Below are 238,491 nucleotides of genomic sequence, written 5' to 3'. Positions count from 1 at the left end.
CCTCCTATTACACAGATAACAGACCTGTCCTCTCCTCCTATTACACAGATAACAGACCTGTCTCCTGCTCCTATTACACACATAACAGATCTGTCCCCTGCTCCTCATGCATTACAGACCTGTCCCCTCCTCCTATTACACAGATAACAGACCTGTCCCCTCCTCCTATTACACAGATAACAGACCTGTCCCCTCCTCCTATTACACAGATACTAGACCTGTCCCCTCCTCCTCATGCACTACAGACATGTCCCCTCCTCCTATTACACAGATAACAGACCTGTCCCCTCCTCCTATTACACAGGTACCAAACCTGTCCCCTGCTCCTATTACACAGATACCAGACCTGTCCCCTCCTCTTATTACACAGACACCAGACCTGTCCGCTCCTTCTATTACACAGATAACAGACCAGTCCCCTCCTCCTCATGTACTACAGACCTGTCCTCTCCTCCTATTACACAGACACCAGACATGTCCCCTCCTCCTATTACACAGATAACAGACCTGTCCCCTCCTCCTCATGCACTAACGAACTGTCCCCTCCTCCTATTACACAGACACCAGACCTATTCCCTCCACCTCATGCACAACAGCCCTGTCCCCTCCTCCTATTACACAAATAACAGATCTGTCCCCTCCTCCTATTAAACAGTCACCAGACCTGTCCCCTCTTCCTCATGCACAACAGACCTGTCCCTTCCTCCTATTACACAGATAACAGAACTGTCCCCTCCTCCTCATGCACTGCAGACCTGTCCCCTCCTCCTATTACACAGATAACAGGCCTGTTCCCTCCTCCTATTAGACAGACACCAGACCTGTCCCCTCCTCCTCATGCACTACAGACCTGTCCCCTCCTCCTATTACACAGACACCAGTCCTGTCCCCTCCTCCTATTACACAGGTACCAAACCTGTCCCCTGCTCCTATTACACAGATTCCAGACCTGTCCCCTCCTCTTATTACACAGACACCAGACCTGTCCCCTCCTCCTATTACACAGATAACAGACCAGTCCCCTCCTCCTCATGCCCTACAGACCTGTCCCCTCCTCCTATTACACAGACACCAGACCTGTCCCCTCCTCCTATTACACAGATAACAGACCTGTCCCCTCCTCCTCATGCACTAAAGACCTGTCCCCTCCTCCTATTACACAGACACCTGACCTGTTCCCTCCTCCTCATGCACAACAGACCTGTCCCCTCCTCCTATTACACAGATAATAGACCTGTCCCCTCCTCCTATTACACAGATAACAGATCTGTCCCCTCCTCCTCATGCACAACAGACCTGTCCCCTCCTCCTATTACACAGATAACAGACCTGTCCCCTCCTCCTATTACACAGATAACAGACCTGTCCTCTCCTCCTATTACACAGATAACAGACCTGTCTCCTGCTCCTATTACACACATAACAGATCTGTCCTCTCCTCCTCATGCACTACAGACCTGTCCCCCCCTCCTATTACACAAACACCAGACCTGTCCCCTCCTCCTATTACACAGATAACAGACCTGTCCCTTCCTCCTACTACACAGACACCAGACCTGTCCCCTCCTCCTATTACACAGGTACCAAACCTGTCCCCTGCTCCTATTACACAGATACCAGACCTGTCCCCTCCTCTTATTACACAGACACCAGACCTGTCCGCTCCTTCTATTACACAGATAACAGACCAGTCCCCTCCTCCTCATGCACTACAGACCTGTCCTCTCCTCCTATTACACAGACACCAGACATGTCCCCTCCTCCTATTACACAGATAACAGACCTGTCCCCTCCTCCTCATGCACTAACGACCTGTCCCCTCCTCCTATTACACAGACACCAGACCTATTCCCTCCACCTCATGCACAACAGACCTGTCCCCTCCTCCTATTACACAAATAACAGATCTGTCCCCTCCTCCTATTACACAGTCACCAGACCTGTCCCCTCTTCCTCATGCACAACAGACCTGTCCCTTCCTCCTATTACACAGATAACAGAACTGTCCCCTCCTCCTCATGCACTGCAGACCTGTCCCCTCCTCCTATTACACAGATAACAGGCCTGTTCCCTCCTCCTATTAGACAGACACCAGACCTGTCCCCTCCTCCTCATGCACTACAGACCTGTCCCCTCCTCTATTACACAGATAACAGACCTGTCCCCTCCTCCTATTACACAGATAACAGACCTGTCCCCTCCTCCTATTACACAGATAACAGATCTGTCCCCTCCTCCTATAACACAGATAACAGATCTGTCCCCTGCTCCTATTGCACAGATAACAGGTCTGTCCCCTCCTCCTCATGTACTACAGACCTGTCCCCTCCTCCTATTACACAGACACCAGACCTGTCCCCTCCTCCTATTACACAGATACCTGACCTGTCCCCTCCTCCTCATGCACTACAGTCCTGTCCCCTCCTCCTATTACACAGATAACAGACCTGTCCCCTCCTCCTATTACACAGATAATAGATCTGTCCCCTCCTCCTCATGCACTACAGACCTGTCCCCTCCTCCTATTACACAGATAACAGACCTGTCCCCTCCTCCTATTACACAGATAACATATCTGTCCCCTCCTCCTCATGCACTACAGACCTGTCCCCTCCTCTTATTACACAGACACCTGACCTGTCCCCTCCTCCTATTACACAGATAACAGACCTGTCCCCTGCTCCTATTACACAGATAACAGACCTGTCCCCTTCTCCTATTACACAGAAAACAGACCTGTCCCCTTCTCTTATTATACAGATAACAGACCTGTCCCCTCCTCCTATTACACAGATAACAGACCTGTCCCCTCCTCCTATTACACAGACATCTGACCTGTCCCCTCCTCCTATTACACAGATAACAGACCTGTCTCCTGCTCCTATTACACACATAACAGATCTGTCCCCTGCTCCTCATGCACTACAGACCTGACCCCTCCTCCTACTACACAGATAACAGACCTGTCCCCTCCTCCTATTACACAGATAACAGACCTGTCCCCTCCTCCTATTACACAGATAAGCGATCTTTCCCCTCCTCCTATTACACAGATAACAGACCTGTCTCCTGCTCCTATTACACACATAACAGATCTGTCCCCTGCTCCTCATGCACTACAGACCTGTCCCCTCCTCCTATTACACAGACACCAGACCTGTCCCCTCCTCCTATTACACAGATACCAGACCTGTCCCCTCCTCATGCACTACAGACCTGTCCCCTCCTCCTATTACACAGATAACAGACCTGTCCCCTCCTCCTATTACACAGATAACAGATCTGTCCCCTCCTCCTCATGCACTACAGACCTGTCCCCTCCTCCTATTACACAGACACCTGACCTGTCCCCTCCTCCTATTACACAGATAATTGACCTGTCCCCTCCTCCTATTACACAGACACCAGACCTGTCCCCTCCTCCTCATGCACTACAGACCTGTCCCCTCCTCCTATTACACAAATAACAGATCTGTCCCCTCCTCCTATTACACAGACACCAGACCTGTCCCCTCCTCCTCAAGCACAACAGACCTATCCCCTCCTCCTATTACACAGATAACAGAACTGTCCCCTCCTCCTCATGCACTGCAGACCTGTCCCCTCCTCCTATTACACAGATAACAGGCCTGTCCCCTCCTCCTATTACACAGACACCAGACCTGTCCCCTCCTCCTCATGCACTACAGACCTGTCCCCTCCTCCTATTACACAGATAACAGACCTGTCCCCTCCTCCTATAACACAGATAAAAGACCTGTCCCCTCCTCCTATTACACAGAAAACAGATCTGTCCCCTCCTCCTCATGTACTACAGACCTGTCCCCTCCTCCTATTACACAGACACCAGACCTGTCCCCTCCTCCTATTACACAGATACCTGACCTGTCCCCTCCTCCTCATGCACTACAGTCCTGTCCCCTCCTCCTATTACACAGATAACAGACCTGTCCCCTCCTCCTATTACACAGATAACAGACCTGTCCCCTCCTCCTACTACACAGACACCAGACCTGTCCCCTTCTCCTATTACACAGACACCAGACCCGTCCCCTCCTCCTATTACACAGACACCAGACCCTTCCCCTCCTCTATTACAAAGATAACAGACCTGTCCCCTCCTCCTATTACACAGATAACAGATCTGTCCCCTCCTCCTCATGCACTACAGACCTGTCCCCTCCTCCTATTACACAGACCTGTCCCCTCCTCCTATTACACAGATAACAGACCTGTCCCTTCCTCCTACTACACATACTCCAGATTTGTCCCCTCCTCCTATTACACAGATACCAGACCTGTCCCCTCCTCCTATTATACAGGTACCAAACCTGTCCCCTGCTCCTATTACACAGATACCAGACCTGTCCCCTCCTCCTATTACACAGACACCAGACCTGTCCCCTCCTCCAATTACACAGATAACAGACCTGTCCCCTCCTCCTATTACACAGATAACAGACCTGTCCTCTCCTCCTATTACACAGACACCAGACATGTCCCCTCCTCCTATTACACAGATAACAGACCTGTCCCCTCCTCCTCATGCACTAACGACCTGTCCCCTCCTCCTATTACACAGACACAAGACCTATTCCCTCCACCTCATGCACAACAGACCTGTCCCCTCCTCCTATTACACAAATAACAAATCTGTCCCCTCCTCCTATTACACAGTCACTAGACCTGTCCCCTCTTCCTCATGCACGACAGACCTGTCCCCTCCTCCTATTACACAGATAACAGAACTGTCCCCTCCTCCTCATGCACTGCAGACCTGTCCCCTCCTCCTATTACACAGATAACAGGCCTGTTCCCTCCTCCTATTAGACAGACAACTGACCTGTCCCCTCCTCCTCATGCACTACAGACCTGTCCCCTCCTCCAATTACACAGATAACAGACCTGTCCCCTCCTCCTATTACACAGATAACAGACCTGTCCCCTCCTCCTATTACACAGATAACAGACCTGTCCCCTCCTCCTATTACACAGATAACAGATCTGTCCCCTCCTCCTCATGCACTACAGACCTGTCCCCTCCTACTATTACACAGAAACCTGACCTGTCCCCTCCTCCTATTACACAGATAATTGACCTGTCCCCTCCTCCTATTACACAGATAACAGATCTGTCCCCTCCTCCTATTACACAGATAACATACCTGTCCCCTCCTCCTATTACACAGATAACAGATCTGTCCCCTCCTCCTATTACACAGATAACAAACCTGTCCCCTCCTACTATTACACAGATAACAGATCTGTCCCCTCCTCCTATTACACAGATAACAGACCTGTCCCCTCCTCCTATTACACAGATAACAGATCTGTCCCCTCCTCCTATTACACAGATAACAAACCTGTCCCCTCCTACTATTACACAGATAACAGACCTGTCCCCTCCTCCAATTACACAGATAACAGATCGGTCCCCTCCTCCTCATGCACTACAGACCTGTCCCCTCCTCCTCATTAACTACAGACCTGTCCCCTCCTCCTATTACACAGATAACAAACCTGTCCCCTCCTACTATTACACAGATAACAGACCTGTCCCCTCCTCCTATTACACAGATAACAGATCTGTCCCCTCCTCCTCATGCACTACAGACCTGTCCCCTCCTCCTCATGAACTACAGACCTGTCCCGTTCTCCTACTACACAGACACCAGACCTGTCCCCTCCTCCTATTACACAGATACCAGACCTGTCCCCTCCTCCTATTACACAGGTACCAAACCTGTCCCCTGCTCCTATTACACAGATTCCAGACCTGTCCCCTCCTCTTATTACACAGACACCAGACCTGTCCCGTCCTCCTATTACACAGATAACAGACCAGTCCCCTCCTCCTCATGCCCTACAGACCTGTCCCCTCCTCCTATTACACAGACACCATACCGGTCCCCTCCTCCTATTACACAGATAACAGACCTGTCCCCTCCTCCTTATGCACTAACGACCTGTCCCCTCCTCCTATTACACAGATAACAGGCCTGTCCCCTACTCCTATTAAACAGACACCAGACCTGTCCCCTCCTCCTCATGCACAACAGACCTGTCCCCTCCTCCTATTACACAAATAACAGATCTGTCCCCTCCTCCTATTACACAGACACCAGACCTGTCCCCTCCTCCTCATACACAACAGACCTGTCCCCTCCTCCTATTACACAGATAACAGAACTGTCCCCTCCTCCTCATGCACTGCAGACCTGTCCCCTCCTCCTATTACACAGATAACAGGCCTGTCCCCTACTCCTATTACACAGACACCAGACCTGTCCCCTCCTCCTCATGCACACAGACCTGTCCCCTCCTCCTATTACACAGATAACAGACCTGTCCCCTCCTCCTATAACACAGATAACAGACCTGTCCCCTCCTCCTATTACACAGATAACAGACCTGTCCCCTCCTCCTATTACACAGACACCTGACCTGTCCCCTCCTCCTATTACACAGAAAACAGATCTGTCCCCTCTTCCTCATGCACTACAGACCTGTCCCCTCCTCCTATTACACAGATAACAGATCTGTCCCCTCCTCCTCATGTACTACAGACCTGTCCCCTCCTCCTATAACACAGACACCAGACCTGTCCCCTCCTCCTATTACACAGATACCTGACCTGTCCCCTCCTCCTCAAGCACTACAGTCCTGTCCCCTCCTCCTATTACACAGATAACAGACCTGTCCCCTCCTCCTATTACACAGATAACAGATCTGTCCCCTCCTCCTCATGCACTACAGACCTGTCCCCTCCTCCTATTACGCAGACACCTGACCTGTCCCCTCCTCTTCATGCACTACAGACCTGTCCTCTCATCCTATTACACAGATAAGCGATCAGTCCCCTCCTACTATTACACAGATAACAGATCTGTCCCCTCCTGCTCATGCACTACAGGCCAGTCCCCTCCTCCTATTACACAGATAACATATCTGTCCCCTCCTCCTCATGCACTACAGACCTGTCCCCTCCTCCTATTACACAGACACCAGACCTGTCCCCTCCTCCTATTACACAGATACTAGACCTGTCCCCTCCTCCTCATGCACTACAGACCTGTCCCCTCCTCCTATTACACAGATAACAGATCTGTCCCCTCATCCTATTACACAGATAACAGATCTGTCCCCTCCTCCTCATGCACTACAGACCTGTCCCCTCCTCCTATTACACAGACACCTGACCTGTCCCCTCCTCCTCATGCACTACAGACCTGTCCCCTCCTCCTATTACACAGATAACAGACCTGTCCCCTCCTCCTATTACACAGATAACAGATCTGTCCTCTCCTCCTCATGCACTACAGACCTGTCCCCTCCTCCTATTACACAGATAACAGACCTGTCCCCTCCTCCTATTACACAGATAACAGACCTTTCCCCTCCTCCTATTACACAGATAACAGATCTGTCCCCTCCTCCTCATGCACTACAGACCTGTCCCCTCCTCCTATTACACAGATAACAGACCTGTCCCCTCCTCCTATTACACAGATAACAGACCTGTCCCTTCCTCCTACTACACAGACACCAGACCTGTCCCCTCCTCCTATTACACAGATAACAGACCTGTCCCTTCCTCCTACTACACAGACACCATACCTGTCCCCTCCTCCTATTACACAGATACCAGACCTGTCCCCTCCTCCTATTACACAGGTACCAAACCTGTCCCCTCCTCCTATTACACAGATACCAGACCTGTCCCCTCCTCTTATTACACAGACACCAGACCTGTCCCCTCCTTATTTTACACAGATAACAGACCAGTCCCCTCCTCCTCATGCACTACAGACCTGTCCTCTCCTCCTATTACACAGACACCAGACATGTCCCCTCCTCCTATTACACAGATAACAGACCTGTCCCCTCCTCCTCATGCACTAACGACCTGTCCCCTCCTCCTATTACACAAATAACAGATCTGTCCCCTCCTCCTATTACACAGTCACCAGACCTGTCCCCTCTTCCTCATGCACAACAGACCTGTCCCCTCCTCCTATTACACAGATAACAGGCCTGTTCCCTCCTCCTATTAGACAGACACCAGACCTGTCCCCTCCTCCTCATGCACTACAGACCTGTCCCCTCCTCCAATTACACAGATAACAGACCTGTCCCCTCCTCCTATTACACAGATAACAGACCTGTCCCCTCCTCCTATTACACAGATAACAGACCTGTCCCCTCCTCCTATTACACAGACACCTCAACTGTCCCCTCCTCCTATTACACAGATAACAGTCCTGTCTCCTGCTCCTATAACACAGATAATAGATCTGTCCCCTGCTCCTCATGCACTACAGACATGTCCCCTCCTCCTATTACACAGATAACAGACCTGTCCCCTCCTTTTATTACACAGATAACAGATCTGTCCCCTCCTCCTCATGCACTACAGACCTGTCCCCTCCTCCTATTACACAGACACCTGACCTGTCCCCTCCTCCTATTACACAGATAACAGACCTGTCTCCTTCTCCTATTACACAGATAACAGACCTGTCCCCTTCTCCTAGTACACAGATAACAGACCTGTCCCCTCCTCCTATTATACAGATAACAGACCTGTCCCCTCCTCCTATTACACAGATAACAGACCTGTCCCCTCCTCCTATTACACAGACATCTGACCTGTCCCCTCCTCCTATTACACAGATAACAGACCTGTCTCCTGCTCCTATTACACACATAACAGATCTGTCCCCTGCTCCTCATGCACTACAGACCTGTCCCCTCCTCCTATTACACAGATAACAGACCTGTCCCCTCCTCCTATTACACAGATAACAGACCTGTCCCCTCCTCCTACTACACAGATAAGCGATCTGTCCCCTCCTCCTATTACACAGATAACAGACCTGTCCCCTCCTCCTATTACACACATAACAGATCTGTCCCCTCCTCCTATTACACAGATACCAGACTGGTACCCTCCTCCTCATGCACTACAGACCTGTCCCCTCCTCCTATTACACAGATAACAGACCTGTCCCCTCCTCCTATTACACAGATACTAGACCTGTCCCCTCCTCCTCATGCACTACAGACATGTCCCCTCCTCCTATTACACAGATAACAGACCTGTCCCCTCCTCCTATTACACAGGTACCAAACCTGTCCCCTGCTCCTATTACACAGATACCAGACCTGTCCCCTCCTCTTATTACACAGACACCAGACCTGTCCGCTCCTTCTATTACACAGATAACAGACCAGTCCCCTCCTCCTCATGTACTACAGACCTGTCCTCTCCTCCTATTACACAGACACCAGACATGTCCCCTCCTCCTATTACACAGATAACAGACCTGTCCCCTCCTCCTCATGCACTAACGAACTGTCCCCTCCTCCTATTACACAGACACCAGACCTATTCCCTCCACCTCATGCACAACAGCCCTGTCCCCTCCTCCTATTACACAAATAACAGATCTGTCCCCTCCTCCTATTAAACAGTCACCAGACCTGTCCCCTCTTCCTCATGCACAACAGACCTGTCCCTTCCTCCTATTACACAGATAACAGAACTGTCCCCTCCTCCTCATGCACTGCAGACCTGTCCCCTCCTCCTATTACACAGATAACAGGCCTGTTCCCTCCTCCTATTAGACAGACACCAGACCTGTCCCCTCCTCCTCATGCACTACAGACCTGTCCCCTCCTCCTATTACACAGACACCAGTCCTGTCCCCTCCTCCTATTACACAGGTACCAAACCTGTCCCCTGCTCCTATTACACAGATTCCAGACCTGTCCCTTCCTCTTATTACACAGACACCAGACCTGTCCCCTCCTCCTATTACACAGATAACAGACCAGTCCCCTCCTCCTCATGCCCTACAGACCTGTCCCCTCCTCCTATTACACAGACACCAGACCTGTCCCCTCCTCCTATTACACAGATAACAGACCTGTCCCCTCCTCCTCATGCACTAAAGACCTGTCCCCTCCTCCTATTACACAGACACCTGACCTGTTCCCTCCTCCTCATGCACAACAGACCTGTCCCCTCCTCCTATTACACAGATAATAGACCTGTCCCCTCCTCCTATTACACAGATAACAGATCTGTCCCCTCCTCCTCATGCACAACAGACCTGTCCCCTCCTCCTATTACACAGATAACAGACCTGTCCCCTCCTCCTATTACACAGATAACAGACCTGTCCTCTCCTCCTATTACACAGATAACAGACCTGTCTCCTGCTCCTATTACACACATAACAGATCTGTCCCCTGCTCCTCATGCACTACAGACCTGTCCCCTCCTCCTATTACACAGATAACAGACCTGTCCCCTCCTCCTATTACACAGATAACAGACCTGTCCCCTCCTCCTATTACACAGATAACAGATCGGTCCCCTCCTCCTATTACACAGACACCTCACCTGTCCCCTCCTCTTATTACACAGATAACAGACCTGTCCCCTCCTCCTATTACACAGATAAGCGATCTGTCCCCTCCTCCTATTACACAGATAACAGACCTGTCGACTCCTCCTATTACACAGATAACAGACCTGTCCCCTCCTCCTATTACACAGATACTAGACCTGTCCCCTCCTCCTCATGCACTACAGACATGTCCCCTCCTCCTATTACACAGATAACAGACCTGTCCCCTCCTCCTATTACACAGATAACAGATCTGTCCTCTCCTCCTCATGCACTACAGACCTGTCCCCCCCTCCTATTACACAAACACCAGACCTGTCCCCTCCTCCTATTACACAGATAACAGACCTGTCCCTTCCTCCTACTACACAGACACCAGACCTGTCCCCTCCTCCTATTACACAGGTACCAAACCTGTCCCCTGCTCCTATTACACAGATACCAGACCTGTCCCCTCCTCTTATTACACAGACACCAGACCTGTCCGCTCCTTCTATTACACAGATAACAGACCAGTCCCCTCCTCCTCATGCACTACAGACCTGTCCTCTCCTCCTATTACACAGACACCAGACATGTCCCCTCCTCCTATTACACAGATAACAGACCTGTCCCCTCCTCCTCATGCACTAACGACCTGTCCCCTCCTCCTATTACACAGACACCAGACCTATTCCCTCCACCTCATGCACAACAGACCTGTCCCCTCCTCCTATTACACAAATAACAGATCTGTCCCCTCCTCCTATTACACAGTCACCAGACCTGTCCCCTCTTCCTCATGCACAACAGACCTGTCCCTTCCTCCTATTACACAGATAACAGAACTGTCCCCTCCTCCTCATGCACTGCAGACCTGTCCCCTCCTCCTATTACACAGATAACAGGCCTGTTCCCTCCTCATATTAGACAGACACCAGACCTGTCCCCTCCTCCTCATGCACTACAGACCTGTCCCCTCCTCTATTACACAGATAACAGACCTGTCCCCTCCTCCTATTACACAGATAACAGACCTGTCCCCTCCTCCTATTACACAGATAACAGATCTGTCCCCTCCTCCTATAACACAGATAACAGATCTGTCCCCTGCTCCTATTGCACAGATAACAGGTCTGTCCCCTCCTCCTCATGTACTACAGACCTGTCCCCTCCTCCTATTACACAGACACCAGACCTGTCCCCTCCTCCTATTACACAGATACCTGACCTGTCCCCTCCTCCTCATGCACTACAGTCCTGTCCCCTCCTCCTATTACACAGATAACAGACCTGTCCCCTCCTCCTATTACACAGATAACAGATCTGTCCCCTCCTCCTCATGCACTACAGACCTGTCCCCTCCTCCTATTACACAGATAACAGACCTGTCCCCTCCTCCTATTACACAGATAACATATCTGTCCCCTCCTCCTCATGCACTACAGACCTGTCCCCTCCTCTTATTACACAGACACCTGACCTGTCCCCTCCTCCTATTACACAGATAACAGACCTGTCCCCTGCTCCTATTACACAGATAACAGACCTGTCCCCTTCTCCTATTACACAGATAACAGACCTGTCCCCTTCTCTTATTATACAGATAACAGACCTGTCCCCTCCTCCTATTACACAGATAACAGACCTGTCCCCTCCTCCTATTACACAGACATCTGACCTGTCCCCTCCTCCTATTACACAGATAACAGACCTGTCTCCTGCTCCTATTACACACATAACAGATCTGTCCCCTGCTCCTCATGCACTACAGACCTGTCCCCTCCTCCTACTACACAGATAACAGACCTGTCCCCTCCTCCTATTACACAGATAACAGACCTGTCCCCTCCTCCTATTACACAGATAAGCGATCTTTCCCCTCCTCCTATTACACAGATAACAGACCTGTCTCCTGCTCCTATTACACACATAACAGATCTGTCCCCTGCTCCTCATGCACTACAGACCTGTCCCCTCCTCCTATTACACAGACACCAGACCTGTCCCCTCCTCCTATTACACAGATACCAGACCTGTCCCCTCCTCATGCACTACAGACCTGTCCCCTCCTCCTATTACACAGATAACAGACCTGTCCCCTCCTCCTATTACACAGATAACAGATCTGTCCCCTCCTCCTCATGCAGTACAGACCTGTCCCCTCCTCCTATTACACAGACACCTGACCTGTCCCCTCCTCCTATTACACAGATAATTGACCTGTCCCCTCCTCCTATTACACAGACACCAGACCTGTCCCCTCCTCCTCATGCACTACAGACCTGTCCCCTCCTCCTATTACACAAATAACAGATCTGTCCCCTCCTCCTATTACACAGACACCAGACCTGTCCCCTCCTCCTCAAGCACAACAGACCTATCCCCTCCTCCTATTACACAGATAACAGAACTGTCCCCTCCTCCTCATGCACTGCAGACCTGTCCCCTCCTCCTATTACACAGATAACAGGCCTGTCCCCTCCTCCTATTACACAGACACCAGACCTGTCCCCTCCTCCTCATGCACTACAGACCTGTCCCCTCCTCCTATTACACAGATAACAGACCTGTCCCCTCCTCCTATAACACAGATAAAAGACCTGTCCCCTCCTCCTATTACACAGAAAACAGATCTGTCCCCTCCTCCTCATGTACTACAGACCTGTCCCCTCCTCCTATTACACAGACACCAGACCTGTCCCCTCCTCCTATTACACAGATACCTGACCTGTCCCCTCCTCCTCATGCACTACAGTCCTGTCCCCTCCTCCTATTACACAGATAACAGACCTGTCCCCTCCTCCTATTACACAGATAACAGACCTGTCCCCTCCTCCTACTACACAGACACCAGACCTGTCCCCTTCTCCTATTACACAGACACCAGACCCGTCCCCTCCTCCTATTACACAGACACCAGACCCTTCCCCTCCTCTATTACAAAGATAACAGACCTGTCCCCTCCTCCTATTACACAGATAACAGATCTGTCCCCTCCTCCTCATGCACTACAGACCTGTCCCCTCCTCCTATTACACAGACCTGTCCCCTCCTCCTATTACACAGATAACAGACCTGTCCCTTCCTCCTACTACACATACTCCAGATTTGTCCCCTCCTCCTATTACACAGATACCAGACCTGTCCCCTCCTCCTATTACACAGGTACCAAACCTGTCCCCTGCTCCTATTACACAGATACCAGACCTGTCCCCTCCTCCTATTACACAGACACCAGACCTGTCCCCTCCTCCAATTACACAGATAACAGACCTGTCCCCTCCTCCTATTACACAGATAACAGACCTGTCCCCTCCTCCTATTACACAGATAACAGACCTGTCCCTTCCTCCTATTACACAGATAACAGATCTGTCCCCTCCTCCTCATGCACTGCAGACCTGTCCTCTCCTCCTATTACACAGACACCAGACATGTCCCCTCCTCCTATTACACAGATAACAGACCTGTCCCCTCCTCCTCATGCACTAACGACCTGTCCCCTCCTCCTATTACACAGACACCAGACCTATTCCCTCCACCTCATGCACAACAGACCTGTCCCCTCCTCCTATTACACAAATAACAAATCTGTCCCCTCCTCCTATTACACAGTCACTAGACCTGTCCCCTCTTCCTCATGCACGACAGACCTGTCCCCTCCTCCTATTACACAGATAACAGAACTGTCCCCTCCTCCTCATGCACTGCAGACCTGTCCCCTCCTCCTATTACACAGATAACAGGCCTGTTCCCTCCTCCTATTAGACAGACAACTGACCTGTCCCCTCCTCCTCATGCACTACAGACCTGTCCCCTCCTCCAATTACACAGATAACAGACCTGTCCCCTCCTCCTATTACACAGATAACAGACCTGTCCCCTCCTCCTATTACACAGATAACAGACCTGTCCCCTCCTCCTATTACACAGATAACAGATCTGTCCCCTCCTCCTCATGCACTACAGACCTGTCCCCTCCTACTATTACACAGAAACCTGACCTGTCCCCTCCTCCTATTACACAGATAATTGACCTGTCCCCTCCTCCTATTACACAGATAACAGATCTGTCCCCTCCTCCTATTACACAGATAACAGACCTGTCCCCTCCTCCTATTACACAGATAACAGATCTGTCCCCTCCTCCTATTACACAGATAACAAACCTGTCCCCTCCTACTATTACACAGATAACAGACCTGTCCCCTCCTCCAATTACACAGATAACAGATCGGTCCCCTCCTCCTCATGCTCTACAGACCTGTCCCCTCCTCCTCATTAACTACAGACCTGTCCCCTCCTCCTATTACACAGATAACAAACCTGTCCCCTCCTACTATTACACAGATAACAGACCTGTCCCCTCCTCCTATTACACAGATAACAGATCTGTCCCCTCCTCCTCATGCACTACAGACCTGTCCCCTCCTCCTCATGAACTACAGACCTGTCCCGTTCTCCTACTACACAGACACCAGACCTGTCCCCTCCTCCTATTACACAGATACCAGACCTGTCCCCTCCTCCTATTACACAGGTACCAAACCTGTCCCCTGCTCCTATTACACAGATTCCAGACCTGTCCCCTCCTCTTATTACACAGACACCAGACCTGTCCCGTCCTCCTATTACACAGATAACAGACCAGTCCCCTCCTCCTCATGCCCTACAGACCTGTCCCCTCCTCCTATTACACAGACACCATACCGGTCCCCTCCTCCTATTACACAGATAACAGACCTGTCCCCTCCTCCTTATGCACTAACGACCTGTCCCCTCCTCCTATTACACAGATAACAGGCCTGTCCCCTACTCCTATTACACAGACACCAGACCTGTCCCCTCCTCCTCATGCACAACAGACCTGTCCCCTCCTCCTATTACACAAATAACAGATCTGTCCCCTCCTCCTATTACACAGACACCAGACCTGTCCCCTCCTCCTCATACACAACAGACCTGTCCCCTCCTCCTATTACACAGATAACAGAACTGTCCCCTCCTCCTCATGCACTGCAGACCTGTCCCCTCCTCCTATTACACAGATAACAGGCCTGTCCCCTACTCCTATTACACAGACACCAGACCTGTCCCCTCCTCCTCATGCACACAGACCTGTCCCCTCCTCCTATTACACAGATAACAGACCTGTCCCCTCCTCCTATAACACAGATAACAGACCTGTCCCCTCCTCCTATTACACAGATAACAGACCTGTCCCCTCCTCCTATTACACAGACACCTGACCTGTCCCCTCCTCCTATTACACAGAAAACAGATCTGTCCCCTCTTCCTCATGCACTACAGACCTGTCCCCTCCTCCTATTACACAGATAACAGATCTGTCCCCTCCTCCTCATGTACTACAGACCTGTCCCCTCCTCCTATAACACAGACACCAGACCTGTCCCCTCCTCCTATTACACAGATACCTGACCTGTCCCCTCCTCCTCAAGCACTACAGTCCTGTCCCCTCCTCCTATTACACAGATAACAGACCTGTCCCCTCCTCCTATTACACAGATAACAGATCTGTCCCCTCCTCCTCATGCACTACAGACCTGTCCCCTCCTCCTATTACGCAGACACCTGACCTGTCCCCTCCTCTTCATGCACTACAGACCTGTCCTCTCATCCTATTACACAGATAAGCGATCAGTCCCCTCCTACTATTACACAGATAACAGATCTGTCCCCTCCTGCTCATGCACTACAGGCCAGTCCCCTCCTCCTATTACACAGATAACATATCTGTCCCCTCCTCCTCATGCACTACAGACCTGTCCCCTCCTCCTATTACACAGACACCAGACCTGTCCCCTCCTCCTATTACACAGATACTAGACCTGTCCCCTCCTCCTCATGCACTACAGACCTGTCCCCTCCTCCTATTACACAGATAACAGATCTGTCCCCTCATCCTATTACACAGATAACAGATCTGTCCCCTCCTCCTCATGCACTACAGACCTGTCCCCTCCTCCTATTACACAGACACCTGACCTGTCCCCTCCTCCTCATGCACTACAGACCTGTCCCCTCCTCCTATTACACAGATAACAGACCTGTCCCCTCCTCCTATTACACAGATAACAGATCTGTCCTCTCCTCCTCATGCACTACAGACCTGTCCCCTCCTCCTATTACACAGATAACAGACCTGTCCCCTCCTCCTATTACACAGATAACAGACCTTTCCCCTCCTCCTATTACACAGATAACAGATCTGTCCCCTCCTCCTCATGCACTACAGACCTGTCCCCTCCTCCTATTACACAGATAACAGACCTGTCCCCTCCTCCTATTACACAGATAACAGACCTGTCCCTTCCTCCTACTACACAGACACCAGACCTGTCCCCTCCTCCTATTACACAGATAACAGACCTGTCCCTTCCTCCTACTACACAGACACCATACCTGTCCCCTCCTCCTATTACACAGATACCAGACCTGTCCCCTCCTCCTATTACACAGGTACCAAACCTGTCCCCTCCTCCTATTACACAGATACCAGACCTGTCCCCTCCTCTTATTACACAGACACCAGACCTGTCCCCTCCTTATTTTACACAGATAACAGACCAGTCCCCTCCTCCTCATGCACTACAGACCTGTCCTCTCCTCCTATTACACAGACACCAGACATGTCCCCTCCTCCTATTACACAGATAACAGACCTGTCCCCTCCTCCTCATGCACTAACGACCTGTCCACTCCTCCTATTACACAAATAACAGATCTGTCCCCACCTCCTATTACACAGTCACCAGACCTGTCCCCTCTTCCTCATGCACAACAGACCTGTCCCCTCCTCCTATTACACAGATAACAGGCCTGTTCCCTCCTCCTATTAGACAGACACCAGACCTGTCCCCTCCTCCTCATGCACTACAGACCTGTCCCCTCCTCCAATTACACAGATAACAGACCTGTCCCCTCCTCCTATTACACAGATAACAGACCTGTCCCCTCCTCCTATTACACAGATAACAGACCTGTCCCCTCCTCCTATTACACAGACACCTCAACTGTCCCCTCCTCCTATTACACAGATAACAGTCCTGTCTCCTGCTCCTATAACACAGATAATAGATCTGTCCCCTGCTCCTCATGCACTACAGACATGTCCCCTCCTCCTATTACACAGATAACAGACCTGTCCCCTCCTTTTATTACACAGATAACAGATCTGTCCCCTCCTCCTCATGCACTACAGACCTGTCCCCTCCTCCTATTACACAGACACCTGACCTGTCCCCTCCTCCTATTACACAGATAACAGACCTGTCTCCTTCTCCTATTACACAGATAACAGACCTGTCCCCTTCTCCTATTACACAGATAACAGACCTGTCCCCTCCTCCTATTATACAGATAACAGACCTGTCCCCTCCTCCTATTACACAGATAACAGACCTGTCCCCTCCTCCTATTACACAGACATCTGACCTGTCCCCTCCTCCTATTACACAGATAACAGACCTGTCTCCTGCTCCTATTACACACATAACAGATCTGTCCCCTGCTCCTCATGCACTACAGACCTGTCCCCTCCTCCTATTACACAGATAACAGACCTGTCCCCTCCTCCTATTACACAGATAACAGACCTGTCCCCTCCTCCTACTACACAGATAAGCGATCTGTCCCCTCCTCCTATTACACAGATAACAGACCTGTCCCCTCCTCCTATTACACACATAACAGATCTGTCCCCTCCTCCTATTACACAGATACCAGACTGGTACCCTCCTCCTCATGCACTACAGACCTGTCCCCTCCTCCTATTACACAGATAACAGACCTGTCCCCTCCTCCTATTACACAGATAACAGATCTGTCCCCTCCTCCTCATGCACTACAGACCTGTCCCCTCCTCCTATTACACAGACACCTGACCTGTCCCCTCCTCCTATTACACAGATAATTGACCTGTCCCCTCCTCCTATTACACAGACACCAGACCTGTCCCCTCCTCCTCATGCACTACAGACCTGTCCCCTCCTCCGATTACACAGATAACAGACCTGTCCCCTCCTCCTATTACACAGATAATAGACCTGTCCCCTCCTCCTATTACACAGATAACAGATCTGTCCCCTCCTCCTCATGCACTACAGACCTGTCCCCTCCTCCTATTACACAGATAACAAACCTGTCCCCTCCTACTATTACACAGATAACAGACCTGTCCCCTCCTCCTATTACACAGATAATAGACCTGTCCCCTCCTCCTATTACACAGATAACAGATCTGTCCCCTCCTCCTCATGCACTACAGACTTGTCCCCTCCTCCTCATGAACTACAGACCTGTCCCCTCCTCCTATTTCAAAGATAACAGACCTGTCCCCTCCTCCTATTGCAAAGATAACAGACCTGTCCCCTCCTCCTATTACACAGATAACAGATCTGTCCCCTCCTCCTCCTCATACACTACAGACCTGTCCCCTCCTCCTATTACACAGATAACAGACCTGTCCCCTCCTCCTATTACACAGATAACAGATCTGTCCCCCCCTCCTATTACACAGATAACAGATCTGTCCCCTCATCCTCATACACTACAGACCTGTCCCCTCCTCCTATTACACAGATAACAGACCTGTCCCCTCCTCCTATTACACAGATAACAGATCTGTCCCCCCCTCCTATTACACAGATAATAGATCTGTCCCCTCCTCCTCATGCACTACAGTCCTGTCCCCTCCTCCTATTACACAGATAACAGACCTGTCCCCTCCTCCTTTTACACAGATAACAGACCTGTCCCCTCCTCCTATTACACAGATAACAGATCTGTCCCCTCCTCCTCATGCACTACAGACCTGTCCCCTCCTCCTATTACAAAGATAACATACCTGTCCCCTCCTCCTATTACACAGATAACAGATCTGTCCCCTCCTCCTCCTCATACACTACAGACCTGTCCCCTCCTCCTATTACACAGATAACAGACCTGTCCCCTCCTCCTATTACACAGATAACAGATCTGTCCCCCCCTCCTATTACACAGATAACAGATCTGTCCCCTCATCCTCATACACTACAGACCTGTCCCCTCCTCCTATTACACAGATAACAGATCTGTCCCCCCCTCCTATTACACAGATAACAGATCTGTCCCCTCCTCCTCATGCACTACAGACCTGTATGGCTTAGATGCTGGCAGAGGAAGGGGCATACATCACTAATTGCTGCATGTTGGGGTTTCCTCCATTTGCACCCTGTAGTATGAAGCACTGATGTCTGTCTCTATTTCTCCGCATATAGCGGTTATCGCCCTGTTCTGCCGCCAGTATGACATCATCAAGGACAATGATTCCAACAACAACAAGGAAAAGGCCAAGCCATCGTCCGAGCAGAGCACTCCGGAGCGTCAGACGGGAGGCTTACTGCGGAAGGTAGGTGCTCAGTCAGCTGAGGGCAGGACCATCCGGTCACCTTACCCTGTCCTGACCCCTCTGATCACAGTATCACTGCCCTGCCTCCCCCCCAGATCAAAGTATCACTGCCCTTCACCCCCAGATCACAGTAACACTTCTCAGCCTCCCCCCCAGATCACAGTATCACTGCCCTTCAACCCCAGATCACAGTGTCACTGCCCTGCCTCCCCCCAGATCACAGTATCACTGCCCTGCCCACCCCAGATTACAGTATCACTGCCCTGCCCACCCCAGATTACAGTATCACTGCCCTGCCCACCCCAGATCACAGTATCACTGCCCTGCCTCCCCCCCAGATCACAGTATCACTGCCCTGCCCACCCCAGATCACAGTATCACTCCCCTGCCCCCTAGATCACAGTATCACTGCCCTGCACCCAAGATCACAGTATCACTGCCCTGCCCCCTAGATCACAGTATCACTCCCCTGCCCCCTAGATCACAGTATCACTCCCCTGCCCCCTAGATCACATTATCACTGCTCTGCACCCTAGATCACAGTATCACTGCCCTGCCCCCTAGATCACAGTATCACTCCCCTGCCCCATAGATCACAGTATCACTGCCCTGCACCCTAGATCACAGTATCACTGCCCTGCACCCTAGATCACAGTATCACTCCCCTACCCCCTAGATCACCGTATCACTGCCCTGCCCCCTAGATCACAGTATCACTCCCCTGCCCCCTAGATCACAGTATCACTGCCCTGCACCCTAGATCACAGTATCACTGCCCTGCACCCTAGATCACAGTATCACTGCCCTGCACCCTAGATCACAGTATCACTCCCCTGCCCCCTAGATTAGAGTGTAACCCCCCTTTTACCTCTATAAAGGGGATCACCAGGTTACTAACCTCCTTACTGTGTAATATTTTCCTACCTCTAACCTCCTGGTATTGGGGTATCAGTGCCTCTCCCCAGGTATCTGTGGCCGGTATGGGCCTACTTGGGAAAACCCAAATGCTAATAGCGATTAAGTAATGTGGTGTAAATAACACAATATATACCATATACCCATATTCCTCATCACATACTAGCCTTCATTCAGAGGCTGCCGTAGGTCTATGACTGCACGGCCACCTCGATGTTTGTCAAGTGCGCATGCGCACGAGGGAGCCGGCTCCTTCGTGCGCATGCATGAGACCCTCTACGACCGACAGCGCCCGTCGTAGCGGGTCTCTTTCCAAAGGCGAGGAGCTGTCGATGTTGATTGACAGCTCGCCCCGTTTGAAAGGCGGGCGAGGGGGGGGTTAGCCCAAACGGAGGCGTTCCCATGGGAACGCATGCCGTTTGCAGGAGGCCCCACTGACATCACTAGTGATGTCAGTGGAAAGCTTCCGGCTCTGGTCATAAGCCCCGATGGTCGCAATGGTCTCTGACCATCGCGACCATCACCCTAGCGGTCGTTAGAGCTGTGGGTGTAAACCGACAGCCTAACGACCAAAACAGAGGCGGGCGGTCAGGATGCAAGCGGCCGCCCAGTTTCTGAGCGACCGCTTGCATCCTCCGACCGCCTCTGAATGAGGCCCACTGTCCTTTGTGTGTTCTCCAATAACTCTGACCTGTAAGTTGACGCCATTCTGTATTTTAGTTTTGGTGCAATTTCTACAGACAAGATATTCATACATATAAAAACATGAACTTATCTTTCTTGCATTACATAACTTATAACATACAGTTTGATACCTAGTAATACATAGAATGTAACTGAACAATACTATAATACTACATCAGAGTAATATATATGCATATATGGATCCATATAATAATTTGATGTAGAGTCTATAGCGTATCCTTTAATATGAGGGTGCTCCTTCGTAATTATGAGTCCAGATCCCTTTTAACTCCTAGTTATTTGCACTCTGAGCCATTAGCAGCAGGTTCCTGTTATAATTAGGGTATTATGCCGGTATCCTCCTTGATATAAGAAAAGTTGGAGTCTGTGTCTGCAGAGCCGTTAGTGTATGACTCCAGCTGTTATTAGATACTTATAGTCTATATCTCCACTGAAAAAGGATGTTAAACAATTTTGGATACATATGTTCCTCTTACTGTCTATAGAGTAGAATCCGTCTCCTGAGCGGTAGATTATATGTTACTTTACCAGTTGCATAAAACATTGACGGCTTATTGTCTGGAAGACAGTAATGTGATTGGCAGGTTGAGGATGAATACAGCCCCCAGATCATACAGTCTCTGACTATAAATACGTAGTGCCCACTTATTCTCTGTAATGTAATACTCCCCAGCTCTCTCCTTAGTACAGTAACTATAACAGCATATTTGTAACTGAAGTAAAAAAAAAAAGGGTTTATATTATAATCCTGTGTATTTGGATGAATTCGCTCGGTAGGGAGTGCTGGTAATCTGTCTGTTCCCCGCAGTGGTATGTACCTGAGATGCAGCTCCACTACTGATAGCTGCTGCTGTGCTTGTCCCCTGAGCAGCGCTGACCACCTCCATCACTCTGCTGTGTCTCTGTGACCTGTCCCTACTGCCTGGCCACTACTGATAGCTGCTGCTGTGCTTGTCCCCTAAGCAGCGCTGACTCTGCTGTGTCTCTGTGACCTGTCCCTGCTGCTGTGCTTGTCCTCTGAGCAGCACTGACCACCTCCATCACTCTGCTATCTCTGTGACCTGTCCCTGCTGCCTGGCCACTACTGATAGCTGCTGCTGTGCTTCTCCCCTGAGCAGCACTGACCACTTCCATCACTCTGCTGTGTCTCTGTGACCTGTCCATGCTGCCTGGCCACTACTGATAGCTGCTGCTGTGCTTGTCCCCTAAGCAGCGCTGACTCTGCTGTGTCTCTGTGACCTGTCCCTGCTGCTGTGCTTGTCCTCTGAGCAGCACTGACCACTTCCATCACTCTGCTGTCTCTGTGACCTGTCCCTGCTGCCTGGCCACTACTGATAGCTGCTGCTGTCCTTGTCCCCTGAGCAGCACTGACCACTTCCATCACTCTGCTGTGTCTGTGTGACCTGTCCCTGCTGTCTGGCCACTACTGATAGCTGCTGCTGTGCTTGTCCGCTAAGCAGCGCTGACCACCTCCATCACTCTGCTGTGTCTCTGTGACCTGTCCCTGCTGTCTGGCCACTACTGATAGCTGCTGCTGTGCTTGTCCTCTGAGCAGCACTTACCACCTCCATCACTCTGCTGTGTCTCTGTGACCTGTCCCTGCTGCCTGGCCATTACTGATAGCTGCTGCTGTGCTTGTCCCCTAAGCAGCGCTGACTCTGCTGTGTCTCTGTGACCTGTCCCTGCTGCTGTGCTTGTCCTCTGAGCAGCACTGACCACCTCCATCACTCTGCTGTCTCTGTGACCTGTCCCTGCTGCCTGGCCACTACTGATAGCTGCTGCTGTGCTTCTCCCCTGAGCAGCACTGACCACTTCCATCACTCTGCTGTGTCTCTGTGACCTGTCCCTGCTGCCTGGCCACTACTGATAGCTGCTGCTGTGCTTGTCCCCTAAGCAGCGCTGACTCTGCCGTGTCTCTGTGACCTGTCCCTGCTGCTGTGCTTGTCCTCTGAGCAGCACTGACCACCTCCATCACTCTGCTGTCTCTGTGACCTGTCCCTGCTGCCTGGCCACTACTGATAGCTGCTGCTGTCCTTGTCCCCTGAGCAGCACTGACCACTTCCATCACTCTGCTGTGTCTGTGTGACCTGTCCCTGCTGCCTGGCCACTACCGATAGCTGCTGCTGTGCTTGTCCGCTAAGCAGCGCTGACCACCTCCATCACTCTGCTGTGTCTCTGTGACCTGTCCCTGCTGTCTGGCCACTACTGATAGCTGCTGCTGTGCTTGTCCCCTAAGCAGCGCTGACTCTGCTGTGTCTCTGTGACCTGTCCCTGCTGCTGTGCTTGTCCTCTGAGCAGCACTGACCACCTCCATCACTCTGCTGTCTCTGTGACCTGTCCCTGCTGCCTGGCCACTACTGATAGCTGCTGCTGTCCTTGTCCCCTGAGCAGCACTGACCACTTCCATCACTCTGCTGTGACTGTGTGACCTGTCCCTGCTGCCTGGCCACTACCGATAGCTGCTGCTGTGCTTGTCCGCTAAGCAGCGCTGACCACCTCCATCACTCTGCTGTGTCTCTGTGACCTGTCCCTGCTGTCTGGCCACTACTGATAGCTGCTGCTGTGCTTGTCCTCTGAGCAGCACTTACCACCTCCATCACTCTGCTGTGTCTCTGTGACCTGTCCCTGCTGCCTGGCCATTACTGATAGCTGCTGCTGTGCTTGTCCCCTGAGCAGCACTGACTCTGCTGTGTCTCTGTGACCTGTCCCTGCTGCCTGGCCACTACAGATAGCTCCTGCTGTGCTTGTCCCCTGAGTAGCACCGACCACCTCCATCACTCTGCTGTGTCTCTGTGACCTGTCCCTGCTGCCTGGCCACTACTGATAGCTGCTGCTGTGCTTGTCCCCTGAGCAGCACTTACCACCTCCATCACTCTGCTGTGTCTCTGTGACCTGTCCCTGCTGCCTGGCCACTACTGATAGCTGCTGCTGTCCTTGTCCCCTGAGCAGCACTGACTCTGCTGTGTCTCTGTGACCTGTCCCTGCTGCCTGGCCACTACAGATAGCTCCTGCTGTGCTTGTCCCCTGAGTAGCACCGACCACCTCCATCACTCTGCTGTGTCTCTGTGACCTGTCCCTGCTGCCTGGCCACTACTGATAGCTGCTGCTGTGCTTGTCCCCTGAGCAGCACTTACCACCTCCATCACTCTGCTGTGTCTCTGTGACCTGTCCCTGCTGCCTGGCCACTACTGATAGCTGCTGCTGTCCTTGTCCCCTGAGCAGCACTGACCACTTCCATCACTCTGCTGTGTCTGTGTGACCTGTCCCTGCTGCCTGGCCACTACTGATAGCTGCTGCTGTCCTTGTCCCCTGAGCAGCACTGACCACTTCCATCACTCTGCTGTGTCTCTGTGACCTGTCCCTGCTGCCTGGCCACTACTGATAGCTGCTGCTGTCCTTGTCCCCTGAGCAGCACTTACCACCTCCATCACTCTGCTGTGTCTCTGTGACCTGTCCCTGCTGCCTGCCCATTACTGATAGCTGCTGCTGTGCTTGTCCTCTAAGCAGCGCTGACTCTGCTGTGTCTCTGTGACCTGTCCCTGCTGCTGTGCTTGTCCTCTGAGCAGCACTGACCACCTCCATCACTCTGCTATCTCTGTGATCTGTCCCTGCTGCCTGGCCACTACTGATAGCTGCTGCTGTGCTTGTCCCCTGAGCAGCACTGAAAACCTCCATCACTATGCTGTGTCTCTGTGACCTGTCCCTGCTGCCTGGCCATTACTGATAGCTGCTGCTGTGCTTGTCCGCTAAGCAGCGCTGACCACCTCCATCACTCTGCTGTGTCTCTGTGACCTGTCCCTGCTGCCTGGCCACTACTGATAGCTGCTGCTGTGCTTGTCCCCTGAGCAGCACTGAAAACCTCCATCACTATGCTGTGTCTCTGTGACCTGTCCACCTCTGCACCAGGCCCTTTGCAGTACTGTCCACCTCTGCACCAGGCCCTTTGCAGTACTGTCCACCTCTGCACCAGGCCCTTTGCAGTACTGTCCACGTCTGCTCCAGGCACTTTACGCGAACAAAGATGCAATATTGAGGAAAGAGTTGGCAGCAGAGGGATGGCACCAGGTGTCTTGCGCCATAAGGATTTGGTGTATGAGACTCATCTGTATAATTGAGATCAGGACAAATCACAGTGACGTCTGCGGTCTCCCCCTATGGGCCTGATGCACAGCTGGACGCAGCGCAGCTGTTTGCACAGTGGAGCGTTTATATGCTACTGTGCAATGTGCAAAGAGTCCTGCAAACACCAACAGCGCATGCGCTCCCCTGAGTGCGCGCAGAGACGCGCTGGTGCGTACGGGATCGCTGGCATTAGCATTAGTGGCGGGGAACCATGGGCATTCCTGGGAGGTGGGCGTTTTAGGGGAGCCGGTGACCGCGGCTGCGTTCCCAAATGTACGGCCACAGGAGCCATATCTACAGCAATATTAGAAGGAGACGGTGCGCCAGTCATAGGCTAGTATAAGTACCGATGGTGGATGCGATGGTGTGCCGATGGCACCACTGATGGACACACTGTCCACGGGCACTGAGAGGGGGGGGGGTCTCACACAGTCCGGCTCACACTGAGAGTGGGGGTCTCACACAGTCCGGCACACACTGAGAGTGGGGGTCTCAAACAGTCCGGCTCACACTGAGAGTGGGGGTCTCACACAGTCCGGCACACACTGAGAGTGGGGGTCTCACACAGTCCGGCTCACACTGAGAGTGGGGGTCTCACACAGTCCGGCTCACACTGAGAGTGGGGGTCTCAAACAGTCCGGCTCACACTGAGAGTGGGGGTCTCACACAGTCCGGCTCACACTGAGAGTGGGGGTCTCACACAGTCCGGCACACACTGAGACGAGCATCTGCACATTACCACCACTCTGATTTAGAACAAGCTTTTACCTATGTCCGCCCTGCTGCAGAACCTCATCTGTATTATACGTCTTCCTTTTAGAAGAAGGCCCCATCAGTCAACATCATTGAAGTATAGTGCGATGGGCAGCACCGGTCCTGCACTCTGTGACCTGGGCTTGATGGATGAAAGCAGAGAAAGGACTGAAGACTTCTTATAGCAATACCACTAGGACTCTGCAACCAGCAGAGACTACTCAAGGGCTCATCTCATTCACTCTACCAAAAGGTGACATCTCACCAGCCGTGGGAAGGAATAAAGACCTGGAGATGTCCTCATGCACCAGGTGCAGCATCATGGTCCAGCAGACACGTGTACTGGTCATACAAACATACTATGTAATAACCGCACATAGAATCCTGCAACACGCATGGAGTTTGTTATCTAACCAGAAGAAGATCAGGAGGACAGTTGCCATGTTATCATGATGCATCCAATGAATGGGAATGTAGAGGCTTCTGATTCCACGTTTGGCTGTGATAGGGCTGCTCGTCCAATAGATGTGGCACTACAAGTCCTCTACACCCACACTGTCTGCTACCCACTAATAAACTTGCTAGCTATTTATATTTTAATATTAATTTGTAAAAATATCTAATTTCTTAATTGTTATATTTTAATAACTGTAATATTTGCGATTTGAAGTCAATTGTGAAATGTTACAATAATAATTCAAACCTCAACAATAGAACATAAAATTAAATTCCAGATTTAATCTGGGTTTTGGCCAATGAGGTTAGGAACCACTCTGCTAAAGAATGACTACGTATACCATTATTATATTACCCCTGGCTACCGAATAATGAGGACGGTGTCATCGCCTCCAGGTTATAGTGTGACGGGGACGGGTGTCATCTCCTCCAGGTTATAGTGTGACGGGGACGGGTGTCATCTCCTCCAGGTTATAGTATGACGGGGACGGGTGTCATCTCCTCCAGGTTATAGTGTGACGGGGACGAGTGTCATCTCCAGGTTATAGTGTGATGGGGGCGGGTTTCATCTCCTCCAGGTTATAGTGTGACGGGGACGGGTGGCATCTCCTCCAGGTTATAGTATGACGGGGACGAGTGTCGTCTCCTCCAGGTTATAGTGTATGGGGACGAGTGTCGTCTCCTCCAGGTTATAGTGTGATGGGGACGAGTGTCATCTCCTCCAGGTTATAGTGTGATGGGGACGAGTGTCATCTCCTCCAGGTTATAGTGTGATGGGGACGAGTGTCATCTCCTCCAGGTTATAGTGTGATGGGGACGAGTGTCATCTCCTCCAGGTTATAGTGTGATGGGGACGATTGTCGTCTCCTCCAGGTTATAGTGTGATGGGGACGAGTGTCATCTCCTCCAGGTTATAGTGTGATGGGGACGATTGTCGTCTCCTCCAGGTTATAGTGTGATGGGGACGAGTGTCATCTCCTCCAGGTTATAGTGTGATGGGGACGAGTGTCATCTCCAGGTTATAGTGTGGTGGGGACGAGTGTCATCTCCTCCAGGTTATAGTGTGATGGGGACGGGTGTCATTGCTCCTCAGGATACAGTACTGTATGAAGGGAACAGGTGTCATTGCTCTTCGGGATACAGTACTATGTGACGGAGACAGGTGTCATTGCTCTTCGGGATACAGTACTGTATGACGGGGATGGGTGTCATTGCTCTTCGGGATACAGTACTGTATGATGGGGACGGGTGTCATTGCTCTTCAGGATTCAGTACTGTGTGACGGAGACGGGCGTCATTGCTCTTCAGGATTCAGTACTGTGTGACGGAGACGGGTGTCATTGCTCTTCGGGATACAGTACTGTATGAAGGGGACGGGTGTCATTGCTCTTCAGGATTCAGTACTGTATGAAGGAGACGGGTGTCATTGCTCTTTGGGATACAGTACTGTATGAAGGGGATGGGTGTCATTGCTCTTCGGGATACAGTACTGTATGAAGGGGACGGGTGTCATTGCTCTTCAGGATTCAGTACTGTATGAAGGAGATGGGTGTCATTGCTCCTCGGGATACAGTACTGTATGAAGGGGACGGGTGTCATTGCTCTTCGGGATACAGTACTGTATGATGGGGACGGGTGTCATTGCTCTTCAGGATTCAGTACTGTGTGACGGAGACGGGTGTCATTGCTCTTCAGGATTCAGTACTGTGTGACGGAGACGGGTGTCATTGCTCTTCGGGATACAGTACTGTATGAAGGGGACGGGTGTCATTGCTCTTCAGGATTCAGTACTGTATGAAGGGGACGGGTGTCATTGTTCTTCAGGATTCAGTACTGTGTGACGGAGACGGGTGTCATTGCTCTTCGGGATACAGTACTGTATGAAGGGGACAGGTGTCATTGCTCTTCAGGATACAGTACTGTATGAAGGGGACAGGTGTCAATGTCTTTCTGGAAACTGTATGATGAAGACAGGTGTAATTTTGCATCGGATTACAAGATGATGAGGAATGGTTCTATTTTCCTTTTCTTAAATAATACAATGAGAACGGCTGCCATTTTACTCTGGGATAACTTGTACAAATATTACTGATAATGCTCCGTTTCTGTGCCGTGAGGTGCATCATTCCTGTTCGTCATCATAGAACCATATGGAGGTCACCATAGAAGCCAAGAATGCTAAGCAATGTGTGACTAGCTAATTGCTGCTTTAGTGTTAATATTTTATCAGTGCCTTTATTTTACGTTGTTATATTGTTTCAGTGAAAGTGGTAACTAGTGAATGCTTATAATAGATGGAATATGAGTCTTTAAATGTACAGTGTCAACTTCTCACACTACCTGACCAGGGTCCTTCTACCTGAGCACTGTCTATCGGCAATTTGTGCTTGTGTAAATTTTGAGGGTATGGCTCTCTCATTTCCATCATTGGATCAGTGGTGTAGTGGAGACTGATTGGGTGACATCTACCAGGCATTGAGGTCTGTGGATCTGGGAGGCTTCCTGGTAACTGAGCTGTGGGGTATGGCCCTCTAATGTCCATCATTGGATGAGTGGTTTAGTGGAGACTGATTGGGTGACATCTACCAGGCATTGAGGTCTGTGGATCTGGAAGGCTTCCTGGTAATTGAGCTGTGGGGTATGGCCCTCTAATGTCCATCATTGGATGAGTGGTGTAGTGAGAATGATTGGGTGACATCTACCAGGCATTGAAGTCTGAGGATCTGGAAGGCTTCCTGGTAACTGAGCTGTGGGGTATGGCCCTCTAATGTCCATCATTGGATGAGTGGTGTAGTGAGAATGATTGGGTGACATCTACCAGGCATTGAAGTCTGAGGATCTGGAAGGCTTCCTGGTAACTGAGCTGTGGGGTATGGCCCTCTAATGTCCATCATTGGATGAGTGGTGTAGTGGAGACTGATTGGGTGACATCTACCAGGCATTGAGGTCTGTGGATCTGGAAGGCTTCCTGGTAACTGAGCTGTGGGGTATGGCCCTCTAATGTCCATCATTGGATGAGTGGTGTAGTGAGAATGATTGGGTGACATCTACCAGGCATTGAAGTCTGAGGATCTGGAAGGCTTCCTGGTAACTGAGCTGTGGGGTATGGCCCTCTAATGTCCATCATTGGATGAGTGGTGTAGTGAGAATGATTGGGTGACATCTACCAGGGAATGAATGCGAGTGTGGTACAGCTGGTTTCTTGGTAAGAATGTAGTAGAGGTGGATTTGCTGACATGCTGGGGAGTAGGATTGGAAATCTCTGAATGCTGCAAGGGAGCCCTGATTAACTTTCAGATTGTATTGTTTGTTTTAATGTAAATTTTTGGTTAAAACCAAAATACAGGATGTACTGGAAGTGCCACCTAGTACATTGATTTATAACAGACCTTGCAGTCTATTAGTAATGCACTGTTGTTTTATGAAGTACATTGAGCCTAATGTAACAGATTTTCCACAGAACGTGCCACATGATATAAAATTGTGATGTTTTATAATGCGAAACCAACTTATCTTCTAAATCTCTTACGTTTAAAAAACAGATTTAAATCCTGTGGAAAAATGGTAGAAAAATCTTCTGTTTATTAAATCCGGACCATTACATTTGCCCATAGTCTGGGTTACAATCTCGTTGAGTACATTTTAGCGAAGGCATTAGTAACCGTGTACGTGTTCTGCAGAGCTTACACTTTTCCTGTAGTGCTATATGTCTGTGTGTTACAGGTTCTCTGTCCCCTTTTGGAGTCTAATTGTGTAGCCCTCATGGGGCACATAGAGACCAGGCCTTTATTATCTGTGGAATCTCCCACATAAATCACAATGTACTATGGACACATTTCTCTTACATCTGTTTCAGGACTAAAGTCTATTTTTCTATTGTGTTTGTTGTTGCCGGAATAACTAGTGTGACAGATGACTTCTTTATCAGCCGGGGAGGCACGAGGTGCAGGTGCACAGAGGGGTGTAAGGAGGGGGTGCACACGCGCGGGGGCATTCAGAGCATATTATATACAAATTACATCCCACCCTCTGATTGGAATATCCAGAGATAGACTTAAGCTGTGCAAGCATCTAAGGCGCACTGCGCATGTGCCATTACAGTAGTCTGCACGCCTGGTGGTGTCATTACGGTGCCATTACAGTAGTCGGCGCCTGGCGGTGTCATTACGGTGCCATTACAGTAGTCTGCACGCCTGGCGGTGTCATTACGGTGCCATTACAGTAGTCTGTGCGCCTGGTGGTGTTATTACGGTGCCATTACAGTAGTCTGCGCACCTGGCGGTGTCATTACGGTGCCATTACAGTAGACGGCGCACCTGGCGGTGTCATTAGGTGCCATTACAGTAGTCGGTGCATGGCGGTGCCATTACAGTAGTCGGTGCATGGCGGTGTCATAACAGTGCCATTACAGTAGTCGGCGCGCCTGGCGGTGTCATTACAGTGCCATTACAGTAGTCAGCGCCTGGCGGTGTCATTACAGTGCCATTACAGTAGTCGGCGCATGGCGGTGTCATGGTGCCATTACTGTAGTTGGCATGCCTGGCACAACGTCTGCACCCTCTGGGCCGAATGTAGAGTTGAACGAATGAAAATCACCTGTAATTGCTCCCACTTTGCGTGCTCGGAGTCGGGCGCATCGGAGTGACTAGACCTCCCCCAGTCATCATAATTAGGGTGCACTTGCAAAAGCCTATACTGGTGCGAAGGATGCGCCTGGAAACATGGATGTCTGCACTACTGCCCATCTCTGCATTGTCGCAAGCGCATTAATACTAAACGAGAAAACGCTGCGTTATGACATCATTGCTCCTACTCAGTCGCAGTGTGAGAATATGTAAATAGGCGGAACGTTCAGCTTCTAAGCACAGATATGTCCTCTTGCATCTTTGCTGGTTGTGCGGCAAATCGCACAATGCATGGCGCGAGTCACGCACCCGTGAACAGGTGCTCGGGTTTCATGATGAGAGCGCAGTGTGCGCAATGGTGTACCTTGGCACATGCGGCCGTGGCTAATCGCATGGTGTTATGCGTGCGTATGTTTGCAGTGTGAGCGGCACAGATGGACGAGGACACATCTGTATATACATAGAACACGATGTGAGGCCATTGAGCCTTGGCGCATACACTGACACAGCAGGAGATCAGAGTAATGGGGCGTACATACATTACCATATCTATGAACGATATTGATTATCATTCAACGGTAAATTGTTCATATCATTCATTTTTATGCAGTGAACGACCAACAATGCCCGTTCCCACATGGTCGATAACGTTATCTATGGTTGTCCATACATGCAGGCCAACTTGGACGATTTCATCACAATTTGCATGTTCAGAGATGTGGTAGGATGACCTCACTGAGAGATAGATATCATAGATACAGTATCAGTGTGTACACCCAATGTCTATCATAGATACAGTATCAGTGTGTACACCCAAAATCTATCATAGATACAGTATCAGTGTGTACACCCAATGTCTATCATATATATCTATCAGTGTGTACACCCAATGTCTATCATAGATACAGTATCAGTGTGTACACCCAATGTCTATCATAGATATCTATCAGTGTGTACACCCAATGTCTATCATAGATACAGTATCAGTGTGTACACCCAATGTCTATCATAGATACAGTATCAGTGTGTACACCCAATGTCTATCATAGATACAGTATCAGTGTGTACACCCAATGTCTATCATATATATCTATCAGTGTGTACACCCAATGTCTATCATAGATACAGTATCAGTGTGTACACCCAATGTCTATCATAGATACAGTATCAGTGTGTACACCCAATGTCTATCATAGATACAGTATCAGTGTGTACACACAATATCTATCATATACATCTATCAGTGTGTACACCCAATGTCTGTCATATATATCTATCAGTGTGTACACCCAATGTCTATCATATACATCTATCAGTGTGTACACCCAATGTCTATCATATACAAATATCAGTGTGTACACCCAATGTCTATCATATATCTCTATCAGTGTGTACACCCAATGTCTATCATAGATATCTATCAGTGTGTACACCAAATGTCTATCATAGATACAGTATCAGTGTGTACACCCAATGTCTATCATAGATACAGTGTGTACACCCAATGTCTATCATAGATACAGTATCAGTGTGTACACCCAATGTCTATCATAGATACAGTGTGTACACCCAATGTCTATCATAGATACAGTATCAGTGTGTACACCCAATGTCTATCATAGATACAGTATCAGTGTGTACACACAATATCTATCATAGATACAGTATCAGTGTGTACACCCAATATCTATCATAGATACAGTGTGTACACCCAATGTCTATCATAGATACAGTATGTACACCCAATGTCTATCATAGATACAGTATCAGTGTGTACACCCAATGTCTATCATAGATATCTATCAGTGTGTACACCCAATGTCTATCATAGATATCTATCAGTGTGTACACCAAATGTCTATCATAGATACAGTATCAGTGTGTACACCCAATGTCTATCATAGATACAGTGTGTACACCCAATGTCTATCATAGATACAGTATCAGTGTGTACACCCAATGTCTATCATAGATACAGTATCAATGTGTACACCCAATGTCTATCATAGATACAGTATCAGTGTGTACACCCAATGTCTATCATAGATATCTATCAGTGTGTACACCAAATGTCTATCATAGATACAGTATCAGTGTGTACACACAATATCTATCATAGCTACAGTATCAGTGTGTACACCCAATCTCTATCATAGATACAGTATCAGTGTGTACACACAATGTCTCTCATAGATACAGTATCAGTGTGTACACACAATATCTATCATAGCTACAGTATCAGTGTGTACACCCAATCTCTATCATAGATACAGTGTGTACACCCAATGTCTATCATAGATACAGTATCAGTGTGTACACCCAATGTCTATCATAGATACAGTGTGTACACCCAATGTCTATCATAGATACAGTATCAGTGTGTACACCCAATGTCTATCATAGATACAGTATCAGTGTGTACACACAATATCTATCATAGATACAGTATCAGTGTGTACACCCAATATCTATCATAGATACAGTGTGTACACCCAATGTCTATCATAGATACAGTATGTACACCCAATGTCTATCATAGATACAGTATCAGTGTGTACACCCAATGTCTATCATAGATACAGTATCAGTGTGTACACCCAATGTCTATCATAGATATCTATCAGTGTGTACACCCAATGTCTATCATAGATATCTATCAGTGTGTACACCCAATGTCTATCATAGATACAGTATCAGTGTGTACACCCAATGTCTATCATATATTATTGTGTACACCCAATGTCTATCATATATATGTATCAGTGTGTACACCCAATGTCTATCATAGATACAGTATCAGTGTGTACACCCAATGTCTATCATAGACATTGGGTGTACACACTGATACTGTATCTATGATAGACATTGGGTGTACACACTGATACTGTATCTATGATAGACATTGGGTGTACACACTGATACATATATATGATAGACATTGGGTGTACACAATAATATATGATAGACATTGGGTGTACACACTGATACTGTATCTATGATAGACATTGGGTGTACACACTGATAGATATCTATGATAGACATTGGGTGTACACACTGATAGATATCTATGATAGACATTGGGTGTACACACTGATACTGTATCTATGATAGACATTGGGTGTACACACTGATACTGTATCTATGATAGACATTGGGTGTACATACTGTATCTATGATAGACATTGGGTGTACACACTGTATCTATGATAGATATTGGGTGTACACACTGATACTGTATCTATGATAGATATTGTGTGTACACACTGATACTGTATCTATGATAGACATTGGGTGTACACACTGATACTGTATCTATGATAGACATTGGGTGTACACACTGTATCTATGATAGACATTGGGTGTACACACTGATACTGTATCTATGATAGACATTGGGTGTACACACTGTATCTATGATAGAGATTGGGTGTACACACTGATACTGTAGCTATGATAGATATTGTGTGTACACACTGATACTGTATCTATGAGAGACATTGTGTGTACACACTGATACTGTATCTATGATAGAGATTGGGTGTACACACTGATACTGTAGCTATGATAGATATTGTGTGTACACACTGATACTGTATCTATGATAGACATTTGGTGTACACACTGATAGATATCTATGATAGACATTGGGTGTACACACTGATACTGTATCTATGATAGACATTGGGTGTACACATTGATACTGTATCTATGATAGACATTGGGTGTACACACTGATACTGTATCTATGATAGACATTGGGTGTACACACTGTATCTATGATAGACATTGGGTGTACACACTGATACTGTATCTATGATAGACATTTGGTGTACACACTGATAGATATCTATGATAGACATTGGGTGTACACACTGATAGATATCTATGATAGACATTGGGTGTACACACTGATACTGTATCTATGATAGACATTGGGTGTACATACTGTATCTATGATAGACATTGGGTGTACACACTGTATCTATGATAGATATTGGGTGTACACACTGATACTGTATCTATGATAGATATTGTGTGTACACACTGATACTGTATCTATGATAGACATTGGGTGTACACACTGATACTGTATCTATGATAGACATTGGGTGTACACACTGTATCTATGATAGACATTGGGTGTACACACTGATACTGTATCTATGATAGACATTGGGTGTACACACTGTATCTATGATAGACATTGGGTGTACACACTGATACTGTATCTATGATAGACATTTGGTGTACACACTGATAGATATCTATGATAGACATTGGGTGTACACACTGATAGAGATATATGATAGACATTGGGTGTACACACTGATATTTGTATATGATAGACATTGGGTGTACACACTGATAGATGTATATGATAGACATTGGGTGTACACACTGATAGATATATATGACAGACATTGGGTGTACACACTGATAGATGTATATGATAGATATTGTGTGTACACACTGATACTGTATCTATGATAGACATTGGGTGTACACACTGATACTGTATCTATGATAGACATTGGGTGTACACACTGATACTGTATCTATGATAGACATTGGGTGTACACACTGATAGATATATATGATAGACATTGGGTGTACACACTGATACTGTATCTATGATAGACATTGGGTGTACACACTGATACTGTATCTATGATAGACATTGGGTGTACACACTGATACTGTATCTATCATAGATACAGTATCAGTGTGTACACCCAATGTCTATCATATATATGTATCAGTGTGTACACCCAATGTCTATCATAGATACAGTATCAGTGTGTACACCCAATGTCTATCATAAATACAGTATCAGTGTGTACACACAATGTCTATCATAGATACAGTATCAGTGTGTACACACAATGTCTATCATAGATACAGTATCAGTGTGTATACCCAATGTCTATCATAGATACAGTATCAGTGTGTACACACAATGTCTATCATAGATACAGTATCAGTGTGTATACCCAATGTCTATCATAGATACAGTATCAGTGTGTACACCCAATATCGTTTGCCCTGCACTACAATAAGTTGAAGGGAAATCTATCAACGATACCGTTTGTTGTGCAGATCGTACCGTGTATATGCAGCTTACGGAACACGCATTCCCCATATTCCACGTGTACAGTCACTACTAACACAGCAGGCTGCGCGGAATAGCACCTGCGTGGGCGATAACCAGAGTTTGTTCTACAGACATTGGGCCTGATGGTTTGCGTACAACTTTGATGGCTTTTGATCTGCGCAAATGCAGGATCTGTACTGTGCATGTGCCGATCGGTGGCTGTGACGGACGCAGCGCCACCTAAGCTGTAGCATGATTGACATGCTGCGGCCGTTTGGGGCTGGGGAAGGGGCGGCGGCAGTCAACATCCCAGAGAACAAGGGCGTGTCTGCCCCATTTTCTGGGCACACCGAGGGCAGTGTCTGCCTCTTCCGGCACAGCTTCCCTGCCCCCGGCAGTGTGAAGTACATGGCCAACCTGAGTAACCTATAGGGGTGACCGATGTTCATGCAAGTGAGCTGCGTCCTCGAGTGCATCAGCAGCCGGCCTGAGGCGCTAATTACACAAGTCGCCTCCTGAGGCATTAGCGTATTATGACACAGCTGCTGCGGCCATGTGACCGCGTGTATCTCTGAGTCAGACCCATTGAGCCATTAGTGATGTATGCGGTGTAGTGGGATGCTGTGCTGTCTTCTGCGTCATGCCCCCTGCACCGGCCTGTGTGCTGTAAATCTGGTGCTGTTCCATGGGCCCCATGTTGTTCTGTGTCAGGTGGTTGCGAATAAACACTTCTGTCATCCAACCTGCAGGCGGTGTCTCTTCCTTTTCCCTGTTGTGTCGCCATGTCTGTGATGTCTGCTCTGGGAGAGCCTGTGCCTGATTACTGCATGCGGCCTGTCTGTCCTTGTAAATAAGAGTAGCATGTCTTCTCAGTGCCATGACCTGTATAATACTGTATAGCTGTGCATTATACTGTACATACAGCTATTTAATCCTATATTCTTGCACCATAACAATCGCAAGTCTTCCAGTAACTGAACCAACAGAGTATTTGTACTGATTGTTTTTCATGACTCATGCTTTAGGCATGACTGTAAAATGTCATATGTTTATGTGACATATGTAGACATCCCAATGTGCTCTCAATCTTCATCTATTTGTTTTTGCTGTTGAGTTAATGTACTTTTCCCCATCTCGTTTCTTTGTTCCTCATTCTGCAATATCATGTCCATCTGTCCCTTCTGTGTCCTCATCATCCTGGGACTCCATAATCTCCTGTACATCCTGCAATATCATGTCCATCTGTCCCTTCTGTGTCCTCATCATCCTGGGACTCCATAACCTCCTGTACATCCTGCAATATCACGTCCATCTGTCCCTTCTGTGTCCTCATCATCCTGGGACTCCATAATCTCCTGTACATCCTGCAATATCATGTCCATCTGTCCCTTCTGTGTCCTCATCATCCTGGGACTCCATAACCTCCTGTACCTCTTGCAATTCTCCACATATTAAATTTCTGTAACTCCCTTCCATGTCCTCCTAATGCCTTATGCCTAGACTACTAACTGCTTGTTATGTGCGTTCATACCCCTCACAGAGTCCCCGATCATGTTCATATAATTGGCTATTCCATACCTCACTTCCACCATGTTATCACCTGAGTGTCCTTATTACGCCATCACGTTCATATCATTGGCTATTCCATACCTCACTTCCACCACCTTATCACCTAAGTGTCCAGACCATGCTTCAAGGCCATATAATTGGCTATGCCATACCTCATTGTCCCTTCCCCCTTATCAGGACATTTATTTTCAGTTTATTTGTCATTTATGATACTTGTATCCCACAACCTAATGTCTAATGTGTAAAACGTGGCAAAATGTGTTGTTTTATCTTTGTTATGCTGTATTATACAATTATGACAGATTGTTGTCTGATAAAACCAATAACATTTTGTTTTTATAATTTGTCGTCTTGCATTATATTGTTTAAATGTTTTCTAAAATGTGACATCATGTGTATTTGCTGATGGTTGTGTGTTACAGTATATTCTAACAATGTCATATATTGTGAGTGATACATACACACAATGATGATACATACACACAATGATGATCACCAGACACATCGGTATAACTATCCTCCGATCAGTGATACATACACACAATGATAATCACCAGACACACCAGTATAACCATCCTCCGATCAGTGATATATACACACAATGATGATACATACACACAATGATGATCACCAGACACATCAGAATAACCAGCCTCCGATCAGTGATACATACACACAATGATGATACATACACACAATGATGATCACCAGACACATCGGTATAACTATCCTCCGATCAGTGATACATACACACAATGATGGTTATACTAATGCGTCTGGTGATCATCATTGTGTCACTGAATGGAGGACGGTTATACTGATGTGTCTGGTAATCATCCTGCAATCAGTGATACATACACACAATGATGATACATACACACAATGATGATCACCAGACACATCAGTATAACCATCCTCCGATCAGTGATACATACACACAATGATGATACATACACACAATGATGATCTCCAGACACATCAGTATAACCATCCTCCGATCAGTGATACATACACACAATGATGATACATACACACAATGATGATCACCAGACACATCAGTATAACCATCCTCCAATCAGTGATACATACACACAATGATGATCATCAGACACATCAGTATAACCAGCCTCCAATCAGTGATACATACACCCAATGATGATACATACACACAATGATAATCACCAGACACATCAGTATAACCATTCTCCGATCAGTGATACTGATACATACACCCAATGATAATGACCAGACACATCAGTATCACTGATCCTCCAATCAGTGATACATACACACAATGAGGATCTCCAGACACATCAGTATAACCATCCTCCAATCAGTGATACATACACCCAATGATGATACATACACACAATGATAATCACCAGACACATCAGTATAACCATCCTCCGATCAGTGATACATACACACAATGATGATACATACACACAATGATAATCACCCGACACATCAGTATAACCAACCTCCGATCAGTGATACATACACACAATGATGATACATACAAACAATGATGATCACCAGACACATCAGTATAACCATCCTCCGATCAGTGATACATACACACAATGATGATCACCAGACACATCAATATAACCGTACTCCGATCAGTGATACATACACCCAATGATGATACATACACACAATGATAATCACCAGACACATCAGTATAACCATTCTCCGATCAGTGATACTGATACATACACCCAATGATAATCACCAGACACATCAGTATCACTGATCCTCCAATCAGTGATACATACACACAATGAGGATCTCCAGACACATCAGTATAACCATCCTCCAATCAGTGATACATACACCCAATGATGATACATACACACAATGATAATCACCAGACACATCAGTATAACCATCCTCTGATCAGTGATACATACACACAATGATGATACATACACACAATGATAATCACCAGACACATCAGTATAACCATCCTCTGATCAGTGATACATACACACAATGATGATCACCAGATACATCAGTATAACCATCCACCGATCAGTGATACATACACACAATGATAATCACCAGACACATCAGTATAACCATCCTCCGATCAGTGATACATACACACAATGATGATACATACACACAATGATGATCACCAGACACATCAGTATAACCAGCCTCTGATCAGTGATACATACACACAATGATGATACATACACACAATGATAATCACCAGACACATCAGTATAACCATCCTCCGATCAGTGATACATACACACAATGATGATACATGCACACAATGATGATACATACACACAATGATAATCACCAGACACATCAGTATAACCATCCTCCGATCAGTGATACATACACACAATGATGATACATACACACAATGATAATCACCCGACACATCAGTATAACCAACCTCCGATCAGTGATACATACACACAATGATGATACATACACACAATGATGATCACCAGACACATCAGTATAACCAGCCTCTGATCAGTGATACATACACACAATGATGATACATACACACAATGATAATCACCAGACACATCAGTATAACCATCCTCCGATCAGTGATACATACACACAATGATGATACATGCACACAATGATGATACATACACACAATGATAATCACCAGACACATCAGTATAACCATCCTCCGATCAGTGATACATACACACAATGATGATACATACACACAATGATAATCACCCGACACATCAGTATAACCAACCTCCGATCAGTGATACATACACACAATGATGATACATACACACAATGATGATCACCAGACACATCAGTATAACCATCCTCCGATCAGTGATACATACACACAATGATGATCACCAGACACATCAATATAACCGTACTCCGATCAGTGATACATACACCCAATGATGATACATACACACAATGATAATCACCAGACACATCAGTATAACCATTCTCCGATCAGTGATACTGATACATACACCCAATGATAATCACCAGACACATCAGTATCACTGATCCTCCAATCAGTGATACATACACACAATGAGGATCTCCAGACACATCAGTATAACCATCCTCCAATCAGTGATACATACACCCAATGATGATACATACACACAATGATAATCACCAGACACATCAGTATAACCATCCTCTGATCAGTGATACATACACACAGTGATGATACATACACACAATGATAATCACCAGACACATCAGTATAACCATCCTCTGATCAGTGATACATACACACAATGATGATCACCAGATACATCAGTATAACCATCCTCCGATCAGTGATACATACACACAATGATGATCACCAGACACATCAATATAACCGTACTCCGATCAGTGATACATACACACAGTGATGATCACCAGACACATCAGTATAACCATTCTTCGATCAGTGATACATACACCCAATGATGATACATACACACAATGATAATCACCAGACACATCAGTATAACCATCCTCTGATCAGTGATACATACACACAATGATGATCACCAGATACATCAGTATAACCATCCACCGATCAGTGATACATACACACAATGATAATCACCAGACACATCAGTATAACCAGACTCCGATCAGTGATACATACACACAATGATGATACATACACACAATGATAATCACCAGACACATCAGTATAACCATCCTCTGATCAGTGATACATACACACAATGATGATACATACACACAATGATAATCACCAGACACATCAGTTTAACCATCCTCCGATCAGTGATACATACACACAATTATGATCACCAGACACATCAGTATAACCATCCTCCGATCAGTGATACATACACACAATGATGATCACCAGACACATCAGTATAACCATCCACCGATCAGTGATACATACACACAATGATGATCACCAGACACATCAGTATAACCATCCTCCGATCAGTGATACATACACACAGTGATGATCACCAGACACATCAGTATAACCATTCTCCGATCAGTGATACTGATACATACACCCAATGATAATCACCAGACACATCAGTATCACTGATCCTCCAATCAGTGATACTTACACACAATGAGGATCTCCAGACACATCAGTATAACCATCCTCCGATCAGTGATACATACACACAATGATAATCACCAGACACATCAATATAACCGTACTCCGATCAGTGATACATACACACAATGATGATCACCAGACACATCAGTATAACCATCCTCTGATCAGTGATACATACACACAATGATGATCACCAGACACATCAGTATAACCATCCTCCGATCAGTGATACATACACACAATGATGATCACCAGACACATCAGTATAACCATCCTCTGATCAGTGATACATACACACAATGATGATACATACACACAATGATGATACATACACACAATGATGATACATACACACAATGATAATCACCAGACACATCAGTATAACCATCCTCCAATCAGTGATACATACACACAATGATGATACATACACACAATGATAATCACCCGACACATCAGTAAAACCATCCTCCGATCAGTGATACATACAAACAATGATAATCACCAGACACATCAGTATAACCATCCTCCGATCAGTGATACATACACACAATGATGATACATACACACAATGATGATCACCAGACACATCAATATAACCGTACTCCGATCAGTGATACATACACACAATGATGATACATACACACAATGATAATCACCAGACACATCAGTATAACCGTACTCCGATCAGTGATACAGACACACAATGATAATCACCAGACACATCAGTATAACCATCCTCCGATCAGTGATACATACACACAATGATGATCACCAGACACATCAATATAACCGTACTCCGATCAGTGATACATACACACAATGATGATACATACACACAATGATAATCACCAGACACATCAATATAACCGTACTCCGATCAGTGATACATACACACAATGATGATACATACACACAATGATGATCACCAGACACATCAATATAACCGTACTCCGATCAGTGATACATACACACAATGATGATACATACACACAATGATAATCACCAGACACATCAGTATAACCATCCTCCGATCAGTGATACATACACACAATGATGATACATGCACACAATGATGATACATACACACAATGATAATCACCAGACACATCAGTATAACCATCCTCCGATCAGTGATACATACACACAATGATGATACATACACACAATGATAATCACCCGACACATCAGTATAACCAACCTCCGATCAGTGATACATACACACAATGATGATACATACACACAATGATGATCACCAGACACATCAGTATAACCATCCTCCGATCAGTGATACATACACACAATGATGATCACCAGACACATCAATATAACCGTACTCCGATCAGTGATACATACACCCAATGATGATACATACACACAATGATAATCACCAGACACATCAGTATAACCATTCTCCGATCAGTGATACTGATACATACACCCAATGATAATCACCAGACACATCAGTATCACTGATCCTCCAATCAGTGATACATACACACAATGAGGATCTCCAGACACATCAGTATAACCATCCTCCAATCAGTGATACATACACCCAATGATGATACATACACACAATGATAATCACCAGACACATCAGTATAACCATCCTCTGATCAGTGATACATACACACAATGATGATACATACACACAATGATAATCACCAGACACATCAGTATAACCATCCTCTGATCAGTGATACATACACACAATGATGATCACCAGATACATCAGTATAACCATCCTCCGATCAGTGATACATACACACAATGATGATCACCAGACACATCAATATAACCGTACTCCGATCAGTGATACATACACACAGTGATGATCACCAGACACATCAGTATAACCATTCTCCGATCAGTGATACTGATACATACACCCAATGATAATCACCAGACACATCAGTATCACTGATCCTCCAATCAGTGATACTTACACACAATGATGATACATACACACAATGATAATCACCAGACACATCAGTATAACCATCCTCTGATCAGTGATACATACACACAATGATGATACATACACACAATGATAATCACCAGACACATCAGTTTAACCATCCTCCGATCAGTGATACATACACACAATTATGATCACCAGACACATCAGTATAACCATCCTCCGATCAGTGATACATACACACAATGATGATCACCAGACACATCAGTATAACCATCCACCGATCAGTGATACATACACACAATGATGATCACCAGACACATCAGTATAACCATCCTCCGATCAGTGATACATACACACAGTGATGATCACCAGACACATCAGTATAACCATTCTCCGATCAGTGATACTGATACATACACCCAATGATAATCACCAGACACATCAGTATCACTGATCCTCCAATCAGTGATACTTACACACAATGAGGATCTCCAGACACATCAGTATAACCATCCTCCGATCAGTGATACATACACACAATGATAATCACCAGACACATCAATATAACCGTACTCCGATCAGTGATACATACACACAATGATGATCACCAGACACATCAGTATAACCATCCTCTGATCAGTGATACATACACACAATGATGATCACCAGACACATCAGTATAACCATCCTCCGATCAGTGATACATACACACAATGATGATCACCAGACACATCAGTATAACCATCCTCTGATCAGTGATACATACACACAATGATGATACATACACACAATGATGATACATACACACAATGATGATACATACACACAATGATAATCACCAGACACATCAGTATAACCATCCTCCAATCAGTGATACATACACACAATGATGATACATACACACAATGATAATCACCCGACACATCAGTAAAACCATCCTCCGATCAGTGATACATACAAACAATGATAATCACCAGACACATCAGTATAACCATCCTCCGATCAGTGATACATACACACAATGATGATACATACACACAATGATGATCACCAGACACATCAATATAACCGTACTCCGATCAGTGATACATACACACAATGATGATACATACACACAATGATAATCACCAGACACATCAGTATAACCGTACTCCGATCAGTGATACAGACACACAATGATAATCACCAGACACATCAGTATAACCATCCTCCGATCAGTGATACATACACACAATGATGATCACCAGACACATCAATATAACCGTACTCCGATCAGTGATACATACACACAATGATGATACATACACACAATGATAATCACCAGACACATCAATATAACCGTACTCCGATCAGTGATACATACACACAATGATGATACATACACACAATGATGATCACCAGACACATCAATATAACCGTACTCCGATCAGTGATACATACACACAATGATGATACATACACACAATGATAATCACCAGACACATCAGTATAACCATCCTCCGATCAGTGATACATACACACAATGATGATACATGCACACAATGATGATACATACACACAATGATAATCACCAGACACATCAGTATAACCATCCTCCGATCAGTGATACATACACACAATGATGATACATACACACAATGATAATCACCCGACACATCAGTATAACCAACCTCCGATCAGTGATACATACACACAATGATGATACATACACACAATGATGATCACCAGACACATCAGTATAACCATCCTCCGATCAGTGATACATACACACAATGATGATCACCAGACACATCAATATAACCGTACTCCGATCAGTGATACATACACCCAATGATGATACATACACACAATGATAATCACCAGACACATCAGTATAACCATTCTCCGATCAGTGATACTGATACATACACCCAATGATAATCACCAGACACATCAGTATCACTGATCCTCCAATCAGTGATACATACACACAATGAGGATCTCCAGACACATCAGTATAACCATCCTCCAATCAGTGATACATACACCCAATGATGATACATACACACAATGATAATCACCAGACACATCAGTATAACCATCCTCTGATCAGTGATACATACACACAATGATGATACATACACACAATGATAATCACCAGACACATCAGTATAACCATCCTCTGATCAGTGATACATACACACAATGATGATCACCAGATACATCAGTATAACCATCCTCCGATCAGTGATACATACACACAATGATGATCACCAGACACATCAATATAACCGTACTCCGATCAGTGATACATACACACAGTGATGATCACCAGACACATCAGTATAACCATTCTCCGATCAGTGATACTGATACATACACCCAATGATAATCACCAGACACATCAGTATCACTGATCCTCCAATCAGTGATACTTACACACAATGATGATACATACACACAATGATAATCACCAGACACATCAGTATAACCATCCTCTGATCAGTGATACATACACACAATGATGATACATACACACAATGATAATCACCAGACACATCAGTTTAACCATCCTCCGATCAGTGATACATACACACAATTATGATCACCAGACACATCAGTATAACCATCCTCCGATCAGTGATACATACACACAATGATGATCACCAGACACATCAGTATAACCATCCACCGATCAGTGATACATACACACAATGATGATCACCAGACACATCAGTATAACCATCCTCCGATCAGTGATACATACACACAGTGATGATCACCAGACACATCAGTATAACCATTCTCCGATCAGTGATACTGATACATACACCCAATGATAATCACCAGACACATCAGTATCACTGATCCTCCAATCAGTGATACTTACACACAATGAGGATCTCCAGACACATCAGTATAACCATCCTCCGATCAGTGATACATACACACAATGATAATCACCAGACACATCAATATAACCGTACTCCGATCAGTGATACATACACACAATGATGATCACCAGACACATCAGTATAACCATCCTCTGATCAGTGATACATACACACAATGATGATCACCAGACACATCAGTATAACCATCCTCCGATCAGTGATACATACACACAATGATGATCACCAGACACATCAGTATAACCATCCTCTGATCAGTGATACATACACACAATGATGATACATACACACAATGATGATACATACACACAATGATGATACATACACACAATGATAATCACCAGACACATCAGTATAACCATCCTCCAATCAGTGATACATACACACAATGATGATACATACACACAATGATAATCACCCGACACATCAGTAAAACCATCCTCCGATCAGTGATACATACAAACAATGATAATCACCAGACACATCAGTATAACCATCCTCCGATCAGTGATACATACACACAATGATGATACATACACACAATGATGATCACCAGACACATCAATATAACCGTACTCCGATCAGTGATACATACACACAATGATGATACATACACACAATGATAATCACCAGACACATCAGTATAACCGTACTCCGATCAGTGATACAGACACACAATGATAATCACCAGACACATCAGTATAACCATCCTCCGATCAGTGATACATACACACAATGATGATCACCAGACACATCAATATAACCGTACTCCGATCAGTGATACATACACACAATGATGATACATACACACAATGATAATCACCAGACACATCAATATAACCGTACTCCGATCAGTGATACATACGCACAATGATGATCACCAGACACATCAATATAACCGTACTCCGATCAGTGATACATACACACAATGATAATCACCAGACACATCAGTATAACCATCCTCCGATCAGTGATACATACACACAATGATAATCACCAGACACATCAATATAACCGTACTCCGATCAGTGATACATACACACAATGATGATCACCAGACACATCAGTATAACATCCTCTGATCAGTGATACATACACACAATGATGATCACCAGACACATCAGTATAACCATCCTCCGATCAGTGATACATACACACAATGATGATCACCAGACACATCAGTATAACCATCCTCTGATCAGTGATACATACACACAATGATGATACATACACACAATGATGATACATACACACAATGATGATCACCAGACACATCAGTATAACCATCCTCCGATCAGTGATACATACACACTATGATAATCACCAGACACATCAGTATAACCATCCTCTGATCAGTGATACATACACACAATGATGTTCACCAGACACATCAGTATAACCAGCCTCTGATCAGTGATACATACACACAATGATAATCACCAGACACATCAGTATAACCAGCCTCTGATCAGTGATACATACACACAATGATGATACATACACACAATGATGATCACCAGACACATCAGTATAACCATCCTCCGATCAGTGATACATACACACCATGATAATCACCAGACACATCAGTATAACCATCCTCCGATCAGTGATACATACACACAATGATAATCACCAGACACATCAGTATAACCATCCTCCGATCAGTGATACATACACACAATGATGATCTCCAGACACATCAGTATAACCATCCTCCGATCAGTGATACATACACACAATGATGATCACCAGACACATCAGTATAACCATCCTCCGATCAGTGATACATACACACAATGATAATCACCAGACACATCAGTATAACCATCCTCTGATCAGTGATACATACACACAATGATGATCACCAGACACATCAGTATAACCATCCTCCGATCAGTGATACATACACACAATGATGATCACCAGACACATCAGTATAACCATCCTCCGATCAGTGATACATACACCCAATGATGATACATACACACAATGATAATCACCAGACACATCAGTATAACCATCCTCCAATCAGTGATACTTACACACAATGATAATCACCAGACACATCAGTATAACCATCCTCCAATCAGTGATACTTACACACAATGATGATACATACACACAATGATAATCACCAGACACATCAGTATAACCATCCTCCAATCAGTGATACTTACACACAATGATGATACATACACACAATGATAATCACCAGACACACCAGTATAACCATCCTCAGATCAGTGATACTGTTGAAGCTGGATTAGTGGCTGAGACGGAATAAGCGTAAAAAATTAGCATGCGCGACGCCATTTTGCGAATGGCAGCTAGACTCCATTTTAGAAACAAGAATCTGCAAGACACCATTTTGTGACCAGCACCATTTTAAGTTACAACTCATGAGCTAAGTACAGATGGCAATGTTTTTGATAATCTTTTAAGAAGCCATGACAGGCTCATTCTGGTGGACAACCTTACATAGAGAAATACCAAAACAACTAGAAAAACAGCCTCCTGAGAAAAGTAAATAGAACAGACAATACACCAGAATACTGTGAGTGTTTTACATACATATTGGGAATCCCTGTATATAGACAAGTATAGTTGTGGCAATTGTAATATAATCCAGACATTGATCTACACAATTGAATTTGTCTGAAGCCTAAACAGGTTTTAGTCTCACTCCCAGACAGAATGGCACCAGCTTCACAGCTGGGGGTCTCCACCTTGTTTGAGAAGTGAAGCTCACTGCCCATAACACATTTGCTTTGCAGTTTGAAACTGTTAGTAAGGAATGAGATATGTGTGTGTGTGTATATATGTGTGTGTATATATATATATATATATATATAATGTTAAACCCATCATAAAGATAATCTCATGCAGAAACACCGCACATTACTCACAGTTGCGCTGCTAACATGATGCACAGTAGCGAATGCACAATATCCTGTATGCGAACGCTGTTTATTAGCTGCATGCGTGCACATCTGCCCCAAATCAGATAAACCTAACTAGCGTCTTTTCTCATATCCCTAATACTTACATAATGCACACTCACATAAAAGGTTCCATAGCTATAAAGTATAAGATCCAAGTTTTATTTCATTATTACAAATGCTGTGAAATAAAGGCTATTTGGTATCTAAGGTTTAATACATGATAAGTAAGCCGTGTTTGGTATTATACTGATCCGCACTTTCTCCACAGCTTTCTGGTATCATCGGTGTGAAGATCGGAACATGCGTTTGCAACTTATGGACCGTAAAGACATAAAGAACCAAAATGTACTTTGTAAAACCAACAGTCTAGATTTGCATGAGGTGGGAAAACGAAGGCAACCAGCTGTTGGAGGCTGGACTGTGGCCATTTGAATCAACCTGTTAAGTGCCTTGTAACAAACGCACCGTGATGGAGAACCAATGGAATTGCAACAAGACCTCTCTTTTGTTCAGCTTATTTCTGGGGGGGTATAAATATGTGTGCTCTGACACTGGGTTTCTAGTCTATTCTGCTGATTGCTGATTGACGGAGGTCTCTTGCTGATGCCGGAATCTGGTCCCAGAGCGCTTGCGTATGTATGACTGTATCTTGGGTCTGTATAATTTCTTTGCGCTAAATTGTACTTAGGTCACAGCGTGTATTATCTGTACTTTGGTTGAATAATACTTTGTGCTTTGGAAACACATGTTCAAGGTCTATGGTCTTTATTTTACTGTATGACTGCGTACGCAAATAGCGTAAATCTTAGAGGTTATAGGCAGGTTTCAGAAGATATAGGTATAGGTAAGAAGGTATATAGCCAGTATCCTTAGTTGGGGGCTCATAGTGAAGTCACGTAAAAAGTGTGCATCAGTGAGTATTTGTTTAGGCTGTAACACGGGACCTAAATGTTAAGGCTATCATAGGACCCTTAAGTGCTAGGCGCAGGAGTTGGCCTAGTGACTCGGTAGCAGCTTACCGTTTACTTTACATAAAGCAGATGTATGGGTTGTTATTTGTGTTAGGGTTCGGGCCCCAGCGTGATTATAGCGTTCAGTAATCAATGTGTGTGATCTGTTAGGCTTATTTGAACACTATAATTGAACCGCATAATTTTGGTTAAATTGTGATTGTGAGCTGGTGGGAGGGTGGACGAAATCAACTGGAAAACAAAGGGTATTTATTGCCCCCTAGCAGTTGAAAGGTAGTCAAAAAGGGATTGCTGAGCGGAAGCGGCCTTTACCTCCGTAGGTGAGTGGAAGCATCTAGAAGTCCTCCATAGGGTTCGTGGATACACCCTTTTTCAAAGGCGTCCGCAGGTAAGTGAAAGTATCTTATTTGTCTTTCACCAGTTTAAATTTTTATTGAAAAATGTAGGAGTTGTCCCAAGATGGGAGCCACGCAAACAATAGAGATGTTAGACAATGATGTGCTGCTAATGGAAGCGCCGTTTGGATTGGCCCGTCGTATTATGCATACTAAGTATGGTGCTTATGTAATAAGGTATTGTGACGTATGGTATAAGATAACGATATAGAGTGTTAGGCCGTTTCCCAGAATTGGTAGTTTTGATAAAGATGTATTAGATAATGTCCGGGATCACATCAGTCTGATGCGTTCTCGAGAGAAAAAGGTAAAATATTATGAATGTCTAAAACTGTGGCAGCATGAAGGGGATGCGTGGCTTAAAAATGTGCAAGCGACACAAACTAGCGTTGCAAGCGCATTGCCAGCAAATACACATGCTGCGCTGGATTGCAATGCATGCGAGCCACAAAATGACATGCATGTGTGGAAAGGTAGCATTGCTGAAGTTATTGCCAGTAGTTCACACGCACCACCCCCACCTTATGTGGATGGAGGTGCAGATACAGTCATGAAAAAAACTCATAAAAATGTAACAAGCAACTTGTACCCTCTCTTAAGTAACCATAAAGAAAATGTTTATGATGTGGATTATGAGCCTATTGTTATGTCTGCCATCTCCCATGCTGTGCAAATGTTAGATGCGACACCACGACAAGCTCAAGTGGTGCCACCATCTGCATCTGTAACAGCACGGGAAGTGTTAAACTCCTTTGCGCTGTGGAGGAAGTTGTTAATGCTATACGTTGCAGCAACAGATTAAACCCCCAGCCAGGTAATAAGGTCAAAGGTAGCACTGCGGCTGGTCTGCATCCCATTCGGACAATCACTGTTCCGAATGGGAATGCGTACGCGAACTGAGTTGTACCTACAAGGGATGTAGTAATGCATTGTCCTTGGACAAGAGCAGAGCTAAGTTCCATAATAAATGATTTCCCCGATCCCAAAAAGGAATTAGCCAAATGTCAAAGATTTTTGAGAAATTTGGGTAGTTCTCACGAGCCAACCAACAAAGGCCCTCATTCAGAGCCGTTCGCTATTTGCGGTCGTTCGTTTAAAAACAAGGGGTGGCTATTCAAATGATCCGTACGCACATTGCTGTCTGTTCACACCTCTAAGTCTGAACGAGCGTGCAAAACATACGCTCGTTTATTTCTTAAAAACGCCCCCTGGCCGCTCGCATCCTACGTCATGTCCGCTATTTATTAGATTAATCGAGTACATCGACCAGCGTATGAACTGCTCGCTATTCTTGTGGTTGGTGTTTGCTACCACAAATTTGCGTGCAGTTCTGGCTATAAAATAACCCAGTGACGTGGTCAATGACGCTGCTGTTTTAAATATACACACCCATAAAACGCCCGTTTTGACCTTTAAGCACGCCTGCGTTCGGATCTCCACTCCCCGTTTTCAAGCACCTTCCCCTGTTACCACCCACATACGCCTCATTCTGTCACTCAAAATAGCAGGCACTCGCTATATAGCGTACAAAGGATTTTCGGCCGCACTGACTGGTTCGCGCATGCGTACTAAAAAGCGTACGCATGCGCAGATGTGCAAACATCGCTCGGAACGAGCGTACTGCCGCTAACGAGCGGCTCTGAATGAGGGCCAAAGATTGGTGAGTGGTGTTAAGGGCCTGTCTGCCACGCAATACCGACGTGACAAAATGTATCACGGATTGTGTATTGGATGGAGACGTTCCCTTAACCGACGAAATTAATCAAGGAAATATTTCCCGCATTGTAACTCAATTAGCGGTATATTTCCCAGTAGTAGTTAACTGGAACAAAATTTTCACCATAAAGCAAAAGGAGAGTGAATCTGCAGAAGATTATTGTGACCGGGCTCTGCAGGCTATCACCTAGTACACTGGGTTAGAGGATTTTAAAGATAGCATTCACCACAGGGGAATGATTGTCACCATACTCATGGATGGCGTTAAAGAGAACCTAAAAACCCGGGTTCAAACCTCACAGCCTGGCTGGAGGGGAGTCACAATAGATACCCTTATAGAATCCACCATAGAACATGACAAAAACATCTCAAAGAAGAGAGAAGCCCAGAGTGAGAAACTAATGGCTCTCAGTATCCAAGCTCTGGAAGGAATGACGGTAACATCACAGCCAGCAGACACACCTGCACCCACACACACACTTACACCTGAACAGTTATACGCCCTCACTATTCCCACACCACAGCAAACACAGCCCTATCCCACTTACCCTGCACAACCACAAGTCCCAAACTATCCACAAACTGCATATCCCCAATCATATCCTTTCCCTCAATATCCTTACCCATACCCACCACCTCTTCCTCCTGCACAACTCGCACAACAACCCTTTTCTTCATCCAATCCACGAACATGTTTTAATTGTAACCAGCCAGGACATGTAAGTAGAAACTGTACGGCAAAAAGGGTAGGACCCCCAAACCAGGGAAAACCTGGATATCCCAATAAGGGATATGCACAGAGACCAGCAACTGTACAAGAGGCACCAGCACCAATTTACAGGTAACCAACAAGACAGTACCAGCAATGGGCGTAACGGGTAAAGTGCAACATTATCCTTTAACAAAACCCACAGAGGTTACTATCGGGCCGTTGCATACCTGACATTCTTTCCTTCTGGCTGCTGCAGCTCCTACTAACCTACTGGGAAGAGATTTGTTATGTAAGATGGGATGTGTCATATATTGCACCCCTGATGGTGTATTTCTAGATATCCCAGAGAGAGTTGCGCACGAGGTGAGGGATATGTTGGACACTCCACAAAGGATAATGTATCACTCTACCAGTGTAAATGGAAATCCATCTCAGGTAGATCAAATGTTATCCCAAATTCCAAATGCAGATCCCACCAAATGCAACCCATTTCACTGTCATTGACCTCTGTTCTGTTTCTTCTCTGTACCTCTTCATCCTGACTGTCAGTACCTTTTCGCTTTCACATATAGGGGTATACAATACACATGGACACGATTGCCCCAGGGTTTCATAGACAGCCCCAGTATCTTCTCCCAGGCCTTGCACGACTGTTTACAATCTTTTCAACCTGCCAATGTTCTAATCCAATATGTGGACAATTTATTGCTATGTTCTGATTCATTTATGTAATGTTTAAATGATACTAAACTTTTGTTGCTTCACCTCTCGCACACAGGACATAAGGTTGCTAAGGACAAACTACAGCCGTGCCAATCCAGAGTAAAGTATTTGGGACACTGCCTAACTCAGGGGTTACGACATCTCACAAATGACAGAATCCAGGCTATACAGAACATGATACTGCCGCAGAACCAACAGCAAATTTGTACCTGCTTGGGAATGTGTGGATACTGTAGAATGTGGATCCCAGGTTTTTCTATTCTGGCCTTGCCTTTACAGGACTTAGGGTCTCATTCAGAGGCGGTCGGAGGATGCAAGCGGTCGCTCAGAAACTGGGCGGCCGCTTGCGTCCTGACCGCCCGCCTCTGTTGCGGTCGTTAGGCTGTGGGTTAACACCCACAGCTCTAACAACTGCTCCAGTGATGGTCGCGATGGTCTGACCATCGCGACCATCGGGGCTTACGATGAGACCCTAGGGTAGGGTCTCCCTTGTCGTAAGCCCTGGAGAGCTTCTGGCTCTGTCTGAGCCGGAAGCTCTCCACTGACATCACTAGTGATGTCAGTGGGGCCTCCCCCAAATGGCAGGCATTCCCATAGGAGCGCCTCCGTTTGGGCTGCCACCCCCCCAGCCCGCCTTCCAAATGGGGCGAGCTGTCAATCAACATCGACAGCTCGCCATCTTTGGAAAGAGACCCGCTACGACCAGCGCTGTCGGTCATAGCGGGTCTCACACATGCGCACGAGGGAGCCGGCTCCTTCGTGCGCATGCGCACTGACAAAACATCGCCGACCGCATGGCCACCTCTGAATAAGCTCCTTAGGCCCTCATTCAGAGCCGCTCGTTAGCGGCAGTACGCTCGTTCCGAGCGATGTTTGCACATCTGCGCATGCGTACGGTTTTTAGTACGCATGCGCGAACCAGTCAGTGCGGCCGAAAATCGTTGGTACGCAATATAGCGAGGGCCTGCTATTTTGAGTGACAGAATGAGGCGTATGTGGGTGGTAACAGGGGAAGGTGCTTGAAAATGGGGAGTGGAGATCCGAACGCAGGCGTGCTTAAAGGTCAAAACGGGCGTTTTATGGGTGTGTATATTTAAAACAGCAGCGTCATTGTCCACGTCACTGGGTTATTTTATAGCCAGAACTGCTCACAAATTTGTGGTAGCAAACACCAACCACAAGAATAGCGAGCAGTTCATACGCTGGTCGATGTACTCGATTAATCTAATAAATAGCGGACATGACGTATGGTGCGAGCGGCCAGGGGGCGTTTTTAACAAATAAACGAGCGTATGTTTTGCTCGTTCGTTCAGACTTAGAGGTGTGAACAGACTGCAATGTGCGTACGGATCATTTGAATAGCCACCCCTTGTTTTTAAACGAACGACCGCAAATAGCGAACGGCTCTGAATGAGGGCCTTAGTCTCTTCCTCAAAGCCCAACCATGTCATACACACAGAGGAATCAGAGCAGGCTTTCCTTAATCTTAAGGATAGTCTGACAAAAGCACCTGCATTGGGAATACCTGATTATGAAAAACCCTTTGATTTGTATTGTATGGAAGCCGATGGTTGTGCTGCAGGTGTCCTCACACAAAAACATGGTGATGCCAGTAGGCCCGTAGCATACTACAGTGCCCAATTGGACACTGTAGCAAGATCACTCCCAACGTGTTTAAGTGTAGCAGCGACAGCTCTATTGGTGAGTAAAAGTGAGGACGTAGTATTGGGCCATGATATGATTGTCTACACTCCCCATGCTGTATCTGCTCTGCTGAACTCTGCCCAAACCAGACATGTTTCTTCAGCTAGGTTTACCAAATGGGAACTAGCTGTAATTGCACCTGCAAACATCACTGTTAAACGATGTAGTACGCTGAATCCAGCAACGTATTTACCATATGTACAACATGATGTACAAAGGGTGGAAGGAGACGAGTTGCTGGTGGGAAGTGAGTTCAGTGGACATAATGATGCACACGATTGTATGGAATATCTGAATCAGACCTTTACTGCTAGACTTGACATACGTGACACACCTTTAGAGAATGTGGATGTGACATTTTACACGGATGATAGTTGTCATAGACAAACAGACACAGGTGAATTATGTACAGGTTATGCTGTTTTAAATGACACAGACATCATAGACGCTGAACCCCTTGGTCCTCCTCACTCAGCCCAGGCCTCTTTCAGACCCACTCGCGAGCGGCTGTCCGCTCGCAAGTGGGTCGATGGTGTGCACTGCGCATGCGCACGACGGAGGGAGCTCCGTCGTGCGCATGCGCGAGACGCGACGAGCGAAGGACTTTCCTTCGCTCGTTGTGTCTGATCAAAGGGGGCGTGCTGTCGATGTTGATTGACAGCACGCCCCCTTTGGTGGGCGTGCCAGCCAGATGGAGGCGTTCCCAAGGGAACGCCTACCATCAGAAGCCGGCCCCACTGACATCACTAGTGATGTCAGTGGGAGTGATTTTGGCTGTGATAGAGCCAAAATCACTCCTGGCCTTGCGGTTGAGAAACTCAACCGCAGGCTTCTGGTCGCACTGGCGATGGTCGCGATGGTCAAGACCATCGCGACCATCATCCTGCACGCTCGTATAGGCTGTGGGTGGTGACCCACAGCTATACGAGCGTCCAGGAGGACGCTCCATATTTATGGAGGTGGGCCCTGATTCAGAGTGAGCGCTCTGGTCAGAGTGTTCAGCTCTGAATCAGGGCCAGAGTTAGTAGCACTAAAAAGAGCGTGTGAATTGTCAGCAAGCAAATCTGCTAACATTTACACTGACTCTAGGTATGCGTTCGGAGTCGAGCATGATTTCAGAGCTCTATGGTGTCTGAGAAATTTTATGACAGCAGCAGGCACACCAGTTGCACATTCCAGGCACATAAAACAATTACTAAAAGCAATCCAACTGCCCAAAACGGTGGCAGTAATTAAGTGCAAAGCCCATAGATGTGACGATGATCCGGTGTCACTGGGCAACAACAGAGCAGATGGAGCTGCAAAATGGGCAGCAGGGTTAAAAATGTTTTTACCAACAGAACAAATTATATCTTTCCAAACAATTGATATGCTGAAACTGATTGAGATGCAAAATTTGTGTTCAATCCAGGAAAAGCCCATCTGGAAGTCCAAGGGATGTGGGCAAGAGTCCTCCGGGCTCTGGAGGGATGGACAAGGTAAGCCAGTAGCCCCCAAAGCATATTACCCCAGCCTGGCTGAGGCAGCACACGGTCTGACTCATCTGGGAAAGCAAGATATGTGCAAATTGGTGAGAGCATACTGGTGCGCACCGGGTTTTTCTTCACAAACAGAACAGAGAGCAATTTCATGTCTGACCTGCTTGAGGAAGAACATAGGGAAAGTGATCCCTACCGAAACCATCCCACATTCCACCAACTGACGGACCTTTCCAGGTGATACAAATTGATTTCATCCAATTACCACCCTGCAGGAATCTCAAGTATGTATTAGTGTGCACTGACGTGTTTTCCAATTGGGTTGAGGCCTACCCAGCGGCCACTAATACTGCTGCATTTACTGCCAAGAAAATAGTACAGGAGTTTGTATGCAGATACGGTATCCCTAAAATTATCGAGAGTGACAGGGGTACACATTTCACAGGTGATGTTTTTCAAAATATGTGTAAACTGATGGGTATTAATAGTAAACTTCACACGCCCTACTGACCGCAGGCCAGAGCCAAGGTAGAGAGGATGAACGGGACTATTAAACATAAGTTAAGTAAAATCATGGCAGAGACTGGACTAGGATGGCCAGAAGCATTACCGTTGGTCCTGCATAGCATAAGGACCACTCCTAGACCCCCTCTAAATCTGTCCCCCTTTGAAACACTGTTAGGTAGACAACCTCATTTGATTACAAGTCCACAGGAAGACTTGAAGGGTAACAACGAGGTAACTGTAAAGTATCTTATATCAATGAGTAAACAGTTAAAACAACAGCAGCAGAAACTGAAATTGTTGTCCAATGATATGCCTGAAACTAACTGTCATGATGTTGAACCAGGAGAATATATTCTGATCAGAAATTTCTTGCGTTCAGGTTGTTTGACTGATCAGTGGGAAGGTCCGTACCAGGTGCTGCTGACAAGTACTACATCTTTGAAGGTGGCTGAGAGAGATACCTGGGTCCATTCCACTCACTGCAAAAAGGTCAACCAACCGGTGGAAAAACAAGGTGGAGACAAGGCTGATAACGTGGACCTATCGATCGCGAGCTTGTTCCGGGAGGATTGAAAAGGTCGTAGTGAGATACCTGAACTAAAAGAAATTTACAGGTCTTTGTCGTGGCAATGGACTGGCCTGCTGTGTTCATTTTCATATTCTCTTCTAGAGCGTTCACCATCCTGGTTGGTTCGGGAATGTCCGGTTTCTGTGTCGGGGGACCGATAGAGGAGATGGGAGCTGATGGCAGCGCTGATGGAGTGGAGTCAGGAGGAGTGCTATGCCAATCAGGGGAGTGTTTGACCAATCTTAGTACTGTAATTGTTAAGAGAGCTGTTATTTCAGATACTCGGGAACGGTGTGGAGGTTTATCGTCTGAAGATTCCTGCATTTGTGAGTTTTGTGGGTCCCTAGTTGATGAGAACTGTATCCAATGGTGTCAACCTAAATATAACCCGTAGTGGGGTGGGTATCCTTTAGAGAATTATCATAGCATGGTAAGCAAAGTTTTAAATCATGATTGTTGGGTGTGCTCACATGTTCCACAGGGTCAACATAATGTAGGGTTGGTGCCATTTCCGCTGAATATCACGGAAATTTTAGAATTGCAAAAAAGGAAAATCTTGGATGGAAAATTCCTCTCATCCAAACCACCTCATTTCAAACTCTATCAATTCCAAGTAGATAGATCACTTTTGTGTTTAAACATAACCAACCCCAATAAACCAGGGAACTGGGAAGTGACGGGGAATAATCAGATGATGACCTTCTCACTGAGAGCTGATAATTAGTCCATGAATAATGATCTGTTACGCTCAATTAAATCCAATGGGAGAAACTTTAGGTATCGTTATACATTAAGTTCCACCAAAGAAATTATTGGTAAGGTACCAGATGGATATTGTGCTAAGATAATACAACCAGAAACTTGCATGAGCCAGATGGAAGAACCTGAAATAGGATTATTTGCAAAAGAAATGTGTTTATTGATAATGATGCATACTATTCCTTATGTTCTCCCTGATAATGTATATTTTATATGTGGAAGGAAAGCGTATAAGTGGCTCTCCCCAAGTTCCGAAGGTTTGTGTTACCTGGGAAGAGTAGTCCCAGAGGTTATGACCCTCACACATGTTGAAATGCTCGGTATTTATAAAAACACACCATCACCATATCTTCACACACAGTATGAACACAGAGGCAAAAGAAATATGATACCTGGTGACTTGCATAAAGCCACTCAGTTAATTAGTGAGACAACTGGCTTTCAAGTTTTAGTAGCATTGGATCCCACAAGAATCGCTCGGGGTACACTAAATTTTAGATATATTCAGGATCTTGCTAAATTGATAGATAATATCACCGAGATGTATGATGACACCTTCAGGTATACAGGTAGGGAATTGCAAGCGTACAAGAAAGAACTGGTGCAACACAGGCTAGTGTTAAATTATTTAATCGCTGTCACTGGAGGATATTGCGTAACTTTGGCCACCCAATTTGGAGTGAAGTGTTGCACCTATGTCTCCAATGATACCAGCGATCCCAAGATCCGAAAGATGGATGAAATTCTGCAGCTGAAATGGGAATTTCGAAAGAACCATAATGCTTCAGTGGCTGAAGTAGAGGAGAAGGTAGAGGAATGGGTGTCATGGTTGAACCCCGTGAAATGGTTCTCCGGCCTAGGGAAATGGGCCCAGGAAATGATCGCAAGCGTAGGCAACTTCCTGATACTTATACTGGTCATCATCATAGTAATTGGCATATGTGTCTGGTGTGCTCCTACTGTGTTGAAGTGTGGAAAATGTAAGAATAAGGTAAAACGAAGGAACGAAATTATGATGGTGGTCAGTAATGACAATATGAATACTGAGGTAAATATAGAACTGCATTACAACCCTGAACTTGGGAACACCATCAAATAATGTATTATATTTAGATGTGCATAAAAAGTATTATTAAAATGTTATTTTTCTCATTCAAACATCTTAGATGATGTAAGTCTCTATTCCCCATCAAAACTTCCTTTATAGGACTGGTGCATCCCCACATCTTTCACATGATCTACCAAGGTCCGCGGTGTGCGTGTAATGGTAGTTTTATGTACCCACCTAGAGACACATTGTTTATGGATTAAGAACCACCTTGTGCCATAATAACATTAAGTAATATATAAATGTACGCCTAAATTAATTTTTAAATCAGAGTGTGATAGCATGTTGTTCGCTATCAAAGGGTGGATTGTAGAAGCTGGATAATTGGCTGAGATAAGATCAGCTTAAAATAAGATTGAAACGACACCATCTTGCAAATGGCCGCAAGACACCATTTTGGAAATGAGATTGGCAAGACGCCATTTTACGAATGGCCGCTTTGCGCCATTTTAGCTAAACTCACACTTAAGTACATATGGCGATGCTATCATTAGCATTAGGTGATCGCATCTTTTACCATACCTCATACACACATTAATACACACAGTTGTGCTGTTAACATGTCGCATATTAGCGAATGCATAAAGCCCAGTCTGAAAACGCTATTCATTAGCTTAGTGCGCACGCACCTGCCCGAAGTTAACTAGCATCTTTTCCCATATCCCTAATACTGATCTGCACTTCCTCAACAGCTTTCCAGTATCATCGGTGTGAAGATCGCAACATGCATTCGCAACTTATGGGCGGTAGCGACTTAAAGCACCAAAATGTACATTGTAAAACCAACAGCCAAGATTTGCATGAGGCGGGAAAACGGAGGCAACCAGCTGTTACAGGCTGTTCTGTGTCCATTTGAATCAACCTGTTAAATGCCCTGTAACAAATAAATTGTGATAGGGAACCAATGGGAACAGCAACAAACCTCTCTATTGTGTTGTCTGTTTCTGTAAGGGTATAAATGTGTGTGTTGTGACCCCAGTCTGGAGTCTTCTTGCTGGTTGACGGAGGTTTCTTGCTGATGCCGGCATCTGGGCCAGAGCGCGTGCGTATGTATAACTGCATCTTGGGTCTGTATAATTCTTTACGCTAAATTGTACTTAGAACACAGCGTGTAACTGACTGTAATTTACTTGAATAATACTTTGTGCTTTGGAAACACATGTTCAAGGTCTAAAGTCTTTATTTTACTGTATGACTGCGTAAGCAAAGAGCGTAAATTTTAGAGGTTTATAGGCAGGTTTTAGAAGGTATAGGTAGGAGCGTATAGAGGTTCAAAGCCAGTATCCTTACTATAGCTATGAGGGGAGGTTCCAGCTTCTGCCCTGTTACTGCCCTCTGTGTGTGACTGTAGCTATGAGGGAAGGATCCAGCTTCTGCCCTGTTACTGCCCTCTGTGTGTGACTATAGCTATGGGGGAATGATCCAGCTTCTGCCCTGTTACTGCCCTCTGTGTGTGACTATAGCTATGAGGGGAGGTTCCAGCTTCTGCCCTGTTACTGCCCTCTGTGTGTGACTGTAGCTATGAGGGAAGGATCCAGCTTCTGCCCTGTTACTGCCCTCTGTGTGTGACTATAGCTATGGGGGAATGATCCAGCTTCTGCCCTGTTACTGCCCTCTGTGTGTGACTATAGCTATGAGGGAAGGATCCAGCTTCTGCCCTGTTACTGCCCTCTGTGTGTGACTATAGCTATGAGGGAAGGATCCAGCTTCTGCCATGTTACTGCCCTCTGTGTGTGACTATAGCTATGAGGGAAGGAGCCAGCTTCTGCCATGTTACTGCCCTCTGTGTGTGACTATAGCTATGAGAAGGATCCAGCTTCTGCCCTGTTACTGCCCTCTGTGTGTGACTGTAGCTATGAGGGAAGGATCCAGCTTCTGCCCTGTTACTGCCCTCTGTGTGTGACTATAGCTATGAGGGAAGGTTCCAGCTTCTGCCCTGTTACTGCCCTCTGTGTGTGACTATAGCTATGAGGGAAGGATCCAGCTTCTGCCCTGTTACTGCCCTCTCTGTGTGACTATAGCTATGAGGGAAGGAGCCAGCTTCTGCCCTGTTACTGCCCTCTGTGTGTGACTATAGCTATGAGGGAAGGAGCCAGCTTCTGCCCTGTTACTGCCCTCTGTGTGTGACTGTAGCTATGAGGGAAGGATCCAGCTTCTGCCCTGTTACTGCCCTCTGTGTGTGACTGTAGCTATGAGGGAAGGATCCAGCTTCTGCCCTGTTACTGCCCTCTGTGTGTGACTATAGCTATGAGGGAAGGTTCCAGCTTCTGCCCTGTTACTGCCCTCTGTGTGTGACTATAGCTATGAGGGAAGGATCCAGCTTCTGCCCTGTTACTGCCCTCTGTGTGTGACTGTAGCTATGAGGGGAGGATCCAGCTTCTGCTGTTACTGCCCTCTGTGTGTGACTATAGCTATGAGGGAAGGATCCAGCTTCTGCCCTGTTACTGCCCTCTGTGTGTGACTATAGCTATGAGGGAAGGCTCCAGCTTCTGCCCTGTTACTGCCCTCTGTGTGTGACTATAGCTATGAGGGAAGGTTCCAGCTTCTGCCCTGTTACTGCCCTCTGTGTGTGACTATAGCTATGAGGGAAGGTTCCAGCTTCTGCCCTGTTACTGCCCTCTGTGTGTGACTATAGCTATGAGGGAAGGTTCCAGCTTCTGCCCTGTTACTGCCCTCTGTGTGTGACTATAGCTATGAGGGAAGGTGCTCTGTTACTGCCCTCTGTGTGCGACTATAGCTATGAGGGAAGGTTCCAGCTTCTGCCCTGTTACTGCCCTCTGTGTGTGACTATAGCAATGAGGGAAGGTGCTCTGTTACTGCCCTCTGTGTGTGACTATAGCTATGAGGGAAGGATCCAGCTTCTGCCCTGTTACTGCCCTCTGTGTGTGACTATAGCTATGAGGGAAGGATCCAGCTTCTGCCCTGTTACTGCCCTCTGTGTGTGACTATAGCTATGAGGGAAGGATCCAGCTTCTGCCCTGTTACTGCCCTCTGTGTGTGACTATAGCTATGAGGGAAGGATCCAGCTTCTGCCCTGTTACTGCCCTCTGTGTGTGACTATAGCTATGAGGGAAGGATCCAGCTTCTGCCCTGTTACTGCCCTCTGTGTGTGACTGTAGCTATGAGGGGAGGATCCAGCTTCTGCTGTTACTGCCCTCTGTGTGTGACTATAGCTATGAGGGAAGGTTCCAGCTTCTGCCCTGTTACTGCCCTCTGTGTGTGACTATAGCTATGAGGGAAGGTTCCAGCTTCTGCCCTGTTACTGCCCTCTGTGTGTGACTATAGCTATGAGGGAAGGATCCAGCTTCTGCCCTGTTACTGCCCTCTGTGTGTGACTATAGCTATGAGGGAAGGTTCCAGCTTCTGCCCTGTTACTGCCCTCTGTGTGTGACTATAGCTATGAGGGAAGGATCCAGCTTCTGCCCTGTTACTGCCCTCTGTGTGTGACTATAGCTATGAGGGAAGGATCCAGCTTCTGCCCTGTTACTGCCCTCTGTGTGTGACTATAGCTATGAGGGAAGGATCCAGCTTCTGCCCTGTTACTGCCCTCTGTGTGTGACTATAGCTATGAGGGAAGGTGCTCTGTTACTGCCCTGTGTGTGTGACTATAGCTATGAGGGAAGGATCCAGCTTCTGCCCTGTTACTGCCCTCTGTGTGTGACTATAGCTATGAGGGAAGGTGCTCTGTTACTGCCCTCTGTGTGCGACTATAGCTATGAGGGAAGGTTCCAGCTTCTGCCCTGTTACTGCCCTCTGTGTGTGACTATAGCTATGAGGGAAGGTGCTCTGTTACTGCCCTCTGTGTGTGACTATAGCTATGAGGGAAGGATCCAGCTTCTGCCCTGTTACTGCCCTCTGTGTGTGACTATAGCTATGAGGGAAGGATCCAGCTTCTGCCCTGTTACTGCCCTCTGTGTGTGACTATAGCTATGAGGGAAGGATCCAGCTTCTGCCCTGTTACTGCCCTCTGTGTGTGACTATAGCTATGAGGGAAGGATCCAGCTTCTGCCCTGTTACTGCCCTCTGTGTGTGACTATAGCTATGAGGGAAGGATCCAGCTTCTGCCCTGTTACTGCCCTCTGTGTGTGACTATAGCTATGAGGGAAGGTGCTCTGTTACTGCCCTGTGTGTGTGACTATAGCTATGAGGGAAGGATCCAGCTTCTGCCCTGTTACTGCCCTCTGTGTGTGACTATAGCTATGAGGGAAGGTGCTCTGTTACTGCCCTCTGTGTGCGACTATAGCTATGAGGGAAGGTTCCAGCTTCTGCCCTGTTACTGCCCTCTGTGTGTGACTATAGCTATGAGGGAAGGTGCTCTGTTACTGCCCTCTGTGTGTGACTATAGCTATGAGGGAAGGATCCAGCTTCTGCCCTGTTACTGCCCTCTGTGTGTGACTATAGCTATGAGGGAAGGATCCAGCTTCTGCCCTGTTACTGCCCTCTGTGTGTGACTATAGCTATGAGGGAAGGATCCAGCTTCTGCCCTGTTACTGCCCTCTGTGTGTGACTATAGCTATGAGGGAAGGATCCAGCTTCTGCCCTGTTACTGCCCTCTGTGTGTGACTATAGCTATGAGGGAAGGATCCAGCTTCTGCCCTGTTACTGCCCTCTGTGTGTGACTAGAGCTATGAGGGAAGGATCCAGCTTCTGCCCTGTTACTGCCCTCTGTGTGTGACTATAGCTATGAGGGAAGGATCCAGCTTCTGCCCTGTTACTGCCCTCTGTGTGTGACTATAGCTATGAGGGAAGGATCCAGCTTCTGCCCTGTTACTGCCCTCTGTGTGTGACTATAGCTATGAGGGGAGGATCCAGCTTCAGCCCTGTTACTGCCCTCTGTGTGTGACTATAGCTATGAGGGAAGGATCCAGCTTCTGCGCTGTTACTGCCCTGTGTGTGACTATAGCTATGAGGGAAGGTTCCAGCTTCTGCCCTGTTACTGCCCTCTGTGTGTGACTATAGCTATGAGGGAAGGATCCAGCTTCTGCCCTGTTACTGCCCTCTGTGTGTGACTATAGCTATGAGGGAAGGTTCCAGCTTCTGCCCTGTTACTGCCCTCTGTGTGTGACTATAGCTATGAGGGAAGGTTCCAGCTTCTGCCCTGTTACTGCCCTCTGTGTGTGACTATAGCTATGAGGGAAGGATCCAGCTTCTGCCCTGTTACTGCCCTCTGTGTGTGACTATAGCTATGAGGGAAGGTTCCAGCTTCTGCCCTGTTACTGCCCTCTCTATGTGACTATAGCTATGAGGGAAGGATCCAGCTTCTGCCCTGTTACTGCCCTCTGTGTGTGACTATAGCTATGAGGGAAGGTTCCAGCTTCTGCCCTGTTACTGCCCTCTGTGTGTGACTATAGCTATGAGGGAAGGTTCCAGCTTCTGCCCTGTTACTGCCCTCTGTGTGTGACTATAGCTATGAGGGAAGGATACAGCTTCTGCCCTGTTACTGCCCTCTGTGTGTGACTATAGCTATGAGGGAAGGTTCCAGCTTCTGCCCTGTTACTGCCCTCTGTGTGTGACTATAGCTATGAGGGAAGGATCCAGCTTCTGCCCTGTTACTGCCCTCTGTGTGTGACAATAGCTATGAGGGAAGGTTCCAGCTTCTGCCCTGTTACTTCCCTCTGTGTGTGACTATAGCTATGAGGGGTGGATCCAGCTTCTGCCCTGTTACTGCCCTGTGTGTGACTATAGCTATGAGGGAAGGATCCAGCTTCTGCCCTGTTACTGCCCTCTGTGTGTGACTATAGCTATGAGGGAAGGTTCCAGCTTCTGCCCTGTTACTGCCCTCTGTGTGTGACTATAGCTATGAGGGAAGGTTCCAGCTTCTGCCCTGTTACTGCCCTCTGTGTGTGACTATAGCTATGAGGGAAGGATAAAGCTTCTGCCCTGTTACTGCCCTCTGTGTGTGACTATAGCTATGAGGGAAGGATCCAGCTTCTGCCCTGTTACTGCCCTCTGTGTGTGACTATAGCTATGAGGGAAGGTTCCAGCTTCTGCCCTGTTACTTCCCTCTGTGTGTGACTATAGCTATGAGGGGTGGATCCAGCTTCTGCCCTGTTACTGCCCTGTGTGTGACTATAGCTATGCCCTCTGTGTGTGACTATAGCTATGAGGGAAGGTTCCAGCTTCTGCCCTGTTACTGCCCTCTGTGTGTGACTATAGCTATGAGGGAAGGATCTAGCTTCTGCCCTGTTACTGCCCTCTGTGTGTGACTATAGCTATGAGGGAAGGACCCAGCTTCTGCCCTGTTACTGCCCTCTGTGTGTGACTATAGCTATGAGGGAAGGTTCCAGCTTCTGCCCTGTTACTGCCCTCTGTGTGTGACTATAGCTATGAGGGAAGGATCCAGCTTCTGCGCTGTTACTGCCCTGTGTGTGACTATAGCTATGAGGGAAGGTTCCAGCTTCTGCCCTGTTACTGCCCTCTGTGTGTGACTATAGCTATGAGGGAAGGATCCAGCTTCTGCCCTGTTACTGCCCTCTGTGTGTGACTATAGCTATGAGGGAAGGTTCCAGCTTCTGCCCTGTTACTGCCCTCTGTGTGTGACTATAGCTATGAGGGAAGGTTCCAGCTTCTGCCCTGTTACTGCCCTCTGTGTGTGACTATAGCTATGAGGGAAGGATCCAGCTTCTGCCCTGTTACTGCCCTCTGTGTGTGACTATAGCTATGAGGGAAGGTTCCAGCTTCTGCCCTGTTACTGCCCTCTCTATGTGACTGTAGCTATGAGGGAAGGCTCCAGCTTCTGCCCTGTTACTGCCCTCTGTGTGTGACTATAGCTATGAGGGAAGGATCCAGCTTCTGCCCTGTTACTGCCCTCTGTGTGTGACTATAGCTATGAGGGAAGGATCCAGCTTCTGCCCTGTTACTGCCCTCTGTGTGTGACTATAGCTATGAGGGAAGGATCCAGCTTCTGCCCTGTTACTGCCCTCTGTGTGTGACTATAGCTATGAGGGAAGGTTCCAGCTTCTGCCCTGTTACTGCCCTCTGTGTGTGACTATAGCTATGAGGGAAGGTTCCAGCTTCTGCCCTGTTACTGCCCTCTGTGTGTGACTATAGCTATGAGGGAAGGATACAGCTTCTGCCCTGTTACTGCCCTCTGTGTGTGACTATAGCTATGAGGGAAGGTTCCAGCTTCTGCCCTGTTACTGCCCTCTGTGTGTGACTATAGCTATGAGGGAAGGATCCAGCTTCTGCCCTGTTACTGCCCTCTGTGTGTGACTATAGCTATGAGGGAAGGATCCAGCTTCTGCCCTGTTACTGCCCTCTGTGTGTGACTATAGCTATGAGGGAAGGATCCAGCTTCTGCCCTGTTACTGCCATCTGTGTGTGACTATAGCTATGAGGGAAGGATCCAGCTTCTGCCCTGTTACTGCCCTTTGTGTGTGACTATAGCTATGAGGGAAGGTTCCAGCTTCTGTCCTGTTACTGCCCTCTGTGTGTGACTATAGCTATGAGGGAAGGCTCCAGCTTCTGCCCTGTTACTACCCTCTGTGTGTGACTAGAGCTATGAGGGGAGGATCCAGCTGCAGCCCTGTTACTGCCATCTGTGTGTGACTATAGCTATGCCCTCTGTGTGTGACTATAGCTATGAGGGAAGCATCCAGCTTCTGCCCTGTTACTGCCCTCTGTGTGTGACTATAGCTATGAGGGAAGGATCCAGCTTCTGCCCTGTTACTGCCCTCTGTGTGTGACTATAGCTATGAGGGAAGGATCCAGCTTCTGCCCTGTTACTGCCCTCTGTGTGTGACTATAGCTATGAGGGAAGGTTCCAGCTTCTGCCCAGTTACTGCCCTCTGTGTGTGACTATAGCTATGAGGGAAGGTACCAGCTTCTGCCCTGTTACTGCCCTCTGTGTGTGACTAAAGCTATGAGGGAAGGATCCAGCTTCTGCCCTGTTACTGCCCTCTGTGTGTGACTATAGCTATGAGGGAAGGATCCAGCTTCTGCCCTGTTACTGCCCTCTGTGTGTGACTATAGCTATGAGGGAAGGATCCAGCTTCTGCCCTGTTACTGCCCTCTGTGTGTGACTATAGCTATGAGGGAAGGTTCCAGCTTCTGCCCTGTTACTGCCCTCTGTGTGTGACTATAGCTATGAGGGAAGGTTCCAGCTTCTGCCCTGTTACTGCCCTCTGTGTGTGACTATAGCTATGAGGGAAGGATCCAGCTTCTGCCCAGTTACTGCCCTCTGTGTGTGACTATAGTTATGAGGGAAGGTTCCAGCTTCTGCCCTGTTACTGCCCTCTCTATGTGACTATAGCTATGAGGGAAGGATCCAGCTTCTGCCCTGTTACTGCCCTCTGTGTGTGACTATAGCTATGAGGGAAGGTTCCAGCTTCTGCCCTGTTACTGCCCTCTGTGTGTGACTATAGCTATGAGGGAAGGTTCCAGCTTCTGTCCTGTTACTGCCCTCTGTGTGTGACTATAGCTATGAGGGAAGGCTCCAGCTTCTGCCCTGTTACTACCCTCTGTGTGTGACTAGAGCTATGAGGGGAGGATCCAGCTGCAGCCCTGTTACTGCCCTCTGTGTGTGACTATAGCTATGAGGGAAGCATCCAGCTTCTGCCCTGTTACTGCCCTCTGTGTGTGACTATAGCTATGAGGGAAGGAGCCAGCTTCTGCCCTGTTACTGCCCTCTGTGTGTGACTATAGCTATGAGGGAAGGTTCCAGCTTCTGCCCTGTTACTGCCCTCTGTGTGTGACTATAGCTATGAGGGAAGGTTCCAGCTTCTGCCCTGTTACTGCCCTCTGTGTGTGACTGTAGCTATGAGGGGAGGTTCCAGCTTCTGCCCTGTTACTGCCCTCTGTATGTGACTGTAGCTATGAGGGAAGGCTCCAGCTTCTGCCCTGTTACTGCCCTCTGTGTGTGACTATAGCTATGAGGGAAGGATCCAGCTTCTGCTGTTACTGCCCTCTGTGTGTGACTATAGCTATGAGAAGGATCCAGCTTCTGCCCTGTTACTGCCCTTTGTGTGTGACTATAGCTATGCCCTCTTGTGTGTGTGACTATAGCTATGAGGGGAGGATCCAGCTTCTGCCCTGTTACTGCCCTCTGTGTGTGACTGTAGCTATGAGGGAAGGCTCCAGCTTCTGCCCTGTTACTGCCCTCTGTGTGTGACTATAGCTATGAGGGAAGGTTCCAGCTTCTGCTGTTACTGCCCTCTGTGTGTGACTATAGCTATGAGGGAAGGATCCAGCTTCTGCCCTGTTACTGCCCTCTGTGCGTGACTGTAGCTATGAGGGAAGGATCCAGCTTCTGCCCTGTTACTGCCCTCTGTTTGTGACTATAGCTATGAGGGGAGGTTCCAGCTTCTGCTGTTACTGCCCTCTGTGTGTGACTATAGCTATGAGGGAAGGATCCAGCTTCTGCCCTGTTACTGCCCCCTGTGCGTGACTGTAGCTATGAGGGAAGGATCCAGCTTCTGCCCTGTTACTGCCCTTTGTGTGTGACTATAGCTATGCCCTCTGTGTGTGTGACTATAGCTATGAGGGGAGGATCCAGCTTCTGCCCTGTTACTGCCCTCTGTGTGTGACTATAGCTATGAGGGGAGGATCCAGCTTCTGCCCTGTTACTGCCCTCTGTGTGTGACTATAGCTATGCCCTCTGTGTGTGACTATAGCTATGAGGGAAGCATCCAGCTTCTGCCCTGTTACTGCCCTCTGTGTGTGACTATAGCTATGAGGGAAGGATCCAGCTTCTGCCCTGTTACTGCCCTCTGTGTGTGACTATAGCTATGAGGGAAGGTTCCAGCTTCTGCCCTGTTACTGCCCTCTGTGTGTGACTAGAGCTATGAGGGAAGGATCCAGCTTCTGCCCTGTTACTGCCCTCTGTGTGTGACTGTAGCTATGAGGGGAGGTTCCAGCTTCTGCCCTGTTACTGCCCTCTGTATGTGACTGTAGCTATGAGGGAAGGATCCAGCTTCTGCCCTGTTACTGCCCTCTGTGTGTGACTATAGCTATGAGGGAAGGATCCAGCTTCTGCCCTGTTACTGCCCTCTGTGTGTGACTGTAGCTATGAGGGAAGGATCCAGCTTCTGCCCTGTTACTGCCCTCTGTGTGTGACTATAGCTATGAGGGAAGGTTCCAGCTTCTGCCCTGTTACTGCCCTCTGTGTGTGACTATAGCTATGAGGGAAGGATCCAGCTTCTGCTGTTACTGCCCTCTGTGTGTGACTATAGCTATGAGAAGGATCCAGCTTCTGCCCTGTTACTGCCCTTTGTGTGTGACTATAGCTATGCCCTCTGTGTGTGTGACTATAGCTATGAGGGGAGGATCCAGCTTCTGCCCTGTTACTGCCCTCTGTGTGTGACTGTAGCTATGAGGGAAGGCTCCAGCTTCTGCCCTGTTATTGCCCTCTGTGTGTGACTATAGCTATGAGGGAAGGTTCCAGCTTCTGCCCTGTTACTGCCCTCTGTGTGTGACTATAGCTATGAGGGAAGGTTCCTGCTTCTGCCCTTTACTGCCCTCTGTGTGTGACTATAGCTATGAGGGAAGGATCCAGCTTCTGCCCTGTTACTGCCCTCTGTGTGTGTGACTATAGCTATGAGGGAAGGATCCAGCTTCTGCCCTGTTACTGCCCTCTGTGTGTGACTATAGCTATGAGGGAAGGATCCAGCTTCTGCCCTGTTACTGCCCTCTGTGTGTGACTGTAGCTATGAGGGGAGGTTCCAGCTTCTGCCCTGTTACTGCCCTCTGTGTGTGACTATAGCTATGAGGGAAGGCTCCAGCTTCTGCCCTGTTACTGCCCTCTGTGTGTGACTATAGCTATGAGGGAAGGCTCCAGTTTCTGCCCTGTTACTGCCCTCTGTGTGTGACTATAGCTATGAGGGAAGGATCCAGCTTCTGCCCTGTTACTGCCCTCTGTGTGTGACTATAGCTATGAGGGGAGGATCCAGCTGCAGCCCTGTTACTGCCCTTTGTGTGTGACTATAGCTATGAGGGGAGGATCCAGCTGCAGCCCTGTTACTGCCCTTTGTGTGTGACTATAGCTATGCCCTCTGTGTGTGTCTATAGCTATGAGGGGAGGTTCCAGCTTCTGCCCTGTTAATGCCCTATGTGTTGGACTGTAGCTATGAGGGAAGGATCCAGCTTCTGCCCTGTTACTGCCCTCTGTGTGTGTCTGTAGCTATGAGGGGTGGATCCAGCTTCTGCCCTGTTACTGCCCTCTGTGTGTGACTATAGCTATGAGGGAAGGATCCAGCTTCTGCCCTGTTACTGCCCTCTGTATGTGACTATAGCTATGAGGGAAGGATCCAGCTTCTGCCCTGTTACTGCCCTCTGTGTGTGACTATAGCTATGAGGGAAGGTTCCAGCTTCTGCCCAGTTACTGCCCTCTGTGTGTGACTATAGCTATGAGGGGAGGATCCAGCTTCTGCCCTGTTACTGCCCTCTGTGTGTGACTATAGCTATGAGGGGAGGATCCAGCTTCAGCCCTGTTACTGCCCTCTGTGTGTGACTATAGCTAAGAGGGAAGGTTCCAGCTTCTGCCCTGTTACTGCCCTCTGTGTGTGTGACTATAGCTATGAGGGAAGGATCCAGCTTCTGCGCTGTTACTGCCCTCTGTGTGTGACTATAGCTATGAGGGAAGGCTCCAGCTTCTGCCCTGTTACTGCCCTCTGTGTGTGACTGTAGCTATGAGGGGAGGTTCCAGCTTCTGCCCTGTTACTGCCCTCTGTGTGTGACTATAGCTATGAGGGAAGGATCCAGCTTCTGCCCTGTTACTGCCCTCTGTGTGTGACTGTAGCTATGAGGGAAGGATCCAGCTTCTGCCCTGTTACTGCCCTCTGTGTGTGACTGTAGCTATGAGGGGAGGTTCCAGCTTCTGCCCTGTTACTGCCCTCTGTGTGTGACTATAGCTATGAGGGAAGGATCCAGCTTCTGCCCTGTTACTGCCCTCTGTGTGTGACTATAGCTATGAGGGAAGGTTCCAGCTTCTGCCCTGTTACTGCCCTCTGTATGTGACTATAGCTATGAGGGAAGGATCCAGCTTCTGCCCTGTTACTGCCCTCTGTGTGTGACTATAGCTATGAGGGAAGGATCCAGCTTCTGCCCTGTTACTGCCCTCTGTGTGTGACTGTAGCTATGAGGGAAGGTGCTCTGTTACTGCCCTCTGTGTGTGACTATAGCTATGAGGGAAGGTACCAGCCTGTGCCCTGTTACTGCCCTCTGTGTGTGACTATAGCTATGAGGGAAGGATCCAGCTTCTGTCCTGTTACTGCCCTCTGTGTGTGACTATAGCTATGAGGGAAGGATCCAGCTTCTGCCCTGTTACTGCCCTCTGTGTGTGACTATAGCTATGAGGGAAGGATCCAGCTTCTGCCCTGTTACTGCCCTCTGTGTGTGACTATAGCTATGAGGGAAGGTTCCAGCTTCTGCGCTGTTACTGCCCTCTGTGTGTGACTATAGCTATGAGGGAAGGCTCCAGCTTCTGCCCTGTTACTGCCCTCTGTGTGTGACTGTAGCTATGAGGGGAGGTTCCAGCTTCTGCCCTGTTACTGCCCTCTGTATGTGACTGTAGCTATGAGGGAAGGCTCCAGCTTCTGCCCTGTTACTGCCCTCTGTGTGTGACTATAGCTATGAGGGAAGGATCCAGCTTCTGCTGTTACTGCCCTCTGTGTGTGACTATAGCTATGAGAAGGATCCAGCTTCTGCCCTGTTACTGCCCTTTGTGTGTGACTATAGCTATGCCCTCTGTGTGTGTGACTATAGCTATGAGGGGAGGATCCAGCTTCTGCCCTGTTACTGCCCTCTGTGTGTGACTGTAGCTATGAGGGAAGGTTCCAGCTTCTGCCCTGTTACTGCCCTCTCTATGTGACTATAGCTATGAGGGAAGGATCCAGCTTCTGCCCTGTTACTGCCCTCTGTGTGTGACTATAGCTATGAGGGAAGGTTCCAGCTTCTGCCCTGTTACTGCCCTCTGTGTGTGACTATAGCTATGAGGGAAGGTTCCAGCTTCTGCCCTGTTACTGCCCTCTGTGTGTGACTATAGCTATGAGGGAAGGATACAGCTTCTGCCCTGTTACTGCCCTCTGTGTGTGACTATAGCTATGAGGGAAGGTTCCAGCTTCTGCCCTGTTACTGCCCTCTGTGTGTGACTATAGCTATGAGGGAAGGATCCAGCTTCTGCCCTGTTACTGCCCTCTGTGTGTGACTATGGCTATGAGGGAAGGTTCCAGCTTCTGCCCTGTTACTGCCCTCTCTGTGTGACTATGGCTATGAGGGAAGGATCCAGCTTCTGCCCTGTTACTGCCCTCTGTGTGTGACTATAGCTATGAGGGAAGGTTCCAGCTTCTGCCCAGTTACTGCCCTCTGTGTGTGACTATAGCTATGAGGGAAGGTTCCAGCTTCTGCCCTATTACTGCCCTCTGTGTTTGACTAAAGCTATGAGGGAAGGATCCAGCTTCTGCCCTGTTACTGCCCTCTGTGTGTGACTATAGCTATGAGGGAAGGTTCCAGCTTCTGCCCTGTTACTGCCCTCTGTGTGTGACTATAGCTATGAGGGAAGGTTCCAGCTTCTGCCCTGTTACTGCCCTCTGTGTGTGACTATAGCTATGAGGGAAGGATCCAGCTTCTGCCCTGTTACTGCCCTCTGTGTGTGACTATAGCTATGAGGGAAGGTTCCAGCTTCTGCCCTGTTACTGCCCTCTGTGTGTGACTATAGCTATGAGGGAAGGATCCAGCTTCTGCCCTGTTACTGCCCTCTGTGTGTGACTATAGCTATGAGGGAAGGTTCCAGCTTCTGCCCAGTTACTGCCCTCTGTGTGTGACTATAGCTATGAGGGAAGGTTCCAGCTTCTGCCCTGTTACTGCCCTCTGTGTGTGACTATAGCTATGAGGGAAGGATACAGCTTCTGCCTTGTTACTGCCCTCTGTGTGTGACTATAGCTATGAGGGAAGGTTCCAGCTTCTGCCCTGTTACTGCCCTCTGTGTGTGACTATAGCTATGAGGGAAGGATCCAGCTTCTGCCCTGTTACTGCCCTCTGTGTGTGACTATAGCTATGAGGGAAGGTTCCAGCTTCTGCCCTGTTACTGCCCTCTCTATGTGACTATAGCTATGAGGGAAGGATCCAGCTTCTGCCCTGTTACTGCCCTCTGTGTGTGACTATAGCTATGAGGGAAGGTTCCAGCTTCTGCCCAGTTACTGCCCTCTGTGTGTGACTATAGCTATGAGGGAAGGTTCCAGCTTCTGCCCTGTTACTGCCCTCTGTGTGTGACTATAGCTATGAGGGAAGGATCCAGCTTCTGCCCTGTTACTGCCCTCTGTGTGTGACTATAGCTATGAGGGAAGGTTCCAGCTTCTGCCCTGTTACTGCCCTCTGTGTGTGACTATAGCTATGAGGGAAGGATCCAGCTTCTGCCCTGTTACTGCCCTCTGTGTGTGACTATAGCTATGAGGGAAGGTTCCAGCTTCTGCCCAGTTACTGCCCTCTGTGTGTGACTATAGCTATGAGGGAAGGATCCAGCTTCTGCCCTGTTACTGCCCTCTGTGTGTGACTATAGCTATGAGGGAAGGTTCCAGCTTCTGCCCTGTTACTGCCCTCTGTGTGTAACTATAGCTATGAGGGAAGGATCCAGCTTCTGCCCTGTTACTGCCCTCTGTGTGTGACTATAGCTATGAGGGAAGGTTCCAGCTTCTGCCCAGTTACTGCCCTCTGTGTGTGACTATAGCTATGAGGGAAGGTACCAGCTTCTGCCCTGTTACTGCCCTCTGTGTGTGACTAAAGCTATGAGGGAAGGATCCAGCTTCTGCCCTGTTACTGCCCTCTGTGTGTGACTATAGCTATGAGGGAAGGATCCAGCTTCTGCCCTGTTACTGCCCTCTGTGTGTGACTATAGCTATGAGGGAAGGATCCAGCTTCTGCCCTGTTACTGCCCTCTGTGTGTGACTATAGCTATGAGGGAAGGTTCCAGCTTCTGCCCTGTTACTGCCCTCTGTGTGTGACTATAGCTATGAGGGAAGGTTCCAGCTTCTGCCCTGTTACTGCCCTCTGTGTGTGACTATAGCTATGAGGGAAGGATCCAGCTTCTGCCCTGTTACTGCCCTCTGTGTGTGACTATAGTTATGAGGGAAGGTTCCAGCTTCTGCCCTGTTACTGCCCTCTCTATGTGACTATAGCTATGAGGGAAGGATCCAGCTTCTGCCCTGTTACTGCCCTCTGTGTGTGACTATAGCTATGAGGGAAGGTTCCAGCTTCTGCCCTGTTACTGCCCTCTGTGTGTGACTATAGCTATGAGGGAAGGATCCAGCTTCTGCCCTGTTACTGCCCTCTGTGTGTGACTGTAGCTATGAGGGAAGGATCCAGCTTCTGCCCTGTTACTGCCCTCTGTGTTTGACTATAGCTATGAGGGAAGGATCCAGCTTCTGCTGTTACTGCCCTCTGTGTGTGACTATAGCTATGAGGGAAGGATCCAGCTTCTGCTGTTACTGCCCTTTGTGTGTGACTATAGCTATGAGAAGGATCCAGCTTCTGCCCTGTTACTGCCCTTTGTGTGTGACTATAGCTATGCCCTCTGTGTGTGTGACTATAGCTATGAGGGGAGGATCCAGCTTCTGCCCTGTTACTGCCCTCTGTGTGTGACTGTAGCTATGAGGGAAGGCTCCAGCTTCTGCCCTGTTATTGCCCTCTGTGTGTGACTATAGCTATGAGGGAAGGTTCCAGCTTCTGCCCTGTTACTGCCCTCTGTGTGTGACTATAGCTATGAGGGAAGGCTCCAGCTTCTGCCCTGTTCCTACCCTCTGTGTGTGACTAGAGCTATGAGGGGAGGATCCAGCTGCAGCCCTGTTACTGCCATCTGTGTGTGACTATAGCTATGCCCTCTGTGTGTGACTATAGCTATGAGGGGAGGTTCCAGCTTCTGCCCTGTTACTGCCCTCTGTGTGTGACTATAGCTATGAGGGGAGGTTCCAGCTTCTGCCCTGTTACTGCCCTCTGTGTGTGACTATAGCTATGAGGGAAGGAGCCAGCTTCTGCCCTGTTACTGCCCTCTGTGTGTGACTATAGCTATGAGGGGAGGTTCCAGCTTCTGCCCTGTTACTGCCCTCTGTGTGTGACTATAGCTATGAGGGAAGGATCCAGCTTCTGCCCTGTTACTGCCCTCTGTATGTGACTGTAGCTATGAGGGAAGGCTCCAGCTTCTGCCCTGTTACTGCCCTCTGTGTGTGACTATAGCTATGAGGGAAGGATCCAGCTTCTGCCCTGTTACTGCCCTCTGTGTGTGACTATAGCTATGCCCTCTTGTGTGTGTGACTATAGCTATGAGGGGAGGATCCAGCTTCTGCCCTGTTACTGCCCTCTGTGTGTGACTGTAGCTATGAGGGAAGGCTCCAGCTTCTGCCCTGTTACTGCCCTCTGTGTGTGACTATAGCTATGAGGGAAGGTTCCAGCTTCTGCCCTGTTACTGCCCTCTGTGCGTGACTGTAGCTATGAGGGAAGGATCCAGCTTCTGCCCTGTTACTGCCCTCTGTTTGTGACTATAGCTATGAGGGGAGGTTCCAGCTTCTGCTGTTACTGCCCTCTGTGTGTGACTATAGCTATGAGGGGAGGATCCAGCTGCAGCCCTGTTACTGCCCTTTGTGTGTGACTATAGCTATGAGGGGAGGATCCAGCTTCTGCCCTGTTACTGCCCTCTGTGTGTGACTATAGCTATGAGGGGAGGATCCAGCTTCTGCCCTGTTACTGCCCTCTGTGTGTGACTATAGCTATGAGGGGAGGATCCAGCTTCTGCCCTGTTACTGCCCTCTGTGTGTGACTATAGCTATGCCCTCTGTGTGTGACTATAGCTATGAGGGAAGCATCCAGCTTCTGCCCTGTTACTGCCCTCTGTGTGTGACTATAGCTATGAGGGAAGGATCCAGCTTCTGCCCTGTTACTGCCCTCTGTGTGTGACTATAGCTATGAGGGAAGGTTCCAGCTTCTGCCCTGTTACTGCCCTCTGTGTGTGACTAGAGCTATGAGGGAAGGATCCAGCTTCTGCCCTGTTACTGCCCTCTGTGTGTGACTATAGCTATGAGGGAAGTTTCCAGCTTCTGCCCTGTTACTGCCCTCTGTGTGTGACTATAGCTATGAGGGAAGGTACCAGCTTCTGCCCTGATACTGCCCTCTGTGTGTGACTATAGCTATGAGGGAAGGATCCAGCTTCTGCCCTGTTACTGCCCTGTGTGTGTGACTATAGCTATGAGGGAAGGATCCAGCTTCTGCCCTGTTACTGCCCTCTGTGTGTGACTATAGCTATGAGGGGAGGATCCAGATTCTGCCCTGTTACTGCCCTCTGTGTGTGACTGTAGCTATGAGGGGAGGTTCCAGCTTCTGCCCTGTTACTGCCCTCTGTGTGTGACTATAGCTATGAGGGGAGGATCCAGCTTCTGCCCTGTTACTGCCCTCTGTGTGTGACTATAGCTATGAGGGAAGGATCCAGCTTCTGCCCTGTTACTGCCCTCTGTGTGTGACTGTAGCTATGAGGGAAGGATCCAGCTTCTGCCCTGTTACTGCCCTCTGTGTGTGACTATAGCTATGAGGGAAGGTTCCAGCTTCTGCCCTGTTACTGCCCTCTGTGTGTGACTATAGCTATGAGGGAAGGATCCAGCTTCTGCCCTGTTACTGCCCTCTGTGTGTGACTGTAGCTATGAGGGAAGGATCCAGCTTCTGCCCTGTTACTGCCCTCTGTGTGTGACTATAGCTATGAGGGAAGGTTCCAGCTTCTGCCCTGTTACTGCCCTCTGTGTGTGACTGTAGCTATGAGGGAAGGTGCTCTGTTACTGCCCTCTGTGTGTGACTATAGCTATGAGGGAAGGATCCAGCTTCTGCCCTGTTACTGCCCTCTGTATGTGACTGTAGCTATGAGGGAAGGATACAGCTTCTGCCCTGTTACTGCCCTCTGTGTGTGACTATAGCTATGCCCTCTGTGTGTGACTATAGCTATGAGGGAAGGATCCAGCTTCTGCCCTGTTACTGCCCTCTGTGTGTGACTGTAGCTATGAGGGAAGGATCCAGCTTCTGCCCTGTTACTGCCCTCTGTGTGTGACTATAGCTATGAGGGAAGGATCCAGCTTCTGCCCTGTTACTGCCCTCTGTGTGTGACTGTAGCTATGAGGGAAGGATCCAGCTTCTGCCCTGTTACTGCCCTCTGTGTGTGACTGTAGCTATGAGGGAAGGATCCAGCTTCTGCCCTGTTACTGCCCTCTGTGTGTGACTCTAGCTATGAGGGAAGGTTCCAGCTTCTGCCCTGTTACTGCCCTCTGTGTGTGACTATAGCTATGAGGGAAGGTTCCAGCTTCTGCCCTGTTACTGCCCTCTGTGTGTGACTATAGCTATGAGGGAAGGATCCAGCTTCTGCCCTGTTACTGCCCTCTGTGTGTGACTATAGCTATGAGGGAAGGTTCCAGCTTCTGCCCTGTTACTGCCCTCTGTGTGTGACTATAGCTATGAGGGAAGGATCCAGCTTCTGCCCTGTTACTGCCCTCTGTGTGTGACTGTAGCTATGAGGGAAGGTTCCAGCTTCTGCCCTGTTACTGCCCTCTGTGTGTGACTGTAGCTATGAGGGAAGGATCCAGCTTCTGCCCTGTTACTGCCCTCTGTGTGTGACTATAGCTATGAGGGAAGGTTCCAGCTTCTGCCCTGTTACTGCCCTCTGTGTGTGACTATAGCTATGAGGGAAGGATCCAGCTTCTGCCCTGTTACTGCCCTCTGTGTGTGACTATAGCTATGAGGGCATGTTCCAGCTTCTGCCCTGTTACTGCCCTCTGTGTGTGACTGTAGCTATGAGGGAAGGCTCCAGCTTCTGCCCTGTTACTGCCCTCTGTGTGTGACTATAGCTATGAGGGGAGGATCCAGCTTCTGCCCTGTTACTGCCCTCTGTGTGTGACTATAGCTATGAGGGGAGGATCCAGCTTCTGCCCTGTTACTGCCCTCTGTGTGACTATAGCTATGAGGGAAGGTTCCAGCTTCTGCCCTGTTACTGCCCTCTGTGTGTGACTGTAGCTATGAGGGGAGGTTCCAGCTTCTGCCCTGTTACTGCCCTCTGTATGTGACTGTAGCTATGAGGGAAGGCTCCAGCTTCTGCCCTGTTACTGCCCTCTGTGTGTGACTATAGCTATGAGGGAAGGATCCAGCTTCTGCTGTTACTGCCCTCTGTGTGTGACTATAGCTATGAGAAGGATCCAGCTTCTGCCCTGTTACTGCCCTTTGTGTGTGACTATAGCTATGCCCTCTGTGTGTGTGACTATAGCTAAGAGGGGAGGATCCAGCTTCTGCCCTGTTACTGCCCTGTGTGTGTGACTATAGCTATGAGGGAAGGATCCAGCTTCTGCCCTGTTACTGCCCTCTGTGTGTGACTATAGCTATGAGGGGAGGATCCAGATTCTGCCCTGTTACTGCCCTCTGTGTGTGACTGTAGCTATGAGGGGAGGTTCCAGCTTCTGCCCTGTTACTGCCCTCTGTATGTGACTGTAGCTATGAGGGAAGGCTCCAGCTTCTGCCCTGTTACTGCCCTCTGTGTGTGACTATAGCTATGAGGGAAGGATCCAGCTTCTGCTGTTACTGCCCTCTGTGTGTGACTATAGCTATGAGGGGAGGTTCCAGCTTCAGCCCTGTTACTGCCCTCTGTGTGTGACTATAGCTATGAGAGAAGGATCCAGCTTCTGCCCTGTTACTGCCCTCTGTGTGTGACTGTAGCTATGAGGGAAGGTGCTCTGTTACTGCACTCTGTGTGTGACTATAGCTATGAGGGAAGGTTCCTGCTTCTGCCCTTTACTGCCCTCTGTGTGTGACTATAGCTATGAGGGAAGGATCCAGCTTCTGCCCTGTTACTGCCCTCTGTGTGTGACTATAGCTATGAGGGGAGGATCCAGCTTCTGCCCTGTTACTGCCCTCTGTGTGTGACTAAAGCTATGAGGGGAGGATCCAGCTTCTGCCCTGTTACTGCCCTCTGTGTGTGACTAGCTATGAGGGAAGGATCCAGCTTCTGCCCAGTTACTGCCCTCTGTGTGTGACTATAGCTATGAGGGAAGGTTCCAGCTTCTGCCCTGTTACTGCCCTCTGTGTGTGACTATAGCTATGAGGGAAGGATCCAGCTTCTGCCCTGTTACTGCCCTCTGTGTGTGACTATAGCTATGAGGGAAGGTTCCAGCTTCTGCCCTGTTACTGCCCTCTGTGTGTGACTATAGCTATGAGGGGAGGATCCAGCTGCAGCCCTGCTACTGCCCTCTGTGTGTGACTATGGCTATGAGGGAAGGACCCAGCTTCTGCCCTGTTACTGCCCTCTGTGTGTGTGACTATAGCTATGAGGGAAGGATCCAGCTTCTGCCCTGTTACTGCCCTCTGTGTGTGACTATAGCTATGAGGGAAGGATCCAGCTTCTGCCCTGTTACTGCGCTCTGTGTGTGACTGTAGCTATGAGGGAAGGTTCCAGCTTCTGCCCTGTTACTGCCCTCTGTGTGTGACTATAGCTATGAGGGCATGTTCCAGCTTCTGTCCTGTTACTGCCCTCTGTGTGTGACTATAGCTATGAGGGAAGGCTCCAGCTTCTGCCCTGTTACTGCCCTCTGTGTGTGACTATAGCTATGAGGGAAGGATCCAGCTTCTGCCCTGTTACTGCCCTCTGTGTGTGACTATAGCTATGAGGGGAGGATCCAGCTGCAGCCCTGTTACTGCCCTTTGTGTGTGACTATAGCTATGAGGGGAGGATCCAGCTGCAGCCCTGTTACTGCCCTTTGTGTGTGACTATAGCTATGCCCTCTGTGTGTGTCTATAGCTATGAGGGGAGGTTCCAGCTTCTGCCCTGTTAATGCCCTCTGTGTGTGTCTGTAGCTATGAGGGGTGGATCCAGCTTCTGCCCTGTTACTGCCCTCTGTGTGTGACTATAGCTATGAGGGGAGGATCCAGCTTCTGCCCTGTTACTGCCCTCTGTGTGTGACTATAGCTATGAGGGAAGGATCCAGCTTCTGCCCTGTTACTGCCCTCTGTGTGTGACTATAGCTATGAGGGAAGGATCCAGCTTCTGCCCTGATACTGCCCTCTGTGTGTGACTGTAGCTATGAGGGGAGGATCCAGCTTCTGTCCTGTTACTGCCCTATGTGTTGGACTGTAGCTATGAGGGAAGGTTCCAGCTTCTGCCCTGTTACTGCCCTCTGTGTGTGTCTGTAGCTATGAGGGGTGGATCCAGCTTCTGCCCTGTTACTGCCCTCTGTGTGTGACTATAGCTATGAGGGGAGGATCCAGCTTCTGCCCTGTTACTGCCCTCTGTGTGTGACTATAGCTATGAGGGGAGGATCCAGCTTCAGCCCTGTTACTGCCCTCTGTGTGTGACTATAGCTAAGAGGGAAGGTTCCAGCTTCTGCCCTGTTACTGCCCTCTGTGTGTGTGACTATAGCTATGAGGGAAGGATCCAGCTTCTGCCCTGTTACTGCCCTCTGTGTGTGACTATAGCTATGAGGGAAGGATCCAGCTTCTGCCCTGTTACTGCCCTCTGTGTGTGACTGTAGCTATGAGGGAAGGTGCTCTGTTACTGCCCTCTGTGTGTGACTATAGCTATGAGGGAAGGTACCAGCCTGTGCCCTGTTACTGCCCTCTGTGTGTGACTATAGCTATGAGGGAAGGATCCAGCTTCTGCCCTGTTACTGCCCTCTGTGTGTGACTATAGCTATGAGGGAAGGTTCCAGCGACTGCCCTGTTACTGCCCTCTGTGTGTGACTATAGCTATGAGGGGAGGATCCAGCTTCTGCCCTGTTACTGCCCTCTGTGTGTGACTATAGCTATGAGGGAAGGATCCAGCTTCTGCCCTGTTACTGCCCTCTGTGTGTGACTATAGCTATGAGGGAAGGATCCAGCTTCTGCCCTGATACTGCCCTCTGTGTGTGACTGTAGCTATGAGGGGAGGATCCAGCTTCTGTCCTGTTACTGCCCTATGTGTTGGACTGTAGCTATGAGGGAAGGTTCCAGCTTCTGCCCTGTTACTGCCCTCTGTGTGTGTCTGTAGCTATGAGGGGTGGATCCAGCTTCTGCCCTGTTACTGCCCTCTGTGTGTGACTATAGCTATGAGGGGAGGATCCAGCTTCTGCCCTGTTACTGCCCTCTGTGTGTGACTGTAGCTATGAGGGAATGATCCAGCTTCTGCCCTGTTACTGCCCTCTGTGTGTGACTATAGCTATGAGGGAAGGATCCAGCTTCTGCCCTGTTACTGCCCTCTGTGTGTGACTATAGCTATGCCCTCTGTGTGTGACTATAGCTATGAGGGAAGGTTCCAGCTTCTGCCCTGTTACTGCCCTCTGTGTGACTATAGCTATGAGGGGAGGATCCAGCTTCAGCCCTGTTACTGCCCTCTGTGTGTGACTATAGCTAAGAGGGAAGGTTCCAGCTTCTGCCCTGTTACTGCCCTCTGTGTGTGACTATAGCTATGAGGGGAGGATCCAGCTTCTGCCCTGTTACTGCCCTCTGTGTGTGACTGTAGCTATGAGGGAAGGCTCCAGCTTCTGCCCTGTTACTGCCCTCTGTTTGTGACTATAGCTATGAGGGGAGGTTCCAGCTTCTGCTGTTACTGCCCTCTGTGTGTGACTATAGCTATGAGGGAAGGATCCAGCTTCTGCCCTGTTACTGCCCTCTGTGCGTGACTGTAGCTATGAGGGAAGGATCCAGCTTCTGCCCTGTTACTGCCCTTTGTGTGTGACTATAGCTATGCCCTCTGTGTGTGTGACTATAGCTATGAGGGGAGGATCCAGCTTCTGCCCTGTTACTGCCCTCTGTGTGTGACTATAGCTATGAGGGGAGGATCCAGCTTCTGCCCTGTTATTGCCCTCTGTGTGTGACTATAGCTATGAGGGAAGGTTCCAGCTTCTGCCCTGTTACTGCCCTCTGTGTGTGACTATAGCTATGAGGGGAGGATCCAGCTTCTGCCCTGTTACTGCCCTCTGTGTGTGACTATAGCTATGAGGGAAGGATCCAGCTTCTGCCCTGTTACTGCCCTCTGTGTGTGACTGTAGCTATGAGGGAAGGTGCTCTGTTACTGCCCTCTGTGTGTGACTATAGCTATGAGGGAAGGTACCAGCCTGTGCCCTGTTACTGCCCTCTGTGTGTGACTGTAGCTATGAGGGAAGGTACCAGCCTGTGCCCTGTTACTGCCCTCTGTGTCTGACTATAGCTATGAGGGAAGGATCCAGCTTCTGCCCTGTTACTGCCCTCTGTGTGTGACTATAGCTATGATGGAAGGATCCAGCTTCTACCCTGTTACTGCCCTCTGTGTGTGACTATAGCTATGAGGGAAGGTTCCAGCTTCTGCCCTGTTACTGCCCTCTGTATGTGACTATAGCTATGAGGGAAGGATCCAGCTTCTGCCCTGTTACTGCCCTCTGTGTGTGACTATAGCTATGAGGGAAGGATCCAGCTTCTGCCCTGTTACTGCCCTCTGTGTGTGACTGTAGCTATGAGGGAAGGTGCTCTGTTACTGCCCTCTGTGTGTGACTATAGCTATGAGGGAAGGTACCAGCCTGTGCCCTGTTACTGCCCTCTGTGTGTGACTATAGCTATGAGGGAAGGATCCAGCTTCTGTCCTGTTACTGCCCTCTGTGTGTGACTATAGCTATGATGGAAGGATCCAGCTTCTGCCCTGTTACTGCCCTCTGTGTGTGACTGTAGCTATGAGGGAAGGCTCCAGCTTCTGCCCTGTTACTGCCCTCTGTATGTGACTATAGCTATGAGGGGAGGTTCCAGCTTCTGCTGTTACTGCCCTCTGTGTGTGACTATAGCTATGAGGGAAGGATCCAGCTTCTGCCCTGTTACTGCCCTCTGTGTGTGACTATAGCTATGAGGGAAGGATCCAGCTTCTGCCCTGTTACTGCCCTCTGTGTGTGACTATAGCTATGAGGGAAGGTTCCAGCTTCTGCCCTGTTACTGCCCTCTGTGTGTGACAGTAGCTATGGGGGAATGAGCCAGCTTCTGCGCTGTTACTGCCCTCTGTGTGTGTCTGTAGCTATGAGGGAAGGTTCCAGCTTCTGCCCTGTTACTACCCTCTGTGTGTGACTGTAGCTATGGGGGAATGAGCCAGCTTCTGCGCTGTTACTGCCCTCTGTGTGTGACTGTAGCTATGAGGGAAGGTTCCAGCTTCTGCCCTGTTACTACCCTCTGTGTGTGACTGTAGCTATGAGGGAAGGTTCCAGCTTCTGCTCTGTTACTTCCCTCTGTGTGTGACTATAGCTATGAGGGGTGGATCCAGCTTCTGCCCTGTTACTGCCCTGTGTGTGACTATAGCTATGAGGGAAGGTTACAGCTTCTGCCCTGTTACTGCCCTCTGTGTGTGACTATAGCTATGAGGGGAGGATCCAGCTTCTGCCCTGTTACTGCCCTCTGTGTGTGACTATAGCTATGAGGGAAGGATCCAGCTTCTGCCCTGTTACTGCCCTCTGTGTGTGACTGTAGCTATGAGGGAAGGATCCAGCTTCTGCCCTGTTACTACCCTCTGTGTGTGACTATAGCTATGAGGGAAGGATCCAGCTTCTGCGCTGTTACTGCCCTCTGTGTGTGACTGTAGCTATGAGGGGAGTATCCAGCTTCTGCGCTGTTACTGCCCTCTGTGTGTGACTATAGCTATGCCCTCTGTGTGTGACTATAGCTATGATGGAAGGATCCAGCTTCTGCCCTTTTACTGCCCTCTGTGTGTGACAGTAGCTATGGGGGAATGAGCCAGCTTCTGCGCTGTTACTGCCCTCTGTGTGTGTCTGTAGCTATGAGGGAAGGTTCCAGCTTCTGCCCTGTTACTACCCTCTGTGTGTGACTGTAGCTATGGGGGAATGAGCCAGCTTCTGCGCTGTTACTGCCCTCTGTGTGTGACTGTAGCTATGAGGGAAGGTTCCAGCTTCTGCCCTGTTACTACCCTCTGTGTGTGACTGTAGCTATGAGGGAAGGATCCAGCTTCTGCCCTGTTACTGCCCTCTGTGTGTGACTGTAGCTATGAGGGAAGGTGCTCTGTTACTGCCCTGTTACTGCCCTCTGTGTGTGACTATAGCTATGAGGGAAGGTTCCAGCTTCTGCCCTGTTACTGCCCTCTGTGTGTGACTATAGCTATGAGGGAAGGATACAGCTTCTGCCCTGTTACTGCCCTCTGTGTGTGACTATAGCTATGAGGGAAGGTTCCAGCTTCTGCCCTGTTACTGCCCTCTGTGTGTGACTATAGCTATGAGGGAAGGATCCAGCTTCTGCCCTGTTACTGCCCTCTGTGTGTGACTATAGCTATGAGGGAAGGTTCCAGCTTCTGCCCTGTTACTGCCCTCTGTGTGTGACTATAGCTATGAGGGAAGGATCCAGCTTCTGCCCTGTTACTGCCCTCTGTGTGTGACTATAGCTATGAGGGAAGGATCCAGCTTCTGCCCTGTTACTGCCCTCTGTGTGTGACTATAGCTATGAGGGAAGGTTCCAGCTTCTGCCCTGTTACTTCCCTCTGTGTGTGACTATAGCTATGAGGGGTGGATCCAGCTTCTGCCCTGTTACTGCCCTGTGTGTGACTATAGCTATGCCCTCTGTGTGTGACTATAGCTATGAGGGAAGGAGCCACCTTCTACCCTGTTACTGCCCTCTGTGTGTGACTATAGCTATGAGGGAAGGTTCCAGCTTCTGCCCTGTTACTGCCCTCTGTGTGTAACTATAGCTATGAGGGAAGGATCCAGCTTCTGCCCTGTTATTGCCCTCTGTGTGTGACTATAGCTATGAGGGAAGGATCCAGCTTCTGCCCTGTTACTGCCCTCTGTATGTGACTATAGCTATGAGGGGAGAATCCAGCTTCTGCCCTGTTACTGCCCTCTGTGTGTGACTATAGCTATGAGGGGAGGATCCAGCTTCAGCCCTGTTACTGCCCTCTGTGTGTGACTATAGCTATGAGGGAAGGTTCCAGCTTCTGCGCTGTTACTGCCCTGTGTGTGACTATAGCTATGAGGGGAGGATCCAGCTGCAGCCCTGTTACTGCCATCTGTGTGTGACTATAGCTATGCCCTCTGTGTGTGACTATAGCTATGAGGGAAGCATCCAGCTTCTGCCCTGTTACTGCCCTCTGTGTGTGACTATAGCTATGAGGGAAGGATCCAGCTTCTGCCCTGTTACTGCCCTCTGTGTGTGACTATAGCTATGAGGGAAGGTTCCAGCTTCTGCCCTGTTACTGCCCTCTGTGTGTGACTATAGCTATGAGGGAAGGTTCCAGCTTCTGCCCTGTTACTGCCCTCTGTGTGTGACTATAGCTATGAGGGAAGGATCCAGCTTCTGCCCTGTTACTGCCCTCTGTGTGTGACTATAGTTATGAGGGAAGGTTCCAGCTTCTGCCCTGTTACTGCCCTCTCTATGTGACTATAGCTATGAGGGAAGGATCCAGCTTCTGCCCTGTTACTGCCCTCTGTGTGTGACTATAGCTATGAGGGAAGGTTCCAGCTTCTGCCCTGTTACTGCCCTCTGTGTGTGACTATAGCTATGAGGGAAGGTTCCAGCTTCTGTCCTGTTACTGCCCTCTGTGTGTGACTATAGCTATGAGGGAAGGCTCCAGCTTCTGCCCTGTTACTACCCTCTGTGTGTGACTAGAGCTATGAGGGGAGGATCCAGCTGCAGCCCTGTTACTGCCCTCTGTGTGTGACTATAGCTATGAGGGAAGCATCCAGCTTCTGCCCTGTTACTGCCCTCTGTGTGTGACTATAGCTATGAGGGAAGGAGCCAGCTTCTGCCCTGTTACTGCCCTCTGTGTGTGACTATAGCTATGAGGGAAGGTTCCAGCTTCTGCCCTGTTACTGCCCTCTGTGTGTGACTATAGCTATGAGGGAAGGTTCCTGCTTCTGCCCTGTTACTGCCCTCTGTGTGTGACTGTAGCTATGAGGGGAGGTTCCAGCTTCTGCCCTGTTACTGCCCTCTGTATGTGACTGTAGCTATGAGGGAAGGCTCCAGCTTCTGCCCTGTTACTGCCCTCTGTGTGTGACTATAGCTATGAGGGAAGGATCCAGCTTCTGCTGTTACTGCCCTCTGTGTGTGACTATAGCTATGAGAAGGATCCAGCTTCTGCCCTGTTACTGCCCTTTGTGTGTGACTATAGCTATGCCCTCTTGTGTGTGTGACTATAGCTATGAGGGGAGGATCCAGCTTCTGCCCTGTTACTGCCCTCTGTGTGTGACTGTAGCTATGAGGGAAGGCTCCAGCTTCTGCCCTGTTACTGCCCTCTGTGTGTGACTATAGCTATGAGGGAAGGTTCCAGCTTCTGCTGTTACTGCCCTCTGTGTGTGACTATAGCTATGAGGGAAGGATCCAGCTTCTGCCCTGTTACTGCCCTCTGTGCGTGACTGTAGCTATGAGGGAAGGATCCAGCTTCTGCCCTGTTACTGCCCTCTGTTTGTGACTATAGCTATGAGGGGAGGTTCCAGCTTCTGCTGTTACTGCCCTCTGTGTGTGACTATAGCTATGAGGGAAGGATCCAGCTTCTGCCCTGTTACTGCCCCCTGTGCGTGACTGTAGCTATGAGGGAAGGATCCAGCTTCTGCCCTGTTACTGCCCTTTGTGTGTGACTATAGCTATGCCCTCTGTGTGTGTGACTATAGCTATGAGGGGAGGATCCAGCTTCTGCCCTGTTACTGCCTTCTGTGTGTGACTATAGCTATGAGGGGAGGATCCAGCTTCTGCCCTGTTACTGCCCTCTGTGTGTGACTATAGCTATGAGGGAAGGTTCCAGCTTCTGCCCTGTTACTGCCCTCTGTGTGTGACTATAGCTATGAGGGGAGGATCCAGCTTCTGCCCTGTTACTGCCCTCTGTGTGTGACTATATCTATGCCCTCTGTGTGTGACTATAGCTATGAGGGAAGCATCCAGCTTCTGCCCTGTTACTGCCCTCTGTGTGTGACTATAGCTATGAGGGAAGGATCCAGCTTCTGCCCTGTTACTGCCCTCTGTGTGTGACTATAGCTATGAGGGAAGGTTCCAGCTTCTGCCCTGTTACTGCCCTCTGTGTGTGACTAGAGCTATGAGGGAAGGATCCAGCTTCTGCCCTGTTACTGCCCTCTGTGTGTGACTGTAGCTATGAGGGGAGGTTCCAGCTTCTGCCCTGTTACTGCCCTCTGTATGTGACTGTAGCTATGAGGGAAGGATCCAGCTTCTGCCCTGTTACTGCCCTCTGTGTGTGACTATAGCTATGAGGGAAGGATCCAGCTTCTGCCCTGTTACTGCCCTCTGTGTGTGACTGTAGCTATGAGGGAAGGATCCAGCTTCTGCCCTGTTACTGCCCTCTGTGTGTGACTATAGCTATGAGGGAAGGTTCCAGCTTCTGCCCTGTTACTGCCCTCTGTGTGTGACTATAGCTATGAGGGAAGGATCCAGCTTCTGCTGTTACTGCCCTCTGTGTGTGACTATAGCTATGAGAAGGATCCAGCTTCTGCCCTGTTACTGCCCTTTGTGTGTGACTATAGCTATGCCCTCTGTGTGTGTGACTATAGCTATGAGGGGAGGATCCAGCTTCTGCCCTGTTACTGCCCTCTGTGTGTGACTGTAGCTATGAGGGAAGGCTCCAGCTTCTGCCCTGTTACTGCCCTCTGTGTGTGACTATAGCTATGAGGGAAGGATCCAGCTTCCGCTGTTACTGCCCTCTGTGTGTGACTATAGCTATGAGAAGGATCCAGCTTCTGCCCTGTTACTGCCCTTTGTGTGTGACTATAGCTATGAGGGAAGGATCCAGCTTCTGCCCTTTTACTGCCCTCTGTGTGTGACTATAGCTATGCCCTCTGTGTGTGACTAAAGCTATGAGGGGAGGATCCAGCTTCTGCCCTGTTACTGCCCTCTGTGTGTGACTAGCTATGAGGGAAGGATCCAGCTTCTGCCCAGTTACTGCCCTCTGTGTGTGACTATAGCTATGAGGGAAGGTTCCAGCTTCTGCCCTGTTACTGCCCTCTGTGTGTGACTATAGCTATGAGGGAAGGATCCAGCTTCTGCCCTGTTACTGCCCTCTGTGTGTGACTATAGCTATGAGGGAAGGTTCCAGCTTCTGCCCTGTTACTGCCCTCTGTGTGTGACTATAGCTATGAGGGGAGGATCCAGCTGCAGCCCTGCTACTGCCCTCTGTGTGTGACTATGGCTATGAGGGAAGGATCCAGCTTCTGCCCTGTTACTGCCCTCTGTGTGTGTGACTATAGCTATGAGGGAAGGATCCAGCTTCTGCCCTGTTACTGCCCTCTGTGTGTGACTATAGCTATGAGGGAAGGATCCAGCTTCTGCCCTGTTACTGCCCTCTGTGTGTGACTGTAGCTATGAGGGGAGGTTCCAGCTTCTGCCCTGTTACTGCCCTCTGTGTGTGACTATAGCTATGAGGGAAGGCTCCAGCTTCTGCCCTGTTACTGCCCTCTGTGTGTGACTATAGCTATGAGGGAAGGCTCCAGCTTCTGCCCTGTTACTGCCCTCTGTGTGTGACTATAGCTATGAGGGAAGGATCCAGCTTCTGCCCTGTTACTGCCCTCTGTGTGTGACTATAGCTATGAGGGGAGGATCCAGCTGCAGCCCTGTTACTGCCCTTTGTGTGTGACTATAGCTATGAGGGGAGGATCCAGCTGCAGCCCTGTTACTGCCCTTTGTGTGTGACTATAGCTATGCCCTCTGTGTGTGTCTATAGCTATGAGGTGAGGTTCCAGCTTCTGCCCTGTTAATGCCCTATGTGTTGGACTGTAGCTATGAGGGAAGGATCCAGCTTCTGCCCTGTTACTGCCCTCTGTGTGTGTCTGTAGCTATGAGGGGTGGATCCAGCTTCTGCCCTGTTACTGCCCTCTGTGTGTGACTATAGCTATGAGGGAAGGATCCAGCTTCTGCCCTGTTACTGCCCTCTGTATGTGACTATAGCTATGAGGGAAGGATCCAGCTTCTGCCCTGTTACTGCCCTCTGTGTGTGACTATAGCTATGAGGGAAGGTTCCAGCTTCTGCCCAGTTACTGCCCTCTGTGTGTGACTATAGCTATGAGGGGAGGATCCAGCTTCTGCCCTGTTACTGCCCTCTGTGTGTGACTATAGCTATGAGGGGAGGATCCAGCTTCAGCCCTGTTACTGCCCTCTGTGTGTGACTATAGCTAAGAGGGAAGGTTCCAGCTTCTGCCCTGTTACTGCCCTCTGTGTGTGTGACTATAGCTATGAGGGAAGGATCCAGCTTCTGCGCTGTTACTGCCCTCTGTGTGTGACTATAGCTATGAGGGAAGGCTCCAGCTTCTGCCCTGTTACTGCCCTCTGTGTGTGACTGTAGCTATGAGGGGAGGTTCCAGCTTCTGCCCTGTTACTGCCCTCTGTGTGTGACTATAGCTATGAGGGAAGGATCCAGCTTCTGCCCTGTTACTGCCCTCTGTGTGTGACTGTAGCTATGAGGGAAGGATCCAACTTCTGCCCTGTTACTGCCCTCTGTGTGTGACTGTAGCTATGAGGGGAGGTTCCAGCTTCTGCCCTGTTACTGCCCTCTGTGTGTGACTATAGCTATGAGGGAAGGATCCAGCTTCTGCCCTGTTACTGCCCTCTGTGTGTGACTATAGCTATGAGGGAAGGTTCCAGCTTCTGCCCTGTTACTGCCCTCTGTATGTGACTATAGCTATGAGGGAAGGATCCAGCTTCTGCCCTGTTACTGCCCTCTGTGTGTGACTATAGCTATGAGGGAAGGATCCAGCTTCTGCCCTGTTACTGCCCTCTGTGTGTGACTGTATCTATGAGGGAAGGTGCTCTGTTACTGCCCTCTGTGTGTGACTATAGCTATGAGGGAAGGTACCAGCCTGTGCCCTGTTACTGCCCTCTGTGTGTGACTATAGCTATGAGGGAAGGATCCAGCTTCTGTCCTGTTACTGCCCTCTGTGTGTGACTATAGCTATGAGGGAAGGATCCAGCTTCTGCCCTGTTACTGCCCTCTGTGTGTGACTATAGCTATGAGGGAAGGATCCAGCTTCTGCCCTGTTACTGCCCTCTGTGTGTGACTATAGCTATGAGGGAAGGTTCCAGCTTCTGCGCTGTTACTGCCCTCTGTGTGTGACTATAGCTATGAGGGAAGGCTCCAGCTTCTGCCCTGTTACTGCCCTCTGTGTGTGACTGTAGCTATGAGGGGAGGTTCCAGCTTCTGCCCTGTTACTGCCCTCTGTATGTGACTGTAGCTATGAGGGAAGGCTCCAGCTTCTGCCCTGTTACTGCCCTCTGTGTGTGACTATAGCTATGAGGGAAGGATCCAGCTTCTGCTGTTACTGCCCTCTGTGTGTGACTATAGCTATGAGAAGGATCCAGCTTCTGCCCTGTTACTGCCCTTTGTGTGTGACTATAGCTATGCCCTCTGTGTGTGTGACTATAGCTATGAGGGGAGGATCCAGCTTCTGCCCTGTTACTGCCCTCTGTGTGTGACTGTAGCTATGAGGGAAGGTTCCAGCTTCTGCCCTGTTACTGCCCTCTCTATGTGACTATAGCTATGAGGGAAGGATCCAGCTTCTGCCCTGTTACTGCCCTCTGTGTGTGACTATAGCTATGAGGGAAGGTTCCAGCTTCTGCCCTGTTACTGCCCTCTGTGTGTGACTATAGCTATGAGGGAAGGTTCCAGCTTCTGCCCTGTTACTGCCCTCTGTGTGTGACTATAGCTATGAGGGAAGGATACAGCTTCTGCCCTGTTACTGCCCTCTGTGTGTGACTATAGCTATGAGGGAAGGTTCCAGCTTCTGCCCTGTTACTGCCCTCTGTGTGTGACTATAGCTATGAGGGAAGGATCCAGCTTCTGCCCTGTTACTGCCCTCTGTGTGTGACTATGGCTATGAGGGAAGGTTCCAGCTTCTGCCCTGTTACTGCCCTCTCTGTGTGACTATGGCTATGAGGGAAGGATCCAGCTTCTGCCCTGTTACTGCCCTCTGTGTGTGACTATAGCTATGAGGGAAGGTTCCAGCTTCTGCCCAGTTACTGCCCTCTGTGTGTGACTATAGCTATGAGGGAAGGTTCCAGCTTCTGCCCTATTACTGCCCTCTGTGTTTGACTAAAGCTATGAGGGAAGGATCCAGCTTCTGCCCTGTTACTGCCCTCTGTGTGTGACTATAGCTATGAGGGAAGGTTCCAGCTTCTGCCCTGTTACTGCCCTCTGTGTGTGACTATAGCTATGAGGGAAGGTTCCAGCTTCTGCCCTGTTACTGCCCTCTGTGTGTGACTATAGCTATGAGGGAAGGATCCAGCTTCTGCCCTGTTACTGCCCTCTGTGTGTGACTATAGCTATGAGGGAAGGTTCCAGCTTCTGCCCAGTTACTGCCCTCTGTGTGTGACTATAGCTATGAGGGAAGGTTCCAGCTTCTGCCCTGTTACTGCCCTCTGTGTGTGACTATAGCTATGAGGGAAGGATACAGCTTCTGCCTTGTTACTGCCCTCTGTGTGTGACTATAGCTATGAGGGAAGGTTCCAGCTTCTGCCCTGTTACTGCCCTCTGTGTGTGACTATAGCTATGAGGGAAGGATCCAGCTTCTGCCCTGTTACTGCCCTCTGTGTGTGACTATAGCTATGAGGGAAGGTTCCAGCTTCTGCCCTGTTACTGCCCTCTCTATGTGACTATAGCTATGAGGGAAGGATCCAGCTTCTGCCCTGTTACTGCCCTCTGTGTGTGACTATAGCTATGAGGGAAGGATCCAGCTTCTGCCCTGTTACTGCCCTCTGTGTGTGACTATAGCTATGAGGGAAGGTTCCAGCTTCTGCCCTGTTACTGCCCTCTGTGTGTGACTATAGCTATGAGGGAAGGTTCCAGCTTCTGCCCTGTTACTGCCCTCTGTGTGTGACTATAGCTATGAGGGAAGGATCCAGCTTCTGCCCTGTTACTGCCCTCTGTGTGTGACTATAGCTATGAGGGAAGGATCCAGCTTCTGCCCTGATACTGCCCTCTGTGTGTGACTGTAGCTATGAGGGGAGGATCCAGCTTCTGTCCTGTTACTGCCCTATGTGTTGGACTGTAGCTATGAGGGAAGGTTCCAGCTTCTGCCCTGTTACTGCCCTCTGTGTGTGTCTGTAGCTATGAGGGGTGGATCCAGCTTCTGCCCTGTTACTGCCCTCTGTGTGTGACTATAGCTATGAGGGGAGGATCCAGCTTCTGCCCTGTTACTGCCCTCTGTGTGTGACTATAGCTATGAGGGGAGGATCCAGCTTCAGCCCTGTTACTGCCCTCTGTGTGTGACTATAGCTAAGAGGGAAGGTTCCAGCTTCTGCCCTGTTACTGCCCTCTGTGTGTGTGACTATAGCTATGAGGGAAGGATCCAGCTTCTGCCCTGTTACTGCCCTCTGTGTGTGACTATAGCTATGAGGGAAGGATCCAGCTTCTGCCCTGTTACTGCCCTCTGTGTGTGACTGTAGCTATGAGGGAAGGTGCTCTGTTACTGCCCTCTGTGTGTGACTATAGCTATGAGGGAAGGTACCAGCCTGTGCCCTGTTACTGCCCTCTGTGTGTGACTATAGCTATGAGGGAAGGATCCAGCTTCTGCCCTGTTACTGCCCTCTGTGTGTGACTATAGCTATGAGGGAAGGTTCCAGCGACTGCCCTGTTACTGCCCTCTGTGTGTGACTATAGCTATGAGGGGAGGATCCAGCTTCTGCCCTGTTACTGCCCTCTGTGTGTGACTATAGCTATGAGGGAAGGATCCAGCTTCTGCCCTGTTACTGCCCTCTGTGTGTGACTATAGCTATGAGGGAAGGATCCAGCTTCTGCCCTGATACTGCCCTCTGTGTGTGACTGTAGCTATGAGGGGAGGATCCAGCTTCTGTCCTGTTACTGCCCTCTGTGTGTGACTATAGCTATGCCCTCTGTGTGTGACTATAGCTATGAGGGAAGGTTCCAGCTTCTGCCCTGTTACTGCCCTCTGTGTGACTATAGCTATGAGGGGAGGATCCAGCTTCAGCCCTGTTACTGCCCTCTGTGTGTGACTATAGCTAAGAGGGAAGGTTCCAGCTTCTGCCCTGTTACTGCCCTCTGTGTGTGACTATAGCTATGAGGGAAGGATCCAGCTTCTGCCCTGTTACTGCCCTCTGTGTGTGACTATAGCTATGAGGGGAGGATCCAGCTTCTGCCCTGTTACTGCCCTCTGTGTGTGACTGTAGCTATGAGGGAAGGCTCCAGCTTCTGCCCTGTTACTGCCCTCTGTTTGTGACTATAGCTATGAGGGGAGGTTCCAGCTTCTGCTGTTACTGCCCTCTGTGTGTGACTATAGCTATGAGGGAAGGATCCAGCTTCTGCCCTGTTACTGCCCTCTGTGCGTGACTGTAGCTATGAGGGAAGGATCCAGCTTCTGCCCTGTTACTGCCCTTTGTGTGTGACTATAGCTATGCCCTCTGTGTGTGTGACTATAGCTATGAGGGGAGGATCCAGCTTCTGCCCTGTTACTGCCCTCTGTATGTGACTATAGCTATGAGGGAAGGATCCAGCTTCTGCCCTGTTACTGCCCTCTGTGTGTGACTATAGCTATGAGGGAAGGATCCAGCTTCTGCCCTGTTACTGCCCTCTGTGTGTGACTGTAGCTATGAGGGAAGGTGCTCTGTTACTGCCCTCTGTGTGTGACTATAGCTATGAGGGAAGGTACCAGCCTGTGCCCTGTTACTGCCCTCTGTGTGTGACTATAGCTATGAGGGAAGGATCCAGCTTCTGTCCTGTTACTGCCCTCTGTGTGTGACTATAGCTATGATGGAAGGATCCAGCTTCTGCCCTGTTACTGCCCTCTGTGTGTGACTGTAGCTATGAGGGAAGGCTCCAGCTTCTGCCCTGTTACTGCCCTCTGTATGTGACTATAGCTATGAGGGGAGGTTCCAGCTTCTGCTGTTACTGCCCTCTGTGTGTGACTATAGCTATGAGGGAAGGATCCAGCTTCTGCCCTGTTACTGCCCTCTGTGTGTGACTATAGCTATGAGGGAAGGATCCAGCTTCTGCCCTTTTACTGCCCTCTGTGTGTGACTATAGCTATGAGGGAAGGTTCCAGCTTCTGCCCTGTTACTGCCCTCTGTGTGTGACAGTAGCTATGGGGGAATGAGCCAGCTTCTGCGCTGTTACTGCCCTCTGTGTGTGTCTGTAGCTATGAGGGAAGGTTCCAGCTTCTGCCCTGTTACTACCCTCTGTGTGTGACTGTAGCTATGGGGGAATGAGCCAGCTTCTGCGCTGTTACTGCCCTCTGTGTGTGACTGTAGCTATGAGGGAAGGTTCCAGCTTCTGCCCTGTTACTGCCCTCTGTGTGTGACAGTAGCTATGGGGGAATGAGCCAGCTTCTGCGCTGTTACTGCCCTCTGTGTGTGTCTGTAGCTATGAGGGAAGGTTCCAGCTTCTGCCCTGTTACTACCCTCTGTGTGTGACTGTAGCTATGGGGGAATGAGCCAGCTTCTGCGCTGTTACTGCCCTCTGTGTGTGACTGTAGCTATGAGGGAAGGTTCCAGCTTCTGCCCTGTTACTACCCTCTGTGTGTGACTGTAGCTATGAGGGAAGGTTCCAGCTTCTGCTCTGTTACTTCCCTCTGTGTGTGACTATAGCTATGAGGGGAGGATCCAGCTTCTGCCCTGTTACTGCCCTCTGTGTGTGACTGTAGCTATGAGGGAAGGTTCCAGCTTCTGCCCTGTTACTACCCTCTGTGTGTGACTGTAGCTATGAGGGAAGGTTCCAGCTTCTGCTCTGTTACTTCCCTCTGTGTGTGACTATAGCTATGAGGGGTGGATCCAGCTTCTGCCCTGTTACTGGCCTGTGTGTGACTATAGCTATGAGGGAAGGTTACAGCTTCTGCCCTGTTACTGCCCTCTGTGTGTGACTATAGCTATGAGGGGAGGATCCAGCTTCTGCCCTGTTACTGCCCTCTGTGTGTGACTATAGCTATGAGGGAAGGATCCAGCTTCTGCCCTGTTACTGCCCTCTGTGTGTGACTGTAGCTATGAGGGAAGGATCCAGCTTCTGCCCTGTTACTACCCTCTGTGTGTGACTATAGCTATGAGGGAAGGATCCAGCTTCTGCGCTGTTACTGCCCTCTGTGTGTGACTGTAGCTATGAGGGGAGTATCCAGCTTCTGCGCTGTTACTGCCCTCTGTGTGTGACTATAGCTATGCCCTCTGTGTGTGACTATAGCTATGATGGAAGGATCCAGCTTCTGCCCTTTTACTGCCCTCTGTGTGTGACTATAGCTATGAGGGGAGGATCCAGCTTCTGCCCTGTTACTGCCCTCTGTGTGTAACTATAGCTATGAGGGAAGGATCCAGCTTCTGCCCTGTTACTGCCCTCTGTGTGTGACTATAGCTATGAGGGAAGGATCCAGCTTCTGTCCTGTTACTGCCCTCTGTGTGTGACTATAGCTATGCCCTCTGTGTGTGACTATAGCTATGCCCTCTGTGTGTGACTGTAGCTATGAGGGAAGGATCCAGCTTCTGCCCTGTTACTGCCCTCTGTGTGTGACTATAGCTATGAGGGAAGGATCCAGCTTCTGCCCTGTTACTGCCCTCTGTGTGTGACTATAGCTATGAGGGAAGGATCCAGCTTCTGCCCTGTTACTGCCCTCTGTGTGTGACTATAGCTATGAGGGAAGGAGCCAGCTTCTGCCCTGTTACTGCCCTCTGTGTGTGACTATAGCTATGAGGGAAGGATCCAGCTTCTGCCCTGTTACTGCCCTGTGTGTGACTATAGCTATGAGGGAAGGATCCAGCTTCTGCCCTGTTACTGCCCTTTGTGTGTGACTATAGCTTTGAGGGAAGGTTCCAGCTTCTGCCCTGTTACTGCCCTCTGTGTGTGACTATAGCTATGAGGGAAGGTTCCAGCTTCTGCCCTGTTACTGCCCTCTGTGTGTGACTATAGCTTTGAGGGAAGGTTCCAGCTTCTGCCCTGTTACTGCCCTCTGTGTGTGACTATAGCTATGAGGGGAGGTTCCAGCTTCTGCCCTGTTACTGCCCTCTGTGTGTGACTGTAGCTATGAGGGAAAGATCCAGCTTCTGCCCTGTTACTGCCCTCTGTGTGTGACTATAGCTATGAGGGAAGGATCCAGCTTCTGCCCTGTTACTGCCCTCTGTGTGTGACTATAGCTATGCCCTCTGTGTGTGACTATAGCTATGAGGGAAGGTTCCAGCTTCTGCGCTGTTACTGCCCTCTGTGTGACTATAGCTATGAGGGGAGGATCCAGCTTCAGCCCTGTTACTGCCCTCTGTGTGTGACTATAGCTATGAGGGAAGGTTCCAGCGTCTGCCCTGTTACTGCCCTCTGTGTGTGACTATAGCTATGAGGGGAGGATCCAGCTTCTGCCCTGTTACTGCCCTCTGTGTGTGACTATAGCTATGAGGGAAGGATCCAGCTTCTGCCCTGTTACTGCCCTCTGTGTGTGACTATAGCTATGAGGGAAGGATCCAGCTTCTGCCCTGTTACTGCCCTCTGTGTGTGACTATAGCTATGAGGGAAGGATCCAGCTTCTGCCCTGTTACTGCCCTCTGTGTGTGACTGTAGCTATGAGGGAAGGATCCAGCTTCTGCCCTGTTACTGCCCTCTGTGTGTGACTATAGCTATGAGGGAAGGATCCAGCTTCTGCCCTGTTACTGCCCTCTGTGTGTGACTATAGCTATGAGGGAAGGATCCAGCTTCTGCCCTGTTACTGCCCTCTGTGTGTGACTATAGCTATGAGGGAAGGATCCAGCTTCTGCCCTGTTACTGCCCTCTGTGTGTGACTATAGCTATGAGGGAAGGATCCAGCTTCTGCCCTGTTACTGCCCTCTGTGTGTGACTATAGCTTTGAGGGAAGGTTCCAGCTTCTGCCCTGTTACTGCCCTCTGTGTGTGACTATAGCTATGAGGGAAGGTTCCAGCTTCTGCCCTGTTACTGCCCTCTGTGTGTGACTATAGCTATGAGGGAAGGATACAGCTTCTGTCCTGTTACTGCCCTCTGTGTGTGTGACTATAGCTATGAGGGAAGGAGCCAGCTTCTGCCCTGTTACTGCCCTCTGTGTGTGACTATAGCTATGAGGGAAGGATCCAGCTTCTGCCCTGTTACTGCCCTGTGTGTGACTATAGCTATGAGGGAAGGTTCCAGCTTCTGCCCTGTTACTGCCCTCTGTGTGTGACTATAGCTTTGAGGGAAGGTTCCAGCTTCTGCCCTGTTACTGCCCTCTGTGTGTGACTATAGCTATGAGGGGAGGTTCCAGCTTCTGCCCTGTTACTGCCCTCTGTGTGTGACTGTAGCTATGAGGGAAGGATCCAGCTTCTGCCCTGTTACTGCCCTCTGTGTGTGACTATAGCTATGAGGGAAGGTTCCAGCTTCTGCCCTGTTACTGCCCTCTGTGTGTGACTATAGCTATGAGGGAAGGATCCAGCTTCTGCCCTGTTACTGCCCTCTGTGTGTGACTATAGCTATGAGGGAAGGTTCCAGCTTCTGCCCTGTTACTGCCCTCTGTGTGTGACAGTAGCTATGGGGGAATGAGCCAGCTTCTGCGCTGTTACTGCCCTCTGTGTGTGTCTGTAGCTATGAGGGAAGGTTCCAGCTTCTGCCCTGTTACTACCCTCTGTGTGTGACTGTAGCTATGGGGGAATGAGCCAGCTTCTGCGCTGTTACTGCCCTCTGTGTGTGACTGTAGCTATGAGGGAAGGTTCCAGCTTCTGCTCTGTTACTTCCCTCTGTGTGTGACTATAGCTATGAGGGGTGGATCCAGCTTCTGCCCTGTTACTGCCCTGTGTGTGACTATAGCTATGAGGGAAGGTTACAGCTTCTGCCCTGTTACTGCCCTCTGTGTGTGACTATAGCTATGAGGGGAGGATCCAGCTTCTGCCCTGTTACTGCCCTCTGTGTGTGACTATAGCTATGAGGGAAGGATCCAGCTTCTGCCCTGTTACTGCCCTCTGTGTGTGACTGTAGCTATGAGGGAAGGATCCAGCTTCTGCCCTGTTACTACCCTCTGTGTGTGACTATAGCTATGAGGGAAGGATCCAGCTTCTGCGCTGTTACTGCCCTCTGTGTGTGACTGTAGCTATGAGGGGAGTATCCAGCTTCTGCGCTGTTACTGCCCTCTGTGTGTGACTATAGCTATGCCCTCTGTGTGTGACTATAGCTATGATGGAAGGATCCAGCTTCTGCCCTTTTACTGCCCTCTGTGTGTGACAGTAGCTATGGGGGAATGAGCCAGCTTCTGCGCTGTTACTGCCCTCTGTGTGTGTCTGTAGCTATGAGGGAAGGTTCCAGCTTCTGCCCTGTTACTACCCTCTGTGTGTGACTGTAGCTATGGGGGAATGAGCCAGCTTCTGCGCTGTTACTGCCCTCTGTGTGTGACTGTAGCTATGAGGGAAGGTTCCAGCTTCTGCCCTGTTACTACCCTCTGTGTGTGACTGTAGCTATGAGGGAAGGTTCCAGCTTCTGCTCTGTTACTTCCCTCTGTGTGTGACTATAGCTATGAGGGAAGGATCCAGCTTCTGCCCTGTTACTGCCCTCTGTGTGTGACTGTAGCTATGAGGGAAGGTGCTCTGTTACTGCCCTCTGTGTGTGACTATAGCTATGAGGGAAGGTACCAGCCTGTGCCCTGTTACTGCCCTCTGTGTGTGACTATAGCTATGAGGGAAGGTTCCAGCTTCTGCCCTGTTACTGCCCTCTCTATGTGACTGTAGCTATGAGGGAAGGATCCAGCTTCTGCCCTGTTACTGCCCTCTGTGTGTGACTATAGCTATGAGGGAAGGTTCCAGCTTCTGCCCTGTTACTGCCCTCTGTGTGTGACTATAGCTATGAGGGAAGGTTCCAGCTTCTGCCCTGTTACTGCCCTCTGTGTGTGACTATAGCTATGAGGGAAGGATACAGCTTCTGCCCTGTTACTGCCCTCTGTGTGTGACTATAGCTATGAGGGAAGGTTCCAGCTTCTGCCCTGTTACTGCCCTCTGTGTGTGACTATAGCTATGAGGGAAGGATCCAGCTTCTGCCCTGTTACTGCCCTCTGTGTGTGACTATAGCTATGAGGGAAGGTTCCAGCTTCTGCCCTGTTACTGCCCTCTGTGTGTGACTATAGCTATGAGGGAAGGATCGAGCTTCTGCCCTGTTACTGCCCTCTGTGTGTGACTATAGCTATGAGGGAAGGATCCAGCTTCTGCCCTGTTACTGCCCTCTGTGTGTGACTATAGCTATGAGGGAAGGTTCCAGCTTCTGCCCTGTTACTTCCCTCTGTGTGTGACTATAGCTATGAGGGGTGGATCCAGCTTCTGCCCTGTTACTGCCCTGTGTGTGACTATAGCTATGCCCTCTGTGTGTGACTATAGCTATGAGGGAAGGTTCCAGCTTCTGCCCTGTTACTGCCCTCTGTGTGTGACTATAGCTATGAGGGAAGGATCCAGCTTCTGCCCTGTTACTGCCCTCTGTGTCTGACTATAGCTATGAGGGAAGGAGCCACCTTCTACCCTGTTACTGCCCTCTGTGTGTGACTATAGCTATGAGGGAAGGTTCCAGCTTCTGCCCTGTTACTGCCCTCTGTGTGTGACTATAGCTATGAGGGAAGGATCCAGCTTCTGCCCTGTTATTGCCCTCTGTGTGTGACTATAGCTATGAGGGAAGGATCCAGCTTCTGCCCTGTTACTGCCCTCTGTATGTGACTATAGCTATGAGGGGAGAATCCAGCTTCTGCCCTGTTACTGCCCTCTGTGTGTGACTATAGCTATGAGGGGAGGATCCAGCTTCAGCCCTGTTACTGCCCTCTGTGTGTGACTATAGCTATGAGGGAAGGTTCCAGCTTCTGCGCTGTTACTGCCCTGTGTGTGACTATAGCTATGAGGGAAGGTTCCAGCTTCTGCCCTGTTACTGCCCTCTGTGTGTGACTATAGCTATGAGGGAAGGATCCAGCTTCTGCCCTGTTACTGCCCTCTGTGTGTGACTATAGCTATGAGGGAAGGTTCCAGCTTCTGCCCTGTTACTGCCCTCTGTGTGTGACTATAGCTATGAGGGAAGGTTCCAGCTTCTGCCCTGTTACTGCCCTCTGTGTGTGACTATAGCTATGAGGGAAGGATCCAGCTTCTGCCCTGTTACTGCCCTCTGTGTGTGACTATAGCTATGAGGGAAGGTTCCAGCTTCTGCCCTGTTACTGCCCTCTCTATGTGACTATAGCTATGAGGGAAGGATCCAGCTTCTGCCCTGTTACTGCCCTCTGTGTGTGACTATAGCTATGAGGGAAGGTTCCAGCTTCTGCCCTGTTACTGCCCTCTGTGTGTGACTATAGCTATGAGGGAAGGTTCCAGCTTCTGCCCTGTTACTGCCCTCTGTGTGTGACTATGGCTATGAGGGAAGGATCCAGCTTCTGCCCTGTTACTGCCCTCTGTGTGTGACTATAGCTATGAGGGAAGGTTCCAGCTTCTGCCCAGTTACTGCCCTCTGTGTGTGACTATAGCTATGAGGGGAGGATCCAGCTTCAGCCCTGTTACTGCCCTCTGGTTGTGACTATAGCTATGAGGGAAGGATCCAGCTTCTGCCCTGTTACTGCCCTCTGTGTGTGACTATAGCTATGAGGGGAGGATCCAGCTTCTGCTGTTACTGCCCTCTGTGTGTGACTATAGCTATGAGGGAAGGATCCAGCTTCTGCCCTGTTACTGCCCTTTGTGTGTGACTATAGCTATGAGGGAAGGTTCCAGCTTCTGTCCTGTTACTGCCCTCTGTGTGTGACTATAGCTATGAGGGAAGGCTCCAGCTTCTGCCCTGTTACTACCCTCTGTGTGTGACTAGAGCTATGAGGGGAGGATCCAGCTGCAGCCCTGTTACTGCCATCTGTGTGTGACTATAGCTATGCCCTCTGTGTGTGACTATAGCTATGAGGGAAGCATCCAGCTTCTGCCCTGTTACTGCCCTCTGTGTGTGACTATAGCTATGAGGGAAGGATCCAGCTTCTGCCCTGTTACTGCCCTCTGTGTGTGACTATAGCTATGAGGGAAGGATCCAGCTTCTGCCCTGTTACTGCCCTCTGTGTGTGACTATAGCTATGAGGGAAGGTTCCAGCTTCTGCCCAGTTACTGCCCTCTGTGTGTGACTATAGCTATGAGGGAAGGTACCAGCTTCTGCCCTGTTACTGCCCTCTGTGTGTGACTAAAGCTATGAGGGAAGGATCCAGCTTCTGCCCTGTTACTGCCCTCTGTGTGTGACTATAGCTATGAGGGAAGGATCCAGCTTCTGCCCTGTTACTGCCCTCTGTGTGTGACTATAGCTATGAGGGAAGGATCCAGCTTCTGCCCTGTTACTGCCCTCTGTGTGTGACTATAGCTATGAGGGAAGGTTCCAGCTTCTGCCCTGTTACTGCCCTCTGTGTGTGACTATAGCTATGAGGGAAGGTTCCAGCTTCTGCCCTGTTACTGCCCTCTGTGTGTGACTATAGCTATGAGGGAAGGATCCAGCTTCTGCCCAGTTACTGCCCTCTGTGTGTGACTATAGTTATGAGGGAAGGTTCCAGCTTCTGCCCTGTTACTGCCCTCTCTATGTGACTATAGCTATGAGGGAAGGATCCAGCTTCTGCCCTGTTACTGCCCTCTGTGTGTGACTATAGCTATGAGGGAAGGTTCCAGCTTCTGCCCTGTTACTGCCCTCTGTGTGTGACTATAGCTATGAGGGAAGGTTCCAGCTTCTGTCCTGTTACTGCCCTCTGTGTGTGACTATAGCTATGAGGGAAGGCTCCAGCTTCTGCCCTGTTACTACCCTCTGTGTGTGACTAGAGCTATGAGGGGAGGATCCAGCTGCAGCCCTGTTACTGCCCTCTGTGTGTGACTATAGCTATGAGGGAAGCATCCAGCTTCTGCCCTGTTACTGCCCTCTGTGTGTGACTATAGCTATGAGGGAAGGAGCCAGCTTCTGCCCTGTTACTGCCCTCTGTGTGTGACTATAGCTATGAGGGAAGGTTCCAGCTTCTGCCCTGTTACTGCCCTCTGTGTGTGACTATAGCTATGAGGGAAGGTTCCAGCTTCTGCCCTGTTACTGCCCTCTGTGTGTGACTGTAGCTATGAGGGGAGGTTCCAGCTTCTGCCCTGTTACTGCCCTCTGTATGTGACTGTAGCTATGAGGGAAGGCTCCAGCTTCTGCCCTGTTACTGCCCTCTGTGTGTGACTATAGCTATGAGGGAAGGATCCAGCTTCTGCTGTTACTGCCCTCTGTGTGTGACTATAGCTATGAGAAGGATCCAGCTTCTGCCCTGTTACTGCCCTTTGTGTGTGACTATAGCTATGCCCTCTTGTGTGTGTGACTATAGCTATGAGGGGAGGATCCAGCTTCTGCCCTGTTACTGCCCTCTGTGTGTGACTGTAGCTATGAGGGAAGGCTCCAGCTTCTGCCCTGTTACTGCCCTCTGTGTGTGACTATAGCTATGAGGGAAGGTTCCAGCTTCTGCTGTTACTGCCCTCTGTGTGTGACTATAGCTATGAGGGAAGGATCCAGCTTCTGCCCTGTTACTGCCCTCTGTGCGTGACTGTAGCTATGAGGGAAGGATCCAGCTTCTGCCCTGTTACTGCCCTCTGTTTGTGACTATAGCTATGAGGGGAGGTTCCAGCTTCTGCTGTTACTGCCCTCTGTGTGTGACTATAGCTATGAGGGAAGGATCCAGCTTCTGCCCTGTTACTGCCCCCTGTGCGTGACTGTAGCTATGAGGGAAGGATCCAGCTTCTGCCCTGTTACTGCCCTTTGTGTGTGACTATAGCTATGCCCTCTGTGTGTGTGACTATAGCTATGAGGGGAGGATCCAGCTTCTGCCCTGTTACTGCCCTCTGTGTGTGACTATAGCTATGAGGGGAGGATCCAGCTTCTGCCCTGTTACTGCCCTCTGTGTGTGACTATAGCTATGAGGGGAGGATCCAGCTTCTGCCCTGTTACTGCCCTCTGTGTGTGACTATAGCTATGAGGGAAGGATCCAGCTTCTGCCCTGTTACTGCCCTCTGTGTGTGACTATAGCTATGAGGGAAGGTTCCAGCTTCTGCCCTGTTACTTCCCTCTGTGTGTGACTATAGCTATGAGGGGTGGATCCAGCTTCTGCCCTGTTACTGCCCTGTGTGTGACTATAGCTATGCCCTCTGTGTGTGACTATAGCTATGAGGGAAGGTTCCAGCTTCTGCCCTGTTACTGCCCTCTGTGTGTGACTATAGCTATGAGGGAAGGATCCAGCTTCTGCCCTGTTACTGCCCTCTGTGTGTGACTATAGCTATGAGGGAAGGAGCCACCTTCTACCCTGTTACTGCCCTCTGTGTGTGACTATAGCTATGAGGGAAGGTTCCAGCTTCTGCCCTGTTACTGCCCTCTGTGTGTGACTATAGCTATGAGGGAAGGATCCAGCTTCTGCCCTGTTATTGCCCTCTGTGTGTGACTATAGCTATGAGGGAAGGATCCAGCTTCTGCCCTGTTACTGCCCTCTGTATGTGACTATAGCTATGAGGGGAGAATCCAGCTTCTGCCCTGTTACTGCCCTCTGTGTGTGACTATAGCTATGAGGGGAGGATCCAGCTTCAGCCCTGTTACTGCCCTCTGTGTGTGACTATAGCTATGAGGGAAGGTTCCAGCTTCTGCTGTTACTGCCCTCTGTGTGTGACTATAGCTATGAGAAGGATCCAGCTTCTGCCCTGTTACTGCCCTTTGTGTGTGACTATAGCTATGCCCTCTTGTGTGTGTGACTATAGCTATGAGGGGAGGATCCAGCTTCTGCCCTGTTACTGCCCTCTGTGTGTGACTGTAGCTATGAGGGAAGGCTCCAGCTTCTGCCCTGTTACTGCCCTCTGTGTGTGACTATAGCTATGAGGGAAGGTTCCAGCTTCTGCCCTGTTACTGCCCTCTGTGTGTGACTATAGCTATGAGGGAAGGATCCAGCTTCTGCCCTGTTACTGCCCTCTGTGTGTGACTATAGCTATGAGGGAAGGTTCCAGCTTCTGCCCTGTTACTGCCCTCTGTGTGTGACTATAGCTATGAGGGAAGGTTCCAGCTTCTGCCCTGTTACTGCCCTCTGTGTGTGACTATAGCTATGAGGGAAGGATCCAGCTTCTGCCCTGTTACTGCCCTCTGTGTGTGACTATAGCTATGAGGGAAGGTTCCAGCTTCTGCCCTGTTACTGCCCTCTCTATGTGACTATAGCTATGAGGGAAGGATCCAGCTTCTGCCCTGTTACTGCCCTCTGTGTGTGACTATAGCTATGAGGGAAGGTTCCAGCTTCTGCCCTGTTACTGCCCTCTGTGTGTGACTATAGCTATGAGGGAAGGTTCCAGCTTCTGCCCTGTTACTGCCCTCTGTGTGTGACTATGGCTATGAGGGAAGGATCCAGCTTCTGCCCTGTTACTGCCCTCTGTGTGTGACTATAGCTATGAGGGAAGGTTCCAGCTTCTGCCCAGTTACTGCCCTCTGTGTGTGACTATAGCTATGAGGGGAGGATCCAGCTTCAGCCCTGTTACTGCCCTCTGGTTGTGACTATAGCTATGAGGGAAGGATCCAGCTTCTGCCCTGTTACTGCCCTCTGTGTGTGACTATAGCTATGAGGGGAGGATCCAGCTTCTGCTGTTACTGCCCTCTGTGTGTGACTATAGCTATGAGGGAAGGATCCAGCTTCTGCCCTGTTACTGCCCTTTGTGTGTGACTATAGCTATGAGGGAAGGTTCCAGCTTCTGTCCTGTTACTGCCCTCTGTGTGTGACTATAGCTATGAGGGAAGGCTCCAGCTTCTGCCCTGTTACTACCCTCTGTGTGTGACTAGAGCTATGAGGGGAGGATCCAGCTGCAGCCCTGTTACTGCCATCTGTGTGTGACTATAGCTATGCCCTCTGTGTGTGACTATAGCTATGAGGGAAGCATCCAGCTTCTGCCCTGTTACTGCCCTCTGTGTGTGACTATAGCTATGAGGGAAGGATCCAGCTTCTGCCCTGTTACTGCCCTCTGTGTGTGACTATAGCTATGAGGGAAGGATCCAGCTTCTGCCCTGTTACTGCCCTCTGTGTGTGACTATAGCTATGAGGGAAGGTTCCAGCTTCTGCCCAGTTACTGCCCTCTGTGTGTGACTATAGCTATGAGGGAAGGTACCAGCTTCTGCCCTGTTACTGCCCTCTGTGTGTGACTATAGCTATGAGGGAAGGATCCAGCTTCTGCCCTGTTACTGCCCTCTGTGTGTGACTATAGCTATGAGGGAAGGATCCAGCTTCTGCCCTGTTACTGCCCTCTGTGTGTGACTATAGCTATGAGGGAAGGTTCCAGCTTCTGCCCTGTTACTGCCCTCTGTGTGTGACTATAGCTATGAGGGAAGGTTCCAGCTTCTGCCCTGTTACTGCCCTCTGTGTGTGACTATAGCTATGAGGGAAGGATCCAGCTTCTGCCCAGTTACTGCCCTCTGTGTGTGACTATAGTTATGAGGGAAGGTTCCAGCTTCTGCCCTGTTACTGCCCTCTCTATGTGACTATAGCTATGAGGGAAGGATCCAGCTTCTGCCCTGTTACTGCCCTCTGTGTGTGACTATAGCTATGAGGGAAGGTTCCAGCTTCTGCCCTGTTACTGCCCTCTGTGTGTGACTATAGCTATGAGGGAAGGTTCCAGCTTCTGTCCTGTTACTGCCCTCTGTGTGTGACTATAGCTATGAGGGAAGGCTCCAGCTTCTGCCCTGTTACTACCCTCTGTGTGTGACTAGAGCTATGAGGGGAGGATCCAGCTGCAGCCCTGTTACTGCCCTCTGTGTGTGACTATAGCTATGAGGGAAGCATCCAGCTTCTGCCCTGTTACTGCCCTCTGTGTGTGACTATAGCTATGAGGGAAGGAGCCAGCTTCTGCCCTGTTACTGCCCTCTGTGTGTGACTATAGCTATGAGGGAAGGTTCCAGCTTCTGCCCTGTTACTGCCCTCTGTGTGTGACTATAGCTATGAGGGAAGGTTCCAGCTTCTGCCCTGTTACTGCCCTCTGTGTGTGACTGTAGCTATGAGGGGAGGTTCCAGCTTCTGCCCTGTTACTGCCCTCTGTATGTGACTGTAGCTATGAGGGAAGGCTCCAGCTTCTGCCCTGTTACTGCCCTCTGTGTGTGACTATAGCTATGAGGGAAGGATCCAGCTTCTGCTGTTACTGCCCTCTGTGTGTGACTATAGCTATGAGAAGGATCCAGCTTCTGCCCTGTTACTGCCCTTTGTGTGTGACTATAGCTATGCCCTCTTGTGTGTGTGACTATAGCTATGAGGGGAGGATCCAGCTTCTGCCCTGTTACTGCCCTCTGTGTGTGACTGTAGCTATGAGGGAAGGCTCCAGCTTCTGCCCTGTTACTGCCCTCTGTGTGTGACTATAGCTATGAGGGAAGGTTCCAGCTTCTGCTGTTACTGCCCTCTGTGTGTGACTATAGCTATGAGGGAAGGATCCAGCTTCTGCCCTGTTACTGCCCTCTGTGCGTGACTGTAGCTATGAGGGAAGGATCCAGCTTCTGCCCTGTTACTGCCCTCTGTTTGTGACTATAGCTATGAGGGGAGGTTCCAGCTTCTGCTGTTACTGCCCTCTGTGTGTGACTATAGCTATGAGGGAAGGATCCAGCTTCTGCCCTGTTACTGCCCCCTGTGCGTGACTGTAGCTATGAGGGAAGGATCCAGCTTCTGCCCTGTTACTGCCCTTTGTGTGTGACTATAGCTATGCCCTCTGTGTGTGTGACTATAGCTATGAGGGGAGGATCCAGCTTCTGCCCTGTTACTGCCCTCTGTGTGTGACTATAGCTATGAGGGGAGGATCCAGCTTCTGCCCTGTTACTGCCCTCTGTGTGTGACTATAGCTATGAGGGAAGGTTCCAGCTTCTGCCCTGTTACTGCCCTCTGTGTGTGACTATAGCTATGAGGGGAGGATCCAGCTTCTGCCCTGTTACTGCCCTCTGTGTGTGACTATAGCTATGCCCTCTGTGTGTGACTATAGCTATGAGGGAAGCATCCAGCTTCTGCCCTGTTACTGCCCTCTGTGTGTGACTATAGCTATGAGGGAAGGATCCAGCTTCTGCCCTGTTACTGCCCTCTGTGTGTGACTATAGCTATGAGGGAAGGTTCCAGCTTCTGCCCTGTTACTGCCCTCTGTGTGTGACTAGAGCTATGAGGGAAGGATCCAGCTTCTGCCCTGTTACTGCCCTCTGTGTGTGACTGTAGCTATGAGGGGAGGTTCCAGCTTCTGCCCTGTTACTGCCCTCTGTATGTGACTGTAGCTATGAGGGAAGGATCCAGCTTCTGCCCTGTTACTGCCCTCTGTGTGTGACTATAGCTATGAGGGAAGGATCCAGCTTCTGCCCTGTTACTGCCCTCTGTGTGTGACTGTAGCTATGAGGGAAGGATCCAGCTTCTGCCCTGTTACTGCCCTCTGTGTGTGACTATAGCTATGAGGGAAGGTTCCAGCTTCTGCCCTGTTACTGCCCTCTGTGTGTGACTATAGCTATGAGGGAAGGATCCAGCTTCTGCTGTTACTGCCCTCTGTGTGTGACTATAGCTATGAGAAGGATCCAGCTTCTGCCCTGTTACTGCCCTTTGTGTGTGACTATAGCTATGCCCTCTGTGTGTGTGACTATAGCTATGAGGGGAGGATCCAGCTTCTGCCCTGTTACTGCCCTCTGTGTGTGACTGTAGCTATGAGGGAAGGCTCCAGCTTCTGCCCTGTTATTGCCCTCTGTGTGTGACTATAGCTATGAGGGAAGGTTCCAGCTTCTGCCCTGTTACTGCCCTCTGTGTGTGACTATAGCTATGAGGGAAGGTTCCTGCTTCTGCCCTTTACTGCCCTCTGTGTGTGACTATAGCTATGAGGGAAGGATCCAGCTTCCGCTGTTACTGCCCTCTGTGTGTGACTATAGCTATGAGAAGGATCCAGCTTCTGCCCTGTTACTGCCCTTTGTGTGTGACTATAGCTATGAGGGAAGGATCCAGCTTCTGCCCTTTTACTGCCCTCTGTGTGTGACTATAGCTATGCCCTCTGTGTGTGACTAAAGCTATGAGGGGAGGATCCAGCTTCTGCCCTGTTACTGCCCTCTGTGTGTGACTAGCTATGAGGGAAGGATCCAGCTTCTGCCCAGTTACTGCCCTCTGTGTGTGACTATAGCTATGAGGGAAGGTTCCAGCTTCTGCCCTGTTACTGCCCTCTGTGTGTGACTATAGCTATGAGGGAAGGATCCAGCTTCTGCCCTGTTACTGCCCTCTGTGTGTGACTATAGCTATGAGGGAAGGTTCCAGCTTCTGCCCTGTTACTGCCCTCTGTGTGTGACTATAGCTATGAGGGGAGGATCCAGCTGCAGCCCTGCTACTGCCCTCTGTGTGTGACTATGGCTATGAGGGAAGGATCCAGCTTCTGCCCTGTTACTGCCCTCTGTGTGTGTGACTATAGCTATGAGGGAAGGATCCAGCTTCTGCCCTGTTACTGCCCTCTGTGTGTGACTATAGCTATGAGGGAAGGATCCAGCTTCTGCCCTGTTACTGCCCTCTGTGTGTGACTGTAGCTATGAGGGGAGGTTCCAGCTTCTGCCCTGTTACTGCCCTCTGTGTGTGACTATAGCTATGAGGGAAGGCTCCAGCTTCTGCCCTGTTACTGCCCTCTGTGTGTGACTATAGCTATGAGGGAAGGCTCCAGCTTCTGCCCTGTTACTGCCCTCTGTGTGTGACTATAGCTATGAGGGAAGGATCCAGCTTCTGCCCTGTTACTGCCCTCTGTGTGTGACTATAGCTATGAGGGGAGGATCCAGCTGCAGCCCTGTTACTGCCCTTTGTGTGTGACTATAGCTATGAGGGGAGGATCCAGCTGCAGCCCTGTTACTGCCCTTTGTGTGTGACTATAGCTATGCCCTCTGTGTGTGTCTATAGCTATGAGGGGAGGTTCCAGCTTCTGCCCTGTTAATGCCCTATGTGTTGGACTGTAGCTATGAGGGAAGGATCCAGCTTCTGCCCTGTTACTGCCCTCTGTGTGTGTCTGTAGCTATGAGGGGTGGATCCAGCTTCTGCCCTGTTACTGCCCTCTGTGTGTGACTATAGCTATGAGGGAAGGATCCAGCTTCTGCCCTGTTACTGCCCTCTGTATGTGACTATAGCTATGAGGGAAGGATCCAGCTTCTGCCCTGTTACTGCCCTCTGTGTGTGACTATAGCTATGAGGGAAGGTTCCAGCTTCTGCCCAGTTACTGCCCTCTGTGTGTGACTATAGCTATGAGGGGAGGATCCAGCTTCTGCCCTGTTACTGCCCTCTGTGTGTGACTGTAGCTATGAGGGGAGGATCCAGCTTCAGCCCTGTTACTGCCCTCTGTGTGTGACTATAGCTAAGAGGGAAGGTTCCAGCTTCTGCCCTGTTACTGCCCTCTGTGTGTGTGACTATAGCTATGAGGGAAGGATCCAGCTTCTGCGCTGTTACTGCCCTCTGTGTGTGACTATAGCTATGAGGGAAGGCTCCAGCTTCTGCCCTGTTACTGCCCTCTGTGTGTGACTGTAGCTATGAGGGGAGGTTCCAGCTTCTGCCCTGTTACTGCCCTCTGTGTGTGACTATAGCTATGAGGGAAGGATCCAGCTTCTGCCCTGTTACTGCCCTCTGTGTGTGACTGTAGCTATGAGGGAAGGATCCAACTTCTGCCCTGTTACTGCCCTCTGTGTGTGACTGTAGCTATGAGGGGAGGTTCCAGCTTCTGCCCTGTTACTGCCCTCTGTGTGTGACTATAGCTATGAGGGAAGGATCCAGCTTCTGCCCTGTTACTGCCCTCTGTGTGTGACTATAGCTATGAGGGAAGGTTCCAGCTTCTGCCCTGTTACTGCCCTCTGTATGTGACTATAGCTATGAGGGAAGGATCCAGCTTCTGCCCTGTTACTGCCCTCTGTGTGTGACTATAGCTATGAGGGAAGGATCCAGCTTCTGCCCTGTTACTGCCCTCTGTGTGTGACTGTAGCTATGAGGGAAGGTGCTCTGTTACTGCCCTCTGTGTGTGACTATAGCTATGAGGGAAGGTACCAGCCTGTGCCCTGTTACTGCCCTCTGTGTGTGACTATAGCTATGAGGGAAGGATCCAGCTTCTGTCCTGTTACTGCCCTCTGTGTGTGACTATAGCTATGAGGGAAGGATCCAGCTTCTGCCCTGTTACTGCCCTCTGTGTGTGACTATAGCTATGAGGGAAGGATCCAGCTTCTGCCCTGTTACTGCCCTCTGTGTGTGACTATAGCTATGAGGGAAGGTTCCAGCTTCTGCGCTGTTACTGCCCTCTGTGTGTGACTATAGCTATGAGGGAAGGCTCCAGCTTCTGCCCTGTTACTGCCCTCTGTGTGTGACTGTAGCTATGAGGGGAGGTTCCAGCTTCTGCCCTGTTACTGCCCTCTGTATGTGACTGTAGCTATGAGGGAAGGCTCCAGCTTCTGCCCTGTTACTGCCCTCTGTGTGTGACTATAGCTATGAGGGAAGGATCCAGCTTCTGCTGTTACTGCCCTCTGTGTGTGACTATAGCTATGAGAAGGATCCAGCTTCTGCCCTGTTACTGCCCTTTGTGTGTGACTATAGCTATGCCCTCTGTGTGTGTGACTATAGCTATGAGGGGAGGATCCAGCTTCTGCCCTGTTACTGCCCTCTGTGTGTGACTGTAGCTATGAGGGAAGGTTCCAGCTTCTGCCCTGTTACTGCCCTCTCTATGTGACTATAGCTATGAGGGAAGGATCCAGCTTCTGCCCTGTTACTGCCCTCTGTGTGTGACTATAGCTATGAGGGAAGGTTCCAGCTTCTGCCCTGTTACTGCCCTCTGTGTGTGACTATAGCTATGAGGGAAGGTTCCAGCTTCTGCCCTGTTACTGCCCTCTGTGTGTGACTATAGCTATGAGGGAAGGATACAGCTTCTGCCCTGTTACTGCCCTCTGTGTGTGACTATAGCTATGAGGGAAGGTTCCAGCTTCTGCCCTGTTACTGCCCTCTGTGTGTGACTATAGCTATGAGGGAAGGATCCAGCTTCTGCCCTGTTACTGCCCTCTGTGTGTGACTATGGCTATGAGGGAAGGTTCCAGCTTCTGCCCTGTTACTGCCCTCTCTGTGTGACTATGGCTATGAGGGAAGGATCCAGCTTCTGCCCTGTTACTGCCCTCTGTGTGTGACTATAGCTATGAGGGAAGGTTCCAGCTTCTGCCCAGTTACTGCCCTCTGTGTGTGACTATAGCTATGAGGGAAGGTTCCAGCTTCTGCCCTATTACTGCCCTCTGTGTTTGACTAAAGCTATGAGGGAAGGATCCAGCTTCTGCCCTGTTACTGCCCTCTGTGTGTGACTATAGCTATGAGGGAAGGTTCCAGCTTCTGCCCTGTTACTGCCCTCTGTGTGTGACTATAGCTATGAGGGAAGGTTCCAGCTTCTGCCCTGTTACTGCCCTCTGTGTGTGACTATAGCTATGAGGGAAGGATCCAGCTTCTGCCCTGTTACTGCCCTCTGTGTGTGACTATAGCTATGAGGGAAGGTTCCAGCTTCTGCCCAGTTACTGCCCTCTGTGTGTGACTATAGCTATGAGGGAAGGTTCCAGCTTCTGCCCTGTTACTGCCCTCTGTGTGTGACTATAGCTATGAGGGAAGGATACAGCTTCTGCCTTGTTACTGCCCTCTGTGTGTGACTATAGCTATGAGGGAAGGTTCCAGCTTCTGCCCTGTTACTGCCCTCTGTGTGTGACTATAGCTATGAGGGAAGGATCCAGCTTCTGCCCTGTTACTGCCCTCTGTGTGTGACTATAGCTATGAGGGAAGGTTCCAGCTTCTGCCCTGTTACTGCCCTCTCTATGTGACTATAGCTATGAGGGAAGGATCCAGCTTCTGCCCTGTTACTGCCCTCTGTGTGTGACTATAGCTATGAGGGAAGGATCCAGCTTCTGCCCTGTTACTGCCCTCTGTGTGTGACTATAGCTATGAGGGAAGGTTCCAGCTTCTGCCCTGTTACTGCCCTCTGTGTGTGACTATAGCTATGAGGGAAGGTTCCAGCTTCTGCCCTGTTACTGCCCTCTGTGTGTGACTATAGCTATGAGGGAAGGATCCAGCTTCTGCCCAGTTACTGCCCTCTGTGTGTGACTATAGTTATGAGGGAAGGTTCCAGCTTCTGCCCTGTTACTGCCCTCTCTATGTGACTATAGCTATGAGGGAAGGATCCAGCTTCTGCCCTGTTACTGCCCTCTGTGTGTGACTATAGCTATGAGGGAAGGTTCCAGCTTCTGCCCTGTTACTGCCCTCTGTGTGTGACTATAGCTATGAGGGAAGGTTCCAGCTTCTGTCCTGTTACTGCCCTCTGTGTGTGACTATAGCTATGAGGGAAGGCTCCAGCTTCTGCCCTGTTACTACCCTCTGTGTGTGACTAGAGCTATGAGGGGAGGATCCAGCTGCAGCCCTGTTACTGCCCTCTGTGTGTGACTATAGCTATGAGGGAAGCATCCAGCTTCTGCCCTGTTACTGCCCTCTGTGTGTGACTATAGCTATGAGGGAAGGAGCCAGCTTCTGCCCTGTTACTGCCCTCTGTGTGTGACTATAGCTATGAGGGAAGGTTCCAGCTTCTGCCCTGTTACTGCCCTCTGTGTGTGACTATAGCTATGAGGGAAGGTTCCAGCTTCTGCCCTGTTACTGCCCTCTGTGTGTGACTGTAGCTATGAGGGGAGGTTCCAGCTTCTGCCCTGTTACTGCCCTCTGTATGTGACTGTAGCTATGAGGGAAGGCTCCAGCTTCTGCCCTGTTACTGCCCTCTGTGTGTGACTATAGCTATGAGGGAAGGATCCAGCTTCTGCTGTTACTGCCCTCTGTGTGTGACTATAGCTATGAGAAGGATCCAGCTTCTGCCCTGTTACTGCCCTTTGTGTGTGACTATAGCTATGCCCTCTTGTGTGTGTGACTATAGCTATGAGGGGAGGATCCAGCTTCTGCCCTGTTACTGCCCTCTGTGTGTGACTATAGCTATGAGGGAAGGTTCCAGCTTCTGCTGTTACTGCCCTCTGTGTGTGACTATAGCTATGAGGGAAGGATCCAGCTTCTGCCCTGTTACTGCCCTCTGTGCGTGACTGTAGCTATGAGGGAAGGATCCAGCTTCTGCCCTGTTACTGCCCTCTGTGTGTGACTATAGCTATGAGGGAAGGTTCCAGCTTCTGCTGTTACTGCCCTCTGTGTGTGACTATAGCTATGAGGGAAGGATCCAGCTTCTGCCCTGTTACTGCCCTCTGTGCGTGACTGTAGCTATGAGGGAAGGATCCAGCTTCTGCCCTGTTACTGCCCTCTGTTTGTGACTATAGCTATGAGGGGAGGTTCCAGCTTCTGCTGTTACTGCCCTCTGTGTGTGACTATAGCTATGAGGGAAGGATCCAGCTTCTACCCTGTTACTGCCCCCTGTGCGTGACTGTAGCTATGAGGGAAGGATCCAGCTTCTGCCCTGTTACTGCCCTTTGTGTGTGACTATAGCTATGCCCTCTGTGTGTGTGACTATAGCTATGAGGGGAGGATCCAGCTTCTGCCCTGTTACTGCCCTCTGTGTGTGACTATAGCTATGAGGGGAGGATCCAGCTTCTGCCCTGTTACTGCCCTCTGTGTGTGACTATAGCTATGAGGGAAGGTTCCAGCTTCTGCCCTGTTACTGCCCTCTGTGTGTGACTATAGCTATGAGGGGAGGATCCAGCTTCTGCCCTGTTACTGCCCTCTGTGTGTGACTATAGCTATGCCCTCTGTGTGTGACTATAGCTATGAGGGAAGCATCCAGCTTCTGCCCTGTTACTGCCCTCTGTGTGTGACTATAGCTATGAGGGAAGGATCCAGCTTCTGCCCTGTTACTGCCCTCTGTGTGTGACTATAGCTATGAGGGAAGGTTCCAGCTTCTGCCCTGTTACTGCCCTCTGTGTGTGACTAGAGCTATGAGGGAAGGATCCAGCTTCTGCCCTGTTACTGCCCTCTGTGTGTGACTGTAGCTATGAGGGGAGGTTCCAGCTTCTGCCCTGTTACTGCCCTCTGTATGTGACTGTAGCTATGAGGGAAGGATCCAGCTTCTGCCCTGTTACTGCCCTCTGTGTGTGACTATAGCTATGAGGGAAGGATCCAGCTTCTGCCCTGTTACTGCCCTCTGTGTGTGACTGTAGCTATGAGGGAAGGATCCAGCTTCTGCCCTGTTACTGCCCTCTGTGTGTGACTATAGCTATGAGGGAAGGTTCCAGCTTCTGCCCTGTTACTGCCCTCTGTGTGTGACTATAGCTATGAGGGAAGGATCCAGCTTCTGCTGTTACTGCCCTCTGTGTGTGACTATAGCTATGAGAAGGATCCAGCTTCTGCCCTGTTACTGCCCTTTGTGTGTGACTATAGCTATGCCCTCTGTGTGTGTGACTATAGCTATGAGGGGAGGATCCAGCTTCTGCCCTGTTACTGCCCTCTGTGTGTGACTGTAGCTATGAGGGAAGGCTCCAGCTTCTGCCCTGTTATTGCCCTCTGTGTGTGACTATAGCTATGAGGGAAGGTTCCAGCTTCTGCCCTGTTACTGCCCTCTGTGTGTGACTATAGCTATGAGGGAAGGTTCCTGCTTCTGCCCTTTACTGCCCTCTGTGTGTGACTATAGCTATGAGGGAAGGATCCAGCTTCCGCTGTTACTGCCCTCTGTGTGTGACTATAGCTATGAGAAGGATCCAGCTTCTGCCCTGTTACTGCCCTTTGTGTGTGACTATAGCTATGAGGGAAGGATCCAGCTTCTGCCCTTTTACTGCCCTCTGTGTGTGACTATAGCTATGCCCTCTGTGTGTGACTAAAGCTATGAGGGGAGGATCCAGCTTCTGCCCTGTTACTGCCCTCTGTGTGTGACTAGCTATGAGGGAAGGATCCAGCTTCTGCCCAGTTACTGCCCTCTGTGTGTGACTATAGCTATGAGGGAAGGTTCCAGCTTCTGCCCTGTTACTGCCCTCTGTGTGTGACTATAGCTATGAGGGAAGGATCCAGCTTCTGCCCTGTTACTGCCCTCTGTGTGTGACTATAGCTATGAGGGAAGGTTCCAGCTTCTGCCCTGTTACTGCCCTCTGTGTGTGACTATAGCTATGAGGGGAGGATCCAGCTGCAGCCCTGCTACTGCCCTCTGTGTGTGACTATGGCTATGAGGGAAGGATCCAGCTTCTGCCCTGTTACTGCCCTCTGTGTGTGTGACTATAGCTATGAGGGAAGGATCCAGCTTCTGCCCTGTTACTGCCCTCTGTGTGTGACTATAGCTATGAGGGAAGGATCCAGCTTCTGCCCTGTTACTGCCCTCTGTGTGTGACTGTAGCTATGAGGGGAGGTTCCAGCTTCTGCCCTGTTACTGCCCTCTGTGTGTGACTATAGCTATGAGGGAAGGCTCCAGCTTCTGCCCTGTTACTGCCCTCTGTGTGTGACTATAGCTATGAGGGAAGGCTCCAGCTTCTGCCCTGTTACTGCCCTCTGTGTGTGACTATAGCTATGAGGGAAGGATCCAGCTTCTGCTGTTACTGCCCTCTGTGTGTGACTATAGCTATGAGGGAAGGATCCAGCTTCTGCCCTGTTACTGCCCTCTGTGTGTGACTATAGCTATGAGGGGAGGATCCAGCTGCAGCCCTGTTACTGCCCTTTGTGTGTGACTATAGCTATGAGGGGAGGATCCAGCTGCAGCCCTGTTACTGCCCTTTGTGTGTGACTATAGCTATGCCCTCTGTGTGTGTCTATAGCTATGAGGGAAGGATCCAGCTTCTGCCCTGTTACTGCCCTCTGTGTGTGACTGTAGCTATGAGGGAAGGTGCTCTGTTACTGCCCTCTGTGTGTGACTATAGCTATGAGGGAAGGTACCAGCCTGTGCCCTGTTACTGCCCTCTGTGTGTGACTATAGCTATGAGGGAAGGATCCAGCTTCTGTCCTGTTACTGCCCTCTGTGTGTGACTATAGCTATGAGGGAAGGATCCAGCTTCTGCCCTGTTACTGCCCTCTGTGTGTGACTATAGCTATGAGGGAAGGATCCAGCTTCTGCCCTGTTACTGCCCTCTGTGTGTGACTATAGCTATGAGGGAAGGTTCCAGCTTCTGCGCTGTTACTGCCCTCTGTGTGTGACTATAGCTATGAGGGAAGGCTCCAGCTTCTGCCCTGTTACTGCCCTCTGTGTGTGACTGTAGCTATGAGGGGAGGTTCCAGCTTCTGCCCTGTTACTGCCCTCTGTATGTGACTGTAGCTATGAGGGAAGGCTCCAGCTTCTGCCCTGTTACTGCCCTCTGTGTGTGACTATAGCTATGAGGGAAGGATCCAGCTTCTGCTGTTACTGCCCTCTGTGTGTGACTATAGCTATGAGAAGGATCCAGCTTCTGCCCTGTTACTGCCCTTTGTGTGTGACTATAGCTATGCCCTCTGTGTGTGTGACTATAGCTATGAGGGGAGGATCCAGCTTCTGCCCTGTTACTGCCCTCTGTGTGTGACTGTAGCTATGAGGGAAGGTTCCAGCTTCTGCCCTGTTACTGCCCTCTCTATGTGACTATAGCTATGAGGGAAGGATCCAGCTTCTGCCCTGTTACTGCCCTCTGTGTGTGACTATAGCTATGAGGGAAGGTTCCAGCTTCTGCCCTGTTACTGCCCTCTGTGTGTGACTATAGCTATGAGGGAAGGTTCCAGCTTCTGCCCTGTTACTGCCCTCTGTGTGTGACTATAGCTATGAGGGAAGGATACAGCTTCTGCCCTGTTACTGCCCTCTGTGTGTGACTATAGCTATGAGGGAAGGTTCCAGCTTCTGCCCTGTTACTGCCCTCTGTGTGTGACTATAGCTATGAGGGAAGGATCCAGCTTCTGCCCTGTTACTGCCCTCTGTGTGTGACTATGGCTATGAGGGAAGGTTCCAGCTTCTGCCCTGTTACTGCCCTCTCTGTGTGACTATGGCTATGAGGGAAGGATCCAGCTTCTGCCCTGTTACTGCCCTCTGTGTGTGACTATAGCTATGAGGGAAGGTTCCAGCTTCTGCCCAGTTACTGCCCTCTGTGTGTGACTATAGCTATGAGGGAAGGTTCCAGCTTCTGCCCTATTACTGCCCTCTGTGTTTGACTAAAGCTATGAGGGAAGGATCCAGCTTCTGCCCTGTTACTGCCCTCTGTGTGTGACTATAGCTATGAGGGAAGGTTCCAGCTTCTGCCCTGTTACTGCCCTCTGTGTGTGACTATAGCTATGAGGGAAGGTTCCAGCTTCTGCCCTGTTACTGCCCTCTGTGTGTGACTATAGCTATGAGGGAAGGATCCAGCTTCTGCCCTGTTACTGCCCTCTGTGTGTGACTATAGCTATGAGGGAAGGTTCCAGCTTCTGCCCTGTTACTGCCCTCTGTGTGTGACTATAGCTATGAGGGAAGGATCCAGCTTCTGCCCTGTTACTGCCCTCTGTGTGTGACTATAGCTATGAGGGAAGGTTCCAGCTTCTGCCCAGTTACTGCCCTCTGTGTGTGACTATAGCTATGAGGGAAGGTTCCAGCTTCTGCCCTGTTACTGCCCTCTGTGTGTGACTATAGCTATGAGGGAAGGATACAGCTTCTGCCTTGTTACTGCCCTCTGTGTGTGACTATAGCTATGAGGGAAGGTTCCAGCTTCTGCCCTGTTACTGCCCTCTGTGTGTGACTATAGCTATGAGGGAAGGATCCAGCTTCTGCCCTGTTACTGCCCTCTGTGTGTGACTATAGCTATGAGGGAAGGTTCCAGCTTCTGCCCTGTTACTGCCCTCTCTATGTGACTATAGCTATGAGGGAAGGATCCAGCTTCTGCCCTGTTACTGCCCTCTGTGTGTGACTATAGCTATGAGGGAAGGTTCCAGCTTCTGCCCAGTTACTGCCCTCTGTGTGTGACTATAGCTATGAGGGAAGGTTCCAGCTTCTGCCCTGTTACTGCCCTCTGTGTGTGACTATAGCTATGAGGGAAGGATCCAGCTTCTGCCCTGTTACTGCCCTCTGTGTGTGACTATAGCTATGAGGGAAGGTTCCAGCTTCTGCCCTGTTACTGCCCTCTGTGTGTGACTATAGCTATGAGGGAAGGATCCAGCTTCTGCCCTGTTACTGCCCTCTGTGTGTGACTATAGCTATGAGGGAAGGTTCCAGCTTCTGCCCAGTTACTGCCCTCTGTGTGTGACTATAGCTATGAGGGAAGGATCCAGCTTCTGCCCTGTTACTGCCCTCTGTGTGTGACTATAGCTATGAGGGAAGGTTCCAGCTTCTGCCCTGTTACTGCCCTCTGTGTGTAACTATAGCTATGAGGGAAGGATCCAGCTTCTGCCCTGTTACTGCCCTCTGTGTGTGACTATAGCTATGAGGGAAGGTTCCAGCTTCTGCCCAGTTACTGCCCTCTGTGTGTGACTATAGCTATGAGGGAAGGTACCAGCTTCTGCCCTGTTACTGCCCTCTGTGTGTGACTAAAGCTATGAGGGAAGGATCCAGCTTCTGCCCTGTTACTGCCCTGTGTGTGTGACTATAGCTATGAGGGAAGGATCCAGCTTCTGCCCTGTTACTGCCCTCTGTGTGTGACTATAGCTATGAGGGAAGGATCCAGCTTCTGCCCTGTTACTGCCCTCTGTGTGTGACTATAGCTATGAGGGAAGGTTCCAGCTTCTGCCCTGTTACTGCCCTCTGTGTGTGACTATAGCTATGAGGGAAGGTTCCAGCTTCTGCCCTGTTACTGCCCTCTGTGTGTGACTATAGCTATGAGGGAAGGATCCAGCTTCTGCCCTGTTACTGCCCTCTGTGTGTGACTATAGCTATGCCCTCTTGTGTGTGTGACTATAGCTATGAGGGGAGGATCCAGCTTCTGCCCTGTTACTGCCCTCTGTGTGTGACTATAGCTATGAGGGAAGGTACCAGCTTCTGCCCTGATACTGCCCTCTGTGTGTGACTATAGCTATGAGGGAAGGTTCCAGCTTCTGTCCTGTTACTGCCCTCTGTGTGTGACTATAGCTATGAGGGAAGGCTCCAGCTTCTGCCCTGTTCCTACCCTCTGTGTGTGACTATAGCTATGAGGGAAGGTTCCAGCTTCTGCCCTGTTACTGCCCTCTGTGTGTGACTATAGCTATGAGGGAAGGATCCAGCTTCTGCTGTTACTGCCCTCTGTGTGTGACTATAGCTATGAGAAGGATCCAGCTTCTGCCCTGTTACTGCCCTTTGTGTGTGACTATAGCTATGCCCTCTGTGTGTGTGACTATAGCTATGAGGGGAGGATCCAGCTTCTGCCCTGTTACTGCCCTCTGTGTGTGACTGTAGCTATGAGGGAAGGCTCCAGCTTCTGCCCTGTTATTGCCCTCTGTGTGTGACTATAGCTATGAGGGAAGGTTCCAGCTTCTGCCCTGTTACTGCCCTCTGTGTGTGACTATAGCTATGAGGGAAGGTTCCAGCTTCTGCCCTGTTACTGCCCTCTGTGTGTGACTATAGCTATGAGGGAAGGATCCAGCTTCTGCTGTTACTGCCCTCTGTGTGTGACTATAGCTATGAGAAGGATCCAGCTTCTGCCCTGTTACTGCCCTTTGTGTGTGACTATAGCTATGCCCTCTGTGTGTGTGACTATAGCTATGAGGGGAGGATCCAGCTTCTGCCCTGTTACTGCCCTCTGTGTGTGACTATAGCTATGAGGGAAGGATCCAGCTTCTGCCCTGTTACTGCCCTCTGTGTGTGACTATAGCTATGAGGGGAGGTTCCAGCTTCTGCCCTGTTACTGCCCTCTGTGTGTGACTATAGCTATGAGGGAAGGTTCCAGCTTCTGCCCTGTTACTGCCCTCTGTGTGTGACTATAGCTATGAGGGAAGGTACCAGCTTCTGCCCTGATACTGCCCTCTGTGTGTGACTATAGCTATGAGGGAAGGATCCAGCTTCTGCCCTGTTACTGCCCTCTGTGTGTGACTGTAGCTATGAGGGGAGGTTCCAGCTTCTGCCCTGTTACTGCCCTCTGTGTGTGACTATAGCTATGAGGGGAGGATCCAGCTTCTGCCCTGTTACTGCCCTCTGTGTGTGACTATAGCTATGAGGGAAGCATCCAGCTTCTGCCCTGTTACTGCCCTCTGTGTGTGACTATAGCTATGAGGGAAGGATCCAGCTTCTGCCCTGTTACTGCCCTCTGTGTGTGACTATAGCTATGAGGGAAGGTTCCAGCTTCTGCCCTGTTACTGCCCTCTGTGTGTGACTGTAGCTATGAGGGAAGGTGCTCTGTTACTGCCCTCTGTGTGTGACTATAGCTATGAGGGAAGGATCCAGCTTCTGCCCTGTTACTGCCCTCTGTATGTGACTGTAGCTATGAGGGAAGGATACAGCTTCTGCCCTGTTACTGCCCTCTGTGTGTGACTATAGCTATGCCCTCTGTGTGTGACTATAGCTATGAGGGAAGGATCCAGCTTCTGCCCTGTTACTGCCCTCTGTGTGTGACTGTAGCTATGAGGGAAGGATCCAGCTTCTGCCCTGTTACTGCCCTCTGTGTGTGACTATAGCTATGAGGGAAGGATCCAGCTTCTGCCCTGTTACTGCCCTCTGTATGTGACTGTAGCTATGAGGGAAGGATCCAGCTTCTGCCCTGTTACTGCCCTCTGTGTGTGACTGTAGCTATGAGGGAAGGATCCAGCTTCTGCCCTGTTACTGCCCTCTGTGTGTGACTGTAGCTATGAGGGAAGGATCCAGCTTCTGCCCTGTTACTGCCCTCTGTGTGTGACTCTAGCTATGAGGGAAGGTTCCAGCTTCTGCCCTGTTACTGCCCTCTGTGTGTGACTATAGCTATGAGGGAAGGTTCCAGCTTCTGCCCTGTTACTGCCCTCTGTGTGTGACTATAGCTATGAGGGAAGGATCCAGCTTCTGCCCTGTTACTGCCCTCTGTGTGTGACTATAGCTATGAGGGAAGGTTCCAGCTTCTGCCCTGTTACTGCCCTCTGTGTGTGACTATAGCTATGAGGGAAGGATCCAGCTTCTGCCCTGTTACTGCCCTCTGTGTGTGACTGTAGCTATGAGGGAAGGTTCCAGCTTCTGCCCTGTTACTGCCCTCTGTGTGTGACTGTAGCTATGAGGGAAGGATCCAGCTTCTGCCCTGTTACTGCCCTCTGTGTGTGACTATAGCTATGAGGGAAGGTTCCAGCTTCTGCCCTGTTACTGCCCTCTGTGTGTGACTATAGCTATGAGGGAAGGATCCAGCTTCTGCCCTGTTACTGCCCTCTGTGTGTGACTATAGCTATGAGGGGAGGATCCAGCTTCTGTCCTGTTACTGCCCTCTGTGTGTGACTATAGCTATGAGGGCATGTTCCAGCTTCTGCCCTGTTACTGCCCTCTGTGTGTGACTGTAGCTATGAGGGAAGGCTCCAGCTTCTGCCCTGTTACTGCCCTCTGTGTGTGACTATAGCTATGAGGGAAGGCTCCAGCTTCTGCCCTGTTACTGCCCTCTGTGTGTGACTATAGCTATGAGGGGAGGATCCAGCTGCAGCCCTGTTACTGCCCTTTGTGTGTGACTATAGCTATGAGGGGAGGATCCAGCTTCTGCCCTGTTACTGCCCTCTGTGTGTGACTATAGCTATGAGGGAAGGATCCAGCTTCTGCTGTTACTGCCCTCTGTGTGTGACTATAGCTATGAGAAGGATCCAGCTTCTGCCCTGTTACTGCCCTTTGTGTGTGACTATAGCTATGCCCTCTGTGTGTGTGACTATAGCTATGAGGGAAGGATCCAGCTTCTGCCCTGTTACTGCCCTCTGTGTGTGACTATAGCTATGAGGGGAGGATCCAGATTCTGCCCTGTTACTGCCCTCTGTGTGTGACTGTAGCTATGAGGGGAGGTTCCAGCTTCTGCCCTGTTACTGCCCTCTGTATGTGACTGTAGCTATGAGGGAAGGCTCCAGCTTCTGCCCTGTTACTGCCCTCTGTGTGTGACTATAGCTATGAGGGAAGGATCCAGCTTCTGCTGTTACTGCCCTCTGTGTGTGACTATAGCTATGAGGGGAGGTTCCAGCTTCAGCCCTGTTACTGCCCTCTGTGTGTGACTATAGCTATGAGAGAAGGATCCAGCTTCTGCCCTGTTACTGCCCTCTGTGTGTGACTGTAGCTATGAGGGAAGGTGCTCTGTTACTGCACTCTGTGTGTGACTATAGCTATGAGGGAAGGTTCCTGCTTCTGCCCTTTACTGCCCTCTGTGTGTGACTATAGCTATGAGGGAAGGATCCAGCTTCTGCCCTGTTACTGCCCTCTGTGTGTGACTATAGCTATGAGGGGAGGATCCAGCTTCTGCCCTGTTACTGCCCTCTGTGTGTGACTAAAGCTATGAGGGGAGGATCCAGCTTCTGCCCTGTTACTGCCCTCTGTGTGTGACTAGCTATGAGGGAAGGATCCAGCTTCTGCCCAGTTACTGCCCTCTGTGTGTGACTATAGCTATGAGGGAAGGTTCCAGCTTCTGCCCTGTTACTGCCCTCTGTGTGTGACTATAGCTATGAGGGAAGGATCCAGCTTCTGCCCTGTTACTGCCCTCTGTGTGTGACTATAGCTATGAGGGAAGGTTCCAGCTTCTGCCCTGTTACTGCCCTCTGTGTGTGACTATAGCTATGAGGGGAGGATCCAGCTGCAGCCCTGCTACTGCCCTCTGTGTGTGACTATGGCTATGAGGGAAGGACCCAGCTTCTGCCCTGTTACTGCCCTCTGTGTGTGTGACTATAGCTATGAGGGAAGGATCCAGCTTCTGCCCTGTTACTGCCCTCTGTGTGTGACTATAGCTATGAGGGAAGGATCCAGCTTCTGCCCTGTTACTGCGCTCTGTGTGTGACTGTAGCTATGAGGGAAGGTTCCAGCTTCTGCCCTGTTACTGCCCTCTGTGTGTGACTATAGCTATGAGGGCATGTTCCAGCTTCTGTCCTGTTACTGCCCTCTGTGTGTGACTATAGCTATGAGGGAAGGCTCCAGCTTCTGCCCTGTTACTGCCCTCTGTGTGTGACTATAGCTATGAGGGAAGGATCCAGCTTCTGCCCTGTTACTGCCCTCTGTGTGTGACTATAGCTATGAGGGGAGGATCCAGCTGCAGCCCTGTTACTGCCCTTTGTGTGTGACTATAGCTATGAGGGGAGGATCCAGCTGCAGCCCTGTTACTGCCCTTTGTGTGTGACTATAGCTATGCCCTCTGTGTGTGTCTATAGCTATGAGGGGAGGTTCCAGCTTCTGCCCTGTTAATGCCCTCTGTGTGTGTCTGTAGCTATGAGGGGTGGATCCAGCTTCTGCCCTGTTACTGCCCTCTGTGTGTGACTATAGCTATGAGGGGAGGATCCAGCTTCTGCCCTGTTACTGCCCTCTGTGTGTGACTATAGCTATGAGGGAAGGATCCAGCTTCTGCCCTGTTACTGCCCTCTGTGTGTGACTATAGCTATGAGGGAAGGATCCAGCTTCTGCCCTGATACTGCCCTCTGTGTGTGACTGTAGCTATGAGGGGAGGATCCAGCTTCTGTCCTGTTACTGCCCTATGTGTTGGACTGTAGCTATGAGGGAAGGTTCCAGCTTCTGCCCTGTTACTGCCCTCTGTGTGTGTCTGTAGCTATGAGGGGTGGATCCAGCTTCTGCCCTGTTACTGCCCTCTGTGTGTGACTATAGCTATGAGGGGAGGATCCAGCTTCTGCCCTGTTACTGCCCTCTGTGTGTGTCTGTAGCTATGAGGGGTGGATCCAGCTTCTGCCCTGTTACTGCCCTCTGTGTGTGACTATAGCTATGAGGGGAGGATCCAGCTTCAGCCCTGTTACTGCCCTCTGTGTGTGACTATAGCTAAGAGGGAAGGTTCCAGCTTCTGCCCTGTTACTGCCCTCTGTGTGTGTGACTATAGCTATGAGGGAAGGATCCAGCTTCTGCCCTGTTACTGCCCTCTGTGTGTGACTATAGCTATGAGGGAAGGATCCAGCTTCTGCCCTGTTACTGCCCTCTGTGTGTGACTGTAGCTATGAGGGAAGGTGCTCTGTTACTGCCCTCTGTGTGTGACTATAGCTATGAGGGAAGGTACCAGCCTGTGCCCTGTTACTGCCCTCTGTGTGTGACTATAGCTATGAGGGAAGGATCCAGCTTCTGCCCTGTTACTGCCCTCTGTGTGTGACTATAGCTATGAGGGAAGGTTCCAGCGACTGCCCTGTTACTGCCCTCTGTGTGTGACTATAGCTATGAGGGGAGGATCCAGCTTCTGCCCTGTTACTGCCCTCTGTGTGTGACTATAGCTATGAGGGAAGGATCCAGCTTCTGCCCTGTTACTGCCCTCTGTGTGTGACTATAGCTATGAGGGAAGGATCCAGCTTCTGCCCTGTTACTGCCCTCTGTGTGTGACTATAGCTATGAGGGAAGGATCCAGCTTCTGCTGTTACTGCCCTCTGTGTGTGACTATAGCTATGAGGGGAGGTTCCAGCTTCAGCCCTGTTACTGCCCTCTGTGTGTGACTATAGCTATGAGAGAAGGATCCAGCTTCTGCCCTGTTACTGCCCTCTGTGTGTGACTGTAGCTATGAGGGAAGGTGCTCTGTTACTGCACTCTGTGTGTGACTATAGCTATGAGGGAAGGTTCCTGCTTCTGCCCTTTACTGCCCTCTGTGTGTGACTATAGCTATGAGGGAAGGATCCAGCTTCTGCCCTGTTACTGCCCTCTGTGTGTGACTATAGCTATGAGGGGAGGATCCAGCTTCTGCCCTGTTACTGCCCTCTGTGTGTGACTAAAGCTATGAGGGGAGGATCCAGCTTCTGCCCTGTTACTGCCCTCTGTGTGTGACTAGCTATGAGGGAAGGATCCAGCTTCTGCCCAGTTACTGCCCTCTGTGTGTGACTATAGCTATGAGGGAAGGTTCCAGCTTCTGCCCTGTTACTGCCCTCTGTGTGTGACTATAGCTATGAGGGAAGGATCCAGCTTCTGCCCTGTTACTGCCCTCTGTGTGTGACTATAGCTATGAGGGAAGGTTCCAGCTTCTGCCCTGTTACTGCCCTCTGTGTGTGACTATAGCTATGAGGGGAGGATCCAGCTGCAGCCCTGCTACTGCCCTCTGTGTGTGACTATGGCTATGAGGGAAGGACCCAGCTTCTGCCCTGTTACTGCCCTCTGTGTGTGTGACTATAGCTATGAGGGAAGGATCCAGCTTCTGCCCTGTTACTGCCCTCTGTGTGTGACTATAGCTATGAGGGAAGGATCCAGCTTCTGCCCTGTTACTGCGCTCTGTGTGTGACTGTAGCTATGAGGGAAGGTTCCAGCTTCTGCCCTGTTACTGCCCTCTGTGTGTGACTATAGCTATGAGGGCATGTTCCAGCTTCTGTCCTGTTACTGCCCTCTGTGTGTGACTATAGCTATGAGGGAAGGCTCCAGCTTCTGCCCTGTTACTGCCCTCTGTGTGTGACTATAGCTATGAGGGAAGGATCCAGCTTCTGCCCTGTTACTGCCCTCTGTGTGTGACTATAGCTATGAGGGGAGGATCCAGCTGCAGCCCTGTTACTGCCCTTTGTGTGTGACTATAGCTATGAGGGGAGGATCCAGCTGCAGCCCTGTTACTGCCCTTTGTGTGTGACTATAGCTATGCCCTCTGTGTGTGTCTATAGCTATGAGGGGAGGTTCCAGCTTCTGCCCTGTTAATGCCCTCTGTGTGTGTCTGTAGCTATGAGGGGTGGATCCAGCTTCTGCCCTGTTACTGCCCTCTGTGTGTGACTATAGCTATGAGGGGAGGATCCAGCTTCTGCCCTGTTACTGCCCTCTGTGTGTGACTATAGCTATGAGGGAAGGATCCAGCTTCTGCCCTGTTACTGCCCTCTGTGTGTGACTATAGCTATGAGGGAAGGATCCAGCTTCTGCCCTGATACTGCCCTCTGTGTGTGACTGTAGCTATGAGGGGAGGATCCAGCTTCTGTCCTGTTACTGCCCTATGTGTTGGACTGTAGCTATGAGGGAAGGTTCCAGCTTCTGCCCTGTTACTGCCCTCTGTGTGTGTCTGTAGCTATGAGGGGTGGATCCAGCTTCTGCCCTGTTACTGCCCTCTGTGTGTGACTATAGCTATGAGGGGAGGATCCAGCTTCTGCCCTGTTACTGCCCTCTGTGTGTGTCTGTAGCTATGAGGGGTGGATCCAGCTTCTGCCCTGTTACTGCCCTCTGTGTGTGACTATAGCTATGAGGGGAGGATCCAGCTTCAGCCCTGTTACTGCCCTCTGTGTGTGACTATAGCTAAGAGGGAAGGTTCCAGCTTCTGCCCTGTTACTGCCCTCTGTGTGTGTGACTATAGCTATGAGGGAAGGATCCAGCTTCTGCCCTGTTACTGCCCTCTGTGTGTGACTATAGCTATGAGGGAAGGATCCAGCTTCTGCCCTGTTACTGCCCTCTGTGTGTGACTGTAGCTATGAGGGAAGGTGCTCTGTTACTGCCCTCTGTGTGTGACTATAGCTATGAGGGAAGGTACCAGCCTGTGCCCTGTTACTGCCCTCTGTGTGTGACTATAGCTATGAGGGAAGGATCCAGCTTCTGCCCTGTTACTGCCCTCTGTGTGTGACTATAGCTATGAGGGAAGGTTCCAGCGACTGCCCTGTTACTGCCCTCTGTGTGTGACTATAGCTATGAGGGGAGGATCCAGCTTCTGCCCTGTTACTGCCCTCTGTGTGTGACTATAGCTATGAGGGAAGGATCCAGCTTCTGCCCTGTTACTGCCCTCTGTGTGTGACTATAGCTATGAGGGAAGGATCCAGCTTCTGCCCTGATACTGCCCTCTGTGTGTGACTGTAGCTATGAGGGGAGGATCCAGCTTCTGTCCTGTTACTGCCCTATGTGTTGGACTGTAGCTATGAGGGAAGGTTCCAGCTTCTGCCCTGTTACTGCCCTCTGTGTGTGTCTGTAGCTATGAGGGGTGGATCCAGCTTCTGCCCTGTTACTGCCCTCTGTGTGTGACTATAGCTATGAGGGGAGGATCCAGCTTCTGCCCTGTTACTGCCCTCTGTGTGTGACTGTAGCTATGAGGGAATGATCCAGCTTCTGCCCTGTTACTGCCCTCTGTGTGTGACTATAGCTATGAGGGAAGGATCCAGCTTCTGCCCTGTTACTGCCCTCTGTGTGTGACTATAGCTATGCCCTCTGTGTGTGACTATAGCTATGAGGGAAGGTTCCAGCTTCTGCCCTGTTACTGCCCTCTGTGTGACTATAGCTATGAGGGGAGGATCCAGCTTCAGCCCTGTTACTGCCCTCTGTGTGTGACTATAGCTAAGAGGGAAGGTTCCAGCTTCTGCCCTGTTACTGCCCTCTGTGTGTGACTATAGCTATGAGGGGAGGATCCAGCTTCTGCCCTGTTACTGCCCTCTGTGTGTGACTGTAGCTATGAGGGAAGGCTCCAGCTTCTGCCCTGTTACTGCCCTCTGTTTGTGACTATAGCTATGAGGGGAGGTTCCAGCTTCTGCTGTTACTGCCCTCTGTGTGTGACTATAGCTATGAGGGAAGGATCCAGCTTCTGCCCTGTTACTGCCCTCTGTGCGTGACTGTAGCTATGAGGGAAGGTTCCAGCTTCTGCCCAGTTACTGCCCTCTGTGTGTGACTATAGCTATGAGGGAAGGATCCAGCTTCTGCCCTGTTACTGCCCTCTGTTTGTGACTATAGCTATGAGGGGAGGTTCCAGCTTCTGCTGTTACTGCCCTCTGTGTGTGACTATAGCTATGAGGGAAGGATCCAGCTTCTGCCCTGTTACTGCCCTCTGTGCGTGACTGTAGCTATCAGGGAAGGATCCAGCTTCTGCCCTGTTACTGCCCTTTGTGTGTGACTATAGCTATGCCCTCTGTGTGTGTGACTATAGCTATGAGGGGAGGATCCAGCTTCTGCCCTGTTACTGCCCTCTGTGTGTGACTATAGCTATGAGGGGAGGATCCAGCTTCTGCCCTGTTACTGCCCTCTGTGTGTGACTATAGCTATGAGGGAAGGTTCCAGCTTCTGCCCTGTTACTGCCCTCTGTGTGTGACTATAGCTATGAGGGGAGGATCCAGCTTCTGCCCTGTTACTGCCCTCTGTGTGTGACTGTAGCTATGAGGGAAGGTGCTCTGTTACTGCCCTGTGTGTGACTATAGCTATGAGGGAAGGTACCAGCCTGTGCCCTGTTACTGCCCTCTGTGTGTGACTATAGCTATGAGGGAAGGATCCAGCTTCTGCCCTGTTACTGCCCTCTGTGTGTGACTGTAGCTATGAGGGAAGGTGCTCTGTTACTGCCCTCTGTGTGTGACTATAGCTATGAGGGAAGGTACCAGCCTGTGCCCTGTTACTGCCCTCTGTGTGTGACTATAGCTATGAGGGAAGGATCCAGCTTCTGTCCTGTTACTGCCCTCTGTGTGTGACTATAGCTATGATGGAAGGATCCAGCTTCTGCCCTGTTACTGCCCTCTGTGTGTGACTGTAGCTATGAGGGAAGGCTCCAGCTTCTGCCCTGTTACTGCCCTCTGTATGTGACTATAGCTATGAGGGGAGGTTCCAGCTTCTGCCCTGTTACTGCCCTCTGTGTGTGACTATCGCTATGAGGGAAGGTTCCAGCTTCTGCCCTGTTACTGCCCTCTGTGTGTGACTATAGCTATGAGGGAAGGATCCAGCTTCTGCCCTGTTACTGCCCTCTGTGTGTGACTATAGCTATGAGGGAAGGTTCCAGCTTCTGCCCTGTTACTGCCCTCTGTGTGTGACAGTAGCTATGGGGGAATGAGCCAGCTTCTGCGCTGTTACTGCCCTCTGTGTGTGTCTGTAGCTATGAGGGAAGGTTCCAGCTTCTGCCCTGTTACTACCCTCTGTGTGTGACTGTAGCTATGGGGGAATGAGCCAGCTTCTGCGCTGTTACTGCCCTCTGTGTGTGACTGTAGCTATGAGGGAAGGTTCCAGCTTCTGCCCTGTTACTACCCTCTGTGTGTGACTGTAGCTATGAGGGAAGGTTCCAGCTTCTGCTCTGTTACTTCCCTCTGTGTGTGACTATAGCTATGAGGGGTGGATCCAGCTTCTGCCCTGTTACTGCCCTGTGTGTGACTATAGCTATGAGGGAAGGTTACAGCTTCTGCCCTGTTACTGCCCTCTGTGTGTGACTGTAGCTATGAGGGAAGGATCCAGCTTCTGCCCTGTTACTGCCCTCTGTGTGTGACTGTAGCTATGAGGGGAGTATCCAGCTTCTGCGCTGTTACTGCCCTCTGTGTGTGACTATAGCTATGCCCTCTGTGTGTGACTATAGCTATGATGGAAGGATCCAGCTTCTGCCCTTTTACTGCCCTCTGTGTGTGACTATAGCTATGAGGGGAGGATCCAGCTTCTGCCCTGTTACTGCCCTCTGTGTGTAACTATAGCTATGAGGGAAGGATCCAGCTTCTGCCCTGTTACTGCCCTCTGTGTGTGACTATAGCTATGAGGGGAGGATTCAGCTTCTGTCCTGTTACTGCCCTCTGTGTGTGACTATAGCTATGAGGGAAGGTTCCAGCTTCTGCTCTGTTACTGCCCTCTGTGTGTGACTATAGCTATGCCCTCTGTGTGTGACTATAGCTATGCCCTCTGTGTGTGACTGTAGCTATGAGGGAAGGAGCCAGCTTCTGCCCTGTTACTACCCTCTGTGTGTGACTGTAGCTATGGGGGAATGAGCCAGCTTCTGCGCTGTTACTGCCCTCTGTGTGTGACTGTAGCTATGAGGGAAGGTTCCAGCTTCTGCCCTGTTACTACCCTCTGTGTGTGACTGTAGCTATGAGGGAAAGATCCAGCTTCTGCCCTGTTACTGCCCTCTGTGTGTGACTATAGCTATGAGGGAAGGATCCAGCTTCTGCCCTGTTACTGCCCTCTGTGTGTGACTATAGCTATGCCCTCTGTGTGTGACTATAGCTATGAGGGAAGGTTCCAGCTTCTGCGCTGTTACTGCCCTCTGTGTGACTATAGTTATGAGGGGAGGATCCAGCTTCAGCCCTGTTACTGCCCTCTGTGTGTGACTATAGCTATGAGGGAAGGTTCCAGCGTCTGCCCTGTTACTGCCCTCTGTGTGTGACTATAGCTATGAGGGGAGGATCCAGCTTCTGCCCTGTTACTGCCCTCTGTGTGTGACTATAGCTATGAGGGAAGGATCCAGCTTCTGCCCTGTTACTGCCCTCTGTGTGTGACTATAGCTATGAGGGAAGGATCCAGCTTCTGCCCTGTTACTGCCCTCTGTGTGTGACTATAGCTATGAGGGAAGGATCCAGCTTCTGCCCTGTTACTGCCCTCTGTGTGTGACTGTAGCTATGAGGGAAGGATCCAGCTTCTGCCCTGTTACTGCCCTCTGTGTGTGACTATAGCTATGAGGGAAGGATCCAGCTTCTGCCCTGTTACTGCCCTCTGTGTGTGACTATAGCTATGAGGGAAGGATCCAGCTTCTGCCCTGTTACTGCCCTCTGTGTGTGACTATAGCTATGAGGGAAGGATCCAGCTTCTGCCCTGTTACTGCCCTCTGTGTGTGACTATAGCTTTGAGGGAAGGTTCCAGCTTCTGCCCTGTTACTGCCCTCTGTGTGTGACTATAGCTATGAGGGAAGGTTCCAGCTTCTGCCCTGTTACTGCCCTCTGTGTGTGACTATAGCTATGAGGGAAGGATACAGCTTCTGTCCTGTTACTGCCCTCTGTGTGTGTGACTATAGCTATGAGGGAAGGAGCCAGCTTCTGCCCTGTTACTGCCCTCTGTGTGTGACTATAGCTATGAGGGAAGGATCCAGCTTCTGCCCTGTTACTGCCCTGTGTGTGACTATAGCTATGAGGGAAGGTTCCAGCTTCTGCCCTGTTACTGCCCTCTGTGTGTGACTATAGCTTTGAGGGAAGGTTCCAGCTTCTGCCCTGTTACTGCCCTCTGTGTGTGACTATAGCTATGAGGGGAGGTTCCAGCTTCTGCCCTGTTACTGCCCTCTGTGTGTGACTGTAGCTATGAGGGAAGGATCCAGCTTCTGCCCTGTTACTGCCCTCTGTGTGTGACTATAGCTATGAGGGAAGGTTCCAGCTTCTGCCCTGTTACTGCCATCTGTGTGTGACTATAGCTATGAGGGAAGGTTCCAGCTTCTGCCCTGTTACTGCCCTCTGTGTGTGACAGTAGCTATGGGGGAATGAGCCAGCTTCTGCGCTGTTACTGCCCTCTGTGTGTGTCTGTAGCTATGAGGGAAGGTTCCAGCTTCTGCCCTGTTACTACCCTCTGTGTGTGACTGTAGCTATGGGGGAATGAGCCAGCTTCTGCGCTGTTACTGCCCTCTGTGTGTGACTGTAGCTATGAGGGAAGGTTCCAGCTTCTGCTCTGTTACTTCCCTCTGTGTGTGACTATAGCTATGAGGGGTGGATCCAGCTTCTGCCCTGTTACTGCCCTCTGTGTGTGACTATAGCTATGAGGGAAGGATCCAGCTTCTGCCCTGTTACTGCCCTCTGTGTGTGACTGTAGCTATGAGGGAAGGATCCAGCTTCTGCGCTGTTACTGCCCTCTGTGTGTGACTATAGCTATGCCCTCTGTGTGTGACTATAGCTATGATGGAAGGATCCAGCTTCTGCCCTTTTACTGCCCTCTGTGTGTGACTATAGCTATGAGGGGAGGATCCAGCTTCTGCCCTGTTACTGCCCTCTGTGTGTGACTATAGCTATGAGGGAAGGATCCAGCTTCTGCCCTGTTACTGCCCTCTGTGTGTGACTATAGCTATGAGGGAAGGATCCAGCTTCTGTCCTGTTACTGCCCTCTGTGTGTGACTATAGCTATGAGGGAAGGTTCCAGCTTCTGCTCTGTTACTGCCCTCTGTGTGTGACTATAGCTATGCCCTCTGTGTGTGACTATAGCTATGCCCTCTGTGTGTGACTGTAGCTATGAGGGAAGGATCCAGCTTCTGCCCTGTTACTGCCCTCTGTGTGTGACTATAGCTATGAGGGAAGGATCCAGCTTCTGCCCTGTTACTGCCCTCTGTGTGTGACTATAGCTATGAGGGAAGGATCCAGCTTCTGCCCTGTTACTGCCCTCTGTGTGTGACTATAGCTATGAGGGAAGGAGCCAGCTTCTGCCCTGTTACTGCCCTCTGTGTGTGACTATAGCTATGAGGGAAGGATCCAGCTTCTGCCCTGTTACTGCCCTGTGTGTGACTATAGCTATGCCCTCTGTGTGTGACTATAGCTATGATGGAAGGATCCAGCTTCTGCCCTTTTACTGCCCTCTGTGTGTGACTATAGCTATGCCCTCTGTGTGTGACTATAGCTATGCCCTCTGTGTGTGACTGTAGCTATGAGGGAAGGATCCAGCTTCTGCCCTGTTACTGCCCTCTGTGTGTGACTATAGCTATGAGGGAAGGATCCAGCTTCTGCCCTGTTACTGCCCTCTGTGTGTGACTATAGCTATGAGGGAAGGATCCAGCTTCTGCCCTGTTACTGCCCTCTGTGTGTGACTATAGCTATGAGGGAAGGATCCAGCTTCTGTCCTGTTACTGCCCTCTGTGTGTGACTATAGCTATGAGGGAAGGTTCCAGCTTCTGCTCTGTTACTGCCCTCTGTGTGTGACTATAGCTATGCCCTCTGTGTGTGACTATAGCTATGCCCTCTGTGTGTGACTGTAGCTATGAGGGAAGGATCCAGCTTCTGCCCTGTTACTGCCCTCTGTGTGTGACTATAGCTATGAGGGAAGGTTCCAGCTTCTGCCCTGTTACTGCCCTCTGTGTGTGACTATAGCTATGAGGGAAGGATCCAGCTTCTGCCCTGTTACTGCCCTCTGTGTGTGACTATAGCTATGAGGGAAGGAGCCAGCTTCTGCCCTGTTACTGCCCTCTGTGTGTGACTATAGCTATGAGGGAAGGATCCAGCTTCTGCCCTGTTACTGCCCTGTGTGTGACTATAGCTATGCCCTCTGTGTGTGACTATAGCTATGATGGAAGGATCCAGCTTCTGCCCTTTTACTGCCCTCTGTGTGTGACTATAGCTATGCCCTCTGTGTGTGACTATAGCTATGCCCTCTGTGTGTGACTGTAGCTATGAGGGAAGGTTCCAGCTTCTGCCCTGATACTGCCCTCTGTGTGTGACTATAGCTATGAGGGAAGGATCCAGCTTCTGCCCTGTTACTGCCCTTTGTGTGTGACTATAGCTTTGAGGGAAGGTTCCAGCTTCTGCCCTGTTACTGCCCTCTGTGTGTGACTATAGCTATGAGGGAAGGTTCCAGCTTCTGCCCTGTTACTGCCCTCTGTGTGTGACTATAGCTTTGAGGGAAGGTTCCAGCTTCTGCCCTGTTACTGCCCTCTGTGTGTGACTATAGCTATGAGGGGAGGTTCCAGCTTCTGCCCTGTTACTGCCCTCTGTGTGTGACTGTAGCTATGAGGGAAAGATCCAGCTTCTGCCCTGTTACTGCCCTCTGTGTGTGACTATAGCTATGAGGGAAGGATCCAGCTTCTGCCCTGTTACTGCCCTCTGTGTGTGACTATAGCTATGCCCTCTGTGTGTGACTATAGCTATGAGGGAAGGTTCCAGCTTCTGCACTGTTACTGCCCTCTGTGTGACTATAGCTATGAGGGAAGGATCCAGCTTCTGCCCTGTTACTGCCCTCTGTGTGTGACTATAGCTAAGAGGGAAGGTTCCAGCTTCTGCCCTGTTACTGCCCTCTGTGTGTGTGACTATAGCTATGAGGGAAGGATCCAGCTTCTGCCCTGTTACTGCCCTCTGTGTGTGACTGTAGCTATGAGGGAAGGCTCCAGCTTCTGCCCTGTTACTGCCCTCTGTTTGTGACTATAGCTATGAGGGGAGGTTCCAGCTTCTGCTGTTACTGCCCTCTGTGTGTGACTATAGCTAAGAGGGAAGGTTCCAGCTTCTGCCCTGTTACTGCCCTCTGTGTGTGTGACTATAGCTATGAGGGAAGGATCCAGCTTCTGCCCTGTTACTGCCCTCTGTGCGTGACTGTAGCTATGAGGGAAGGATCCAGCTTCTGCCCTGTTACTGCCCTTTGTGTGTGACTATAGCTATGAGGGAAGGATCCAGCTTCTGCCCTGTTACTGCCCTCTGTGTGTGTGACTATAGCTATGAGGGGAGGATCCAGCTTCTGCCCTGTTACTGCCCTCTGTGTGTGACTATAGCTATGAGGGAAGGATCCAGCTTCTGCCCTGTTACTGCCCTCTGTGTGTGACTATAGCTATGAGGGAAGGTTCCAGCTTCTGCCCTGTTACTGCCCTCTGTGTGTGACTGTAGCTATGAGGGAAGGTGCTCTGTTACTGCCCTCTGTGTGTGACTATAGCTATGAGGGAAGGATCCAGCTTCTGCCCTGTTACTGCCCTCTGTGTGTGACTGTAGCTATGAGGGAAGGTACCAGCCTGTGCCCTGTTACTGCCCTCTGTGTCTGACTATAGCTATGAGGGAAGGATCCAGCTTCTGCCCTGTTACTGCCCTCTGTGTGTGACTATAGCTATGAGGGAAGGATCCAGCTTCTGCCCTGTTACTGCCCTCTGTGTGTGACTATAGCTATGATGGAAGGATCCAGCTTCTACCCTGTTACTGCCCTCTGTGTGTGACTATAGCTATGAGGGAAGGTTCCAGCGTCTGCCCTGTTACTGCCCTCTGTGTGTGACTATAGCTATGAGGGGAGGATCCAGCTTCTGCCCTGTTACTGCCCTCTGTGTGTGACTATAGCTATTAGGGGAGGTTCCAGCTTCTGCGCTTACTGCCCTCTGTGTGTGACTATAGCTATGAGGGAAGGTTCCAGCGTCTGCCCTGTTACTGCCCTCTGTGTGTGACTATAGCTATGAGGGGAGGATCCAGCTTCTGCCCTGTTACTGCCCTCTGTGTGTGACTATAGCTATGAGGGGAGGATCCAGCTTCTGCCCTGTTACTGCCCTCTGTGTGTGACTATAGCTATGAGGGAAGGATACAGCTTCTGCCCTGTTACTGCCCTCTGTGTGTGACTATAGCTATGCCCTCTGTGTGTGACTATAGCTATGAGGGAAGGATCCAGCTTCTGCCCAGTTACTGCCCTCTGTGTGTGACTATAGCTATGAGGGAAGGATCCAGCTTCTGCCCAGTTACTGCCCTCTGTGTGTGACTATAGCTATGAGGGAAGGATCCAGCTTCTGCCCTGTTACTGCCCTCTGTGTGTGACTATAGCTATGAGGGAAGGATACAGCTTCTGCCCTGTTACTGCCCTCTGTGTGTGACTATAGCTATGCCCTCTGTGTGTGACTATAGCTATGAGGGAAGGATCCAGCTTCTGCCCTGTTACTGCCCTCTGTGTGTGACTGTAGCTATGAGGGAAGGATCCAGCTTCTGCCCTGTTACTGCCCTCTGTGTGTGACTATAGCTATGAGGGAAGGATCCAGCTTCTGCCCTGTTACTGCCCTCTGTGTGTGACTGTAGCTATGAGGGGAGGATCCAGCTTCTGCACTGTTACTGCCCTCTGTGTGTGACTATAGCTATGCCCTCTGTGTGTGACTATAGCTATGATGGAAGGATCCAGCTTCTGCCCTTTTACTGCCCTCTGTGTGTGACTATAGCTATGAGGGGAGGATCCAGCTTCTGCCCTGTTACTGCCCTCTGTGTGTGACTATAGCTATGAGGGAAGGATCCAGCTTCTGCCCAGTTACTGCCCTCTGTGTGTGACTATAGCTATGAGGGAAGGATCCAGCTTCTGCCCTTTTACTGCCCTCTGTGTGTGACTATAGCTATGAGGGGAGGTTCCAGCTTCTGCTGTTACTGCCCTCTGTGTGTGACTATAGCTATGAGGGAAGGATACAGCTTCTGCCCTGTTACTGCCCTCTGTGTGTGACTATAGCTATGCCCTCTGTGTGTGACTATAGCTATGAGGGAAGGATCCAGCTTCTGCCCAGTTACTGCCCTCTGTGTGTGACTATAGCTATGAGGGAAGGATCCAGCTTCTGCCCAGTTACTGCCCTCTGTGTGTGACTATAGCTATGAGGGAAGGATCCAGCTTCTGCCCTGTTACTGCCCTCTGTGTGTGACTGTAGCTATGAGGGAAGGTTCCAGCTTCTGCCCTGTTACTGCCCTCTGTGTGTGACTGTAGCTATGAGGGGAGGATCCAGCTTCTGCGCTATTACTGCCCTCTGTGTGTGACTATAGCTATGAGGGAAGGATCCAGCTTCTGCCCAGTTACTGCCCTCTGTGTGTGACTATAGCTATGAGGGGAGGTTCCAGCTTCTGCCCTGTTAATGCCCTCTGTGTTGGACTGTAGCTATGAGGGAAGGTTCCTGCTTCTGCCCTTTACTGCCCTCTGTGTGTGACTATAGCTATGAGGGAAGGATCCAGCTTCTGCCCTGTTACTGCCCTGTGTGTGACTATAGCTATGAGGGGAGGATCCAGCTTCTGTCCTGTTACTGCCCTCTGTGTGTGACTATAGCTATGAGGGAAGGTACCAGCTTCTGCCCTGTTACTGCCCTCTGTGTGTGACTGTAGCTATGAGGGAAGGTTCCAGCTTCTGCCCTGTTACTGCCCTCTGTGTGTGACTGTAGCTATGAGGGAAGGTACCAGCCTGTGCCCTGTTACTGCCCTCTGTGTCTGACTATAGCTATGAGGGAAGGATCCAGCTTCTGCCCTGTTACTGCCCTTTGTGTGTGACTATAGCTATGAGGGCATGTTCCAGCTTCTGCCCTGTTACTGCCCTCTGTGTGTGACTATAGCTATGAGGGAAGGTTCCAGCTTCTGCCCTGTTACTGCCCTCTGTGTGTGACTATAGCTATGAGGGAAGGACCCAGCTTCTGCCCTGTTACTGCCCTCTGTGTGTGACTAAAGCTATGAGGGGAGGATCCAGCTTCTGCCCTGTTACTGCCCTCTGTGTGTGACTAGCTATGAGGGAAGGATCCAGCTTCTGCCCAGTTACTGCCCTCTGTGTGTGACTATAGCTATGAGGGAAGGTTCCAGCTTCTGCCCTGTTAGCGCCCTCTGTGTGTGACTATAGCTATGAGGGAAGGATCCAGCTTCTGCCCTGTTACTGCCCTCTGTGTGTGACTGTAGCTATGAGGGAAGGTGCTCTGTTACTGCCCTCTGTGTGTGACTATAGCTATGAGGGAAGGTACCAGCCTGTGCCCTGTTACTGCCCTCTGTGTGTGACTATAGCTATGAGGGAAGGTTCCAGCTTCTGTCCTGTTACTGCCCTCTGTGTGTGACTAAAGCTATGAGGGAAGGATCCATCTTCTGCCCTGTTACTGCCCTCTGTGTGTGACTATAGCTATGAGGAAGGATCCAGCTTCTGCCCTGTTACTGCCCTCTGTGTGTGACTATAGCTATGAGGGGAGGATCCAGCTTCTGCCCTGTTACTGCCCTCTGTGTGTGACTGTAGCTATGAGGGGAGGTTCCAGCTTCTGCCCTGTTACTGCCCTCTGTATGTGACTGTAGCTATGAGGGAAGGCTCCAGCTTCTGCCCTGTTACTGCCCTCTGTGTGTGACTATAGCTATGAGGGGAGGTTCCAGCTTCAGCCCTGTTACTGCCCTCTGTGTGTGACTATAGCTATGAGGGAAGGTTCCAGCTTCTGCCCTGTTAATGCCCTATGTGTTGGACTGTAGCTATGAGGGAAGGTTCCTGCTTCTGCCCTTTACTGCCCTCTGTGTGTGACTATAGCTATGAGGGAAGGATCCAGCTTCTGCCCTGTTACTTCCCTCTGTGTGTGACTATAGCTATGAGAGAAGGATCCAGCTTCTGCCCTGTTACTGCCCTCTGTGTGTGACTGTAGCTAGGAGGGAAGGTTCCAGCTTCTGCCCTGTTAATGCCCTATGTGTTGGACTGTAGCTATGAGGGAAGGTTCCTGCTTCTGCCCTTTACTGCCCTCTGTGTGTGACTATAGCTATGAGGGAAGGATCCAGCTTCTGCCCTGTTACTTCCCTCTGTGTGTGACTATAGCTATGAGGGAAGGATCCAGCTTCTGCCCTTTTACTGCCCTCTGTGTGTGACTATAGCTATGCCCTCTGTGTGTGACTAAAGCTATGAGGGGAGGATCCAGCTTCTGCCCTGTTACTGCCCTCTGTGTGTGACTAGCTATGAGGGAAGGATCCAGCTTCTGCCCAGTTACTGCCCTCTGTGTGTGACTATAGCTATGAGGGAAGGTTCCAGCTTCTGCCCTGTTACTGCCCTCTGTGTGTGACTATAGCTATGAGGGAAGGATCCAGCTTCTGCCCTGTTACTGCCCTCTGTGTGTGACTATAGCCATGAGGGAAGGTTCCAGCTTCTGCCCTGTTACTGCCCTCTGTGTGTGACTATAGCTATGAGGGAAGGATCCAGCTTCTGCCCTGTTACTGCCCTCTGTGTGTGACTGTAGGCATAAGGGAAGGTTCCAGCTTCTGCCCTGTTACTGCCCTCTGTGTGTGACTGTAGCTATGAGGGAAGGATCCAGATTCTGCCCTGTTACTGCCCTCTGTGTGTGACTATAGCTATGAGGGAAGGTTCCAGCTTCTGCCCTGTTACTGCCCTCTGTGTGTGACTATAGCTATGAGGGAAGGATCCAGCTTCTGCCCTGTTACTGCCCTCTGTGTGTGACTATAGCTATGAGGGGAGGTTCCAGCTTCTGCCCTGTTACTGCCCCCTGTGTGTGACTATAGCTATGAGGGAAGGATCCAGCTTCTGCCCTGTTACTGCCCTCTGTATGTGACTGTAGCTATGAGGGAAGGCTCCAGCTTCTGCCCTGTTACTGCCCTCTGTGTGTGACTATAGCTATGAGGGAAGGCTCCAGCTTCTGCCCTGTTACTGCCCTCTGTGTGTGACTATAGCTATGAGGGGAGGATCCAGCTTCTGCCCTGTTACTGCCCTCTGTGTGTGACTATAGCTAAGAGGGAAGGTTCCAGCTTCTACCCTGTTACTGCCCTCTGTGTGTGTGACTATAGCTATGAGGGAAGGATCCAGCTTCTGCGCTGTTACTGCCCTCTGTGTGTGACTATAGCTATGAGGGAAGGTTCCAGCTTCTGCCCTGTTACTGCCCTCTGTGTGTGACTATAGCTATGAGGGAAGGTTCCAGCTTCTGCCCTGTTACTGCCCTCTGTGTGTGACTATAGCTATGAGGGAAGGACCCAGCTTCTGCCCTGTTACTGCCCTCTGTGTGTGACTATAGCTATGCCCTCTGTGTGTGACTAAAGCTATGAGGGGAGGATCCAGCTTCTGCCCTGTTACTGCCCTCTGTGTGTGACTAGCTATGAGGGAAGGATCCAGCTTCTGCCCAGTTACTGCCCTCTGTGTGTGACTATAGCTATGAGGGAAGGTTCCAGCTTCTGCCCTGTTAGCGCCCTCTGTGTGTGACTATAGCTATGAGGGAAGGATCCAGCTTCTGCCCTGTTACTGCCCTCTGTGTGTGACTGTAGCTATGAGGGAAGGTGCTCTGTTACTGCCCTCTGTGTGTGACTATAGCTATGAGGGAAGGTACCAGCCTGTGCCCTGTTACTGCCCTCTGTGTGTGACTATAGCTATGAGGGAAGGTTCCAGCTTCTGTCCTGTTACTGCCCTCTGTGTGTGACTAAAGCTATGAGGGAAGGATCCATCTTCTGCCCTGTTACTGCCCTCTGTGTGTGACTATAGCTATGAGGGAAGGATCCAGCTTCTGCCCTGTTACTGCCCTCTGTGTGTGACTATAGCTATGAGGGGAGGATCCAGCTTCTGCCCTGTTACTGCCCTCTGTGTGTGACTGTAGCTATGAGGGGAGGTTCCAGCTTCTGCCCTGTTACTGCCCTCTGTATGTGACTGTAGCTATGAGGGAAGGCTCCAGCTTCTGCCCTGTTACTGCCCTCTGTGTGTGACTATAGCTATGAGGGGAGGTTCCAGCTTCAGCCCTGTTACTGCCCTCTGTGTGTGACTATAGCTATGAGGGAAGGTTCCAGCTTCTGCCCTGTTACTGCCCTCTGTGTGTGACTATAGCTTTGAGGGAAGGTTCCAGCTTCTGCCCTGTTACTGCCCTCTGTGTGTGACTATAGCTATGAGGGGAGGTTCCAGCTTCTGCCCTGTTACTGCCCTCTGTGTGTGACTGTAGCTATGAGGGAAAGATCCAGCTTCTGCCCTGTTACTGCCCTCTGTGTGTGACTATAGCTATGAGGGAAGGATCCAGCTTCTGCCCTGTTACTGCCCTCTGTGTGTGACTATAGCTATGCCCTCTGTGTGTGACTATAGCTATGAGGGAAGGTTCCAGCTTCTGCACTGTTACTGCCCTCTGTGTGACTATAGCTATGAGGGAAGGATCCAGCTTCTGCCCTGTTACTGCCCTCTGTGTGTGACTGTAGCTATGAGGGAAGGCTCCAGCTTCTGCCCTGTTACTGCCCTCTGTTTGTGACTATAGCTATGAGGGGAGGTTCCAGCTTCTGCTGTTACTGCCCTCTGTGTGTGACTATAGCTAAGAGGGAAGGTTCCAGCTTCTGCCCTGTTACTGCCCTCTGTGTGTGTGACTATAGCTATGAGGGAAGGATCCAGCTTCTGCCCTGTTACTGCCCTCTGTGCGTGACTGTAGCTATGAGGGAAGGATCCAGCTTCTGCCCTGTTACTGCCCTTTGTGTGTGACTATAGCTATGAGGGAAGGATCCAGCTTCTGCCCTGTTACTGCCCTCTGTGTGTGTGACTATAGCTATGAGGGGAGGATCCAGCTTCTGCCCTGTTACTGCCCTCTGTGTGTGACTATAGCTATGAGGGAAGGATCCAGCTTCTGCCCTGTTACTGCCCTCTGTGTGTGACTATAGCTATGAGGGAAGGTTCCAGCTTCTGCCCTGTTACTGCCCTCTGTGTGTGACTGTAGCTATGAGGGAAGGTGCTCTGTTACTGCCCTCTGTGTGTGACTATAGCTATGAGGGAAGGATCCAGCTTCTGCCCTGTTACTGCCCTCTGTGTGTGACTGTAGCTATGAGGGAAGGTACCAGCCTGTGCCCTGTTACTGCCCTCTGTGTCTGACTATAGCTATGAGGGAAGGATCCAGCTTCTGCCCTGTTACTGCCCTCTGTGTGTGACTATAGCTATGAGGGAAGGATCCAGCTTCTGCCCTGTTACTGCCCTCTGTGTGTGACTATAGCTATGATGGAAGGATCCAGCTTCTACCCTGTTACTGCCCTCTGTGTGTGACTATAGCTATGAGGGAAGGTTCCAGCGTCTGCCCTGTTACTGCCCTCTGTGTGTGACTATAGCTATGAGGGGAGGATCCAGCTTCTGCCCTGTTACTGCCCTCTGTGTGTGACTATAGCTATTAGGGGAGGTTCCAGCTTCTGCGCTTACTGCCCTCTGTGTGTGACTATAGCTATGAGGGAAGGTTCCAGCGTCTGCCCTGTTACTGCCCTCTGTGTGTGACTATAGCTATGAGGGGAGGATCCAGCTTCTGCCCTGTTACTGCCCTCTGTGTGTGACTATAGCTATGAGGGGAGGATCCAGCTTCTGCCCTGTTACTGCCCTCTGTGTGTGACTATAGCTATGAGGGAAGGATCCAGCATCTGCCCTGTTACTGCCCTCTGTGTGTGACTATAGCTATGAGGGGAGGTTCCAGCTTCTGCTGTTACTACCCTCTGTGTGTGACTATAGCTATGAGGGAAGGATACAGCTTCTGCCCTGTTACTGCCCTCTGTGTGTGACTATAGCTATGCCCTCTGTGTGTGACTATAGCTATGAGGGAAGGATCCAGCTTCTGCCCAGTTACTGCCCTCTGTGTGTGACTATAGCTATGAGGGAAGGATCCAGCTTCTGCCCAGTTACTGCCCTCTGTGTGTGACTATAGCTATGAGGGAAGGATCCAGCTTCTGCCCTGTTACTGCCCTCTGTGTGTGACTATAGCTATGAGGGAAGGATACAGCTTCTGCCCTGTTACTGCCCTCTGTGTGTGACTATAGCTATGCCCTCTGTGTGTGACTATAGCTATGAGGGAAGGATCCAGCTTCTGCCCTGTTACTGCCCTCTGTGTGTGACTGTAGCTATGAGGGAAGGATCCAGCTTCTGCCCTGTTACTGCCCTCTGTGTGTGACTATAGCTATGAGGGAAGGATCCAGCTTCTGCCCTGTTACTGCCCTCTGTGTGTGACTGTAGCTATGAGGGGAGGATCCAGCTTCTGCACTGTTACTGCCCTCTGTGTGTGACTATAGCTATGAGGGAAGGTTCCAGCTTCTGCCCTGTTACTGCCCTCTGTGTGTGACTGTAGCTATGAGGGAAGGATCCAGCTTCTGCCATGTTACTGCCCTCTGTGTGTGACTATAGCTATGAGGGAAGGATCCAGCTTCTGCCCTGTTACTGCCCTCTGTGTGTGACTGTAGCTATGAGGGGAGGATCCAGCTTCTGCACTGTTACTGCCCTCTGTGTGTGACTATAGCTATGAGGGAAGGTTCCAGCTTCTGCCCTGTTACTGCCCTCTGTGTGTGACTGTAGCTATGAGGGAAGGATCCAGCTTCTGCCCTGTTACTGCCCTCTGTGTGTGACTATAGCTATGAGGGAAGGATCCAGCTTCTGCCCTGTTACTGCCCTCTGTGTGTGACTGTAGCTATGAGGGGAGGATCCAGCTTCTGCACTGTTACTGCCCTCTGTGTGTGACTATAGCTATGAGGGAAGGTTCCAGCTTCTGCCCTGTTACTGCCCTCTGTGTGTGACTATAGCTATGAGGGAAGGTTCCAGCTTCTGCCATGTTACTGCCCTCTGTGTGTGACTATAGCTATGCCCTCTGTGTGTGACTATAGCTATGATGGAAGGATCCAGCTTCTGCCCTTTTACTGCCCTCTGTGTGTGACTATAGCTATGAGGGGAGGATCCAGCTTCTGCCCTGTTACTGCCCTCTGTGTGTGACTATAGCTATGAGGGAAGGATCCAGCTTCTGCCCAGTTACTGCCCTCTGTGTGTGACTATAGCTATGAGGGAAGGATCCAGCTTCTGCCCTTTTACTGCCCTCTGTGTGTGACTATAGCTATGCCCTCTGTGTGTGACTATAGCTATGAGGGAAGGATCCAGCTTCTGCCCAGTTACTGCCCTCTGTGTGTGACTATAGCTATGAGGGGAGGTTCCAGCTTCTGCTGTTACTGCCCTCTGTGTGTGACTATAGCTATGAGGGAAGGATACAGCTTCTGCCCTGTTACTGCCCTCTGTGTGTGACTATAGCTATGCCCTCTGTGTGTGACTATAGCTATGAGGGAAGGATCCAGCTTCTGCCCAGTTACTGCCCTCTGTGTGTGACTATAGCTATGAGGGAAGGATCCAGCTTCTGCCCAGTTACTGCCCTCTGTGTGTGACTATAGCTATGAGGGAAGGATCCAGCTTCTGCCCTGTTACTGCCCTCTGTGTGTGACTGTAGCTATGAGGGAAGGTTCCAGCTTCTGCCCTGTTACTGCCCTCTGTGTGTGACTGTAGCTATGAGGGGAGGATCCAGCTTCTGCGCTATTACTGCCCTCTGTGTGTGACTATAGCTATGAGGGAAGGATCCAGCTTCTGCCCAGTTACTGCCCTCTGTGTGTGACTATAGCTATGAGGGGAGGTTCCAGCTTCTGCCCTGTTAATGCCCTCTGTGTTGGACTGTAGCTATGAGGGAAGGTTCCTGCTTCTGCCCTTTACTGCCCTCTGTGTGTGACTATAGCTATGAGGGAAGGATCCAGCTTCTGCCCTGTTACTGCCCTGTGTGTGACTATAGCTATGAGGGGAGGATCCAGCTTCTGTCCTGTTACTGCCCTCTGTGTGTGACTATAGCTATGAGGGAAGGTACCAGCTTCTGCCCTGTTACTGCCCTCTGTGTGTGACTGTAGCTATGAGGGAAGGTTCCAGCTTCTGCCCTGTTACTGCCCTCTGTGTGTGACTGTAGCTATGAGGGAAGGTACCAGCCTGTGCCCTGTTACTGCCCTCTGTGTCTGACTATAGCTATGAGGGAAGGATCCAGCTTCTGCCCTGTTACTGCCCTCTGTGTGTGACTATAGCTATGAGGGCATGTTCCAGCTTCTGCCCTGTTACTGCCCTCTGTGTGTGACTATAGCTATGAGGGAAGGTTCCAGCTTCTGCCCTGTTACTGCCCTCTGTGTGTGACTATAGCTATGAGGGAAGGACCCAGCTTCTGCCCTGTTACTGCCCTCTGTGTGTGACTATAGCTATGCCCTCTGTGTGTGACTAAAGCTATGAGGGGAGGATCCAGCTTCTGCCCTGTTACTGCCCTCTGTGTGTGACTAGCTATGAGGGAAGGATCCAGCTTCTGCCCAGTTACTGCCCTCTGTGTGTGACTATAGCTATGAGGGAAGGTTCCAGCTTCTGCCCTGTTAGCGCCCTCTGTGTGTGACTATAGCTATGAGGGAAGGATCCAGCTTCTGCCCTGTTACTGCCCTCTGTGTGTGACTGTAGCTATGAGGGAAGGTGCTCTGTTACTGCCCTCTGTGTGTGACTATAGCTATGAGGGAAGGTACCAGCCTGTGCCCTGTTACTGCCCTCTGTGTGTGACTATAGCTATGAGGGAAGGTTCCAGCTTCTGTCCTGTTACTGCCCTCTGTGTGTGACTAAAGCTATGAGGGAAGGATACAGCTTCTGCCCTGTTACTGCCCTCTGTGTGTGACTATAGCTATGAGGGAAGGATCCAGCTTCTGCCCTGTTACTGCCCTCTGTGTGTGACTATAGCTATGAGGGAAGGAGCCAGCTTCTGCCCTGTTACTGCCCTCTGTGTGTGACTATAGCTATGAGGGAAGGATCCAGCTTCTGCCCTGTTACTGCCCTGTGTGTGACTATAGCTATGCCCTCTGTGTGTGACTATAGCTATGATGGAAGGATCCAGCTTCTGCCCTTTTACTGCCCTCTGTGTGTGACTATAGCTATGCCCTCTGTGTGTGACTATAGCTATGCCCTCTGTGTGTGACTGTAGCTATGAGGGGAGGATCCAGCTTCTGCCCTGTTACTGCCCTCTGTGTGTGACTAGCTATGAGGGAAGGATCCAGCTTCTGCCCTGTTACTTCCCTCTGTGTGTGACTATAGCTATGAGAGAAGGATCCAGCTTCTGCCCTGTTACTGCCCTCTGTGTGTGACTATAGCTATGAGAGAAGGTTCCAGCTTCTGCCCTGTTAATGCCCTATGTGTTGGACTGTAGCTATGAGGGAAGGTTCCTGCTTCTGCCCTTTACTGCCCTCTGTGTGTGACTATAGCTATGAGGGAAGGATCCAGCTTCTGCCCTGTTACTTCCCTCTGTGTGTGACTATAGCTATGAGGGGAGGATCCAGCTTCTGCCCTGTTACTGCCCTCTGTGTGTGACTATAGCTATGAGGGAAGGATCCAGCTTCTGCCCTTTTACTGCCCTCTGTGTGTGACTATAGCTATGCCCTCTGTGTGTGACTAAAGCTATGAGGGGAGGATCCAGCTTCTGCCCTGTTACTGCCCTCTGTGTGTGACTAGCTATGAGGGAAGGATCCAGCTTCTGCCCAGTTACTGCCCTCTGTGTGTGACTATAGCTATGAGGGAAGGTTCCAGCTTCTGCCCTGTTACTGCCCTCTGTGTGTGACTATAGCTATGAGGGAAGGATCCAGCTTCTGCCCTGTTACTGCCCTCTGTGTGTGACTATAGCCATGAGGGAAGGTTCCAGCTTCTGCCCTGTTACTGCCCTCTGTGTGTGACTATAGCTATGAGGGAAGGATCCAGCTTCTGCCCTGTTACTGCCCTCTGTGTGTGACTGTAGCTATGAGGGAAGGTTCCAGCTTCTGCCCTGTTACTGCCCTCTGTGTGTGACTGTAGCTATGAGGGAAGGATCCAGATTCTGCCCTGTTACTGCCCTCTGTGTGTGACTATAGCTATGAGGGAAGGTTCCAGCTTCTGCCCTGTTACTGCCCTCTGTGTGTGACTATAGCTATGAGGGAAGGATCCAGCTTCTGCCCTGTTACTGCCCTCTGTGTGTGACTATAGCTATGAGGGGAGGTTCCAGCTTCTGCCCTGTTACTGCCCCCTGTGTGTGACTATAGCTATGAGGGAAGGATCCAGCTTCTGCCCTGTTACTGCCCTCTGTATGTGACTGTAGCTATGAGGGAAGGCTCCAGCTTCTGCCCTGTTACTGCCCTCTGTGTGTGACTATAGCTATGAGGGAAGGCTCCAGCTTCTGCCCTGTTACTGCCCTCTGTGTGTGACTATAGCTATGAGGGGAGGATCCAGCTTCTGCCCTGTTACTGCCCTCTGTGTGTGACTATAGCTATGAGGGGAGGTTCCAGCTTCTGCCCTGTTACTGCCCTCTGTGTGTGACTATAGCTATGAGGGAAGGATCCAGCTTCTGCCCTGTTACTGCCCTCTGTGTGTGACTATAGCTATGCCCTCTGTGTGTGACTATAGCTATGAGGGAAGGATCCAGCTTCTGCCCTGTTACTGCCCTCTGTGTGTGACTGTAGCTATGAGGGAAGGTACCAGCCTGTGCCCTGTTACTGCCCTCTGTGTGTGACTATAGCTATGAGGGAAGGCTCCAGCTTCTGCCCTGTTACTGCCCTCTGTGTGTGACTATAGCTATGAGGGAAGGTTCCAGCTTCTGCCCTGTTACTGCCCTCTGTGTGTGACTGTAGCTATGAGGGAAGGATCCAGCTTCTGCTGTTACTGCCCTCTGTGTGTGACTATAGCTATGAGGGAAGGATCCAGCTTCTGCCCTGTTACTGCCCTCTGTGTGTGACTATAGCTATGAGGGAAGGTTCCAGCGACTGCCCTGTTACTGCCCTCTGTGTGTGACTATAGCTATGCCCTCTGTGTGTGACTATAGCTATGAGGGAAGGATCCAGCTTCTGCCCTGTTACTGCCCTCTGTGTGTGACTATAGCTATGAGGGGAGGATCCAGCTGCAGCCCTGTTAATGCCCTATGTGTTGGACTGTAGCTATGAGGGAAGGTTCCTGCTTCTGCCCTGTTACTGCCCTCTGTGTGTGACTATAGCTATGAGGGAAGGATCCAGCTTCTGCCCTGTTACTGCCCTCTGTGTGTGACTGTAGCTATGAGGGGAGGATCCAGCTTCTGCCCTGTTACTGCCCTCTGTGTGTGACTATAGCTATGAGGGAAGGATCCATCTTCTGCCCTGTTACTGCCCTCTGTGTGTGACTATAGCTATGAGGGAAGGATCCAGCTTCTGCCCTGTTACTGCCCTCTGTGTGTGACTATAGCTATGAGGGAAGGTTCCAGCTTCTGCCCTGTTACTGCCCTCTGTGTGTGACTATAGCTATGAGAGAAGGTTCCAGCTTCTGCCCTGTTACTGCCCTCTGTATGTGACTGTAGCTATGAGGGAAGGATCCAGCTTCTGCCCTGTTACTGCCCTCTGTGTGTGACTATAGCTATGAGGGAAGGATCCAGCTTCTGCCCTGTTACTGCCCTCTGTGTGTGACTATAGCTATGAGAGAAGGTTCCAGCTGCAGCCCTGTTACTGCCCTCTGTGTGTGACTAAAGCTATGAGGGAAGGATCCAGCTTCTGCTGTTACTGCCCTCTGTGTGTGACTATAGCTATGAGGGAAGGATACAGCTTCTGCCCTGTTACTGCCCTCTGTGTGTGACTATAGCTATGAGGGAAGGATCCAGCTTCTGCCCTGTTACTGCCCTCTGTGTGTGACTATAGCTATGAGGGAAGGTTCCAGCTTCTGCCCTGTTACTGCCCTCTGTGTGTGACTATAGCTATGAGGGGAGGTTCCAGCTTCTGCCCTGTTACTGCCCTCTGTGTGTGACTGTAGCTATGAGGGAAGGATCCAGCTTCTGCCCTGTTACTGCCCTCTGTGTGTGACTATAGCTATGAGGGAAGGTTCCAGCTTCTGCCCTGTTACTGCCCTCTGTGTGTGACTATCGCTATGAGGGGTGGATCCAGCTTCTGCCCTGTTACTGCCCTGTGTGTGTGACTATAGCTTTGAGGGAAGGTTTCAGCTTCTGCCCTGTTACTGCCCTCTGTGTGTGACTATAGCTATGAGGGAAGGTTCCAGCTTCTGCCCTGTTACTGCCCTCTGTGTGTGACTATAGCTATGAGGGGAGGATCCAGCTTCTGCCCTGTTACTGCCCTCTGTGTGTGACTATAGCTATGAGGGAAGGTTCCAGTTCCTGCCCTGTTACTGCCCTCTGTGTGTGACTGTAGCTATGAGGGAAGGATCGAGCTTCTGCCCTGTTACTGCCCTCTGTGTGTGACTATAGCTATGAGGGAAGGTTCCAGTTTCTGCCCTGTTACTGCCCTCTGTGTGTGACTGTAGCTATGAGGGAAGGTGCTCTGTTACTGCCCTCTGTGTGTGACTATAGCTATGAGGGAAGGTACCAGCCTGTGCCCTGTTACTGCCCTCTGTGTGTGACTATCGCTATGAGGGGTGGATCCAGCTTCTGCCCTGTTACTGCCCTGTGTGTGTGACTATAGCTTTGAGGGAAGGTTCCAGCTTCTGCCCTGTTACTGCCCTGTGTGTGTGACTATAGCTATGAGGGAAGGATCCAGCTTCTGCGCTGTTACTGCCCTCTGTGTGTGACTGTAGCTATGAGGGAAGGTTCCAGCGTCTGCCCTGTTACTGCCCTCTGTGTGTGACTGTAGCTATGATGGAAGGATCCAGCTTCTGCCCTTTTACTGCCCTCTGTGTGTGACTATAGCTATGAGGGGAGGATCCAGCTTCTGCCCTGTTACTGCCCTCTGTGTGTGACTATAGCTATGAGGGAAGGTACCAGCCTGTGCCCTGTTACTGCCCTCTGTGTGTGACTATAGCTATGAGAGAAGGTTCCAGCTTCTGCCCTGTTACTGCCCTCTGTGTGTGACTATAGCTATGAGGGAAGGTTCCTGCTTCTGCCCTGTTACTGCCCTCTGTGTGTGACTATAGCTATGAGGGAAGGATCCAGCTTCTGCCATGTTACTGCCCTCTGTGTGTGACTATAGCTATGCCCTCTGTGTGTGACTATAGCTATGAGGGAAGGATCCAGCTTCTGCCCTGTTACTGCCCTCTGTGTGTGACTATAGCTATGAGGGAAGGATCCAGCTTCTGCCCTGTTACTGCCCTGTGTGTGACTATAGCTATGAGGGAAGGATCCAGCTTCTGCCCTGTTACTGCCCTCTGTGTGTGTCTATAGCTATGAGGGGTGGATCCAGCTTCTGCCCTGTTACTGCCCTTTGTGTGTGACTATAGCTATGATGGGAGGTTCCAGCTTCTGCCCTGTTACTGCCCTCTGTATGTGACTGTAGCTATGAGGGAAGGATCCAGCTTCTGCCCTGTTACTGCCCTCTGTGTGTGACTATAGCTATGAGGGAAGGTTCCAGCTTCTGCCCTGTTACTGCCCTCTGTGTGTGACTATAGCTATGAGGGAAGGTTCCAGCTTCTGCCCTGTTACTGCCCTCTGTGTGTGACTATAGCTATGAGGGAAGGATCCAGCTTCTGCCCTGTTACTGCCCTCTGTGTGTGACTATAGCTATGAGGGAAGGATCCAGCTTCTGCCATGTTACTGCCCTCTGTGTGTGACTATAGCTATGAGAAGGATCCAGCTTCTGCCCTGTTACTGCCCTCTGTGTGTGACTATAGCTATGAGGGAAGGATCCAGCTTCTGCCCTGTTACTGCCCTCTGTGTGTGACTATAGCTATGCCCTCTGTGTGTGACTATAGCTATGAGGGAAGGATCCAGCTTCTGCCCTGTTACTGCCCTCTGTGTGTGACTATAGCTATGCCCTCTGTGTGTGACTATAGCTATGAGGGAAGGATCCAGCTTCTGCCCTGTTACTGCCCTCTGTGTGTGACTATAGCTATGAGGGAAGGATCCAGCTTCTGCCCTGTTACTGCCCTCTGTGTGTGACTATAGCTATGCCCTCTGTGTGTGACTATAGCTATGAGGGAAGGATCCAGCTTCTGCCCTGTTACTGCCCTCTGTGTGTGACTATAGCTATGCCCTCTGTGTGTGACTATAGCTATGAGGGAAGGATCCAGCTTCTGCCCTGTTACTGCCCTCTGTGTGTGACTATAGCTATGAGGGAAGGATCCAGCTTCTGCCATGTTACTGCCCTCTGTGTGTGACTATAGCTATGAGGGAAGGTTCCAGCTTCTGCCCTGTTACTGCCCTCTGTGTGTGACTATAGCTATGAGGGAAGGATCCAGCTTCTGCCCTGTTACTGCCCTCTGTGTGTGACTATAGCTATGAGGGGTGGATCCAGCTTCTGCCCTGTTACTGCCCTCTGTGTGTGACTATAGCTATGAGGGAAGGATCCAGCTTCTGCCCTGTTACTGCCCTCTGTGTGTGACTATAGCTATGAGGGGTGGATCCAGCTTCTGCCCTGTTACTGCCCTCTGTGTGTGACTATAGCTATGAGGGGAGTATCCAGCTTCTGTCCTGTTACTGCCCTCTGTGTGTGACTATAGATATGAGGGAAGGATCCAGCTTCTGCCCTGTTACTGCCCTCTGTGTGTGTCTATAGCTATGAGGGGTGGATCCAGCTTCTGCCCTGTTACTGCCCTCTGTGTGTGACTATAGCTATGATGGGAGGTTCCAGCTTCTGCCCTGTTACTACCCTCTGTGTGTGACTATAGCTATGAGGGAAGGTTCCAGCTTCTGCCCTGTTACTGCCCTCTGTGTGTGACTATAGCTATGAGGGAAGGATCCAGCTTCTGCCCGGTTACTGCCCTCTGTATGTGACTATAGCTATGAGGGAAGGATCCAGCTTCTGCCCTGTTACTGCCCTCTGTGTGTGTCTATAGCTATGAGGGGTGGATCCAGCTTCTGCCCTGTTACTGCCCTCTGTGTGTGACTATAGCTATGATGGGAGGTTCCAGCTTCTGCCCTGTTACTGCCCTCTGTGTGTGACTATAGCTATGAGGGGAGTATCCAGCTTCTGTCCTGTTACTGCCCTCTGTGTGTGACTATAGATATGAGGGAAGGATCCAGCTTCTGCCCTGTTACTGCCCTCTGTGTGTGACTAGAGCTATGAGGGGTGGATCCAGCTTCTGCCCTGTTACTGCCCTCTGTGTGTGACTATAGCTATGATGGGAGGTTCCAGCTTCTGCCCTGTTACTACCCTCTGTGTGTGACTATAGCTATGAGGGAAGGTTCCAGCTTCTGCCCTGTTACTGCCCTCTGTGTGTGACTATAGCTATGAGGGAAGGATCCAGCTTCTGCCCGGTTACTGCCCTCTGTATGTGACTATAGCTATGAGGGAAGGATCCAGCTTCTGCCCTGTTACTGCCCTCTGTGTGTGTCTATAGCTATGAGGGGTGGATCCAGCTTCTGCCCTGTTACTGCCCTCTGTGTGTGACTATAGCTATGATGGGAGGTTCCAGCTTCTGCCCTGTTACTGCCCTCTGTGTGTGACTATAGCTATGAGGGAAGGTTCCAGCTTCTGCCCTGTTACTACCCTCTGTGTGTGACTATAGCTATGAGGGGAGTATCCAGCTTCTGCCCTGTTACTGCCCTCTGTGTGTGACTATAGCTATGATGGGAGGTTCCAGGTTCTGCCATGTTACTGCCCTCTGTGTGTGACTATAGCTATGAGGGAAGGATCCAGCTTCTGCCCTGTTACTGCCCTCTGTGTGTGACTATAGCTATGAGGGAAGGATCCAGCTTCTGCCCTGTTACTACCCTCTGTGTGTGACTATAGCTATGAGGGGAGTATCCAGCTTCTGCCCTGTTACTGCCCTCTGTGTGTGACTATAGCTATGCCCTGTCTGGTCGGTTGAGTCCAGGGTGACCTGGATTCTCTCTCGCTCAATGATTGACAGGACTGGATTTTTGTTTAGATAAAGGATTTTCAATCACTTTTGTTTCACATTGGAACCACAAATTCTTTCCATGTGAAATGTACTTGCTCATATAACCCCTGTATTACTAACTTCCTGGCTTATGTCTCAAAGTAGACTCTAAAACATTAAACACATACATATTGTAAGGTTATAGATAATTTTAATTGTTTGAAGAGTGATCATGAAAAACATTGGCTCATTAAATCCCTCATTGCCAACGTAGATTACAAATAAAACTTCTTAGAAATAACGAGAAGATCACATAAAACATTCTTACACTGACGCAATTAAAATGTTATGGAATATTCCCATCATCCTCCCAAAATCAGTCTAATCTGTAGCCTGAGTGGAAGGAAGGAAACATTTAGTTTCAGTTACGCCCTCTAGTGGTGACCCTCATCTGTGGCAGGAGATAACTTTACCTTGAAGTTACCCTCTTTTCCTTATGTTATTAACACATACTGGAATTACTACAGTTGTTGGTATGATTCACTGCTGAGGAGCCGGCAGCCTCAGAGTCCACTAACCAACCAATAATCCCATAAACACAAAAAAATACTATAGAAAGAGGGGTGTGATGCAGGGTCTATCACTAAGGGGAGGGAGCATAACTTGTGGATACTGTGATATGTCCAGTTCTTCATTCCCACCACACAGTAAAAAAAAAATGTCCACAAACTTATTCAAGCATTAAAAAAAAAGTTTTCATAATTTTATAAAAAAAGGACAATAGCACCATATTCATCAGGAGCTAAATGTTGTATCACTAGATATTTATCTTTATTTGATGGTCGATGTATCAGTAGAGCCTTTGGAAATCTTTCTGATGGACTAAGTATCTGTGGAGTTTGTGTAATCTGTTTGATGTACCATGTATGAGTATAGCTTGAGGAAATCTGGCTGAAGGACCTTGTATCAATGAAGTTTGTGGGAATCTGTCCGATAGTCCGTAAATCACTGGAACTTGTGGAATAAGTCTGACAGACCATGTATCAATGGAGCTTATGGTAATCTGCCCGATAGTCCTTGTATCACTGTAGTTTATGGAAGAAGTTTGATGTTGAAGTATCAGTGAAGGCTGTGGGAATCTGGCAGATATATCATTTATCAAAAGAGCTTGTAGAATCTGGCTGATGGACCATTTATAAAGTGGAGCGTGTGGAATCTGTATGATGGACCATATAAAATCGTGCTAATGAACCTTCTTTCTCCACGTCCAGTTGCCAAAATAACTGATTTATATATCTTTCATTCACATACATTACATCCAGAAAGACTTGAGCATAAGGAGCATTGTAGGACATCCTGAAGATAATTTTGTACCTGGAGATCTCATGTCACTGCCTCGGGGCATCCTGGCTGATGTGTGCCAGCTTCTGCCAGTCTGAGAGACAAGACAAGAAGGAGTCAGGAACATACTGCTGAATTTGAAAAGAGGTGATGAACAGATATGAATCACGGGAGACAAAGATATATACGGTTAGTATGAGGGCAGAACGGACAGTACAGGGACAGAGAGGGGCAGACAGAGAATGCTATTAGAGAAGACAACAGTCATTGTTCAGGTGGTCAAAGAGTCACAAGAGAGAAGAATGGATAATGAATATACAGAGATACAGTCAGGTGCATAAATATTGGGACAGTGACAGAATTTTCATATTTTGGCCTCTATTCACCACCACAATGGCTGTGAAATGAAACAAACAAGATGTGTTTTACCTGCAGACTTTCAGATTTAATTTGAGGGTAATTACATCCAAATCAGGTGAACGGTGTAGGAATTACAACGGTTTCTATATGTGCCTCCCACTTTTTAAGGGGCCAAAAGTAATGGGACTATCAACTCAAAAGCTATTTCATGGACAGGTGTGAGCTATTCCCTCATTATTTCATTATCAATTAAGCAGGTAAAAGGTCTGGAGTTGATTCTAGGTGTGACATTTGCATTTGGAATCAGTTGCTGTCGACTCTCAATATGAGATCTAAAGAGCTGTCACTATCAGTGAAGCAAGCCACCATTAGGCTGAAAAATCAAAACAAACCCATCAGAGAGATAGTTGATTTGGCCACACCTAATGTTTTTGCTGTTTGGAACATTCTTAAAAAGAAAGAACGCACCGGAGAGCTCAGCAACACCAAAAGCGCCGGAAGACCACGGAAAACAACTGTGGTGGATGACAGAAGAATTATTTCCCTGGTGAAGAATTAGCTGTAGTATATTTAGCTGTAGTGCTTCTAGCTATAGAAAGTTTAGCTGTAGTGCGCCTAGCTGTAGAGCATTAGCTGTAGTGTACCTAGCTGTAGAACGTTTTGCTGTAGTGCATTAGCTGTAGTGCTCCTAGCTATAGAAAGTTTAGCTGTAGTGCACCTAACTGTGGTGCTCCTAGCTGTAGAAAGTTTAGCTGTAGAGCATTAGTTGTAGTCCACCTAGCTGTAGTGCACCTAGCTGTAGAAAGTTTAGCTGTAGTACGTCTAGCTGAAATGCTCACAGCTGTAGTGCTTCTAGCTATAGAAAGTTTAGCTGTAGTGCATTAGCTGTAGTGCTCCTAGCTGTAGTGCACCCTGCTGTAGTGCGCCTAGCTGTAGAAAGTTTAGCTGTAGTCCTCCTAGCTGTAGTGCTTCTAGCTATAGAAAGTTTAGCTGTAGTGCTCCTAGCTGTAGTGCGCCTCGCTGTAGTGCGTTTAGCTGTAGTGCATTAGCTGTAGTGCGCCTAGCTGTAGTGCTCCTAGCTGTAGTACATTAGCTGTAGTACGTTTGGCTGTAGTGCATTAGCTGTAGTGCGCCTAGCTGTAGTACATTTGGCTGTAGTGCGCCTAGCTGTAGTTCTCCTAGCTGTAGTACATTAGCTGTAGTACTTTGGCTGTAGTGCACCTAGCTGTAGTGCGCCTAGCTGTATTGCGCCTAGCTGTAGTGCATTAGCTGTAGCTGCTAAACTTTCTATAGCTAGAAGCACTACAGCTAGGAGCATTTCAGCTAGACGTACTACAGCTAGGTGCACTACAGCCAAATGTACTACAGCTAGGCGCACTACAGCTAGGTGCACTACAGCTTGGGGCACTACAGCTAATGCACTACAGCAAAACTTTCTACAGCTAGGAGCACTACAGCTTGGAGCACTACAGCTAGGCGCACCACAGCTAAATGTACTATAGCTAGAAGCATTTCAGCGAGGCGCACTACAGATAAACTTTCTACAGCTTGAAGCACTACAGCTAGGCGTACTACAGCATTAGCTTTAGTTCTCCTAGCTGTAGTGCGCCCAGCTGTAGTGCTCCTAGCTGTAGTGCGCCTAGCTGTAGTTCTCCTAGCTGTAGTACATTTAGTTGTATTGCGTCTAGCTGTAGTGCGTTTAGCTGTATCGCGTCTCGCTGTAGGTGGTCCTAGCTGTAGTGCATTAGCTGTAGTGCGCCTAGCTGTAGTGCTCCCAGCTGTAGTGCGCCTAGCTGTAGTGCATTAGCTGTAGTTCTCCTAGCTGTAGTACGTTTGGCAGTAGTTCTCCTAGCTGTAGTGCATTAGCTTTAGTTCTCCTAGCTGTAGTGCGCCCAGCTGTAGTGCTCCTAGCTGTAGTGCGCCTAGCTGTAGTTCTCCTAGCTGTAGTACATTTAGTTGTATTGCGTCTAGCTGTAGTGCGTTTAGCTGTATCGCGTCTCGCTGTAGGTGGTCCTAGCTGTAGTGCATTAGCTGTAGTGCGCCTAGCTGTAGTGCTCCCAGCTGTAGTGCGCCTAGCTGTAGTGCATTAGCTGTAGTTCTCCTAGCTGTAGTACGTTTGGCAGTAGTTCTCCTAGCTGTAGTGCATTAGCTGTAGTTCTCCTAGCTGTAGTACATTAGCTGTAGTACATTTGGCTGTAGTGCGCCTAGCTGTAGTTCTCCTAGCTGTAGTGCATTAGCTGTAGTTCTCCTAGCTGTAGTTCTCCTAGCTGTAGTGCATTAGCTGTAGTGCTCCTAGCTGTAGTACATTAGCTGTAGTACGTTTGGCTGTAGTGCATTAGCTGTAGTTCTAGCTGTAGTACATTAGCTGTAGTACATTTGGCTGTAGTGCGCCTAGCTGTAGTTCTCCTAGCTGTAGTACATTAGCTGTAGTACGTTTGGCTTTAGTGCGCCTAGCTGTAGTGCTCCTAGCTGTAGTGCATTAGCTGTAGTTCTCCTAGCTGTAGTGCGTCTAGCTGTAGTGCGCCTAGCTGTAGTGCATTAGCTGTAGTACGTTAGGCTGTAGTGCATTAGCTGTAGTTCTCCTAGCTGTAGTTCTCCTAGCTGTAGTTCTCCTAGCTGTAGTGCTCCTAGCTGTAGTGCTCCTAGCTGTAGTGCTCCTAGCTGTAGTGCTCCTAGCTGTAGTTCTCCTAGCTGTAGTGCGCCTAGCTGTAGTGCATTGGCTGTAGTTCTCCTAGCTGTAGTGCTCCCAGCTGTAGTGCGCCTAGCTGTAGTGCATTAGCTGTAGTTCTCCTAGCTGTAGTACGTTTGGCAGTAGTTCTCCTAGCTGTAGTACATTAGCTGTAGTACGTTTGGCTGTAGTGCATTAGCTGTATTGCGCCTAGCTGTAGAACATTTGGCTGTAGTGCGCCTAGCTGTAGTTCTCCTAGCTGTAGTACGTTTGGCTGTAGTGCGCCTAGCTGTAGTTCTCCTAGCTGTAGTTCTCCTAGCTGTAGTGCATTAGCTGTAGTACTCCTAGCTGTAGTGCATTAGCTGTAGTTCGCCTAGCTGTAGTTCGCCTAGCTGTAGTGCGCCTAGCTGTAGTTCTCCTAGCTGTAGTGCTCCTAGCTGTAGTGCATTAGCTGTAGTTCTCCTACCTGTAGTGCATTAGCTGTAGTTCTCCTAGCTGTAGTGCATTAGCTGTAGTACGTTTGGCTGTAGTGCATTAGCTGTAGTGCGCCTAGCTGTAGTATGTTTAGCTGTAGTGCGCCTAGCTGTAGTGCATTAGCTGTAGCTGCTAAACTTTCTGTAGCTAGAAGCACTACAGCTAGGAGCATTTCAGCTAGACGTACTACAGCTAGGTGCACTACAGCTTGGGGCACTACAGTTAATGCACTACAGCAAAACTTTCTACAGCTAGGAGCACTACAGCTTGGAGCACTACAGCTAGGCGCCCTATAGCTAAATGTACTATAGCTAGAAGCATTTCAGCTAGGCGCACTACAGATAAACTTTCTACACCTTGAAGCACTACAGCTAGGCGTACTACAGCATTAGCTGTAGTTCTCCTAGCTGTAGTGCGTCTAGCTGTAGTACAATAGCTGTAGTACGCCTAGCTGTAGTGCTCCCAGCTGTAGTGCGCCTAGCTGTAGTGCATTAGCTGTAGTTCTCCTAGCTGTAGTACGTTTGGCAGTAGTTCTCCTACCTGTAGTGCATTAGCTGTAGTGCGCCTAGCTGTAGTGCATTAGCTGTAGTACGCCTAGCTGTAGTGCTCCCAGCTGTAGTGCGCCTAGCTGTAGTGCATTAGCTGTAGTACATTTGGCTGTAGTTCTCCTAGCTGTAGTAGGTTTGGCTGTAGTGCGCCTAGCTGTAGTTCTCCTAGCTGTAGTGCATTAGCTGTAGTTCTCCTAGCTGTAGTGCATTAGCTGTAGTTCTCCTAGCTGTAGTACATTAGCTGTAGTACGTTTGGCTGTAGTGCGCCTAGCTGTAGTCCATTAGCTGTAGTTCTCCTAGCTGTAGTGCATTAGCTGTAGTGCGCCTAGCTGTAGTACGTTTGGCTGTAGTTCTCCTAGCTGTAGTGCATTGGCTGTAGTTCTCCTAGCTGTAGTAGGTTTGGCTGTAGTGCATTAGCTGTAGTTCTCCTAGCTGTAGTGCATTAGCTGTAGTTCTCCTAGCTGTAGTACATTAGCTGTAGTACGTTTGGCTGTAGTGCGCCTAGCTGTAGTCCATTAGCTGTAGTTCTCCTAGCTGTAGTTCTCCTAGCTGTAGTACATTAGCTGTAGTACATTTGGCTGTAGTTCTCCTAGCTGTAGTAGGTTTGGCTGTAGTGCGCCTAGCTGTAGTTCTCCTAGCTGTAGTGCATTAGCTGTAGTTCTCCTAGCTGTAGTGCATTAGCTGTAGTTCTCCTAGCTGTACTACATTAGCTGTAGTACGTATGGCTGTAGTGCATTAGCTGTAGTGCATTAGCTGTAGTACGTTTGGCTGTAGTGCTCCTAGCTGTAGTACATTAGCTATAGTACGTTTGGCTGTAGTGCGCCTAGCTGTAGTTCTCCTAGCTGTAGTACATTAGCTGTAGTACTTTGGCTGTAGTGCACCTAGCTGTAGTGCGCCTAGCTGTATTGCGCCTAGCTGTAGTGCATTAGCTGTAGCTGCTAAACTTTCTATAGCTAGAAGCACTACAGCTAGGAGCATTTCAGCTAGACGTACTACAGCTAGGTGCACTACAGCCAAAGTACTACAGCTAGGAGAACTACAGCTAGGCGCACTAAAGCCAAATGTACTACAGCTAGGCGCACTACAGCTTGGGGCACTACAGCTAATGCACTACAGCAAAACTTTCTACAGCTAGGAGCACTACAGCTTGGAGCACCACAGCTAAATGTACTATAGCTAGAAGCATTTCAGCGGGGCGCACTACAGATAAACTTTCTACAGCTTGAAGCACTACAGCTAGGCGTACTACAGCATTAGCTTTAGTTCTCCTAGCTGTAGTGCGCCTAGCTGTAGTTCTCCTAGCTGTAGTACGTTTGGCAGTAGTTCTCCTAGCTGTAGTGCATTAGCTGTAGTTCTCCTAGCTGTAGTACATTAGCTGTAGTACATTAGCTGTAGTACATTTGGCTGTAGTGCGCCTAGCTGTAGTTCTCCTAGCTGTAGTACGTTTGGCTGTAGTGCGCCTAGCTGTAGTTCTCCTAGCTGTAGTGCATTAGCTGTAGTTCTCCTAGCTGTAGTTCTCCTAGCTGTAGTGCATTAGCTGTAGTGCTCCTAGCTGTAGTACATTAGCTGTAGTACGTTTGGCTGTAGTGCATTAGCTGTAGTTCTAGCTGTAGTACATTAGCTGTAGTACGTTTGGCTGTAGTGCACCTAGCTGTAGTGCGCCTAGCTGTAGTGCATTAGCTGTAGTACGTTTGGCTGTAGTGCGCCTAGCTGTAGTACATTAGCTGTAGTACATTTGGCTGTAGTGCGCCTAGCTGTAGTTCTCCTAGCTGTAGTACATTAGCTGTAGTACGTTTGGCTTTAGTGCGCCTAGCTGTAGTGCTCCTAGCTGTAGTGCATTAGCTGTAGTTCTCCTAGCTGTAGTGCGTCTAGCTGTAGTGCGCCTAGCTGTAGTGCATTAGCTGTAGTTCTCCTAGCTGTAGTACAATAGCTGTAGTACGTTAGGCTGTAGTGCATTAGCTGTAGTGCGCCTAGCTGTAGTATGTTTAGCTGTAGTTCTCCTAGCTGTAGTTCTCCTAGCTGTAGTGCTCCTAGCTGTAGTGCTCCTAGCTGTAGTTCTCCTAGCTGTAGTGCTCCTAGCTGTAGTGCTCCTAGCTGTAGTGCGCCTAGCTGTAGTACATTAGCTGTAGTTCTCCTAGCTGTAGTGCGCCTAGCTGTAGTGCATTAGCTGTAGTGCGCCTAGCTGTAGTAGGTTTGGCTGTAGTTGTCCTAGCTGTAGTTGTCCTAGCTGTAGTGCGCCTAGCTGTAGTGCGCCTAGCTGTAGTTCGTTCGGCTGTAGGTGCTCCTAGCTGTACTGCATTAGCTGTATTGCGTCTCGCTGTAGGTGCTCCTAGCTGTAGTTCTCCTAGCTGTATCGCGTCTCGCTGTAGGTGCTCCTAGCTGTAGTGCATTAGCTGTAGTGCGCCTAGCTGTAGTTCGTTCGGCTGTAGGTGCTCCTAGCTGTACTGCATTAGCTGTATTGCGTCTCGCTGTAGGTGCTCCTAGCTGTAGTTCTCCTAGCTGTATTGCGTCTCGCTGTAGGTGCTCCTAGCTGTAGTGCTCCTAGCTGTATTGCGTCTCGCTGTAGGTGCTCCTAGCTGTAGTTCTCCTAGCTGTAGTACGTTTCGCTGTAGTACGCCTAGCTGTAGTGCGCCTAGCTGTAGTGCATTAGCTGTAGTTCTCCTAGCTGCAGTACGTTTGGCTGTAGTTTTCCTAGCTGTAGTGCATTAGCTGTAGTTCTCCTAGCTGTAGTTCGTTTGGCTGTAGGTGCTCCTAGCTGTACTGCATTAGCTGTATTGCGTCTCGCTGTAGTGCACCTAGCTGTATTGCGTCTCGCTGTAGGTGCTCCTAGCTGTAGTTCTCCTAGCTGTAGTACGTTTCGCTGTAGTACGCCTAGCTGTAGTGCGCCTAGCTGTAGTGCATTAGCTGTAGTTCTCCTAGCTGCAGTACGTTTGGCTGTAGTTTTCCTAGCTGTAGTGCATTAGCTGTAGTTCTCCTAGCTGTAGTACATTTAGTTGTATTGCGTCTAGCTGTAGTGCGTCTAGCTGTAGTACGTTTAGCTGTATCGCGTCTCGCTGTAGGTGGTCCTAGCTGTAGTGCATTAGCTGTAGTGCGCCTAGCTGTAGTGCTCCCAGCTGTAGTGCGCCTAGCTGTAGTGCATTAGCTGTAGTTCTCCTAGCTGTAGTACGTTTGGCAGTAGTTCTCCTAGCTGTAGTGCATTAGCTGTAGTTCTCCTAGCTGTAGTGCATTAGCTGTAGTACGTTTGGCTGTAGTGCATTAGCTGTAGTGCGCCTAGCTGTAGTACATTTGGCTGTAGTGCGCCTAGCTGTAGTGCTCCTAGCTGTAGTACGTTTGGCTGTAGTGCATTAGCTGTAGTTCTAGCTGTAGTACGTTTGGCTGTAGTGCGCCTAGCTGTAGTACATTAGCTGTAGTACGTTTGGCTGTAGTGCGCCTAGCTGTAGTACATTAGCTGTAGTACGTTTGGCTGTAGTGCGCCTAGCTGTAGTTCTCCTAGCTGTAGTACATTTAGTTGTATTGCGTCTAGCTGTAGTGCGTCTAGCTGTAGTACGTTTAGCTGTATCGCGTCTCGCTGTAGGTGGTCCTAGCTGTAGTGCATTAGCTGTAGTGCGCCTAGCTGTAGTGCTCCCAGCTGTAGTGCGCCTAGCTGTAGTGCATTAGCTGTAGTTCTCCTAGCTGTAGTACGTTTGGCAGTAGTTCTCCTAGCTGTAGTGCATTAGCTGTAGTACGTTTGGCTGTAGTGCATTAGCTGTAGTACGTTTGGCTGTAGTGCGCCTAGCTGTAGTTCTCCTAGCTGTAGTGCATTAGCTGTAGTTCTCCTAGCTGTAGTGCATTAGCTGTAGTGCTCCTAGCTGTAGTACGTTTGGCTGTAGTGCATTAGCTGTAGTTCTAGCTGTAGTGCATTAGCTGTAGTACGTTTGGCTGTAGTGCGCCTAGCTGTAGTACATTAGCTGTAGTACGTTTGGCTGTAGTGCGCCTAGCTGTAGTTCTCCTAGCTGTAGTACATTAGCTGTAGTACGTTTGGCTTTAGTGCGCCTAGCTGTAGTGCTCCTAGCTGTAGTGCATTAGCTGTAGTGCATTAGCTGTAGTGCGCCTAGCTGTAGTACGTTTGGCTGTAGTTCTCCTAGCTGTAGTGCATTAGCTGTAGTTCTCCTAGCTGTAGTGCTCCTAGCTGTAGTTCTCCTAGCTGTAGTGCGCCTAGCTGTGGTACATTAGCTGTAGTTCTCCTAGCTGTAGTGCATTAGCTGTAGTGCGCCTAGCTGTAGTAGGTTTGGCTGTAGTTCTCCTAGCTGTAGTTGTCCTAGCTGTAGTGCGCCTAGCTGAAGTTCGTTTGGCTGTAGGTGCTCCTAGCTGTACTGCATTAGCAGTATTGCGTCTCGCTGTAGGTGCTCCTAGCTGTAGTTCTCCTAGCTGTATTGCGTCTCGCTGTAGGTGCTCCTAGCTGTAGTGCTCCTAGCTGTAGTACGTTTAGCTGTAGTGCGCCTAGCTGTAGTGCATTAGCTGTAATTCTCCTAGCTGCAGTACGTTTGGCTGTAGTTTTCCTAGCTGTAGTGCATTAGCTCTAGTTCTCCTAGCTGTAGTGCGCCTAGCTGTAGTTCGTTTGGCTGTAGGTGCTCCTAGCTGTACTGCATTAGCTGTACTGCGTCTCGCTGTAGTGCACCTAGCTGTATTGCGTCTCGCTGTATGTGCTCCTAGCTGTAGTTCTCCTAGCTGTAGTACGATTAGCTGTATTGCGTCTAGCTGTAGTGCGTCTAGCTGTAGTACGTTTAGCTGTATCGCGTCTCGCTGTAGGTGGTCCTAGCTGTACTGCATTAGCTGTAGTGCGCCTAGCTGTAGTGCTCCCAGCTGTAGTGCATTAGCTGTAGTGCGCCTACCTGTAGTGCATTAGCTGTAGTTCTCCTAGCTGTAGTACGTTTGGCTGTAGTTCTCCTAGCTGTAGTGCATTAGCTGTAGTTCTCCTAGCTGTAGTACGTTTGGCTGTAATGCTCCTAGCTGTAGTGCTCCTAGCTGTAGTGCGCCTAGCTGTAGTACATTAGCTGTAGTTCGCCTAGCTGTAGTACATTAGCTGTAGTTCGCATTAGCTGTATTGCATCTCGCTGTAGTGCACCTAGCTGTATTGCGTCTCGCTGTAGTGCACGTAGCTGTATTGCGTCTCGCTGTAGGTGCTCCTAGCTGTAGTTCTCCTAGCTGTAGTGCATTAGCTGTAGTACGTTTGGCTGCAATGCTCCTAGCTGTAGTTCTCCTAGCTGTAGTGCATTAGCTGTAGTTCTCCTAGCTGTAGTGCATTAGCTGTAGTTCTCCTAGCTGTAGTGCATTAGCTGTAGTACGTTTGGCTGTAGTGCATTAGCTGATGTTCTCCTAGCTGTAGTGCATTCGCTGATGTTCTCCTAGCTGTAGTGCATTAGCTGTAGTTCTCCTAGCTGTACTGCTCCTAGCTGTAGTGCATTAGCTGATGTTCTCCTAGCTGTAGTGTATTGGCTGTAGTGCGCCTAGCTGTAGTGCGCCTAGCTGTAGTTCTCCTAGCTGTAGTGCTCCTAGCTGTAGTGCGCCTAGCTGTAGTGCATTGGCTGTAGTTCTCCTAGCTGTAGTGCATTAGCTGTAGTGCTCCTAGCTGTAGTTCTCCTAGCTGTAGTGCACCTAGCTGTAGTGCATTAGCTGTAGTTCTCCTAGCTGTAGTACGTTTGGCTGTAGTTCTCCTAGCTGTAGTGCATTAGCTGTAGTGCATTAGCTGTAGTGCTCCTAGCTGTAGTACATTAGCTGTAGTTTTCCTAGCTGTAGTGCATTGGCTGTAGTTCTCCTAGCTGTAGTTCTCCTAGCTGTAGTGCATTAGCTGTAGTTCGCCTAGCTGTAGTGCTCCTAGCTGTAGTACGTTTGGCTGTAGTGCGCCTAGCTGTAGTGCATTAGCTGTAGTGCGCCTAGCTGTAGTAGGTTTGGCTGTAGTTCTCCTAGCTGTAGTTCTCCTAGCTGTAGTTCTCCTAGCTGTAGTGCTCCTAGATGTATTGCGTCTCGCTGTAGTGCACCTAGCTGTATTGCGCCTAGCTGTAGTACGCTTAGCTGTAGTGCACCTAGCTGTATTGCATCTCGCTGTAGGTGCTCCAAACTGTAGTACGTTTAGCTGTATTGCGTCTAGCTGTAGTACGTTTAGCTGTATCGCGTCTCGCTGTAGGTGCTCCTAGCTGTAGTGCATTAGCTGTAGTGCGCCTAGCTGTAGTGCGCCTAGCTGTAGTGCATTAGGTGTAGTTCTCCTAGCTGCAGTACGTTTGGCTGTAGTTCTCCTAGCTGTAGTGCATTAGCTTTAGTTCTCCTAGCTGTAGTACATTAGCTGTAGAGCGCCTAGCTGTAGTTCGTTTGGCTGTAATGCTCCTAGCTGTAGTACGTTTGGCTGTAGTTCTCCTAGCTGTAGTACATTAGCTGTAGTGCGCCTAGCTGTAGTACGTTTGGCTGTAGTTCTCCTAGCTGTAGTGCATTAGCTGTAGTTCTCCTAGCTGTAGTACATTAGCTGTAGTTCATTAGCTGTAGTGCGCCTAGCTGTAGTTCGTTTGGCTGTAGGTGCTCCTAGCTGTACTGCATTAGCTGTAGTGCGCCTAGCTGTAGTTCGTTTGGCTGTAGTTCTCCTAGCTGTAGTGCATTAGCTGTAGTTCTCCTAGCTGTAGTGCATTAGCTGTAGTACGTTTGGCTATAGTGCGCCCAGCTGTAGTGCATTAGCTGTAGTGCATTAGCTGTAGTGCTCCTAGCTGTAGTACATTAGCTGTAGTGCGCCAAGCTGTAGTGCATTAGCTGTAGTGCGCCTAGCTGTAGTGCACCTAGCTATATTGCGTCTCGCTGTAGGTGCTCCTAGCTGTAGTACGTTTAGCTGTATTGCGTCTAGCTGTAGTGCGTTTAGCTGTATTGCGTCTCGCTGTAGGTACTCCTGGCTGTAGTGCATTAGCTGTAGTGCGCCTAGCTGTAGTTCTCCTAGCTGTAGTTCTCCTAGCTGTAGTTCTCCTAGCTGTAGTACGTTTGGCTGTAGTGCACCTCGGTGTAGTACGTTTGGCTGTAGTTCTCCTAGCTGTAGTGCATTAGCTGTAGTTCTCCTAGCTGTAGTACATTAGCTGTAGTAGGTTTGGCTGTAGTGCGCCTAGCTGTAGTGCATTAGCTGTAGTACGTTTGGCTGTAGTGCACCTAGCTGTAGCGCATTAGCTGTAGTGCGCCTAGCTGTAGTGCTCCTAGCTGTAGTTCTCCTAGCTGTAGTTCTCCTAGCTGTAGTACGTTTGGCTGTAGTGCACCTCGCTGTAGTACGTTTGGCTGTAGTTCTCCTAGCTGTAGTGCATTAGCTGTAGTTCTCCTAGCTGTAGTACATTAGCTGTAGTAGGTTTGGCTGTAGTGCGCCTAGCTGTAGTGCATTAGCTGTAGTGCGCCTAGCTGTAATAGGTTTGGCTGTAGTGCTCCTAGCTGTAGTGGGCCTAGCTGTAGTGTGCCTAGCTGTAGTGCATTAGCTGTAGTGCGCCTAGCTGTAGTACGTTTGGCTGTAGTTCTCCTAGCTGTAGTGCATTGGCTGTAGTTCTCCTAGCTGTAGTAGGTTTGGCTGCAGTTCTCCTAGCTGTAGTGCATTAGCTGTAGTGCGCCTAGCTGTAGTACGTTTGGCTGTAGTTCTCCTAGCTGTAGTTCTCCTAGCTGTAGTAGGTTTGGCTGTAGTGCATTAGCTGTAGTTCTCCTAGCTGTAGTACGTTTGGCTGTAGTTCTCCTAGCTGTAGTGCATTAGCTGTAGTTCTCCTAGCTGTTGTAGGTTTGGCTGCAGTTCTCCTAGCTGTAGTGCGCCTAGCTGTAGTACGTTTGGCTGTAGTTCTCCTAGCTGTAGTGCATTAGCTGTAGTTCTCCTAGCTGTAGTGCATTAGCTGTAGTTCTCCTAGCTGTTGTGCTCCTAGCTGTTGTGCTCCTAGCTGTAGTTCTCCTAGCTGTAGTGCGCCTAGCTGTAGTGCATTAGCTGTAGTTCGCCTAGCTGTAGTTCTCCTAGCTGTAGTGCGCCTAGCTGTAGTGCATTAGCTGTAGTTCGCCTAGCTGTAGTGCGCCTAGCTGTAGTGCATTAGCTGTTGTGCTCCTAGCTGTAGTTCTCCTAGCTGTAGTTCTCCTAGCTGTAGTGCGCCTAGCTGTAGTGCATTAGCTGTAGTTCGCCTAGCTGTAGTTCGCCTAGCTGTAGTGCGCCTAGCTGTAGTTCTCCTAGCTGTAGTGCTCCTAGCTGTAGTGCATTAGCTGTAGTTCTCCTAGCTGTAGTGCATTAGCTGTAGTTCTCCTAGCTGTAGTTCTCCTAGCTGTAGTTCTCCCAGCTGTAGTGCATTAGCTGTAGTGCTCCTAGCTGTAGTTCGCCTATGTGTAGTTCTCCTAGCTGTAGTGCATTAGCTGTAGTTCTCCTAGCTGTAGTTCTCCTAGCTGTAGTTCTCCTAGCTGTAGTGCTCCTAGCTGTAGTGCGCCTAGCTATAGTGCATTAGCTGTAGTTCGCCTAGCTGTAGTTCTCCTAGCTGTAGTGCATTAGCTGTAGTTCTCCTGGCTGTAGTGCGCCTAGCTGTAGTGCGCCTAGCTGTAGTACATTAGCTGTAGTTCTCCTAGCTGTAGTGCTCCTAGCTGTAGTTCTCCTAGCTGTATTGTATTAGCTGTAGTTCTCCTAGCTGTATTGTATTAGCTGTAGTGCTCCTAGCTGTAGTGCACCTAGCTGTAGTGCATTAGCTGTAGTGCGCCTAGCTGTAGTTCTCCTAGCTGTAGTGCATTAGCTGTAGTTCTCCTAGCTGTAGTGCATTAGCTGTAGTTCTCCTAGCTGTAGTGCATTAGCTGTAGTTCGCCTAGCTGTAGTGCGCCTAGCTGTAGTTCTCCTAGCTGTAGTGCATTAGCTGTAGTGCGCCTAGCTGTAGTAGGTTTGGCTGTAGCTCTCCTAGCTGTAGTTCTCCTAGCTGTAGTTCATTTGGCTGTAGGTGCTCCTAGCTGTACTGCATTAGCTGTATTGCGTCTCGCTGTAGGTGCGCCTAGCTGTAGTGCTCATAGCTGTAGTTCTCCTAGCTGCAGTACGTTTGGCTGTAGTTCTCCTAGCTGTAGTGCATTAGCTGTAGTGCTCATAGCTGTAGTTCTCCTAGCTGTAGTACGTTTGGCTGTAGTTCTCCTAGCTGTAGTGCATTAGCTGTAGTGCATTAGCTGTAGTTCTCCTAGCTGTAGTACATTAGCTGTAGTACGTTTGGCTGCAGTTCTCCTAGCTGTAGTGCATTAGCTGTAGTGCGCCTAGCTGTAGTACGTTTGGCTGTAGTGCATTAGCTTCAGTGCTCCTAGCTGTAGTACATTAGCTGTAGTTCGTTTGGCTGTAGGTGCTCCTAGCTGTATTGCGTCTCGCTGTAGTGCACCTAGCTGTATTGCGTCTCGCTGTAGGTGTGCCTTGCTGTAGTGCGCCTAGCTGTAGTACGCTTAGCTGTAGTGCTCATAGCTGTAGTGCGCCTAGCTGTAGTACGCTTAGCTGTAGTGCACCTAGTTGTAGTACATTAGCTGTAGTAGGTTTGGCTGTAGTGCTCCTAGCTGTAGTTCTCCTAGCTGTAGTAGGTTTGGCTGTAGTGCATTAGATGTAGTGCATTAGCTGTAGTTCTCCTAGCTGTAGTGCATTAGCTGTAGTGCATTAGCTGTAGTTCTTCTAGCTGTAGTGCGCCTAGCTGTAGTTCTCCTAGCTGTAGTGCGCCTAGCTGTAGTGCATTAGCTGTAGTTCTCCTAGCTGTAGTGCATTAGCTGTAGTGCGCCTAGCTGTAGTTCTCCTAGCTGTAGTGCATTAGCTGTAGTGCGCCTAGCTGTAGTGCATTAGCTGTAGTAGGTTTGGCTGTAGTTCTCCTAGCTGTAGTTCGTTTGGCTGTAGGTGCTCCTAGCTGTACTGCATTAGCTGTATTGCGTCCCGCTGTAGTGCTCCTAGCTGTATTGCGTCTCGCTGTAGGTGCTCCTAGCTGTAGTGCAGTAGCTGTATTGCGTCTCGCTGTAGGTGCTCCTAGCTGTAGTTCTCCTAGCTGTAGTGCGCCTAGCTGTAGTGCTCATAGCTGCAGTACGTTTGGCTGTAGTTCTCCTAGCTGTAGTACGTTTAGCTGTAGTGCGCCTAGCTGTAGTGCTCATAGCTGTAGTGCGCCTAGCTGTAGTGCATTAGCTGTAGTTCTCCTAGCTGTAGTACATTAGCTGTAGTTCTCCTAGCTGTAGTGTATTAGCTGTAGTTCTCCTAGCTGTAGTGCACCTAGCTGTAGTGCATTAGCTGTAGTGCGCCTAGCTGTAGTTCTCCTAGCTGTAGTGCATTAGCTGTAGTTCTCCTAGCTGTAGTGCATTAGCTGTAGTGCGCCTAGCTGTAGTTCTCCTAGCTGTAGTGCATTAGCTGTAGTGCGCCTAGCTGTAGTGCATTAGCTGTAGTAGGTTTGGCTGTAGTTCTCCTAGCTGTAGTTCGTTTGGCTGTAGGTGCTCATAGCTGTACTGCATTAGCTGTATTGCGTCCCGCTGTAGTGCTCCTAGCTGTATTGCGTCTCGCTGTAGGTGCTCCTAGCTGTAGTGCAGTAGCTGTATTGCGTCTCGCTGTAGGTGCTCCTAGCTGTAGTTCTCCAAGCTGTAGTGCGCCTAGCTGTAGTGCTCATAGCTGTAGTGCATTAGCTGCAGTACGTTTGGCTGTAGTTCTCCTAGCTGTAGTACGTTTAGCTGTAGTGCGCCTAGCTGTAGTGCTCATAGCTGTAGTACGCTTAGCTGTATTGCATCTCGCTGTATGTGCTCCTAGCTGTAGTTCTCCTAGCTGTAGTACGTTTAGCTGTATTGCGTCTAGCTGTAGTACGTTTAGCTGTATCGCGTCTCGTTGTAGGTGGTCCTAGCTGTAGTGCGCCTAGCTGTAGTACGTTTGGCTGTAGTGCATTAGCTGTAGTTCTCCTAGCTGTAGTTCGTTTGGCTGTAATGCTCCTAGCTGTAGTACGTTTGGCTGTAGTTCTCCTAGCTGTAGTGCATTAGCTGTAGTTCTCCTAGCTGTAGTTCTCCTAGCTGTAGTACGTTTGGCTGTAGTTCTCCTAGCTGTAGTGCGCCTAGCTGTAGTGCATTAGCTGTAGTGCGCCTAGCTGTAGTGCATTAGCTGTAGTGCTCCTAGCTGTAGTGCACCTAGCTGTAGTACGTTTAGCTGTAGTACGCTTAGCTGTAGTTCTCCTAGCTGTAGTGCATTAGCTGTAGTGCGCCTAGCTGTAGTGCATTAGCTGTAGTGCTCCTAGCTGTAGAGCACCTAGCTGTATTGCGTCTCGCTGTAGTGCACCTAGCTGTATTGCGTCTTGCTGTAGGTGCTCCTAGCTGTAGTTCTCCTAGCTGTAGTACGTTTAGCTGTAGTGCATTAGCTGTAGTTCTCCTACCTGTAGTGCATTAGCTGTAGTTCTCCTAGCTGTAGTTCTCCTAGCTGTTGTGCTCCTAGCTGTAGTTCTCCTAGCTGTAGTGCATTAGCTGTAGTTCTCCTAGCTGTAGTGCTCCTAGCTGTAGTTCTCCTAGCTGTAGTTCTCCTAGCTGTAGTGCGCCTAGCTGTAGTGCATTAGCTGTAGTTCGCCTAGCTGTAGTTCTCCTAGCTGTAGTGCATTAGCTGTAGAGCTCCTAGCTGTAGTGCATTAGCTGTAGTTCGCCTAGCTGTAGTTCTCCTAGCTGTAGTTCTCCTAGCTGTAATGCTCCTAGCTGTAGTTCTCCTAGCTGTAGTTCTCCTAGCTGTAGTGCATTAGCTGTAGAGCTCCTAGCTGTAGTGCATTAGCTGTAGTTCTCCTAGCTGTAGTGCTCCTAGCTGTAGTTCTCCTAGCTGTAGTGCATTAGCTGTAGTTCGCCTAGCTGTAGTGCGCCTAGCTGTAGTTCTCCTAGCTGTAGTTCTCCTAGCTGTAGTGCTCCTAGCTGTAGTGCACTAGCTGTAGTTCTCCTAGCTGTAGTGCATTAGCTGTAGTTCTCCTAGCTGTAGTGCATTAGCTGTAGTTCTCCTAGCTGTAGTTCTCCTAGCTGTAGTGCTCCTAGCTGTAGTGCATTAGCTGTAGTGCTCCTAGCTGTAGTGCATTAGCTGTAGTGCTCCTAGCTGTAGTTCGCCTAGCTGTAGTTCTCCTAGCTGTAGTTCTCGTAGCTGTACTGCATTAGCTGTATTGCGTCTCGCTGTAGGTGCGTCTAGCTGTAGTGCTCATAGCTGCAGTAGGTTTGGCTGTAGTTCTCCTAGCTGTAGTGCTCATAGCTGTAGTTCTCCTAGCTGTAGTACGTTTGGCTGTAGTTCTCCTAGCTGTAGTGCATTAGCTGTAGTTCTCCTAGCTGTACTACGTTTGGCTGCAGTTCTCCTAGCTGTAGTGCATTAGCTGTAGTGCGCCTAGCTGTAGTGCATTAGCTGTAGTTCTCCTAGCTGTAGTTCGCCTAGCTGTAGTGCGCCTAGCTGTAGATCGTTTGGCTGTAGGTGCTCCTAGCTGTACTGCATTAGCTGTATTGCGTCTCGCTGTAGTGCACCTAGCTGTATTGCGTCTCGCTGTAGTGCACCTAGCTGTATTGCGTCTCGCTGTAGGTGTGCCTTGCTGTAGTGCGCCTAGCTGTAGTACGCTTAGCTGTAGTGCTCATAGCTGTAGTGCGCCTAGTTGTAGTACATTAGCTGTAGTAGGTTTGGCTGTAGTGCATTAGATGTAGTGCATTAGCTGTAGTTCTTCTAGCTGTAGTGCGCCTAGCTGTAGTGCATTAGCTGTAGTTCTCCTAGCTGTAGTGTATTAGCTGTAGTGCTCCTAGCTGTAGTGTATTAGCTGTAGTTCTCCTAGCTGTAGTTCTCCTAGCTGTAGTGCGCCTAGCTGTAGTGCGCCTAGCTGTAGTGCATTAGCTGTAGTTCTCCTAGCTGTAGTGCATTAGCTGTAGTTCTCCTAGCTGTAGTGCATTAGCTATAGTGCGCCTAGCTGTAGTTCTCCTAGCTGTAGTACGTTTAGCTGTATTGCATCTCGCTGTATGTGCTCCTAGCTGTAGTTCTCCTAGCTGTAGTACGTTTAGCTGTAGTGCGTCTAGCTGTAGTACGTTTAGCTGTATTGCATCTCGCTGTATGTGCTCCTAGCTGTAGTTCTCCTAGCTGTAGTACGTTTAGCTGTAGTGCGTCTAGCTGTAGTACGTTTAGCTGTATCGCGTCTCGTTGTAGGTGGTCCTAGCTGTAGTGCATTAGCTGTAGTGCATTAGCTGTAGTTCTCCTAGCTGTAGTGTATTAGCTGTAGTTCTCCTAGCTGTAGTTCTCCTAGCTGTAGTGCGCCTAGCTGTAGTGCATTAGCTGTAGTTCTCCTAGCTGTAGTGCTCCTAGCTGTAGTGCGCCTAGCTGTAGTGCATTAGCTGTAGTTCGCCTAGCTGTAGTGCATTAGCTGTAGTTCTCCTAGCTGTAGTACATTAGCTGTAGTACGTTTGGCTGTAGTGCGCCTAGCTGTAGTGCGCATAGCTGTAGTAGGTTTGGCTGTAGTTCTCCTAGCTGTACTTCTCCTAACTGTAGTTCGTTTGGCTGTAGGTGCTCCTAGCTGTACTGCATTAGCTGTATTGCGTCTCGCTGTAGTGCTCCTAGATGTATTGCGTCTCGCTGTAGGTGCTCCTAGCTGTAGTGCAGTAGCTGTATTGCGTCTCGCTGTATGTGCTCCTAGCTGTAGTTCTCCAAGCTGTAGTGCGCCTAGCTGTAGTGCTCATAGCTGTAGTGCATTAGCTGTATTGCATCTCGCTGTATGTGCTCCTAGCTGTAGTTCTCCTAGCTGTAGTACGTTTAGCTGTATTGCGTCTAGCTGTAGTACGTTTAGCTGTATCGCGTCTCGTTGTAGGTGGTCCTAGCTGTAGTGCATTAGCTGTAGTGCATTAGCTGTAGTGCATTAGCTGTAGTGCATTAGCTGTAGTTCTCCTAGCTGTAGTACGTTTGGCTGTAGTTCTCCTAGCTGTAGTACGTTTGGCTGTAGTTCTCCTAGCTGTAGTGCATTAGCTGTAGTGCATTAGCTGTAGTTCTCCTAGCTGTAGTACGTTTGCCTGTAGTTCTCCTAGCTGTAGTGCGCCTAGCTGTAGTGCATTAGCTGTAGTGCACCTAGCTGTATTGCGTCTCGCTGTAGGTGCTCCTAGCTGTAGTACGCTTAGCTGTAGTGCACCTAGCTGTAGTACATTAGCTGTAGTAGGTTTGGCTGTAGTTCTCCTAGCTGTTGTGCTCCTAGCTGTAGTGCTCCTAGCTGTAGTGCATTAGCTGTAATTCTCCTAGCTGTAGTTCGCCTAGCTGTAGTTCTCCTAGCTGTAGTTCTCCTAGCTGTAGTGCATTAGCTGTAGAGCTCCTAGCTGTAGTGCATTAGCTGTAGTTCTCTTAACTGTAGTGCTCCTAGCTGTAGTTCTCCTAGCTGTAGTGCATTAGCTGTAGTTCGCCTAGTTGTAGTGCGCCTAGCTGTAGTTCTCCTAGCTGTAGTGCATTAGCTGTAGTGCTCCTAGCTGTAGTTCTCCTAGCTGTAGTGCGCCTAGCTGTAGTGCATTAGTTGTAGTGCTCCTAGCTGTAGTTCTCCTAGCTGTAGTGCGGCTAGCTGTAGTGCGCCTATCTGTAGTTCTCCTAGCTGTAGTGCATTAGCTGTAGTTCTCCTAGCTGTAGTGCATTAGCTGTAGTGCTACTAGCTGTAGTTCTCCTAGCTGTAGTGCGCCTAGCTGTAGTGCATTAGCTGTAGTTCTCCTAGCTGTAGTACGTTTGGCTGTAGTTCTCCTAGCTGTAGTGCACCTAGCTGTATTGCGTCTCGCTGTAGTGCGCCTAGCTGTAGTACATTAGCTGTAGTTCTCCTAGCTGTAGTGCACCTAGCTGTATTGCGTCTCGCTGTAGTGCACCTAGCTGTATTGCGTCTTGCTGTAGGTGCTCCTAGCTGTAGTTCTCCTAGCTGTAGTACGTTTAGCTGTAGTGCGCCTAGCTGTAGTGCTCATAGCTGTAGTGCGCCTAGCTGTAGTACATTAGCTGTAGTAGGTTTGGCTGTAGTGCTCCTAGCTGTAGTTCTCCTAGCTGTAGTGCATTAGCTGTAGTTCTCCTAACTGTAGTGCATTAGCTGTAGTTCTCCTAGCTGTAGTGCATTAGCTGTAGTTCTCCTAGCTGTAGTTCTCCTAGCTGTAGTGCATTAGCTGTTGTGCTCCTAGCTGTAGTTCTCCTAGCTGTAGTGCGCCTAGCTGTAGTGCATTAGCTGTAGTTCTCCTAGCTGTAGTGCATTAGCTGTAGTGCGCCTAGCTGTAGTGCATTAGCTGTAGTTCTCCTAGCTGTAGTGCATTAGCTGTAGTTCTCCTAGCTGTAGTGCGCCTAGCTGTAGTTCTCCTAGCTGTAGTGCATTAGCTGTAGAGCTCCTAGCTGTAGTGCATTAGCTGTAGTGCGCCTAGCTGTAGTTCTCCTAGCTGTAGTGCATTAGCTGTAGTTCTCCTAGCTGTAGTGCGCCTAGCTGTAGTGCATTAGCTGTAGTGCGCCTAGCTGTAGTGCATTAGCTGTAGTTCTCCTAGCTGTAGTGCATTAGCTGTAGTTCTCCTAGCTGTAGTGCATTAGCTGTAGTGCGCCTAGCTGTAGTTCTCCTAGCTGTAGTGCATTAGCTGTAGAGCTCCTAGCTGTAGTGCATTAGCTGTAGTACGTTTGGCTGTAGTGCGCCTAGCTGTAGTGCATTAGCTGTAGTGCGCATAGCTGTAGTAGGTTTGGCTGTAGTTCTCCTAGCTGTAGTTCTCCTAGCTGTAGTTCGTTTGGCTGTAGGTGCTCCTAGCTGTACTGCATTAGCTGTATTGCGTCTCGCTGTAGTGCTCCTAGCTGTATTGCGTCTCGCTGTAGGTGCTCCTAGCTGTAGTGCAGTAGCTGTATTGCGTCTCGCTGTAGGTGCTCCTATCTGTAGTTCTCCTAGCTGTAGTGCTCATAGCTGTAGTGCATTAGCTGTAGTTCTCCTAGCTGCAGTACGTTTGGCTGTAGTTCTCCTAGCTGTAGTACGTTTAGCTGTATTGCATCTCGCTGTATGTGCTCCTAGCTGTAGTTCTCCTAGCTGTAGTACGTTTAGCTGTATTGCGTCTAGCTGTAGTACGTTTAGCTGTATCGCGACTCGTTGTAGGTGGTCCTAGCTGTAGTGCATTAGCTGTAGTGCGCCTAGCTGTAGTGCATTAGCTGTAGTTCTCCTAGCTGTAGTACGTTTGGCTGTAGTTCTCCTAGCTGTAGTACATTTGGCTGTAGTTCTCCTAGCTGTAGTGCATTAGCTGTAGTGCATTAGCTGTAGTTCTCCTAGCTGTAGTACGTTTGGCTGTAGTTCTCCTAGCTGTAGTGCATTAGCTGTAGTGCGCCTAGCTGTAGTGCATTAGCTGTAGTGCTCCTAGCTGTAGTGCACCTAGCTGTATTGCGTCTCGCTGTAGTGCACCTAGCTGTATTGCGTCTCGCTGTAGTGCACCTAGCTGTATTGCGTCTCGCTGTAGGTGTTCCTAGCTGTAGTATGTTTAGCTGTAGTACGTTTAGCTGTAGTACGCTTAGCTGTAGTGCACCTAGCTGTAGTGCATTAGCTGTAGTAGGTTTGGCTGTAGTGCATTAGATGTAGTGCATTAGCTGTAGTTCTTCTAGCTGTAGTGCATTAGCTGTAGTTCTCCTAGCTGTAGTGTATTAGCTGTAGTGCTCCTAGCTGTAGTGTATTAGCTGTAGTTCTCCTAGCTGTAGTTCTCCTAGCTGTAGTGCGCCTAGCTGTAGTGCATTAGCTGTAGTTCTCCTAGCTGTAGTTCTCCTAGCTGTAGTACGTTTAGCTGTATTGCATCTCGCTGCATGTGCTCCTAGCTGTAGTTCTCCTAGCTGTAGTACGTTTAGCTGTATTGCATCTCGCTGTATGTGCTCCTAGCTGTAGTGCATTAGCTGTAGTGCATTAGCTGTAGTTCTCCTAGCTGTAGTGTATTAGCTGTAGTTCTCCTAGCTGTAGTTCTCCTAGATGTAGTGCGCCTAGCTGTAGTGCATTAGCTGTAGTTCTCCTAGCTGTAGTGCTCCTAGCTGTAGTGCGCCTAGCTGTAGTGCATTAGCTGTAGTGCGCCTAGCTGTAGTGCATTAGCTGTAGTTCTCCTAGCTGTAGTGCATTAGCTGTAGTGCGCCTAGCTGTAGTTCTCCTAGCTGTAGTGCATTAGCTGTAGAGCTCCTAGCTGTAGTACATTAGCTGTAGTACGTTTGGCTGTAGTGCGCCTAGCTGTAGTGCATTAGCTGTAGTGCGCATAGCTGTAGTAGGTTTGGCTGTAGTTCTCCTAGCTGTAGTTCTCCTAACTGTAGTTCGTTTGGCTGTAGGTGCTCCTAGCTGTACTGCATTAGCTGTATTGCGTCTCGCTGTAGTGCTCCTAGATGTATTGCGTCTCGCTGTAGGTGCTCCTAGCTGTAGTGCAGTAGCTGTATTGCGTCTCGCTGTAGGTGCTCCTAGCTGTAGTTCTCCTAGCTGTAGTGCGCCTAGCTGTAGTGCTCATAGCTGTAGTGCATTAGCTGTAGTTCTCCTAGCTGCAGTACGTTTGGCTGTAGTTCTCCTAGCTGTAGTACGTTTAGCTGTATTGCATCTCGCTGTATGTGCTCCTAGCTGTAGTTCTCCTAGCTGTAGTACGTTTAGCTGTATTGCGTCTAGCTGTAGTACGTTTAGCTGTATCGCGTCTCGTTGTAGGTGGTCCTAGCTGTAGTGCATTAGCTGTAGTGCGCCTAGCTGTAGTGCATTAGCTGTAGTTCTCCTAGCTGTAGTACGTTTGGCTGTAGTTCTCCTAGCTGTAGTACGTTTGGCTGTAGTTCTCCTAGCTGTAGTGCATTAGCTGTAGTTCTCCTAGCTGTAGTACGTTTGGCTGTAGTTCTCCTAGCTGTAGTGCGCCTAGCTGTAGTGCATTAGCTGTAGTGCGCCTAGCTGTAGTGCACCTAGCTGTATTGCGTCTCGCTGTAGTGCACCTAGCTGTATTGCGTCTCGCTGTAGGTGCTCCTAGCTGTAGTACGTTTAGCTGTAGTACGCTTAGCTGTAGTGCACCTAGCTGTAGTACATTAGCTGTAGTAGGTTTGGCTGTAGTGCTCCTAGCTGTAGTGCATTAGCTGTAGTTCTCCTAGCTGTAGTGCATTAGCTGTAGTGCGCCTAGCTGTAGTGCATTAGCTGTAGTGCGCCTAGCTGTAGTGCATTAGCTGTAGTGCGCCTAGCTGTAGTGCATTAGCTGTAGTGCTCCTAGCTGTAGAGCACCTAGCTGTATTGCGTCTCGCTGTAGGTGCTCCTAGCTGTAGTACGTTTAGCTGTAGTGCGCCTAGCTGTAGTGCTCATAGCTGTAGTGCATTAGCTGTAGTTCTCCTAGCTGTAGTTCTCCTAGCTGTAGTGCATTAGCTGTAGTTCTCCTAGCTGTTGTGCTCCTAGCTGTAATTCTCCTAGCTGTAGTGCATTAGCTGTAGTTCTCCTAGCTGTAGTTCTCCTAGCTGTAGTGCGCCTAGCTGTAGTGCATTAGCTGTAGTTCGCCTAGCTGTAGTTCTCCTAGCTGTAGTTCTCCTAGCTGTAGTGCATTAGCTGTAGTTCTCTTAGCTGTAGTGCATTAGCTGTAGTTCGCCTAGTTGTAGTGCGCCTAGCTGTAGTTCTCCTAGCTGTAGTGCATTAGCTGTAGTGCTCCTAGCTGTAGTGCATTAGCTGTAGTGCATTAGTTGTAGTGCGCCTAGCTGTAGTGCTCCTAGCTGTAGTGCGGCTAGCTGTAGTGCGCCTATCTGTAGTTCTCCTAGCTGTAGTACGTTTAGCTGTAGTGCGTCTAGCTGTAGTACGTTTAGCTGTATTGCATCTCGCTGTATGTGCTCCTAGCTGTAGTTCTCCTAGCTGTAGTACGTTTAGCTGTAGTGCGTCTAGCTGTAGTACGTTTAGCTGTATTGCATCTCGCTGTATGTGCTCCTAGCTGTAGTTCTCCTAGCTGTAGTACGTTTAGCTGTATTGCGTCTAGCTATAGTACGTTTAGCTGTATCGCGTCTCGTTGTAGGTGGTCCTAGCTGTAGTGCATTAGCTGTAGTTCTCCTAGCTGTAGTGTATTAGCTGTAGTTCTCCTAGCTGTAGTTCTCCTAGCTGTAGTGCGCCTAGCTGTAGTGCATTAGCTGTAGTTCTCCTAGCTGTAGTGCGCCTATCTGTAGTTCTCCTAGCTGTAGTGCATTAGCTGTAGTTCGCCTAGCTGTAGTGCATTAGCTGTGTAGTTCTGCTAGCTGTAGTACATTAGCTGTAGTACGTTTGGCTGTAGTGCGCCTAGCTGTAGTAGGTTTGGCTGTAGTTCTCCTAGCTGTAGTTCTCCTAACTGTAGTTCGTTTGGCTGTAGGTGCTCCTAGCTGTACTGCATTAGCTGTATTGCGTCTCGCTGTAGTGCTCCTAGATGTATTGCGTCTCGCTGTAGGTGCTCCTAGCTGTAGTGCAGTAGCTGTATTGCGTCTCGCTGTAGGTGCTCCTAGCTGTAGTTCTCCAAGCTGTAGTGCGCCTAGCTGTAGTGCTCATAGCTGTAGTGCATTAGCTGTATTGCATCTCGCTGTATGTGCTCTTAGCTGTAGTTCTCCTAGCTGTAGTACGTTTAGCTGTATTGCGTCTAGCTGTAGTACGTTAGCTGTATCGCGTCTCGTTGTAGGTGGTCCTAGCTGTAGTGCATTAGCTGTAGTGCATTAGCTGTAGTGCGCCTAGCTGTAGTGCATTAGCTGTAGTTCTCCTAGCTGTAGTACGTTTGGCTGTAGTTCTCCTAGCTGTAGTACGTTTGGCTGTAGTTCTCCTAGCTGTAGTGCATTAGCTGTAGTTCTCCTAGCTGTAGTACGTTTGGCTGTAGTTCTCCTAGCTGTAGTGCGCCTAGTTGTAGTGCATTAGCTGTAGTGCGCCTAGCTGTAGTGCATTAGCTGTAGTGCTCCTAGCTGTAGTGCACCTAGCTGTATTGCGTCTCGCTGTAGTGCACCTAGCTGTATTGCGTCTCGCTGTAGGTGCTCCTAGCTGTAGTACGCTTAGCTGTAGTGCACCTAGCTGTAGTACATTAGCTGTAGTAGGTTTGGCTGTAGTTCTCCTAGCTGTTGTGCTCCTAGCTGTAGTGCTCCTAGCTGTAGTGCATTAGCTGTAATTCTCCTAGCTGTAGTTCTCCTAGCTGTAGTTCTCCTAGCTGTAGTGCATTAGCTGTAGAGCTCCTAGCTGTAGTGCATTAGCTGTAGTTCTCTTAACTGTAGTGCTCCTAGCTGTAGTTCTCCTAGCTGTAGTGCATTAGCTGTAGTTCGCCTAGTTGTAGTGCGCCTAGCTGTAGTTCTCCTAGCTGTAGTGCATTAGCTGTAGTGCTCCTAGCTGTAGTTCTCCTAGCTGTAGTGCGCCTAGCTGTAGTGCATTAGTTGGAGTGCTCCTAGCTGTAGTGCTCCTAGCTGTAGTTCTCCTAGCTGTAGTGCGCCTAGCTGTAGTGCATTAGCTGTAGTTCTCCTAGCTGTAGTACGTTTGGCTGTAGTTCTCCTAGCTGTAGTGCACCTAGCTGTATTGCGTCTCGCTGTAGTGCGCCTAGCTGTAGTACATTAGCTGTAGTTCTCCTAGCTGTAGTGCACCTAGCTGTATTGCGTCTCGCTGTAGTGCACCTAGCTGTATTGCGTCTTGCTGTAGGTGCTCCTAGCTGTAGTTCTCCTAGCTGTTGTACGTTTAGCTGTAGTGCGCCTAGCTGTAGTGCTCATAGCTGTAGTGCGCCTAGCTGTAGTACATTAGCTGTAGTAGGTTTGGCTGTAGTGCTCCTAGCTGTAGTTCTCCTAGCTGTAGTGCATTAGCTGTAGTTCTCCTAACTGTAGTGCATTAGCTGTAGTTCTCCTAGCTGTAGTGCATTAGCTGTAGTTCTCCTAGCTGTAGTTCTCCTAGCTGTAGTGCGCCTAGCTGTAGTGCATTAGCTGTAGTTCTCCTAGCTGTAGTGCGCCTAGCTGTAGTGCATTAGCTGTAGTGCGCCTAGCTGTAGTGCATTAGCTGTAGTTCTCCTAGCTGTAGTGCATTAGCTGTAGTTCTCCTAGCTGTAGTGCATTAGCTGTAGTGCGCCTAGCTGTAGTTCTCCTAGCTGTAGTGCATTAGCTGTAGAGCTCCTAGCTGTAGTGCATTAGCTGTAGTACGTTTGGCTGTAGTGCGCCTAGCTGTAGTGCATTAGCTGTAGTGCGCATAGCTGTAGTAGGTTTGGCTGTAGTTCTCCTAGCTGTAGTTCTCCTAGCTGTAGTTCGTTTGGCTGTAGGTGCTCCTAGCTGTACTGCATTAGCTGTATTGCGTCTCGCTGTAGTGCTCCTAGCTGTATTGCGTCTCGCTGTAGGTGCTCCTAGCTGTAGTGCAGTAGCTGTATTGCGTCTCGCTGTAGGTGCTCCTATCTGTAGTTCTCCTAGCTGTAGTGCTCATAGCTGTAGTGCATTAGCTGTAGTTCTCCTAGCTGCAGTACGTTTGGCTGTAGTTCTCCTAGCTGTAGTACGTTTAGCTGTATTGCATCTCGCTGTATGTGCTCCTAGCTGTAGTTCTCCTAGCTGTAGTACGTTTAGCTGTATTGCGTCTAGCTATAGTACGTTTAGCTGTATCGCGTCTCGTTGTAGGTGGTCCTAGCTGTAGTGCATTAGCTGTAGTGCGCCTAGCTGTAGTGCATTAGCTGTAGTTCTCCTAGCTGTAGTACGTTTGGCTGTAGTTCTCCTAGCTGTAGTACGTTTGGCTGTAGTTCTCCTAGCTGTAGTGCATTAGCTGTAGTGCATTAGCTGTAGTTCTCCTAGCTGTAGTACGTTTGGCTGTAGTTCTCCTAGCTGTAGTGCATTAGCTGTAGTGTGCCTAGCTGTAGTGCATTAGCTGTAGTGCTCCTAGCTGTAGTGCACCTAGCTGTATTGCGTCTCGCTGTAGTGCACCTAGCTGTATTGCGTCTCGCTGTAGGTGCTCCTAGCTGTAGTACGTTTAGCTGTAGTACGTTTAGCTGTAGTACGCTTAGCTGTAGTGCACCTAGCTGTAGTACATTAGCTGTAGTAGGTTTGGCTGTAGTGCATTAGCTGTAGTTCTCCTAGCTGTAGTGCATTAGCTGTAGTAGGTTTGGCTGTAGTGCATTAGATGTAGTGCATTAGCTGTAGTTCTTCTAGCTGTAGTGCATTAGCTGTAGTACATTAGCTGTAGTTCTCCTAGCTGTAGTGTATTAGCTGTAGTGCTCCTAGCTGTAGTGTATTAGCTGTAGTTCTCCTAGCTGTAGTTCTCCTAGCTGTAGTGCGCCTAGCTGTAGTGCATTAGCTGTAGTTCTCCTAGCTGTAGTTCTCCTAGCTGTAGTACGTTTAGCTGTATTGCATCTCGCTGCATGTGCTCCTAGCTGTAGTTCTCCTAGCTGTAGTACGTTTAGCTGTATTGCGTCTAGCTGTAGTGCGTCTAGCTGTAGTACGTTTAGCTGTATTGCATCTCGCTGTATGTGCTCCTAGCTGTAGTTCTCCTAGCTGTAGTACGTTTAGCTGTATTGCGTCTAGCTGTAGTGCGTCTAGCTGTAGTACGTCTAGCTGTATCGCGTCTCGTTGTAGGTGGTCCTAGCTGTAGTGCATTAGCTGTAGTGCATTAGCTGTAGTTCTCCTAGCTGTAGTGTATTAGCTGTAGTTCTCCTAGCTGTAGTTCTCCTAGATGTAGTGCGCCTAGCTGTAGTGCATTAGCTGTAGTTCTCCTAGCTGTAGTGCTCCTAGCTGTAGTGCGCCTAGCTGTAGTGCATTAGCTGTAGTGCATTAGCTGTAGTTCTCCTAGCTGTAGTGCATTAGCTGTAGTGCGCCTAGCTGTAGTTCTCCTAGCTGTAGAGCTCCTAGCTGTAGTACATTAGCTGTAGTACGTTTGGCTGTAGTGCGCATAGCTGTAGTAGGTTTGGCTGTAGTTCTCCTAGCTGTAGTACGTTTGGCTGTAGTTCTCCTAGCTGTAGTACGTTTGGCTGTAGTTCTCCTAGCTGTAGTGCATTAGCTGTAGTTCTCCTAGCTGTAGTACGTTTGGCTGTAGTTCTCCTAGCTGTAGTGCGCCTAGCTGTAGTGCGCCTAGCTGTAGTGCATTAGCTGTAGTGCTCCTAGCTGTAGTGCACCTAGCTGTATTGCGTCTCGCTGTAGTGCACCTAGCTGTATTGCGTCTCGCTGTAGGTGCTCCTAGCTGTAGTACGTTTAGCTGTAGTACGCTTAGCTGTAGTGCACCTAGCTGTAGTACATTAGCTGTAGTAGGTTTGGCTGTAGTGCTCCTAGCTGTAGTGCATTAGCTGTAGTTCTCCTAGCTGTAGTGCATTAGCTGTAGTGCGCCTAGCTGTAGTGCATTAGCTGTAGTGCGCCTAGCTGTAGTGCATTAGCTGTAGTGCATTAGCTGTAGTGCTCCTAGCTGTAGAGCACCTAGCTGTATTGCGTCTCGCTGTAGTGCACCTAGCTGTATTGCGTCTTGCTGTAGGTGCTCCTAGCTGTAGTTCTCCTAGCTGTAGTGCATTAGCTGTAGTTCTCCTAGCTGTAGTGCATTAGCTGTAGAGCTCCTAGCTGTAGTGCATTAGCTGTAGTTCTCCTAGCTGTAGTGCATTAGCTGTAGTGCTCCTAGCTGTAGTGCATTAGCTGTAGTGCTCCTAGCTGTAGTGCATTAGCTGTAGTGCTCCTAGCTGTAGTGCATTAGCTGTAGTTCTCCTAGCTGTAGTTCTCGTAGCTGTAGTGCATTAGCTGTAGTGCATTAGCTGTAGTGCGCCTAGCTGTAGTAGGTTTGGCTGTAGCTCTCCTAGCTGTAGTTCTCCTAGCTGTAGTTCGTTTGGCTGTAGGTGCTCCTAGCTGTACTGCATTAGCTGTATTGCGTCTCGCTGTAGGTGCGCCTAGCTGTAGTGCTCATAGCTGCAGTACGTTTGGCTGTAGTTCTCCTAGCTGTAGTGCTCATAGCTGTAGTTCTCCTAGCTGTAGTACGTTTGGCTGTAGTTCTCCTAGCTGTAGTGCATTAGCTGTAGTTCTCCTAGCTGTAGTACGTTTGGCTGTACTTCTCCTAGCTGTAGTGCATTAGCTGTAGTTCTCCTAGCTGTTGTACGTTTGGCTGCAGTTCTCCTAGCTGTAGTGCATTAGCTGTAGTGCGCCTAGCTGTAGTACGTTTGGCTGTAGTGCATTAGCTGTAGTGCTCCTAGCTGTAGTACATTAGCTGTAGTTCGCCTAGCTGTAGTGCACCTAGCTGTATTGCGTCTCGCTGTAGTGCACCTAGCTGTATTGCGTCTCGCTGTAGGTGTGCCTTGCTGTAGTGCGCCTAGCTGTAGTACGCTTAGCTGTAGTGCTCATAGCTGTAGTGCGCCTAGTTGTAGTACATTAGCTGTAGTAGGTTTGGCTGTAGTGCATTAGATGTAGTGCATTAGCTGTAGTTCTTCTAGCTGTAGTGCATTAGCTGTAGTTCTCCTAGCTGTAGTTCTCCTAGCTGTAGTGTATTAGCTGTAGTGCTCCTAGCTGTAGTTCTCCTAGCTGTAGTTCTCCTAGCTGTAGTGCGCCTAGCTGTAGTGCATTAGCTGTAGTTCTCCTAGCTGTAGTGCATTAGCTGTAGTTCTCCTAGCTGTAGTGCGCCTAGCTGTAGTTCTCCTAGCTGTAGTACGTTTAGCTGTATTGCGTCTAGCTGTAGTGCGTCTAGCTGTAGTACGTTTAGCTGTATTGCATCTCGCTGTATGTGCTCCTAGCTGTAGTTCTCCTAGCTGTAGTACGTTTAGCTGTATTGCGTCTCGTTGTAGGTGGTCCTAGCTGTAGTGCATTAGCTGTAGTGCATTAGCTGTAGTTCTCCTAGCTGTAGTGTATTAGCTGTAGTTCTCCTAGATGTAGTGCGCCTAGCTGTAGTGCATTAGCTGTAGTTCTCCTAGCTGTAGTGCTCCTAGCTGTAGTGCGCCTAGCTGTAGTGCATTAGCTGTAGTGCATTAGCTGTAGTTCTCCTAGCTGTAGTGCATTAGCTGTAGTGCGCCTAGCTGTAGTTCTCCTAGCTGTAGAGTTCCTAGCTGTAGTACATTAGCTGTAGTACGTTTGGCTGTAGTGCGCCTAGCTGTAGTGCGCATAGCTGTAGTAGGTTTGGCTGTAGTTCTCCTAGCTGTAGTTCTCCTAACTGTAGTTCGTTTGGCTGTAGGTGCTCCTAGCTGTATTGCGTCTCGCTGTAGGTGCTCCTAGCTGTAGTGCAGTAGCTGTATTGCGTCTCGCTGTAGGTGCTCCTAGCTGTAGTTCTCCTAGCTGTAGTGCGCCTAGCTGTAGTGCTCATAGCTGTAGTGCATTAGCTGTAGTTCTCCTAGCTGCAGTACGTTTGGCTGTAGTTCTCCTAGCTGTAGTACGTTTAGCTGTATTGCATCTCGCTGTATGTGCTCCTAGCTGTAGTTCTCCTAGCTGTAGTACGTTTAGCTGTATTGCGTCTAGCTGTAGTGCGTCTAGCTGTAGTACGTTTAGCTGTATCGCGTCTCGTTGTAGGTGGTCCTAGCTGTAGTGCATTAGCTGTAGTGCGCCTAGCTGTAGTGCATTAGCTGTAGTTCTCCTAGCTGTAGTACGTTTGGCTGTAGTTCTCCTAGCTGTAGTACGTTTGGCTGTAGTTCTCCTAGCTGTAGTACGTTTGGCTGTAGTTCTCCTAGCTGTAGTGCGCCTAGCTGTAGTGCGCCTAGCTGTAGTGCATTAGCTGTAGTGCTCCTAGCTGTAGTGCACCTAGCTGTATTGCGTCTCGCTGTAGTGCACCTAGCTGTATTGCGTCTCGCTGTAGGTGCTCCTAGCTGTAGTACGTTTAGCTGTAGTACGCTTAGCTGTAGTGCACCTAGCTGTAGTACATTAGCTGTAGTAGGTTTGGCTGTAGTGCTCCTAGCTGTAGTGCATTAGCTGTAGTTCTCCTAGCTGTAGTGCATTAGCTGTAGTGCGCCTAGCTGTAGTGCATTAGCTGTAGTGCGCCTAGCTGTAGTGCATTAGCTGTAGTGCTCTAGCTGTAGTGCATTAGCTGTAGTGCTCCTAGCTGTAGAGCACCTAGCTGTATTGCGTCTCGCTGTAGTGCACCTAGCTGTATTGCGTCTTGCTGTAGGTGCTCCTAGCTGTAGTTCTCCTAGCTGTAGTACGTTTAGATGTAGTGCGCCTAGCTGTAGTGCTCATAGCTGTAGTGCGCCTAGCTGTAGTACATTAGCTGTAGTAGGTTTGGCTGTAGTGCTCCTAGCTGTAGTTCTCCTAGCTGTAGTGCATTAGCTGTAGTTCTCCTAACTGTAGTGCATTAGCTGTAGTTCTCCTAGCTGTAGTGCATTAGCTGTAGTTCTCCTAGCTGTAGTGCATTAGCTGTTGTGCTCCTAGCTGTAGTTCTCCTAGCTGTAGTGCATTAGCTGTAGTGCATTAGCTGTAGTTCTCCTAGCTGTAGTGCATTAGCTGTTGTGCTCCTAGCTGTAGTTCTCCTAGCTGTAGTGCGCCTAGCTGTAGTGCATTAGCTGTAGTTCTCCTAGCTGTAGTGCGCCTAGCTGTAGTTCTCCTAGCTGTAGTGCATTAGCTGTAGAGCTCCTAGCTGTAGTACATTAGCTGTAGTACGTTTGGCTGTAGTGCGCCTAGCTGTAGTGCATTAGCTGTAGTGCGCATAGCTGTAGTAGGTTTGGCTGTAGTTCTCCTAGCTGTAGTTCTCCTAGCTGTATTGCGTCTAGCTGTAGTGCTCCTAGCTGTATTGCGTCTCGCTGTAGGTGCTCCTAGCTGTAGTGCAGTAGCTGTATTGCGTCTCGCTGTAGGTGCTCCTAGCTGTAGTTTTCCTAGCTGTAGTGCGCCTAGCTGTAGTGCTCATAGCTTTAGTGCATTAGCTGTAGTTCTCCTAGCTGCAGTACGTTTGGCTGTAATTCTCCTAGCTGTAGTACGTTTAGCTGTATTGCATCTCGCTGTATGTGCTCCTAGCTGTAGTTCTCCTAGCTGTAGTACATTTAGCTGTAGTGCGTCTAGCTGTAGTACGTTTAGCTGTATCTCGTCTCGTTGTAGGTGGTCCTAGCTGTAGTGCATTAGCTGTAGTGCATTAGCTGTAGTTCTCCTAGCTGTAGTACGTTTGGCTGTAGTTCTCCTAGCTGTAGTACGTTTGGCTGTAGTTCTCCTAGCTGTAGTGCATTAGCTGTAGTTCTCCTAGCTGTAGTACGTTTGGCTGTATTTCTCCTAGCTGTAGTGCATTAGCTGTAGTGCGCCTAGCTGTATTGCGTCTCGCTGTAGTGCACCTAGCTGTATTGCGGCTCGCAGTAGTGCACCTAGCTGTATTGCGTCTCGCTGTAGGTGCTCCTAGCTGTAGTACGTTTAGCTGTAGTACGCTTAGCTGTAGTGCACCTAGCTGTAGTACATTAGCTGTAGTAGGTTTGGCTGTAGTGCTCCTAGCTGTAGTGCATTAGCTGTAGTTCTCCTAGCTGTAGTGCAGTAGCTGTAGTGCGCCTAGCTGTAGTGCATTAGCTGTAGTTCGCCTAGCTGTAGTGCATTAGCTGTAGTGCGCCTAGCTGTAGTGCATTAGCTGTAGTGCTCCTAGCTGTAGAGCACCTAGCTGTATTGCGTCGCGCTGTAGTGCTCCTAGCTGTAGTTCTCCTAGCTGTAGTGCATTAGCTGTAGTTCTCCTAGCTGTAGTGCATTAGCTGTAGTTCTCCTAGCTGTAGTTCTCCTAGCTGTAGTGCATTAGCTGTAATTCTCCTAGCTGTAGTGCGCCTAGCTGTAGTGTATTAGCTGTAGTTCTCCTAGCTGTAGTGCATTAGCTGTAGTTCTCCTAGCTGTAGTTCTCCTAGCTGTAGTGCATTAGCTGTAATTCTCCTAGCTGTAGTGCGCCTAGCTGTAGTGCATTAGCTGTAGTTCTCCTAGCTGTAGTGCATTAGCTGTAGAGCTCCTAGCTGTAGTGCATTAGCTGTAGTTTTCCTAGCTGTAGTTCTCCTAGCTGTAGTGCATTAGCTGTAGTTCGCCTAGTTGTAGTGCGCCTAGCTGTAGTTCTCCTAGCTGTAGTGCATTAGCTGTAGTTCTCCTAGCTGTAGTGCGCCTAGCTGTAGTGCGCCTAGCTGTAGTGCTCCTAGCTGTAGTGCTCCTAGCTATAGTGCGGCTAGCTGTAGTGCGCCTATCTGTAGTTCTCCTAGCTGTAGTGCATTAGCTGTAGTTCTCCTAGCTGTAGTGCATTAGCTGTAGTGCTCCTAGCTGTAGTTCTCCTAGCTGTAGTGCGCCTAGCTGTAGTGCATTAGCTGTAGTTCTCCTAGCTGTAGTACGTTTGGCTGTAGTTCTCCTAGCTGTAGTGCGCCTAGCTGTAGTGCATTAGCTGTAGTGCGCCTAGCTGTAGTGCATTAGCTGTAGTTCTCCTAGCTGTAGTGCATTAGCTGTAGTTCTCCTAGCTGTAGTGCATTAGCTGTAGTTCTCCTAGCTGGAGTTCTCCTAGCTGTAGTGCATTAGCTGTAGTTCGCCTAGCTGTAGTGCATTAGCTGTAGTGCATTAGCTGTAGTTCGCCTAGCTGTAGTGCTCCTAGCTGTAGTGCTCCTAGCTGTAGTGCTCCTAGCTGTAGTACATTAGCTGTAGTACGTTTGGCTGTAGTGCGCCTAGCTGTAGTGCATTAGCTGTAGTTCTCCTAGCTGTAGTGCATTAGCTGTAGAGCTCCTAGCTGTAGTGCATTAGCTGTAGTTCTCCTAGCTGTAGTGCATTAGCTGTAGTGCTCCTAGCTGTAGTGCATTAGCTGTAGTGCTCCTAGCTGTAGTGCATTAGCTGTAGTGCTCCTAGCTGTAGTGCATTAGCTGTAGTTCTCCTAGCTGTAGTTCTCGTAGCTGTAGTGCATTAGCTGTAGTGCATTAGCTGTAGTGCGCCTAGCTGTAGTAGGTTTGGCTGTAGCTCTCCTAGCTGTAGTTCTCCTAGCTGTAGTTCGTTTGGCTGTAGGTGCTCCTAGCTGTACTGCATTAGCTGTATTGCGTCTCGCTGTAGGTGCGCCTAGCTGTAGTGCTCATAGCTGCAGTACGTTTGGCTGTAGTTCTCCTAGCTGTAGTGCTCATAGCTGTAGTTCTCCTAGCTGTAGTACGTTTGGCTGTAGTTCTCCTAGCTGTAGTGCATTAGCTGTAGTTCTCCTAGCTGTAGTACGTTTGGCTGTACTTCTCCTAGCTGTAGTGCATTAGCTGTAGTTCTCCTAGCTGTTGTACGTTTGGCTGCAGTTCTCCTAGCTGTAGTGCATTAGCTGTAGTGCGCCTAGCTGTAGTACGTTTGGCTGTAGTGCATTAGCTGTAGTGCTCCTAGCTGTAGTACATTAGCTGTAGTTCGCCTAGCTGTAGTGCGCCTAGCTGTAGTTCGTTTGGCTGTAGGTGCTCCTAGCTGTACTGCATTAGCTGTATTGCTTCTCGCTGTAGTGCACCTAGCTGTATTGCGTCTCGCTGTAGTGCACCTAGCTGTATTGCGTCTCGCTGTAGGTGTGCCTTGCTGTAGTGCGCCTAGCTGTAGTACGCTTAGCTGTAGTGCTCATAGCTGTAGTGCGCCTAGTTGTAGTACATTAGCTGTAGTAGGTTTGGCTGTAGTGCTCCTAGCTGTAGTAGGTTTGGCTGTAGTGCATTAGATGTAGTGCATTAGCTGTAGTTCTTCTAGCTGTAGTGCATTAGCTGTAGTTCTCCTAGCTGTAGTTCTCCTAGCTGTAGTGTATTAGCTGTAGTGCTCCTAGCTGTAGTTCTCCTAGCTGTAGTTCTCCTAGCTGTAGTGCGCCTAGCTGTAGTGCATTAGCTGTAGTTCTCCTAGCTGTAGTGCATTAGCTGTAGTTCTCCTAGCTGTAGTGCGCCTAGCTGTAGTTCTCCTAGCTGTAGTACGTTTAGCTGTATTGCGTCTAGCTGTAGTGCGTCTAGCTGTAGTACGTTTAGCTGTATCGCGTCTCGTTGTAGGTGGTCCTAGCTGTAGTGCATTAGCTGTAGTGCATTAGCTGTAGTTCTCCTAGCTGTAGTGTATTAGCTGTAGTTCTCCTAGCTGTAGTGCGCCTAGCTGTAGTGCATTAGCTGTAGTTCTCCTAGCTGTAGTGCTCCTAGCTGTAGTGCGCCTAGCTGTAGTGCATTAGCTGTAGTTCTCCTAGCTGTAGTGCATTAGCTGTAGTGCGCCTAGCTGTAGTTCTCCTAGCTGTAGTGCATTAGCTGTAGAGCTCCTAGCTGTAGTGCATTAGCTGTAGTTCTCCTAGCTGTAGTTCTCGTAGCTGTAGTGCATTAGCTGTAGTGCATTAGCTGTAGTGCGCATTGCTGTAGTAGGTTTGGCTGTAGTTCTCCTAGCTTTAGTTCTCCTAGCTGTAGTTCGTTTGGCTGTAGGTGCTCCTAGCTGTACTGCATTAGCTGTAGTGCGCCTAGCTGTAGTTCTCCTAGCTGTAGTACATTAGCTGTAGTGCACCTAGCTGTAGTGCATTAGCTGTATTGCGTCTCGCTGTAGTGCTCCTAGCTGTAGTACGTTTAGCTGTATTGCGTCTCGCTGTAATGCGCCTAGCTGTAGTTCTCCTAGCTGTAGTACGTTTAGCTGTATTGCGTCTAGCTGTAGTGCTCCTAGCTGTAGTACGTTTAGCTGTATTGCGTCTCGCTGTAGGTGCTCCTAGCTGTAGTTCTCCTAGCTGTAGTACGTTTAGCTGTATTGCGTCTAGCTGTAGTGCGTCTAGCTGTAGTACATTAGCTGTATTGGGTCTCGCTGTAGGTGCTCCTAGCTGTAGTGCATTAGCTGTAGTGTGCCTAGCTGTAGTGCGCCTAGCTGTAGTGCATTAGCTGTAGGTGCTCCTAGCTGTAGTGCATTAGCTGTAGGTGCTCCTAGCTGTAGTACGTTTAGCTGTATTGCGTCTCGCTGTAGTGCGCCTAGTTTTGTTATGGTGACAGATATTCCAAATTAGTTTGTAAACAGGAGAAAAGAATGAGCGCTAAAGACTAGTACTATTGGATGAGTTACTAAAATATTAATAACAATAAATTTGCAATTATAAAGAAATAAATTAAGTATCAATTATACAATAAATGATAGATTCATGGAGCAGCACATAAATATATAATGTATACACTCATGTGACAATGCAAGCTGCAACATGGAAGATCATTCCCTGACATCATGTTTAGTCTCCAGACTGGTTCCTGTGTAAAGGTGCCTGAGTTCAGCTTCCGTATGGTGCGATGTATAGGGCACAGAGTTGTCTATAGTATGTCTATGGGCCAAAGATAGTACTGACAAGTGCACGCAGGGATCCGGCTATATCCTCCTGGTAACTTATAATCTCCAAGCTGTATATACACGGCGTGCTGGGGTAGTGCTGATAGTGACCGGAGACGGTGCTCACTGAGGAAACTCGGAGCCAATTCACCCAGAGAAACGCGTCAGGGCTGAATATATCACGGACTTTTGGACCTAGCATAAAGCTACTCTACATTGTTACTGTGTTTCTAACAACAGGGATCCTCTCCATCATAGCACGGTTACTATTACCGGCCACCGTGATCCTGACTAACGCCGCATTCGCAGCATACAGCTGACCTAGAGACCACGTGGTCTCGCTGCTCGTGTCAGATTACAAGGATCAGCCCGGTACGCCAGTCTCCTGTGCGCCGCGCGGATCAAAGGACCTGATGAGAAGTATTCGGGCCTCTGACCACCCTCAGTGAGCACCGTCTCCGGTCACTATCAGCACTACCCCAGCACGCCGTGTATATACAGCTTGGAGATTATAAGTTACCAGGAGGATATAGCCGGATCCCTGCGTGCACTTGTCAGTACTATCTTTGGCCCATAGACATACTATAGACAACTCTGTGCCCTATACATCGCACCATACGGAAGCTGAACTCAGGCACCTTTACACAGGAACCAGTCTGGAGACTAAACATGATGTCAGGGAATGATCTTCCATATTGCAGCTTGCATTGTCACATGAGTGTATACATTATATATTTATGTGCTGCTCCATGAATCTATCATTTATTGTATGACTGATACTTCATTTATTTCTTAACAATACATTTGCAATTATAAAGTACTATTGGATGAGTTAATAAAATCTTGCCTTTAGTGCTCATTCTTTTCTCCTGTTTATAGTTTAGTGGTTCTTGCACTTTGGGAGCTGCAGACCGTACTATGGAGTTTGAGGTGATGCACAGCGCACGGTTATATTTCTATATATCAAAGTAGTTTGTGCAGGATCCACAAGTAGCTTCTTCTGCAGCCCAACACTAGAATGATGGGCGGGAAAGCGGCATCATAGGCGACACTTTGGGAGTAACTGTGGAGTGGCACAGTGCAGGCGGCTGCGTGCCCACGAATACCAGGCGATAGCCCACCACTGGCAGCATGGCATGATGTACTGTGTGTAGTATGCAATAAGCTTTATGGCTAGTTCTGCAGGACGCTAGCAGAGAAATACTGACTTATACCGGGATCTGGGCAGAAGATATATACGGCACAGAGGCACAATGGTCAACATTGAAGACACGCATTGGAGTCATGTTAGATACGTGACAAGGGCCCTATCTGTGTGGAGTTTGTATGTTGCATATGTATGTGGGTTTCTCCCCACTCTTCATAAACATACGGGTAGGTTACAGACTAGGGGCCTGATTCAGCACGGAGTAATCGACACGCAAAGCTGCTGCTATAATATGCTAATTTCTGCCATCGCTCAGCCAGCATAGACACGCCCACTCTGCTTTCTCACATTCGCAAGACCTCGCAGTCCTGCGCAAACATCAGTAACATCGGAGACCATCGGCCCGTCACACACAATCACAGCAGCTCTGACCCGGTGCAGTAATTGCAGGTCTCGTCGCACGCAGTGAGTATTCAGGCTGCGTAGGCAATCACAGCGGCTAATTTCTGCACGCCTAGGAAACGCTCCCCCATCACCACCCCCAAATGCTCATGGCCTGTCACTCACTCTGCAATGGATTCCTGTCTGTGTGTGAATTTGCAGTGAGATCGCCGTACACAACAATTGGACGATCTGTTGGAAAAGCAGAAATACGCAGATACATATATATTCTTTCAGCAACACAAATCTATTCCTGCGTGTATTACTCTCTTTTCCTGCGCTGCGAGGAGCCTGACCTCGCAGACTCATCGCAGAGTGATTAACAGGAAGTGAGCGTTTGGGAGGTGTTGATGGGGGCGTGGTCTGCGAAAGGAGGCATGTCAGTGCATTTCAGCGCTGTTACCAGGGCGTGCATAAATTAGCCACTGCGATGGCATATGAGGATAGCAATAAGGTCTGACCTTGTGTAATTGTGCGTGAGGCTCCGATGTTACCGATGTTATCGCAGACTTGCAGGGTATTACGCATGTGAGAAAGGGGAAGTGGGCGTCTGTATGTTGGTTGTGACGGCATTTAGCTTGCAAACATTAGCATATTTCTCAGTGCACCTGCGTGCGCAGTTGCTGCTGTGATTGCAATAGTGACCCGTGATGAATGAGCCCCACAGTACGTACAAACACTAATTAGAAGCATAAACAGATAAAGGGTATAATTTATGAGCAGTGAAAGGAGGGAGGAGAGAACGAGGCTCGGGGGGGCCGGTACCTGTGTATGACGTATTGGATGACTGATATCCTGCACTAGGGGGTCACACATTTCCCTACCGCTGTTGCTATGACCAATCTTATTATGATGTAAGTCTGCATTGGCAAATATATTATATACAGTATATACATGTGTGTACAGTATGTGTACGATTACTCGGTCTATAAGTAAAATGATTGTCACTTATTATAGGATCTGTATTAGGTCAGTGCTCTTCATTACAAGTAACGTTTCTAAGTAATCCAGCACTAGCAGCGTTATCACTATGTACGCAGTTGCGATCCGTGCTGAATGAGCCCCTTCGTGTATGTGTGCACTCCATTAGGGCAGGATCTGATGTGCGAGACGATGATCCTGTGTACAGCGCTGTGTAATATGGGGGCGTTATATGTACAATGGTAATAACAAGAACAACATGAACAGTCACAGGAGCTCTGTCCCATTACGTTACCCAATCTGTCTGCACAATCCTCCATAACGCAGCTTCAGGGAGAGACGACATTTATATTACTCATCGTTATTGTACAAATATAGTCATTGGCTGATACCGGCAAACGCAGGATTTCTACAGCGGGGTTTCCAAATACTCGATTTTACAGTGAGTGTGGCCAGTCCATGAACAGGGAATAATTACCACTTATCCAGCTGTTCTATGTTACATACATAGTGTATTGTGTGTCATATAATGGGTTACTGTGATCACTGGTCCTGTATATGCTGGATATATGTGTCATACATAGTGTATTGTGTGTCATAATTCCAGCATATACAGGACCATGGATCACAGTAACCCATTATATGTGTCATACATAGTGTATTGTGTCATAATTCCAGTATATACAGGTCCAGTGATCACAGTAACCATTATATGTGTCATACATAGTGTATTGTGTGTCATAATTCCAGCATATACAGGACCATGGATCACAGTAACCCATTATATGTGTCATACATAGTGTATTGTGTCATAATTCCAGCATATACAGGACCATTATATGTGTCATACATAGTGTATTGTGTGTCATAATTTCAGTATATACAGGTCCAGTGATCACAGTAACCATTATATGTGTCATACATAGTGTATTGTGTATCATAATTCCAGCATATACAGGACCATGGATCACAGTAACCCATTATATGTGTCATACATAGTGTATTGTGTATCATAATTCCAGCATATACAGGACCAGTGATCACAGTAACCCATTATATGTGTCATACATAGTGTATTGTGTGTCATAATTCCAGCATATACAGGACCATGGATCACAGTAACCCATTATATGTGTCATACATAGTGTATTGTGTATCATAATTCCAGTATATACAGGTCCAGTGATCACAGTAACCCATTATATGTGTCATACATAGTGTATTGTGTATCATAATTCCAGTATATACAGGTCCAGTGATCACAGTAACCCATTATATGTGTCATACATAGTGTATTGTGTGTCATAATTCCGGCATATACAGGACCAGTGATCACAGTAACCCATTATATGTGTCATACATAGTGTATTGTGTGTCATAATTCCGGCATATACAGGACCAGTGATCACAGTAACCATTATATGTGTCATACATAGTGTATTGTGTGTCATAATTCCAGCATATACAGGACCAGTGATCACAGTAACCCATTATATGTGTCATACATAGTGTATTGTGTGTCATAATTCCGGCATATACAGGACCAGCGATCACAGTAACCCATTATATGTGTCATACATAGTGTATTGTGTGTCATAATTCCGGCATATACAGGACCAGTGATCACAGTAACCCATTATATGTGTCATACATAGTGTATTGTGTGTCATAATTCCGGCATATACAGGACCAGCGATCACAGTAACCATTAGATGCGGCAGTAGGGTCCATCGTGCCTGAGCTGAATGTTATTATATTAGATTTGGGCTCCATTCCAAGAACATGCAGCACTAATAAAATTCTGTTATATTAGTATTTCTATTGTGGTAATGGTGTAGGCTGGGGAGTGGGGTGTCCAGGCAGACGGAAACCCCCCCTAAGTTTGCCTATGGGTGACTAACGATGACATCATGTTTACATAGGTTACTAGTGATGTCAAAGAGTAAGAAGCATAAACATGTATTTCCTGCCACATCGCTGTTACCACCATCCCCCCACACCTAACACCTTCTCTGCTTCATTCCCTACTAGCCCATCACCCACCCAGACATTACACTGGGCACCCTAAAAAAGAAACGTTTCCCTCCAGCAGCCTCTGTTCTTCTGTAGTGCAGAGTAAAGCCGTCTGTAAGAACCTGTGACAGACATTAGGCTGATATCAGCAACCACTATTGTGTACTGCTGTGACATCTTTGCCTGGGGGAGACCTTGTTGGTGCAGTATAACCACCTTGTGTCTTGTTACTGTGCTCAGTCCTTACCATAGTGTATGACCTGTGACATGAGACTGGCTGCCACAACCTCACCTTTGTAGCAGAGTTTGGCTGTTCCTCACCCAGTTTTAAGCCTCCTACACAGCTGTTTCTGTATCCGTTAATGACTGTGTTACATCCTACATATGAAAATGATGATCACTGTCACCTGTTTGGTATGATGGTTATTCATACACCTGACTGTAATCCTACAACAAAATCCCTGACTGTGTGCAAGTGTACCCAGGAGAACTGATGCTGTTCTGAAGGCAAAGTGTGGTCACAGCAAATATGGATTTAGATTTCTCTTAAATTCATTCACTTTATTTTTATTAATATACAAAATACAAACTAATAACACTTCTATGTGTGACAGCATTCTTACTCTGCAGCATTATCTCCTCACCTGCCTAATACTTTTACACAGTATTTTATGTATGTATGTATGTGTATATATATATATATATATATATATATATATAATCCACAGTGTACAGAGGCGGCACTCAGAGGCTTCAGTATAATGTGGAAAAGACCCACTTCAGGGTAACTTTATTGTGACATACAGGTCGACGTTTCGGGGACCGTATACCCTTTTTCAAGACAACATAAGGGGATATGGTCCCTGAAACGTCGACCTGTATGTCACCATAAAGTTACCCTGAAGTGGGTCTTTTTCACATTATACTGAAGCCTCTGAGCGCCGATTCTGTACGCTGCGTATTATCTGTGGGGGAGCAATAGCCCTTAGGAGGGCACCGGAGCCTGTTGAAGTTTATGGACTGTTGAGTGCCGGGACTTCTCTATATCTATATCCAGAGATTTTATGTATATTATACATATACAGTCAGGTGCATAAATATTGGGACATTGACAGAATTTTCAGATTTTGGCCTCTATTCACCACCACAATGACTTTGACATGAAACAAGCAAGATGTGCTTTACCTGCAGACTTTCAGATTTAATTTGAGGGTAATTACATCCAAATCGGGTGAACGGTGTAGGAATTACAACGGTTTCTATATGTGCCTCCCACTTTAAGGGGCCAAAAGTAATGGGACTATCAACTGAAAAGCTATTTCATGGACAGGTGTGGGCTATTCCCTCGTTATTTCATTATCTATAAGCAGGTAAAAGGTCTGGAGTTGATTCTAGGTGTGACATTTGCATTTGGAATCAGTTGCTGTCAACTCTCAATATGAGATCCAAAGAGCTGTCACTATCAGTGAAGCAAGCCATCATTAGGCTGAAAAATCAAAACAAACCCATCAGAGAGATAGCAAAAACATTAGGTGTGGCCAAATCAACTGTTTGGAACATTCTTAAAAAGAAAGAACACACAGGAGAGCTCAGCAACACCAAAAGACCCGGAAGACCACGGAAAACAACTGTGGTGGATGACAGAAGAATTATTTCCCTGGTGAAGAAAAACCCCTTCACAACAGTTGTCCAAATCAAGAACACTCTCCAGGAGGTAGGTGTATATGTGTCAAAGTCAACAATCAAGAGAAGACTTCACAAGAGTGAATATAGAGGGTTCACCACAAGATGCAAACCATTGGTGAGCCACAAAAACAGGAAGACCAGATTAGAGTTTTCCAAACAACATCTAAAAAAGCCATTACAGTTCTGGAACAACATCCTATGGACAGATGAGACAAAGATCAACTTGTACCACAGTGATGGGAAGAGAAGAGTATGGAGAAGGAAAGGAACTGCTCATGATCCAAAACATACCACCTCATCAGTGAAGCATGGTGGTGGTAGTGTCATGGCGTGGGCATGTATGGCTGCCAATGGAACTGGTTCCCTTGTATTTATTGATGATGTGACTGCTGACAAAAGCAGCAGAATGAATTCTGAAGTGTTTCGGGCAATATTATATGCTCATATTCAGTCAAATACTTCAGAACTCATTGGACGGCGCTTCACAGTGCAGATGGACAATGACCCGAAGCATACTGCAAAAGCAACCAAAGAGTTTTTTAAGGCTAAAAAGTGGAATGTTATGCAATGGCCAAGTCAATCCCCTGACCTGAATCTGATTGAGCATGCATTTCACTTGATGAAGACAAAACTGAAGGGAAAATACCCCAAGAACAAGCAGGAACTGAAGACATTTGCAGTAGAGGCCTGGCAGAGCATCACCAGGGATGAAACCCAGCGTCTGGTGATGTCTATGCGTTCCAGACTTCAGGCTGTAATTGCCTGCAAAGGATTTGCAACAAAGTATTAAAAAGTGAAAGTTAGATTTAGGATTGTTTAGTTTGTCCCATTACTTTTGGCCCCTTAAAAAGTGGGAGGCACATATAGAAACCGTTGTAATTCCTACACCGTTCACCTGATTAGGATTTAATTACCCTCAAATTAAATCTGCAAGTCTGCAGTTAAAGCCCATCTTGTTTGTTTCATTTCAAAGCCATTGTGGTGGTGAATAGAGGCCAAAATATGAAAATTCTGTCACTGTCCCAATATTTATGCACCTGACTGTATATATAAACATTCCACATGGTTCGGCTCTCCCTATAGTACAATAGAAGCACCCCGGGTGCCTGTACAAATAACAACATAGAACCTCCACTAGGTGCAGTACTCCAGCTTCAAATAAGCTCTCGCACAGCAAAGGGTAATTGGCAACGTATCAGTGCCCATGTATTTATGTATTTGTGGCACTTTCGTCCTGACATAGGCACTGAAACGTGGCCAATCACCCTTTGCTGTGCGAGAACTTTTTTGAAACTGGAGTACTGCACCTTGTGGAGGTTGTATATATATTCCTGCCTCCATCCCATGTATAATATAAATATATATATATATATATATATATATTCCATAGACAAAAAACCTTACGGTTTCACATGTCCCATGAAGGATGCTTAGACGTAATCTGAAAATTCACAAAACCTACTGAATTTTGGCCACTCAAACCTAAAAAGGCAATGCAATTACGATCATTAGGGCTTAAGGCTAAAGCCTTAATGGACGTGTTCCTTGCATAATACAGATATGGTATGCCATCACAGCCTGTGGTTAACTGCAGATTCAGCACTCTCACAGAATGAGATTGCTGTCACTCACAAAATGGTGGAGCTGCTAATTCACAGAATTGTGTGCTCATTGGAATACACACATGCAGTCTATGCAACTGAGGTCTGAGCAGAAAGGCATGGACAGGGGGAAGATTAAGCAGTAGAGATGGGGGGAAACCAAAGTAATTCAGATGGGTGGAAAACAGTGGTGTAACCGTAAGTTTTTTTTCTCTATGGAATTTCATTATTTTTTAAAAATGTATTAACTCTCAGGCTTTGGAGGAACAAACTGTGCCACCTACAGGGGAGAAGGGCAACAAAATTGTACATTAGCGCAGGTGGAAGAGGGGCCGGCACACAGGAGGTGGTTTGGGACATGCAGAGTGAGAGTCGGCTGCAGGGGCGGGTTGTAGGTGTGCGGGTTAGTGACAGCAGCGAAAGTGCAGAGCAGTAGCAGCAGCGGGCGACAGAGGGCTCACCGGTACTGGGCATGCACCTCAGAAAATAAAATCAATAAGGCACAGATGCACGGATCCATCAGTGAGATCCATCTATATATCTGTGGCTCGTATTCCTGTAAGGACAGAGGGCCTGATTCAGAGCCGCTCGTAAGAAGCCGCTCGTTCGCTCCGAGCGATGTTCGCACATCTGCGCATGCGTATGGGTCGTAATGCACATGCGCCAACCAGTCAGTGCGGTCAGAAATTGTGTGCTCGCAAAATAGCGAATACCTGCTAATTTGAGTGACAGAATGAGGCGTTTGTGGGTGGTAACAGGGGAAGGTGCTTGAAAACGGGGAGTGGAGATCCGAACGCAGGCGTGCCAAAAGGTAAAAACGGGCGTTTTAAGGGTGTGCATAATTAACAAAGCAGCGTCATCGACCACGTCACTTGGTTGTTTCTTAGTCTGAACTGTTCGCATGATTGCGGTAGGAAAATCCAACCACAAGCACTGCGAGCAGTTCAGACGCCTTTCGATGTACTCGATTAATCAAATAAATAGCGGAGATGACGTAGGATGCGAGCGGCCAGGGGGCGTCTTTACAAAATAGCGAGCGCATGTTTCGTTCGCTCACTCAGACATAGAGGCGTCAACAGACCGCAAAGAGCGAGCGCTCAATTTAAATAGCCGGCCCCTTTTTCTGAATGAGCAAGTGCAAATAGCGTCCGGCTCTGAATCAGGCCCAGAATCAGCTTATTCAAAGGAAAAGGAAGAACAATCTCCTGAATGCTTTGAGGGTTCATTCCCAATTTGTGCCTCTCACAGCTTTGTGGGATATTAATCATTCTTATGGCTCTGGCCTGGCCACAGAGCGTGTGATACATAGACAGGGAGGGTCTCTGTCTTGGTGGATTCTACAAATGCACATGGTACATAGATATGGAAGGTCCATTTTAGTGGCGTCTTCTACGATTCGGCCCGTATCAGCTCACATTGGCTGACTTTAAAAACATGGCTGCTGGAGCCATGATACTTTGAGCCAAGGGCTTGTCTGAGAAGACCATTCCAAATGTGCTTCAGGCCACAGACCTGATTTCTGCAAAAAACTACGAAATAGTTTGGAACACATATCTCAGGATCTCCAGCTAACGTCCCGTTATCTACCACTACTTTCCTCAGCCAAACATTACACTGCTAGCACCAGCAGCGGTTACCCAGAACCCGGCAACAGCCAGCCCCGGTAACCCGGCACCAGCCAGCCCCGGTAACCCGGCACCAGCCATAGTAACCTGGCACCAGCTCCAGAACCCGGCACCAGCCCCAGAACATAAGAGCCAATCTCTGGCCATTTGAAGGAATAAACACCCTACAATAGATTGCAATTTTTCAGAATAAGTCATCACAAACCTTGAGAAGTCCACATCCAGATCACCGAGCTCATCCTCATCTTCCTCCTCCTGACAAGCAGAGGGAACAAATGGAAAAGTAGAGTTTGGAAAAACAAGTAAAAGGACATAAAGTACATTATAAGGGGACAAATGAACCAATCTCAGAGGTTAAAATGTAATAAATTACATGCAACACTGAGCACTGCCCACTTTATACCACACCCCACTATATACAGTCCTCTATACCACCCCCCATTATACACCGTCCTCTATACCACCCCCCATTATACACCGTCCTCTATACCACCCTCCATTATACAGCGTTCTCTACACCACCTTCCATTATACACCGTCCTCTATACCACCCTCCATTATACAGCGTTCTCTACACCACCTCCCATTATACACCGTCCTCTATACCTCCCTCCTCTATACCACCCCCCATCATACACCGTCCTCTATACCACCCCCCATCATACACCGTCCTCTATACCACCCCCCCATCATACACCGTCCTCTATACCACCCCCCCATCATACACCGTCCTCTATACCACCCCCCATTATACACCGTCCTCTATACCACCCCCCATTATACACCGTCCTCTATACCACCCCCCATTATACACCGTCCTCTATACCACCCCCCATTATACACCGTCCTCTATACCACCCCCCATTATACACCGTCCTCTATACCACCCCCCATTATACACCGTCCTCTATACCTCCCCCCATTATACACCGTCCTCTATACCTCCCCCCATTATACACCGTCCTCTATACCTCCCCCCATTATACACCGTCCTCTATACCTCCCCCCATTATACACCGTCCTCTATACCACCCCCCATTATACACCGTCCTCTATACCTCCCCCCATTATACACCGTCCTCTATACCACCCCCCATTATACACCGTCCTCTATACCTCCCCCCATTATACACCGTCCTCTATACCACCCCCCATTATACACCATCCTCTATACCACCCCCCATTATACACCGTCCTCTATACCACCTCCCATTATACACCATCCTCTATACCTCCCCCCATTATACACCGTCCTCTATACCTCCCCCCATTATACACCGTCCTCTATACCACCCCCATTATACACCATCCTCTATACCACCACCCATTATACACCGTCCTCTACACCACCCCCCATTATACACCGTTCATTATACACCGTCCTCTATACCACCCCCATTATACACCGTTCATTTAACCACCCCCCATTATACACCATCCTCTATACCACCCCCCATTATACACCGTCCTCTATACCACCTCCCATTATACACCGTTCATTATACCACCCCCCATTATACACCGTCCTCTACACCACCCCCCATTATACACCGTCCTCTATACCACCCCCCATTATACACCATCCTCTATACCACCACCCATTATACACCGTCCTCTACACCACCCCCCATTATACACCGTTCATTATACACCGTCCTCTATACCACCCCCATTATACACCGTTCATTTAACCACCCCCCATTATACACCATCCTCTATACCACCCCCCATTATACACCGTCCTCTATACCACCTCCCATTATACACCGTTCATTATACCACCCCCCATTATACACCGTCCTCTACACCACCCCCCATTATACACCGTCCTCTATACCACCCCCCATTATACACCGTCCTCTATACCACCTCCCATTATACACCGTTCATTATACCACCCCCATTATACACCGTCCTCTACACCCCCCCATTATACACCGTCCTCTATACCTCCCCCCATTAAACACCGTCCTCTATACCTCCCCCCATTAAACACCGTCCTCTATACTACCCCCATTATACACCGTCCTCTATAACACCTCCCCCCATTATACACCGTCCTCTATACCACCCCCCATTATACACCGTCCTCTATACCACCCCCCATTATACACCGTCCTCTATACCACCCCCCATTATACACCGTCCTCTATACTACCTCCCATTATACATCGTCCTCTACACCACCCCCCATTATACACCGTCCTCTATACCACCCCCATTATACACCGTCCTCTTAACCACCTCCCATTATACACCGTCCTCTATACCACCCCCCATTATACACCGTCCTCTATACCACCCCCCATTATACACCGTCCTCTATACCACCCCCCATTATACACCGTCCTCTATACCACCCCCCATTATACACCATCCTCTATACCTCCCCCCATTATACACCGTCCTCTATACCTCCCCCCATTATACACCGTCCTCTATACCTCCCCCCATTATACACCGTCCTCTATACCTCCCCCCATTATACACCGTCCTCTATACCTCCCCCCATTATACACCGTCCTCTATACCACCCCCCATTATACACCGTCCTCTATACCACCCCCATTATACACCTCCCATTATACACCGTCTTCTTAACCACCTCCCATTATACACCGTCCTCTATACCACCCCCTATTATACACCGTCCTCTATACCACCCCCCATTATACACCATCCTCTATACCACCCCCCATTATACACCGTCCTCTATACCACCTCCCATTATACACCATCCTCTATACCTCCCCCCATTATACACCGTCCTCTATACCTCCCCCCATTATACACCGTCCTCTATACCACCCCCATTATACACCATCCTCTATACCACCACCCATTATACACCGTTCTCTACACCACCCCCCATTATACACCGTTCATTAAACCACCCCCATTATACACCGTCCTCTATACCACCCCCATTATACACCGTTCATTATACCACCCCCCATTATACACCATCCTCTATACCACCCCCCATTATACACCGTCCTCTATACCACCTCCCATTATACACCGTTCATTATACCACCCCCCATTATACACCGTCCTCTACACCACCCCCCATTATACACCGTCCTCTATACCACCCCCCATTATACACCGTCCTCTATATCAACCCCCATTATACACCTCCCATTATACACCGTCCTCTATACCACCTCCCATTATACACCGTTCATTATACCACCCCCATTATACACCGTCCTCTACACCCCCCCCCATTATACACCGTCCTCTATACCTCCCCCCATTAAACACCGTCCTCTATACCTCCCCCCATTAAACACCGTCCTCTATACTACCCCCATTATACACCGTCCTCTATACCACCTCCCATTATACACCGTCCTCTATACCACCCCCCATTATACACCGTCCTCTATACCACCCCCCATTATACACCGCCCTCTATACCACCCCCCATTATACACCGTCCTCTATACCACCCCCCATTATACACCGTCCTCTATACTACCTCCCATTATACATCGTCCTCTACACCACCCCCCATTATACACCGTCCTCTATACCACCCCCATTATACACCTCCCATTATACACCGTCCTCTTAACCACCTCCCATTATACACCGTCCTCTATACCACCCCCTATTATACACCGTCCTCTACACCACCCCTCATTATACACCGTCCTCTATACCACCCCCATTATACACCGTCCTCTATACCACCCCCATTATACACCGTCCTCTATACCACCTCCCATTATACACCGTCCTCTACACCACCCCCCATTATACACCGTCCTCTACACCACCCCCCATTATACACCATCCTCTATACCACCCCCCATTATACACCGTCCTCTATAGCACCTCCCATTATACACCAGTCCACTACACCACCCCCCATTATACACCGTCCTCTATAGCACCTCTCATTATACACCGTCCTCTATACCACCCCCCATTATACACCGTCCTCTATATCAACCCCCATTATACACCTCCCATTATACACCGTCCTCTACACCACCCCCCGTTATACACCATCCTCTATACCACCCCCCATTATACACCGTCCTCTATAGCACCTCCCATTATACACCAGTCCTCTACACCACCCCCCATTATACACCGTCCTCTATAGCACCTCTCATTATACACCGTCCTCTATACCACCCCCCATTATACACCGTCCTCTATATCAACCCCCATTATACACCTCCCATTATACACCGTCCTCTATACCACCCCCATTATACTCCGTCCTCAATACCGCCACCATTATACACCATAATCTATACCACCCCCCATTATACATCGTCCTCTATACCACCATTATACACCATTCATTATACCACCCCCATTATACACCAGTCCTCTATACCACCTCCACTATACACCGTCCCTTATACCACCCCCCATTATACACCGTCCTCTATAGCACCCCCCATTATACACCGTCCTCTATACCACCCCCCATTATACACCGTCCTCTATATCAACCCCCATTATACACCTCCCATTATACACCGTCCTCTATACCACCCCCATTATACACCGTTCATTATACCACCCCCATTATACACCAGTCCTCTATACCACCTCCACTATACACCGTCCTCTATACCACCCCCCATTATACACCGTCCTCTATAGCACCCCCCATTATACACCGTCCTCTATACCACCCCCCATTATACACCGTCCTCTATATCAACCCCCATTATACACCTCCCATTATACACCGTCCTCTATACCACCCCCATTATACACCGTTCATTATACCACCCCCATTATACACCAGTCCTCTATACCACCCCCATTATACACCGTCCTCTATAGCACCTCTCATTATACACCGTCCTCTATACCACCCCCCATTATACACCGTCCTCTATATCAACCCCCATTATACACCTCCCATTATACACCGTCCTCTATACCACCCCCATTATACACCGTTCATTATACCACCCCCATTATACACCAGTCCTCTATACCACCCCCATTATACACCATCATCTATACCACCTCCCATTATACACCGTTCATTATACCACCCCCATTATACACCGTCCTCTACACCCCCCCCCATTATACACCGTCCTCTATACCTCCCCCCATTAAACACCGTCCTCTATACCACCTCCCATTATACACCACCCCCCATTATACACTGTCCTCTATACCACCCCCCATTATATACCGTACTCTATACCACCTCCCACTATACACCGTACTCATTACCACCCCCCATTATACACCGTCCTCTATACTACCTCCCATTATACATCGTCCTCTACACCACCCCCCCATTATACACCGTACTCTATACCACCCTCCACTATACACCGTCCTCTATACCACCCTCCAGTATACACCGTCCTCTATAGCACCCCCCATTATACACCGTCCTCTGTAGCACCCCCCATTATACACCGTCCTCTATAGCACCCCCCATTATACACCGTCCTCTACACCACCCCCCATTATACACCGTCCTCTACACCACCCCCCATTATACACCGTCCTCTACACCACCCCCCATTATACACCATCCTCTATACCACCCCCCATTATACACCGTCCTCTATACCACCCCCCATCATACACCGTCCTCTATAACACTCCCCATTATACACCGTCCTCCATACCACCCCCCATTACACACCATCCTCTATACCACCCCCATTATACACCGTCCTCTATACCTCCCCATTATACACCGTCCTCTATACCTCCCCCCATTATACACCGTCCTCTATACCAACCCCCATTATACACCGTCCTCTATACCACCCCCCATTATACACCGTCCTCTATACCTCCCCCCATTATACACCGTCCTCTACACCACCCCTCATTATACACCGTCCTCTACACCACCCCCCATTATACACCGTTCATTATACCACCCCCATTATACACCGTCCTCTATACCACCCCCATTATACACCGTTCATTATACCACCCCCCATTATACACCATCCTCTATACCACCCCCCATTATACACCGTCCTCTATACCACCTCCCATTATACACCGTTCATTATACCACCCCCCATTATACACCGTCCTCTACACCACCCCCCATTATACACCGTCCTCTATACCACCCCCCATTATACACCGTCCTCTATATCAACCCCCATTATACACCTCCCATTATACACCGTCCTCTATACCACCTCCCATTATACACCGTTCATTATACCACCCCCATTATACACCGTCCTCTACACCACCCCCCATTATACACCGTCCTCTATATCAACCCCCATTATACACCTCCCATTATACACCGTCCTCTATATCAACCCCCATTATACACCGTCCTCTATACCACCCCCCATTATACACCGTCCTCTACACCACCCCCCATTATACACCGTCCTCTATAGCACCTCTCATTATACACCGTCCTCTATACCACCCCCCATTATACACCGTCCTCTATATCAACCCCCATTATACACCTCCCATTATACACCGTCCTCTATACCACCCCCATTATACTCCATCCTCAATACCGCCACCATTATACACCATCCTCTATACCACCCCCCATTATACACCGTCCTCTATACCACCCCCCATTATACACCGTCCTCTATACCTCCCCATTATACACCGTCCTCTATACCAACCCCCATTATACACCGTCCTCTATACCACCCCCATTATACACCGTCCTCTATACCACCCCCCATTATACAACGTCCTCTATACCACCTCCCATTATACACCATCCTCTATACCACCACCTCACACCTCACCATCCATTGTACACTGTCCTCTATACCACCACCTCACACCCCACCTTCCATTGTACTGTCCTCTATACCACCACCTCACACCCTACCTTCCATTGTACACGGTCCTCTATACCACCACCTCACACCTCACCATCCATTGTACACCGTCCTCTATACCGCCACCTCACACCTCACCTTCCATTGTACACTGTCCTCTATACCACCACCTCACCTTCCATTGTACATTGTCCTCTATACCACCACCCCACCTTCCATTGTACACTGTCCTCTATACCACCACCTCATACCTCACCTTCCATTGTACACTGTCCTCTATACCGCCACCTCACCTTCCATTGTACACTGTCCTCTATACCGCCACCTCACACCTCACCTTCCATTGTACACTGTCCTCTATACCACCACCTCACACCTCACCATCCATTGTACACTGTCCTCTATACCACCACCTCTTCCTCACCTTCCATTGTGCACTGTCCTCTATACCACCACCTCGCACCTCACCATCCATTGTACACTGTCCTCTATACCGCCACCTCACACCTCACCTTCCATTGTACACTGTCCTCTATACCACCACCTCACCATCCATTGTACACTATCCTCTATACCACCACCTCACACCCCACCTTCCATTGTACACTGTCCTCTATACCACCACCTCACACCCCACCTTCCATTGTACACTGTCCTCTATACCACCACCTCACACCTCACCATCCATTGTACACCGCCCTCTATACCGCCACCTCACCATCCATTGTACACCGTCCTCTATACCACCACCTCACACCTCACCTTCCATTGTACACTGTCCTCTATACCACCACCTCACACCTCACCTTCCATTGTACACCGTCATCTATACCACCACCTCACACCCTACCTTCCATTGTACACGGTCCTCTATACCACCACCTCACACCTCACCATCCATTGTACACCGTCCTCTATACCGCCACCTCACACCTCACCTTCCATTGTACACTGTCCTCTATACCACCACCTCTTCCTCACCTTCCATTGTACACTGTCCTCTATACCACCACCTCGCACCTCACCATCCATTGTACACTGTCCTCTATACCACCACCCCACCTTCCATTGTACACTGTCCTCTATACCACCACCTCATACCTCACCTTCCATTGTACACTGTCCTCTATACCTCCACCTCACACCCCACCTTCCATTATACACTGTCCTCTATACCACCACCTCACACCTCCCCTTCCATTGTACACTGTCCTCTATACCGCCACCTCACACCTCACCTTCCATTGTACACTGTCCTCTATACCACCACCCCACCTTCCATTGTACACTGTCCTCTATACCACCACCTCACACCCCACCTTCCATTGTATACTGTCCTCTATACCACCACCTCATACCCCGCCTTCCATTGTACACCGTCCTCTATACCACCACCTCACATTCCATTGTACACCGTCCTCTATACCACCACCCCACCTTCCATTGTACACTGTCCTCTATACCACCACCTCATACCTCACCTTCCATTGTACACTGTCCTCTATACCACCACCTCACCATCCATTGTACACTGTCCTCTATACCGCCACCTCACCTTCCATTGTACACTGTCCTCTATACCGCCACCTCATCTTCCATTGTACACTGTCCTCTATACCACCACCTCACACCTCACCATCCATTATACACCGTCCCTCTATACCACCACCTCACACCTCACCATCCATTGTACACTATCCTCTATACCACCACCTCACACCCCACCTTCCATTGTACACTGTCCTCTATACCACCACCTCACACCCCACCTTCCATTGTACACTGTCCTCTATACCACCACCTCACACCTCACCATCCATTAAACACCGTCCCTCTATACCACCACCTCACACCTCACCATCCATTGTACACTATCCTCTATACCACCACCTCACACCCCACCTTCCATTGTACACTGTCCTCTATACCACCACCTCACACCCCACCTTCCATTGTACACTGTCCTCTATACCACCACCTCACACCCCACCTTAGATTGTACACTGTCCTCTATACCACCACCTCACACCTCACCATCCATTGTACACCGCCCTCTATACCGCCACCTCACACCTCACCATCCATTGTACACCGTCCTCTATACCACCACCTCACACCTCACCTTCCATTGTACACTGTCCTCTATACCACCACCTCACACCTCACCTTCCATTGTACACCGTCATCTATACCACCACCTCACACCCCACCTTCCATTGTACACTGTCCTCTATACCACCACCTCACACCTCCCCTTCCATTGTACACTGTCCTCTATACCGCCACCTCACACCTCACCTTCCATTGTACACTGTCCTCTATACCACCACCCCACCTTCCATTGTACACTGTCCTCTATACCACCACCTCATTCCTCACCTTCCATTGTACACTGTCCTCTATACCTCCACCTCACACCCCACCTTCCATTGTACACTGTCCTCTATACCACCACCTCACACCCCTCCTTCCATTGTACACCGTCCTCTATACCACCACCTCACACCCCACCTTCCATTGTACAACGTCCTCTATACCACCACCTCACACCCCACCTTAGATTGTACACTGTCCTCTATACCACCACCTCACACCCCACCTTCCATTGTACACTGTCCTCTATACCACCACCTCACACTCACACCCCACCTTCCATTGTACACTGTCCTCTATACCACCACCTCACACCTCCCCTTCCATTGTACACTGTCCTCTATACCGCCACCTCACACCTCACCTTCCATTGTACACTGTCCTCTATACCACCACCTCATACCTCACCTTCCATTGTACACTGTCCTCTATACCACCACCTCACACCTCCCCTTCCATTGTACACTGTCCTCTATACCGCCACCTCACACCTCACCTTCCATTGTACACTGTCCTCTATACCACCACCTCATACCTCCCCTTCCATTGTACACTGTCCTCTATACCGCCACCTCACACCTCACCTTCCATTGTACACTGTCCTCTATACCACCACCCCACCTTCCATTGTACACTGTCCTCTAAACCACCACCTCATACCTCACCTTCCATTGTACACTGTCCTCTATACCTCCACCTCACACCCCACCTTCCATTGTACACTGTCCTCTATACCACCACCTCACACCTCACCTTCCATTGTACAACGTCCTCTATACCACCACCTCACACCCCACCTTAGATTGTACACTGTCCTCTATACCACCACCTCACACTCACACCCCACCTTCCATTGTACACTGTCCTCTATACCACCACCTCACACCTCCCCTTCCATTGTACACTGTCCTCTATACCGCCACCTCACACCTCACCTTCCATTGTACACTGTCCTCTATACCACCACCTCATACCTCACCTTCCATTGTACACTGTCCTCTATACCACCACCTCACACCCCCACCTTCCATTGTACACTGTCCTCTATACCACCACCTCACACCCCGCCTTCCATTGTACACCGTCCTCTATACCACCACCTCACATTCCATTGTACACCGTCCTCTATACCACCACCCCACCTTCCATTGTACACTGTCCTCTATACCACCACCTCATACCTCACCTTCCATTGTACACTGTCCTCTATACCACCACCTCACCATCCATTGTACACTGTCCTCTATACCGCCACCTCACCTTCCATTGTACACTGTCCTCTATACCGCCACCTCACACCTCACCTTCCATTGTACACTGTCCTCTATACCACCACCTCACACCTCACCATCCATTGTACACTGTCCTCTATACCACCACCTCATACCTCACCTTCCATTGTACACTGTCCTCTATACCACCACCTCGCACCTCACCATCCATTGTACACTGTCCTCTATACCGCCACCTCACACCTCACCTTCCATTGTACACTGTCCTCTATACCACCCCCATTATACACCGTCCTCTATACCTCCCCATTATACACCGTCCTCTATACCTCCCCCCATTATACACCGTCCTCTATACCAACCCCCATTATACACCGTCCTCTATACCACCCCCCATTATACACCGTCCTCTATACCTCCCCCCATTATACACCGTCCTCTACACCACCCCTCATTATACACCGTCCTCTACACCACCCCCCATTATACACCGTTCATTATACCACCCCCATTATACACCGTCCTCTATACCACCCCCATTATACACCGTTCATTATACCACCCCCCATTATACACCATCCTCTATACCACCCCCCATTATACACCGTCCTCTATACCACCTCCCATTATACACCGTTCATTATACCACCCCCCATTATACACCGTCCTCTACACCACCCCCCATTATACACCGTCCTCTATACCACCCCCCATTATACACCGTCCTCTATATCAACCCCCATTATACACCTCCCATTATACACCGTCCTCTATACCACCTCCCATTATACACCGTTCATTATACCACCCCCATTATACACCGTCCTCTACACCACCCCCCATTATACACCGTCCTCTATATCAACCCCCATTATACACCTCCCATTATACACCGTCCTCTATATCAACCCCCATTATACACCGTCCTCTATACCACCCCCCATTATACACCGTCCTCTATACCACCCCCCATTATACACCGTCCTCTATACTACCTCCCATTATACACCGTCCTCTATACCACCACCCATTATACACCGTCCTCTATACCACCCCCCATTATACACCGTCCTCTATACCACCCCCCATTATACACCGTCCTCTATACCACCCCCCATTATACACCGTCCTCTATACCACCATTATACACCATTCATTATACCACCCCCATTATACACCAGTCCTCTATACCACCTCCACTATACACCGTCCTCTATAGCACCCCCCATTATACACCGTCCTCTATAGCACCCCCCATTATACACCGTCCTCTATACCACCCCCCATTATACACCGTCCTCTATATCAACCCCCATTATACACCGTCCTCTATACCACCCCCCATTATACACCGTCCTCTATACCACCCCCCATTATACACCGTCCTCTATACTACCTCCCATTATACACCAGTCCTCTACACCACCCCCCATTATACACCGTCCTCTATAGCACCTCTCATTATACACCGTCCTCTATACCACCCCCCATTATACACCGTCCTCTATATCAACCCCCATTATACACCTCCCATTATACACCGTCCTCTATACCACCCCCATTATACTCCATCCTCAATACCGCCACCATTATACACCATCCTCTATACCACCCCCCATTATACACCGTCCTCTATACCACCCCCCATTATACACCGTCCTCTATACCTCCCCATTATACACCGTCCTCTATACCAACCCCCATTATACACCGTCCTCTATACCACCCCCATTATACACCGTCCTCTATACCACCCCCCATTATACAACGTCCTCTATACCACCTCCCATTATACACCATCCTCTATACCACCACCTCACACCTCACCATCCATTGTACACTGTCCTCTATACCACCACCTCACACCCCACCTTCCATTGTACTGTCCTCTATACCACCACCTCACACCCTACCTTCCATTGTACACGGTCCTCTATACCACCACCTCACACCTCACCATCCATTGTACACCGTCCTCTATACCGCCACCTCACACCTCACCTTCCATTGTACACTGTCCTCTATACCACCACCTCACCTTCCATTGTACATTGTCCTCTATACCACCACCCCACCTTCCATTGTACACTGTCCTCTATACCACCACCTCATACCTCACCTTCCATTGTACACTGTCCTCTATACCGCCACCTCACCTTCCATTGTACACTGTCCTCTATACCGCCACCTCACACCTCACCTTCCATTGTACACTGTCCTCTATACCACCACCTCACACCTCACCATCCATTGTACACTGTCCTCTATACCACCACCTCTTCCTCACCTTCCATTGTACACTGTCCTCTATACCACCACCTCGCACCTCACCATCCATTGTACACTGTCCTCTATACCGCCACCTCACACCTCACCTTCCATTGTACACTGTCCTCTATACCACCACCTCACCATCCATTGTACACTATCCTCTATACCACCACCTCACACCCCACCTTCCATTGTACACTGTCCTCTATACCACCACCTCACACCCCACCTTCCATTGTACACTGTCCTCTATACCACCACCTCACACCTCACCATCCATTGTACACCGCCCTCTATACCGCCACCTCACACCTCACCATCCATTGTACACCGTCCTCTATACCACCACCTCACACCTCACCTTCCATTGTACACTGTCCTCTATACCACCACCTCACACCTCACCTTCCATTGTACACCGTCATCTATACCACCACCTCACACCCTACCTTCCATTGTACACGGTCCTCTATACCACCACCTCACACCTCACCATCCATTGTACACCGTCCTCTATACCGCCACCTCACACCTCACCTTCCATTGTACACTGTCCTCTATACCACCACCTCTTCCTCACCTTCCATTGTACACTGTCCTCTATACCACCACCTCGCACCTCACCATCCATTGTACACTGTCCTCTATACCACCACCCCACCTTCCATTGTACACTGTCCTCTATACCACCACCTCATACCTCACCTTCCATTGTACACTGTCCTCTATACCTCCACCTCACACCCCACCTTCCATTATACACTGTCCTCTATACCACCACCTCACACCTCCCCTTCCATTGTACACTGTCCTCTATACCGCCACCTCACACCTCACCTTCCATTGTACACTGTCCTCTATACCACCACCCCACCTTCCATTGTACACTGTCCTCTATACCACCACCTCACACCCCACCTTCCATTGTATACTGTCCTCTATACCACCACCTCATACCCCGCCTTCCATTGTACACCGTCCTCTATACCACCACCTCACATTCCATTGTACACCGTCCTCTATACCACCACCCCACCTTCCATTGTACACTGTCCTCTATACCACCACCTCATACCTCACCTTCCATTGTACACTGTCCTCTATACCACCACCTCACCATCCATTGTACACTGTCCTCTATACCGCCACCTCACCTTCCATTGTACACTGTCCTCTATACCGCCACCTCATCTTCCATTGTACACTGTCCTCTATACCACCACCTCACACCTCACCATCCATTATACACCGTCCCTCTATACCACCACCTCACACCTCACCATCCATTGTACACTATCCTCTATACCACCACCTCACACCCCACCTTCCATTGTACACTGTCCTCTATACCACCACCTCACACCCCACCTTCCATTGTACACTGTCCTCTATACCACCACCTCACACCTCACCATCCATTAAACACCGTCCCTCTATACCACCACCTCACACCTCACCATCCATTGTACACTATCCTCTATACCACCACCTCACACCCCACCTTCCATTGTACACTGTCCTCTATACCACCACCTCACACCCCACCTTCCATTGTACACTGTCCTCTATACCACCACCTCACACCCCACCTTAGATTGTACACTGTCCTCTATACCACCACCTCACACCTCACCATCCATTGTACACCGCCCTCTATACCGCCACCTCACACCTCACCATCCATTGTACACCGTCCTCTATACCACCACCTCACACCTCACCTTCCATTGTACACTGTCCTCTATACCACCACCTCACACCTCACCTTCCATTGTACACCGTCATCTATACCACCACCTCACACCCCACCTTCCATTGTACACTGTCCTCTATACCACCACCTCACACCTCCCCTTCCATTGTACACTGTCCTCTATACCGCCACCTCACACCTCACCTTCCATTGTACACTGTCCTCTATACCACCACCCCACCTTCCATTGTACACTGTCCTCTATACCACCACCTCATTCCTCACCTTCCATTGTACACTGTCCTCTATACCTCCACCTCACACCCCACCTTCCATTGTACACTGTCCTCTATACCACCACCTCACACCCCTCCTTCCATTGTACACCGTCCTCTATACCACCACCTCACACCCCACCTTCCATTGTACAACGTCCTCTATACCACCACCTCACACCCCACCTTAGATTGTACACTGTCCTCTATACCACCACCTCACACCCCACCTTCCATTGTACACTGTCCTCTATACCACCACCTCACACTCACACCCCACCTTCCATTGTACACTGTCCTCTATACCACCACCTCACACCTCCCCTTCCATTGTACACTGTCCTCTATACCGCCACCTCACACCTCACCTTCCATTGTACACTGTCCTCTATACCACCACCTCATACCTCACCTTCCATTGTACACTGTCCTCTATACCACCACCTCACACCTCCCCTTCCATTGTACACTGTCCTCTATACCGCCACCTCACACCTCACCTTCCATTGTACACTGTCCTCTATACCACCACCTCATACCTCCCCTTCCATTGTACACTGTCCTCTATACCGCCACCTCACACCTCACCTTCCATTGTACACTGTCCTCTATACCACCACCCCACCTTCCATTGTACACTGTCCTCTAAACCACCACCTCATACCTCACCTTCCATTGTACACTGTCCTCTATACCTCCACCTCACACCCCACCTTCCATTGTACACTGTCCTCTATACCACCACCTCACACCTCACCTTCCATTGTACAACGTCCTCTATACCACCACCTCACACCCCACCTTAGATTGTACACTGTCCTCTATACCACCACCTCACACTCACACCCCACCTTCCATTGTACACTGTCCTCTATACCACCACCTCACACCTCCCCTTCCATTGTACACTGTCCTCTATACCGCCACCTCACACCTCACCTTCCATTGTACACTGTCCTCTATACCACCACCTCATACCTCACCTTCCATTGTACACTGTCCTCTATACCACCACCTCACACCCCACCTTCCATTGTACACTGTCCTCTATACCACCACCTCACACCCCGCCTTCCATTGTACACCGTCCTCTATACCACCACCTCACATTCCATTGTACACCGTCCTCTATACCACCACCCCACCTTCCATTGTACACTGTCCTCTATACCACCACCTCATACCTCACCTTCCATTGTACACTGTCCTCTATACCACCACCTCACCATCCATTGTACACTGTCCTCTATACCGCCACCTCACCTTCCATTGTACACTGTCCTCTATACCGCCACCTCACACCTCACCTTCCATTGTACACTGTCCTCTATACCACCACCTCACACCTCACCATCCATTGTACACTGTCCTCTATACCACCACCTCATACCTCACCTTCCATTGTACACTGTCCTCTATACCACCACCTCGCACCTCACCATCCATTGTACACTGTCCTCTATACCGCCACCTCACACCTCACCTTCCATTGTACACTGTCCTCTATACCACCACCTCACACCTCACCATCCATTATACACCGTCCCTCTATACCACCACCTCACACCTCACCATCCATTGTACACTGTCCTCTATACCACCACCTCATACCTCACCTTCCATTGTACACTGTCCTCTATACCACCACCTCGCACCTCACCATCCATTGTACACTGTCCTCTATACCGCCACCTCACACCTCACCTTCCATTGTACACTGTCCTCTATACCACCACCTCACACCTCACCATCCATTATACACCGTCCCTCTATACCACCACCTCACACCTCACCATCCATTGTACACTGTCCTCTATACCACCACCTCATACCTCACCTTCCATTGTACACTGTCCTCTATACCACCACCTCGCACCTCACCATCCATTGTACACTGTCCTCTATACCGCCACCTCACACCTCACCTTCCATTGTACACTGTCCTCTATACCACCACCTCACACCTCACCATCCATTATACACCGTCCCTCTATACCACCACCTCACACCTCACCATCCATTGTACACTATCCTCTATACCACCACCTCACACCCCACCTTCCATTGTACACTGTCCTCTATACCACCACCTCACACCCCACCTTCCATTGTACACTGTCCTCTATACCACCACCTCACACCTCACCATCCATTGTACACCGCCCTCTATACCGCCACCTCACACCTCACCTTAGATTGTACACTGTCCTCTATACCACCACCTCACACCCCACCTTCCATTGTACACTGTCCTCTATACCACCACCTCACACCTCCCCTTCCATTGTACACTGTCCTCTATACCGCCACCTCACACCTCACCTTCCATTGTACACTGTCCTCTATACCACCACCCCACCTTCCATTGTACACTGTCCTCTATACCACCACCTCATACCTCACCTTCCATTGTACACTGTCTTCTATACCACCACCTCACACCCCACCTTCCATTGTACACTGTCCTCTATACCACCACCTCACACCCCACCTTCCATTGTACACTGTCCTCTATACCGCCACCTCACACCTCACCTTCCATTGTACACTGTCCTCTATACCACCACCCCACCTTCCATTGTACACTGTCCTCTATACCACCACCTCATACCTCACCTTCCATTGTACACTGTCCTCTATACCACCACCTCACACCCCACACCTCACACCCCACCTTAGATTGTACACTGTCCTCTATACCACCACCTCACACCCCACCTTCCATTGTACACTGTCCTCTATACCACCACCTCACACCTCCCCTTCCATTGTACACTGTCCTCTATACCACCACCTCACACCTCCCCTTCCATTGTACACTGTCCTCTATACCACCACCTCACACCTCACCTTCCATTGTACACTATCCTCTATACCTCCACCTCACACCCCACCTTCCATTGTACACTATCCTCTATACCACCACCTCACCATCCATTGTACACTGTCCTCTATACCACCACCTCACCTTCCATTGTACACTGTCCTCTATACCAACACCTCACCTTCCATTGTACACTGTCCTCTATACACCACCTCACACCTCCCCTTCCATTGTACACTGTCCTCTATACCACCACCTCACACCTCCCCTTCCATTGTACACTGTCCTCTATACCACCACCTCACACCTCCCCTTCCATTGTACACTGTCCTCTATACCACCACCTCACACCTCCCCTTCCATTGTACACTGTCCTCTATACCACCACCTCACACCTCCCCTTCCATTGTACACTGTCCTCTACACCACCACATACGCAGATCAACACACACATTCCCGGTTAATACCCCATGTGGAAACGTCTTCAGGGATCCAGAACACATATCCGCAGGCACCGGCTGGTCAACACTGAAAGTGAATGTATCAGGAATTCGGGATGAGTGATCTGTAATAATGAGAGATATGGTAAGAACTTACGCTTGTTATCTCTCTTTCTTCGAAGTCCATAGGGGGTCCACAGGGTTGACCTTAGGGTATAGGTTGGGAACCAAATCCGGGCACCACGCAGTTAAAGCTTTCAGCTCCCAGGATGCACTGGGTCACTCTCCCTATAACCCTGCCCCCAAGCCAGAGGCACCTCAGTTTTAGTAGGTGCCCGGCCGGAGTCGGGTTACCGTTACCGCAGGGGGGACTGATTAGCAGCCCCTAAGCTTTATTTTATTTTTATTTTATTTTTATGAGTTCACAGTTTTATGTTTACTTTTAGACTCTTCAGTGCGGCAGCGTCGGACTGTCCATAGGACGTCCAGCTGCCGCTCCGTCACACCGCCGGCGCCAAGTTATACTGTGAGATGGAGAAACAGAGGAAGAGAAGGAACAGTTACAGATAGATAACAATAGCACTTTATACACCCATTATGTGCACAATTAGAGTGACACAAACCTTCAGATGACGTTATTGCATTGGCATAGTGTACAGCAGTCCACTGAAACTGCCCTCACAAAAGTCAGCAACGACCTCCTTGCTGCCAAATCCAAGGGCCACTACTCTCTACTCATTCTCCTTGACCTCTCTGCTGCTTTTGACACTGTGGACCACCCTCTCCTGCTGCATATCCTTCACTCCCTTGGTTTACGTTACACTGCCCTCTCCTGGCTGTCCTCCTACCTCTCTGACCGGTCTTTCTCTGTCTCCTCTCATGGCTTATCTCCCCCCCACGTCCTCTCACAGTAGGTGTTCTCCAAGGTTCTGTTCTTGGACCTCTCCTATTCTCGCTCTATAGATCCTCTTTAGGTGAACTCATCAGCTCTTTTGACCTCCATTTTCACCTCTATACTGATGATACTCAGATCTACCTTTCCTCCCCTGACTTCTCTCCCTCTCTCCTCACTCGTATCTCCAACTGTCTCTCTGCTATATCTTCCTGGATGTCCCAGCGATTTCGTAAACTTAATATGTCTAAGACTGAGCTGATCATATTCCCACCCTCCCACTTTACCTCACTTCCCACCATTTCTTTATCAATTGATGGCACAGGTATCTCCTCTAGCCCCAAAGTGCGCTGTCTTGGAGTTACTGTATCCTGAACTCCTTCCTCTCCTTCACACCACACATTCAGCACCTCTCGCAGTCCTGCCAGATATATCTCCAGGATCAGACCCTTTCTCACCCAGGATGCTATTAAGACCCCAATACACTCACTGGTCATCTCCAGATTGGACTACTGTAATCTCCCCCTATCTGACCTCCCTGACTCCCACCTCTCTCCTCTCCAGTCTGTCCTCAAGGCTGCCACTAGGCTCATCTTTCTCTCCAAACGTACTACATCTACCTCCCCTCTCCTACAGGCCCAACCTCTGCCTCCCCTCTCCTACAGGCCCTACATCTGCCTCCCCTCTCCTACAGGCCCAACCTCTGCCTCCCCTCTCCTACAGGCTCTACATCTGCCTCCCCTCTCCTACAGGCCCACCCTCTGCCTCCCCTCTCCTACAGGCTCTACATCTGCCTCCCCTCTACTACAGACCCTACATCTGCCTCCCCTCTCCTACAGGCCCTACCTCTGCCTCCCCTCTCCTACAGTCCCAACCTCTGCCTCCCCTCTCTTACAGGCCCTACATATGCCTCCCCTCTCCTACAGGCTCTACATCTGCCTCCCCTCTCCTACAGGCTCTACATCTGCCTCCCCTCTCCTACAGTCTCTACATCTGCCTCCCCTCTCCTACAGGCTCTACATCTGCCTCCCCTCTCCTACAGGCTCTACATCTGCCTCCCCTCTCCTACAGGCTCTACATCTGCCTCCCCTCTCCTACAGGCCCTACATCTGCCTCCCCTCTCCTACAGGCCCTACATCTGCCTCCCCTCTCTTACAGGCCCTACAGATCCCAATTCACTTACAAAGCCCTCGCTCATTCCTCTTCCATTTACATCTCTGACCTCATCTCCCTTCACTCTTCCGCGCTCTTTGGTCCACAAATGCCACCTCTCCTGCCAACTGATTACTTCCTCCCACCTCCAAGACTTTGCCCGTACTGCTCCCTCCCGCTGGAACTCTCTCCCTCTCCCTGTCAGACTCTCATTTATACACATACACGTACACTTATGCACACAACCTATATACGCAGTACCTGGCCTGGTCTCTGCAGCCTGATGAAATTCCTGGGGCAAGTCCTCCTTCCCTAATGGATAGAGAAAATCAGTTACCTATAAAGCTGCCACAAACACATTCATAGTAAGGTTACCAGCAAACTGATCTTATATACATTAGCGCATGATTCTGGGAGCTACCTAATCTGCATATATATATTACATAACGGCTACAGGGGCTACAGACATGGGGGGGGGGTCATACACTACAGACTCAATGCATTTCCCTTTTACATTTCCAGCCTAAACAGGCCGGGAAGCGCCTGCAGCTAAGCAAATAAGCCCCTAAGCCACGTATTGGAAAGGTCTGATAACAGAATAGCGACTTGTGCATTTAAATCACCCTCTATATTGCATGTTTAATGGTTCCTTAAATGTGTATTTTATTCCTTAAGGGACAGTTAATATATGCAAAGTATAAAATAATTAGAGTTATGGTATAACATACCTTTGTTAACTTTTTCTTTGGGGGTCTATAGGGTCCACAGGAACTACCTTGGGGTATGTAGTTGGAGCGATCCAAAGCACCAAACAGCTACAGCTTTGGAGCTCCCAGCATGCACTGGTCCTCCTCCCTATATACCCCGCCCTCAGTCACCGGTACTCAGTTTGTAAACAAGCCTAACGGCAAAAGACGGATAGTGGAGAAGGAAGTACAATGTACACAAGAAACACTCAACATACCAAGAGGGAATCAGTGATACAAAAAGGCTAAAGAACAGATCCCACTGAGGCCAGGTGCGTCAGGGTGGGTGCCCTGTGTAACCTATTGACCTCAAAGAAAAAGAGTTAACAAAAGGTATGTTATACCATAACTTATTTTCTTCAGGGTCCATAGGAACTACCTTGGGGACGTTCTGGGAGGCAAAAGTATCAAATGCATAGAGTTTGATAAAGGTATGGACGGAAGACCAAGTGGCCGCCTTGCACAGCTGTTCAGCCGAGGCGCCATGTCTAAACGCCCATGAGGGTCCCACAGACAGAGAGAAATGTGCTGTCACCGTGTTAGGGACAGGAAGACCAGCCTGTGTATAGACTAATAGAGAAATAGTCGTACACAGCCAGCGAGCCATAGTCTGTCTGTTTGCTGGCCAGCCTCGTTTGTGAAACCCATATAACACAAAGAGCGAATCTGATTTCCTGGTGGAGTTGGTACGATCCACGTAAATACGAAGGGCTCGAACCACATCCAGGGAAGCTTCACCTGTACACAGTTCTAAAGACTGAAAGGCCGGGACTACAATTTCCTCATTTATATGAAAACGGGAATCGACCTTTGGAAGGTAACCCGTCTTAGTATGGAGGACAGCTCTCTTTTGATGAAAAATCTAATATGGAGAGCGACGTGACAGTGCTGCCAAGTCAGAAACTCTGTGGGCTGATAAGATAGCGAGGAGAAAAAGTTTCTTCGCTGTCAGTCATCGCAAGTCCACAGTATCCAATGGTTCAAAAGGAGGCACTTGCAGTGGTCTGAGAACCAAGGATAAATCCCACGGTGTAACTAGAGCGATAAATAGAGTTTGCAGCCAAAGTACCCCTGGTAAGAATGTTCTAACATCCGGCAGAGGGGCAATTCTGCACTGGAACCAAACTGACATTGCAGAAACCTGGACTCTCAAGGTTGCCAGGCGAAGACCTAAGTCTAATCCAGAAAAGCCAGTACTCATGAGACCTTGAAAACCTTTGGATCATATTTTCTGTGAGAGCACCAAAGATAATATGAATGCCAAATTATGTGATAGATGCGGGCGGAAGCAGGCTTCCTTGCCTTCAGCATAGTCTGGAACACAGAGGCAGAAAAACCCTTGGCCTTCAAGACAGAAGACTAAAGAGCCATGCCATCAAAGCCAGCAGAGGTAATTCCTGATATCAGCAGGGGCCCTGCACCAGCAGATCCGGCCGTAGAGGCATTGGAAGTGGACTGTCTATGGATAGACGTGTCAGATCGGAGAACCAATGCCTCCTGGGTCAGGCAGGGGCCATTAGTATTATCTGGTCGCCTTCCTGCTTGACCTTTCTGACAACTCTTGGGAGGAGGGAGATTGGAGGAAAGTCCCACCTCACCGCCAGAGCGTCCACGAAGGCGGCTGAAAGATACCTTGTTCTGGACCCGTACCTGGGGACCTTGTAGTTGTGACGTGATGCCATGAAGTCTACGTCCGGTAATCCCCACTTATCCACCAGGAGTTGAAAGAGATCCGGATGAAAAGCGCGTGTATGTCCTAGCGACTTAGGAAGTCCGCTTCCCAGTTCAGAATTCTTGGGATGAATACTGCTGAGAATGCTGGAAGATGGAATTCTGCCCACAGCAGAATTTCCGCCACTTCTTTCATGGCAGCCAGACTTCATGTGCCTCCCTGATGATTGATGTAGGCCACTGCTGTCGCGTTATCGGACTGAACCTGGACAGGCCTGCCCTGTAGGACGTTCTGCGCCAGTATGAGTGCTCTGTGCTCTGCACGAAGCTCCAAGATATTTATTGGTAGGTGACTGAACCGTCCACCTTCCCTGAAAGGTGCGGTGACCTGTCACTGCTCCCCATCCTCGCAGACTTGCATCCATGGTGAGAAGTACCCAATACAGTACCCAGACGACCATTGTTTAAATGAGTTGTCTCCAGCCACCAAGCGAGGGAGAGCCGAACCTCTTTCGAGATGCGGATCATCTGAGACTTTATCCGATGATACTGACCATCCCAATGAGCAAGGAACCAATGTTGCAGGGACCTGGAATGGAACTGGGCATAAGCCACCATGTCGAATGTGGATACCATGGAGCCCAGCACCTGCACTGCCAAGTGTACTGACACTGTTTGCATGAAGAGAAGACTGCGCACACAAGACTGTAGTGCCACAATCTTGTCTTCAGGTAGAAGAATCTTCTGTCCCAGAGAATCCAGCAGCGCCCCTAAGTGCACCATCTGCTGAGTTGAAGAAACAGTGGACTTTTTCAAATTGCTTATCCAGCCGTGCTCTTGTAAGCAAACAATAGTCAACTGCAGATGACATTGTAACATCTCCCAAGATTGTGCTAATATCAGGAGGTCGTCCAAATATGGCAGTATCCTGACTCCTTGTCGCCTGAGATGAGCCATCATTACCGCCATTATCTTGGTAAATATCTGAGAGGCTGTGGCCAGACTGAAGGGTAGAGTCTGAAATTGGTAATGTTGCTGATCTACCGCCAATCTCAGAAAGCCTCGGTGGGATTGTGCAATCGGAACATGCAGATATGCATTCTGTATGTCCAGGGATACCATGAAATCTCCAGGCTCCATCACCAGCATAATTGACCATAGGGTTTCCGTACAGAATTTGGGCACCTTGATGAATCTGTTGAGAGATTTCAGATTCAGGATAGGGCGATGCGACCCATTTGGTTTTTGAATTAAAAATAAATTTGAACAATAACCCCTTTCCTGTTGTATCACAGGGACGAGGACTATGACTCCCGATTTCAGGAGGGCCCCAACAGACTGCCAGTAGGCTGAAGCTCTGACCGGGTCTGAAAGAAGGGTTGTACCAACAAACCTCTGAGGGGGATGCCCTCAGGAACGTGATGGCGTAACCACGAGAGACCAGCTCTCGAACCCAGACATCCGTAGTTGTCCGATGCCAGGCTGGGGAGTACTGTAGAAGTCGGCCTCCAGGATGTTTGGTTGGCCAAGATTTCTTACGCTGCGGTTTCCTGTGGGAATGACTCTGTCTGGAGGAAGACTGTTACTTTGCCCTACCCTGTGGGTGAAAGGACCAAGATGATGACTGCCTAAACTTAGAGGTAGCCGTGGATGGCAATTCAGCTGAGACCCTCGAGGCCAAGATGCCTGCGTTAATCCCAGTTTTCCCCCATATACACAGCTGCTTCTCGCATCTGACTGAGAAGAGACTGTTGTTCTCTGGTTGCATCCGGCATAGTATCTTCCAGAGACTTTGTCCAATCTACCATAGCTTTGGCTACCCAGGCTACAGCCATGGCTGGTCTGGTAATAGCTCCAGATAATGAAAACATTGATTTCAAATAATTGTCAAGTTTTCTATCTGTAACCTCTTTCAGAGAGGATGCTGCAGGAATGGGTAACGTAGCGCTCCTGATCAGCCTCGTGACATGAGCGTCTATCGTCGGGGGAACTTCCCATTGTCACACTCACCAAGTGCAAATGGGTACAGAGAGGTTATATTCCTGGTAGCATGGAAATTCCTTACTAGGAGTGCCTCATGCCTCAGACAGGAGATCCGTCAGTTGCTCAGACTGAGGGAAATAATCCTTAGTCAGCCTCTGACGTCTAAAGACCGGAGCATTGGCTGTCAGTGAGGCCTCCTCTTCCTCTATACTGAGGACAGCTCTAACCACTCTCACTACAGAGGGGACATGTAATGCTACTGATGGTCGTGGACTGATGGTCGTGGACTGATGGTCGTGGACTGATGGTCTTCCACTGAGTAAGACCCAGAACTCTGAGTATCAGAGTCTGCTGAGGAGGCTGAGTCAGAATCTTGAGGCAATGACTGACGAGAACCTCTCTTATGCCCCTGCTGTACCGCTACATGTCTATCTGCCTGCTGAGAGGCTATAGACGGCGACATACTCTGACTAAAGACAGCAGCAGAATTAACCCAACAGGAATTCATGGGGGGCATATATATATAGGGGACATATACATACACATAGGGGACATATACATAGGGGACATATATATACACATAGGGGGCATAGACATACAGATAGGGGCATATACATACACATAGGGGGCATATACATAGGAGGCATATACATACAGATAGGGGGCACATATATACACATAGGGGCACAGAAAAACACATAGGGGGCACAGACATACACATCGGGGGCATATAAATATACATAGGGGGCATAGACATACACATAGGGGGCACATACATATACATAGGTGCATATGCATAGGGGGCATACACATACACATAGGGGCATATACATACACATAGGGGGCATATACATATACATAGGGGGCATATACATACAGATAGGAGCATATACATAGGGGGCATACACATGGGGGGCATATACATAGGGGGCATATACATACAGATAGGGGGCATAGACATACACATAGGGGGCACATACATATACATAGGGGGCACATACATAGGGGGCATACACATGGGGGGAATACACAAGGGGGCACATACATAGGGGGCATATACATACACATAGGGGCACATACATAGGGGGCATATACATAGGGGTATATACATAGGGGCCATATACATACACATAGGGGGCACATACATATACATAGGTGCATATACGTAGGGGGCATATACATACACATAGGGGTCACACATACACATAGCGGCATATACATTGGGGGCACATACACATAGGGGGCATATACATACACATGGGGGCATATACATAGAGGGCACATACATATACAAAGGGGGCATATACATACAGATAGGGGGCATATACATACACATAGGGAGCACATACATAGGGTCACATACATAGACGGCATATACATATACAAAGGGGCATATACATAGGGGGCATATACATACACATAGGGGGCATATACATAGTGGACATACACATACACATAGGAGACACATACATACAGATAGGGGCACATACATACACATAGGAGGCACATACATACACATAGTGGGCACATATATAGTTGGCACATACATACACATAGGTGCATATACATAGGGAGCATATACATATACAAAGGGGGCACATACATAGGGGGCATATACAAAGGTGGCATATATATATATATATACATAGGGGGCATATACATACACATAGGGGGCATATACATACACATAGGTGCATATACATAGGGGGCATACACATACACATGGGGGCATACACATAGGGGGCATATACATATACAAAGGGGCATATACATACACATAGGGGGCATACACATAGGGGGCATATACATACACATAGGGGCACATACATAGGGGGCATATACATACACATAGGTGGCATACACATGGGGGGCATATACATACACATAGGGGGCACATACATACACATAGGTGCATATACATAGGGAGCATATACATATACATAGGGGGCATATACAAAGGTGGCATATATATATATATACATAGGGGGCATATACATACACATAGGGGGCATATACATACACATAGGTGCATATACATAGGGGGCATACACATACACATGGGGGCATACACATAGGGGGCATATACATATACAAAGGGGCATATACATACACATAGGGGGCATACACATACACATAGGGGCACATACATAGGGGGCATATACATACACATAGGTGGCATACACATATACAAAGGGGCATATACATACACATAGGGGGCATACACATATGGGGCATATACATACACATAGGTGCATATACATAGGGAGCATATACATAGGGGGCATATACATACACATAGGGGGCACATACATACACATAGGGGGCACATTCATACACATAGGGGCATATACATAGGGGCATACATATACACAAGGGGGGCATATACATATGGGCCATATACATATACATAGGGGGCATACACATGGGAGGCATATACATAGGGGGCACATACATATACAAAGGGGCATATACATAGGGGGCATATACACACACATAGGGGGCACATATAGACACATAGGGGCAGATACATATACATAGGGGGCACATACATACACATAGGGGCATACACATACACATAGGAGCATATACACACACATAGGTGCATATACATAGGGGGCATATACATATACAAAGGGGCATATACATAAAGGCCATATATATACGGGGCATATACACACACATAGGGGGCACATACATACACATAGGTTCATATACATAGGGGGCACATACATATACATAGGGGGCACATACATATACAAAGGGGCATATACACACACATAGGGGGCATATACATATACATAGGGGGCATATACATATGGGGCACATACAAATACAAAGGGGCATATACATATGGGGCATATACATAGGGGCATATACATACAGATAGGGGGCATAGACATACACCTAGGGGGCACATACATACACATAGGAGGCACATACATACACATAGGGGGCATATACATACACAGGGGGCACATACATACACATAGGGGGCACATACATACACATAGGGGGCACATACATAGGGGACACACACACACATGGTGGGCACATACATATACATAGGGGGTATATACATGTACATAGGGGCATATACATAGAGGGCATATACATACACATAGGGGGCACATACATACACATAGGGGCATATACATACACATAGGTGCATATACATAGGGGGCATATACATATACATAGGGTGCATAGACATACATAGGGGCATAGACACACACATAGGAGCATATACATAAGGGGCACATACATATACAAAGGGGCATATACATAAAGGCCATATATATACGGGGCATATACACACACATAGGGGGCACATACATACACATAGGTTCATATACATAGGGGGCATATACATATACATAGGGGGCACATACATATACAAAGGGGCATATACACACACATAGGGGCCATATACATATACATAGGGGGCATACACATGGGAGGCATATACATAGGGGGCACATACATATACAAAGGGGCATATACATAGGGGCCATATACATAGGGGGCATATACACACACATAGGGGGCACATATAGACACATAGGGGCAGATACATATACATAGGGGGCACATACATACACATAGGGGCATACACACACACATAGGAGCATATACATAGGGGGCACATACATATACAAAGGGGCATATACATAAAGGCCATATATATACGGGGCATATACACACACATAGGGGGCACATACATACACATAGGTTCATATACATAGGGGGCATATACATATACATAGGGGGCACATACATATACAAAGGGGCATATACACACACATAGGGGGCATATACATATACATAGGGGGCATACACATACACAAGGGGGCATATACATATGGGGCACATACAAATACAAAGGGGCATATACATATGGGGCATATACATAGGGGCATATACATACAGATAGGGGGCATAGACATACACATAGGGGGCACATACATACACATAGGGGGCATATACATACACATAGGGGGCATATACATACACATAGGAGGCACATACATACACATAGGGGGCATATACATACACATAGGGGGCACATACATACACATAGGGGGCACATACATAGGGGACACACACACACATGGTGGGCATATACATAGGGGGCACATACATATACATAGGGGGTATATACATGTACATAGGGGCATATACATACACATAAGGGGCACATACATACACATAGGGGCATATACATACACATAGGTGCATATACATAGGGGGCATATACATATACATAGGGGGCATAGACATACATAGGGGCATAGACACACATAGGGGCATATACATATACATAGGGGGCATATACATAGGGGACATATACATACACATAGGGGGCACATACATAGGTGCATATACATAGGGGGCATATACATACACATAGGGGCCAAATACATATACGTAGGGGGCATATACATAGGGGGCATAAACATAGGGGGGCACTTACATATACATGGGGAGCATACACATAGAAGGATGCACATGCTGTGATCACCCCATAGCATGAGGTAATATGGCAGCAGAAGGAGCCCGTGTTCTGCAGCCTTGTCTACTAAGTATGACGAAACCTGAGGCAAAATGGCCGCCCAGGGTGGCTATAGTGCTGGTGCAGGTGTACAGGATAGCCCAGGTAGCTGTTTACAACAGTTACTACACAATCCATCCTGTATAACATCCTGCTCAGACAGGCCTGCTGCACAGGACTTACATGTTCTCAGCACTGGAGGCTCATCCTTCTCACCTTTACACATGAGAAATGTATAAATGGTATAAGGTGTACAGTATAAATGCAATGTGACCTCCATCAATGAGACCCCCCGAACACCTCTGCAGAGGTATGAGCAGAAACACAGTGATGGGTATAACTCCCCCCTAAGCTTCCATTTTGACGGCTGGGTACGAACTCACAGTATTAAGACTTTGACTAGTGCGCTTCTAGTGCGTCTTACCACCCGTCCCCGGCGACAGACGATATGGCCTTCATGCGCAGCCACCTCAATGCGTCTGTACACCGGAGGCCAGGACTGCCGCACACGATTCCCCGTGAGGAATCGCTTACCTGACATCTCCATGACGCGACTGCAGTCCCGGACCTCAGCAAAAGCCGCTGCTAAGCCACGCTGAGGCCTGCCGAAAGCCTCAGGGCATATAACGGTACTGATGTTACGGCATCGGCGGAGGTAGGAGGAGTCGCGGCACATGCGTTATTATCGGCGCCGGGTAGCGCTACACTCTGAAGTTCAAAAACGAAGGTAAATCATACAATAAAAGAGCCTGGGACGGCCTGGGCAATCCCGCTGTATAACAGGTGCGACTGGTCTTACCGCGCTCCAAACACATGAATGCCGGTGGCTGAGGGTGGGTATATAGGGAGGACGACCAGTGCATGCTGGGAGCTCCAAAGCTGTAGCTGCTTGGTGTATTAGATTGTTCCAACTACATACCCCAAGTTACCCTATGGACCCTATGGACCCTGAAGTAGAAATTATGTTTATTATCTACCGGTAATAAAAGTTGTGAATGTAGATGAGGCCTCTGCGCCCTACAGCTGACGCTCTGCAGAGTGACGTACTGCACTATGTATTCAGCGGGCACCAGAGAGAGCGACGCCTGGGGACGTATTCCCACAGCTTCCGTACCTTCCCTAGCAGATTGCCACAGCTCCAACGCCATCGTAAACGCCTGAGCGACAGTCAGAGTCACAGTCTGGGCCTGCAAAGAGAGAACAAAGCATGATGGGTAATACGCAGCTAAAACGTCACAGTAACCTATAACAGCACACACACAGTAACCTATCCCAGCACACACACAGTAACCTATCCCAGCACACACACACAGTAACCTATCCCAGCACACACACAGTAACCTATCCCAGCACACACACACAGTAACCTATCCCAGCACACACACAGTAACCTATCCCAGCACACACACAGTAACCTATCCCAGCACACACACAGTAACCTATCCCAGCACATACACACAGTAACCTATCCCAGCACATACACACAGTAACCTATCCCAGCACACACACAGTAACCTATCCCAGCACATACACACAGTAACCTATCCCAGCACATACACACAGTAACCTATCCCAGCACACACACAGTAACCTATCCCAGCACACACACAGTAACCTATCCCAGCACATACACACAGTAACCTATCCCAGCACACACACACAGTAACCTATCCCAGCACACACACAGTAACCTATCCCAGCACATACACACAGTAACCTATCCCAGCACACACACACAGTAACCTATCCCAGCACACACACAGTAACCTATCCCAGCACACACACACAGTAACCTATCCCAGCACACACACACACAGTAACCTATCCCAGCACACACACACAGTAACCTATCCCAGCACACACACACAGTAACCTATCCCAGCACACACACAGTAACCTATCCCAGCACACACACAGTAACCTATCCCAGCACACACACAGTAACCTATCCCAGCACACACAGTAACCTATCCCAGCACACACACACAGTAACCTATCCCAGCACACACACAGTCACCTATCCCAGCACATACACACAGTAACCTATCCCAGCACACACACAGTAACCTATCCCAGCACACACAGTAACCTATCCCAGCACACACACACAGTAACCTATCCCAGCACACACACAGTAACCTATCCCAGCACATACACACAGTAACCTATCCCAGCACACACACACAGTAACCTATCCCAGCACACACACACAGTAACCTATCCCAGCACACACACAGTAACCTATCCCAGCACATACACACAGTAACCTATCCCAGCACACACACACACAGTAACCTATCCCAGCACACACACAGTAACCTATCCCAGCACACACACACACACAGTAACCTATCCCAGCACATACACACACACAGTAACCTATCCCAGCACACACACACAGTAACCTATCCCAGCACACACACACAGTAACCTATCCCAGCACACACACAGTAACCTATCCCAGCACACACACACAGTAACCTATCCCAGCACATACACACACACAGTAACCTATCCCAGCACACACACACAGTAACCTATCCCAGCACACACACAGTAACCTATCCCAGCACACACACACACAGTAACCTATCCCAGCACACACACAGTAACCTATCCCAGCACACACACACACAGTAACCTATCCCAGCACACACACAGTAACCTATCCCAGCACATACACACAGTAACCTATCCCAGCACATACACACACAGTAACCTATCCCAGCACACACACACACAGTAACCTATCCCAGCACACACACAGTAACCTATCCCAGCACACACACACAGTAACCTATCCCAGCACACACACAGTAACCTATCCCAGCACACACACAGTAACCTATCCCAGCACACACACACACAGTAACCTATCCCAGCACACACACACAGTAACCTATCCCAGCACACACACACACAGTAACCTATCCCAGCACACACACAGTAACCTATCCCAGCACACACACAGTAACCTATCCCAGCACACACACACAGTAACCTATCCCAGCACACACACACAGTAACCTATCCCAGCACATACACACAGTAACCTATCCCAGCACACACACACAGTAACCTATCCCAGCACACACACAGTAACCTATCCCAGCACACACACAGTAACCTATCCCAGCACACACACAGTAACCTATCCCAGCACATACACACACACACTAACCTATCCCAGCACACACACAGTAACCTATCCCAGCACACACACACACACAGTAACCTATCCCAGCACACACACAGTAACCTATCCCAGCACATACACACAGTAACCTATCCCAGCACACACACACAGTAACCTATCCCAGCACACACACAGTAACCTATCCCAGCACACACACAGTAACCTATCCCAGCACACACACAGTAACCTATCCCAGCACACACACAGTAACCTATCCCAGCACACACACACACAGTAACCTATCCCAGCACACACACACAGTAACCTATCCCAGCACACACACACACAGTAACCTATCCCAGCACACACACAGTAACCTATCCCAGCACACACACAGTAACCTATCCCAGCACACACACAGTAACCTATCCCAGCACACACACACACAGTAACCTATCCCAGCACACACACAGTAACCTATCCCAGCACACACACACAGTAACCTATCCCAGCACACACACAGTAACCTATTCCAGCACACACACAGTAACCTATCCCAGCACACACACACAGTAACCTATCCCAGCACACACACACAGTAACCTATCCCAGCACACACACACAGTAACCTATCCCAGCACACACACACACACAGTAACCTATCCCAGCACACACACAGTAACCTATCCCAGCACACACAGACACACACAGTAACCTATCCCAGCATACACACAGTAACCTATCCCAGCACACACACAGTAACCTATCCCAGCACACACACACACACAGTAACCTATCCCAGCACACACACACAGTAACCTATCCCAGCACACACACAGTAACCTATCCCAGCACACACACAGTAACCTATCCCAGCACACACACACACACAGTAACCTATCCCAGCACACACACAGTAACCTATCCCAGCACACACACACACACACACACAGTAACCTATCCCAGCACACACACAGTAACCTATCCCAGCACACACACAGTAACCTATCCCAGCACACACACAGAGCAACCTATCCCAGCACACACACAGTAACCTATCCCAGCACACACACAGTAACCTATCCCAGCACACACACAGTAACCTATCCCAGCACACACACAGTAACCTATCCCAGCACACACACACAGTAACCTATCCCAACACATACACAGTAACCTATCCCAGCACACACACACACACAGTAACCTATCCCAGCACACACACAGTAACCTATCCCAGCACACACACACAGTAACCTATCCCAGCACACACACACAGTAACCTATCCCAGCACATACACAGTAACCTATCCCAGCACACACACACACACAGTAACCTATCCCAGCACACACACAGTAACCTATCCCAGCACACACACAGTAACCTATCCCAGCACACACACAGTAACCTATCCCAGCACACACACAGTAACCTATCCCAGCACACACACACAGTAACCTATCCAGGCACACACACAGTAACCTATCCCAGCACACACACACAGTAACCTATCCCAGCACACACACAGTAACCTATCCCAGCACACACACAGTAACCTATCCCAGCACACACACACAGTAACCTATCCCAGCACACACACACAGTAACCTATCCCAGCACACACACAGTAACCTATCCCAGCACACACACAGTAACCTATCCCAGCACACACACACAGTAACCTATCCCAGCACACACACAGTAACCTATCCCAGCACACACACACACAGTAACCTATCCCAGCACACACACACAGTAACCTATCCCAGCACACACACAGTAACCTATCCCAGCACACACACAGTAACCTATCCCAGGACACACACACACACACAGTAACCTATCCCAGCACACACACAGAAACCTATCCCAGCACACACACAGTAACCTATCCCAGCACACACACAGTAACCTATCCCAGCACATACACAGTAACCTATCCCAGCACACACACACACACAGAAACCTATCCCAGCACACACACAGTAACCTATCCCAGCACATACACACAGTAACCTATCCCAGCACACACACACAGTAACCTATCCCAGCACACACACACAGTAACCTATCCCAGCACACACACACACAGAAACCTATCCCAGCACACACACAGTAACCTATCCCAGCACACACACACAGTAACCTATCCCAGCACACACACACACAGTAACCTATCCCAGCACATACACACACAGTAACCTATCCCAGCACACACACACACAGTAACCTATCCCAGCACACACACACAGTAACCTATCCCAGCACACACACAGTAACCTATCCCAGCACACACAGTAACCTATCCCAGCACACACACAGTAACCTATCCCAGCACACACACACAGTAACCTATCCCAGCACACACACAGTAACCTATCCCAGCACACACACACACACACAGTAACCTATCCCAGCACATACACACACACACAGTAACCTATCCCAGCACATACACACACACACAGTAACCTATCCCAGCACACACACACAATAACCTATCCCAGCACACACACAGTAACCTATCCCAGCACACACACAGTAACCTATCCCAGCACACACACACAGTAACCTATCCCAGCACATACACACAGTAACCTATCCCAGCACACACACACAGTAACCTATCCCAGCACACACACAGTAACCTATCCCAGCACACACACACAGTAACCTATCCCAGCACACACACAGTAACCTATCCCAGCACACACACACACACAGTAACCTATCCCAGCACACACACACACACACACAGTAACCTATCCCAGCACACACACACAGTAACCTATCCCAGCACACACACAGTAACCTATCCCAGCACACACACACAGTAACCTATCCCAGCACACACACAGTAACCTATCCCAGCACACACACAGTAACCTATCCCAGCACACACACACAGTAACCTATCCCAGCACACACACACAGTAACCTATCCCAGCACACACACAGTAACCTATCCCAGCACACACACACACACAGTAACCTATCCCAGCACACACACACAGTAACCTATCCCAGCACACACACACAGTAACCTATCCCAGCACACACACACAGTAACCTATCCCAGCACACACACAGTAACCTATCCCAGCACACACACAGTAACCTATCCCAGCACACACACAGTAACCTATCCCAGCACACACACAGTAACCTATCCCAGCACACACACACAGTAACCTATCCCAGCACACACACAGTAACCTATCCCAGCACACACACACACAGTAACCTATCCCAGCACACACACACAGTAACCTATCCCAGCACACACACAGTAACCTATCCCAGCACACACACAGTAACCTATCCCAGGACACACACACACACACACACACACACACACACACACACAGTAACCTATCCCAGCACACACACAGAAACCTATCCCAGCACACACACAGTAACCTATCCCAGCACACACACAGTAACCTATCCCAGCACATACACAGTAACCTATCCCAGCACACACACACACACAGAAACCTATCCCAGCACACACACAGTAACCTATCCCAGCACATACACACAGTAACCTATCCCAGCACACACACAGTAACCTATCCCAGCACACACACACAGTAACCTATCCCAGCACACACACAGTAACCTATCCCAGCACACACACAGTAACCTATCCCAGGACACACACACACACACAGTAACCTATCCCAGCACACACACAGAAACCTATCCCAGCACACACACAGTAACCTATCCCAGCACACACACAGTAACCTATCCCAGCACATACACAGTAACCTATCCCAGCACACACACACACACAGAAACCTATCCCAGCACACACACAGTAACCTATCCCAGCACATACACACAGTAACCTATCCCAGCACACACACACAGTAACCTATCCCAGCACACACACACAGTAACCTATCCCAGCACACACACACACAGAAACCTATCCCAGCACACACACAGTAACCTATCCCAGCACACACACACAGTAACCTATCCCAGCACACACACACACAGTAACCTATCCCAGCACATACACACACAGTAACCTATCCCAGCACACACACACACAGTAACCTATCCCAGCACACACACACAGTAACCTATCCCAGCACACACACAGTAACCTATCCCAGCACACACAGTAACCTATCCCAGCACACACACAGTAACCTATCCCAGCACACACACACAGTAACCTATCCCAGCACACACACAGTAACCTATCCCAGCACACACACACACACACAGTAACCTATCCCAGCACATACACACACACACAGTAACCTATCCCAGCACATACACACACACACAGTAACCTATCCCAGCACACACACACAATAACCTATCCCAGCACACACACAGTAACCTATCCCAGCACACACACAGTAACCTATCCCAGCACACACACACAGTAACCTATCCCAGCACATACACACAGTAACCTATCCCAGCACACACACACAGTAACCTATCCCAGCACACACACAGTAACCTATCCCAGCACACACACACAGTAACCTATCCCAGCACACACACAGTAACCTATCCCAGCACACACACACACACAGTAACCTATCCCAGCACACACACACACACACACAGTAACCTATCCCAGCACACACACACAGTAACCTATCCCAGCACACACACAGTAACCTATCCCAGCACACACACACAGTAACCTATCCCAGCACACACACAGTAACCTATCCCAGCACACACACAGTAACCTATCCCAGCACACACACACAGTAACCTATCCCAGCACACACACACAGTAACCTATCCCAGCACACACACAGTAACCTATCCCAGCACACACACACACACAGTAACCTATCCCAGCACACACACACAGTAACCTATCCCAGCACACACACACAGTAACCTATCCCAGCACACACACACAGTAACCTATCCCAGCACACACACAGTAACCTATCCCAGCACACACACAGTAACCTATCCCAGCACACACACAGTAACCTATCCCAGCACACACACAGTAACCTATCCCAGCACACACACACAGTAACCTATCCCAGCACACACACAGTAACCTATCCCAGCACACACACACACAGTAACCTATCCCAGCACACACACACAGTAACCTATCCCAGCACACACACAGTAACCTATCCCAGCACACACACAGTAACCTATCCCAGGACACACACACACACACACACACACACACACACACACACACACACACACACACAGTCCTATCCCAGCACACACACAGAAACCTATCCCAGCACACACACAGTAACCTATCCCAGCACACACACAGTAACCTATCCCAGCACATACACAGTAACCTATCCCAGCACACACACACACACAGAAACCTATCCCAGCACACACACAGTAACCTATCCCAGCACATACACACAGTAACCTATCCCAGCACACACACAGTAACCTATCCCAGCACACACACACAGTAACCTATCCCAGCACACACACACAGTAACCTATCCCAGCACACACACAGTAACCTATCCCAGCACACACACAGTAACCTATCCCAGCACACACACACACACAGTAACCTATCCCAGCACACACACAGTAACCTATCCCAGCACACACACAGTAACCTATCCCAGCACACACACAGTAACCTATCCCAGCACACACACAGTAACCTATCCCAGCACATACACACAGTAACCTATCCCAGCACACACACAGTAACCTATCCCAGCACACACACAGTAACCTATCCCAGCACACACACACAGTAACCTATCCCAGCACACACACAGTAACCTATCCCAGCACACACACACAGTAACCTATCCCAGCACACACACACACAGTAACCTATCCCAGCACACACACACAGTAACCTATCCCAGCACACACACAGTAACCTATCCCAGCACACACATTAACCTATCCCAGCACATACACACAGTAACCTATCCCAGCACTTACACACAGTAACCTATCCCAGCACATACACACAGTAACCTATCCCAGCACGCACACAGTAACCTATCCCAGCACACACACACAGTAACCTATCCCAGCACACACACACACAGTAACCTATCCCAGCACACACACAGTAACCTATCCCAGCACACACACACACAATAACCTATCCCAGCACACACACACAGTAACCTATCCCAGCACACACACAGTAACCTATCCCAGCACACACACACAGTAACCTATCCCAGCACACACACAGTAATCTATCCCAGCACACACACACACACAGTAACCTATCCCAGCACACACACAGTAACCTATCCCAGCACACACACAGTAACCTATCCCAGCACACACACACAGTAACCTATCCCAGCACACACACACACACACAGTAACCTATCCCAGCACACACACACAGTAACCTATCCCAGCACACACACAGTAACCTATCCCAGCACACACACAGTAACCTATCCCAGCACATACACACAGTAACCTATCCCAGCACATACACACAGTAACCTATCCCAGCACACACACAGTAACCTATCCCAGCACACACACACAGTAACCTATCCCAGCACACACACAGTAACCTATCCCAGCACACACACACAGTAACCTATCCCAGCACACACACAGTAATCTATCCCAGCACACACACAGTAACCTATCCCAGCACACACACAGTAACCTATCCCAGCACACACACACACAGTAACCTATCCCAGCACACACACAGTAACCTATCCCAGCACACACACACAGTAACCTATCCCAGCACACACACAGTAACCTATCCCAGCACACACACACAGTAACCTATCCCAGCACACACACACACAGTAACCTATCCCAGCACACACACACACAGTAACCTATCCCAGCACACACACACACAGTAACCTATCCCAGCACACACACACAGTAACCTATCCCAGCACACACACAGTAACCTATCCCAGCACACACACAGTAACCTATCCCAGCACACACACAGTAACCTATCCCAGCACATACACACACAGTAACCTATCCCAGCACACACACACAGTAACCTATCCCAGCACACACACAGTAACCTATCCCAGCACACACAGTAACCTATCCCAGCACACACACACAGTAACCTATCCCAGCACACACACACACAGTAACCTATCCCAGCACACACACACAGTAACCTATCCCAGCACACACACAGTAACCTATCCCAGCACACACACACAGTAACCTATCCCAGCACACACACAGTAACCTATCCCAGCACCACACACAGTAACCTATCCCAGCACACACACACAGTAACCTATCCCAGACACACACACACAGTAACCTATCCCAGCACAAACACACACACACACAGTAACCTATCCCAGCACACACACACAGTAACCTATCCCAGCACACACACAGTAACCTATCCCAGCACACACACACACACAGTAACCTATCCCAGCACACACACAGTAACCTATCCCAGCACACACACACAGTAACCTATCCCAGCACAACACACAGTAACCTATCCCAGCACACACACACAGTAACCTATCCCAGCACACACACAGTAACCTATCCCAGCACACACACAGTAACCTATCCCAGCACACACACAGTAACCTATCCCAGCACACACACAGTAACCTATCCCAGCACACACACACAGTAACCTATCCCAGCACACACACAGTAACCTATCCCAGCACACACACAGTAACCTATCCCAGCACACACACAGTAACCTATCCCAGCACACACACAGTAACCTTATCCCAGCACACACACAGTAACCTATCCCAGCACACACAGAGTAACCTATCCAGCACACCACACAGTAACCTATCCCAGCAGCACACACAGTAACTTATCCAGCACACACACAGTAACCTATCCCAGCACACACACAGTAACTATCCCAGCACACACACACA

General features: G+C 49.0%; 1 protein-coding gene across 3 annotated transcripts; it reads right to left on the bottom strand.

The window, feature by feature from the left end:
* Positions 1-26,378: 26,378 nt before the first annotated feature.
* Positions 26,379-228,656, bottom strand: LOC148474673 (uncharacterized). Of its 3 annotated transcripts, XM_088458273.1 has the most exons (7): positions 228,589-228,656; positions 218,787-218,837; positions 216,509-216,606; positions 198,794-198,843; positions 191,959-191,990; positions 154,141-154,201; positions 26,379-26,443 (listed from the first exon to the last, which is right to left on the bottom strand). In XM_088458273.1, exons 1-6 carry the CDS (start codon positions 228,620-228,622, stop codon positions 154,155-154,157), a joined length of 312 nt encoding a protein of 103 aa, XP_088314399.1. In that variant the 5' UTR covers positions 228,623-228,656; the 3' UTR covers positions 26,379-26,443; positions 154,141-154,154. The 3 variants fall into 3 exon arrangements, with proteins under 3 accessions (XP_088314399.1, XP_088314398.1, XP_088314400.1); XM_088458272.1 differs by lacking the exon at positions 26,379-26,443 and having other exon boundaries at positions 152,977-154,201; XM_088458274.1 differs by lacking the exons at positions 26,379-26,443; positions 191,959-191,990 and having other exon boundaries at positions 152,977-154,201.
* Positions 228,657-238,491: the final 9,835 nt, after the last annotated feature.

This window comes from Taudactylus pleione, unplaced genomic scaffold, assembly GCF_031769625.1.
Source record: "Taudactylus pleione unplaced genomic scaffold, aTauple2 ptg000821l, whole genome shotgun sequence".
Taxonomy (NCBI): domain Eukaryota; kingdom Metazoa; phylum Chordata; class Amphibia; order Anura; family Myobatrachidae; genus Taudactylus; species Taudactylus pleione.
This window is presented reverse-complemented; position numbering and strand designations above follow the sequence as displayed.

Bases quoted from the DNA above. Each gene is read 5' to 3' on its own strand.
- LOC148474673 (XM_088458273.1), bottom strand. From the start codon at position 228,622: ATGGCGTTGGAGCTGTGGCAATCTGCTAGGGAAG. The intron at 216,607-218,786 runs GTACTGCGTATA...TCATTATTACAG, and splicing joins GGCTGCAGAGACCAGGCCAG to ATCACTCATCCCGAATTCCT. The intron at 191,991-198,793 runs GTTTGTGATGAC...CTCTCCCTGAAG, and splicing joins CTGGATGTGGACTTCTCAAG to CTGCGTTATGGAGGATTGTG.